General features: G+C 38.1%; 34 protein-coding genes and 1 non-coding gene across 42 annotated transcripts in view; 20 read left to right on the top strand and 15 right to left on the bottom strand.

The window, feature by feature from the left end:
- The first annotated feature begins 9,291 nt into the window (after positions 1–9,291).
- On the top strand, positions 9,292–50,572 carry LOC108608086 (zinc finger protein 615). The gene is made up of 4 exons (XM_017999288.1): positions 9,292–10,635; positions 19,381–20,501; positions 46,964–47,158; positions 50,260–50,572. The coding sequence occupies exons 1-4, from the start codon at positions 9,292–9,294 to the stop codon at positions 50,570–50,572; spliced, it is 2,973 nt and encodes a 990-aa protein (XP_017854777.1).
- LOC108608088 lies at positions 16,149–16,428 on the bottom strand. The gene is made up of 2 exons (XR_004458989.1): positions 16,279–16,428; positions 16,149–16,218 (listed from the first exon to the last, which is right to left on the bottom strand). It is a non-coding gene; the product is annotated as an uncharacterized LOC108608088 (transcript).
- LOC108608089 (fibrinogen gamma chain-like) lies at positions 24,856–25,716 on the bottom strand. Of its 2 annotated transcripts, none has more exons than XM_033295013.1 (2): positions 25,629–25,716; positions 24,856–25,575 (listed from the first exon to the last, which is right to left on the bottom strand). In XM_033295013.1, exon 2 carries the CDS (start codon positions 25,527–25,529, stop codon positions 24,897–24,899), a length of 633 nt encoding a protein of 210 aa, XP_033150904.1. In that variant the 5' UTR covers positions 25,530–25,575; positions 25,629–25,716; the 3' UTR covers positions 24,856–24,896. The 2 variants fall into 2 exon arrangements, with proteins under 2 accessions (XP_033150904.1, XP_033150905.1); XM_033295014.1 differs by having other exon boundaries at positions 25,632–25,694.
- A 793-nt stretch (positions 50,573–51,365) lies between the features above and the next one.
- Positions 51,366–53,171, bottom strand: LOC108598504 (activator of 90 kDa heat shock protein ATPase homolog 1). The gene is made up of 4 exons (XM_017985179.2): positions 52,805–53,171; positions 52,073–52,718; positions 51,878–52,013; positions 51,366–51,817 (listed from the first exon to the last, which is right to left on the bottom strand). Exons 1-4 carry the CDS (start codon positions 52,950–52,952, stop codon positions 51,674–51,676), a joined length of 1,074 nt encoding a protein of 357 aa, XP_017840668.1. The 5' UTR covers positions 52,953–53,171; the 3' UTR covers positions 51,366–51,673.
- A 244-nt stretch (positions 53,172–53,415) lies between these two features.
- LOC108608099 (cytohesin-1) lies at positions 53,416–80,700 on the top strand. 3 transcript variants are annotated; one of them, XM_017999307.2, is made up of 9 exons: positions 53,416–53,621; positions 54,205–54,278; positions 75,399–75,528; positions 78,203–78,301; positions 78,380–78,479; positions 78,540–78,714; positions 78,920–79,125; positions 79,189–79,402; positions 79,462–80,700. In XM_017999307.2, the coding sequence occupies exons 1-9, from the start codon at positions 53,543–53,545 to the stop codon at positions 79,612–79,614; spliced, it is 1,230 nt and encodes a 409-aa protein (XP_017854796.1). In that variant the 5' UTR covers positions 53,416–53,542; the 3' UTR covers positions 79,615–80,700. The 3 variants fall into 3 exon arrangements, with proteins under 3 accessions (XP_017854796.1, XP_017854794.1, XP_017854795.1); XM_017999305.2 differs by lacking the exons at positions 53,416–53,621; positions 54,205–54,278 and adding exons at positions 58,475–58,639; positions 71,762–73,047; XM_017999306.2 differs by lacking the exons at positions 53,416–53,621; positions 54,205–54,278 and adding an exon at positions 71,324–73,047.
- Positions 66,707–71,653, bottom strand: LOC108598559 (C-type lectin 37Db-like). Its single transcript, XM_017985630.1, has 2 exons — positions 71,549–71,653; positions 66,707–67,158 (listed from the first exon to the last, which is right to left on the bottom strand). The coding sequence occupies exons 1-2, from the start codon at positions 71,651–71,653 to the stop codon at positions 66,730–66,732; spliced, it is 534 nt and encodes a 177-aa protein (XP_017841119.1). The 3' UTR covers positions 66,707–66,729.
- A 175-nt stretch (positions 80,701–80,875) lies between the features above and the next one.
- Positions 80,876–81,658, top strand: LOC108605188 (C-type lectin 37Db). Its single transcript, XM_017994782.1, has 2 exons — positions 80,876–80,942; positions 80,997–81,658. The coding sequence occupies exons 1-2, from the start codon at positions 80,883–80,885 to the stop codon at positions 81,621–81,623; spliced, it is 687 nt and encodes a 228-aa protein (XP_017850271.1). The 5' UTR covers positions 80,876–80,882; the 3' UTR covers positions 81,624–81,658.
- A 153-nt stretch (positions 81,659–81,811) lies between these two features.
- LOC108594831 (C-type lectin 37Db-like) lies at positions 81,812–82,404 on the top strand. The gene is made up of 2 exons (XM_017979972.1): positions 81,812–81,920; positions 81,977–82,404. Exons 1-2 carry the CDS (start codon positions 81,818–81,820, stop codon positions 82,402–82,404), a joined length of 531 nt encoding a protein of 176 aa, XP_017835461.1. The 5' UTR covers positions 81,812–81,817.
- A 302-nt stretch (positions 82,405–82,706) lies between these two features.
- On the top strand, positions 82,707–83,276 carry LOC108605941 (C-type lectin 37Db-like). Its single transcript, XM_017995765.2, has 2 exons — positions 82,707–82,792; positions 82,850–83,276. The coding sequence occupies exons 1-2, from the start codon at positions 82,711–82,713 to the stop codon at positions 83,227–83,229; spliced, it is 462 nt and encodes a 153-aa protein (XP_017851254.2). The 5' UTR covers positions 82,707–82,710; the 3' UTR covers positions 83,230–83,276.
- Positions 83,277–84,246: 970 nt separating this feature from the next.
- On the bottom strand, positions 84,247–84,890 carry LOC108604954 (C-type lectin 37Db). Its single transcript, XM_017994527.2, has 2 exons — positions 84,739–84,890; positions 84,247–84,682 (listed from the first exon to the last, which is right to left on the bottom strand). Exons 1-2 carry the CDS (start codon positions 84,887–84,889, stop codon positions 84,270–84,272), a joined length of 564 nt encoding a protein of 187 aa, XP_017850016.1. The 5' UTR covers position 84,890; the 3' UTR covers positions 84,247–84,269.
- Positions 84,891–86,327: 1,437 nt separating this feature from the next.
- LOC108605744 (C-type lectin 37Db-like) lies at positions 86,328–86,907 on the top strand. The gene is made up of 2 exons (XM_017995545.2): positions 86,328–86,406; positions 86,465–86,907. Exons 1-2 carry the CDS (start codon positions 86,337–86,339, stop codon positions 86,878–86,880), a joined length of 486 nt encoding a protein of 161 aa, XP_017851034.1. The 5' UTR covers positions 86,328–86,336; the 3' UTR covers positions 86,881–86,907.
- A 1,253-nt stretch (positions 86,908–88,160) lies between these two features.
- LOC108603867 (C-type lectin 37Db) lies at positions 88,161–88,877 on the top strand. The gene is made up of 2 exons (XM_017993038.1): positions 88,161–88,301; positions 88,366–88,877. Exons 1-2 carry the CDS (start codon positions 88,172–88,174, stop codon positions 88,782–88,784), a joined length of 549 nt encoding a protein of 182 aa, XP_017848527.1. The 5' UTR covers positions 88,161–88,171; the 3' UTR covers positions 88,785–88,877.
- Positions 88,878–89,166: 289 nt separating this feature from the next.
- LOC108603043 (trafficking protein particle complex subunit 4) lies at positions 89,167–90,087 on the bottom strand. The gene is made up of 2 exons (XM_017991465.1): positions 89,885–90,087; positions 89,167–89,825 (listed from the first exon to the last, which is right to left on the bottom strand). Exons 1-2 carry the CDS (start codon positions 90,057–90,059, stop codon positions 89,341–89,343), a joined length of 660 nt encoding a protein of 219 aa, XP_017846954.1. The 5' UTR covers positions 90,060–90,087; the 3' UTR covers positions 89,167–89,340.
- A 109-nt stretch (positions 90,088–90,196) lies between these two features.
- LOC108602856 (probable cGMP 3',5'-cyclic phosphodiesterase subunit delta) lies at positions 90,197–91,114 on the top strand. Its single transcript, XM_017991135.2, has one exon. The coding sequence runs from the start codon at positions 90,303–90,305 to the stop codon at positions 90,750–90,752; it is 450 nt and encodes a 149-aa protein (XP_017846624.1). The 5' UTR covers positions 90,197–90,302; the 3' UTR covers positions 90,753–91,114.
- Positions 91,115–91,580: 466 nt separating this feature from the next.
- Positions 91,581–93,771, top strand: LOC108594820 (glutactin). Its single transcript, XM_017979961.1, has 4 exons — positions 91,581–91,898; positions 91,958–92,113; positions 92,175–93,059; positions 93,118–93,771. The coding sequence occupies exons 1-4, from the start codon at positions 91,581–91,583 to the stop codon at positions 93,769–93,771; spliced, it is 2,013 nt and encodes a 670-aa protein (XP_017835450.1).
- Positions 93,772–93,978: 207 nt separating this feature from the next.
- Positions 93,979–94,634, top strand: LOC117134841. The gene is made up of 2 exons (XM_033293957.1): positions 93,979–94,044; positions 94,101–94,634. Exons 1-2 carry the CDS (start codon positions 93,979–93,981, stop codon positions 94,632–94,634), a joined length of 600 nt encoding a protein of 199 aa, XP_033149848.1.
- A 582-nt stretch (positions 94,635–95,216) lies between these two features.
- Positions 95,217–96,833, top strand: LOC117134842. The gene is made up of 3 exons (XM_033293958.1): positions 95,217–95,282; positions 95,339–95,914; positions 96,663–96,833. Exons 1-3 carry the CDS (start codon positions 95,217–95,219, stop codon positions 96,831–96,833), a joined length of 813 nt encoding a protein of 270 aa, XP_033149849.1.
- A 7,821-nt stretch (positions 96,834–104,654) lies between these two features.
- Positions 104,655–106,177, top strand: LOC117134844. The gene is made up of 4 exons (XM_033293967.1): positions 104,655–104,725; positions 104,782–105,328; positions 105,574–105,647; positions 105,698–106,177. The coding sequence occupies exons 1-4, from the start codon at positions 104,657–104,659 to the stop codon at positions 106,160–106,162; spliced, it is 1,155 nt and encodes a 384-aa protein (XP_033149858.1). The 5' UTR covers positions 104,655–104,656; the 3' UTR covers positions 106,163–106,177.
- Positions 106,178–107,168: 991 nt separating this feature from the next.
- LOC108594808 (glutactin) lies at positions 107,169–109,486 on the top strand. Its single transcript, XM_017979950.1, has 4 exons — positions 107,169–107,405; positions 107,756–108,427; positions 108,488–108,853; positions 108,908–109,486. The coding sequence occupies exons 1-4, from the start codon at positions 107,169–107,171 to the stop codon at positions 109,484–109,486; spliced, it is 1,854 nt and encodes a 617-aa protein (XP_017835439.1).
- A 1,410-nt stretch (positions 109,487–110,896) lies between these two features.
- Positions 110,897–151,918, top strand: LOC108607906 (voltage-dependent calcium channel subunit alpha-2/delta-3). 3 transcript variants are annotated; one of them, XM_017999016.2, is made up of 16 exons: positions 115,776–115,957; positions 120,379–120,460; positions 132,007–132,117; positions 145,935–146,411; positions 146,470–146,751; positions 146,812–147,519; positions 147,580–147,793; positions 147,868–148,073; positions 148,147–148,364; positions 148,920–148,952; positions 149,170–149,274; positions 149,334–149,595; positions 149,657–150,142; positions 150,197–150,352; positions 150,413–150,569; positions 150,632–151,918. In XM_017999016.2, exons 1-16 carry the CDS (start codon positions 115,845–115,847, stop codon positions 150,823–150,825), a joined length of 3,804 nt encoding a protein of 1,267 aa, XP_017854505.1. In that variant the 5' UTR covers positions 115,776–115,844; the 3' UTR covers positions 150,826–151,918. The 3 variants fall into 3 exon arrangements, with proteins under 3 accessions (XP_017854507.1, XP_017854505.1, XP_017854506.1); XM_017999017.2 differs by lacking the exon at positions 148,920–148,952 and having other exon boundaries at positions 115,777–115,957; XM_017999018.2 differs by lacking the exons at positions 148,920–148,952; positions 149,170–149,274; positions 149,334–149,595; ... (2 more) ...; positions 150,413–150,569; positions 150,632–151,918 and adding an exon at positions 110,897–111,368 and having other exon boundaries at positions 115,601–115,957; positions 148,147–148,419.
- Positions 128,907–129,637, bottom strand: LOC108607908 (C-type lectin 37Da). The gene is made up of 2 exons (XM_017999022.2): positions 129,555–129,637; positions 128,907–129,502 (listed from the first exon to the last, which is right to left on the bottom strand). The coding sequence occupies exons 1-2, from the start codon at positions 129,634–129,636 to the stop codon at positions 129,042–129,044; spliced, it is 543 nt and encodes a 180-aa protein (XP_017854511.1). The 5' UTR covers position 129,637; the 3' UTR covers positions 128,907–129,041.
- Positions 142,606–143,490, bottom strand: LOC108607907 (C-type lectin domain family 4 member M-like). Of its 2 annotated transcripts, none has more exons than XM_017999020.1 (2): positions 143,408–143,490; positions 142,606–143,355 (listed from the first exon to the last, which is right to left on the bottom strand). In XM_017999020.1, exons 1-2 carry the CDS (start codon positions 143,471–143,473, stop codon positions 142,630–142,632), a joined length of 792 nt encoding a protein of 263 aa, XP_017854509.1. In that variant the 5' UTR covers positions 143,474–143,490; the 3' UTR covers positions 142,606–142,629. The 2 variants fall into 2 exon arrangements, with proteins under 2 accessions (XP_017854509.1, XP_017854510.1); XM_017999021.1 differs by having other exon boundaries at positions 142,606–143,352; positions 143,408–143,487.
- A 15,881-nt stretch (positions 151,919–167,799) lies between the features above and the next one.
- Positions 167,800–170,729, top strand: LOC108596538 (inhibin beta A chain). Its single transcript, XM_017982430.2, has 4 exons — positions 167,800–168,856; positions 168,926–169,198; positions 169,838–170,217; positions 170,282–170,729. Exons 1-4 carry the CDS (start codon positions 168,064–168,066, stop codon positions 170,441–170,443), a joined length of 1,608 nt encoding a protein of 535 aa, XP_017837919.1. The 5' UTR covers positions 167,800–168,063; the 3' UTR covers positions 170,444–170,729.
- Positions 170,730–170,780: 51 nt separating this feature from the next.
- On the bottom strand, positions 170,781–172,103 carry LOC108603579 (glucose-6-phosphatase). The gene is given in 5 exon segments (XM_017992518.2): positions 170,781–171,026; positions 171,078–171,196; positions 171,250–171,718; positions 171,775–171,939; positions 171,999–172,103. Coding segments are annotated over 5 exon segments (1,032 nt in total). The 5' UTR covers positions 172,073–172,103; the 3' UTR covers positions 170,781–170,821.
- Positions 172,104–173,049: 946 nt separating this feature from the next.
- LOC108608412 (dual oxidase) lies at positions 173,050–186,319 on the bottom strand. Its single transcript, XM_017999771.2, has 11 exons — positions 186,276–186,319; positions 183,663–184,090; positions 179,074–179,154; positions 178,549–178,898; positions 178,287–178,491; positions 176,998–177,401; positions 176,666–176,943; positions 174,840–176,612; positions 173,695–174,778; positions 173,511–173,639; positions 173,050–173,449 (listed from the first exon to the last, which is right to left on the bottom strand). Exons 2-11 carry the CDS (start codon positions 183,853–183,855, stop codon positions 173,321–173,323), a joined length of 4,626 nt encoding a protein of 1,541 aa, XP_017855260.1. The 5' UTR covers positions 183,856–184,090; positions 186,276–186,319; the 3' UTR covers positions 173,050–173,320.
- Positions 186,320–190,250: 3,931 nt separating this feature from the next.
- Positions 190,251–192,503, bottom strand: LOC108594797 (glycoprotein-N-acetylgalactosamine 3-beta-galactosyltransferase 1). Its single transcript, XM_017979939.1, has 4 exons — positions 192,049–192,503; positions 191,892–191,985; positions 190,531–190,830; positions 190,251–190,478 (listed from the first exon to the last, which is right to left on the bottom strand). Exons 1-4 carry the CDS (start codon positions 192,501–192,503, stop codon positions 190,251–190,253), a joined length of 1,077 nt encoding a protein of 358 aa, XP_017835428.1.
- An 829-nt stretch (positions 192,504–193,332) lies between these two features.
- On the top strand, positions 193,333–194,085 carry LOC108594786 (cuticle protein 18.6). The gene is made up of 2 exons (XM_017979928.1): positions 193,333–193,344; positions 193,399–194,085. Exons 1-2 carry the CDS (start codon positions 193,333–193,335, stop codon positions 194,083–194,085), a joined length of 699 nt encoding a protein of 232 aa, XP_017835417.1.
- Positions 194,086–194,656: 571 nt separating this feature from the next.
- On the top strand, positions 194,657–196,466 carry LOC108594268 (glycoprotein-N-acetylgalactosamine 3-beta-galactosyltransferase 1). Of its 2 annotated transcripts, none has more exons than XM_017979399.2 (4): positions 194,657–195,719; positions 195,771–195,858; positions 195,911–196,148; positions 196,204–196,466. In XM_017979399.2, exons 1-4 carry the CDS (start codon positions 195,268–195,270, stop codon positions 196,248–196,250), a joined length of 825 nt encoding a protein of 274 aa, XP_017834888.1. In that variant the 5' UTR covers positions 194,657–195,267; the 3' UTR covers positions 196,251–196,466. The 2 variants fall into 2 exon arrangements, with proteins under 2 accessions (XP_017834888.1, XP_017834887.1); XM_017979398.2 differs by having other exon boundaries at positions 194,663–195,719; positions 195,911–196,144.
- LOC108594267 lies at positions 196,462–198,686 on the top strand. Its single transcript, XM_017979397.2, has 3 exons — positions 196,462–197,311; positions 197,365–198,192; positions 198,251–198,686. The coding sequence occupies exons 1-3, from the start codon at positions 196,550–196,552 to the stop codon at positions 198,434–198,436; spliced, it is 1,776 nt and encodes a 591-aa protein (XP_017834886.2). The 5' UTR covers positions 196,462–196,549; the 3' UTR covers positions 198,437–198,686.
- A 339-nt stretch (positions 198,687–199,025) lies between these two features.
- On the top strand, positions 199,026–199,562 carry LOC108605017. The gene has a single exon (XM_017994587.2). It carries the CDS (start codon positions 199,091–199,093, stop codon positions 199,466–199,468), a length of 378 nt encoding a protein of 125 aa, XP_017850076.1. The 5' UTR covers positions 199,026–199,090; the 3' UTR covers positions 199,469–199,562.
- A 27,247-nt stretch (positions 199,563–226,809) lies between these two features.
- On the bottom strand, positions 226,810–227,656 carry LOC108605169 (dopamine N-acetyltransferase). The gene has a single exon (XM_017995039.2). The coding sequence runs from the start codon at positions 227,649–227,651 to the stop codon at positions 226,980–226,982; it is 672 nt and encodes a 223-aa protein (XP_017850528.2). The 5' UTR covers positions 227,652–227,656; the 3' UTR covers positions 226,810–226,979.
- A 1,186-nt stretch (positions 227,657–228,842) lies between these two features.
- Positions 228,843–230,068, bottom strand: LOC108594206 (gustatory receptor for bitter taste 22e-like). The gene is made up of 3 exons (XM_033293974.1): positions 229,624–230,068; positions 229,058–229,575; positions 228,843–228,995 (listed from the first exon to the last, which is right to left on the bottom strand). The coding sequence occupies exons 1-3, from the start codon at positions 230,066–230,068 to the stop codon at positions 228,843–228,845; spliced, it is 1,116 nt and encodes a 371-aa protein (XP_033149865.1).
- A 728-nt stretch (positions 230,069–230,796) lies between these two features.
- LOC108607752 (gustatory receptor for bitter taste 22e-like) lies at positions 230,797–232,012 on the bottom strand. Its single transcript, XM_017998818.2, has 2 exons — positions 231,002–232,012; positions 230,797–230,949 (listed from the first exon to the last, which is right to left on the bottom strand). The coding sequence occupies exons 1-2, from the start codon at positions 232,010–232,012 to the stop codon at positions 230,797–230,799; spliced, it is 1,164 nt and encodes a 387-aa protein (XP_017854307.2).
- A 22,136-nt stretch (positions 232,013–254,148) lies between these two features.
- LOC108604612 (c-cup) lies at positions 254,149–255,026 on the bottom strand. The gene is made up of 2 exons (XM_017994155.2): positions 254,870–255,026; positions 254,149–254,817 (listed from the first exon to the last, which is right to left on the bottom strand). Exons 1-2 carry the CDS (start codon positions 254,928–254,930, stop codon positions 254,204–254,206), a joined length of 675 nt encoding a protein of 224 aa, XP_017849644.1. The 5' UTR covers positions 254,931–255,026; the 3' UTR covers positions 254,149–254,203.
- A 5,309-nt stretch (positions 255,027–260,335) lies between these two features.
- Positions 260,336–282,352, top strand: part of LOC108604272 — a 23,946-nt gene continuing 1,929 nt past the window's right edge. Inside the window, 13 exon segments of the mRNA XM_033293976.1 lie at positions 260,336–260,465; positions 267,200–268,223; positions 268,225–268,324; positions 268,327–268,589; positions 268,591–269,095; positions 269,098–269,267; positions 273,049–273,197; positions 276,458–276,627; positions 277,145–277,417; positions 277,515–277,611; positions 278,108–278,235; positions 278,618–278,760; positions 279,774–279,821. Coding sequence (XP_033149867.1) covers positions 267,525–268,223; positions 268,225–268,324; positions 268,327–268,589; positions 268,591–269,095; positions 269,098–269,267; positions 273,049–273,197; positions 276,458–276,627; positions 277,145–277,417; positions 277,515–277,611; positions 278,108–278,235; positions 278,618–278,760; positions 279,774–279,821 — 2,745 coding nt within the window. The 5' untranslated portion in view covers positions 260,336–260,465; positions 267,200–267,524.

A 282,352-nucleotide genomic window follows, 5' to 3' on the forward strand; every position in this document is an offset into this window, starting at 1 on the left:
GTTATCAAAATTCACATTAGGACTCTCTCCTCTTCTTATTCTACTAATTGCCTTTTTATGCATCCTCTACAAACTCAAAATAAAGATTTAAATAAAGATTTGCTTTCATGTTAAGGCTAACAGTTGTGTTCACCATATATTCTCCACTTGGTATAGGTAAGCCATGGAGTTTTTCCAAACGAAGATAAAATCCGTTGATTATAACAGAGCCCTGCAAAAGTTATGCCAACAACTTGGTGACTGAACATATTATTATCGATACTTACTATATAGGGACATGAATGATTGAAGTTAGAGAAATCCTTAAACATCCTATACAGTATTATGATCACTGGATTAAATGGTTTATCTAAAAAACGACATCCATCAACCGAAAATTTGTATAGCCACGGCTTGTAGCCATTGGATTTTTTAAATAACTGCGCCATATATAAAATATCAGTCACTTTCTCGAGCAATGTCATTTGAAAATTGAAAGTATTTCTTGCACGATTTACAGCGCGTAGACGACACTCGTTAATAATAATCGTTGAACCCGAAGTTTTGCAAACCGCATTCGTAAATTTAAACACCACCGCTTCCTTAAATTAAATTTTAATTAATTTTGTAAAAAGAACTCTATTGAACCAACACTTACAGTAAAAAAATAATTTGTAAGTAAGAGAAAGCTTAAGCTTGAAATAAATAGTAGATAAAAACACATGTTGACGATCTTCCATGAAGAGAAGAACTAAATATATCAGAATGGAACTAAAATATTTATAAGCGCTGAATGCAATAGTTAATGTTGATTGATCAAATTATTTTCATGAATACGAATGCACTTAAATTCGTTCCACATCGTAGAATACAATATGATAACTCATATTAAATATGAAAAATGGTTATTAGGATCGGAATTGATATTTTACCACAGCCAAAGCAGTTCAATGCTCCTCTTTTATTTGAAATTTTATCATCCTCAACGAACTCATAGTAAAAATATATATAAATATGTGAGTCTTTGCTTATGAAAAAAGTCAAGTCTAATATATATTCTCCGGTTGGAAATGGTGAAACATATTGTATCTTTTCCCAACGAAGGTGATAACCGTTTATGGTAAATGTATCCTAGAAGATAACCCCTGATAAGTATCCACATATAATGAACAGGACAGGAGTGATTCACGTTAGTAAAGTCATTGAATAGCATTGAATCAAATTTCATTCAAATTGAGAAGGCCAAAAACTGCATTAAAACTTACAGTGTGTAAATAATTTAAAATTAAAAAATAAAATAAGCTTGAATGAAATACTAGCTTCATCTTTTAACTAGCAAACGACCATAAAAATTCAAAATTCAAATACATTTTCAAATGTTTGATGGTGCTTAAAAGCCCATTAATATTAATTGATCAATTTTTTTCAAACGTTTCGCATCACAGAGTAAAATTTATAATAAGTAGTACACATTTAAATAGCTTAAATACTATATATTGGGTAATAGATAAGAATGTTATCACTTGAAAAACATATTGCCGAGGTAAGGAACGGATATTTCATAATATATACTTTATGCAATTTTCGACTTCTTTTGACAAGAATACCTAATTCTCTCATTTTCTTCTACTACTATTTGGCATTTTATGCATCCTCTATAAACTCAAAATAAATATTTAGATTGAGTAGTGCTTTCATGTTAAGGGTAAAAGTCGAGTTCACCATATATTCTCCAGTTGGTATCGGCAAACCACGAAGTTTTTCCGAACGAAGATAAAATCCGTTGACTGTAATAGAATCCTGCAAAAGTTATGCAAACAACTTGGTGACTGAACATAATATTATCGATACTTACTATATAGGGACATGAATGATTGAAGTTGGAGAAATCTTTAAACATCCTATACATTATTATGACCACTGGATTAAATGGTTTATCTAAAAAACGACAACCATCAACCGAAACTTTGTATAGCCAGGGCTTGAAGCCATTGGATTTTTTAAATATCTGCCCATTATACAAAATATCAGTCACTTTCTCGAGCAATTTTATTTGAAAATTTAAGGTATTCCTTGCACGATTCACAGCTCGTATACGACACTCGTCAATAATAATCGTTGAACCCGAAGTTTTGCAAACCGCATTCGTAAATTTAAACACCACCGCTTCCTTAAATTAACTTTGAATTATTTTTTTAAAAATATATCTATTGAACCAACACTTACAGTGGAAAAATAATTTTTAAATAAGAGCAAGCTTAAGCTTGAAATAAAAAGTAGATAAAAACACATGTTGATGATCTGCCATGAAGAGAAGAACTAAATATATGAAATGAAACTAAAATGTTTGTGAGCGTTGCATGGAATTGTTAATGTTGATTGATCAAATTATTTTCACGAATACGAATACATTTAAATTCGTTCCACATCGTAGAATACAATTTGATAATTGATATTTAATGTGAAAAATGGTTAATAAGAATGGAACAATTGATAAGGCACTGATATTTTTCCATCAGCCAAAGCTATTCAATGGACCTCTTTTGTTTGAAATTTAATGTATCTTATCATCCTCTACGAACTCATAGTAAACATATGTATAAAAACGTGAGTTTTAGTTTATGAAAAAAGTTAAATTTAACATATATTCTCCGGTTGGAAATGGTAAAACATATTGTATCTTTTCCCAACGAAGGTAAAAACCGTTTATGGTAAATGTATCCTTGAAAATGACTTCTGATAAGTATATTCACATATAATGAACATATTTTATATATACTTACTATATAAGGACAGGAGTGATTCACGTTAGTAAAGTCTTTAAAAAGCTTATATGTCATTATGGCCAATATATTATAGGGTTTCTTTAAGAAACGACAGCCATCGATTGAGAATTTGTATAGCCAAGGCTTATATCCATTGGATTTCTGGTTCATCTGCCCCAAAATGATCATATCTGTCAATTTATCCAGTAAGGTCAATTTGAAATTAAAAGTATTCATTGTACGATTTATAGCGCGTATACGACACGTGTCTATAACTAGTGCTGGGTGAAAGGACTTGCAAACGGCATTCGTAAACTTAAACACAACCGCTTCATTTAATTAAATTTCATTCAAATTGAGTAGGGATAAGCTTCGCATCAAAACTTACAGTGTAAAAATAGTTTAAATATGGAAGCAAGCTTAAACTTGTGATGAATAGTAGCTTAATGCACATGTCGATCTTCCAAACAGAAAAAAACTAATGAAAGTAAACTTTTTAAATCGAATATATATTTTTAAAAGCCCATTAAGTATATGAGTATATGAGCAGTTGATTGAAAGCGTTCCGCATGAATGGGTCTTCATGTCAGAGCTACTTAGTTTCCCAACAATACACTGCATTGGACTTGTTTTTAGTTTACATTTCATCCTCTACGAAGTCATAATATACACTAAAATAAACATGTGATTTCATGTTTATTTGTATTTGGAATAGATGAATTACTTAGGCACGAAACCGCAAAAGCTGTTCAATATGCCGCTTTTATTTAAAATTTAATGTATCTTATTGTCCTCTACGAACTCAAAGTAAATATTTAGATTAAAAAGTGTGTTTTTGTTTATGATAAAAGTCAAGTTTGCCATATACTCCCCGGTTATAAGTGGTACAAAATATTGTATCTTTTCCCAACGAAGATAAAATCCATTTATAGTTAATGTATCCTAGAAAATAACCTTTTTTATAAGTATATCCGCAAATAATGAACATCTTTTATATATACTTACTACATAAGGGCAGGTATGATTCGCGTTAGTAAAGTCTTTCATTAGCTTATATGTCAGTATGGCCAAAATATTATAGGGTTTCCTCAAGAAACGACAGCCATCAACTGAGAATTTGTACAGCCAAGGCTTATATCCATTGGATTTCTGGTACATCTGCCCCAAAACGAACATATCAGTCAATTTATTCAGTAAGGTCATTTTGAAATTGAAAGTATTCATGGTACGATTTATAGCGCGTATACGACATGTGTCTATAACAAGCGTTGGGTGATGGGGTTCAGCTAACTTTGCATAGATCAATGGCTAGCAGAAAGAAATTTAAATTTATTAAACAAACACTAGAGATGCACAGGAGTCAATACTTACAGTGAAAAAAGAATTTAAAAAGAGGAGCAAGCCTAAATTTGAAAGTATTAGTAGCTTAAAACACATGTTGACGATCTGCCATGAAGAGATGCACTAAATATATGAAATGAAACTAAATTGCTTATGAGCGTTGAATGAAATAGTTAATGTTGATTGATCAAATGATTTTCACCGTTTAAGTATAGTTGTTCCACATCGCAGAATACAATTTGATAATTGATAACAAATATGAAAAATTGGAAAACATTATTAGTTGGAATAGAAGAATTACTTAGGCACGAAACCGCAAAAGCTGTTCAATATGCCGCTTTAATTTAAAATTTAATGTATCTTATCGTCCTCTACGAACTCAAAGTAAATATTTAGATTAAAATACAATTAAAGCGTGTATACATTTTTATGATTTAAAAAAAAAAGGTTCCCAAAAAAGGGTTTATTTTGCCATATACTCCCCGGTTATAAGTGGTACAAAATATTGTATCTTTTCCCAACGAAGATAAAATCCATTTATAGTTAATGTATCCTAGAAAATAACCTTTTTTATAAGTATATCCGCAAATAATGAACATCTTTTATATATACTTACTACATAAGGGCAGGTATGATTCGCGTTAGTAAAGTCTTTCATTAGCTTATATGTCAGTATGGCCAAAATATTATAGGGTTTCCTCAAGAAACGACAGCCATCAACTGAGAATTTGTACAGCCAAGGCTTATATCCATTGGATTTCTGGTACATCTGCCCCAAAACGAACATATCAGTCAATTTATTCAGTAAGGTCATTTTGAAATTGAAAGTATTCATGGTACGATTTATAGCGCGTATACGACATGTGTCTATAACAAGCGTTGGGTGATGGGATCCGCAAACCGCATTTGTAAACTTAAACACAACCGCTTCCTTGAATTAAACTTAAGTTAACATTACAAATGAACTCTTTGGAGTCAACACTTACAGTGAAAAAAGAATTTAAAAAGAGGAGCAAGCCTAAATTTGAAAGTATTAGTAGCTTAAAACACATGTTGACGATCTGCCATAGAGGGAAGTACTAAATAAACAAAATGGAATTAAAATGTTTGTAAGCTATTCGTGTTGATAAATCTGTTTATTGTAATTGTGAACATAGTTCCACATCATGTATTAGGTTATTAAAAAATGTAAATGGTATTGATAATGACACTATCGGTAAAAGTGTTTGTTCATTTTCTATTGCTAAATAAAATATAATAAATGTGCATATGCATATTACATTATTATATATACGCATATGCAAGCAAAGACGAATATATTATTATAGAGCATTTAAATATTTAAATAGCTTTAATAACGTAATAAATTGAGTATCGATACTATCGATTGTTGGCCCAATATGATTATCAGACTTTAACAAAATTTCGCATACTATAGCTTTATTACCGTTATTAGGCATAATTGTGAACTCTCTTTAACAGTCCCACTCTATCCATTCTGTGTTCAACGCTTAGACAAACCACCCGCAAGCCATTCATATGGCAGCGCTTGGACTTGACATAAATGCCATGTTGAACAGTATGTCGTGTCTATTTGTTGTACAACTGACGCCAATGGCTGACAATACACACACAGAGATAGAGAGAGAGAGAGAGAGAGACACAGAGTCAACGATAATACCCATACACTGGCATTTTGTTGTTTGTGTGCGTGTGTGTGTGTGTGTTATTTCGCGCTTGTGGTGCTAAATTGGGTGATAACTCCTTTTTAATGGCTTCGTTTATACAACAAGCATTGTTGCTATTGCTGCTACTGCTGCTGCTCTTGTTGCTGTTCTAAGTTTTATTTTTATTTGCCTCGCTAAAACTCAATTTTCAAATCAAACAACCACGAGCATTTCACACTCCTTCGCCAGTCTGGATTTCTCCTTGTTGCTCTCGTTGTGTTGTTCCTAATGCTTTTATTGTTGTTGATGGGCTCTGACAATGGTTGTTGGCCATATAGCCGTTGCCATTGTCACAAATGCAAATAATGGCACAATTGTGCTCTGTGTGCGACTCTTAACTGCTTTTATTATTTAATTCTTCAATAATACGAGTACAGTTGTAATCAGTTGTCCAACAATATGAGCAAGCTGTTCTACAAAAATTTGAAAAAAAAAAATAAAATTTTGTATAATAAAAAAATTAAAGAACAGAAACTTATTCGCATAAAATGCTGTAGTAAGTTAAGAACTAAAATTACATTTTGTTTATAAAAATATAAAGCTGAACATATTTTTACATAATTCAAAATTTAGAGATAATCATATTATGTAGCCTACTTTTTAGAGCAATGCTTACTTGTGATACAAATTTTAAGATTTCTTTAATTGATTGAATTTAGCTTAAAATTTAATTTATTGATTTTGTGTTTCGTTTTTTTAATTTTTGTATTTTTCTAGAGCTAAGTTAACAATAATAAAGAGCAAGGCACACCCTATGAGACACCTTTACCCAAATGCTACTTGTCATAAATTTCTACACGCTTGTCTTGAGCTTGACTTTGGTTTTCGGCACATAAATTTGGGGATATGTGCAATTAGACGGCAATTAGTTGTTTAAACGCCTACAAAGCCGTAAAGCAGGCGAACACACACATACACACACACACACATGCAAGAGTGTGTAATAAGCAATTATCATGAATCACAAGCAGCATACACAGACTTCAGTTCAATGGCTACAGCTGGTGCTGCTCAACCAAGTTGAAAATCAGTTGACGCACACACTAATTAGCCAAGAGAGTAAAAATTTCGAATAGTTAGAGAAAGAGTACGCGAGCTAACACTAACATTAATTGTTAAACAAAACGTGCGTTTATCACTGACGAAACAAAATAGAACAACAACAAAAAAAAAACAAAGAGCACAAGCAAAAACCGTTAGACAACAGTCTGCTATGCAATATTGTGCTTGTCGTTAGGCTTAGGCAACGCAGCGAGAGCGTGAGAGAGCGAGAGTGTGGGAGAGTCAGAGGCTGCGCTGCCGTCATCAACTGTAGAGCGCCAAATGCTTTGACATATGCAAAGCAAGAGTGTGTGCGAGAGAGCGCGCGCGTGCCTGTATGTGTGTGTCTGTGTGTGAGTGAGAGTGCGAATTGTTATGTTTTTCGTATTTAACCTCAGACATGGGCCTCGTTTGTATAAATTCCAGGCAGCAGCCACTGCCAACTGCTGCCACTGATTGCTGTTGCTGCTGCTGCTGCTGCTGCTCTTGCTGCAATTGTACCGTTGTGAAATTATTAACAACGACAACAACAACAACAACGACGTTGAGCGCCAGGCCTCGACAACGACAACGCATCGTTCATCGCGCTCACATATGGCGGAAATGACACTTGAACGCTGGCACAGCCAGCCAACAAGAGCAAGAGAGAGAGAGTGTGAGAGAGGCAGGGCTGACACAGGCTCAAATTGAGCGCGACACGTACGCAACGCTATACAGACGCAATAAACTTCATTTCTGACAGGCCGCAATGCCAACAGGCACACAACGACACGATGATAACATTCTCTTTGAGTGGAGTGTGTGTGGTGTGTGGGGAAAACTGTTGGAAGCTGGAGCTGAAGCGCGGCCGCCGCCATGTCAACGCTGTGGTGAAGTTGATGCGGGAACATCACGATTGGCCCATTGTCCAATGTGCAGTGCCCTGGGGCGGCTAATGAATAAACTGTGCTTGAAATATGCTACGTCCGGACTTTCTCTTACTCACTCTCTCTCTGTCTCTCTTTTGCGCACAACTGGACACAATGAAGTGCACAGAGCTTAGCAAGAGATCTCGCAGTGGAAATGGCATCTTAATAAATCACTGTCCGCACTCAATCAACGACTATGAAGTTGGTACTCGGCACTTAAGCTTGGCAGCGATTTTATAAAATCAGTTTATACATGTATTTGAATTGTATTTAGACTCTAATTAACTTTTGTTTAATTGTATTAATTTTTGCACAAATAGTGTAAATTGTACAAGAACAATTATTTAAATAAACTACTTTGCTGAATTTAAAGTAAAAAGTTATCTTTGCATTATATGCAATAATTTGAATTATCTTTAAAAGTTACACATTAATATTGCATTTAAGCAATTTATAATAATTACGTTTATTTTTATTTATTTAATTGTATCTGTTGATGCTTAAATCGTTTAATATGTTATAGCTTATCAACTTAATCAAGTCGATCGCATTACAGTTGCTCTTTACTCAAAACGACCTTCAGTTATCTCTTAGCATTTATGTGAGATAAGCACAGCATGCTCTCTTACTTTTTCCCACGCTCAGCTGCGCTGCTTAGGCGCCTAAGGCAGCGACGCATACGATAAGAGCTTCGTTGCTTCGGCCTTGACTGCGCTGCTTCGGCGATAACGAAGCGAGAGCTTCGGCTGTAGCTAGGCGACAGCTTAGCGTGGGTGAGTTCAGTTGTTCAGTTCAGCTCAAGCTGAGCGCATGTGACAAGATCGCTGACTGCCGATTATTTTTTTATTTTACAGCAAGCTGATAACGAATGCGTAATTCATCAAATGTTTAATATACTTTCAATGCTTCTGCACACAGCAATCTTAATATACTAAATATGCTTTACAAGTGTTTTTTTACTTGCTTTTATTATTATATTTGACAAACAACATAAGCACAGCCAATAAAAGTTTAGTTACTCACAATCAGCCAGTATTTGATATTTTGAATAATCTTTTAAATAAAACAATTTAAATTATGCTACATTCTTCTTGTTTGCAATAAAATTTAATATACTAAATATTGCTTGCCTGTATTTTCTTAGTCAAGTCGATCACGCTAACACTATTGGAAATTTTGAATCTTATTATTTTATTTATAAAAACATAAATTGTTTTGTTGTTCTTACCAGGAGAAACTTACTTTGAATACAATTTTAGCATACTTGAATATATGTTTAATTTAAATATATTTAGAAAAATATCATAGATTTTATTTTTGATTTGTAATAAATTTTTTTTTATATTTTAAATGTTTTAAATTCTTTATTTACTGGAAATATGAACTTGATTATATTCATAAATCATTATTTGATATTTAAATTTATTCCAAAATTTTAAAGTGATTATTTTATTGATGAAACCATAAATCTAATAAACTTTTTAATTGAATTGTCACTATTTTTTGTATATTTTTTAAGAGCGCTGCAAAATGAACAACGAATCGGATGAACTGGAGGACACGCATTTGTGCATCAAGTGCAATGCCACCATTGTGGGTCTCAGCAAGTATATCGAGCATCGCAAGAGCAACTGCCTCAGCCTTGCGAGCGCGCCACATGCGGCAAAGCCATTGGCCACGCCCACAACGACGCCCACAAGCACAAGCGCAGCAGCGTCGCCGACAATAATGAGTCGGAGCAACTTGGAGCACAGCTATGGAGGCTTCCACTTCCATGCGGAAGCCGAGCCGCCGAGCAGTCATGGCGGCAAGGGCGCCAAGCTGACTGAAGCCTATGACTTGAACTATGAACTGGGCGCCGATGTGTTCTTCTCCTCACTGAAGCTGCAGAGCGTCTCCACGGGCGGCAAGACAAGCGCCAGGGCCGAGCGCGCAGCCAAAGAGGAGTCCAGCTGGCATGCGTCCACCGATCCGCTGCTGAAGGCCGTGCGGGATAATGAGGATGCAGTATATCAAACGCTCAAGTTTGTGCATTCGCCCGAGCCCAGCGAAGAGGAGGAGGAGGAGGACGATGAGTTTGAGGGCGAGGGCGAGGGCGAGGAATATGTTGAGCATGAAGCTGATGCTGATGAGGATTACGAGACGCGTCGTCATTCGCCGCCAACGGTGCCCGCCTCACACACAGGCGGCAAATGGCGACCCGAGCAGCGTCCCCATCTGCGTCACACCCACCTGGCACGCCTCTCGCCCAGCTGGGATGAGCCCAGCGAGGAGTTGGGCGTGCACGAGCTGCATCCGCCGGCAGAGCATACGCACGGCAAATGGGTGCCGGGCAGCAAGCAGCTCGAGTATCGCGAGAACATCGATCTGACCAAGCTGCAGCCGCACCAGGAGTCGCCGCCAAGCTTCTGGTGCAACATCTGCTGTCGCCGCCTCAAATCCCGTTCCAACTACGATCAGCATCTGCGCAGCGGCTATCACCAGCGTCGCGCCGACGCCGAGCAGCAACTGGCGCAGGCCAATCTCGAGGGCGTGCGCCTCACGCTCAGCCACGACTTTGATCCAGCAAACACAACAGCGTCGCCGGCGTCAGCGCTGCCAGCGCCGCCGCCGTCGCAGCGTCAACTTTGTCGCCGTCGTCGTCGCGCCAATTTCATACGCTGCGATGTTTGCCGCCATAGCATGGCCAGACATCTGATTGGCAAGCATCTCATCTCGCACTATCACTACCGACGCCTGCAGCAGCAGCAGACGCCGCAGCGACGCCAGCAGGCGCTCCACGACATCCTCCAGCACATGGGCAGCATTGTGCGTCAGGCGCCCTTCCAGTGTCTGCCCTGTCGCTTCTACGCCAACACCGAGGCGAGCTTCCAGGTAAGCCAGCAACACTTGTCCCTAAAAGTATTTCCACCGCACATTCATTTTGCTAGTATTACTTAATTTATTCTATTCATAATTTCATATGCATACCACAATCTGTGAGTTCAAAAAAATACCAAATTCAATCCAAAAAAATTGAAGGTCGTATTATTTTTAAATAGAATTAATTACAACACAATCAGCAACTAGTAACATTAAAATAAATTGTTAATAAAATAAATACAATTATCAATGATTTTGATGCGCTCAAAATAGAACTGGAGTGAATTTTTTTTATTTTTATTATTTATTTATAAGCAAATTATCAGTTTTTAAAGTCTTATAATCTTTTTAGTTCAATTGATATTGCTAATATTTATGTTTATATAAAACATAATTTAGTTCAGTGTATAATTAATTTAAATGTGTTAGCATTTAATAAAACTTCAAACACTCTGATAGTTAAACCATTAATGAAAGCTAAAACCAAAAAATTACTTTTTCATATCAAGTATACGTAATCGGTGTCACGCAATCCATTTGAAGCCACAATAGTCTTAAACTCAAAATAAAAGCCAACAAACAATTATTCCATTTTTAATCTGATGTTACAGTTCGTAAAAGTTTATTTATTATTTTAATAGAATTTTATAATTGAAGATTTTATACATTTTAATTTTCTTACTTTATAATTGATATTTATTTAGAAACAGTTTTATTTACTTGTTGGTCGGTCTTATCATCATCTGCACGAATTTCAGTGGATTTAAATGCCATTTTTTCCATGTGATTGCCTGATCTTGGATTTCATCAGTGTGCACATAGATTCCATTGAGGTTACTATATAAATAAATATAATTTAGCAGTTTGCATAATTTTGTAAAGTCTTTAATACTTACCACACATAACATTTATTGAACCACCAACCACTCGCGTAATTTGCAGCACAATTAATATGAGTTTTATCATTATCCCGATCTGGGGTAGAGAATTTCATATTCTTAGCGTCACCCAATGCACCTGGAGAGTCTAGTGCGTTCCCTGCATTTCCAGTGTATTCACCCACACGTAATAGTTTGTAAGATAGCTCCTTATACCCAATTCTGAAAATGCCATAGCGGGCATAACGTTTTCCGTTGTTGAAATCCTCCAGGTGTATGTAGAGCTCGTGTGGCTGAAACTTCGTTATCAGATACAGCCGCTCTAAGCCGAGCCAGAATTCACCTCGTAAGTCGCCGAAGCCATTCTTATACTCCTCCCATGTTCGATTGAAGTTCACAGAGCCATCCATCCTCCGTTGAATGACAGTCCATCCCCCGCCAGCGATCTTTGAATCACAGGGCACCTGGAAGGCATCCGTACCAGGCACACGGAACGTTTGAATATCACTTGAATTACCAAAGGGTAAACAACTAGTCACTTCAGCTGCAGCGGACTTTAATCAGAAAAAACAAACAGTTTAAAAAAAATAAATAAAATTATTCGAGTTCACTTGCTTACCACTTCACTATCAACTGCTAAAATATATTCCACATAAAGCAGCAAAAACACAACCAGAGTACGAAACACTGTATTAATATATTTCATGTTGAATTTTAAAGACGAACTGAATTAATCATGAAGAGTCTAGCGGGCTTATATAAGTTTGATGTGGTGAGTAGTACACGTCACAGGATGTATACTATCATTCGCTACTATGCTAATCACGGTTTTTAGTTTACACATTATGCGCACTCGCTATCGACGTATATTTGAGTAAATTCTATTGTGTTAAATAATTTTGGTCTCCACTTTAACAATGTTCAAGCTATCTATTGAAGTATATACCATATAATACACTCATCCTAACCTATGTCAGTCTATACTGTCCAGTATAAGTAAGAGATGGTAGTACACAGTGTCGGATCTGAGCGTTCATCACGTTGCCTATCCGTACATCACTGCAGCTGCCACTAATTTTATGGTCGATTATTGTTGCTTAATCACGGTATTTCACGGGTGACTCTGCCTGGATCTTCTGATATTCAATAATGCGAGTGCATAGTCAGCCTACGCGTGTTCACTTTTTTTATACATTCAAGTTCTACGTCATTGCCGCAGCGCCGGCTGCGATCATCGTGGTGACAACGAGTGGTGTGCTCTTCCATCGTTCGTATACTATCATGTCTTAGTGCGAGCGCCAGCGCAACATACTATCCATATCTCAACATAAAACACGCAGCCAGAATCAGTTATTGATCTTATCTAATCCTCGACGCTCTCATACAACCTCTGCAAGTTTATTCTATTATTTTTCTCAATAGCAACTCATTGCTATGATAATTGACAATTTTATTTAGACAAACAATTTTATTATTAATTGTTAGTGGGATCTAATCATCTCATCATGACGAATTTATCCAGCTGGTTTAGTTTCCTATTAGCAATTCCATCAGCTCGCAATTGACTCAAAATGGTATTCTGCAGTTATGTTCCTCATAAACTCCATTTATGTTTACCTATACGAAATCAATTATACATTTACAGTTTGTTATTTTTTAAAGTCATTTATACTTACCTACACACAACAGTTATTTAACCACCACACACTCGCGTGGATAATGTCAGCTCATATTCAAATTATCGGCTATTGATCATTATCCGCTCCTGGGGTTGAGAGTTCTCATTATCTTAGCGTCACCTCCACAGGTCCTCTCCGCTATCGAGTGCGTTCTCAGCATTTCCAGAATATTCCCCACACCTTAATAGTTTGTAATATTGCTTCTGCATTGCGCGCGGACTGTAGAAGTTACATACCGCGTCATGCATTATCGTTATTGTCGTTCTGTCTGACTCCTCTGTATGTAGAAGCTTCGTGTGGCTGAAGCTTGTCATAGCTGCAGTTCCAGACGCAGCAAAACGCTTCACGGCGCAGGATCCCAGCCATCTTCTCGCCGCCGTATTCCACTTTCGATTGAAAGTTCAACACGGAGCCCATCCACTGCTGTTGCGATCGAACGTCGCACCTTGCAGCCGACCTTGATCACAGGGGCACCTGGCAAGGCTTCGCGCACCTCGCGACGCACGCCTCATCCGTCCTCTTCGCACATCTTATCCACTAGAGCTACCAAAGGGTAACACTAGTCGCTGCAGCTGGATCGGTATTGGACTTATCTTTAACCAGCTTTACTTCTAGTGTTGTTATAGTTGTCTGCTGTTCTCGTATCTTTGCTTGCAGTTTTTCTAGTTCCCCGGTTGTGTTGCCAGCTCCAGGATTAGTTTCTTAGAAGTTTTTATTCTGCTTTCCCAGCTTTCAGTCTTAGCTTCGTTATTACTAAGTCTTTAAAGCATCTCTTACTTTGCTTTTTCTACAATCCTTTAATTAGGCAAATAACATAAGTTTTAAAGATACAAATGAAATGAATTATGTTTACTCGCACTTTTTATTACATCTAGATCAGTTGCCGAATTAAATTCCACATAAAGCAGCAAAAGCACAAATGATAAGAAACACTTTAAAATATTCATGTTGAATTAATAAAACAAACTTTTGGAGAGCAAAGCTCAAAATAAACTGAATTTAAATTTTGAAGACCATCAAGCTTATAAAGTTGATGTGTCTCAAGTACACGTCAGAATTTGCGAAAATTATGATTGGCATACGCCCAATAAAAAACATAGATGTATTGTCAACATTATGTGTGCTATTTAACTATTTATTATTATTACTATTTAACTATTTAACCATTTCATGGGCGTACGCAGATAAGGAGAAAAGACCAGTGCTCCGCTATTTAATGAAAACATACTTAAAATTATTATTATTAAGCAGCAGTCAAGTGGCAAAAAATTGAGAAACTTTAAAACTGAATTGATTGAGGCTTGTTCGTCTGTCCATCCGCCAAAGAAAAGCAAATAAATTTAGAAAATTATAGTAATTAATTTTGAAATAATAATATTACAAATAATTATTAATTTAAAAGAAGAAATTGCGAATCAAATGCACAATTATGAACTTGTTAGTTTTGTTTGTTGAACATTATTTAAATGTCAACAAGATTTATATTTTTTTACAGTTTTTTAATCATATGCATATATACATTTTTATTTACTGTTTATTGGTCTTATCATCATGTGCACGAATTTTAGTGGCTTAAAATGCAATTTCCTCCATTTGATTGACTGATAAAGGAATTCATCAGTTTTAGTGCGCACTATACAAATAAATATAATTTAGCAGTTTGGATAATTTTTTAAGTCATTTATACTAACCATGAATAGCACTCGCGTAGTTTGCAGCACAATTTGCATCCCATTCATCATTATCCCGCTCTGTGGTTTAGAATTTCATATTCATAGCCGTACCAATCCCGTTAGTATCGAGTGAGTTTCCAGCATTTCCAGTGTATTCACCCAAAGTTAATAGTTTGTAAGATTGCGCTTCATTCCCAATTGAAAAATTGCTATAGCGTGCATTTTGTAGTTCATTGACTTTAGTTTGAAGCTGCTCACTTATCTTCAAAGTTTCCTTTTGTGCCTCAGCGCCAGCTTTTAGTTTTTTCATTGTGAGCTCCTGTTGCTCAAATTGGGCTTGAAATTGATCCTGTAATACAGTGTGATTGTTGAGTAGCTCCTTGTGCACAAATTCCTGCGTCTTGATAATGAGCTGCTGCTTAGTGATTTTAGCTTGAAGCTTCAAGGCTTCATTTTCAGCCTCAAGCTGCTTAATCTTATCTTCTCTGTAAGAATTCTCTTGAAGATTATTTATTGTAAACTATTGTAGCTGCAGCTTTGTCTGTTGCTTATAGTATTGATCATTCTTTTCAGCCGATATACGAACATATTGCAATAAAGGTTTGACGACTTTATTGCAATATGTCTTGCAATCCTCTTTTGATTCTCTTGAAACTGGGACATGACTGCAAAAATAGCATTGATTTGCTATTAATATTTAAAATATTAATTTGCACTTCACATACCATAACATATATAACAGCAAACATATAACTGATAACACACACTTTGATAAATTCATGTTGAAGAAATAAAACAAATTTTTCAATATTGAAGATCAGCAAGCTTATTAAGAACTCAAAATTTTATAAGAGAATCAATAAAAGAAATGTTATCAGTAAAGTCGAATACCAAAATCCAAAACCTTGACTGTATAAAAAATTGAGTTTATTTAAACATAAAAAATAATTTAAATGCAAAACTGTTGATAAGAGAGATTCAATAAAAAAAAAGTAATAAGTAATATTCAATAATCGAATGTTTACTTTGCGAATTAAGCAACTGCGCTACATACTATAATAAAAACTAACGTAGCATGACCTCCATTTTTATTTATTTAATTATATATATATATATATATATTCTTTTTTTGAGAAGTTATAATTTTCACAGCTTTTCTTTATTAAGTTCAATTTACATTTCATTAGTCGATTTTAAAACTTTTATTTTTACTACACATTCATAGAGAAATGTTTTAATTACTTCTTTGTGGGTCTTATCATCATCTGCACGAATTTCAGTGGTTTATTATGCCATGTGTTCCATCTGATTGACTGATAATATGCTTCATCAGTGTAAGTGTTCTTATAAACTCCATTAGGGTTACTATAGAAATAAATATAATTTAGCAGTTTATATAATTTTTTTAAAGTCTTTTATACCTACCATGAATAACAATATCTAAACCACCAACCACTCGCGTAAACATCAGCACAATTACCAGTACCAGTATCATTATCCCGCTCTGGGGTTGAGAATTTCATATTCTTAGCGGCTATTCACATCTCCAGTATCGAGTGCGTTGCCAGCATTTCCAGAATATTCACCCACACTTAAGAGTTTCATAAGATTGCTCTTCATTCCCGACTGAGAAGTTACTATAGCGGTGCATATCGTTTTTCGTTTCTTGAAATCCTCCAAGCTGTATGTAGAGCTCGAGTGGCCGAAGCTTCGTCATCAGGTGCAGCCTCTCCAGACCGAGCCAAAAGTTACCGCGCAGGTCCCCAAAGCCATTTTTGTACTCCTCCCAGCTTCGATTGAAGTTCACGGAGCCATCCACCCTGCGTTGGATGACAGTCCACCCATTGCCAGCGAACCTTTGGAATCACAGGGACACCTGGAAGGCTTCTGACACCAGGCACACGTATCGTTTGAATATCACTAGAGCTACCAATAGGGTAACACAATCTAGTCGCTGCAGCTCGATCTACAAATTGAATCAGCTTATCTTCGAATTGTTTATCTTTATTCATGTTGTTTATTTGCTCTTTTAAGTCAGCAATGCGCTTATCCTTTTCACTTAATAAAGAATTCTTAAGTTCTTCGCTTTTCTTCAGATCTCCTTGCTGTACTTTAACTTTAGTTTGTAGTTCATTGACTTTCGCTTGAAGCTGCTCATTTTTCTTCAAAGTTTCCTTTTGTGCCTCAACGCGAGCTTCTAGTTTCTTATCCAAGTCTATAATGCGTTTACCCAAGTCATCGATGCGTTTATCCTTTTCACTTATTAAAGAAACCTTGAGTTTGTCGCTGTTCTTCAGAGCTTCTTGTTGTTCTGCACACTTAGTTTGTTGCTCCTTGTACTCAATTTCCTGTTTATGGAATCGCTCCTGGTTTGCAGAGGATACATGAAAATACTGCAATAAAGGCTTCACGACTTTATAACAATAAGCCCTGCACTCCTCGGATGATTCGCTTGAGTGTTGACATGGCTGCAATTGGCAGCATTAGCTTCTTAATAATATTTAAAACGATTTATTTGCACTTGACCTACCACAACATCAGCTGCCGAATTGGGTCGCATATAAAGCAGCAGCATTATAACCTGATAACACACAATGTGAGTTCCACATATTCAATTTATTGACAGAACTTTCCCAGTGTAAGGTTTAAAGTAAACTGAAGCTGTGCGCCATGAAGGACGGACGAAATTATAAACATGATGAAGTGTAATATAAATTTAAATTAATGCATTTATTATGTAAAGGAATTGATAAGACGAACAAAGCGGACTTGAATTGGCGCTGGCGCAGATAAGAAATATATATTTTGCTTTTATATAAATTATGATTAATGCAGCGTATTGTTTGATTACTTTGTTATTAAATTTATAAGAGTTGCAAAGAATAAAGCGTGGAGAGAAGCAAAATGCATTACACACTCCGAAGTGAACTTTCGAGCAGTTCAAATGCTATCAAATGTGAACAACATGAATGATAAGCATTATAATATTAATATAAATAATATCAATTTATTTATTATGTGAAATGTAGTAAATTCACCAACAGGCTTGAATATTAATGAGGTCCTGTTGGTCAAACTTAGCTTGAAAGCATTCAGCATTAATTTATTGTTATTATTTAAAACATTTATTTGCACCTGACCTACCATAACATCAGCTGCCGAATTGAAACTGATAACACACAATGTGAGTTCCACATATTCAATTTATTGTAAGGTTTAAAGTAAACTGAAGCTGCGCCATGAAGACGACGAAGTTATAAACATGATGAAGTGTAATATAAATTTAAATAAATGCATTGATAACACGAACAAAGCGCAGATAAGAAATATATATTTACATTTATATAAATTTGATTAAGCAGCTTATTGTTTGATTACTTTGTTATTAAATTTATAAGAATTGCAAATAATAAAGCGTGCAGCTTAAGCATAAAATAAATGTGTAAACATATATAAAAGCAAAATGCATTACACACACCGAAGTGAACTTTCGAACAGTTCAAATGCTATCAACAACATGATTGATAAGCATTAAATATTAAGTGTATTATATTTGGTAAATAATATAAATTTATTTATTATGTGAAATGTAGTTGTTTGGTCATGCAAGGCCAATAAATTTGACTTCTCAGCTACAAACAGCTGATCTAGTGTAAGCTCGCACTTTGGCTCAAGCGCTGTCTTCATTGCAGTTGTATTCCCGAGCTCTCCTCTTGCGCTTGAACTTACGCGCTCTCTTCTTTGTGCGTGCATTTGGTACTGCACTAATAAAAGCTCGCGCTCTCTTTGTAAGTTCTTCTCGCTATCACTAATCTTCTATGATCTTCACTATCGATATATCGATATATCGATCGTCGCAACTCGCAAGTTGAACCTCGCAAGCCGGTCGTACTCAGTTTTACGTATAATCGAAACTTGTAAGCTTGAACTAAAACTAAACCTGCAGAAGGCAGTAATAAATCTATATATTATAAATAAAACCCTCGTCGTTTTCTACTATATAAATCGCGATTCGCAACATTACAGCTTGCGACAAGTCGTTAGCTCAACAGTAGTAAATTCACCAACAGGCTTGAATATTTATGAGTTCCTGTTGGTCGAACTTAGCATTAATTTATTATTAATATTTAAAACATTTATTTGCACTTGACCTACCATAACATCCGTTGCCGAATTGGGTCGCATATATAACAGCATCCATATAACTGATAACACGCACTTTAATAAATTCATGTTGAATTAATAGAACAAACTTTCCAAGAGCAAGGCTTTAAATAAACTGAATCTATATATTGAAGATTGTGTGTGCATTTTTAAATTGATATATTATATATATTTAAATAATATAAATTTTGAATTGTATGCGCGTGTTTTTGCATTAAGTTCATGACAATCTATAAATAATAATTATACTCAATATATTTAGCAGCGTCGCTTTCAATTGGTTTTGATTTTTGAAAGCTAAAGCCAAAGTTTACTTTTGCATATCAAGTATACGCACTGTTTTTTCTTATATTACTGCTGTAGGATCACTGGCGTTCCGCAGAGCATTTGGAGCTAACGAACAGCTTGGGCGGCAACTTTTGGTGCAGCTTCTGTCAGTTCGAGTGTGGCAGCAATGACGTCATGTTGCAGCATTTATCCTCAGCCATGCACAAGGAAGTGCTGCTGGCCCTCAATCGCTCCGTGCCCGTGTCCATTGCGCAGCGGCGAGCGCTGCACTGCAGCGTCTGCAACGCCAGCTTCTTGTACAATGCGCAACTGCGTCGGCATCTGGCCAGCGAGCATGCGGGTCAGCTGGCCACGGGCAGCGCTGCGGATGATTATCAGTGTCGCTTCCATTGCGCATTGTGTGGCGCAGCGCAAAAGTCGCGCGTGGCGCTGCAGCGACATGAGAAGCACAAGCATCGGCTGGCGAAATACTTTTGCGCCATCTGTCGGCTGGAGTTTGAGACGCCGCAGCAGGCGCGACGGCATCGCAGTCTCGTGCAGCATAAGCGACGCGCGCAGCGTGCACAGCCGCGCAAATCCACAGAGCAGGAAATTGAGCAGCTGCTGCGTCAAGTGCTGGAGGATCAGGAGTCGGCAGACGCCAGCGGCAGCAGCAGCAGCAAGCAGCCAGCTCAGCCGACCTTGATGAACACTCACTCGTGTCTCAGCTGCGGCAGCAGCTTTCAGTCGGCCCAAGCCTTGGGGCGTCACACGCGCAGCTGCCAACCGCCGCCAGCGCCAGCGGCTTCGGCTGCCAGCAGCAGCAGCAGCAGTCCCAGCAGCAAGTCTTGGGCCTGCGATCAGTGCAGCTTTAAGGCTCAGTACGAAGCGGATTTGTTGTACCATCGCTTCTATCATACGCGCAGCTCGGTGATTGGCAAGCAGGAGCTGCTACGCTGCCCGCTCTGCCCCAAGCAGTTTCGCAAGCATTCGCTGCGTGCTCATCTGCGTAATCACACAAATGAGCGCATCTTCGAGTGTGGCCAGTGCCAGGCCAAGTTCGCCAGACGCCACAATCTCAAGGCTCATGTGAGCGTCATGCACGACGCCGCTGGCAAGCAAACCAAAGCGACGGAGCAGCCAAAGCAGCGACAGCAATTCCAGCAACCCAAAGCGAAGTTCACCTGCAGCACTTGCGGCAAGGTATTGGCCAAAAAGTAAGTCGCATTTTTGATTTATCACATACTATCGAATGCCTATCGATTAATTATAAATTCGTATATATTTTCTTGAAACTGTTTCTTGGAACTTTCTATTTGTTGCTGTTCAATATTAGCAAAACATTGAATATTGAACTGCAACTCACAACTTGTTCTAAATCTAAAAATAAGCATATATATTTTTAATGAATAATATTTGATTTAAGTCACAAATTTGTGATTTGATTTGATTAATTAGCAAAATATTTGACTTTTCATCCAAAGTGCGTTGCACGCAAAGCAATTATAGTATTATATATATAGGTTAGGTTAGGTAGAACAGGTTTCCCAAAAATGGGAACACTCAGAGACCCTCTGGCCCATTGTGATGCCTATTTAGTCTGTCGGAATAGGGGGGAATAGGGGGTATGTGTTGGTTGATGGGATGTATGGAGAGGTGGGGTTAGCTGTATTATATATAGTATATATAGTCTAAAATATATTAATACAATATACTTTATTCACTACGGGCACTGCCACTAAATTTTATTAAACTCATACAACTTTTAATTTAATACACTTTGGCATTTATACAATAAATGTAAAGGGGTATCATAAATTTGTGTATATAATATGAAGAACGAAGCTTGGCAGCTTATATATTCTTGATCAGCAAGACAAATTGATTCTATTTAGTGAGAAAATGTAGAGGTTATAAAAGCAGATTACGCTTATTTTTGATAATTTACTTTCCATGAGATGAATAACTTTCGAAACATTCCAATATAAACATTCCGGAAAGTCAAAGTGTATTCAAAAGTTGCCTGCGCTCAACTTGAAAACTTACTTTATCAATTATTCTGAAAAATGTGTACATATGTTAAAATATAACAAGTTGCGGGCATTTGGGTTAATTTATTTGCGTGTTATGTTTTTCAAATATTTATTTTAAACGAGCATAAGCATATTTTAAACAAATTTGCAACTAATACGTTGCGGGCAGTTCTTAATTGAATGTAAGCGAAATGGCTACAGATCAGTTCCGTGTGTTATATAATTCGAGCTCAAGAATTGGACGCTCAACGTGTGGAACTTGGAGCCGGCGGACAGCGCCACCTGTCGTTGTACCTTGTGCAGCGGAATGAGTCGCCATCAAGACAACATGCAGAATTCGACTTCAATACTCAATTCTAGAACAGATATTGTCTAGTAAATAGAACATTGGTTACTAAATAAAAGCGCAACACATTCAAAATTTACATTTACAAAAGAGAAATGAGAATATTTTATCGATTCTTTGTACATTTTCTCACTTAAAATTTATTTTAATATTTGATAGAATAAAATTATATAAATTAATCGCTTTAAGAGCTAAATCTATGACAATCTATCAATATTATATACACTCATCATATTAAGCAGCGACTCTGTAAGAAAATCTTTCAATTGTTTTGATTTTGATTCGGGAAGCTAAAGCCAAAATATTCTTCTTCATATCAAGTATACGTAAATTATGTCGAACAATAATAAATCTGAAACAAGAACTGTTATATTTTCCAAATAAAAAACAACAGATAATTGTTATTTTTTTTAGTCTGAGGCTACAACTTGTAAAAGTTTATTTATTTCACTTGCATAATTATATTTGAGATTTATTTAGAAACTTTTCTATTTACTTCTTGGTCGGTCTTATCATCATCTGCACGAATTTCAGTGGTTTCCTATGCCATTCAACCCATAGGATTGAATTACGATTGTATTCATTAGTTCTAGTGTTCCTATAAGCTCCATTAGGGTTACTATAGAAATAAATATAATTTAGCAGATTGTATAATTTTTTAAAGTCATTTATACTAACCACCAAAGACATTCATTAAACCACCAACCACTCGCGTAATCAGCAGCACAATTAAAATGATTCATATCATTATGATTGAGAATTTTCATTTCCAGAATATTCACCCACACTTAAGAGTTCATAAGATTGCGCTTCATTCCCGACTGAGAAATTACTATAGCGGGCATATCGTTTTTCGTTCTTGAAATCCTCCAGCTGTATGTAGAGCTCGTGTGGCTGAAACTTCGTCATCAGATGCAGTTTCTCTAGCCCGAGCCAGAATTCTGTACGGAAGCGCCCAAAGCCATTTTTATACTCAATCCATGTTCGATTGAAGTTCACGGAACCATTGATCCTCCTTTGAATGACAGTCCATCCCGCGCCAGCGAACTTTGAATCACAGGGCACTAGGATGGGATCCGCGCCAGGCAGACGTATCGTTTGAATATAACTGCCATAAGGGACACAGCGAGTCCGTTCAGTTTGATTAGTATTCTTAGCTTTAAGTGTTGTGATAGTTGTCTTCACTTTATGAATTTTAGTTAGACAGCATTAGCTTGCAGATTTTTTATTGTGCTTTCCATCAGTTCAATCTTAGCTTGATGTTCAACTAATTCTTTCTGGATGTCTTCCCTTTTAATTTTACAATCCTATGAATAGCAAAAACATAAGTTTAAAATAAATAAATAGTTCACTTTCTTACACATAAACATACTTTGAATATTTGCAAACAAAGAAAAAAAAAACGAATGAATTTAAATATTGATATCTTATATAGTTCATGTGTTACGAGTACACGTCAGAATGTGCACAAATGATGTTTTCACTATCTTTAATATTTTTAGTATTATCAGCATTATATGTATGCTAAGGCGATTTAATAGGAAATGATCCTAACCTTGAACCTTGATCAGCAAGCTCATTTAAATAAAGAATTGAGCAAAATTAAATTTCACAAAAAGCAGCACACACTTAACTAAATTCATATTAAATATGTAAAACAAACAAAAACTTTAATTTCAATTGGAAAACCACCAACGTTATCAACATAATGAGGGCAAAGGACACGTCAGAATTTGAGAGAATGATCTTTGACACGCATTAATAATCTTAGTTTATTGAAATTAGAATCGTGTTATTAACATTATGTGTGCTATGGTTTTAGATATACACTAATGGTCAACTGAATAGATTCAACTTATACCGATATACATAATTTGCAATATCCTTAGTCAACAAATAGCAATAATTTCAATAGAGCTTGTGATATTACTAGAGTGCAGTTCATTGAGAATTTAATAAATTTTATTTAAATTAAAGTTTTTAATTTCTTAATTCATTTTTTAATAGTCCATATAGGTATAGCTATCAAAACCGAAATTAAAAGAAAAATATTTGTTATCTTACACAATTGAATACAATATTAAATTCATACTCAATTCAGCACGTGTCGTACAAAAATCTTAAACCGAAAGATTCAGCGCAATGCTCAACATCATTATCATTATCACGATCTGGAGTTGAGAATTTCATATTCTCTTCAAATGTAGAATCCTTTATTATAAAGCAACTTTGAAGCGCAATCAACAACTTTTGCAATTAATAATTACAATTAAATCCGCATAAATATTTTTAGTTTTATTTTTATTTTAAAAAAGTGCTGCAGCTTCAATTCAAGCAAAGTCTAAATGTTGCATTTTCTCTGTTTATTTTTCACTATGAATTTAAAATAAAATTGAACCTAGTCAACGCTTCTTTATTCTTTTCTATTATACATTTAAATCATTTATTCGCACATGACCTACCATAATATCAGTGGCCGAATTGGGCTGCATAAATGTTTAGCTGATAACACAGAATACGAATGTTGAATTTCAAGAGCGGAGCTTATAATAAATTGAATTCAGTCTTGAAGCTTATCAATGGATCTTTGACACGGATTCATATTTTTAGCTACATGAAAACATAATCGGAAGTATATACGTATGCTATGAATGAATAATTTATATGATGCAATGCTCAAGCCATCTATGAATATTATATACAGTTTTCATTTTTAGCAGCGTCAATTGTTTTGATTTATTTATTCGGAAAGCTAAGGCCAAAATATACTTATTCATATCAAGTATACGTAAACTATGACGAGCAACAATAAATCTGAGACAAGAACTGCCATAAAATAAAAACTAGCAGACAATTGTTATTTTTTTTTTAATCTGAGGCTTCATTTTTCAAAAGCTTTTTTATTTCACTTGCATAATTATATTTGAAATTTATTTTGAAACATTTTTATTTACTTCTTGGTTGGTCTTATCATCATTTGCACGAATTTCAGTGGTTTCTTATGCCATTCCCCCCATACGATTGACTGATAATGGGCTTCATAAGTGTTCATATAAACTCCATTAAGGTTACTATATAAATAAATATAATTTAGCAGTTTTTAATTTAAAAGTCATTTATACTACCACAAAAGAACATTCTATTAAACCACCAACCACTCGCGTAAAAAGCAGCACAATTAAAATTAACGGCTTTATCATTATCCCGCTCTGGGGTTGAGAATTTCATATTCTTTAGCCTTCACCTCCCACCCCAATCTCCGTAGTCGAGTGCGTTTCCAGCATTTCCAGTGTATAGTCACCCAAACTTAATAGTTCGTAACGATTGTGCTTCATTTCCCAACTGAAAAAGTTGCTATAGTGGTGCATATCGTTGTTTCGTTTTTGTAATCCTCCAGCTGTATGTAGAGCTCGTGTGGACTGAAACTTCATCATCAGATAAAGTTTCTCTAGCCCGAGCCAGAAATCGGTGCGCAGGTCACCAAATCCATTTCTGTACTCCTCCCATGTTCGATTAAAGCTCACGGAGCCATCCATCCTGCGTTGAATGACAGTCCATCCCCCCAACTGTGAATCACAGGGCACCTGGAAGGGTTCCGCACCAGGTACACGTATCGTTTGAATAACATTACCAAATACACAGCTATTTCGTTCAGTTGCATCGATCCGCATTTGTATTTTGCAATCGATATTATTCGTAGCTTTAAGTGTCGTGATAGTTCTCTTCAGTTTATGAATTTTAGTTAGCCCCCATCCAAGTTCGTCTTCTGTGAGTGCCAGATAGAGAAGCGCATTTCTCTCAAAGCATCCACCATTAGCTTGTAGATTTTTTATTGTGCTTCTCCATCTGATCAATCTTAGCTTCATATTCAACTAATTCTTTCTGGATGTCTTCCCTTTGATTTTTACAATCCTATGAATAGCAAAAACATAAGTTTAAAATAAATAAATAGTTCACTTTCTTACCACTTCACTATCAACTGCTAAATTATATTCCACATAAAGCAGCAAAAACACAAATGATAAGAAACACTTTAATATATTCATGTTGAATTATAAAAACGAACTGAATTTAAATATTGAAGATCACCAAGCTTATATAGTTGATGTGTTACGAGTACACGTCAGAATGAGCACAAGTGATCTTTTCATCATTAATATTTTTAGTATTATCAGCATTATATGTATACCAAGGCGATTTGAAAGGAACTGATCTCTACCTTGAACCTTGATCAGCAAGCTCATTTAAAAAATTAATTGTGAGCTGTGAATTGAGCAAAATTAAATTTCACAAAAAGCAGCAGACACTGAAATAAATTCATATTGAATATGTGAAACAAACTAAAACTTTAATTTAAATTTTGAAAACCACCAGCGTTATCAACTTAATGAGGACCAAGTACACATCAGAATTTGAGCAAATGAACTTTGACAGTCATAGATAATCTTAGCTCATATGCGTGTTATCAACATTTTGTGTGTAAATATTTAGTATATAATATATATACTATATATAGAAAATATGTACATTTAAATAATTTCTAACTTGAACTGGGCACATCAAATAAATTACAAATGAAAATAGTTTTTAAATGTTATGGATTTTGTACTTTGGGCAAGCTATGAATAAATTCCCCATAATAAATAAATTCCCTATTGCAATTGTTCGGTAACTTTGTGCCACGCCCCTCCCAAAAAAAAATGTAATCAACACATAATTTCCATACGCTAATTAGTGCTGTGTGCACAACAATAAACTGAGAAATGCCTTAGGACACAGCAAAGTATTAAAAGCAACAATTTGCTTTGCTTTCGCATATGAAAATGTCGTGCAATTTATTTGACCAACCAAAACACATCCACCCCACCCCCCCACACACAGAGACCGCTGCCCCGGCCCCAAATAGTTTGCCATTAGGAAAGGAACAGAAGAAATGCAATCCATGCAAGCGCGCATTTTGCATTAATTAAAAATTCCAAAGCCAAAAGCGTTACCCAAAAAAACAAAATAACTCATTAAGACATTCCGACTAAATAACAGACACACACACACATGTGCATGTTGCAGCGCCACAAAGTATGCAATGCACTCGCAAATCAAGCCTGCGGCATGACTACGAAAAAGTGCAATGCTGTTCTCTCTGCCCAAAAAAGACGAAAATAGAAAATAAATTTGGTGTACAAAACAAAAATACGCAACAAAGCAGAGCAAAGCAAAGACAAAGACCAGGCAGCATTCAAACCAAAATAAAAATAAGAAAAAATGCATAATTAGCATTTTTGGGAGGAACAATGCAGAAGCAACGCTTATGTAAGAATTTCGCATATTAAAAACTTATTGACTTGAAATAATTAGTTGGTAATTAAACACATTTGAATTAACGAATGTTAAAGATTATTTTGAATAGCACAACAAAAATATATTTTTATAGGAATTTTAGAGAAATAGCTTTGTCGTCCTTTTATAAGGATATGTAATAATAGGGGGGAGAAATTAACACAGAAGCTGTAAATTACTGTTGAGTGTTATTTTGAGCGAAAAATCATAAATAATCATTATTTTTGAGTTTTATTTTTTTTATCAAAAATAATGATTATGGTGTAAGCTTTATGAAATTACTCAAAAATAATAATTATCTTTCAAAAATATCTTAAAAATTGTAAGATAATCATTATCGTGTAATTTTTACAATATAACTTATAATAATAACGGTCCCTGATAAAAATATAAATAGCTATGTATAAACTAATATTTTGAGCTAAGAGCTAAATAAAATGAAAGAGCTTGTCTTACTAAATTAACATAAATTGCATTCCAAACATTAAATTTCTTCAATGAACTCTATTTCTTTAGTTGTCACGGTTCAAAATTATGGATTGTGTGACATTGAAAGTGAAATTAACACAGTCTTGAGCTTTCGCTGCTTACTTTGCTTGTTTAATGTACTACTATTTATAACATAATCTCAAGCTTTAAGCTCTGCTGCTAGTCTATTCAACTAAACCCAACTTCTAACTAAGCATAATTTGGTTTTGCAATGACGACATTGCGAATTCATAATCAATTCTTGAATGCTCGCTGCCAAGTTGCAACTAATTCCTTAAGCAAACATTAAGTTAAATTGCAGAGCTGAGTTGGCATAACTGAATGCATAAAGAACGCAGACAGACACAGAGAGAGAAAGAGTGTGTGAGAGAGAGCTAGAGAATTTTCTTGCACTTTTCAAGTGATTATTTGAAAAATTTATTAAAATGCTCATTTGAAGTTATTGTCGTGAGCGCTTGATGTAGATACTTTGCTTTTACGACTAACGAGACCAAGTGGCCACCAAGTGGTGTGCAGTGGGGAGGGAGCGGGGCTACAAGAGCTAGGGGCAAAGGCAATGCGACGACAGCCGTCGTCAGTCATGTCAACAGCGTAGCGCGCAAAGCAAACTTCCGGAATGCCAGACTTGAACTAACTCAACTTTTACGGCTGCCTGCGCTGCTGATGCTGCTGCTGCTGCTGCTCTCTGTCCTTCCAGCCCAGTGCTGCTGTCCTTTGCGCATACTTTTGCCCCAGCATCCAGTCCAAAAGTTGTTGCCTGCGTTGGGCAATTCACTTTTATTGAAATGGCGTGCAATGTTCGCCGCTCTACTCTGTTTGGTTGGCTGAATTCTTGGCTCAATTCGTTGTTGCTATGTCTGCCATTTTCGCTTCTTCTTCGTCCTCTTCTGCTTCTCTTTTTGCTGTAGTTTAAGTCATGGCTAGGCGACTGCATCAGTCGTACGGCTCGCCAGTTGATGCTGTTGATGGCACAAAGTGCAGCGCAATTCATTTTAATGGGCACTCCTCTCCAGCTCCGGCTCCAGGCCCAAACCACTCCACACGCCCAACACTTGAGAGTCAATTTCACAAAACTTGATTTCCCATTTCCAATGCACACTCCATGACCAAAGCCATAGCCATCGATTGAAAGGGATTCCAAACTTTGCTTTTGGCTTAGGCGTCGTCGCCGTTCTCGTCTACACATTCATTCATTTTTATGAATCTACGAAATTGACTCGGACATTGTTCGGTTTGCGGTTGGGTAGGCGGCGGGGCGGCGGCATTACGTGCTTCTCTCATTTGATACTCTTCCGCTCGCTCTCTTTCTCTTTCGTCCAGCACTCATTGCTTATTGGCAAGTGGCTTGTATTCTTATTGTTGCGCTCATGAACATAACGTCAAAATGCATAAATGTATATCAAGTGGAGACAGCCAAACCGAAAGCACATAACTTAAAAGCATTTCCATTTCTATTTTCGCAGTGTGGTGCGACTTGCTTAAGCTTTACAAACTATATTTAATAAAAAAAAATTTTAAAAAGATTCTTAACTAAATCGAAAAAATAATTAACAATTTTGTAGTTTACTTTTTATTATTTATTTGCTCTTATTTATTATTTTCATATTTATGTTACATTTTTTATCAGCGTGCCATTTATTTAGACCTACAAACTAAATTTAAATAATTTTATATTTATATACATATATATATTTTTAGTTAAGGCAAATACTAAAAATGTGCATTTACTACTAAATAGATTCAGCAGCAATATAATAATAATTAACTATTGCAACAGAAATTGACTAACAAATGCATAAGCTTCGCCTACTGTGCAGCTTATAATTGTGTATGTGTGTGTGTGTGCTCAGTTCGTCTCACTAAGCAGCGCAGCTGATCGAGAGAGCGAGAGCTGTCGCATACTTAAAGTGCAGTTACCACAGCTAAGTTCACCACGCTGTCAATCAAACTGAGCGATGGCTGTTATGTTAAGTGTGTTGAGTTCACAATATGAACGCGCTGTTAAGCGAGAGAGAGAGAGAGAGAGAGAGTAAGCAATGGGCTTTGTCTGCTAATTATTAAAGCTAGCGATTCAGTTTAGTATGCAGCTCTAATGCGCGCACATCTCGCTTAAGCAAGAGTTGCTTTTAATTTTAGCATATTAATTAAATACTGCATGACGTCACAGTCGCTAAGCTTGTAAATAGTCAATTGCAAAATTATATTTCTATGACTGCTGAGCCTTGTACTAAGTATATGTGTAGTAATAAATTAAACTAAAATTATTGGCTTAGCCATGCAGCAACAGTTGGCAAACACTTGCAACAATTTAGATTATGCCACAATCCAAGCTGAAATGGAGCTGCAAGCAAAGTACAATAAGCTGACCCATGTTGATGCAGAAAATTGGCAACAAATATTGTTACATTGAGCATATGGAGCAGCTGGTTTGGACTGAAGCGGACACTTGGCCAATATACAAAGCAAACAAGAATACGCCGATTGATATCAATGATTGTGAGCAGGAAGGCAACTTAACATCTTTGCCGGCCAACTTTCTTTACTGACAGCCCCAAGAGCCCGATAATAAAATATATGCGTGGCTATAGAACGGCTGAAGCATCAAGCATGCCTATCAATGCTATATAAGCGAAAGACCAGATCCGAGTGAGTTCCAAGTGCGCTGATAGTGGCAACTGTGACGTCACTTTATTAAATATACATGCTAGCATATAGACGCTTGCTAGACTTGCTGATAATGCGCTAATTGCTTTTAATTTGTTGCTTATAATTATTCTCTAATTTGTGTCAAAAGGTTAAGTTAAGATTAAACAAAAAGCTGTTGAGATTTAATTTAAATATGTTTAGTAAGAATAAAAGATTTGATATTATGTGTCTATAAATTATTTTATTTGCTGATAATGAACGTTTGTTTATAGCTCAACTGAGCTTAGCATAGATTTATACACTTTGACATATATACTTTGGAAAAGGGTATCCTGAAGTTTAGCAAATGTATGTAACAGGCAGAAGTAGGCGTGGCAGCCTTCATAAAGCTGAGCCATGTTTAGCTGTCTGTATGAGCGAGAAGAACTACAAATTTATAAGAGCTAAAGTTACTAAATTTGTTATTTAGATAATGCTATACTTACCGCAGTACGCTTTTATTTTTAAGCTCTAAATTTACTCCCACCGCCTACGCAAATTACATAAAACAAGTTTGAAAATGGCAAAAAATGTATACAAGACTACAATATTTAATAGAAAAATGTTTAAGATTGAATAAAAATAAATGCAGATATATTTAGTTTCAATTTTTCATATAGACTGCAAAATGTGCTCGAAGTGTATGAAATAGTTGGCTGCGCTTAAGCTTAATGCCTGCTTGTTTTTAGAGAGTAAAATATAAAAAATATTTTTGGTGCGCGTTGAACTTTGTGTTGATAATAATAAACATAAATTTTAATGTTTTTGCTGCGAGACTGAAGCTGATAATAAACAAGTGCGTATATAAAGAAAGACTGAACGTTTCGGCAACTCAGTCTGTCATGAGTAATAGCTATATAAGCTATATAAAATGTCAATCAAATTAATGTGTCTGCTCTACTTTACTTGCTTAATAGCAAGCAATAAGGCTGTAAGTTTAAACGATTTCAAACTTATTTAAAACTAAGACTTGAACTCTATTTAGAGTGAAAAAACTTCGTTGGAATTGTCGCATCAGCTGCAGCGTCTGGAGCTTAACTTGGAAAAACTTCAGGAGCGCTGCCAGCAAAGCGAGAAAATACAAAATATGCAAATTAAGCAATTGTCAGAAGAATTGCTAAAGCTCAAAGCAAGCCATCAACAAATTGAGTTTAAACACAAACAGACTGCGCAACATTTAAAATCACTGCGCGCTCTAAATCAAGCGAATAGACAAGTTTTTATGTTAAAGTTTACACAAATACGCAACAAGTATTATTACATAGAAGAGGAAGAGCAGCTGCCCTGGATCGATGCTGCAATCAAATGCCAACAACTAAGCGGACACTTGGCCAATCTGCAGAGCGAGCTCGAGCTCAAAGCTCTGGCCAATCGGCTAAGGCGGCAGAACTATTGGATCGATATCAATGATCGCAGCACTGAGGGTCGCTACGTCTCTTTGGCTATGGATGCCAACAAAGTGAGCTACTTCAATTGGCATCTGTTTGAGCCGAATAATTATGATCACAGTGAGCACTGCGTGGAGCTCAAATTGCTACGAGGCAAATACGCTATGAACGACAAGACATGCGAGAGCAGGCAATATTTTATATGTGAGTTGCCCCAGAAGAGTTGAGGAATTAAATGGAATGGCATATAATAAAAATAAACATTTAATAAAATAAAGTGTACAAGAAATGATTAAAGCATGTTTAAGTTGAAAGTTTAACAACTTTATGTTTATTATTTATTTATAAAAACATTTTCAATTGAAGTAATTTTTATAATAATTTAGAAAAATTCATGTTAACATAAATGCAGAGCTTGATATCGATATCGAATTGATATTATTTTATAGAAATATGTTTGCCTAGCTTTGTATTTAATTTTTATAATTAGCAAACTGCGTGGTTAGCTTTTTTTTACTAATGATGAGACCCTGTTCACAATACAAATAATAAAATAAATAAATAAACTTTAAAAACAATCGATAACACGCAGTAACGATAACAAAGCTGCCAACCAAATTAACTAAAATTCAGCTTCTTATGAGATAAAATATTGCTTAAATATTTAGCATAATAAATTAAATAAAGCAAAGCTTAAACTATTATTTGTTTGAGGAATTGTAATTTTTATAAGAAAAATTATGAAATAGGAATTTTATTTTGGATTTTTTGAAATCAACTTAACGCTTATTGATTTAAATAAAAAAAAGAAGAGCACAATTTTGAATGTTTTATTATAAGATAAGATATTTATTTTAAATAATATTATATTATACAATAAGTTTTATTTACAAACTGAGATTGTTTTGCATACGCAATTCGAAGCAAAGACAACGGCGAATATTTGAAATGCTTATAGATTAAAATGCAAGTCATATAGCAAGTAAGCCACACAGCTGAGAAAAAACTTCATTTGCGCATTAAAAAGCTGGAGAGGATGCACCCCAACCCCCACCCCACTAAGTACTAAATGCCTGCACATGAACGAGTGCAAGGGTGACATTTAACGGTAATTTCCGTCGACAATGCTTGAGCAGCAGCAGCAGCAACTCAAGCTGAGCTGGCTGGGCAGATAAGCTCAAGAATATATATGAACGGACTCAGCAGAGGGGCAAGGTGTTGCGAGCACTTCCCTAATTACACATGGCACGCCCACACGCATTTGGGTATGTGTGTGTGAAGTAAAAACTAATTTCACATGCAGCACAAGGCGAAGCATCAAAATCCAGCTAATGTGGCACAAGCGAACAACAACTTGCAACTGGCAAAAGGCGACACAAGACTTACGTACCAATTACATGAAAGTTTTGTGGACAAGGCAATGGGTAGACTGAATATGAAGCTACTATATAGAGAGAGAGAGAGAGAGAGTGGGAAAGTGGGAGAGTGGCAGAGACAGCCGCTGGCAAGAAACTTGAGCATATCCTTGTGACTGACACCGGAAGCTGTCGCGCAGCCACGCCACGCCCCACCGCCCACTCCAGCAAGTTTGAAGCCAAGGCGACTTGGAGCTCGCTTCAGCACAAAGACAAGACAAGACTGGCAAGCAAGCAAGCAATGCTGTCATAAATATTTATGCGAGTTTTGGGAAACAACAATGGCAGCTCTAGTTGCAGCAGCATTGACTGCAACCCACCCCCCAACCCCACCGCCAACCACTTTGCATCACATGCGCTTGTGTGTGCAGCTGACAATGAGCAGCGCCAGCCAGGATACATTTGCACCTGCTGCCAGGACATGTTTGCTCAGCGTCTTCGTGCATAACTCCAGCTAATGTGGCACAATGAGCCGTGCTGCATAAAATCTTAACCTACTTTGTCAATCTTCGGCAATAAAAGAGCACTGTGGGTATTCGAGACAATATATCAAGATTCGTGCTATCACGTCATAGGCCCAGTGGACGTATCTCAGACTTATTCCGATGATATCGAACAGCTTATTGACGTTCAGTATTGTGACGAATCCATAGGAACTGATGCCGTTGTAAAGACTGAATCAATGAAGGTGGCTAACTATTAACTTAATAAGATAGAATGAACAGAGTAGAGAAAACGAAGTGGGAAACTATGCGGTGGAGGTGGCAGTGCTCAGATACCGCGACTAGCGCCATGACATATCTATGTTATGATACAGAGCAATTGATCCTTTGTGCACTGATACTCGGCAGACATGTTGCGCGCTTAGTAAAATCGTAGTTAAAGCCCACGCTCACAGAGCTACCGGACCCCACTCATACAACAGTCCGCCATCAGTTTTCAGTCCTATAATATGGCACTACCTTGGAGGCTCCGCCACATGGTTCAGACCAGCTCAAAGACAAGACTAAGGAAACGACTCCCACATAGTCAAGACATGGCAAGCAAGCACTAAGTGGGTTCAGATTCGGCTCTAGTTCCCTAGCATATTCGTTTCTATGGGTAGTTTGGGAAAACAAGCCGTAGGATATGCAGCTATCTTCTAGACTGTGCCCGGGGCCCCCTTACCATCCAGATATCTGCATCTGAGAAAGGTGCGCTGCGGACGTCAATTTGCACGTGCTCAATCCCCAACACCACCCTCCAGCTGCCCTATACCCATTACCATCCAAAATCCACCTGCTATATGATGTACATCTCACATTGAGCCGTTTGATCTACGTCACACTGAATACTTAGACCTCCATATAGTGTTGTGCAGCTGACAATGAGCGCGCCAGCCCAGGGATACATTTGCCTGCTGCCAGAATGTGCTGCAGACGGTCTTGGGCATTCCCTGCCAACTCGTCCTAATGTCCTTGCAAAAGTTGACATCAACACCACAGCAGCGCAGCAGCAGCATCAGCAGGCAAGCCCAACAGCTTTCGTGCTGCTGCTGCACCCAGGCCACCCCCTCGCTCCCACAATCTGGCTGGCAGAAACAAAGGGGCAAGTTTTCGTCGCCAGGTCGTGGAAAACGTTTCTACGTCAACTAGCTGAGTCCGCCTTCGTCTCTACTTTTTCGTAAAGGATAAGAGGTCCAGATTCTCCGATATTAATGATCTTCGACAGACCATCTCTATTTCTCCTGGACTTGAGTGTCGCACGATGTACAAATCCGAGCTTTCCTATACGCTCTTCATCTCAATCCACATTTCACACCTTATAAATGAATAACCTACGTCATCGCCCCTCATCACTTATAAAGTCCGAGTGTTAACCTTTGTTAAAAACTGCCTCCTAAGGATAGTTCTCGACTTGACCCTGAGTCAAAAGTGAGTTGTACATTCAGATCGATCAGCGCCACAGCGCGTATATACAGTGAATAAATGCCGTGCGAAAATCCTCTGCAGTCACTCTCATCTTCGCAATGTCTCCGGAGATACTGATCAAAAATCTGCCAACCACCGCGCATACGCGCATGTCCTATATACTTCGCTAACTATACTCTCGATCGTATCTTAGGATGTAAATACACCGGCAAACTTCAGGATCTTGTGTTCTTTAACACTCACCAGCCACTGCAGCAACTATCCCAGCAGCCCCTAGACGTCTATACAAATAGTGCGCATGATCACCATACCCACTGCAGATCACCCATCGCTAACCTGGCATAAAACCCCCACTGCCGCAGCTACGTGTCTTCACGTGACCAAGCGACAGTGTACCACCTACTCGCTCCTGCGCAAGTACTGACAACTGTGGGAACCGACGCGTGTTTATGTCTTATATCTCAAATTGCCTGTCGCTGTCGCTACAAGCAAACCATCTCAGACGCCATTCTCCGCTATTGAACCTTTAATAGCTATATTTCCCAGTAGGGCCTTAGCTATTGATTGGTTGATAATAATTTGTTTAAATTAATGAAAACTTAAACCAAGTGTGAACATAATTATTACGTATTTTACAAATATTTTCAAACAATATTATTCAAATTCTGTTTTAAATAGAACCTACTTCTCTTAGTAAACATCTTTTTTTTTTATGTAATGCCTAACAAATATTTGCAGCTATTAAACTTCTTAATATTATTTTTGAGCTTGCTAGAAATATATGAAAAAAATGACAGAGAAATTATTTTAAAAAGGTAGCAAAAAAATAGTTTATTTTTGGAATACATCCCTTATAACATAATTAATGTCTTTTATTTAATAATAATATTATTAAGTCAGAATATTGTGTTAGCAATTAAACTTTTTAAGATTACTTTTGAAACTTGTTTTAAAAGATTATAAAATATTCTTTAGAAAAAGTATCTTATCATATTAAATAAAAGTAAATGTAGATGCTTTAGGGCCTTTAGATTTTTTTTTTATATCAAAAATTAATACTATTGTACAACAAATCAAATTTTATTTCATTGAGAAAGGAATATCAGATCAATTAAAAAATTTTTAAAAAAAAAAAGAAAAAGTTAAATATTTAAAATACAATTTTATTTTAAAAATAAAAAAAACTTTCTTAACAAAATTCTTTAAAAATATTATTTTCAAATTATTTTATTATTATAGCTCAAAAGTTTGGTACTTAATAATCCCATTGATAATTAAATATATTGAAAATAATAATAAAATATTAATTTGTTTCTGAATACAATACTGATATAATATAATTCAGCTCTGAGCTCTCGTTCTAACTAGACGTGCTGTGATAACAAAACCACAATTTTCCAAATAAAATAAATAAATAAAAATAATACTTCAAAAGCATATTTTACTTTTTCGGAAATTTTATTATACGGAAATTTAATTTTGAGTTTACTCTGAGCTATCGTTCTAACCAGACGTTCATACTTCCGGCCTCGGCTATGCCGCTGGCTGGCCTAAGATTAAAGTCATGTAATATCCCTAAGATGAAGACGAGGACAGCATGCGATACAGTGGCACCATATGCCAAAAGTAAACATCAATTAACAGGTAATTGGGCAGCGACTTCGACTTGCACTACTACTACAACTACAGTTAGTAGTGCCAGTACGTACTCGGTGGCTTCTAGTGCAAGCCATCTACCAAGATCTGCAACGATAATGTCGACATCTGAAGTCAAATGCTCAACGCAAAGTGCTACGAGCGCATTAAGCTCTGCTGTCAATTTACTTCCGCTTAAAGATTGCTCTTTTCAAGCTCCGATAATGTCGCTTCGCAAGAAGCAAAATAAATCTGACAAGGCAACAAAAACAATAAAAAAGCCGAAGCTATCTAACAATATTAACATTGCTTCTCCAATGCGCAGTGAAGCTGCAGCAATTGCGTCTCCACCACTGACTGATGCTGCTATCAACTTGAAGACTGGCCAAAAACATTTGTTGAGTAAGAGGAAGAAACCACTATCACCCACAATTAACTCTAAAAAGGTGAACAGAGATCTGACGTTTGATTCACCGTCAGCATCAACCAGCAAGGCAAGCAACAGCAACAGGTTTGCCCTATTAGACATGGAAGTGGACCTAAACACTGACAGTCAGGTTGAGATAACACCAAGTGTTGAAAAAGAAAGTGGTACTAGCTCTTCAGTAGCTGCCCAAATAAATATACCGAATGATAATATGGATACAAATGATTTAGACAACAGATCTCAACAGAACGATTCTAGTAGTTATAATAATCTTAATGATTCTTCAAAACCACCGCAAATAGTTTTAAGTATCATCAACCTTAATGATCTATTTAATCTCATTTCGGAGGTCACTAGTTTGGATAACGTAGTAGTTAAAGTTAACCAAGGAGTTACAGCTAGAATCTTTCCCAAAGACTCTAAAACTTATCGAGTTATTGTTGACCATTTCGATAAAATGGAAATTGAATTTCATACTTACCAAATGAAGGAAGAAAAGCCTCATAGAATAGTAGTTAGGGGGCTTCATCATAGCACACTAACCAGCGAAATTGTTGCCGATTTTAAAACATTTGGCTTTGATGCTCTTTAATATAATTCAAAGTTTAATAATTATAAAGAAATATTTAATTACATATTTTTTATTAATATTAGCCATGTGCAAAAATAAATGCTATATATGATATACTAACACTTTGCCGCCAACGAGTAAAAATTGAAAGGATGCGCAAAACATCAGAAATCGCTCAATGCATACGATGCCAAGAATTTGGCCACACAGCTAAGTACTGTCGTCGACAACCCAATTGTGCTCGATGTGGCGAAGATCATCTTACAAAGCAATGCGCACGACCCCAAGATCAACCGCCTACCTGTATGCACTGTGGTGGTAATCATACGGCAAGTTACAAGGGTTGCCAGTGGTATCAAGATTACCTTAGACGATCTATGGGTTCTACGAAAAAGCAAACAACACGTCAACAACCACAAGAAAAACGTGAGCAACATCAGTCAACTCGTCAGCAACTCACTCAGCAAATGCCTAACACTTTTGGAACCAATAGCGGAGGTTTATCTTATGCATCAATAGCCAGAAATGGAAATGGACCTGCCCAGCGCCGTCTACATGACCTCCAAGCGCAGCAACAATTACAGAAATCGAATAAAAATGCTGTACAACAACAACAAGTGCTTGACGTTCAGTCAATATTAGAGCAACAGCAACAGCAATTTTTAAAATGGCAACAGCAGCTCCAGCAACAGCAGCAACAGCAATTCCTTTTTTGGCTACAGCAGCAGCAGCAGGAACAACAGCAGCAACACAAGCAAAACAGCCAACGACTTGAACGGCTCGAAAATATGGTTTTTGAAATGGCCAACTCAATCAAACAATGGACGGGGGATAAATCAGTTCTCCAGCGCCACAACATCGCTTCAACCTCACAATGAACAATCTCAGGATCCTTATCTGGAATGTCAATGGCATCTCCGGTAAAGCCAGAGAAGTTGAGCTCTTTGCGCACAACAACCGTATCGACATTATACTTTTAAGTGAGATAAGGCTTAATCGAGGAGAAGTTGTCAATATATATGGGTACTCCTTCTATCCAGCGTATAAGCCATCACGGCACAATCATGGCATCGGAGGAGCGGCGGTTTTGGTGAAAAGCTCTCTAAGTCATTTCCCACAAAATGTTATTGAAACACAAAACATACAAATGTCTTCCATTAAAGTTGCCACAGGTATGGGGTATTTGGATGTGAGGGCAATATACTGTCCTCCAAGGCACAGAATCGTAGAAAGGCACTTCACTGACATACTAGCTTCTTGTGGCCAGAGGTATCTGGTTGGTGGTGACTGGAATGCTCGACATTGGTTGTGGGGAGACACTTACAATTCACCCAGAGGACGTGAGCTAGTCGAATCAATTTCAGCTAGAGGGGCTAAAATTCTTGCCACTGGTTCACCTACTAGATACCCATATGTATCCAGTCACACTGCTACTTGCATTGATTTTGCATTATACCATGGGATACTGGATTCTCAAATAAATATTAGCCAAAGCTGGGATTTAGACTCTGATCACATTGCCCTAATTGTAAATTTGCAAACCAATGGTGTTAATGTCAGCCCAAGTCCTCGGTTAATCACAAGACGCACTGATCTCATCGCCTTCAAACAACATCTTGAAAGCTCCTTTCAACTAAATTTGACTCTGGACTCTAAAGAGGACATTGAGAATGCTGTCGATATTCTAACTGATAGCATATATAGAGCTGCTACTGCTTCAACGCCACCTGATATTGATCATCGTCCTATAACTTATGGCATTGTTCTTACAAGGGAAGCCAGAGAGCTGATCAAGAGAAAAAGACGCCTTCGTAGAAGAGCAATTCGCTCTCAAGATCCTGAGGACCGAATTTTATGGAATCGAGCAGCAAAACAATTACGAACCCTTTTAAGGGAACTTCGTAGCGATTTCTTCGAGCAAAAATTGTCCTCCATGGACTACACCATTGACACGAATTACTCTTTATGGAAGTGCACAAAATCGCTTAAACGACAACCTTTTAGACAGGTTCCAGTCCGATGTCCTGGTGGCGAATTTGCAAAAACCGAATTGGAGCAAGCCAATGCTTTCGGTCAACACTTAGAGGATCGCTTCACTCCTTATGATTTTGCTACAATAGAACAAGTTAGAGAGACCCATCAGAGTTTGGATACTCCATTGCAGATGTCACTGCCTATTAAACCTATAAGGATTGAGGAGATATCTGAAGTCATCGAACTTTTGCCCAAAAATAAAGCTCCGGGTATTGATAGGATTTGTAACACTACGCTGAAGGCCTTGCCTACAAGAGCGCTCCTATATATAGCATTAATTTTTAATGCTATTATTAGGATCCAAGTGTTTCCAAAGCAATGGAAGTTAGCTGCGATTCTGATGATTCACAAGCCAGGTAAACCAGAGACTGATCCTGAGTCATATCGCCCAATCAGCCTGTTACCCTCCCTGTCTAAAGTATGGGAGAAGCTAATTGCCAATCGTATTACTCTGATTATGAGTCAAAGCAGTATCTTGCCAGATCATCAATTTGGCTTTCGAAGAGGACATGGCACTGTCGAACAAGTCCACAGATTGGTAAAACATATTTTGCATGCCTTTGACGACCAGGAGTACTCCAATGCAGTTTTTATTGATATGCAACAAGCCTTCGATAAGGTATGGCATGATGGTCTACTATGCAAAATTAAAAACATGCTACCTGCTCCGTTCTATGGACTTTTGAAATCATATTTGGAAGAGCGAGAGTTTAAGGTTAAAGTTAGGAATACACAGTCGAGTAGCTACCTAATGAGAGCAGGAGTCCCGCAGGGCAGCGTACTCGGACCATTGCTATATTCGCTGTATACTGCTGATATACCCAGCCCCAACAATCAACATATGGTAGCTCCCTCCAAAGCTCTAATTGCCACCTATGCAGATGACATTGCAGTTATTTACAACTCTGGCTGTTGCAGAGAAGCAGCTAATGGCCTGCAAGAGTATCTTGCAACTCTCGCAGCTTGGTGCAAACAGTGGAACCTGAAGATCAATCCGTTGAAAACAACGAACACCTGTTTCACACTGAAGAGGTACATACCTAATACGCCTGAAATACAGCTAGAGGGAGTCACTCTGGAGCAGCCTTTGCAAGCAACATACCTTGGCATTACCCTGGATAAGCGCCTTACCTTTGGGCCACATCTCAAAGCCACGGCTAGAAAATGCTACATGAGGATCCAGCAAATGCGTTCGCTTCTAAATAGGAAGGGCACCTTGCCGCTTAGATGCAAAAGGGCGGCATATGCGCATTGCATCCTGCCAATCTGGCTGTACGGAATACAGATTTGGGGGATCGCAGCCAAATCCAATTATAAAAGGATCCAGGTGTTGCAGAACCGGACACTGAGGAGCATAACAGACTGTCCCTGGTATGTGCGCGGGACCACTCTCCATAAAGACCTAAAACTACATACTGTAGAAGAGCAAATTGGTAGGCACACAAGCCGATACAGTGAGAGACTCCTGAGACACCGCAACCTACTTGCTAGAAACTTACTTCCAGCTAGACCTCTGAGACGACTCAAACGGCAAGGCTTTGCCAAAACCATTAGGGGCCAATAAAGATGACATATCCATAATGTAATCCTCATATTGTATTGAGGTTTGGTTCATTTCTCTATTTCTATCCATGTGTTGTTAAGGTACATTTTATGCTGTACGGTTTCCTCACTTAATAAATAATAGAAAAAAAAAAAAAAAAAAAAAAAAAAAAAATTATAATAAAAATAACAAAAATAACTAAAAAAATATTTGCAGCTACTAAACGCTTAAGTTAACTTTAGAGTTTGCTTTGAAGTATTTAAAGTAAGTTAAGCAAAATATATGAAATTAATTCAAATTGAATTAACCAGCAATACAAAAACATTTATTGCTAAAATACAAGGGGTGTTAACTTATTGTTAGTTAAAAATAATGCAAATCATCGAATTTGTTAAGAAGTTTTATATTTAGCTTTAATTTTTAGTTACGTTTACTAATTTAATTAAATTGTATTTTAACAAACAGAATCCGTTGCAAATTAGCTCCGATATGCAATGCATTCAATTTGCGCTAATGCTCCAACGCCAACTGCTACAGTCGCTGCCTCTATTTTTATTTTTTTTATTTTCAAAATATGTCTGGCATTAGAAGAGACAATCGAATTAGCGAGACATACGGCAAGCTAAGCAGTTACAGCTGCAACAAAATAGCAAAGAGGAAGCATATAAAAGCGAATTCAACAGAGAAGAGTGGAAGGGAGTGAGGTGGGTGGGGGGCTCTGAGCACAAACTGCAGTTTGAGGAAATAAAAGTTAATGTTATAACTAAAAATACAAGCAGCAACGAGCCGAGCGAAAGATAATTTTGTTGCCTGTTGTTGTTGTTGTTGCATCTAATTCGCTGTTTGCTTTGTTGCTGCTGCTGCTGATGTTGCTGGAGGCAGCAGCAGCAGCATTATCCCCAGTGCACGACAGCAGCAACATCAGCGACAACAACAACAATTTACGGCAAAGCTCGAGCAGGTGAAATGGCATCCTTTTGTCAAGTCTCAAACGGCAGTGGCAGCGCCTTGGACAGCCAGCCACGCCCACCAACGCCCTTGTTGCTGCCACACCCATCAGACTGTTTGGCGTTGCCTTTGCCGTTGCCTTTGCCGTTGTCGTTGTCGTTGTCATTGTCGTTGCTATTCAAACTCCATACAAACTGACATTTCACATATCAATGTTGTTGCTGCTGCTGCTGTTGCTGCTGCTGTTGTTGCCACCCACGCGGTGGCAGCATCATTAGAAATGCATGACAATGTTATACAAACACCAGCCAGACCACGCCCCTTTTACGCCACACTACTACTGCCATTGTTGTTGCTGTTAACAGGAATTTAGATTAAAGATTGAAACTTTGTTAATGTCGCGCATTATTAAGAAGAATCTTTTTGCTTTTGCCCCACACAGTCGCATAAATTCCAAATGAGCTTAGCAAATTAACACACCCTTGAATATTTATACAGCCAAGATGTTGCCACATTAACTAAATCGCAAGCGAAATAAATAAACTAAGGGCTTTAAGCATAGACAAAATAAAAAGTGAAATGAATTTAAGACAAAGCAACAATAGCAAATTTCTGGAGATTAAAGTCTGAAATTCTGGTACTAAGTCGTAGCAGATTCAAAAGAGAGAGAGAGAGAGATAGAAAGAGAGAAAGAGAGATAGAGAGAGAGAGACAGATAGGAAGACATCTTGCTATAAAAAGAGGAACTTGTCTTTGCTTATATTAGTTTGAGATTATTTTAGTTCGCTTTGGGTTTCATTAGAAATTCTGTGATACCCTAATATTTATAGGGAAGGGTGCTGACATTGAAATTTCTGGAGATTAAAGTCTAAAATCTCTGGAACTAAATCGTAGCAAATTCGGAAAAGAGAGAGAGAATTTAGAATTGTCTTGCCATGAAAAGAGAAACTTGTGTTTGCTTAAATTAGTTTGAGATTATTTTGGTTTGCTTTGGGTTTCATTCGAAATTCTGTGGTACCCTAATAATTATAGAGAAGGGTGCTGACTTTGAACTTGAATTGCTTTCCACTATTATCAGCATCATTTTCGGCATAGGCCTCATGTATAATCTCTTAGTGCTATTGGCGTATCAGCTGAAGTTCAGGGACGTTCATTAAACTTTCAGCTCAGCATAGTTTTAAGTCAAAAATACTATCGAGCACATTCAGTCGTTCACCATAAGCTGAAGCTAACTAAAGACAAAATGCGTATTCTATTAATTTTTTTGCTAATACACATTTGCAAAGCGGAACTAAATTTTAATGTAAGTTTTTGATGTAGCAAAAAGCACAAACTACAATTAAATTTATATTACAGTCAAGCTCAACAGAGCAGCTGGACAACTATTGTAGCTCCCATTGCTACAAATCAGTGCAGCCCTTGATAACTTCTATTGGTCAACTGCAAATCCAACTCGACAACTGCACACAGTCCAAAGAGTCCGCTGAACAAGTTAGACTAGCAAATATTGAAGAAAAATTGTTGATATATCAGCAGAAGATTGAAGCTCTCGAACTTTTAGTGGCAACAGACAAAACTTCTACAGCGATCTTGACAAATTCAAGCGACCACCTCTTTAAGCAAATCGGCTATAAATATTACTATATAGTAGATGATCTGAAGCTCGATTGGCAAAGAGCTGAATTGAAATGTCAAAGCCTGGGCGGCTATTTGGTGAGATTAATGTCTGATATGGAAAAGTATGTTGTTGCTCAACAATTAACTGAAGAGGGCTACTGGGTCGATATGAATGCTACCGGAATGGAAGGTCAAGTCTCTGAGGCAGATGCAAATGTATCCCAAGCTGATTGTGAGACTTGTGTCTCATTGATGCGCTATAATCAATTTGATTACAGCTTTGTACGCTGCGATTATGAGCTTCATTTTATTTGTGAAAAGGAAATGTAATCAGTCAACTTGATGTATACAATTTTGAGTTGAAATAAAGCAAAGAAATAAATTGATATGTAGTGCTTGTTCTTTTACTACAACTGAAAGCAGAGGGCCTCTAATAAATAACACCTTGGCTTTGTTCCTGATTGCTTTTGGCATTTTTACGCTTCTGCTTCTTACTCTTATACCATACTCTGTTGATAATTCTAATTGTTCAGAATATCCTTCATACAATGAATTTTATACAAACTGACAATAGCATATAGATAAATCTTTTGAGCCAAATCGTAGCAGATTCAGAATAGATACAGAGAGAGAATTGAGCTTCAAAATAAGAAAGCAAAAAAATAATATGTTCAAATTAAATTGATTATGCAAATTGTGGCAGCTGCTCAGCTCAAATAAATTAAAGACTTTTATATATACTTTGAAACAAATGTATTCTATGTTTATTTATACAGTACTCGTTACTCTGATTATACTCATCTAATCTAATAACTTAAAGCTTCGGCTCTGCTTTCAATAATTTCGTCAGAAAATATTTAAAAAAGTTTAGCACTCTTCAATTTGTCTAATCTTTTGAATGCTCTATATTTTTTAAACGCTTATCAATTTTGCGCAAATTTAATTCAATCTTTTGCTCAGCACTGTATCAATGGAAAATTTGTAATATATAAAAGAAGGAAACAAGTATAAGCTATACTGCTGTAAAAAAAAAATCTTTAAAATTATCAGTAATACTGTATATATTCTCCAACTGTAGGTCGTTGATAATTTATTACCTGTGCTTCTCTTTAAGCTACAAATTTTTCATGATAACAGTTTCTATATAAATGCAGCTACTTTGCATCCAAAGCTTGCAGTCGCAACTCAAGTAAAATGCGAATTATATTAATCTTATTAGCTATATACATCTGCCAAGTGCAAGCGGACTGTGTGGTAAATTTATTAAACAAATTATTTAAGACATAAGCCTTAAATTATTTAATTTTAGTCAAGTGCAGAACAAGAGCAGGAAAAACATTGTGGCAGGTACTGCTACAAGTTGGTTAAACCTCTGTTAACTTATGTCGGCAGCTTGCAAGATCAACTCACTAGCTGTCCACACTCCAAACAATCTGCAACGAAAGATTTGTCTGCAAAGACTGAGAAACAACTGCTGATATATCAGCAGAAAATTGAAGCCCTCGAACATTTATTGGCGGAACACAAAGCTCAAAAAGTGATGCAACAGAATATTTTTAGCCAGCTGACTTATAACGTTCTGACGAAAATCGGAGATACATTTTATTACATTGCAAATGATCTGGAGATGAATTGGAGTAGAGCTTCGGTCAAATGTAAAAGCTTAGGTGGACACTTGGCTGGTCTACAGAGTGAAGAGGAATACAATGGAGTTACTAATCAATTATTGTCTGAGGACTACTGGATCGGCTTGAATGATCGTGATAACGAGGGTCACTTTATTTTGTCGTCTTCCGGACAGGAGGCAACATTTTTTAAATGGGATGAGTTCGAACCCAATGATGAGTATACTGAAGATTGCGTTGGATTATGGCACAATAAACGAATGAATGATTTTCCATGTAATTTAAAAAAGTCATTTATATGTGAATTTCAATTTGTTTAAGCTTTGCGCAATTTAAATAAAACCAAAACAAAATTTGCTGTTCTGCTTTAGTAAAAGATAAGAAAGCGAAACGCTCAAAGTCGCATAAATTTCTAACGAGATTGGGAAATAAATGATTTCAATGAGTATAGCTTACAATTAGACTAAAATCGAAATACTTTATATAGTTATATCATCAATCAATCAATCAATCAATCAAACGTAAACAAACATTAAAGGTACTACTAAAATTTATTTAATGTTTCGACTTTTATTTATTTGCACTTGGCTGGCACATATATATATATATATATATATAATATATATGAATATATATACATATATATATATAAATATAAATTATTGTGCAAATAAATAAATGTGGAAACATTAAATATATATACATATAATATTTTTCTAAAAGATAAGAAAACCGAAATCATGAGTAAGTCGTAAACATTTCTAAAGAGATTAGAAAATATAAATGAAACATTTCAATAAGCATAGCTTAGACTAAAATCTATATGATTTATACATATTAATAAAACAGTTGTAAAGCAGATATAAGTAAATATTAGGGGTACTGCTGGAATTTTATTAATGTTTCGGCTTTTATTTGATTGCCTAGATAGAAATGCCTAACGAAAATTACTAAAATATTAAATGGAATTATTAAAACGCAAAAGTAAGTAAAAAGTAATTTTATTTAATATATAAAATTGATCTTAATATTATGAACAATATTGCATAAAAATGAAAACATTGAAATTGAAAAATATATGTAAGTGTTCAATTATTGTTATTGAATTCAAAATTGTTTTATATATATATATATATGAAGGTATTTCGCTCTAAACTTTTAAATTAAAGTTGGCATAATTTGAATATACAATTGTATGGAGCAAAAGCAGCTGCCTTAGAGTCTCATTTAAAGTCCAAAGTGTGGCAAGTTGAGGTGAAGCGAAGTGAGTTGAGGCTGGAGCTCAGCTCTGAGCTCTCAGCTCTCAGCTCAGATGTTTCGATTAATTAGCAAGCGTAATTGATGTGCAAGAAAAGTTTTGCCTACGAGCATTTTGCATAGTGGGCCGAGCCTTTTTGAGAGTGGACATGGGCACAGTACGTGGACGTGGACGTGAACGTGGACATGGACATTTCTGTCTGCTCGTCCCCAGAATCGTGTCTGTACCCGCATTGAACGTGCCTCTGTCGTCTGTCGGTCTCAACTGCGACGTGACTTTGGTGCGAATTACTTTTTGCTTTGATTTAATGTAATTAAAAAAAATACAAAATTGTTTTAAAATACAAAACGACAAGTTGTAGTCCAGCAGTGTGTCCTTTACTTTAAATTTTCTATATATATGTATTTCTATCTTGCAGATACTCGTTGAAACTTCATGAGCGCACACATACAGCGACGGCTCCCAGTTATCGCTGTCATCAGGAGAACTGTCAATATGCAGGACTCACAGCCGAAGGACTCAAGATACACATGGCGTCCCATGCGGAGGGCGAGCACAAGTGTCCGCATGAGAACTGCAGCTATGTGGGCAAGAGTACGCTGCATTTGAAGAGGTGAGTTCGCAAAACTTAAGCAATATATATTTTAATCCAAAGCATAATGTGTTTAAATCAATTTTTAATAGCAGAAAATTATGTACTTACTAATGCAGGCTGCAAATCTTAAATACATCTTAGCTAAAGAAAAATAAATTTGTATAAATTTAGTTATTTTAGTGACTCAACTCAAAAAGATTCAAAGTCCTTGCTTTAATAACTCAGATCTAAATGCTTCTGCTTTACATTAGAATAAATATTTATTATACATCAAAAATTGATTATTTTTGCTTGCATAATTATATATATTATATAGCTCTTGCCGCTGGCTCAACTCGAGCTCGTTAATCTTTGGGGCTGTCATGTTGGTTCGGCTTATTACAAATCTATAAAATGCTAATCAGAATTTACAGCAGATGCTTGTGGTCCACAGAGTAAGCGAGCGACATTTTCTACACGAATTTGAATTCTTTTTAGCCAAAATGAAAAACAAGCATAAAATGGAAATGTGAGTGAGCAGGGAGCGGAGGAAGGGGAGGGGTAAGAAAATACAACAAGAGCAAAAATGTCAACCATAATTGCTGGCTTTGAACGGCAATTGCATAAATTGATGAAAAGCAACAACAACAACAAGACTGTCCAGCGACAAAGTTAAAAAGGATTGTGGCGTAGGCTGAAGCTGCAGGGTTTGCTGGTGGGGGGGTGGGGCAGGCAGGCAGTCGTACCACAAAATCGTGACTTATCGATCGCCTTTGATATGCGCATTGAATTCTTGTAATATTTCGCAATGCGCTGCTGCAGCTTAAACTTGCCACAGTTGCTTCCACAGTTGCAGGCAGCTGCTGCTGCTGTTGCTGCTGCTTTGACTCTTGGCTATTGGCTGCTGTTACGCCTTCTTCACATTGGCCACGGATGCGCGCATATTGAGCAGATCGCTTTGAGCTTCAGTTGGCGTTCAGGGCCAATTGGCCTCCTCGTCGGTTGTGCCACTGTCACTGCCACTGTGCAGCTGTACGCCCCAAAATGTTGCACACACACACACACTCAGTTGAGTTTAAACTGCGAGCTTTGCATAATATTTATTATTTTTTCTTTAACGATTGTTGAGCAATTTATAAACAGATCAAGTTCAATGTTGTGGCTTTCTTTCATTTTATTTGTACATAATTTTCTTTAAAGCAAACAATAAAATATTTACATGTTGCTTAGTTTCATAATTTGTATATTAGTGAAATTAAATTTTAAAGATAATTTTTTTTCACATAGCATGCGCATAAATTTAGATAAAATATAAAAAAATGGCTGTGAAATTTATTATATATTACAGTTCAAGCTGCATCATTTTTTATATATTAATATTATATTAATAATATATTAAAACCTTAAAGTCGTAAATTCTTTAAAGACAATATTCACTAATTAAAATATTAATTTGCACGATTTAATTGAATTTGAGTTTCTAAAAGCAAAGATCTGAAAAAAAATAAATATTTAGCTACAAATTCAAATATATTTGTATAAATATAGTTTTATTGATGATTTGCTTAAAAAAGCGAATAGCTTAAAATATAATTTGTTTTTATTTTTGTTTAATTTTTAATTCATTTTAACAATAAAACAAAGTATTATAATACTTTTGTTAATAGTCGAAGCCTTTAGCCTGCAGTTCAGTGCTGCTTTTAGATTTAAAACATTTACAAAATATTAAAAATATATAAACCATTGTTCTGTTTTATATTAAAACTTATGCGCATGCTGTGAAGAATTTACACTGCGCTGGGCATATAAATAAATATTGCAGTATTCAAAGTCGAGTTTGAGTTTGCGATCTTGTTTTTTGGTCATTCGACGAGTTGTCGGCAGCGTCAAAGCTTGCGGCTTTGCAACTCCTACAACACGAGCATTGCAACTGCAACACGATCGTCGCGTCGCCTGCGTCTTTGCCCATTACTTGTCGCTAATTAAGCCTACGGGTGCTGTAGCCTCAGCTTCGAGTCGAAGCTCCAGGTTTCGGTTTCGGTTTTGGTTTGTTGCTTGTGCCTCTGAGATTTCACACAGATTCCACACACAGAGCCCGAGCCGAGCATCCAACGCAGTACATGGGCAATTAATTGTGAGCCTTCGCTTTGGACAGTAGCTGATAAGTGCAGAGTGGACACCAGTCCAGCAGCAACAACAACTGCAACAACAACAAAAAGCTGCAGCAACAAATCGCCATAGTGCCCCAAAGTCGTACCGCCAGTCGATACGTAATTGAAGGCGCGTAACTCTGCGCTACAATCGAGCATATTAGTTATAACTAAATGAAAAAACTCAATGAAAAAAACTCAGTTGAAAGATTAAAGAATTCCAAATTTACAAAGATTTTTTCACCTTTTCTTTTACAAAATAGTTAAAGAACTCTAATATCTAATAAGCTGTAAATCGATGTCAATTGATATTATTTACCCTTTCTTGATTTGTCATTTCTTTTCAAAAATAATTACAGTTATAAGAATTCTATGATCTGAAAAACTATCAAAGAAATTGTTTCCAAAATAATTAAGACATTAATAAATTTGGCGATATAATTTATGAGATTTTCAACCATTTTTTAACATTTCTTTTTCAAAATATTCAAAGTATTAAAGAACTAGATTTAATTACAAGCGCATTTTCAAATTAAATACATTGTTTTTTTTTCTTTGCCAACATAATGATTAATTTTGCATCTAAAGTAAATGTTTGATATAAGAACTGATAGCAATAAATATTTTTAAAACTTATTTATTATATTTTTATTTAGTTTTTAAATATATTTTATGTGTAGCGCACTTGGCAGTGTGTGCAAGCCCATAGCTTAAATTCCAGCTGAGCTTAGTCAACTGAGCTTTGGTTGCTGTTTAACCAAACAGATCTGCATCTGAGCCAGACCCAATGCTACTGTTAGCGGTACCCAACAGCTCCTACCCCAAATTCGTATTCGTATTTCGATTTCGAGTGTGCGATTTCGAATGCGAAATTAGCAATTAGTAGGCTGCGACTCGGAACTGTTGGCCACTGGAATTTAGCGCTTAATCTAAGCAAGAGATTTTAAATATGGCCGACTCAGCAATTCTCTCTCTCTTTCTCTTTGGCAGGCATCTCAAGTCACATGCGACAACTGGCGAGCGCTTTGGCTGCAGCGTCTGCGAGTTCAGCACACGCATCAAGGCGCATCTGAAGCGGCACATGCAACGTCATACGGGGGCAAAGCCCATTGGCTGTCCACACTGTGAGTTCCAATGCAGCAGCTTGGACGTGCTACGAAAGCATATCCTAAAGACAGGCAAGCATCCTGGCAAGTGTATGTACGAGTGTGCAACTTGCAAGGAGCAAGAAGTTGACAACAGATTCCAGAGCAACAGCCATAAGGAATATCAAATGCATTTGGCTACGCATCAACAGAAGTAAGCGGGACTATAAATCATATGCTAAGTAATTTCTATTTTAACAATTAGTTGTTAAGTCTAAATATAAATAAGCGTAAGATCATTTTTATATTTAATTCCACTTGAATTTAGAGATTTTCAAATGGTTTCATTGTTTTTCAATCTGAATTTGCATTACGCTTAGTTTGCATTCTTAACCAATTATTTTAATGTTAATTTTATGGTTAATTCCATTCATAAAATTAAATTTGAATGAATTCAGCTGATTGAAGTCAAACTAATTCTAATTGAATGCAGTTCTAGATTTTATTTCATATAACTACTTTACCAATTAGTTTCTAAATTTAAACAAAAAGCTAGAGAATATTTTTATTATTATTATTAATTTATCTAAATTTAGAGATTTTTTTTCCATTCTGCATTTGAATTCATTCTTAATTTTGATGTGTAGTTAATTTGATTAGTTCAAACTAAATTCATTCTTTAAATTCGAATTCAAGTTGAATTCATTCTTTGATTTCTGATTCCTATTATGACTTTAATTCAAATTAAATGCCACTGTATAGACTTCATTTTTTAATAATTATATGCTTATTATAAAAATAAAAAAAAATTGTTCTGCCATCGGCCGGAATCCGAACCGGCCGCCGCCGCGTGCAGGCGCATTCTACCACTGAACCACCGATGCTTTGGTGCTAGACTGAGCCAAAAATCTCAGTTTTAAGCTACAGATTTAGTTAGAGCAGCTATAAATAAACTTATTAACTTATGCTTATCATTAAATATTGAATTCTGGCATAGCAAACAACAGATTATTTCATTTTGTTTGATCATTTATTTGCCATTTAATGTGTAAACCAATGTCGCATGTGTTTATGTGTGTGTGTGTGACTTATTGTTTTATCTGTTATTGTTGCTGCTGCAGCCTCTGCTGTCGTCAAACGTCTACAAACATGCTTTTGTTTAATACCATATGCAAAAAGTTAACAGAAATTATAGCTAGAGAGAGAGGAGAGAGAGTGATTGAGAGTGAGGAAAGGGGGCGGGACGGCTGGCAGCGCAATTGATGTAGCTATAATGAATTGGAACTCTCTATGTTTGGATGCTATCGAAGCATCCGCTCTTATAAGGCATCGGCAATGGAGGCGCCAAAGCCAAATGTCTGCTTGATGCTGTGCCAATAGTATCGATACCAGTTCGTTCTCATCGCATCGTATTCGGAGGCGGGAATGCCAGTCTGCGTGAGCGTCATCATTGTGCTGGACGCCTGCTCATAACAAAATCCAAGTGAGTCATAGCTACAGCTACCCGACTTAATTTACATTACCGTTTCATCCAGTTCGATGATCACATTCGAATAGTGGCCCGAGGACCAGTTTTTCAGACGCCAGCTCTGCTGTATTTTCTTCTCGGGCACCAGCTCCTCGAACTTGCCCAGCACATTGCCGCCGTAAAGTACAAATCTGCAATATACAATTGTTAATAATAGTTTCAGCTGTTATTGTTGTTATTCTGAGCTTACTCGCCGCCACGCACGGCGTCCACTTTGGCGGGCGCGCGTGTAAATGCAGTTAGCATGTCTGCCTTGGTGAGCGCATTATAGAGATCGTTGGCATTGCAATGGAACTCCTCGGTCATTGACAATGTGCGCACGTCCAGCTTGCAGCCCACGCTATTGTTCCCACTCTTGCCCACAGCTTTGGAGGCAACCGTCGACGCTCCAGTGGCGGGCAGCTTTGACTTCTGGGCGGCATTCTTGAGGTTATTGGCATCGCTATTGTCAGCGTCGCTGCCATCGGCGCCCTTCTTTGGTAGTATCAAGTTCTTGGAGTATTCCTCCTTCAGCTCCTTGATATAGACGCCCAGCTGCTTGCGTATAAGCTCACGGCCCACATTGTACATGAATCTTTTGAGCGTCTCGGACTCATCATTAGACTCATCAATAGTAACAGTTATTTCCACCTCGTTTAGATCATTCTCCTCCGACAGATTGGGTATGGTCAGCTTGCCTTTGTGGCTCAGTGCGCTGTTCTTCAGCATACAGCCGGACCACTTGAGCACCAGCTCCCATTCGTAGAAGAATATCAGCTTGCCCTTGCGATTGTTCACCGTAGCCTCACCGTTGCACTTGTCCACTGCCTCCACCACGCAGTCCATGTCATTTTGCGCTGTAGCCAAGCAACAATAGCAGCAACAAAAAAAGAAGAAAACTTAGGTTAGAATACAGCACTAACAACAAGCCGTACGCACATACCTATTTTAAAGTCCAGAAACAACTGTTGAAAACGTTCTTTCGACCAGGGAGTGGCATTCTTTTCGGTCCAATGCCAGTTGTTGACATTGGTGGCATCAGGTCGCTCCTCGACAATCCAACGTGGGTCACCCTCTCCCCATTTAGCCATTGCGTTTTCTCAGTATCCTACTTACTTTTGCTTTAACCCCTGCGCAATGCGTACTACACTCGCTGCTTGCGACTGGTAACTGTTCTTTTAATTGTTGCTGTATTAAAAAATATGTGCAGAGCTTGCATTCAATTGTTGTTAACTGCAGCAGGGCCTAAGCTTTGCTTATTCGTGTTGCTTAACAGTTGTCTTTCGATTTTGTCATTAAAATATTAAGAATTTTCTAGAAATTCGTAGCACAGCCGATTATCAAATAACATACGATAAGTATTTTATGGTTACAGCTGTAATAGTTGCTAAGCGCACTCGCTGGCGTGCTCATGTTATGCTCATGTTAACTCGCAACAGCTGCAAAGTGTGACCAGATGTGCATGTGATAGCTCTGGCTGTTGCTCATCTCTAAGCATTGGTAGTTGTTCATCCCTAGTTGGAAAAAAAAGTTGTAGAATTTTGATGTGTTGATGTTGTTTTTATATAAATTTAATGGTGTTTAATAAATGAAAACGCTAACGAATACAACTCAATTGTTGAATATGTGTAATTAGTGCAACGCGTGTGCAAGTGTGTGTGTGACTACTGTGCGCGCCACAATGATTAGCGCAATGGATAATTTTGACAACAGATCATACGGTGCGATATCCAAGGGGCGCAGTGAATTCTCGATGCCAGGTAAACACACAGAGAAATAAATACAGAGAAACAACGCAATGAGTAAACAAGAAAACAAAGAAGCTCGTCGCGTATAACAATAAAGATTAGCTTAAGCTGCAATTCAAATGAAATTGTGCGAATGCAAATTAGCAATTGTTGCGCCCCAAGAGAAAGGGGCACGGCCAGTTAAGAAATGAAAAGAAAAAAAGCAACAAGCGACGCGATGCTTGTGGGCGTGTGCATGTATGTGTTAATGCATATGTGTGTGTGTGCGTCTATTAAATTAGCCTTCAATTGAATTAATCTATTATGCGGCATTAAACTAATAAACTAATTAATAAAGCACGACAGCCCGTGGTGAAAAAAAACAATTTTTTTTTTATATTGATTTAACTGCATAGCCTCTCCCCTAGCTATGCGCATACGTGTGTGTATGTGTGAGTGACTCTATGTGTGTGTGTGTGTGTTCATGCAGCGTGTCTGTTTGTAGTGGAATGTCGCTGTTCCAATTAACCAAAAATACAAACAACAACAACATGCGTTTTGCTTTTGTTTTGTAATAATGACTTGACTGACTCTCCTAACTCTTTTTTATTTGCAGAACTGACACCAGAGCAACAAAAGTTGCTCATTGAGTTGCGTAGAAAAAAACAAGAGCTACTACTAGAAATACAGGTGAGTGCAAGCTGCTGCTTCTTCTTCTTTTTGTTGCTTAGTTTGTGTTTTGCCTTCACCTTTGGCTCGCTTGGACCAAATGTCAACTTCTATATGAAAAGAGTTGTGGACAAAAGGGGGGAGCGCTGCTTGCTCTTTGTTTTTAAGGCTAATTAGTTTGTTTGCATAGTTTGCTTTTGTTGTTGATTTTATACAATTTATTTGATTGCTTTTAATGACTTTCGCTCTAACGTTTGTTCATTGACATACTCCAACATTAGTATGGTGAGGCCTAATGGGCGCTACAAAATAGAATTATTTACCGTTATAAGTGTGCTCAACTGCCGCTTTGTTAATATTCGTTGATCGTTGTTGCTAAGTTTGGCGACACACAACGTGGGAGCAATGCTAAAAACAAACTGTAAACAAAGCGAGGAGCGCATTCAATTGGGCGCCGCTCTCGCTCTGCGCCCACTCGTCGCTTAAGCTACCTGCGCTTCGCTCCTGACATGCAAAACTCAGCTTCGGTATCGCGGCGACTTCTCATATTTCGCTCTTAGTCATCGATGACGTTTCGCTTGAGAGACACCGAACTCTAGATCGACTGACGGACCAAACAGATAACGGACTTTGTAACTCGCGCGCGATAAACCGAAAAAACATGTAAAATATTCCAAGAGCGTTAAATATTTATAAAGTGCATTATTATTTATATTTTGTTGTTGTTTTCATTTGTTGAGTGTGCGTGTGTGTGTGTGCTGTGCTATGTATAAATATTTATATCGCAAATTTGTAAACAAATCCAAGCCCAAGGTGAGTGTGACTGCTACATGTGATAAAAAGAAGTCTAGTAAAAATAGCTTATCAGTCGTAGAATAATGAATGAATAATACTATAAATAAATATTTGTTGATATGATAAATATTGTTGAGCAGGTTATGAAATTTTACGTTTGTCATTGTGTGTTATCTATAATTTAATACGAAATTATTTAAATAACAAGAACTCAGCTTTTAAAAATAATATTATATTATTGCAGACAACTTATTTTTGTTGTTTTTTTTGTTTAGAATTCTCTGTAATGCGCTAATCCTGCTCGCAGTTTTCCACCAAATTCTTTGAGATTTTCCATCGCTTAATATGCATAATTTAAGGTTTCGTTTCTTTCTTCTCTGACTACCTGAGGCGGCGGCAATCGACACCTCAAGAGCCCGCTTGACCTCTCTTCGCCGCTTCTCTCTTCCCTGCAGGGCTGGCTGCTACTTCTCTGTGGTTTTGCCGCTGTTCCAGATCCTTTGCCTTACCTGTGTGCTGTGCCCTTTACCGCAATGCATAAATAATATAGGAATTCCTTTCTCTTGTTGTTGGTCCTGTCTGCCTTCTCGGCAGGGTTTTTTATTTCAGTTTTTCGGCAATTAGTCGAGTTCATATTTCGGGTTAAGTTGGGTTAAGTTTTTGGCTTGTGGATAACGCTTGTCCCTTATTTTTTTGTAGTGTCTTGTGCGCTTTTTTTGCTACCTCTAAGGCTTACTGCTTGTTGTGAAAATGATTTATTTGTAACAATTTAATTATATGCAGTATGCATTAGCGGCTCGCAAGAAGTTGGATAAAATAAATCATTTTAGCACTTTCACTAGTTGCAAAAGTCATAAATCATAACCATATTTAAATATATCTTCAATTAAAATAAAGCTTGCAACGGCCAACAAAAGTTTTCTGAAGTCGATATGCCAAAAGTTTAGCTTTTTTCTGTTTTTTTTTTACCACCCCTTGGTGTCTGTTAATTCAGCTTAGTTGGGTGCGCCGTCTATCAGACATGGCTTGCTCCAAGCTTTGAACAATAAAAACATAATAGCTAACAATTATAATTATTGGAGTTGGGAGTAAGCAGTAGCTTTATATAGTTCTCGCTATAGGAGATTAGATCACCTCCTTTCTCCAAAGTCGGTGCTCGCCTCATTACTGATTGCCTAGCCTAGAGTTCAGCTCAGTGACGTTAAGAATATAGAAAAAATGTTTTTGAATTCGCTGATATTTTAGAAAATGTCCTGCATACTCAAAAATTATCTGCCACGCCCTTTTAAATACATGCGCCTGCAAAAACGAAATATATCAAATAACGCATTATTGATTATTTGTCTCCCGAAGTTATGCAGTAGAAAATTCTATGCAACACGCTTGAAAGCATGCTGCAGTTGCTGCAACATATAAGTAGCAAGAACACAAACCTTAGTTAAGGCAACAACCTAACGATCTTGTATAAAAAGCTTGTAATGTGTTTTGTATGATTAAAATTATTAAAAGAATATTAATTAAAACACGTAAATCAAGACACTTTTCTTTGCATAAACGAATTTTAAATATTACGCTAAATTCTTTCGCATATTTTGTGTTAGCATAGCAACTAAAAAGAATTTCCTACTTGCATAATAATGACCTTATTTGTATCTTAGTAATCCCCAAGCATTTCCGTTGAATTCTCTTAAATACAAATATGTGTGCATGTGCTCGGCCTTAATAATTCAATATTTGCAATTCAGTTTGCGCTTGATGCCCCAGCCATGAATCATAATACAGACAGACGTTGTGTTCTTATCAAAATTAAATGTTATGTGTAAATAGTTTGTTTGTATTTGTGTTTGTTTGTATAAGGCGACTGTAAGTAAGTCAACTTATATAAAGAAGCTTTGAATAGCGTTTGCAACGTCAGAAATAAAGTGTATGCTATAGTCGGACTGTGCGAAGCTTAGACTTATTTTTCTACATTTTTGGTTTAATTGTTTTCTCTTCGTTTTTGTTGCTTTGCATATAAGCTGATAAGAACTTTTTGCGCGGTCGTCTCTCGGCAGCTGCCCAAGCGTCGTTTTGCCGCTTCCTCGTCTCTTCGAGTTCAGTTCGCCCAGTTTTCTTATCTAAAGTCAATGCGCGTACCGTTAACTTCGCAGTTATCACGTTGCCAGATGATGATGGAAAGCAAAAACGAATATGTATATTATATAAATAGCATTTTATCAAAAACTGGACAAATAAATTTACCTATGCTGATGAGCTTGAACTTTCGTTTAATTTGCGCAATTTAAACGGCATCTGCTCTCTTAAACTCACTGCGCTGTTGATTAAGTTGTTTGCCCTTAGAAATTCCTTAATTATATGTATTCTGTTTGCTCTGCGGAGTTATGGCAGGCAAATGCGACATACAATGAACGTTGAAGTACAGCAAAGTGCTAAAACTTATTGAAAGTGCAGTTAAAGTGTAAATTTGTACTTTGATTTATGGCGTCTGCTTTGTGAGGTTATAAACGACAATAACGACGACGAGTGGCAACAATGACCGCCGCTTACAACTTCCAGCAAACAAACACACAACTCCCCAGTTTAACCCCCTCGCTCTTCGCCCCTTGCGTGTTGCTGTTTCTCTTGTTACTGCTGGCCAACACAATGGCAAACTAATCGAAGTGGCCAACACACACACAACGCAAATGTGGCCACTACTGCAGTTTATGATGTCTGCATGCAAATGGCCAAAGCTTGGGGCACGTTGCTTAGAAGAAAGACCATTTATGTCTGCAGCACATGTTGTAAATGTTTTTAGTTCTTTTCACAACTTTATATACATATTATACATGCTGCTTTAATTATTTTAAAACAATTACATTTTAATCGTTTAATAAATTACATTTGCTTTAATACGTTCATGTTCAGTTTCATGTTTAGCGCTCTTAAATTTAAACGTTTATTTTTTATTGTGGGCGGCGCGCAGTCAGCTGTTCTCACAGAGAGCGCCTAACAGCGCGCTCATTGCTGTTAACTTGCCGCTTGCAGCGCTGCTAAGCAACCAACAGCACCATTTTGAGCTCAACAGTCAACAAGCTGTTAGCTTAACAGCTGGCGAAACACTTGTTGTCTCGCGTTAACATTAACAGTCGAGAATTCAAGCAACATGCCAGCGTAACGGACGAAACGGCAGCGTTCACATTATCGCGGTGCGGCAAACGAGAAAGAAAGAAGCCCCAAATATATAATAAATATTTTGTCGTAGTGCCAAAACAAAAGATACGCCAGAGATTTATTGAAACCCGGCGCGCGGTTGTGTTTATAAATAGTATTAAATTTTTGTTAAATCAAACAAAAAGCATTGGTGCAAAAAAAGTGCTACAAAAAAATTGTATAAATATATAAAATCATTGTTTATATATAAAAGTTCAAGTGATATCAAATCGTCTTATCTGAAAGCGAATAAAAGTGTGCAAGATAATAACAAAAAGAATTTCAAAGTAGCACAAAAGAAAAAAAACGTGCAAATAATAATAAATAAAAGTGTTAATTAAGCATAGTGGCATTTAATTAAAGTCTGCTACTAAGCAGCGGCTAACTTCTTTCAAGTAATTATGCGATATAAATTTTATAAATTGTTAACTGTTGTTGTTGTTGTTGCAAGCAATTTACGAGCGCAAAGTGCGCGTCAGTGAGATAATTTAAATAAATAAAATAAGTAGTAACGCAAATATTACTATTTATACGCTTAGTAATATTATTTTTTATCACCTGTGTTTTTTGCCTAGTAAACAAATGTGCGTCGACGACTGTGACGTCAGTTTTGTATTTCCGCTGCCTGAGTTCGAGTTTATCAATTATTGTCAGGCAAGAATTTTTGCTGAACTCAGACAGGTTTTTATGTTTACCTTAAGCTGCCCGTAATGAGTAATGAACTTTTATGGACAAGCCAAAAGTTATAATGCTTTATTTTAAACAATTTACGTGATTATAAATCGCAGCCTTAGAGCGTACATATTTTATGTCGCTCAGCTGACTAAAGCGGATCTCTCAGCTTATCGCATTGCAGTCTTTACTTAACTTTTGCGCAATTTATAAAAACAAACGTCAGCATTGATAATAATGCAGCCAAACACAGTTTGAAATTGAATTGGAAATTGTCTGTCTGGGTAGGAAAAAGGACAACACAAATCATTATAGAAAAGGTCAGGCAATTGGTTCAGTGAGCAGCGCCCCAGACGAAGGTTAACTGCCCTAAAAAACTAAAGCACATTTGCCAGGCCCAAAAACTTTTGGCGCACAGCAAATAAATAAATTTTCATGCCATTTTACCGACTTACAGTAGCTGCAAAATATATGCGGCACAAATTTCTATTATAAAAATAAGCAAGCAATAAAAATTGTTGGCATTTTTATTAACTTAAGCGACAAATTTTGATGTTTTTTAATGGCTAACAAATATTTATGTATACAAATTAAAATATATATTTGTTGATGCAGCGTTTTTGTTATTGGGCACAGCCAGCGGCAATTTTTAGACGTGTCTGCCAACAATTGCAAATCGGTGGGGTGGCGACCTCTAGCGCTGACATTTTTATCAAGTGGCGCGCCCCCAACAGCACCAAGTGCACTTTTGTTTCATTTCCATTTTGGGGCCAGGCAGGCAGTTTCATTCCCGCCTGTCCTCAGCCTGCTGCAAAGTATTTTCGCGCTCTCTCGCTCTCTTGCCTGTTTGCATATTTTAAGTCAATGAAACATGCCAAAAACATAGCCAAACTACAAGTCAGCAGTGTTTAAGTTAATTTCGTAGCTTTGTCTGTGTGTGAGTGTGTGTTGCCAAGAATGCAAATGCAGTGGCAGCCAGTTCGCAAGTATTTTTGAGTGAGTTGCAGCAATACAAAGAAAATCAATAGTTGCCACTTTGCTGTGACACTGGAAATTATTGCAAATAAATTGCAAAGAATTTTCAAATTGCACGACTAGCTTTACTCATTGCTATTTTTATACAATTAATTATTTATAAAATGCTAGGCTACGATTTGGAATTCGAAACAACAGCAACAACAATTGCTTAATGTTGATTAGTTCGTAGACAGCTCACAGCTTAAGCAATAAATGTCAACAGCTGCGGCTGCTGCTGCAGCCAAAGGGCGCTGACTTGGCAGAAGCTGTGAAGCTGCCACAATTTGCGGTTTATCAGAGTATAATAACCTCACTCGACTGCAGCAGCAACAGCAACATCAAAGTTGCAACACCGTCTGGTCACAATATCGACGCTCGATTGGTTGCACATTGGTGGCGGCGGCGGCTTGAGCTGACCCCAGCAGCGGATGCGTTTCATTAAAGTTACAGTTTGCCATGCAAGAATTTGTGTGCCTCTCTCTCTCTCTCTTCCCCCATCTATGTATATCTCTTTCGCTCGCTTTGTGTGTGTGTGTGTGCAATTGTACAATTGTTGTTGTCATATCTGCAATCGCTTTTTGCTCGTAATGCGGAAATTAATGCATAAACTGCAGTTGACAATCCACTAGAGCGCGTTTGGCGTTTTGGGTGCGCCCCTTACGAACGAACGAACGAACAATAAACCGCAACTGCAACAACAACACAATTAATTGTCAACAAACATGCGCAACGCGTGCGCTAAGCGTGCAACATAATTTTGTTGCATGTTGCTAAAAATAATTGCATTTGGTCATTACAGTTGCTGCAGCGACCCCAGTTTCAATACATTTGTCTCTTTATTGAACGCGTGTGGTGGTCAAAACGTTGCATTAACCAATAGTGGAACGTGGCATGTTGTTAATCACTTGCAGGTGCAACATAGCGAAGAAAAAAAATACTAGACACTGCAGTGTGTTTAAAGCGTTTTTCTATATTCACCCTTTGACGCCTTTTGTTATTAATAGCTTTGCTTGTTGTGCGCTTAAATTAGAAATATGTTCCATTCCATTGTTTCAAAAAGGCGCACAACTGGCATTAGTGTTGTTAAATGCTTTATATGCGTTTCTTTTTCACTATTTCAACTTGCGTTGCAGCTAAATATAATCAAATGTTTGTTTATAATGCATTTTTTACTTCATATAAATTAGCAATTAAATAATGTTTCTATTTTACTGCAATCTTGAAGTATTTACGTTTTATTTGCACAGCTCTAATTGAGCTTAATATAAAATAATCAAGAGTTAAACATTTATGCGAATTTTTACTTAAAATTAAATGTAAATTTTATATTTTATTTTCACTGTTTCAACCTGCAATAAAGGCAAAACAATGAGAGTTTAATATATTTTTACACTTTTGTAAGCTTTAAAATAAATTTCGTACTATTTTCACTGTTTCAACTAGACTGTCTTCATTTATTTCCTTTTCATTTTATTTGCTCCACATGTATTAATATTTATAATTATTTTTAATTGTAAATTAATTGTTTGTTCTATTTCACTGTTTCAACAATACTGCTTACATTTATTTCCGTTACATTTTCATTGTGTCAATCAAGAGCTTAAAATTTATGCAAGTAAAATTTTATATAATTTATTAAATTAAATTGAGTTTAAATTTCAGCAGCTTACTTGTTTATTTTTTGCCAACGTTTGAACTTTATCAACTTGTAAATTTTCTTATTTGAGCACGCAGCAAACTTTTGCAATTTGAGCAAAGCCTTGACGAAAACTAAGAAATTGTTTAAGGTTTTTTTTCACGCCTAGAGCCATTTACACTTGAGTGAAATTCAATATTTTGAGCAGAGCAGAAACAAAAACAAAAACAAAGGCGCGTGTTGTAATGTGAGTAAATGTAACAAATGTCGGTCAACAAACAAAACAATGAAGTTGCACTATGAACTACAAATTGAAATGAACTTGAAGAAAACGCGTTAAAAGTGACAGCAAAACAACAAACAATTTGCAGCTAACTGTGAACATTGCATGCAACATATAAACAAAAGACACGCGAATCAAAGCTGAGCAAAGTCAAATGCGCATTTATTAAGATTAAAACACAAACAGCGCAATAGAACAGCTGATATGATTTGGAATAACAACAATAACTAAAAATTAATATAAGCTGAGATTTATAGGCGCTCAAAATTCTTAGCAGCAGCACTTAAAAGATAACTAAAAAAATATGAGAGATATAAAAAAGTCGAGGCGGCGTCATTAAAGTTGGAGGCATAATTAATTTAATAGCTAAGGGATACGTAGCCCAGGGCTGCAAACTGCATGTGGCAAAACCAATAAAAATAAACTATAGACAAAAACCAAGTTCAAGTTTGGTTTAATTGCTTTTGAGGGTGGCTAGCTTGACTATATTTATTTATTTATGCAACGTTTTACAGTTATTTACAGCATGTGCGCAGCTGTTTGGCTGCTAATTATAATAATAAAAAATTTGCATTTGCTATCGCGTGTCGAACTCGAGTCTTCGGTCTTCGGTCTGCAGCCTAAGCAAACAGCCAGCATGTTATCCTTTTGGGCCAACAACAAAAGGTTCATATACATATGTGCGCATATTAACCCTTGCAAAGGCAGCCTTAACCCTTGTGCACACAGACTGCTGTTGACTTTGACATTGATGTCTTTGCTTCTTGTTGTTTTTTTTTTATTTTGTTGTGGTCTGTCTGGCGCTGGGGCGTGTCCATTAGTGTCGACTGCGCTGTCAAGCTGAAAACGAAGATCAATGAATCGAGAAATTGTTGCCTGCAATTAAGAAATATATGTGATTTTATTTTTATTGTCATTAAATTAATTTATAGTAATTGCGCTTGGGCTTGGCGATTAGTTAGAGAATTGCTTTAAAGTGTTGCACAAATATTAAAGTTGCAGTTCGCTCTCTCTCTCTTTCTTTGGCTTTTTTTTAATGTCATTAAATTAATTTAAAGTAATTGCTTTTGGGCTGCACAATTATTTAGGGCATTGCTTTAAATATTGAAGTTGTCTCTCTCTCTCTCTCTCTCTCTCTTTGTTTTTGTCATGCAAATTATTGTAATATTTTTATTGTTATTAATTGAATTTATAGCAATTGCTTTAAATTGTTGCACATATTTTAGTGCGTGTAGCTTTAAGTTGCGCTCTCTCTCTCTCTCTCTCTCTCTTTAGCTCACTCTCTAGTTATGTGTCATGCAAATTATTGCTGCTGACTCATAGATACTTTGGTCTAGGCCTGTGCCATGAATGGCAAACATTTCATAGGCGTGTTTTGTCGTATCTACAGCTATTACATCTAAACTGCATTGCAGTCTAAAAAAGTGAGAGAGAGACTTACAATGGCTGCCACTTAGCAGCTGAGGCATGCAACAAGTTTATGTTTAATTTACTCATTTGCAGCTGCTGCTGCAGCTACAGCAATTATGCAAAATGTATCTTATAGATACACACACGCGTAATTAGACTTCGTTTCACACACATTTCTTTATGCAATTTGTAGACTTTGACGTTGACCTCGCCATTTGCATAAAGTTAACTTTGTTTACAATAAAATTTCTTCACACTTGCGCATAAATTGAAACTGTAAACTGCGCATTCTTTTGCTTCTACTTCGAACTACAAAGTGTGTTGTGTTGTATTTTGTAGCCTTGTAGGCTTTTAGTCGCTTTCTGTGCCAAGTGGCCTTTGGCCAGGATATGCTTGCGCCATGTCCTGCTGCCAAGTGAGTGCTCACTCGATTTTAAAAGCTCGAAATGTAAATGCGTTTGCCATTAGGCAAAAACACAAATCAAAGTGTAGCCGTCTATTGTTTATTAAAGTGCAGGCGCTTAAATAGGTTAAGCTCTATGCATAGAAATAGAAATTCATATGCATTTTATAGCTTGTTTTTAGTTGTGTTATTTTTAAAAATTAAAACATGCAGCGCTTTTATTTATGTTGTCAGCTCAGTCTATAAATGTTTGTCACTAATCCAACTTTTTACATTTTTGTAGCTATAGCAAGTTACACGCTTGCAATTTAGTCAGCTATGAGCTCATAAATTAAGTTCTCTCTCTGTGTGTGTGTGTGTGTGTCTCACCCCTTTGGTATTTTTTATATTTTCCAAACCTAATTAGTTCAAACTGCTTCTAAATACACGTGAGAAATAATTATAAAACAAACTGCGTGCCACATTTGTTATTGTTTTTTGTTTTGTTTTGTTTGTTGTTTTCGCTATCATTTTTACTTTTTGCTGTGCATTCAATTTCCCACACGCTGTGCGGTTATTTCAGCCCCATATATCATATATCTATGCAGATATATATATTGTTATAGCCGCAGGTATTTTCATGCTCTGGCTACTGAGCTGGAAACGTGTCAGCGTGGGAGCGCATTAAGAACATTTCAAAAACAAAAAAAGCAAATCAATTAAATTCAAATATGTTACAGGGTTAAAGCAAATTGTAAAAAGTTTAGAAAAATTTTAAAATAGTAGCAGAAATTCTTTTCAAGCTGCTAAGCTAATAAAGTCAGCATTAAATATGGCAAATTTAGTTATATATTAATTTAAACATTGCAGCAATAGCAATCAAATGTTGTATTAGCTTTTAGATTTTTAAATTAATTTTTTTAAACATAAATTAGCTAATGCAAAATACTTTTAGTTAAATTATAAATTCAATGCAAAGTATTACAATTTCTATAATGTATATTATATTTAATCAAAAAATAGTCATAAAATATTTATAAATTCAATACAATGTATTTGCAAAATTTAAGCTTAATTTGATTCATTTTAATAAATAGCTTAATGTTATTCATTATTTCTAAATTAAACACAATGTGGTAAAGAAATTTATTAAATGATTTCACACACATAAATATACATTTATTTATATATTGAAATGAATTTTTATATTATTAACTTGCTTATTATATAAATTTCGCTATAGACATAAATATTTATATTGAGCACACGCCGCTGCCGCTGCCTTTTTCTTTACTTATATTTTGTCTGCTGGGCAAACTTTAGAATAATAAACAAAAGCATAACACTTGCTGCCAAAGTCAAATCAAAAGAAATATGATTTATGTTTGTTAATTAACTCTAAACATTGAAATCCGCAGCAGCCGCAGCAGCAGCGACGCCTCACCAGATTATTAATTTAAAATATGAGTCGGCGGCATTGGAATTTATTTCAAGTGTACTCATGACTCAACAACAACAACAATAAATGCGACCTTGAGTTGAAATTTCTTTTTGGCAAAGAAATTGCATTTCACTTTGTTAAATGCCGCCAAAAGCAATTGAAGGCTATGCCAATAAGCTAAGCAGCTATTTGGCATATCAGCAGATATATATATATACAGTATATAGTTGTGCTATTTTATCAATTGGCTACGTCATTGAACTGAATTTCAAATCAAATTTTGATAAGATAGTTGAGTTGTTAGGAAATTTTGCTAGACAAACGGCAGCCGCGCCAGATAAACAAATGAGAGAAAAGTGTCGAGCAATTGACACACTAAATGAAATGAGAAAATTGAAAACATGTGTGTGTACAAAAATAGAAAAATGCACTAGGAAAAACCTAAATAGATACGAAACTAGCTGCACCAAATAGACGAAAAGTGCAGTACGCAGTTATTGAAACAAAAAGTTGTAAGCACTGAGAAGTGAGAATTGAGAGCTGCTGAGAGACATGGACTCAAGGACTCGACAATTCACTTTTTTAAGATACAAAACACACACACACACGCACACACACATGTGTGTATCTGTGTTTTAGAACGGAAAGCAAAAGGCATTTGGCTTCGCTTTGGGTTCAGGCCATAAAATGTTCAAATTTATAAACAAGCAAAAGTTGCGCGTGTCTGCGGACACATTCAGACAAAAGAGAGAGACCACAAGCCAAAGAAAATAAAAACGAGAAGAAAACAGGAAAAAAAAAAATGCCGCGACAGAAAGAAAAAGTGCCAAAGTGCGAAAGAGAGAGTCGCATTAATGTTTTGCGTGTTCAAATCACGTTGCAGACGTGGCACGTCTGGCGTTCGTTGTGCCCCTCACACGCCTCAGTGACATTTTTGCGTACTGCAGACATTTTGTATATATATAGACGATCCTTTGCTTGCGTCCTTTGGCACTTGCACAAACATATGTATCCCCAAGTTGAACAAACTTGCTGCAGCAACAAAGACATAAAATTCTAGAATTTAAGTTGCTGCTGATATGAAGCGCATATATATCCGTTTTATATATATATATCGCTCGCAGCTTGTGGTCGTCTTATCAATATTTAAGCAATTAAAGGAAATGCCTTAAACAATATAAAATATTGCTTATCATTTGCTTAGCAGCTGAGCCCGCATAAAATAAAAAAAATAGCTTAAAAAAATAAAAATTACTTTTAGTTTGGCTTAGCAAAAGTTACTCATGTCTAAATTTCTATTTTATTTTGCTCTCAACTTTTTATGCTGCCTCAACTTATGCCTAATTTTATAGAAATAAATGCATTAATTTAGCATTATAAGTTCACTACTATATTTTCTTTTAATGCACTATCAGCGCTAAAGATTACTCGAATTTGTAATGTATCCAAAGCTAAAATCTTATTAGACTAATTTAAATTTAAATAAATCGCCACATTAATTTAGAGCTTAGACCCGCTCTACAATTTTCTCAGCTACACATGCGCTTATTATATAAAAATATATTAATTTATATAACAAAGCATTAATTTTGATTTTTTTATTTAGACTAAAAATAAATATATTTGAATTTAAGCTTTACACTCTCATTTCCTTTGGCAAACATAAAGCTGCGGCTTTCTGCAATCCTCATTGGTCATGAGTCCTTTTTGTCCCAGGACAATGCAATTCTCAGTGCCTCGCGCATTATCCGGCACTGTCAGCCAATCCAAATACGTGCTCAACTTTCCGTTGCTAAGCGCATAATATTCCTTGGGCGATACCAGGCAATTGATGTCCAGCCAATAGGCTTTAGCTTTGGCCAACTTCGGTGCTATTAACTCATATTCCTGACGATTGTTCAGGTGCAACAAATTCGACTGCATTGCATGACAAACTTGAGCGGCGGCAAACCAATTCAAAGGTTTTTCTTTTTCAATAAAATAATCGTAGCGACCAATTTTTTGAAATTCTTTGGCTGCGGCGACTCTGGGCTGCAAGTCTGTGTGGCATGCATCGCATTCAGCTGGGCAGAACTAGGAATTGAACAAATTATAGTTGCTTGGCTTTAATTTAAACAAATACTTGCCACAACGCCAGCGCTTAGTTTTGTTAAGCTTAGCAAACAAATTAAAATAAATTGTTGCATTGTTAACTTTGCAAAATCTTAAGCAGTACTAAGCAGCTGGCAGCTAAACTAAAACTAATTTGAATAATTAAATTGGACGCAGTTTGAATTTAATAAGCAGTCAGTTTAATTTAGTTAAAGCGAAGCTTGACTTATATTTAAAATTTATTGAAGAAATTATTAAAAAATAAATTCTACTACTAAAGTTTCTATGTAGCTAAAAAATCTTTAAAAAATCTTATTATTTATAACATTTAAACGCAAAATACTTGTTACATTATTTTCAATAAAAAATAGTTTAATAAATTCTAAAAGCATTATTAGCAAAGACTGTAAAGCATAAATAAATTAAAATGTATTTTCAATAGCTTATAGCTCATAAGTAAATTATTTAAAAAATTCTAAAGCAGCGAAAGTATTTAAAATTTAATAAGCGCCTTAAGTTGTAATCATGGCCAAAGTTCTTATATAGAAAAATGATATAAACAGTAATAAAAACTGTTACATGCGCAAGTGTTTACATAAAAAGCAACTGCTTGGTTGGTTGGGTGGGTGGTGGGAGGTGTTCTAGGCGCACCTGTTGCTGCGGCGCCTATAAAATACACGCGCGTAGCTGTAATGTATCCACAAGATACTTTGTGCGCTGTGCGCTTGTTTAATATGCAAACTGCGTCTAACTGGCATTTTTTTACTTTTATATGTTTGCTGCATATATTTAGCTCAAACAGCATAAATTCCATTGAATTCTATACACACACACACACACACACACACATTAAAAAGCTGCTTTAAATTTTTATTTAGAATTCTTTTTGTGTTGTGTTCATGCCCATTCAATTTGGTATTTAGTATTTTGTAGCTATGCTGAGCCAATTTTGAAACGCCACGTTGAATTGCTAATGAGCGAGCGTCGGCGTCGGCGTCGGCTAATCACTTGCAAAAGGTAAAAGATACAAGATACATTTACATTTACAGTTAGAGCGACAGCAATGTCTGTGTAATGGACACAGCATAAAACAAAAGGCATTTAATTAAAAACACATTTAAATAGGAAAGACAGTCCGAGAGTCGGCTCTGCTTCTTCTTCTGTCCATTGTTAATAATTTTTCTTGTTTTGTCCCTAACTATGCCAATGAACTTTTGTTGTAATGGTTCAATGCGTTTTTATTTTATTTGTGTGTTCTTAAGTGCGCAAATAAATTTTTATTCAGCCGCAAAAAGTTTTTACAAATTTCACATTCGTGTATTTGTTTATGGCCACAAATATATATATATATATATATATATGTTTTTTTTTATTATATATGGTCTGTATTTTTACCGCTAATGATCAAAGCTTGTTTTCGTGTCTTATTTACATTTTGTATTTTGTGTGTTTTTCGCTCTCGCTCGCAAATAAAAATGTTAAAATAATGCCATATAAAACAACAGCAAACGCCAAAGAAAACAAATAGCATTTTATATATACCAACATATATATTTTACAGCCATATGTAGATATTTTAGTTTTTCGCTTTTAGCACTTGTTGCGTCATTTTCACTAGCAAAAGAAACATGCAAATTTCTTAATGTTATAACCAAAACTTAAAGAGTCGAAAGTTTATGTTGCTAAAATTGATATAATAAAAAATTAGCTTCAAACTCTTATTTTTTATTTAAATCAAAAGTTGAATAAAGCAGAATTAAAAACAAGCAAACAACTTTTATTTTCAACTTTGATTGATAAGGCAAACAAAAAAAATTTTAAAATACATTTGTTTATCCATTTGTTTGGAAAGGCAAAAGATACTTAATTTATATAAGTTATTTTTAATGCTTATTTTACCATATTTATTCTCAAAGTGGAAATTAAAAATCCTTAAAATGAATTAATTTTTATTTAAAAATGGCTGCTTTATTAAATTAATAAGAGCTATTTGCTTATAATTCTAATTTTCAATTTCGTACACACACAAATTATTTTTTCAATTTTTACTATAAAAGTGTAAACAAAAACTTTTTTTTTAAAATTTTATTTTAAAATATTTTTTATATTTATTCAATAGTTATTTTATTTAAATTTTTTATTTGCCGCACTGCAATCAAAATTGAAAAGTAAAATAATTTAGCACTTTTGTAATTGTTTGTTAACTAATGAGCTTGAGTCTATGAAAATAAAGCGAATGGGGTCTCAACTGAAATTGAAAAATTCTTCAGCTGTGTGGCAAACTCAAATTGAAAAGTTGTTTAAAAATCTAAGCAGCTTATAACCAATAAAAGTTTACAAATCTCAGAGCAAAATCAATAAAGCAAAACAAATGCATTTTAGACGCTCAGCAGACAACAAAAACAAAAAAAAAGAGAAGACTGATGACCGAGCAATGACCGCAGCACACACAAACAGTTGCAAGTTTGGAAGTTCTTTGTGTGTGTGTGTGGCAGACAAAAAACAAATAAAATAAAAAGCGAAAAGCAGCAAAACTGTTGCAAATGTAAGCTTAAGTTAAATTGCCGAAGCAGCTTCTGGGCTCTGGCTAAAAGGAAAGTGAAAGCAGCAGCAGTTTTTCCCAGACTCTTTTTCCCAGTTGCTGTTGTGACTTTTTTTTTTTGTTGCTATGCATTGTTGATATGTCTGTCTGTCTAATTGGATTTCGGGTTTAACAACAATGCTCGCCTCACTCGAAGATTAAAATGTCTAGATAAATTGCACACACACACACACACACACATGTGTGCCACGCCCTTTTGGCTACTGTTGAAGCCAACTTCAACTCCTTTTTAAATGAATCTTGTTGCCTCAAGTGCATTTTCCAAAAGCAGCCCACACAACACCTGAGCGAGTTACTCCAGGTAGCTCAGCTTTGTTTTTTGTGTTTCCTTTGCCTTTGCTTCAATCTTATAGTTTTGTATCTTGTATCTTTTATTCTACGCTGCGGTCGCTTGCGCTGTTTATTCTGTTCATCTGCTTGATTGATAGTTTGTTTACAAATTATTTCCATTTCTACCTGCGAGTGCTCGCTCTCTCTCTCTCTCTCTCTCGCTCTGTGGCAAGCGACGCGCCTTCTTCATTGTTTAACTTTTATATAAATAAAATATACAAATAAAATCTCAAAGTGCGTGTGGCTCAGTACGTGAATGAGAGAGAGAGAGTGAGTGAGTAAGAGAGTAAAAACTAGAGATGGGAGTGTGCCTTTTGAGGCTTCACTGCAGGCTTCTTTAAAAAATCCCAGGGCTTCATAAAAAAATATCAAAGGCAAAGCAAAAAATTTTCTTAACTTTTAATAACATGAAAGCAATTTATAAATAATTTAAAAAAAATGGAATTAATAATAAAAATGTATTTACTTTTTGACTACAAAAATAGCTGAAATATTTGAAAGATTTTAATGAGTTAAGGCAATAAAAAAGTTCTTAGAATGTAGCGCTTGGGAAATTTGCAGCCCTTGAAATCAACTTGAAGGTGATTGTAAGTTTAATTTGAAATTCTATAATTCCGCCGTGTTGTGCCTTTTTTGAATATCTGATAGTCAGCTGGGAATTTATTTGAAACCAGGGCTGCTTTGCAGCACCGTTACCATCTCTATTGCACACTTAGCTAAGCAAAATTGAAATTCATTTCGATTGTGGCTGTGGCTCGTTGTTTATGCAATCGCCTCACGTTCCTGCAACTCTTGAAAGGATGCAAAAAAAAAACTCCAAAAGGCTTCAAGACTTAATTTCAAAAACTTGCTAATGTAATGTTGCCAGGCATTGCATGTACGGGGGGGGCGTGGCAGTTAAATTGTGTTGTTGATGTTGGCAACGTGTCCAACATCAGAGTCTGAGGCAAGCAGCACAGCTGGCAATGGTTCCCTGGAGACTTGCGTGGTGTATTGACATTTGTGTCGCCTCCGAATGTTGCAAGCATGTAAATTATTTTAATGAGCTACTAGCTGTAATAGATGTAGCTATTAGACTATAAATAGATCAATAACAACAAAGGCAAATAGATAAGTATAGAATGAGACTGAATTTGCTTAAATTTCAGTTCAATTCTGTAGCTAAAACATAAATTATAACAAAAAATTGTGTTGCTTGAATTTTTGCATATGGCTGAGTGAGTTTTTGCTTAGTACACAACTTAATCCCCCTAGAGAGAAAACGACACATGGCCAATTAGAGTTTGGGCTGCTGCTTTATCGTACGTACTTCCTTTGCTTAACGTAACGTAAGCGCAAAACGTAATAAATCAAGTGCCCGAGCACAATGGGCATGTGTAGAAAGGACTTTGCTGTCATTGTCCTTGTTTGTCGCTGAGATTAAGGCGAAGGCTGCTTAACCTGGCAGACGCAGAGCATTAAACTAATTTGTCTGCCGAAATTCAATTTCAGTCCTTTGCACTTCCTGTCGTCGTCGTCGTCGTCGTCGTCGCACTTTGTAGGCATCATAATAATTAGTTAATGAATTTATGTGTATAACATTACACTTTGTGCTGCGTAAATTGCCAACAACAACAACAACAAGCAACCAACAAAATGTTCCAAAATTTACAGAGTTACAAAAACATGAAGCAGAAGCCAAAACAAAACAAAGTGTAAGCCAAAGTGTAAACGAAAAAGTGTGAAACGAACTTCAAACTCAAGCGGAAGTCAACAATTGACTGCCAGACATGACAACAACAACAACAACAACAGCAGTGGGACTGCAGCAGAAGCGTCCCAGCATAAGCAACTGGTTCAGCTCGCTGCGCAGACAGCCCAAGAGCAAGAAGAGCGCTGGGGTCACGTTGGGCGCCGCACGCAGCGGCGGCTTTGGCGGCAGCTTTGGCAGCAAGCAGCAGTTGCAGCGCAGCTGCTTTGATCTCAGCAATGCGCCAGCAACTGAATCCGAGAGCAGCTGCATCTTTGGCAGCGGCGTTGGCAGCATGCCCGACAATCGCAGCAGCAGCACCTTCTACATAGCCTCACCCACGGCGGATGAGGATCGTCGCCGGCTGCTGAGCAAACTGCAGAGCGAAAGCAGCAGCAGCAGCAGAAGCAGCAACAGCACGCTGAGCAGCAGCGTCTGCTCGCGCTGCTTTTGCAGCCTGGCCAGCGCCTTGAGCAGCAGCAAGAAGCAGCCAGCGCCACGCTCGCCACGCTCGCCCTCACTCTCGCCCTTTAGCAGCGTGGCCAGCTATAAGATCACAGCGCTGCGTGCGGATTCGCCGCCGCCTGCCAGTCCCACGCTCAGCTCGGAGACTGTTGCCTGCTCCGACGTCGTGCGCAAGTCGCAGCTGCTGCGCCTGCCCAGCAGCGAGCCGCATACGCAAGTCTATAGCAAACGCTTGGAGAGCACACACATCAGCAGCAACACCATAACACACACTCTGATTAGCTCCAGACCCATCGAGCTGCTGCTCAATGAGCGTGGTGAGATTATCTCGCGCCGTTTGCCGCAAGCGCCGCGCAAGTCGCGCTCCAACTCGCTTGGCTGCATGCTGGATATGCCGCCGGATGAGGAGGAGCAGCAGCAGCAGGATGCAAGCTCAGCGCTCAGCTCACCATTAACACCTGACACCAGCGAGTTGGACACTTTGACAGCCGCTGGAGATTTGCGCTTCATTGACGACAGCTCCAACTCGCAAAGCGAATCCGAGCGCAATTCCCAAACCCACAACAGCAGCAACGAAGACAACAACAACAGCAGCAAGCAGCTGAACAACAATCACAACAACAACAATCAACAACAACAGCAACAGCAACAACAACAACAACTTTGTGATAGTTGCCGCACGCTCATCGAACGAAATCGCAACAATGCGGAGCTGAGCAATGTTGTCATACTAAGGCGACCGCAGGTATTTGAAGAGGGGGGCGGGTACAGAAATTATTTAAATGCTGCTGGTGTATTGCTGCTGAATCATATGTTGGTTGAGGTTGGGGCTGTCTATATATAACTGCATATTTGTATTTTTATTTGCCGGATTCTTCAACTTTTAATCGCAACAAGCTTAAAACTTTTTATTAGAAATCCAATCAACTTTATTCACATTTATTCTGCTTAAGCTCATCAAATATTTATATTTCTTGCTAAACTAAAGTGCAACTGTCCAGCTGCATTATACGCTTTTGAATTAACATATTGAAATTTAAATGTAATTATTAAAATTTGAACACAACAAGCTTTATAAAATTATAATTAGCAACTCAATATTGAGCGCATAAAATCAACTTTATGCAAATTCTTTAAGATTTCTGCTTAAGCCGAAATAAGCTTAAACATATTTCATGGAAATATATAAAACGGCGACTAAATTTATCGAAAACCAACTGCATTAATACGCTTGGAATTTTTTAAATATTTTTCAACGTTTGTTTATTTCATAAAAAACATAAAAGTATTATAATTCTTTAAGTTTGCTGCTTTATATCGTGGCATTATTTCGACTAAATTTGTACGCAACCAACTGCATTAATACACTTTAAACAGCGCTTAACGTATTGGAATTTTTAAAATATTTTTTAAACGTAAAACAATATTAATTCTTAAAGAATTCTGCTTGAGCTCATTATTTTGTCGAAGCATTTAATATTTCGTCTAAATTTATCGAAAGCCAACTGCATTAATACACTTGAAATTTTTAAATATTTTTCAACGTTTGTTGAATTTTAATTCTTTAAGATTTCTGCTTTATATCGTGGCATCATTTATTATTTCGACTATATTTGAGCGCAACCAACTGCATTAATACACTTGATAATTTACAAGCTTGTTTCGCTTAATGCATTTAAACAAGCTGATAAAAAATCAATAGACTGTAAGCTAATTGGTTTAAATTTATTAGTTGACGAACTCAGTTTTTTAGATTTTAGTCTCAGTCCTTCGAATTAGACTTTCGAAATAACTATTTAGTGCATTTTTCTCGCTTGTAAATTAGTTAATGCCTTGATCTGGTTAGCGCTGACATTTAACTTGCATATATAGAGTTAACATATGCCATATTTATTTATAAGTCTCCATCCAACATTTGCATTTGTTTGAGATTTGTTCGAAACGAGTTTTTCTCTCTTTCTCTTTTGATTGCTACGTTCGTTTACGTTCATTTGGGGGCTTCCTCGTCGACTGCTGTGGCATTCCCACAACTTTAGCGTCGTTTCAAAGTTATTTTTAAGCTTTGACGTTCATTAGCTGGAAGTCGCTTGTGGTTTCACCTGTTGCTTTATAATGAGCGTTGAACGCTTAGAACTGAGCGAGCAATCAACAACTATTTAGCTCTGGGCTATTGTTGGAAGAGGGCGTAGCCTTCGTAGTCTGGAAACTCCTGTGGATCGCTTGCAGTCATTTACATAATGCGGCATTGTTAATTAAAAGGTTTTCTCTTCTTATCTTGCGCAACGGAAGTAGCAACAGCATAAAAGTTTTAAGTCTATAAAAACAAATAACTTTGATATGCATTGTAGCTTTTATCTATTAATATTGATTACAGTGTCTGCCAAACTAGACGAACGCTTCATTGCTCGTTGCTGGGGTCAGCGCAATGAGCTCATCGCATAACTCTACGAATCAAAACGATCCTCAAGAGAGAAAACAACACATGCTGAATTTCTCATGAGCTTTAATTGTCGCATACAATTTGCATATATATATAGTCTATATATGTGTGTGTGTGTGTGACAAATGAGTCAGAAGGTCAGTCTACATGGGCGTGGGCTGAGCGGGTTGGGGGGTGTTTGACTGTTTGAGCAATTGATATGTTCCGGTCTCGTGTGTTATTGAAGCAACTGCTTGACAAATTTGTTTGTGCCTCGAGGCGAGGCGCGTTGTTGTGACCCTTGGCCCCAGGCCGTGTCAGGTACTAGTCTAAATTCAATTTAAATTTCGAATTCAGCAACTTGGCGACTAATCAAATTATTGCAGTTCGTACTTTTTGGCGCCAGTTACTGAACTTTCGCTTCATCAGCAATATTTACTTTTTGTTATATTTATAGCAACAATTGTCGCCTCGTTTCCGCAATTTCTACGCAGTTGTGTGTGCGTCGATCGCTGCGCTATTTTTATATATGCATATAGCCGCTATATTTGCTGTAGTTATGTGTAGACTAAATATAAAATATATTTGCATACATTGCTCTGGCGCGTTGCATGCAAATGATGTGAAAGTTGAACTCGAGTTTCGATTTAATGTGCGACTCTTGTTTTCATTTGCAGCAAATCAAAGATGAATTGTGCGAGGTGGTCTCGGAAATGGAGGCACTCGATGTGCCGGAGGATAAGCATTCCAACAAGGACAAGCAAATGTCGATTGGACGCAAAAAGTTCAACATGGATCCCAAGAAAGGTGAGTTCACATTTAATTTAATAACTTTGTGGGAAAGTTTGCTGCTGACTCAATCCAAAGAAATTCCCCCAGAATTTGATTATTCTTAATGTTTAAATAAAAACCACAAGCGCATAAATCAAAAGCCACAAAGTGAGTGAGCTTGGGGTTCGGTTTGCTTGCAATAAGCTGAAGAGCTGAAGAGCGCCTCCCCCCGTTTGTTGCAAATTTAAACGCAGCAGCAACTCAAGAAAACAGAGCACGTACATTCAATAATAATTTCGACGTTAATTTAATAACGTAATGAGTTGCAACGCATGTCATTCATGCAACTGACGCCCCCTTGGGTGGGCCTCCAAGTTGGGAAAGAAGCAGAACAAGGCGTCGGCATCTCTCAGACTCAGACTCGAGACTGAGAGCGCTGGCATTAAATTGAAGCGCTGACAAATTTGACAGTTCGTTGACATTCGAAGTCGTTCAAATTTGCAGCGAGTGAGTGAACAACTAACGAGTAGCAACGAATGATTTATGCAACTTTTATAGCTTTGCTGCTATTTTAAAATTGCCCAAAGCTGTCTGTCTGTCGTCAGAGCTTAAGTAAAGAGACTTGTCCAACACGCTTGTCTAATCTCATGTGACCCATTTAGTTGCTCCCTCGACAGCTCCTCGCAGCCAATCAAATATTTACTTCGAACTCTTCGGCCATAAATTAGCGTTGACAAGACTAAAATTAGGCCAAATAGAAGCGATGCGTCCTGTAAAAAAAAAAAACAAAACGAAGCAATAAAAATGCTAATCCGCATTGAAAGTATTTTGTATTAAATGGTCACGGAGTGGCAAAGGAGGGAGCGAGGTGGAGCGGAAATGCGCGTTGCGTTTGCTTATTAAAAACTTGGCCATGTGTGTGAGTGAGTGGGTGGGTGGGTGGGTTAGGCCGCAGTCTGGGCAGCATTGTCATTTGTCGCTTTATCGGCCGATTATCAACATAAGCACAATAACCTCCAGTCACACACACACACACACACACACACACACGTACGCACACACACTTGAATTAATAGCTCTCAAATGGGCCATCCATAACGCCACACAACGAGTGGGGCGTTGGGTAGGGTGTGAGGTTGGAGTTGTAGGTGCCAGCAACTTACTGATGCTAATCGCGTGTGATGCGCACAACAACAAAATAAACTTAATGCCTTGGGCTTTTATTCTTTTTGTTGCTGTTGCTGTTGTTGTTGTCTCCTTTGTCATTATCGTTGCCATTTCGCATTATTGTTGTTTGGCTTTTCCCCATATATGTGACAACAAAACTATGAAAACGCTTCCAATAACGAAACGCCAATCTGTCTGCCACAAAAAGCAAAAACGCGACAGCAAATTCGCTTAACTTGGCTTAAAGCACTTGTAGTGGTGGCTAGGGAGGGGCTGAGTTTGGATGTAATCATAAGATTATGTTTGGAGCCATTAAGAAAGAAGTTTGTGCTACAATTGCCAAAGTTCAGTTTATAAAAAGCACTTTAAGTTAAATAAAAAAAAATATATAAAGATAAGCTAAGTTAACAAAATTAATTAACAAACAATAGTATAAATATATTGACTCTAGTGAAACTTAGTCGAGCTTTGGTTACAAATTTATTTTGAATAAAAAGAAATGTTAAATATTTGCAAAACTTAGCAGCCATTTTTTTAACCAAATAATTAACAATAAATATGTGTTTATTCAAATAAAAAAAGTGTATACATATTTAGATATTTACATTTAGTTGCACTTGTTCTTTAAATAAATTTATTTTAAAGCCAAGGCGCTTGTCAAAAAAGTTTGCAAGACTAATAGTAAATAAATTTATTTATTTAATATTGACTATGTACAGTCGTTAGTATAAGAAAGTTGTTAGCAACAAGTGGTGCAAGTTTATTTATTTGGTTAGTATACGAAATTAAGAAGTTAAATTAAAATTAATTGCTTGGAAAAGTAAAATAAATATTAATTTATATAATTATTTGCTAGCATAGCCCTTAAAATGGAATTCGAATTAGAAATCAATAAAGTGATGATTCGAAAATAAACTAAATGAATATTTCGCATATGAAAAATTAAAGTTTCAAGGATTGGGTATTAGTTATTTATAGTTAAATAAGATAAAGCACCTCGCTTAAATAAAAAATGTAATAGTTGTTGATATACCTTTTTTCTTGTATTCCAAGACATGTAAAGTAAATAAGGCACCTTAACTATTTGTCTAGCTGTCGATCATAGTCATAGCTACAGTTGTAACTGCTTTAGTTTCAAGGAAGTCAAAGCCAAAGCTACACACGCGATTGTCAAATTTGTCTTGGCTGCTTGCAACTTCTTGTTGCTGTTGCTGTTTGTTTGCACTTAATACAATGTCGAAGCTTTGTACATATCGAGATATATATATGTCTTTATATATGTGTGTGTGTGTGCGCCTTCCGGCTTTTATCGCAAATTGCTGAGCCGCAGCCGAGACCGAGACCCTTTTGCGTTTTGATTGATAAATAATGACGACGACGACGCTGTCGAGTCAGCCGCTCCTTAATATATTGAAATTGCTGCGGTGGTTACCATCAATATTCACATATATGGATTGGATTGGATTAGTTTTGATTGTTTGATTGCGTTTTGAATTTCCGCGCATAATATTAAACTCAACATTTCGACTTTATTTTGTTGCAGGTATTGAGTATCTTGTAGAGAATCGACTGCTGCGGCATGATCCACAGGATGTGGCGCATTTTCTTTACAAGGGCGAGGGACTGAACAAAACGGCCATAGGTAAGTTCCAGCTCATAAGCTGTGAATTCAATTAAAGGCTCTAGCTAAATTGTAATCATTTGCTCAATTTGTTTACAGGCGATTACCTTGGCGAGAAGAACGACTTCAACGAGGATGTGCTGAAGGCTTTTGTGGCGCTGCATGATTTTACAAACTTAATACTGGTGCAGGCTTTAAGGTAAGCCCAACTGCCCAATACACTTTTTGCTTTAGTTTAATATTTGCTTTTGATTCGCAGACAATTTCTTTGGTCGTTTCGTTTGCCGGGCGAGGCGCAGAAAATCGATCGCATGATGGAATGCTTTGCCCAGCGCTACTGTCAATTGAATCCGGATATTTTCACCAACACGGATACGTGCTATGTGCTCAGCTTTGCCATCATTATGCTGAATACATCGCTGCACAATCCATCGGTAAGTAGCAACAACGGAAATGCAATTAGGATGCTCGCCAAATTTAAAACTGGCACTCGCTTCACTTCCGTTTGCGCTCACTGCTATAAATAGGTCAAGTCTATAGCTGTGTGTGTGTGTGTGCCAAGAAATTGAGAGACAAATAGTTTTAATTAATTTTTATTGCTCGACATGAATAACCTTTTGACTTTCGACTTGCTTGCAGGTCAAAGACAAACCCACCGTTGAGCAATTCATATCGATGAATCGTGGCATTAATAACGGCGGAGATTTGCCGCGTGGTCTGCTCGAATCTTTATACGAGTCCATACGCACCGAGCCCTTTAAGATACCCCAGGACGATGGCAACGATCTAATGCACACCTTCTTCAATCCCGACAAGGAGGGCTGGCTCTGGAAACAGGGCGGCAGGTAAGCCAACGCAATAAACTTAGAATGCATCTAAGCTTAAGCTACTCTCAATATTTTGCTTAGATACAAATCGTGGAAGCGACGCTGGTTCATTCTGAACGACAATTGTCTGTATTACTTTGAGTATACAACGGATAAGGAGCCGCGTGGCATTATACCGCTGGAGAATATATCAGTGCGTGAGATACAGGATCGCAGCAAGCCGCACTGCTTTGAGCTATTCGCCATTGGCGGCGCCGATATAATCAAGGCATGCAAGACTGATTCCGAGGGCAAGGTAAGCGCAACTGAAATCAGTTTATGCTTATGCTAAACGCTTTCAATTGTTTTTGGCAGGTGGTGGAGGGCAAGCATACGGTTTATCGCATGTCTGCGGCAACGGAGGAGGATCAACAGGAGTGGATCAAGCGGCTGACGCAGTCCATTAGCCACAATCCCTTCTACGATATTCTGGTACAAAGAAAGAAGAAAGCGCTGAGCAAGAGTTAATATTAAATGGAATGCTCTGGCGCCCAAGCATTGTTCTTGTATTGGATCTCTCAGTGGAACTCAGTGGCTGCTGCTGCCTCCGCATGTGCGTGTGTGTCTGTGTGTGTGTGCATCTGTGTCTGTATGTGTGTTTTGTAATTTTGTATGCATAAGTGTGTCTATAGCTATATTGAATTATTATTTGTAGTCTGCAAGCAGCTCTCGTTCCAATTTGTCTTTAGTTTGTTAACACACACACACACACGCACACACACACAAATTTTGTCTCTATTGTTGTGATATAATTTATTTATACTAAGCGTACAAACCCACTAAGAAATTAAGTTGCAAATACAAGAAAGAAATACAATTTTCGTTTAGTGCAAATTATTATGTTAACGTTAAGTCGAATATACAACAAAAACAAAAAAAAAAAACATATCCCAGCTGCCTGCTCAATAATTTTGCTTGGCAATTATTAAAAAAAACATATAAATTACTTCCAATGCCTTTTTTGTATAACTTTACTGCAGAACAACGAATCAAAATCTATAAACAACGTGCTGTAAAAAGACTTGAGAATTAACACGGACAATACAAAGATGCAAAGGAATGCAGCTCAATGCAATTAGTTAATGCTAAACTCTTAGTATAAGTCAAAATTAAATAAAAAGTGAACAATTTAAAACGCAGCTGATGACTGAGTAGACTTTGTTATGTGCATTTTGTATTGTGATTTGTTAATTTCTGTACAGTACGCAACCGAACCAAGCCACAAAGTGTTCAAGCAGCTGAAACTAATCAATTAATTAATCCATTAGGCATAGCAGGCTATGAACAACAAGCGCTGGCTTCATTTGTTTATAATTTCAATGCAATTAAGGCAACAATCCTCAATGTTAATGTAGCTCAAAGAAACTTAGCGCTTAGTAACTTGTGTATGAAAAGTCCCAATACTTTATGCAATATTAATGCTAACTATAATATCTATTTGTACTATATACACATATATCAGCTGTAATCCCCTACATATAAACACTCTGCATATGTAAATAGAGTTAAAATACTATTGTCAATATAAATGTGCGTTTTAGCATTATAACAAAAACACATATATATTATATATAACAAATTTAAGTTTTGTAAATAACTATATAGTGCGAATATTAAATAATTTTCCAATTACATGCAGATCAAGTCTTTTTAATGCGCATCTAAATGGATCGAATTCATTTGAATTAAGAGTGCAAAGTAAACTATAAAAATTTAGTTGCAGCCTCGACAGCAAAATGCAACAATATATTATTATATTAGTTATGTTATTTGCCCAAGCAATCTTTGCTAACAAAGTAAGTGACCTTTAACTGCTGATGACACTTTATTAATTGTTCTACTGCCAACAGCAACTTTGTCAGCCAAGACTCTCCAGCGGTAATTGCAGCTACGAGCATTGTGAAGCCAAAATGAAAACATTTGGCTGTGCTAACTGCAAGACAGCGCAGAATATTGAGTTAACTGCCAAGATATTGCCCATAAGCAAAAGTCGCCGCTATATGAACGAAATGTGCAATGGAAATCGCATGGAGTGGATCTTCGATTCGAGAGACATTCGATGGAGCATATGCTTCAATGGCAATCCGGAGGAGGACAACACTTTCATAGGCAAATTTCAAAAGCTCAATGATGCATTATATTATTTTGAAACAGAGTTCAAGGACACCTGGATCGGCGCTCTACACACTTGCCGCGCAATGTCCGCCAATCTGATCAGCTTCGACAGCGAGCAGCAATATAACCAAGTAACTGGCAAATTGGCCAAAACTCTGGACTTCTGGACGGACATCAATGATCTAAGCAACGAGCAGCACTACAGATCGTTCACCACAGGCGAACCTGCGCCATACACCAATTGGCAAGCCAAAGCAGTCCACAGCAAAAATGCAACTGAACGCTGTGTCGCCTTAAATCGGTCAAAACATATGTACCCCGATAAATGCACAGCGCAGAAATATTTTATTTGCATGTTGTAAATTCAAAGCATGGCAATAAATATGAAATATTTTCAATACCAAAAGCTAATACAATTTTAATTATTTGCTTTCATAGCAATAGTCCAAGTTATTAAAGATTAGATTTGCCCAATTTCTAGATAAGCTCGCGCACACTTAAAAGTATAAATAACTAACTATTGATTCAGTTAACCAGTGCCAAACCCAGAAGCAGGATGCATAAGCTCAATCTCTTGGTAGCTTTTTTGTTCTTGTGCCAATTTGGCAATTCCATGTCTACGTCCAACAGTACGACTAAGTTGGATGACCCGGAAATTGGTAAGTACACAACTTGTATAAAATATTGAGTTATTTGCATTCTCTTCAAATTCCAGGTGTAGTCAAATCTGCTGAGCGAGCTACAAACTTTCCCATACAAATTGGCAATAAATTTTATCACTTGGAGACAAAAGCGCATTTAAATTGGTTTGAAGCTGCTAACAAATGTCGTGAGCTAGGAGGCTATCTGCTTAACATTGAGAGCAGTGAGGAAATGGACGCACTCATATCCCTTTTACCAACGGGGCAACAATGGTTTTGGACATCTGCACATTGCCTTGCAGGAAATAGGAAGTTTATATCGGTAACAACTGGAGAGCCCATGCCTTATATGAGATGGCATAATGGTCAGCCAGACAACCAAGGAGGGCATGAAAACTGCGTGGAGCTCACCTCCATTCCTGTAGAGAGAAATACTTATGCTTTGAATGATTGGCTATGTAGGATCAGACATAATTACATATGCCAAGCTAAAACTGTATAACAGCTGAAAATAAATTGTAAATTGCACTCATTTAAATTGTGTTTGCCACTTCCGCATAAAAAGTTATTGAGCAGTTTAATACATGAGCTATAGCTTCTGAAAACTTAAAGCAATTTCACCATAACATTTGACTTCTGGACGGACAACGAGAATAAATATTTAATGTTATTTGAATGTAATATTCCAAGTTTGGTAGTAAAGATAAGATTTCCCCAATTTCTAGATAAGCTCGCACACATTATAGTATAAATAAGAAACATGGGCTCACTATTAATTCAGTTAACCAGTTGGGAGCCCAGCAGCATAATGCATAAGCTCAATCTCTTGGTAGTGTTTTGGTCCTTGTGCCAATTTGCCAATTCCATGTCTACGGATGACCAGGAGATTGGTAAGTGCCAAACTTCTATATAAAATAATTGTTATTCGAATTCTCTTTAAATTCCAGGTGCAGTTAAGTGGGCAACAAAATTCGAAATTCAAATTGGCAACAAATTCTATCACTTTGAGACAAATAAGGCAAATTGGTTCCAGGCAGCAAATCACTGTCGCGAGTTGGGCGGCTATTTGCTTAACTTTGAAAGCAGCGAGGAAATGGATGCGATCTTACCTATTTTACCACAGGGACAAATACAGTTTTGGACGTCTGCTCATTGCTTGTCTGGAAATCGGAAATTTATTTCGGTTACTAGTGGAGAGCCTATGCCTTATATGAGATGGTTTCCCAATGAGCCAAACAATTTAAATAATAATGAATTTTGTGTGGAACTCAGAATCAATGGTGGAGCTCTAAATAACATTCATTGTACAAACAAGTGGACAGGTTAAAGTTGGGCGCCACCAACATTTAAATACACTTTGACTAGGGTATCGCAGCAAACACACGCAAGCACTCACAAACACACACACAAAACAGCAGACCGTCACAGCTCGTTTTCGCGTCGACGCAGCGACGGCGCCGCTGCGTCGGCAGCGACGTTTGTATGGCGCGTCAGCAAGTGCACCCCGCCTATATTGAAAATTGAAATGTGAATAATTCCTAAGTTATTTGACCGATGGTGTTGAAACTTGCACAAAACATGACTACATGGACTAGGCAATTTGTATTTATATAGCCTTATATATTGTTTTTTTTGATTTGCGGGGAGGGGGGAGGAAATAAAAAAAAAATAAAATAAAAGCTTCGGGTTTGGATATAGGAGCACCTATATACCAAATTTGTTGCTCTAGAACTTATAGTCTCTGAGAAACAGTTGCAAAAAAACATTCAGACGGACAGACGGACAGGCTTATATCGACTCAGCTCGTCGAGCTGACCAAGAATATATATACTTTATGGGGTCTGCCATGCCTCCTTCTCCCTGTTACATACATTTTGAGCAACTTCATAATACCCTTTTTCCATTTTTTACAAAAATGTCAAAGTGTATAAAAAAAGTCGGTATATATGCCAAGCTAAGAAAAAATATGTAAACAAAAATTTAAATAAATATTATTTTCTACAAAGTCTAAAAATTGCAATGTTGTCATTCCATTCATAAACTATTTTATAACACGCACCTTAGTCGACAATTATAAATAAATTAATTGACAATTGATAAACTTGAGTGAAACTCAGAAGCGTGGTAATTGTTTAAATTAGTATACTATAAATTAGTTGTGTTATTGTACTTTGGACATATGTATATTGAAAAAGAGACTTTTCGAATCCAAAGATTGCAATGTTGTGATTTCATATAAGAGCACGATAAGCTTACGCCTTACCTTCCTGGAAAATTATAAATAGTTTGTTGTTTAACTTGTGTGAAGCCCAGAAGCGCTTGACGCTTTAAGCAATATATTATTTTACTTTTATTTATGGTATGCTCTTATACAGTTTTGGCTTGGCATATGTAGTTTCTTTTGGCCTTGCAATATGCATCGTTCAAAGCAATTACTTTTGCCTTGATCTCCACACAAAATTCTCTCTCTGCGCTGTTGTTTGGCTCTCCTGCATGCCATCTCATATAAGGCATGGGCTCCCCAGTAGTTGCCGATATAAACTTCCTATTCCCAGCCAGGCAATGAGCTGATGTCCAACACCAAATGTCCTTGTCTGGTAAAAGGGATACGAGTACGTCCATTTCCTCACTGCTCTCAATATTCACCAAGTAGCCTCCTAGCTCACGACATTTGTTAGCAGCTTCAAACCAATTTAATTTCCCTTCTGTCTCCAAGTGATAAAATTTATTGCCAATTTGTATGGGAAAGTTTGTAGCTCGCTCAGCAGATTTGACTACACCTGAAATTTAAAGAGAATGCAAATAACTAAATATTTTATATAAGTTGTGCACTTACCAATCTGCGGGTCATCCAACTTAGTCGTACTGTTGAACGTAGACATGGAATTGGCGAATTGCCACAAGAGCAAAAAGAACACGATGAGGTTGAGCTTATGCATCATGCTCATGGGTCTCACACTTGATAACTGAATTCGTACTGCACCCATGTTGCCTATTTATACTTTTCTGTATGCAAGCTTATCTAGAAATTGGGGAAATCTTATCTTTACTACCAAACTTGGACTATTGCTGAGGAAGAAAATAATTAAAAGTGAATTAGTTCCTGGTATTGAAGCCTTAAAATATTTATATATAGAAGTCAACATTTACCTTACCTTACCACATACATTTTTATGTGGATGTGGCAATAATAATATTATTAAATTAGTAATTTAAATAATTGCCACGCTTCTGGGTTTCACACAAGTTTATCAACAAAGCAATGTTGCTTATTTATAATTGTCGGCTAAGGTGCGTGATATAAATTAGTTTCAGAAATGAATGACAAGATTGCAACATTTATTTCATTTTTATTCTTACACATTTTTTCTGCATATTTCTTAAACAGTTTTAGCTTGGCATATATACCAATTTTTTGCCATACATTGATTGTCATTTAATGCTGCACCTATTATTTTGAGTTCTACACAAAATTCATTATTATTTGCATTGTTTGGCTCATTAGGAAACCATCTCATATAAGGCATGGGCTCTCCACTAGTAATCGAAATAAAATTCCGATTTCCTGACAAGCAATGAGCAGACGTCCAAACATATGTATCTACCTGTGGTAGAATATATATGATCGCATCCATTTCCTCGCTGCTTTCAAAGTTAACCAAATAGCCGCCCAACTCGCGACAGTGATTTGCTGCCTGGAACCAATTTGCTTTATTTTTCTCAAAGTGGTAGAATTTGTTGCCAATTTGAATTTCGAAGTTTGTTGCACGCTCAGCAGATTTAACTACACCTGGAATTTAAAGAAAATTCGAATAACAATTGTTTTATATGGAAGTACTTACCAATCTCCAGGTCATCCAACTTAGTCGTACTGTTGGATGTAAACAAGGAATTGGCAAATTGCCACAAGAGTAAAAAAAGTACCAAGAGGTTGAGCCTATGCATCATTCTGTTGGGTGTTACACTGGTAAACTGAATTACTGGCGGCCCATGTTGCTCATTTATAGGAGCAAACTTTGATGCAAGAGTGCACGAGCATGTCAAGATTAGAAATTATCAATCGAAGCATAGTGCATGTTTAAAGTCTTATTGACAATAAGTCTATATGAGACTTACCATAAATATATGATATATTATCTACAAATTACAAATGTAAAGATTGGTCTATTGTAAAAATTTTTGTATTTTTAAAATTAAAGCATATAATCGAAAATTAATTGCAGCCCAATTAGTTTAATCAGTCACTAGCATTTCCTTGTCCGGATGTAACAGAGTCATAAAGTGAAAAGTCAAAAATAAACTTTCGTACAATAAATCGATAAGAATCCAAGTGTATATGCTTATCTTAACTTGGCTAACGCTGCGTGCCTATCAAAAGGTATAAATACCCACTATATCAGCCGAAGAACTTTCATTACTCTGAAAGCAGTCGACATGTGTCTGAAGCTCGCAATTTTGTGTTTTACTCTGCTCTTTTGGCATCCCGTGATGTCCTTCGAGACTCGTAAGTGTTGCACTCAAGAAAGTGTGAATAGAAATAATTAACTTTTGTATACTTCTAGCTGAGGTTTTTGCCAAACCCAATCAGGAAGCGCACTGCGTGGCAACGTGCAACAGTTTTGAACTTCAGGTCGGTAAAAAGTTCTATCACATTGGCTCCAATTTGAGGGCAAACTGGTACGAAGCGGTTCACATTTGTCGCCAAATGGGTGGACACTTGGTCAACTTTGAAAGCAGCATGGAAATAGAGCTGCTAACAGGCGTAGTGCGCTCCAATGAGTACTGGACATCTGCCAATACATTGCAAGCGGATAATACGTATCTATCATGGACAACTGGAAAACCAATGCCTTTCATGAATTGGGCTGCGGGGGAGCCCAGTGGCAGTGGAGAGTGTGTTCAACTAATACAAGGCAAACTTTATAATGCTGATTGTAATACAGACAAGTACTATATATGCCAAGCTAACATTGTATAATTCGACTACAAATTTTAAAAATAAAAAGTACAATATAATTTTATTGAAATAATAAATAACCTGTGCTGCCAATGCTTGAAAACTTTGCCAAATTTGAATACAGTTTGGTTTGCTTATCAATATTTGATTTTTGACAGAAATTTCACTTGTTTGCTTACTCGTGACTTCGCTAAATAATTTATTTATCATACATTTCTACACTCATTTTAATTTTGCTTTCCACGCCAACATAGAGACGTATAAAATATTATTATATTTGGATCGGAGTAATAGCTTTGCAAGGTTTGAAATTAAAAAAAAACTAACTCTTCAGCATTGGTTTTATTGCCATAACTTTGTCAAAAAATTGTTTCAAATGTTTACCTACAATCTCATGAGTGAATTAAGCCAAACAACTCTATAGTCCGATTTTTTTAGCTGACATATAGCTTCTCAAAATTAGAAAAAGATATGAAATGAAGACGGCATCATTTTTGGCAAAATGTAAGGCGAAACATCACGTTTTTGCCAAAATATCGAAAATCTTACAACTCAGTTCAAATCAGTTTTTTTGCTCACCATTTCGCATTTCGCGTAGTTATATTATAGTCTATGAAATATTGAAATTTTGCAGAAATTTGTCTTGTTGGTTTACTATTTTGTTCATAACTTCGCCAAATAACTTGTTAAAGGATGTAACACAGTAGACCAACTAAAAATAGGATTTGTTGAATCCTGGTACTCAATCCAAAACTTTGTAAAATCGGTGCCAAACCGATTGCAAACCATTTTGGCAAGATTTCTTTGATTCCCACAAAGTGTTAAGCCTTTTGTTTTTACAGAGTCAATATAGCCACTATAAGAGCTATACGAACCGAATTTATTATGTTTTTAATTTTTATTATGCGTTTCAATAGGTTTGGTTTTTTGTATTACTAAGTTAGTATAAAACCTTAAATATAAACATTTGCAATAAAAATGTATTTATAGCTCAATTTTTTCTTTAATTTTAACTCACCTAAACATTCAACAAGGGCTTAATTTATTATTCGTTGGAGGCACGGGGTACAGACCCGAGAAATATTTTATTTGCATGCTGTAAATCTAAAAAAATAAACATTAAATAGCAGGAAGAGGAAATAGTTCACTTTTAATTATTTGCTTCCTTAGCAATAGTTCAGGTAACATAGTACAGATAAGCATTTCCTATAAGCATAGATAAGTTCCATCTTGATAAGCTCGCACACATAAGTATAAATAAGCGAGCCCATGTTGGCTAATAATTCAGTTAAAGAGTTGAAAACTCAGCCGCATGATGTATAAGCTCAACCTCTTCGTGTCTTTTTTGCTCTTCTGGCAATTTGCCAATTCTATGTTTACATTCAACAGTACGACTAAGTTTCATAACTCGGAAATTTTAGTCAACGAGCTTAATCTAATTGGTAAGTGCCAAACTTCTATATAAAATAATTAGTTATTTGAATTGCCTTCATATTCCTGGTATAGTCAAATCCGCTGAGCGAGCTACAAACTTTCCAATACAAATTGGCAGCAAATTTTATTTCGTGGAGACAGAAGGGAAATTAAATTGGTTTGAAGCTGCTAACAAATGTCGTGAGCTAGGAGGCTACTTGGTGAATATTGAGAGCAGTGAGGAAATGGACGCACTCATATCCCTTTTACCAACGGGGAAACAATACTATTGGACATCTGCACATTGCCTGGCAGGAAATAGGAAGTTTATATCGGTAACGACTGGAGAGCCGATGCCTTATATGAGATGGCATGATGCTCAGCCAGACAACCAAGGAGAGCATGAAAACTGCGTGGAGCTCAACTCTGCGGAAGCGACAAATGGCTTTGCTTTGAATGATTTTCCATGTAAGAGCATACAAAAGTACATATGCCAAGCTAAAACTGTATAAGAGCTGAGAACAAGAATTTATAAAGTCTAGATTACGCATAAGTACAATAAATTAGTGATATTTTTAAAAGCTTTGCCATCATTATAATACTTTTGATTTTGTGACAGAAATAAAACTAATCTTGCTTATTTATACTTTTCGACGAAAGTGCGTTAGCTTATCGTGCTATAATATATGAAATCACAACAGAAAAGGGCTGTTTTCCTCAGCTCCGGTAATTTTGGCTGGTAATTCTGAAGGCAATGAACTTTGGCCATAAAATATGTAAGCATACGGTCAAGTTCGTTGCCTAAGTCATTTTGAAACACTTCAACTTTGCTCTGCAAAGTGTCCAAAGGGCATCAAAGTGACACTGTATTCAATATTTTATATACACAATTGTATTACAATTTATTTTATAGTTATAAACGTACCTTATGTATGAAAAAAGCTAAATTGGCTTCAAGCGAGCTTAGACGTACTTGAATAACAAACTTATATATATATACAGGAGACCGCCATCTAAGTGGTTAACAGAAGAAGTGACATTGGAATAACACTTAAGCTTAACATTAATCTATTTATCAATATTGTTGATGCCCGTCTTTTCGACCTGCAACAGCAGCTCCTGTAGCTTGTTGTCAAACAATTCACAGCGGATGGGCATTTCCAGCGAGTAGAAAGGATTCTTCAGTACATAGTCGGAATACAGTTCATACACTTTGCGCAACAGCAAGTCCATGCCATTGAGGCCTGTTTCCGAAATAATAATGAATTTGACGCCCGTTAGTGTTTGGAAACAATGCAATGTGAAGGTGTCTGCCTCCAGTAATTCGATGCCAGAACTCTTGGGCTCGGGGCTCAGTTGGCTGGCAATAGCAAACAGTGGGTAGAACATGCTGGCCAAGAAGATTTTCTCATTTGTTGTCATCTTAGGCCTGCTGAACTTTAAGTCTATGGGAAAGTTTTCCGCCGACTCGAGCAATGTTTTGACGTCGCGTCCATCTTCCAAAGTGGCACCATTGACTGTCATGCCATTAATAGCAACGAGTACGTGTCCAACTGAATATAGATTGGGCATTAAAATAAATAATAAATGAATATTTGCCGTCAACGCCTACCGATAATGCCATCCTTGCGATTAAATGCCACGGATACTTTCTTTGGGTCGTAGTCCAGCACCAGGTCTAAAGGATAAGTGAATGTCTTCTCGTGTTCAATGCGTGGCACATTGTTGTCCAAGTTGAATATAAGACCGCCAGATTTACTAACTATATAAACACCGTAGATAATCATATTTGTTAATTTTCTATGTGCATTAGAGACGGCACTGCAGCGCTTTGCAACACTGATAACTCTGTTTGTGGTGGCTGCACGATAGCGTGCGTGAAAATACTGCAGACCACACACTGTCATTCACGTGCTAATTAAAAATAAAAAGTAAATAAATAAAGTAGTATTAAAAATAAACATTGATTTTATTTCCAAAAATATACGCTACAACGGCTCACGGGTTGTGATACTACTAGTGACTTAGTAATGGGCTCCGATGATCTCAGCGACAAAATCCACAAAGGATTTCAAATCAACTATATGATATTACGCGATGCGGACACCGGCGGCGTGATATGGCAAGAGAACAAGGACTTTTCTGCACCAGATGTGGAGCACGAGGCACGTGTGCCTGTCAAGATACTGGATATGCGGGCGGTGTCGCGAGAAATCAACTTTAGTACCATTGAGGCAATGGAGAACTTTCGTCTCGACCAAAAGGTGCTCTTCAAGGGACGCATCATGGAGGAGTGGTTCTTTGAGATGGGCTTCGTGGGTGCCAACACGACCAACACTTGGCAGAGCACCATTGAGGCGGCGCCAGAGTCCCAAATGATGCCAGCCAAAGTCTTAAATGGCAATGTGACAATTCAAACCAGTTTCTATGACAACGAGACACTCATCACAAAATCGGTTGTGCGCTTGTATTACATTTAAAAGAAAAATAACAAAAACAACAAAACTAAGTGACGAACACGCTTACTGACAGCAAGTGTGGCGCTGTGTGGGCGACCTCTGCCACCCACACACACACACATACCCAGAAATTCTCACACACACACATAAAAAATCATTCATACTGCCCGCTTGCCAAGGCCTGCATTGCAACAACAATGTTTTGAAATATTTGGCAGTGAGTATATACTATATTCTATATGGACAGAAATAAGTAGAAAGACAAAGAGTTTCGATATCTTTGCCGCATTTGAATGCAATTGTTTATGTAGTGTTTTAAGCTAGTTAATAATAATATTATTATATGCACGCAGCAACGTATGAAACTAGACTTATGCATTTTGATGGTAAATTTAATATAATTTAATTTGTAAATTTCTGTTTAATTTATTAATAAATTATTAACATATATCATATATGCAAAACAAGTGTATTCGATTCAACAAAGCAAACTGGTTCTCCATCAGCTTTCGATCTTAACCTCTGAACCACAAAGGCTTATTTACATAAATGGGTCATGGATTTCTTTCAAAAGCATCGCCCTAAGGGCCAAGCTATATATATGGATATAGCCACGAGCTCTAGCTGCCCACTTGATAAATATTCATAAAAAATGTTTGCAAAATTCGCTCGAGTTTTCTTTATTCAAGCAGCAACTTGACCCCATTTAAAGCTCATCTAAAATAGAACCGCCGCAAGCTAAAGTCCGGTTAAGTGTCACTTGGCTGGAGCGTGAAAGTCTTCTTTTAAAGCCGATCCACGGTCAGTTTTGTAGTTCAATTTGGACCAGCAAAGGCAACGGTTCTAATTATGGCCAATCTACGGAGCTTTCTCTTGCTCCTGCTGTTAGCGCTGGTTACATTTGCTTTGCTTAGCAGCGCCACGGCTAAGCAGCAAAAAAAGCAGCAGCGTCCCAAGCCTGTCAATCCACACAGACGTCCCAGGCCACAGCAGGCACAAAGGCCGCTGAAACAGAAGCCGCAACAGAATACGCTCAATGCCAAGATATTCACCACCACGCTGCCTGGCTTGGGCAAGATACGTGGACGCAGCTTGCTCAGCGAATGGACAGGTCAAAGCATTATGCAGTTCCTCGATGTGCCCTATGGCCAGGCGGAGCGTTTCAAGGTGAGACGCTGCAATAAATATTAAATTACTATATATACTAATTTCTTATTGTTTTCCAGGCTGCCCAACCAATAACACCTTGGAAGGGCATACTACAGGCGCATCGCAGTCATGCGGGCTGCCCCTCCATACAAAGTCTGCTGCAGTTTGCCAAGCTAGAGGAGAACGGCATTGATGTGGAGGACTGTCTGCGTCTCACAGTCAGCACCAAGTCGGCAAGTCTTTAGCTTCTTGCGTTTTATTTTCAACACTCTCACTCCGTCTATCTTTTATTAGCTGGAGGGCAAACTGGCGCCTGTTATGGTCTATGTGCATGGCGACTTCTTCTATGATGGCGACAGCTTGGAGGCTGCTCCTGGCTATTTGCTGGAGCATGATGTGGTTTTGGTTTCGGTGCGCTATCGTCTTGGTCCGTTCGGCTTTCTGTCTACGCTCAGCGAGGAGATTCCCGGCAATGCCGCCGTCACAGATCTAATACAATCACTGCACTGGATTCAAAAGCACATTGCTGCCTTCGGCGGTGATCCAGAGCGTGTGACACTCTTTGGTCAAGTGGGTGGCGCTGCGTTGGTCAATGTGCTGACGCTCAGTCCCCTGGCTGAAGGACTCTTCCATCGCGTCATCTATCAGTCCGGCACAGCGCTGTCGCCTGCCTTCATTACGGACTCGCCCATGCCGGCCACCAAGGAAATCGCACGCATTGCTGGCTGCAAGCAGAGCAAACTGGAGTCACTGCACAAGTGCCTGAATCGTCTGAACTCCACCATGTTGTTGGCTGCCTTCAGTGTGCATGGCGAGAAGAAGCTGATGAACTCGGGCGCTTTTGGTGGCGTGCAGCTGGTCATTGGTGGACCTTCGGGCATACTGCCAGAGCACCCAGGACGACTGCTGGCGGCCGAGAAGTTCCAGGCATATCCCACCATGGGCGGCAGCGTCAAGCATGGCGGCACCTTTATGATGAGAGACATATTCGTCGAGAGCTTCAATGAGAGCACCTCGGATGCAAAGCTGAGCGGCGCTCAATATATTGAGACGATTATTGCGCAGACCAATGGCGCTGATCCCACAAACTCTTGGCGTGAATTTGCCAAAGAGTACATCTTCAGCGAGGCGGACATCAAGCAGGGCAGCTTCAAGCGCCTCACACCAGGACTCATTGATGTAAAAATTCTGTTGCTGCTCTACACAATTTCAAATTATTAGCGTTTTGTCTTTTTAGTTGTGCAGCACAATTGCCATGAAGAATCCCGTGCTGCTTATGCTGCAGGCAAATGCCAAGAAGCTGCCCAACAGCACCTACCTGTACAGCTTTGACTACGAGGGCGAGCTCAATCGTTATGCCACCAGCGATGAGGAGGCCATCGATGTGCCCTTCGACATGGGCGTCAGTCTCACCGATGAGAATCTCTATCTGTTCCCCTGGCCACGCATGCACATGCTCAATGCCAATCGCGATGTCAAGATTGCCAAGCGCATGTCGGCGCTCTGGACCTCCTTTGCTGCCACTGGTGTACCCAAGGCGCCCGGCCTGCCCGCCTGGCCCGCAATGAGCGATGAGACGGGCCCCTATATGCGCATCGATCGCACTGTCAGCTTTGGCGACAACTATTTGGATGAGTACAGCGTTGCTGTGCGCGAAGCTAAGCTGGGCTACAGCTTGGTCAACGATGACTACTACGAACTGGAGGCTGTACTCAACGATGCCATCAAAAAACAAGGCATCCTAGAGGAGGAGGAGGAAGAGGCAGATGAGAATGAGCACAGCGAACAGGAATCAGATAATGCCCAGCCGCTGCAGAGCAATGAAGACACTGAGACTAATGAAGGTCGTGGCAAGCAGCTCGTTTACATAGCCAGAAGGAAATCATATTAAATGCGAGTTCACAATGGCATTAATTAAATAATTTATAAAATAAAAAAATAAAATAGCTATTACCTGACTAAAAATAATTATCAGCAAATGCCCACACATTAATGAGTTGCAACTGAGCGTATATAACAGATACAAATTATGTGTATATAAATATAGTACGAATGATTCAGTTGAGCTCAGTTTGTCTTTTGCAGTTTTAGCAACAGAATGCAGCAGAAATATTTATTTAAATTGCTCCTAGTGCTGGCCTTCAAAGGCTTATTGGCTGCCCCGGTATGTAGTTCATTATTTGAGTTAGCGAACCAAACAACTATGACCTCTTTCTTTAGCAAACGCTAACTGAGATCGAGATTGATCCAGACAATGAATGTGGCAGCTACTGCTTTAAGGCCTTCAAGCCTATGCTGGAGCATATTGGTCTAATGGATCAGGGCTGGCAGAGCTGCAGCATGACTCAGCAATTAGTTACGGAGGAACGACTGCTGGCTGTTGAGCAACAGTTGCTGCAACAAAGAGACAAATTAAATCTCTTTGAGTACAAGATGGCTGACACCGAGAAGGAATTGGGGAATCAAAATAATCTTATGGAGCCGGCAAAGTGCAGCACGCCGTTCCAGAAACTTGGCAACAAGTATTATTACATTGAAGAAAGTCAGAAGATGAATTGGTTCGCCGCTATGCACAGATGCCATGAGTTTGGGTCTCATTTAGTTCACCTGGAGAGCCACAATGAGCTAAACCTTGTGAGCGCCAAGCTCAAGAGTTCAAACGACTACTGGGTGGATATGAATGATTTGAGTAAGGAGGGTGAATTCATATCGCTGACAACGGGAGTGAAACCAGAGTTCCAAAGACTGGCATAAAGATGAACCAAACAATGCACATCATATAGAGAATTGTGTTCATTTAAGTGTCAGGGAGTCAAGTAACAACCAGTTTAAAATGAACGATCTGTACTGTGCAATTCAAAATTATTTTATATGCGAGTCCCCTATGTATGCAGCATGTCAAAATAATTAACAGTGAACTAAGTGAAAATAAAAACAAAACTCTATTGGCGAATAAAAAACAAGCAAAATTGTGGAAAGCTCCATGATGCGCACTTACGGCTCAGCACTTCGAATTGTGGTGTGTCCACAGAGTGTAACTTCGATATTCCAGCCAAAAAGATATCATATTAAATGCATTTTATAGCAATAATTAGGATATGAGAGTTCACAATGGGATTAATTAAAATACATAATTTAATAACAAAAATTATGAACTTTAATGTTTTTTGAGAAATAGCAAATGGGAAAGACAAGTAAATAATTATCAGCAAATACCCACTTTAATCAATTAGCTGCATATAGTATAGTCGAGCATATACATTAAACAGATAATACATATAAATATAGTACGCATAATTCAGTTCAGCTCAGTTTCATATCAGTTTTAGCAACAGAATGCGGCAAAAATATTTATTCAATGTGCTCTTAGCGCTGGCCTTCAAAGGATTATTGGCTGCCACAGTATGTAGTTAATTATTTGAGTTAGCAAACAAACCAACTATGAGCTCTTTCTTTAGCTGACACTATGTGAGAACGAGAATGATGCAGACAATGCCTGTGGCAGCTTCTGCTATAAGGCCTTCAAGCCTATGCTGGAGCATATTAGTCTAATGGATCAGAGCTGTAACATTACTCAGCAATCAGTTACACAGGAGCGACTCCTGGCAGCTGAGCAGCAGTTGCTGCAAGAAAGACACAAGGTAAATGACATTGAGCACAAGATGGCTGCCACCAAAGAGGAGTTGGCGAAACAAAAGAAGATTATGGAGCAGGCAATGTGCAGTACGCCGTTCCAGAAACTTGGCAACAAGTATTATTACATTGAAGAAAGTCAGAAGGTGAATTGGTTCGCCGCTGCGCACAGATGCCATGAGCTTGGGTCCCATTTAGTTAAACTGGAGAGCCTCAATGAGCTACATCTTGTGAGCGCCAAGCTCAAGAGTTCAAACGTCTACTGGGTGGATATGAACGATTTGAGCAAGGAGGGCGAATTCGTATCGCTGACAACGGGAGTAAAACCAGAGTTCCATGACTGGCATAAAGATGAACCAAGCAATGGATATGAAGGAGGGGAGAAAAATGGAGAGCATTGTGTTAGTTTAAATGACACTTATAGCAGTGACAAAAAGTTTCATATGAACGATCTGGGTTGTGGAATTAAAAATTATTTTATATGCGAGTCCCCTATGTATGCACCATGTGAAAATAATAAATAATCAATTGAGTGATAACAAAAACTATAAACTATTGCCGAATAAAACGAATTGATTTAATTTAACAAACAAAATTGTGTTCATTTGTCACAAAAGCAAGAGATAGAGAGAGAGAGAGAGAGCTCGAAGATTCGCTCTCTAGGTTCAGCACTTCGAATTGTGGTGTGTCCACTCTCAGATTGTGGCTTCGATATTCCAGCAAAAAATAAATCATATTAAATGCCTTATCAAGAAATAGTTAGTCTATGCGAGTTCACAATGGGATTAATTAAAATACATCATTAAAAACAAAAATTAACTTTAATGTTTTTGAGAAATAGCAAATGTTAAATACAACTAAATTATTATCAGGAAATGCCCTCTTTAATCAATTAGCTGCATATAGTATAGTCGAGCATATACATATAACAGATAATACATAATTATGAACAAATAAATATAGTACGCATACTTTAGTTCAGCTTAGTTTTATTTCAGTTTTAGCAACGCGCTTGTCAACTTTGAACAATGCTGCAAAAATATTTATTTAAAGTGATTTTAATGCTGGCATTCAAAGAATTATGGGCTGCCACAGTAAGCAACTAATTTGAATTGATAAACAAAATCTAATGCTTTCTTTCTTTAGCAGACTCCAGAGACCGAGAAAGATGCAGTCAATGCTTATGGCCTTAAGAACGAGAATGATGCAGCCTATGATTGTGATAGTTATTGCTTTAACGTATTGAAGCCCATGCTGGAGCATATTCGTCTACTGGAACAGCGCTGGCAGAGCTGCAGGCTTAGCTCAGCAATCAGTTGAGGAGGAACGACTCCGGGAAGTTGATCAGCAGTTGCAGCAAGAAAGAGACAAGGTAAATGACTTTGAGCACAAGATGGCTGTCACCAAGGAGGAGTTGGCGAAACAAAAGAATCTTATGGAGCACGTGAAATGCAGTACGCCGTTCCAAAAACTTGGCAACAAGTATTATTATATTGAAGAAAGTGAGCAAATGAATTGGTTCGCCGCTGCGCACAGATGCCATGAGCTTGGGTCCCATTTGGTCAAACTGGAGAGCCTCGATGAGTTAAACCTTGTGAGCGCCAAGCTTAAAAAATCACACGTCTATTGGGTAGATATGCACGACTTGAGCAAGGAAGGCGAATTCATATCGCTGACAACGGGAGTGAAACCGAAGTTCCAAGACTGGCATAAAGATGAACCAAGCAATGGAGAGAACAATGAGCATTGTGTTAGTTTGAATGACACTCATAACAGTGACAGAAAGTTTCATATGAATGATCTTGGTTGTAAAACTAAAAATTATTTTATATGCGAGTCCCCTAAGTATGCAGCATGTGAAAATAATAAATAATCAATTGAGGGATAATTAACCATTTCCAAATAAAACGAATTGATTAACAAACAAAATTGTGTTCACTGAAAGGCTCGAAGATTCGCAATCAGCGCTTCGAATTGGCTACGAATTTCGGACATAACTTTCTCCAGCTACTTTCTGTTTATTTTGCCTGACCATTTGCAATACAATTTAGCTTTTGTTAAATTTGAATTACAGAATAGAATAAAAAAAATATCTCATTAATTTATTTTCATATAGATAGTATGAATATAGCTGCAATGATCAAACTGGAACGGGCTGCAGCAAATCTTGTTGCCTTTGATATTTTGTAAAAATATCGTTTGCTATGCTGCATTAATGAGATTAGCCAAGCATTAGCTATTAATATTTGCAGCTCAGTTTTTTTTTCCAGTTTTAGCAACAGAATGCAGCAAAAATATTTATTCCAAGTGCTCTTAGTGCTGGCCTTCAAAGGATTATTGGCTGCCACAGTATGTAGTTAATTATTTGAGTTAACAAGCAATAAAAAACTATGAGCTCTTTCTTTAGCTAACGATAACTAACAACAAGAACTGTGACAGCCACTGCTATCAGATCTGCCAGCCTATGGCGGAGCATATTCGTCTACTGGAACAGCGCTGGCAAAGCTGCAACATTACCCAGCAATCAGTTGAGGAGAAGCGACTCCTAGCAGCTGAGCAGCAGTTGCAGCAAGAAAGAGACAAGGTAAAAGCCTTTGAGCACAAGGAAGAGTTAGCGAAACAAAAGAAAATTATGGAGCAGGCAAAGTGCAGTACGCCGTTCCAGAAACTTGGCAACAAGTATTATTACATTGAAGAAAAGCAGTCTATGAATTGGTTCGCTGCTGCGCACAGATGCCATGAGCTTGGGTCCCATTTGGTCAAACTGGAGAGCCTCAATGAGCTAAACCTTGTGAGCACAAAGCTCAACAAATTGCAACGCTATTGGGTGGATATGAACGATTTGAGCAAGGAGGGCGAATTCATATCGCTGACAACGGGAGTGAAGCCGAAGTTCCAAGACTGGCATAATACGGAACCAAACAATTTGAATAACAGCGAGCATTGTGTTGATTTATATGTCAGGGAGTGGGAGTCAAGTGGCAATCAGTTTAAAATGAATGATCTGAAATGCGATGTCAAAATTTATTTTATGTGCGAGACCCCTATGTATGCAGCATGTGAAAATAAAAAACAATAAACTGAGTGCTAATAAACTATTGCCGAATAATACGAATTGATTTAACAAACAAAATTGTGTTCACTTGAAGCCTCGAAGATTCGAAGATTCGCACTTCGAACTGGTTTCAAATTTCGGACATTACTTTTTCCAGCTACTTGCTGTTACAATTTATGTTTGGCAATTAAAACTTTTTGTTTGGTAAAATTAAAAATTAAAACTTAAACAGTCACCAACTAGGAATTTTAAAAAGGGAAAGTCAGTTACAGATTGTATATTGTATATAGACGCTCTCGTTAACAAGGCGCTCTCTGCAAAAAGACACCTCTCAATTATATCTCTCGATTTTGCGAAAGCTTGTGAAAAAGTAGGCCTACACACTCTAACACACCAAATGTTGAAATGGGGATGGCGCTAAAATATGATATACATACATTACAAACTTCATGACAAATAGAAAAATTAGAGTAAAAACAAACGGCAAATACTTAAATAGTATACCCAATACACAACGGAATCCCTCAAGGATCTCCACTTTCAGTTATCTTATTTTTAACAGCCTTCAATAGCCTAGCAGACAAAATAGAAACACACAAAAAATTGAAGTCTATAGCTTACGCAGACGATTTAAATATTATTGTCGACCTCCAAAAGATCAAAAACAAATCATAACAAGTGGACAGGTTAAAGTTGGGTGCCACCAACATTTAAATACACTTTGACTTAGGGTATCGCAGCAAACACACACAGCAAAACAGCTAACGAGCGTCACAGCTTCGTTTCGCTTGTAGCCGTCAGCGCGACGACGCGCTGCGTCGGCAGCGAGGTTTGTATGGCGCGTTCAGCACGTGCACAACGCTGTTATATTGAAAATTGAACATGTAAATAAATCCTAAGCTTATTTAATCCGATCCACTAGATTAGACAACAAACCGAATGTAAATAAAAAACAATAAAATAAAAGCGTAGTGTCCTGGTAAAAGCAGCACCTACATACCCCAATTTGGTTGCTGCAATAGCTCTTGTAGTTGCTGAGGAAGCACGCACTCATACAGACGGACAGACGGACAGACGGACGCATGGGCTTATCGACGTCAGCTCGTCGAGCGATCGAATATATATACTTTTATGGGTCCTGCGCACGCCTCCTTCTCCCTGTTACATCCATTTTGAGCAACTTCATAATACGCTTTTTCCATTTTTTACAAAAATGTCAAAGTGTATAAAAGTGCAGGGTGCAACACCTCAGGAACATCAGTATCTATCCCCAAATGCAAACACCTACACAACTGCCACTGTAAAGTTTCAACAAACACAACAGGGATAAACGAAGTTGAAGAACTCAAGATACTAGGACTAACAGTCAGCTCCAAATACAAATGGTCACAACACATCAAAAAACTTCTACCATCCCTTAACAAATCAATAAATATCATAAGATGTCTATCAAATACAAAATACAATTGCCCACCATTTACACTAGTACAAATAGTCAAGAGCATAATCATATCAAAAATTGACTTTGGCCTCCCAATATTTGGGAACGCACCCAAATCCACCATAAAACCAATAAGAACAGCCCTTAATACAGCTATTCGAACAGCACTGGGAGCATTTTACTCAACACCTACATACAATCTCTACTTCGAGGCCAACATATCGCCCATAGAACTAAAGAACTACAAGCAAATATGTTCAAAATAATCACATAATAACAAGACACCCCTTTAAATACAATATTAAATAAGCTAAAACAGACTCTATTAACACACAACTGAAAAGCCATACCAAATTGCAGTCCAACAAAGCAACCGACAACCGACTATTTAACGAAATTAAACACACACTGAAAGAGCACAAATTTAAGACGGATCACTAAACCATAAAGTACCAGGCTATGCAATAACTTCTACCGCGACGTCATTAAACTAGCCATGCTACCGTATTACTCCTCGATACACACTGCCGAAATCATTGCCCTACTCGAAGCAACGGAAATGGCAAACACACACACACACACATAAAACAGGTATCTGCTTTGATTCTCTCTCAGCTATTGTATCAATCCAAAATAAAAACAGCAACCCAAAATTCTGCTACTCACAAAATTCTACCCAAAGATCAAAATTCTTTGGATACCAAGCCATACTGGTATAAAAGGAAACGAACTAACAGACGAAGCAGCTAAAAGAGCAACAACATCACACCTCATAACAACACCAAACCTAAACCAAACCGACATAAGAAAACACATCAAACAATCACTAGCTAACACAAATCAATTTGGTACCAATCCATCAATCATAATAAACACTTTATCGATCAATACTTAAACACACTTAGTCTAAATAACTTAACTAGGAAAGAAATAACAAACTTTCTCAGACTCCGACTCGGACATACTAAAATCACTCACCAACACAGATTTCTACAAAACAGTGAAACAAACTGTCAATACTGCAACAACAATCACAATAGACCTTATCCTGGACGATTGCATAGCATTCCAACACCTATGAACTCACACAGAAAATATTATAATAATAAACGACTTCCTCAAGAAAGCCAAACTAGAAAGATTACCATGATAACCAGTCAATGGCGCCCAACTTTAATTTGTCCACTTGTTTTATATAGATAGTATGTATAAAGCTGCAATGATATAACTGCAATGGGCTGTAGCAAATCTTGTGGCATTTGATATATCGTTTGCTATGCTGCATTAATGAGATTAGCCAAGCATTAACTATTATTATTTGCAGCTCAGTTTTTTTTTCAGTTTTAGTAACAGAATGCAGCAAAAATATTTATTCCAAGTGCTCTTAGTGCTGGCCTTCAAAGGATTATTTGCTGTCACAGTACGTAGTTAATTATTTGAGTTAGCAAACCAAAAAACTATGAGCTCTTTCTTTAGCTAACGAAGTGCAGTACGCCGTTCCAGAAACTTGGCAACAAGTATTATTACATTGAAGAAAAGCAGGCTATGAATTGGTTCGCTGCTGCGCACAGATGCCATGAGCTTGGGTCCCATTTGGTCCATCTGGAGAGCCTCGATGAGCTAAACCTTGTGAGCGCCAAGCTCAAGAGTTCAAACGACTACTGGGTGGATATAAACGATTTGAGCAGCAAGGGTGAATTCATATCGCTGACAACGGGAGTGAAACCGAAGTTCCAAGACTGGCATAAAGATGAACCAAACAATTTTAATAAAGGAGAGAATTGTGTTAATTTAACTTTCAGGGAGGCAAGTGGCAAGCAGCTTAAAATGAATGATCTGAAATGTGATGGTCAAAGTTATTTTATATGCGAGTCCGCTATTTATGCAGCATGTGAAAATAAGGAATAATCTACTGACAATGAGTGATAATAAATTATTGCCAAATAAAACGAATTGATTTAACAAACAAAATTGTGTTGACTTAAAAGTTCGAAGATTCGCACTCAGCGCTTCGAATTTTGGACATTACTTTTTCCACTTACTTGCTGTTGATTTATGTTTGCCAATTATTTTGCCTGACCATTTGCAATACAATTTAGCACTTGTTGAAATTAAATTAGAGAATAGAATAGAAATAATATCTCAGTAATTTTTTTTACATGATGATCAAACTGGAATGGGCTGTAGCGAATCTTGTTGCCTTTGATATTTTGTAAAAATATCGTTTGCTATGCAGCATTAATGAGATTAGCCAAGCATTAGCTATTAATATTTGCAGCTGTGCTCTTAGTGCTGGCCTTCAAAGGATTATTGGCTGCCACAGTATGTAGCTAATTATTTGAGTTAACAAGCAATAAAAAACTATGAGCTCTTTCTTTAGCTAACGATAACTAACAACAAGAACTGTGACAGCCACTGCTCTAAGATCTGCAAGCCTATGGTGGAGCATATTCGTGTACTGGAACAGCGCTGGCAGAGCTGCAACATTACTCAGCAATCAGTTACGGACGAACGACTCCGGGAAGTTGATCAGCAGTTGCAGCAAGAAAGAGACAAGGTAAAAGCCTTTGAGCACAAGATGGCTGTCACCAAGAAGGAGTTGGCGAAACAAAAGATGATTGTGGAGCAGGCAAAGTGCAGTACGCCGTTCCAGAAACTTGGCAACAAGTATTATTACATTGAAGAGAGAGAGCAAATGAATTGGTTCGCCGCTGCGCACAGATGTCATGAGCTTGGGTCCCATTTGGTCCACCTGGAGAGCCTCAATGAGCTAAAACTTGTGAGCGGCGAGCTCAGAAGCTCAGTCTTCTACTGGGTGGATATGAACGATTTGAGCAAGGAGGGCGAATTCATATCGCTGACAACGGGAGTAAAACCGAAGTTCCAAGACTGGCATGAAGGTGAACCAGACAATAAAATGAAAGATGAGCATTGTGTTTCTCTAATGGTCAGGGATGTAACTGACAAAAAGTTTAAAATGAACGATACGAAATGTGATTTTAAAAAATATTTTATATGCGAGTCCCCTATGTATGCAGCATGTCATAATAAAAAACAGTGAACTGAGTGATAATAAACTATTGCGGAATAAAACGAATTGAAATAACAAATAAAATTGTGTTCACTTGAAGGCCCGAAGATTCGCACTCAGCGCTTCGAATTGGCTTCGAATTTCGGACATTACTTTTCCAGTTACTTGCTGTTGATTTATGTTTGGCAATTAGTTTGCCTGGCCATTTGCAATGCAATTTGACTTGTGTTCAAATTAAATTACAGAATATAATAGAAATAATATCTCATTAATTTTTTTTTCAAATGATGATCAAACTGAAATTGGCTGCAGCAAATCTTGTTGCCTTTGATATTTTGTAAAAATATCGTTTGCTATGCTGCATTAATGAGATTAGCCAAGCATTAGCTATTAATATTTGCAGCTCAGTTTTTTTGCAGTTTTAGCAACAGAATGCAGCAGAAATATTTATTCCAAGTGCTCTTAGTGCTGGCCTTCAAAGGATTATTGGCTGCCACAGTATGTAGTTAATTATTTGAGTTAACAAGCAATAAAAAACTATGAGCTCTTTCTTTACCTAACGATAACTAAGAACAAGGACTGTGACAGCCACTGCTCTAATTGTAAGATCTGCAAGCCTATGGTGGAGCATAGTAGTCTAATGGATCAGCGCTGGCCGAGCTGCAACATTACTGTTGCTGCTGTTGAGCAACATAGAGACAAGGTTAATGACTTTGAGCACAAGATGGTTGTCACCATAGAGGAGTTGGCGAAACAAAAGAAGATTGTGGAGCAGGCAAAGTGCAGTACGCCGTTCCAGAAACTTGGCAACAAGTATTATTACATTGAAGAAAGTGAGAATATGAATTGGTTTGCCGCTGCGCACAGATGTCATGAGCTTGGGTCCCATTTGGTCCACCTAGAGAGCCTCAATGAGCTAAACCTTTGTGAGCGCCAAGCTCAAGAGTTCAAACGACTACTGGATGGATATTAATGATTTGGGCAAGGAGGGTGAATTCATATCGCTGACAACGGGAGTGAAACCAGAGTTCCAAGAGTGGCATAAAGACGAACCAAACAAATTGAATAAAGGAGAGAATTGTGTTGATTTAACTTTCAGGGAGGCAAGTGGCAAACAGTTTAAAATGAACGATATGCCATGCGATAGTAAAGAATATTTTATATGCGAGTCCCCTATGTATGCAGCATGTGAAAATGATTAACAATCAATTGAGTGATAATAAACTTTTGCCGAATAATACGAATTGATTTAACAAACCAAATTATGTTCACTTGATAGTTCAAAGATTCGCACTCAGCGCTTCGAATTGGCTTCGAATTTCGAACATTTCTTTTTCCAGCTACTTGCTGTTGATTTATGTTTGGAAATTTGTTTGCCTGGCCATTTGCAATACAAATTAGCTCGTGTTTAAATTTAATTACAGAATAGAAATAATATCTTATAATTTTTTTTTTAATATGCTGACCAAACTGGAATGGGCTGCAAATCTTGTTGCATTTGATATTTTGAATAAATATCGTTTGCTATGCTGCATTAATGAGATTGGCCAAGCTAATATATTTGCAGTCTCATTGAAAATGTTTGCTTGTTTTAAATGATAGTCTGTAGTCTGATTATGCAAACTGTTCTGTATTCAATTGCGCTGCTCGTGGTGGGCGTCAATGGCGAATCCCAGCTGGAAGCGGTAAGCACGCTGGAGTTTGCTATATAAATAAAAAATTAATATACTATTTTGAAAAGGCTGCCAATTGCATATCAGACCCATATTGCGAGGAGTGGTGTGAGATAGAGTCCTGTAGACGTATGCACAAAGTATGCCAAGCATGTGGAAATGCAGCCATGGAGCCGTTGGTGGTGCGCAGATCCAGGGCAGCTGATGACGCCTTTGAAGGCATTGGCAACAAGTACTATTTAATGAAGAGCACTCCAAAGCTCAATTGGTTTGCTGCAGCGCACAAGTGTCACAGCCTGGGTGCGCATCTGGTTAACATTAGCAATCGCTATCAACTGGAGGCTATTTCACGTAGTCTGCAAAAGACAACGGGTCTGGTGTACTGGATAGATGTAAACGATCTGAAGGAGCTGGGCGTCTACTCCTCGCTGACCACGGGCTACTTGGCGTATACGCTCTGGACCGATGCAGCTGACGATGAGGACAATGCGCCAGATCTGCTTGTTAGACCAGCAAGCAGCTCTGACAAACATCGCTGTGCACAATTGTTTCTAAACGAAAGTAATCTATGGCGCATGATCTTGGCCAATTGCGACAGCACTGCTGGCTATATATGTGAGAAAAAGTTAAAAAAAGAAGACTGTAGCTTAGATATATAGAGTAAAAATATAGTAAAACCCTCTGATCTTTGGCAATATTAAAGCATGAGTTTAAACATTAATGTTGCTGTTGTTGTTGCTGCTGTTGACATTTAGCAACTATTGCTTGATTTAATAATTTAGCTTGGCAAGTGCAGCAGCTAAAAAGCATAAAATATTAATTATTATAGGCAAGTATTAATAATTTTACGCTTGGCACAGTTCCAGCAATGACTTCAAGCTGCTTACAATTTTTATTTATCTTAGCCACATGCCGCGTTTGCTTAAGCCAAACTGTAAGTAAATAAGAAGTTTTTATTTTACTTTAATTTAAATATTATTTCAGAACTGTACGACATGCGAAAAAAATTGCACGCAGCCCAAGGAATCTGTGGAGTTGGCCACTGAGCTGCAATATGACAATCTGAACGATACCAGCGAGCGGAGAGCTTTGGCCAACAGCTTCGATTATATTGATCATACGCACGCCCAGTCCTGGTACGCCGCTCTCCACAAATGCAAGCAAATGGGCGGAATTTTGAGCAGCGCCAAGGACTACGCGGCGCTCAGCAAAAATTTGAATAAGCGCAAGAGCTATTGGACTGGCATTACCAATTTGAGTGAGGAGAACCGATTCTATAACTTTGGCACTGGTAAAAGAGTAAAACATCTGAGATGGGACAAGGGCGAGCCGCAAATGGACAACATCGAATTGAATTGTATCTATCTGCGTTTTAGCCAAAAGCGCTTATGGCTTATGGCTCTGGGAGATTGCAGGGATGATAAACAATTTATATGTGAAAAGACGTAAAAATACTTTTGCCTATGCAAATCTATTGCAACAATTTTAATTTGCAAACAAAAAGAATCTTGTGTTGCTTGACTTTTACATTTTAATACATACATATTTAATATAAATACTAGAGCGACAATAAAAATTCTTAAAGTAACAATTATATTATGTTTTAATGTTAACGGTTAGTGAAACCGAATTATAATTATTCAAAACTCGATACAAAAACTGTCAAACTAAATATAATTGATGCTAAAGATAAAGACAAAGTTCAACTCACCGATAAGATATCTTTTGTTGACTCGACTCTGCATTTCATTATAATTTATGCAAAATATTAAGCTTGACCGCAGGCATCAAGTTCATTAACCCGCCAAACTCCAAACTCCAAAGTCTTCATTAGTTAGTTTGGGGGGCTTTGCCACCTCCAAATGTGTGAGTTGTAAATGCTTTCACCCGCAGCTTTATTAATTCATAATTATCCATAGCCAAAGATCAAAGATACTTATTAAAGTTTAAAATCCAGTAGCTGCGCTTTTTAGATCTAAGTATAGGAGGAACTCTTTAATTTTTTGCAAATTATAAGCCCGCAGCGTTATCAGTTTAATGGAGCCGAGAAACTTTCTGGTTAATAAACATATTTGAAATATATGGAGAAGCCATATATGGCTGGAATTGGGTTAACGCTGGCTAATGGCAAGCTTAGCTTGAACAAATTGGTGCGACTGACAAAGCGACAGTGAGTTGACCCCTTGACTCTTGACTGCGGCTATTAGCAAATTGCTGTTGCTTTCATTTTTACCTGCATAATTATCGCCAAGTTCTCAGCTCTTAGCATATTAAATTGACTTATTTGATTGCCTTTGCCTATGATCTATGATCTATGATCTATGGCTGCAGACTTTTACTTTGGCGCTGCTCTGGCTAAAATCCATGCGCTTGCTGCTGCGTAGCTTCAGTTGAGTTGCGGGCGCATTGGCGAGCTGTCGCTCTAACGGTTTCTAGCTCTGCGGGATTAAGTAACATGCGATTCGATAACGTCTACACTCTGCTCGTGCTAAGTCTCTGCTGGGCGAGCGGAGAGACGCGCGCACATGCGCGTTCCGAGGATTACGATGAGGAGCAGGACATCATTGTGGAAATTCCCAAGCTAGGCTCTATACAGGGCAAGACCTTGGAAACTGCCTGGAGCAGGCGTCAAGTGCTCCAGTTTATTGATGTGCGCTATGCCGAGCCGCCAACGGGCGAATATCGCTTTAAGGTCCGTGAATTTGAAGAGACTTTGCAATAAAAACAAATTAAGCTCAACGAGTGAAACGAAAAGTTTAATTTAAACAAAGTGTATAAAAGTTATAAAAAGAAAAATCTAAAGCAAATGAATATATTTAATTTGAAGTCTTAAAGTAACTTAATCTTCAAATGAATCAAAATTAAATGAATTCATGTTAATGCCAAATTAACAATTTATTAACTTACAATATATAATAATTAAAAATAAATAGAGCAAGCAGTTTATAAGAATATTTGTCTCGTATAAATATAAATATAAAATATTAATTTCCTATTGCAGACAATCAAATTATTAAATGAATCTTAAATTTACTTGCACAGCCACCGCGACCCATCGAGCCTTGGGAGGATGTAATGGATGCCACAGCCGAGAAGATTGGCTGCCCCTCGGTCGTGTCCATGGACACGCTCAGCAAGCTCGATGACGTGGTGGACATTGAGGACTGCCTGACGATGAACATAGCCACGCCCAATGTCAGCGCCCACTTGCCCGTGCTGGTTTACATACACGGCGAGTATTTGTACGAAGGCAGCAACTCGGAGGCGCCACCGGACTACCTGCTGGAGAAGGACATAGTGCTGGTGACGCCGCAGTATCGACTGGGACCGTTTGGCTTTCTGTCCACCAAAACGGATGAGATACCAGGCAATGCGGGATTTCTGGACATATTTCTGGCGCTGCAGTTTGTCAAGCATTTCATCAAATACTTTGGTGGCGATGCGAGTCGAGTAACCGTGGCGGGTCAGGTGGGTGGAGCGGCTATAGCGCATCTGTTGACGCTGTCGCCGATGGTGCAACGTGGACTGTTTAGTCAGGTGATCTATCACTCGGGCTCGGCTATAATGCCTATTTTTCTGGAGGACAATCCACGCAAGCAGGCGCAGGAAATAGCGGAGAAGACCGATTGCCAGCTGGTCACAGTGCGCGACCTGAACAAGTGTTTAATGGAGCTGAGTGCGCTGGAGCTACTGCGAGCGTTTATGGAGCATGCGGTAGGTCAATTTACACTTGGAGCTGCAATAAATAAAACGTTGAATCCATTTGCTTGCTAGCTGGAGAAGTCAGATCTGGGCATTGGCCATACTGGCGGCATACAGTTCACCATAGGCGGCCCCAGTGGCGTGCTTCCCAAGCATCCCTATGATCTCATGTTGGAGTCCAACTACTCCTATCCAGCACTAGGTGGTTGTCCCAAGAACGCGGGCACGCGTGTGCTCAACGACATTGTGGAGAACGACTTTGAGGGCAAAATACCGGATGAGGAGTACACCAGCTACAACTATATAGATCATGTCATACGCCAGACTGTGGGCACGGACAAGACCATGTTGCTCACGAGCTTCGTCACGCACGACTTCTTCAATCGCCAGCTGCTGGAGAACGGCACCTTCGATACCCTCATACCCAGGCTCATAGACGTGAGTAGTCATTGTTTGAATCTGAACTCCTCCTTTAACTTCCTCGCCTTGCAGGTCGCCGGCACATTGAACCACAAGCTGCCCGTGCTGCTGGCACTGAACATGAACAACAAACACAATCCGGACAATACGTTTCTGTACTCCTTCGACTATGCTGGCGAGTTCAATCGCTATCGCGAAATGGACGAGGAGTCAAATATGCAGAGTCCGTTCAAGGCAGGCGTTTCACTCACCGATGAAGCACTCTACTTGTTTCCCTATCCCGAGCATGTGCGACGCCTCAGTCCGCCCGACTTGTCCATGGCTCAGCATATGGTGGAGCTCTGGACCGACTTTGTCATAACCGGCAATCCGCTGGGCTCGCATAAGTCTGGCTACTGGCCGCCGATGACTACGCTCTATGGACCGTATATGAAACTGGATGAGACGCTCACCATAGGCGGCAATTACTTTAATGAGTTTTCAGCTACGCTCAAAGATGAGGAGCAGGGCCACAGCCTTATACGTGAGATCTATTATCTGCGTAGTCGCAAGCGCCGTAAGCAGTCGTCAGCCAAGCTGAGCAAGCTGAAGCAGCAGCAGCTGCGCAAGAGTCTAGTGAAGCATCCGAATCGCAACAAGATACGTTTGTAAGCTCAAGATTAGCAAACTACTTTACTCATTAGCCCTAAGTGTATTTGTATTATTCCAAGTGATAACATAAACAACTTTAGACCTCGAGAGCGGATTTTAATTTGTCTTATGAAAGGCAAAGCTTATCTTTACTATAGTTCTTAGCTGGCCTTGGGTCACAGCTGCTTTTTAGAATTGGGTATGCCGGACTGGGCGAAACTCAGCCACATGCTGCGCAGAGCGCGTGTCAGCTATTTGTCTTCCGGATTCAGTCGAGTCGTCTCGGCAGAATAGTGAGTGAAACGTCCACGCTGAAGGTCAGCGGATTGCCAAAGTAAGCAAAGCAATGATGCTCGCCATGATAGTTAAAGGCGTAGATAAGAGGGAGTTTTTCCATAGCTGCCACGTATGGAGTAAATTGCTGGAACCATTGTGGTGTATCAAATTGCTGAGCTTGAATAATCCCTGCGCCTGCTGTAGACGCGGCAGCTCTGGGAACTAATGATGAAGGATTCATACGTCACTGGCTTGGCTTGCTGGAAGCGAGCATCGATGGCTCTGCCGCTTATGCGCTTGAGCTCCGCCAATTCCTGCACTTCACCCACGCCTGGCAGATGCACTCTCCCGTAGCTGCCAGATGCTTCTGGTCTGATTGGTGAAGTGGGTAGTGCTGTAAATTATGTAAATGATGTGCGAAAAGACATGAGCCAGGCTTCTCGCTCGATCTCATCGTGCTCTACATCCAATTGATAGGAACACATATATACACATTAACAAGAGCATGCATAAAGTGATTCTATATATATTATATATGTATTGTGAATAACAAGTGAGCTCATTAAAATTGAAATTAGTTCAGCTTAATAAGTAAAGTTGTATAGCAAATCAAATTTGGCGCTTGTTGTTATTTTATCGTTACATGCATGCACGGCTTACACATTGGTATTTGGTATTTTGTTAAATACGGTAACTCTACAGTTTTTGTTATCGCAAAGCTTTCAGGCATTCACTTATGTATGTATGCGGCCCTGTCCAACCCTTAAGTCATGCTTTCGAAGTGGACCCAACAAGAGCGGCGCATTAATCTGAGACTCTGAGCATTGAGTTTAGTTCGGTGAGTGAACCTGACGAGTGTGGATGCAACTTATCGCGTAGCGCCTAGAAATAAAGTTTAATTAAATGCTATAGAGAGCACCCCCAACACCAAAACAACAAATGTAAAACGTGACAGCACACGGCCGCTTAATAAAAATATAATAATGCAAGCCCCACAAACAAGACACAGAAATTGCAATTAAAATAACAGCAACATAGCTTGAGTGTGTGTGTGTGTGTGTGCAATCAAAACGGCAATAGCAATAGCAAACGCACAAAAGTTTATAGAAAAAATAATCAAAAAAGAAATATTATATTAATAATAAAAAGCAGTGTTGGAAAACACGGCTTACGTTTTGGGGGTATCTTTGAAAGAAAGCCATGTGAAAAATCTCTGTACACCACAATTTCGTATAAATGTAGAAAAAATTTTAATACATACATATATAAGCGCACGCATACAAATGCAAGTGTAAGCATAAGCGTGTGTCAGTGTGTGTGTGCAGTCCAATATTTGTGAGCGCCAAAAAGCCGAAGAGCACTCGCAGTCGCCAAACGCCGCGCAGCCATATAAATCGTCTCGTCTCGCCTCTCGCCGCGAGTAAATCCTGCTCGTAGTAAAAAACGCCGTCTTTTTGGCTCTGTGTGTGAGTGGCAGAGCGCTGTACGTGTGTGTGTGTGTGTGTTTAGCTGGCTTAAGCTGCCTGTACTTCCCTCACTCTCAAGGCGTTATAACATTTAAGCAAAAAATTCTTGTTTTTGGTCAAGCAAGTCTTCGAATTGCGAATTTGGCGCGCTAAGCAGCAAAGTAAGTACGAAAGAGCGTTATTTTTAACAAAGAGAGCACATAAGAAGAGAGAGCAAGCTAGAGAGAGAGAGAGAGAGAGAGCGAGCACGCGTTGCAGTCGTTGATTGCACAATAAAATGACAAAATGGCAAATAGAAATGCAAATGTTGAATAAAAAAAATTTGTGTTTATGTTGAAATTCTAAAAATGAAACGTTAAGTGAAGCGCGGTAATCAAAATAGTGAATGTTGCTTTGTTTGCTGTGTCGGTGTGCGTGCTGTGTGTGTGTGTGTGTGTGTTGCGCGCCCAAAAAAGTATGCATTGGTATTTTACTATTTACTACTACGCACGCTCACACACACACATACATGCGTACTTTTAGCGCGTGTGTGTGTGAGGTGGAGGGCGAGCTTATAATAACGGTATTATCGTGTACTATACGGCCGCACAGCTTACGCAGCTGCGTAAAATCTCAAGGCTTGACCAATGCCTCGTAACCTCGACCAACACACAGATACAAACACACACACACACAGACACTATGGGCTAAGCCGTTCACCTATATAATGAGCAAGCTGTGTGCCTTTGTGTGTGTGTGTTAAAGTTACTGTCAAACGTAATCTTTATTATCCTTGGTTTTGGTTTCATAGTGTGTCCTTCAATACTTGTCTCGAGCTGCCTTTGCTCTCTCTCTCTCTCTCGCTCTGGCTATCTCTCTCATTTTATGCCATCTATCAGCTCAATTAATTGCTTGCTGTCACTGCAGTTGTTCTTCTGTTTGAAGTGCATCCTTTTGCAGCTTACAACAAATAAATTTCAGTATATTACTTTTCTACTTAATTCCTCGGTTAGGCTAAACAAATTGTTTAAGCAGCATTCTTAAATGTTTGTGGGATTTGCTTGTGACTTATTAATATGTCTTGCGTTTAATTAATGAGAAGAGAACATATAAATTAAATTTTTATTTAGGAGCAGAACACTAAATATTCAATTGCAATATTAACAAGCTAAGAATACTTTTAGTATGTTTCTAATAATTTTAATTTATAGGTTTTAGTTCTATAATTTTTAACTGCAACTCTTTTGAGTGAATTACAATCAAGACCTATCGATTTACCCAGTTGACTACTGCAAGTCGCGTCTAATAACATTTGGGCTCTTATTGGTCCAAACAGCCAGACGGGTCATAAAAAGTCTGGCAATCTACACACAGCAGCAGCAGCAGAAGCTCAGATTTATAACTTATCACACAATTTTTATATTACCAGACACACTGACACTCACACACACACACACACACACACACATGCACACATGTGCAGTAAAAAGTTTTTTGCCATCGTTTATTGAAAATTTCACAATCACATTAATTCCATTAGCCCACAAAATACACAAAAAAGTGCTACCAAGGCCATAGCCATAGCCAATGCTGCTGCTGCTGCTGTTGAAAACAACAAACCAAAAAGTCATGGAAAGCATATAAAAAGAATATGGCAAAAGTCAAACATACCAAAAACAAAATGTAGTGTGGTGGGCGCTAGAGTGGGTGGGTGGTTGGTTGGTCACAAAAAGGCAGCATTGCGATATATGCGATATAATAAATCTTTTGTATAACACGCAAAACTTTATGAACGTGCGCCAACTATAAACTTTCACTTTTCAACAGCACCCTGTCGTTATTTCAGCTGTCCGTTGCGTTGCGTATACGCCATGTTGCATATGCCTCCTTTTTTTCATTTGCTCTCGTTAAAATTTTTATAACTATTGTGATTAGTTTTCTTTTTCTGCTTTACTGTCTACATGTTCGCAGCGTAGCTTTTTTATTTCGCAAATTTTTTTTATTAATGCTAAGCAGTAATAGGTGAAAGCAATATGTAAACCGAAGACTAGTATTAACTAGTACTTAAACAATTGCTAGTGCATAACTGAATGATGAGCTTTTATTTTAATTAATGTAATATTTATTTGATAAGTAAATAATGAAAATTAATAGGACATTGCTTGATATTGTATCCATTAAAAAGATTTTAACTCTTTTTAATATCAATATTTTTTTAACAGATAATTAAACAGTTGTTAAGTATTGAACTCTCAAGCTCGAAATGCTCATTATTATAAAATCTTTTTCTGAAAAGATGCCAAGAAAAAAATGTTTACTATATTGAGTAATATTTTATGTTATTACTTTATATCTATGCATCTATTTTGTTTTATTTAGTTTCTGGCAAACTTTTCACTGAAATAATTTAAGTGAGTCTTTTAGTTATTTAAAATGTGTCATTGTGAATCTAAATTGAACAACAATAGACCACAAAACGGATAACAGCTAAAAGAGATTTAGCTCAGCCAAAGTAATTCGATTTGAAATGGAATTGGCAGTAATATACATATTTTTGAAAGCGTGTGAATGTTTTAGTCAAATTTATCAATGACTAACAATTAATTTAAATACAATTTATATACAATATACAACTTAGAAGCGAAGCTGCTTAGTGTTATAATAGAATCAGTTGCGCATATGTTGAATATGTTGGTTGGGCATTATAATATGTGCTGCATGCTTTTAGGCGTCTCTGATGCTCAACTTGGCTCGTTCGCAAAACGCATCCTGTGCGTGGCTGCCGCTCCATTTATGTCAAAGTTTTTGATGTGCAGCAGCCGCAGCAAAAAAAATAATAATATACATATAGATATAGATATATACAGAGTGTGCGAATTTGTTTGCATATGAAAAGAACTAGAAGCGCGCACAAAAAGCGTGTGAAACTGCTGCTCTATATAAGCATATATATGTATATGTATAAATATATAAATACTTGTGTGCATGTATGTACGTATGCGTATCGGTCACAATAAATTGTCTTTATTTCATGCGGATGCGCTTGATGTGTGCGCTTGGGGTTGAGTTGTGAAGTTATGTGCGGGCCGGGCCGTAAAGGCTTGCGCGCCATGTTTGATGAAAATTATTACGCGATATCCTTGGGGACACAAACACACACATACACATAGAGCAAGACTCGCACAATGTACAGCAATGTGCGCCCATTTTAGGGGGTGGCATGCTCATACAAAAAGCCGTTGCAGCACTCGTGGACACTCATGGCACTGAATGGACCGCCTTAACTACTGCGCATGTGCCGCTGATTCGACTTCGAAACCAGAGCATAACTTTCGCATTATGTATATGCATAGCTGTATGTGTGTGTGTGTGTGTGTGTGGGATTATATGCTCGATATGTTTATGCGTATATGTGTTGTTAACGCATTTCTAGGTCACATGCGCCTTTTGATAAATGCCCATTGCAATTGGTAAATCGTAGGCGCATTGCCATCCTCCATACCCAAAGATACATTTTAATGCATAATTATCAAAACAGCATATATACAATATAGCAGCGGAATTGAGTTCAATTGGATATATACTTATGTATAAAACTAAGTAAATTCAAACATTGCAATGCTTAGAAGAATTAACAAGTTTGTTAATTGGAATTATGCGCTTATTAGACTTTACTTTTCTTAATTTATAAAATATTAAAATACTCTATTTTTACTATTAGGATAAATCAGTTTTGGGACTTAAACATAAGCATCAATTTTTTGTATAAAAACTTATTAGTTAAGTATTTTTAGCATTTCATTGGATGCGGCAGTAATTCCAATTCCCAGATTTAAATTAATTTGTCAATCTATGTTTTTCTTCTAGCATTTTTACTGCTAAATAAAATTTTAAATGCATAATATTGGCGTTGTTTGTATAGCAATTATGAAAACAAAAAGTTGCTAATGCTAATGCTTACATAAAGTGTTTACTGTACTAACGGGGCCTTGACCTTATCGGTCTCAATGGTTTGGGTTTCTAGCAGTCGAGTTGCTTTATTGCTCTTTGGCTTTTCTAATGAATTGAAAAAGTTGCTGTAAGTGTTTGTTCTTAAGCTTAGCATTTTTATTCTTTCTTGGTGAAACTTCTAAGGCTTTGATTTTTCCTAATAAACTTTGTTCAGCTGAGCTAGAAATTTGATAAGCATATCAATGCCCGAAATTGAAGCTTAATTAATAGAAGAAACTAGTCAAATGAACTTACAACTCAAGCTCAACGTACGCTTATTCTCTTATTCTAATACAACGATAAATAAACAATGCGAAATATTGTGAAAAGTTAAAATAAAAACACAATACATATCTAGAATATTTTAATTGCTGAAATTTCAACTGCTTTTAACAATCTTTTACAAACTTTACTTTAATTGCAGTGAAGGACATCGAAAGTAACAATAGCACTACTATATGCAAAAATGTTGAACACTCGACAAAAATTCACGACAAATTGTTGTCAACTTTGTAAGCAAAGGCACTTGAACAAAATAAATAAAGGACATTAAACAATTGGGCGTTTAATAATAGCAAATTTAATAAATCAATTAACAAGTTTACTGAACCAAAAAAAAAAAAGACAAAAATTAACTTTGAAAAATTGAATACTTAAACAACATAAACATGGAGTGTAAACATTTAAGTTGCTTGCTGGCAATTGTGCTGGGCATCTTTATATTTCAATATCAAATCGATGCAGCTGCCAGCGAACAGGATGAGGATATACCACACAACGAGTAAGTAGATAATAAATTGATTACAAGCATTAAACATAAATAAATTAATTCAATCAAGAGTTGCGTCCATTTATTTATAGGCTTAGCTATAAAAACAATTAAAATAGGAATTTATTTAATTTTGTGTAGGTGATGACAGTAGTATTTTTAACATTAGCAGGTCTGTGTGTGTGTGTTATTTTGGCGCTGATGTGCGTATCTGATGGATAATAGGATTTCACAATTAGTAAACTTGTGTGTGTGGGAAGCGAGCGCGTGGGTTCATATGTGGGTTTATATGTGTGTGCGGTTGACTGTGACACTGGGTGGTTGCCAGTCACGTAACCGCAACGCTCTCTGGGCTAATTAACCCAAAACCAAGGCTGTCATTTACACACACACACACACACACATAGACAAATGAAGCTCATGGCGTCCGTTGAAAGGAAATCAAAAAATACTACTAGCATGGAAGTCAGACAGACAGTGCAGTGCTAAGTGATTTTATATACGTAACTACATACGTATTTACAGTGGACACTCGCTAAGTTAGCACGGGGTAAAGCTGTATAAGTTTTAAATTAAGATAGCTGATCAAATTATAAAATTTTGCTAATTTGAAATTATAAGAATTTGAAATATTGTCAGTATATAATATTTACACCTATTAGTGCCAGCTATTAGTTTTTATTTTAAAGCTGAAATAATTACTATTGGTCGTGGCGTCAAGCATATCTAATTAACCAATGTCCACTGTATTTAAACTAGATAAAGCATTGAGTTTTTTTTTTGTTTCGCCTAAAACAAAATTTGGTAAAATGCTTTTAAAATTTGCCTGTGACTTAGTTCAATTTCGTTGCCTACTCTTCTTTCTCCTATCTCTCTTTATTTCTCTGTTTGCTTTGCATAAATAAAATTCCACTTACATACGTAAATATTTTATAAGCTTATGACAATTTCCATTTACGCTCATTGTTTGGACACTTTTGAACGAAAACATGCGTAAAAATTAATTTCATTAATTTGAAACATTTTCATTTCGGACTTGTTGTTTTCATACATATATATATTTTTTTGTTTATTTGCTTTTGCGCGTGTCACTGCAGAAATTCAATTAAATTTATTTCAACTTTTGCTGCCAGCTACGAAAACAACAACAACAATTGTAATTGCACAAAAAGTTGCCTTAAGGACACAGCTTTTGACGATTATGTTTGGGGCCATGTACTAGGCAGTCGACCAGCATGGCCAGGCATTGCTTTTGATGTGACTGACCTAAATCGTGCTTAAAGTCTTGTACTACGTGAATTCGTTACGATTTGCTGCAGCTTTCATCAGTTAATGCTGCTGCTCGCTTGTACTCATTCATTTGGCTTAGCAGTTTGCCCTTAATTGTTATAATTACTCGACAGGCCACACAGGCTTGTTTGATGGTCAAGCCATGGGGCTGAATTTAAAGACGAATTGGCTTTAAGTGTATCAGAGATATATATTTGTTGGCCATGTTCTGCTGAATTGACTCGATAGTGAACATCGTTGATGGTTTTGTTAGCTAAGCGATAGTTCAAAGACTACTTTAAGGACTCTTCTACGGCTTGGAGTCAGTGCTGCCAGAATTAACTAAGCAAACAAAATGCTAAAACTTGCTATTAATTAAAATCAATAAATATGGTTTAGCTAGTCTGCGCCCCATTTTTGTTTTGGCTTATCAAATAAGTTAATATATGCAGCTGGCTGGATTTAATTGGCGCATATAATTCAATATCAATAGCAAAGTAAGCAAGACAAAGATAGCAAGAGCAGTGTGTGCTCAGCTGTTTAGCTGCTTTTACACATGCGCACATACAAAAGTCATAGAGGCCGCCAATGTAATTTAAGGCAGCGTCGCCATCTTGGTTTTACACTCTCAGCAGTCGAAGCGCTCTGAGCAACTTGAAATATGCATGGAAGCAGCGCAGCCGACTTAGGCGAGCAAGGAAGACAGAGATAGCTGCGTCTGCTGCTTTTACACATGCGCACATACAAAAGTCATAGAGGCCGCCAATGTAATTTAAGGCAGCGTCGCCATCTTGGTTTTACACTCTCAGCAGTCGAAGCGCTCTGAGTCGAGCAAGACAAGGAAGACAGAGATATCAATATCTGATTATGCTCAGTTGCTTCTCTGTTTTTACACATGCGCACACTCAAAAGTCAAAGAGACCGCCAATGTAATTTAAGGCAGCGTCGCCATCTTGGTATTACACTCTCAGCAGTCGAAGCGCTCTGAGCAATTTAAAATATGCATGGAAGCAGCGCAGCCGACTTTGGCAAGCAAGGAAGACAGAGATAGCTGCGTCTGCTCAGTTGCTTCTCTGTTTTTACACATGCGTACATTCAAAAGTCAAAGAGACCGCCAATGTAATTTAAGGCAGCGCCGCCATCTTAGTTGCGGCTCTCAGCAGTCGAAGCGCTCTGAGTCGAGCAAGACAAGGAAGACAGAGATATCAATATCTGATTATGCTCAGCTGCTTATCTGCTTTTACGCACTCAAAAATGTCTAGGAGACCGCCAATCAGTGCTGCCAGAATCTTCTAAGCAATAAAAGTTGCTAAAAATGATTTAAAAATTGCCTGAAAAAATTCGAAATCAATAAATATTTAGTTTATATAGTCTGCGAACAGTTTTTTTCTTGCGTATCAAATGAGTTTATATGATACGAAAAAAAAGTTCGTCAAAAGTGAGCAATTGAGTTAAGTACGAGTTCCGATGTCTATTTAATCGTAATTTGTGCAATCAATTTAAAAAATATATATAGGAAAGGCAAAAATGCAAACGAATAATAAAAAAGTTGGTAAATTTGCTAAAGGAATATTCAAAATTGTCAGTTTTATGGCGGATAGCTAATAATTAAACAAAATGTTGCACAGTTAAACTGGTAGCACTGCTTGGAGTTGAGTATAATTTTGTACATTAAACTGAACTTATAACTACTCACAAGTAGAATTGTTTTCTCTCTCTCTCTCTCTCTCTCTCTCTATGTTCTCATTTAAGTGCCCTGCCCCAACGATTTTTATAAATTAACTTGTCGTGCCATTGTATGCAAATACAAAATCCACTTAATTGCAGCACAAGTGCGACATGCTAAATGCAGTTAAATAAAAAACAAACTAATGCCACAGACGCAGCCCTCCGGACTCCACTCCCTCCAGGCCATGGGCCATGGCTGCCTGCTCTCAACTTTGTTGTTTGGCGCTTTTTACCGCTTAATGCACTTTCACTGTCATTTGTCATAAGTAGTTAGCGCTCTGTTTGTTTTATTTATTTGTTTGCTGCTGTTTTATTTTTATTGCGCTGCTTTTATTTATACACTTAAGCTGCAAGCGTTGTAATTAGATCTGTCACAAGCAAAGCAACAATTGTGCTAATTAATGTAGTCTAAGCTCAACGGACTATCGATAGCTTCTCTTTTTTTTAAGCTTTAATTTCACAATTGTTGTAGGTGCAGGGCACAAAAATCTTGAGAACTTGTCAGTCAAATTCATTTCAATTTTCAATGATGCAAATTGCATAAAACCCATTGACCTACTACTGAAGCTGAAGATGAGTACACGTGTGCTCGTAAAGCAGGTAAAAAGTGAAAACCCAATGCAGAGGCAGCAGCAGAGGCAGAGAAACTAGTTCTCGATGGCTTATGTGTATGACACTTGAGCATGACATACATACAACGTGCTCAAAGAACCAGCGCCAAATGGCATACGACAATGCAAAATGTACCTGAGAGCAGCTGCCCCAATCCTAACCCCAACCCCCAGCTGATGTGCTGTCATTTTCTTGCAACGTTGCCCATCACGTAGTCTTAGTCATTGTCAAGTTTTGTCGTGCTCAAGCTGCCAAAAAAAAAAAAAAAGAAACACACACACACTATAAAAATTGCAAAACAAAATGCGGCATTTTATTTGCCAGGCCATGCAGCCCCAAGATGACGTGCATGGGTCTTTCATTCCTGAAGCTTGTGGTCTTTAAAACTCGTTGCCTTTTTTGTGGTTGCTTTGACTTTGATTTTATGTGCCCATGTGTGTGTGTGTGTGTACGTGCGCTGCATTTTGTTAAGCAAACTTTCTAAGCTGTGACATTGTTTAGCAGCTCAAGCTACAATCGTATAATCGAATATTCAAAGAGTATTCATATAAACTTATTTTACACAGGGCGTATACTTGATAAGGTTAACAGCTGTATGTGCTATGACTCTGTTGACCTTCAAGCTCTATCAATTATAAAGAACTGAACTTAATATTATATCCATATTTATTTAAAAACAGCTTGCAGCTGATTTTATTTATTGTTCATTTTCTAAAGTGAAAAAATACTCGAATGTAATTACAGCTCGCTCAATCAATAAATTCAATGCATATATTTGGCAAATCCTATGCAGCCTCTACTAATTAATTATTTCTTCGTTACAGAGTACGCAACTGGGCCCTGAAATTTGGCGTTGATTTATGGGAATTCGGTCGGCAATTCACCAAAATGAACGAAATCAAAAGTGTGAGTATTGGAAGCTTAGTACATATGTCTCTTCATTTATTTTTTACATATGTTCATTGACATTGGCAAATGTTGTGGTCTTAGCTTAAACAAATGCTTTAAGCCTCCCCACTAGCGATAGCCACTTATCGATAAATATGCAGACAGTTTTTGTTGTTGATTGTCATTATAATTTTTCTGGTACTTTTAGCCCATTGTCGCTGCTGTTGACGCTGCTCTAATACAATTCAAACACAAATAAAGCTAATTGAGCCGATGCTCGAGTATGTGTGTGTGTGTGTGTGCGTCTGTGTGCGATAATAATCCTGGGCTGTTTGGCTTTGCGTTGACTGCGGTTGGTTGGGCTCAGCCAGTCTGCCTCGCACTCATTCGCGTATTTTTTGCGTTTAATCAGACGTGCATGAGTTAGTGAGTCTGCTTTTACTACATACTGTATACTGTATATGTGTGTGTTCATGTGTACACACATACAACCAGAGAGATAAAAAGTAGTTGGAAAGCTATGCAGAATATTCAATACACTTTATGTATTAAATGCAAAGTAAAACGAAAGCAAAACTGTTAAGTAAATTTAATAAGTATACGCCAAGCATCTGCAGTAAATATAAAATTAATGTACAGTATTTCTACAAATGGTTAATATTAATTTTTGATATTTATTACAAAGTTTAGAATTTGTTTTTATCGCTAAAGATAACAACTTATAGTTATATAACTAAAATACTTTCTGTGAGTGTATTTAGTTCAGCAAAAAGTCAGCGGGAATGAGAGGGGTAAGGCAGACAAAGTTGGGGCTGTTGGGGTCGAAAAAGTAGAGACACTGAAAGGGCAGAGCTGAAGCTGCTAAAATGCAAATATATTTGCTGCCTGTGACTGTCATTGAGTCTGTAATTGTCAAGAGCCTTGTTGTTGTTTTTGCCACTGCTGCTGACAATGTTTGTTTGTGTTAATTTAAAGCGCACGCCGCGCTCTGTGCAGGCTGCAAAAAGAAAAAAGGATAATAAAAATCTACGCCCAGATTGAATAAAATATCAAGTATACGCAGCGTGTGGAAGTTTTTTGTCTCTGTGTGCGTGTCATAACATGCACGCCTATATGTTTGTATGTGGCATGTGTAAGCCTTGTTTAGCATTAATGCAGTATTTAAAAATTATTGGCATGCCGAGACAGAGATAAAGAATTTACAAAAGCAACTGCTGACATGGGTAAAATTTAAGTTATGCACTTGTGTGTCAATATTAAAATAAATATATGTATGTGCTTACGGTCATTTGATATGGCAACAAATATTTCATATATTATCAATTGTTGATATCTTAGTAGAAATTTAAATAATTAAACTTAAGCTAAGAAGCGTACAATGACTTTAACAGAGTGCGCTAATGTTAAGTTAACAGTAACTGTTAGTTGTGCATTTAATTTAATATTGATGATGAATTTGTTGTTTGCATATGCAAATTAGAGCAAATTTAGAGCAGTTTGTTTAGATGATTAAAGCTAATTGTAGGACTTAGTATTAAGTATTAAGTTTACAATGCTGAACTAACATTTTATTAGTATATGTGCAATTTGTGGCATCAATGTGTATATTGTATTCAATGCATTTTGGTTAGTTGTCTACAAGTCTGCAATAAATTATTCTGTTAGATTAAGCACTCAATTTATTCTCTGACTGGCTGACAACAATATAGTTAAATTGCTTACTTAATTTCTGTTCTATAAGCGTTTACCGATGCTGCATTAAGTTGTAATTGTTCAGCTGATGAAGTCATGCGGCATTAAATCAAGCTGACAATTCAGCCGTGCCACAGTTTACTTTTGGCACACAGAATGCCAGCAGCAGTACACAAGAGTCAAATAATTTGCTAAAGCTACTTTCGCGTTTGGCTTAAAAGGAAAGTAGGAAAAAGTCGAACAAGCGCAATAAGCAAAGCGCATAGAGCAGCTTAAAGAAAAACGACGCAGCCACGCGCTGTCCCTTCTGCTTCTTCTTCTTCCTCTTTTTGGCATTTTGGCGTTAAAAAGTTTTGTATTACGTGCAAAATGAGCAAACGCTTAAATTTATTTGCATGCGAATGCGGCGAGCACAAGCGAGAGCGCAAAAAAATGTTGAAATAATAATAAAGAAATGCGCGCAGGCAATTTTTTTGTTGCTTTACAATTTCAGCTGTATTTTGACCCATATTTCATTGCACTTGGAGCAGGGCAGCAAGGCAAGGCAGATGTGCCGATAATGATGCCCACCCCCCACCAAAAAAAAAAACAGAAAAAAAGTAACAACAACAGCTCCATTGACTTCATCATCATCATCGTTAGCAGAGGCATCATCATTTGCAATATTGTCTTGTCTGTTGGCTGCTGCTGCTGCTTCTAACGTTGCGTCTCATTGCTGCGCGTTTCGTTTCGTTACGTTTCATTGCCTGTGCGCTCTATTTATTGCACGTTACGCATACGCCGCGTGGCACATAAGCCTGTCATGCCTGTCATTTGCCTACACAAATGTCTAACACTTTGTGTGCTGTCATGCCCCACAGCCTCACACACACACACACACACACACACGAACGTGCATGTGTGTGTGTCAGCTTAGCTAAGGAGCAACATTAACACCCTTGCTGTAATCCACATGTAACACAACTTGTGCTAATAGAATTCCAGCTACTAATCCTGCTCGTTTTATATCACATAAATATTGTTGCTACAATTTTGACTGATATATGCAGTTGCTAAAGTTTGTTAAATTATTGACTGGGCGTTTAAACAATTGAAATGAATTTGCGCCACGTGTAGGCGACACTCTCCTCTCTCACTCACTCAGCAACCGCCGCCGCCGCCGCCGCCATTTTGTTTGCTTGTTGTCTCTTAGGCATCGCTCGCATAGCTTCGCGTCTGCGGCACATTTGTTTTACATTTTATTATGCTACAACAAAATGGAAAAAAATTACTGCTCGTCTTCTTCTTGCTCTTCTCTTTTTTTTTTGAGTTGTTTGTGCACATATTTAAGAGTACAGTCGTCACTGGAAGTACCCAAATACCAAAAATATATTCTTCATTTGCTTTAAAACCGAATTCTTTGCCACTTCTAATTACTTGCGTTGCTAACTTTGAAAATAAATAAGTATATAATATATATTCATCAATTTTGTATGGCACTGATGCTTACTTAAATGTATTTTTTAACATTTATTTGGTTTCACAAGATCAAGCCGAAAAATGTATATCATTAAATCTTTGATTTTCTATAAATATATTTATAATTTTATTTCCATCCTTTATTATTAATTACAATTATAAATATTGAAGTTTTTAAATATATTTTTTTACTGTCATTGATTATTTTGATCCTTTAGTTGACTAACTCTCTTTTGCTCTTTGGCAGCGCTGCAATTTAATTTGCTTTAATTTCTAATTCTTTTGTTTGGTATTTTGGCTGACAGTCAATTACCCAACTAGAAATTAAATTTGATATGCAAGGGTGCGTGTATTTGTGTGTGTGCAATTATAATTGTTGGGTGTAACCCAAAATGCAAATTGTTGGCGATTTGCTTTTTAGGGCAAATTGCTAACTCAAGCAGTTCAGTTCAGAAGCTTCAACTTCAGCTTCAAGCTGTGGGTCTTGGACTTCAACTGCATCATGTGTAGGCTTTTGGTGACAAATACGCAGCGTTTGTTAAAGCTTGGGGTGAAAGCTTGAAGTCGCTGCTGGGGGTGGGGATTGGTGCGGCGCTGGTTAAAACTGTATGTTTGGCTAACTAAGTGTGTGTTTGTGTGTGTGTGTGTGTGTGTTGTGGCGGGCAGCAAAGAGACCAATCGTAAATCAAGGCATGACTAACAGAAGGACGCACTCGTGGGCGTTGGGTCCTGGGTATAACTCTCTACTTCATGGGCTGGTGGCCTTTTGTGGTGTTGAGCAGTGGAATGCATTTAAGTTGAGGCTTAAGCATTGCTGCTCCCCCCTCTCCCGGTAGCAAACAAACATATATACAAACATATATACATACTAAAGCACTTGCTGCTTGTCTATGCAAATATTTAAGTCTGCTGTTGTCATTTGCCAACGAAAATTTGGAGCATGACATAGAGTCAGGCATACACTATGCCCATACAATGGCCAAAAAATCTGAATAAAATGCAAGTTGCAGTAAAGAGCATTGCACATGCGTCTTGGCTCAGCAGCATAAAGTAAAATTAAATATTTCATTTAATCAATGGCACTAGCTAGCGAAAAGTTTGCAGAAGCTTCAGCAGTTAATTAAAATAATAAAAATACTAACATTAAGAATCTTTTCATGGTCAATAAACATTTAAATAAATTGAGTTATGCTAAATGTTTATTAATTAAATAAAATTTGTGCTAAAACGTAAATATAAATTAAACTATATATTTGTTTTTTCATTTCATTTGAAGTAATTGAAGAATAAAGTAAATACAAATTAAATATTTTTAATTATTTGTCAGTTACTTGTTGTAATTTTTTCTCAGTGTCTAGCACTTGAATGTTATTTTTAAGTGTGTTAAATTTATTGTTATTTATCAGCTTACAAATGTTGCCAATTAGAAAGCAGCTACAAAAAATAAAACGAGCGTTGCCCATTAAAACTTTTTGCCAGCACAAAAGCTGACTGCAAAAACTATTTTTAGAGAGAGAGCGAGAAAGAGAGAGAGAGAGAGAGAGAGAGAGAGTGAGAGAGAGAGAGTGAGAGAGAGTCAAAGGGAATGTGTAAGGCAAAATCAGCGCTTGAGTGCACATCGAAACACGCGCGTTTATGCTCAACATTGTTGCCAGACTAGCGAAGAAGTTGAAGGAGTTGCGTTTGCGTTGGGACGACGACAACATCTTCATTAAAATCTAATTAGCGCTGCTGCTCCTGGGCATACTTGAGGGTCTACTGCTGACTCCTGCTGAGTCCTGCAATCGTAGCGCTACCTTGAGTTTTAGCTCTCTATCTCTATCTGGCTGCATGCGTAAGCTGCTTAACTTGTGAGCTTGGGAATTTAAGCGCTGGAATGCAAGTTGCCTTGCACACCTTTCCCGTTGTCCTTGCTCCAGTTTAAGTTTCGATGCTGCCAACTGCATACGCATATGCGCCAGGCAACAGTCGGTTTGAGCCTTCGGGCAAACTCCTTGCGCAACATTTTCAAATTCCAGAGTCAACCGCAAAATGAAAAACTTTCTATGGCTGCTGCACACAGCTGCCTGCCCCCCGCCCCCTGCCACGCCTTATATTGTGTACATATTGTATATCAGTATTTTTTGTAGCTGGCAGGACACACACACACACACACACATAGAGTGGGGGTAACAAGTCGCGTATGTCCTTCAGGCGTGCATTGCATTTCGATGCTGCTGCTGCTGCTGCTGGGGAAATTGCTTTATAAAATGTTGCTATTGCATAAAAGTTGTGCGCTTTGCTTGTGGGCGTGGCCAGCAAGCTTGCTAACCGTTTTTCTTATATCCTTCTTGGCTGCTCCTTATTTTTATTGTATTTTTGCTGTGGCTGCTTGTTTGACATGCTTTTAATTTTCAATACATTTTCCATAGTTGCCTTCTATTTGATTTTGCTTTACCGCTTTTGATTTTGAAACGTTAATGGCGCTGAGTCGCCATAAATCATTTATCGTTACGCATAATGAAAACTTTATCAGCTCGCCCAGATGGCTCTCGCTCGCTATATATTGAAATTGTTTGCTTGAATTGAAAACTGCGCCAAGCAGTCCAAGTTGGCGCATTAATAATAATGATAAAAGGTGTGTGGCTAACAAATTCGTAAAGTTTTGCTCGCGATGAAATAATTTATTCGAATAGCGAGTGAATTATATTGGATAATGCTGCATGTACTCAAATGATAATTAGAATTTCTTTATTCAACTTTTTCTCAAGTGCAGGCTTTGATATTATACAATATATATTTGTATATTATATTATATATTAATTTCACCAAATAACAAACGAAGCTGTCTTAGGCTGAACTGCCTCACAAATAAAGTTATTTTTGTGATCGCAAACGTAATCGTTGACACCATGAGTTGGTCTGTATTCAATACAGTTCTCCTTATTATCTCTATTATCAGGATTCCCAATACGCCACATTCCGCCAACAATGGTTTGGCCATTTGTAAACCAAATATAGACACCTTCATGTCCTTGATCCGTGGCGGAAGTCCAAAAAATTTTTGTCAAGTTATGCTCAAGCGCATATTTATTAATAGTTTGCCATTCCTCTAACGTCTCGAACGTAACCAATTCAGCATCCATTCGCCGACAGGCATGATAGGCTTCATACCAATTTTTCTGCTCCCCCAAATCGAAGTAATAATAACCATTGGCGATCTTAACAAATGGTGCAGTGGTTAGATTAGAGATTGCAGGCACGCCTACGGAAAGAGTTGGACGATAAGTAGACAGATTGATTACTAAATTGATTACCTGGAGTTATAATCGGTTCTAGCTTATAGGCAGCACTTGTGGCTAGCACAGCGAACAGTGTCCAAATGAATTGCCCGTTCATTTTCGGATTTTGGGCTTTGGCTTGCTGCTCAGACTATTTATATGTTGCCTAAACCGGTAGACTAACCTAATTAAACATGAAATGTTTAAGGTTATTTTTAGAAAAAACAAATAGAAATGCAATAACAGATATTGTTTATGTTTAGTTTTAGAAAGAACAGATAAAAAACAAGATTGGACGCAGCCCACTTTATGATACACTTTGACTAGAGGATTGCAGTGACGCTTAGCGACTGCGTCTATATGAAAAGTTTCAAATTGTTTATCTGATGTTTGCTGCGGATACATATAAAACTGTATGTCTTCAGTTCTATAAACTCTGAACTCAGTTTTACTTGCCGCGCCTTCTTCTTTCTGTTTGCACAACATCATCATACTCTTATCCACTTTTTATAAACATGTCAAAGTGTATAACCAATTGTGCTTAGATTGCAGTGAATACAATGGAAAACAATTTGCCCATTCACATTGCCGAGTGTACGGACTATTGAGATTGTGCTGTATTTATATATAAATATATATATTTTTTTGTTTACAGTAAACTGTAGTTTATATGTTATCAGAATTTCAAAGAAATAAGAAGAAATCAGCATAAGAAATGTATTTAATGAGCTGTTAACTTAAAATGTTTAATTAAAATTTGCGAGCGTGCCACAGAAATGACGTCAACGTGAATTTCACTTTAGTTGCCACTCAATCGACTCAGTTTATCTTGTTAGCCAAGTATATATATACTTAAAAAAAAGCGCTCGGATTTCAGTGGAAAATTCGTTATTGTTTATTTCTCATTAGCAAATGTATGCAAAAAATGTATAAAAGCTTTATTACGCTTGCAATTTGATTAAAATTACTTCTTAACGTTGTCGTTATATTATATGTGAATATCGCACTTTTACCAAATAACAAACGAAGCTGTTTTGGGTTGAGCTCTCTCGCAAATAAAATTGTGTAAGGAGCCACACGGCTCGTCGTTTAAGCCAATATTAGCGCCACCCAATTTCCAGCCATATTCAATGCAATTCTCGATATTACCAGCATTATCAGGCTGCGTATTTCCCCACATGCCGCCAATCAAGGCTTGACCATTGGAAAACCAAGTGTAGACACCCTCATGACCCTGATCCGTGCCTGAAGTCCAGTAGAATCGGTTAATATTCTGCTCAAGCACATAATCATTGATGGTTTGCCATTCCTCCAAGGCTTCGAACGTAATCAATTCAGCATCCAGGCGGCGACAGGCTTGGTAGGCCTCATGCCAGTTCTTCATATCGCCCAAATCGAAGTAATAATAACCATAAGCAATCTTAACAAATGGTGCGGTGGTTAGATTTGAGTTTGACGGTACCCCTAGCAATAGAAACTTTGATCAACAGATAGATTACATTTTAATAGTTAATATACCTGCGATTATAAACGGCTCCAGCTTATAGGCGGCACTTGTGGCCAGCAGAGCGCAGAGAGTCCAAATGCAATGCATAAACATTTTGTTAAACTAATTTTTGTTGAGCTGCTGTCCAAACTATTTATATGCCGCTACTCAATAGCGAAATGAAGTGAATGGATTTATGGCAATCTGTTTTTGGTACCACATTTATAATACTGCGTTGATTGTGCAACAGTAAGAGCTCGATAATATGAAAAGTGGCGACAAGAATAGAATATTTTTTCATATTTATTTATGTGCAGCTAAAGTATAAAATAAAATTGTATTAGAGTACCAACTAGAATGGAATTAAACGCGGAATTTGCTTAAAAATGCTTTTAGGTCTGAGCAGAAAACCAATTGAATAAAAGTATGAATATCAAAGTAAATGAAAAGTGCTGTTTATTTTATAATATAGTAGAATTTACAATATACTCTCTACGAATTTCTTTCATTGACATTGTTTTAAAGCAATTCGTAGAAACTATTCCATCTATCGAGCTGGTACTGTAGATATAAATAATTGTGGCTTTTATAATAAAAGCCATGTGCAAAGTATAACAAAACAAAAAGTTTTTATTGCTTATATGCATCTGCAAATATTACTTATGTGCTTTTCTAAATCACTTAATGTTGATAGCCGTCAATTCTACCAAATTACGAACGAAGCTGTTTTAGGCTTAGCTGCTTCGCAAATAAAATTGGTTTGATAATTGTTACCACATGGACGATCATTGAGTCCAATACCGGATTTACCCATAATCCAACCATATTCAATACAATTCTCGGTATTGCCGGCATTATCAGGCTGCGCATTGCCCCACATGCCGCCAATCAAGGCTTGACCATTGGAAAACCAAGTGTATACACCCTCACGACCCTGATCCGTGCCTGAAGTCCAATACAAACGTTTTATATTCTGCTCAAACACATATTCGCTGATGGTTTGCCATTCCTCTAAAGTCTCGAACGTAAGTAATTCTGCATCCATGCGGCGACAGGCTTGGTAGGCCTCAAACCAGTTCTTCTTCTCGCCCAAATCGAAGTAATAGTAACCATTGGCGATCTTAACAAATGGTGCAGTGGTTAGATTAGAGATTGCTGGTGCTCCTAAGCATCAAGCATTAATTAATGGAGGAATGCAAATTTTAATGGCTCGTACCTGCGCTTATAAGCGGTTCCAGTTTAAAGGCGGCACTTGTGGCCAGCAAAGCGGCAAGAGTCCAAATGTAGTGTCCGAGCATTTTGTTGAGACTAGATGGGATTTGGCTTGCTGGTCAGACTATTTATATGGACATAAACTTATGGCAAACGAATTTTAGTGGCTCATTAATTTTGTTTTATTGGCTGTTAATGATATATTTATAATTCCTATACCATATGGGCACAAATTGTTATAGGCAGCTACCAAATGTATAAGAAGTAAATTTGTTGCGCGTTTTGTGCTGCTTGTAGCCGCTGTAACTTTTAGTTGACATTGGCGTAGCTTAAATTTGAAAATTAACTTTTCTAAATTGTTTACTTAGACGCTGAAACTTTCATTCCATTGACTTTGTCTACATGTGCTCTCTTGGAAATCACTTTGCTGCTTAATGTGTCTAATTAAATTTCACATGCCGTTGCACAGCAGACAGCGAACGCTCTCTCGCTCACACTTACTCACTCTCAATCTCTCTCGTTCGCTACACACTGAGCGACGCTGCTGACTGTTGCGAGACACGCATTTAGTGGCCATGGTTAATGGCTGACACATTTTGCCTTTGCTTTTGATTTGCAATAAGAGTGCGAAAGAGAGTGAGAGCGAGAAAAAAATAGCATCTCATTTCGAGGCATCATCATCTTTTCATTGAACGTGTCGTCATTTGTTTTAATGGTTCGAAGGCGTTGAGCGAAATGTTTATTTTCATGCGCAAAAGATTTTGATGAGTTTTTTGCTCTCGGTGTGCTGAAATGAAAAGTGTTGCATACTTTGCAGGCGCTAGCATAATGTAGCCGCCATGTTAGCCGAGGCCAAATGCATTTTATGACCGTTTTTTTTTCTTCTATTCATTGTCATTCAAGCCAATTAGCTGTCGAGGCGTGGCTACTTGCTCAACTTTCTTCTTCTTCCTTTTATTTTTGGGCATTCATAATTGTCACTTTTCAAACAAAACTGTCAGTTAAATTATATTTTTCGTCGCCCAAGCATTTGTCGCATTTGTAATCTCATCAACGTCGTGAAGCATATTTTCACAGATTTTTTTTTACATATTTATGTATATGTGTGTGTGCTTGTGTGTAGATGTTAGCTGCGAATTAATTAGAAAACTTTTCTTAACTGATTCAGTGCCAGTAACAGCAGCAGCAGCAGCCACTGAGACACTGAGACCGCCTTCAAAAGCGTATTCTCCTAGCAGCTGTTATACACACACACACACACAGCACACATACATATGTTTGTATATAAGCCACAGTCAGTGCAAACATTTGCGGTTCGAGCCAAAATTCCGCTTTGTGTGCGTGTGTTCCTCTCACTCCCACCTCTCTCTCTCTCTCTTGCTCTTGCTCTTAGTCTGTGTTGTACCACAAAACTACAACTGCATGGAAAAGTCTTTGAGGCATTCATTAGTTGGCTGAAGAAAATGTCAGTGCTTAAATCTACACGCATACACATGCACCAAGCTCTGTGTGTGTGTGTGTGTGTGTGCGTTTGGTCTGCAGCTAAAATAAAAGTAGAGCAAATGCATTTGAAAAGCGCTGCTGCTTGTGTTTGTTAAAAAGTCTCATAAATTCAATCAGACCATTAAGATAAGTTTCAAACGTAAGTGTATGAGAGCAGGTAGAACTTTCGACAGAGCTGCAGCTCAGAAAAATGTAAGTTAACAGCTTGGCAAATGAAATTCTTAAATTTGAATTTTCTTCTCAATACATATTTTATGTAATTATTATAATAATAATTTTATTAGCTGTAATGTGGTTGTCGCTCTTATTAAATACTATTTCTTAATAAATATTTATTGTTATGCTATATGTTGCTTGCATATATTTAACGTATTTTTCTTATACTTTACTTTTTATTTACTGAAATATGTGCGCGTATAAAATCTTATGCTTCTTTCATAACAGTTTCTTTCTTAAAAACTCTAGCAGTGCCTTTAGGCATGCATATTTATGCCTTCATTTTCTAAAAAAAAAAACTTTAGATTTTATGTTTATAGCATTTTGCGTAATAAATTGCCAAGTGCCTGAGGCTAAAGCAAAACTTTTAGCGACTGTCGGCGGCAGCGTTCGCTTGAGATGGCGCACAAACTAAAAAGTAATTGGTGTAACAAACCGCACGCGCAGCCAATGAAAATCTTATTAAATTAATAAGCTACATTAAAATCAATTTGATGGCAATTTAAGCGTCGCGTCTGACTCAAGCTCAAGAATTTTATGCGAAGAACATAAAGCGAGCGAGTGAGCGAGTGAGCAAATGCAAAAGTTTTATAACCTTAACCACACAGCAACAACACCAACAGCAACCGAAAGACCGCTGTACGACGTTGTTTGGGGTGTAAACATAAATTTCATAGTTTATTGTTAGCCAAGCCAAGCCCAAATTACTGACAATTTTCTTTTTGTATCATTTGCAGCGCTTTAAGGACAGCGACGTTGAAGTGAAACGAAAGGACGGCATCATATTGCTGCGTGAATTAGCCGCCGAGGTGAAGAACTTTATGGATTTCAAGCGTAACGCTGTTATGGTGAGTGCCCCGACAATCATATACACCCACCACAACCCCCCCACCCAGTCATTCGTAAGTGCCTACAATTGACAAGTGGTTCAATAGCTCAAAGCGCACGCGACAAACTCGAAAATTTAAGAACGACAGACGCACACACACACACATACAGACAGAGCAGAAAACAATAACAAGAAGACATCTCGCAGTGGGACACTCGCGTAAAGTGGAAAACAATAAATTGCCGTGGGGGCCCAAAACAGTGCATCAACAACAGCAACAACAACAATGAGACTGTGCGCTTGGACACTAAGGGTGTCGACAAATTGAAATTAAAGTGCGCCTTGCCACAAGGACAAGTTTTTTTGATGGCGCCCGCAGCTGCCGTTGCTTGCTGCCTGCCCAGCGTCATTGCCAATTGTCAGCTCTTGCTCTGGGCTCGGTTCGGTTTGTTGCCAGCTGTCAGTGGTTGGCCACTGTCTTCAGCTTTCCATCTTTACAGTTGTGGGGCCCAGCTGCAGCCTGAGAGGATGAACGAACCTTTGCGGTGTTGCGGTCCGTGTCCTGTGGCTCTTTGTGGCTTTGGCCAGAGTTCTGCGCGCACATTTGCCGTATCAATAGACTTCTCGTCCACTTCGTTTGTGGATAATTCGCTGCAGGCCCTGTGTTTGCTACAGTGGGGCTGAAGCTAATATAAGCATGTTAATAATATAACATTCAACTGTTGAGTCGTTAACATTAAATATCGATTTTTCGTAAGTGTGTATAAGTACTCAAAATGTTACGGTTAACCTATTAACATAAATTTCTGCATAAATGAAGCTGTTAATTGATCTCTTGATTTTCTGTTAATAACATTAGCTGCTGCTGTTAGCCAGTTTAAATGTTAAGCTCACTTTTCACTTTTTCTTGCCCATTTGCGCTTTTACTATTTGCTGCTATTACTTCCAACTTGCAATTACATTTATCGCTTTAAATGTTGTTTGATTGATTGACAAAGTACTTTTAGCTACCAGTGTAGCCTAAAGTTGCGCGTGTGTGTGTTTGCGCTTCCCTTTTCGCATCCCTTTTCATCATTGTGCAGTCAATTTGTTGCCCATTTTGTCTGTCAGCTCAGTGTCAAGCATTTATTTGCTAAATGGCTGTCGCCAATTATTTTCGTTATGCGGACAAAAACAAGAAAAAAACACATTTCAATTTAATTATGAAAGTTTACCGAATTTATTTATAAACAAACACGTACAAGCATCATTAATAATGCGACGTAAAAACAATTAAATGCTATAATCAAGGCATAAGGGCAACTTTTACTTACACACAAACATTTATACATATACATATTGACCGCATGTGCATATTATATTCATGTCAGGAGCCACAACTATTTGAGTGGGTGTGTGTGTGTTTGTATGTACATAAATAATTTTTTATGATTTCCGCAAAATATCGATTAAAATTTGTGTTCTTTTTGTGGGTTTATTTGGCGGACACTCTTGATGCTACTTCCGCTCCTTATGGCCAATCCGAATATCAAAGCCAACACACACACACAGAGAGATATATTTGTATGTGTGGCACAGCTGCCGCTGGTCGTTCGTTTGCGGTGCTGCTGCTGTCCGGAAGTTTGGCCCTGACGCAAAACGCATACGAAGCACCATTAATTAAAAATCAACCCACACGAACAACAACAAAGCAAACAAAGGCTAGACCAGCAGATACCGCTTAAAAAAATGCTAACAATATTTCAGTTATTAAAAATAAAAAGGCACATCGATAGCTACGTTTAGCCATAAATCAGTTTGATTATGATTATGACAATCAAAGTCTAAAAGTGAGCAACAATAATTTCATTGTTGTTTTCACACACACACATATACACAGCAGCTTGAAGTTCAACGAGCTGCAAAAGTGCCACACACACGTGACCACGCCCACTGATATGTAAGCTGCGCAAAGCAAACGCAGATTGTGCCTTTAGCTTGTAGTTTGCCTTTTAAGATTGCCTTTTTTTTTGGTTGTGTATTTTTGCATACGTTGGCTTAAGTTTCAAAGACAACATGGCGTATACGCAATTTTGACTTTGCCTGCCAGCCAGTTTAGTAGGCAACAGCAACAGCCACAGCTAACCCAAGCCCACAGACACGCTTATTCTTGTTGTTGTTGCTATTTGTGCGCTTGACTTTGGAGCCAGTGCTTTTATTTATTTATTATTATTCCCACTCTCTCTCTCTCTCTCTCGCGTTTTTTGCTTACTTTTTGTCATATTCTTTTGTGGTTTAAGTGACCTTTTGTATGGCATACTCTGTGCTGTCTGGGCCAACATTGTATTGTAGTTTTTGTTATTGTTATGCCCACAAAGCACACACTTAGTGCTATATACGTTGCATCTTATGCTCTAATCACAAGTAATTGTTATGAGTTTTAATTAAAATTTACATTTGAATTAGCGGCTTCACTTAGCTTGTGTAAATATGTATAAAGCACTTGAAGTTATTGAGGGAAAAATAACTGCGTGGCTAGCTAAGATTGCATAACTGGGAATTTATTTGCTGAATAAATATAGTTATGCGCATATAAACATTGTTTATTGCAATGATTGTCTTTTCCCTCAAGTGTAAAGGTGAAGCAGTTGGCAGTTGAAGCGAACTTTAATTAATTAACAATATAGAAATATAAAACAACTCGCTATATAATAAATATGTTCAAGTATTTGGTTAAATACATTTCTAAACTATTCTTAATGAAACGTAATTTGTCAATTACTGACCTCAAACAATATTAATCTTTAGTAAATTTTATTTACTAAACGACAAATTTTCATATAAGCTGAACTTTGTGAAATTTAATCATGCAGCAACCTAAACCGGAATTTCCGTAAAACAAGTTCTGATTGCAAGACAAAACTAGCTTAGTATTATTTATAGTTTATACTAAGCAATTGCGCATTAAACGCTTACACTGCAGTTGCGAGCATAAATAAAACGCAAATATAAATAATTTTAAGCGTTGACTGTTCTCAATATTGTGCTCAGTGTAGCACATAGTGGCAGCAAGAGATATGACAAGTAGCTTCTGATTAAATATATTCATTTAAAATATGCTGGGAATCTCCCTCATATTACGCTGGGGGCTCAAATGCACGCACATACTATAGACTCTGAACTGTTTGTATATAATAATGCCCGCTGGCTAAGCTGACTTCACTGGCAGTCGCAGCGGACACTTCAAGCGCTTAAGATCAGTCTAAAGCAAACAAGGCAGAAACAAAACGAAAATGTTTAACCAACTATTGGCTCTGTTGCTGCTTAGCTGTTGCCTAATCTGCGCCTGGGCAGCGCCAGCTTGCAACGAGGGTTTCTACAGTCGCAAGGGCGATTTGATCATCGATCTGAATAACTTGGACACGCTTTTCAACTGTGTGCAGCGGCAGCATCGCAATCGTGGATAACTTATAGTAGCTTTAAACTAATGTGTGTGTGTGTGGTCGTGTTGTCTTAGCATAAAAAATAAAAATATTAATTTTATAAAGTGAAATCAATTGCATGTTTACCTTTGAGCTTATGCAGGCTGCCATTGGCTGATAACATAAATTGGGGCTATCGCCAAATCGATGCATTAAATCGTTGCAAATGTGCGTCTAATCGGCAAAGGCAATCCAATAATTAGTGAGTGCGCTGTAGACACGTTATAAATCTATTTGTCAACAAACAAACACAGACCCGGACGGATGAACAGACGGACACATTTAACTGACCCACAAAGCAGGCTTTGTCAATGTCGCGTATGCGTGATATTATTAAACACCCCACAAGCGCCCGCACAATTGACTAACGCATAACGTTAGTCGGCAAATAGTGACAGGTGAATATATATATATATATATATATATATATATATATATATATATATATATATATATATATGCATATATAGTCAGCTAGGTTGAGTGCTTTTAATCGCAACAGCACAAATTTAATTGCAGTTATGCATTCAAATGTAGTTTTTAATAAAATTATATAGCTGACTGCTAACAAATCGAAACGATTTAACTAAAATGTTGCATGTAAATTATAAATGATAACACAGATTCTAGAGTGCAGCCAACTGATTAACACTGATTGCTGTTTATATTTCGCTCAGTGCACTTGTATCAATAACAAATGAAATTTGAGTATATTCGTTTGTTGGGTGCTGGGAATCTCCCTCTTATATGATTACGCTGCCCTGGGGTCAAATTTGCGCGCTTACTAAGTATATAATATTTGCATATAATAATGCACGGCCCGCTAAGGCATAAATCAGTATCAACCGGCACTTCCATCGCTTAGCAAGTCACAAACAAAGCAAAAATGCTAAGCCAACAACTCTTCTTGGCTTTGTTGCTGCTCAGCTGTTGCTCAATCTTCGCTTGGGCAGCGCCAGCTTGCAACGAAGGATTCTACAAGCGCAATGATGATTTAATCATCGATCTGAATAATTTGGATACCTTTTTCAATTGCGTAGAACAGCAGCATCAAAATATGGGATAATTTCCACTGGTTAATTGCCAATTAAAATCATTAAAAATAAAAATGTGTATACAATATGAAAAATGCAAGTAATTAAGCTTTTATTGTTGCGGCCTATAGCATATAAAAATGTTATTTTAAAAAGTATTTTAGTTAAGCTTAATGTGGTGTGTAAATTTCTCTCAATGCACTTGTATCAATAACAAATCAAATTTGTGTATATTCGTTTGTTGTGTGCTGGGAATCTCCCTCTTATATGATTATGCTGCCCTCAGGGTCAATTTTGTATATAATATTTGTATATAATAATGCATGGCCCGCTAAGGCCTAAATCAGTATCAACCGGCACTTCCATCGCTTAACAAGTCACAAACAAAGCAAAAATGCTAAACCATCAACTCTTCTTGGCTTTGTTGCTGCTCAGCTGCTGCTTAATCTCAGCTTGGGCAGCGCCAGCTTGCGGTTTCTACGATCGCAATGGCGGCATAATAATGGATCTGAATTTGCTGGATGAGCTTTTTAGATGCCTGGAGCAGCATTATCAAAGTATGGGATAATTGTCAATTAAAATCATTAAAAATAAAAAAGCTTTTATTGTTGCGGTTTATAGAATATAAAAATTGTATTTTAAAACGTATTTTAATTATGATTAATGTAGTGTATAAAGTGTAAAGAGCTGCCAAGAATTAGTTTTCATTTGATTTCGTTTCTTACACATTTCAAATATTAAACCTTTTAAACTTAAATTCATGCCGCCAGCAAATATATATTTTAGCTTGGGCATAAACAATGCTTTAACGTACAGTTTGGTTTTTACAATTGTTTTGCAACTGCGTGCGGCCAGTCGAGGCCTCACAGACAATTTGCACTCATGTCGAACATGAAAAATAATGAAAAATGAAACGATTCGTGCGTGGCACATTCAACCGCTGCACAGCCACACGCCCATGCCCACACCCACACACATACACAGCACAGTAGTAGCAGCAGTAGCAAGAGCATCATCATCGTTGGCACTGTCATTATTATGATGATGCGCTTCGGCACCTGCAGGAGCTGCCTTTGTCTGTTGGTGGCATTAAAATGCTAATTGCCTGTAAACATAAAGGTAGCTGGTAGACACACACACATACTCACAAACACATATATGCATACATAGACAATTGCATTCTCATACTCTTTGATTAGTTGTCAATTTGGTTGGCGTCATACGCAGCGTATGCGTAATTTTTGATGTGCCTGTCCAACATTTTCTCTATGACTTGCTGTCAATTTTCCGCTATAGTTAAGTAATGCCTGCCTCACTAATAGTTGCCACACCCCCCCAACCCCCCACTAGAAGTGTTCACTGTTGCTGACAGGCTTTATTTGCGTTAAGTTGAAAGTTTAAATTGACTTTAAAATTGCATTTAATGGCAAAAAGCTTTGCAATTTTGCACACCATTTTTTGTTGTTGCATTTGTTGTTGTTGCTGTTGCTGCTGCTGCTGTTTTGCTCTTTGCTTTTTTATCAAAGCAGCAAACCTCGAAACGTTTACCCAGTCCTCCTGCCCACGCCAGCTCCGCTCCGCTGTCATGCTGTGTCTCTTTTGCTTTGCTTCGTTGCTTGGCTACACGTCATCGTCCTTGTTGCTGCTGCTCCTGCTGCTGCTGCTGTTGACTCCTTTGCTATAATGCCACTTGCACTTTGACGTTGACATTGTGAGCGGCTTCTCGCTCTCTCTCTCTCTCTCCATCTCTCTATATATATTCGTGTGTATTGAAAGACTGGGTCTGCATTTCTTAAATAGAAACATGGCAACGCCTAGCAAATGTCTTCACACTAAAAGCATTTGGCCCTAAAACCCCAAGCAGGCAACGAGACCGAAACCAAACCCAACCAACTCTCCCATGGGCCATTCAGCCTCATTCAACAATGTCCAATGTTGACATTCTGCTGCGCTGATTGTTGATTTTATATATGTATGTGTGTTTGTTTGTATGTGCTGTGCACATAAATATTCGCATGGCATGTGCCAAGTGGGCGTGGCCTTCGGTGCAATCAGCCAGTAAATATTGGCAAATGCAAATGTAATTGGCTCGCAGTATTTATTAAGTATATAAATACTTATACAATTCTAATATTAGCATTGGCCCATCTTGTATGCAATAAACAGAGTAAACAAATTACATTTGTTCTTACTCCGTAGCTATTGCTAATTATCGCTCAGTAAATTAAGCTTCGTTCACTTGTTTAGCGCTGAGAAGAAATGCGATTCAGTTGCATTGCTTTATTTTAATTGAAGCCTGAACAAAATGTATTTATTTATATTGCGATAGAGCGTTAGATTGAATAAGCAAAGATTATAGACATAGTTTTATTACTTTAGTTTTATTTTTATACTTTAGTTATACATATATATTAAACTTAATTATAACCATAGAAAGAACATTTACGTTAGGTGTGCACCACAGTCCAGAATCAAATTCAAGCTCTGAATTCAAGCAAATAAATTTCGGCTCTGAGCGTTTTCAATCGATAAAGTTATTCAATCTTTTATTGGATTCTCTGTTCTCTCACCTCTGTTCTTAGTCGAAGCAGCATAGAAACAAAGATCGCACCTGAGGTTAAGCAAAGTCTCTCCAGCTAGTGGTCTCTAGATTTTGGTTCAAGTGTATGCGTTATCTTTAAATAAATCAAAGCTTTAGTATGGGTAAGCGCAGTCTTTAAATAAGTGAAATATTTGGGTAAGCCCAGTCGGCGGCCAGAGTTCAAGGTTTAACTTTTAAAATAAGTGACAGTGCTTAGCCGCAGCCTTAAAATATATGAGTTCACTTAATACAGCCACCTATGGATTGCTTATAAGTAAAATATGTTAGCTAATCCTTTGCCAAAAGTTCATCATACTGGGGGCCACAATTGTGCGCGCCGTTACAAAGAAAAACAGAGCAGAAGAAATGCACACAAAGCTTATTTTTCATTGCATAATCTTGAAAGCCGCAGGGCGAGTTTAGTTAGATTTTGAGCAAACATGCAGAGACTGCATAAAAACACAAAACGCGCTCTGCCCTTCCCTCTCTCTCTCTCTCTCTCTGTCTAACTCTCATGCCACTATTTTCTTTTCAAATGCGTTAATAATCCTTAAGGTAAACCACATGAACTGTGAACGTGTCGCAGCAGCAGCTTTAGCTGTTGTCTGTCTGTCTGTTCTTAGTAACAGAGCTTAGTCACAGTCACAGTTTTAGTTGCAGCTTTATCACGTTTTATACCCATTGACATTTTTATAAAAAATGGTATTATGAACTTGTGCAAATGTATGTAACAGGGAGAAGGAGGCGTGGCAGACCTCAGAAGGTATATATAGTCTTGATCAGCAAGACAAACTGAGTCGATGTAACCATGTCCGTCTGTCCGTCCGCTGACGCGTCATACAAACGTCGCTGCCGACGCAGGCGGTAGCAAGTAGCTAAAAAAAGGAATAATCGATATTTAAAGCCAATTCGAAGCGCTGTGTGCGAATCTCCGAACTTTTAAGTGAACACAATTTTGTTTGTTAAATCAATTCGTATTATTCGGCAATATTTTATAATCACTCAATTGATTATTTATTATTTTCACATGCTGCATACATAGGGGACTCGCAAATAAAATATTCTATACTATCGCATGGCATATCGTTCATTTTAAACTGTTTGCCACTTGCCTCCCTGAAAGTTAAATCAACACAATTCTCTCCGTTATTAGCAAAATTGTTTGGTTCATATATATGCCAGTCTAGGAACTTCGGTTTCATTCCCGTTGTCAGCGATATGAATTCGCCCTCCTTGCTCTTGTTTATATCCACCCAGTAGTCGTTTGAACTCCTGAGCTTGGCCCTCACAAGGTTTAGCTCATTGAGGCTCTCCAGGTGGATCAAATGGGACCCAAGCTCATGGCATTTAAGCGCTGCGGCGGACCAATTCACCTTCTGACTTTCTTCAATGTAATAATACTTGTTGCCAAGTTTCTGGAACGGCGTGCTGCACTTTGCCTGCTCCATAACCTTCTTTGGTTTCGCTAACTCTTCCTTGTGCTCAAAGTCATTAACCTTGTCTCTATGCTGCTCAACAGCAGCAAAAGTAATGTTGCAGCTCTGCCAGCGCTCTTCCAGTACACGAATATGCTCCACCATAGGCTTGCAGATCTTAGAGCAGTGGCTGTCACAGTCCTTGTCATTAGTTATAGTTAGCTAAAGAAAGAGCTCATAGTTTTTTATTGCTCGTTAACTCAAATAATTCACTACGTACTGTGGCAGCCAATAATCCTTTGAAGGCCAGCACTAAGAGCACTTGGAATAAATATTTCTGCTGCATTCTGTTGCTAAAACTGCAAAAAAAACTGAGCTGCAAATATTAATAGCTAATGCTTGGCTAATCTCATTAATGCAGCATAGCAAACGATATTTTTACAAAATATCAAAGGCACCAAGAGTTGCTACAGCCCGTTCCAGTTTGATCATTATTTGAAAAAAAAATTAATGAGATATTATTTCTATTATATTCTGTAATTTAATTTGAACACGAGTCAAATTGCATTGCAAATGGCCAGGCAAACTAATTGCCAAACATAAATCAACAGCAAGTAACTGGAAAAGTAATGTCCGAAATTCGAAGCCAATTCGAAGCGCTGAGTGCGAATCTTCGGGCCTTCAAGTGAACACAATTTTATTTGTTATTTCAATTCGTTTTATTCCGCAATAGTTTATTATCACTCAGTTCACTGTTTTTTATTATGACATGCTGCATACATAGGGGACTCGCATATAAAATATTTTTTAAAATCACATTTCGTATCGTTCATTTTAAACTTTTTGTCAGTTACATCCCTGACCATTAGAGAAACACAATGCTCATCTTTCATTTTATTGTCTGGTTCACCTTCATGCCAGTCTTGGAACTTCGGTTTTACTCCCGTTGTCAGCGATATGAATTCGCCCTCCTTGCTCAAATCGTTCATATCCACCCAGTAGAAGACTGAGCTTCTGAGCTCGCCGCTCACAAGTTTTAGCTCATTGAGGCTCTCCAGTTTGACCAAATGGGACCCAAGCTCATGGCATCTGTGCGCAGCGGCGAACCAATTCATTTGCTCTCTCTCTTCAATGTATGAATACTTGTTGGCCGAAGTTTGTTGGAACATATAGACGCGCGTCTTGATCCGTGTGCTCGCACCAGCAGCGATGCACACACTCATCCTTGTTTTCGCGATCGATATTCCGGATGTGCTTCGACAAGGCCTTTGAGTTCATGTCTTAGCTAGGCCGCACACGTTCCCGGCAAGATAAGAGAGATTCTCGCACATCTAGCTGAGCTAAATCCGTCGCCAAAGCACCTCTGCACACGTGTGTCAGTAGCCGCGACATGAATCGTGCGATTCCGCCGGAGGATGTCGAGTCGTGGCGAAGGATCAGATCTGAGAGCAGTGGCTGTCACAGTTCTTGTTGTTAGTTATCGTTAGCTAAAGAAAGAGCTCATAGTTTTTTATTGCTTGTTAACTCAAATAATTAGCTACATACTGTGGCAGCCAATAATCCTTTGAAGGCCAGCACTAAGAGCACTTGGAATAAATATTTTTGCTGCATTCTGTTGCTAAAACTGGAAAAAAAAACTGAGCTGCAAATATTAATAGCTAATGCTTGGCTAATCTCATTAATGCAGCATAGCAAACGATATTTTTACAAAATATCAAAGGCACCAAGAGTTGCTACAGCCCGTTCCAGTTTGATCATTGCAGCTATATTCATACTATCTATATGAAAATAAATTAATGAGATATTTTTTTTATTCTATTCTGTAATTCAAATTTAATAAGAGCTAAATTGTATTGCAAATGGTCAGGCAAAATAATTGCCAAACAAAAATCAACTGCAAGTAGCTGGAAAAAGTAGTGTCCGAAATTCGTAGCCAATTCGAGGCGCTGATTGCGAATCTTCGAGCCTTTCTGTGAACACAATTTTGTTTGTTAAATCAATTCGTTTTATTTGGCAATAGTTTATTATCACTCAGTTTATTTATTTATTATTTTCACATGCTGCATACATAGGGGACTCGCATATAAAATAATTTTTAATTTCACAATCCAGATCGTTCATATGAAACTTTCTGTCACTGCTATGAGTGTCATTTAAACTAACACAATGCTCTCCGTTATTCATATTGTTTGGTTCATAATAATGCCAGTCTTGGAACTTCGGTTTCACTCCCTTTGCCAGCGATATAAATTCACCCTCCTTGCTCAAATCGTTCATATCCACCCAGTAGACGTTTGAACTCTTGAGCTTGGCGCTCACAAGGTTTAACTCATCGAGGCTCTCCAGTTTAACCAAATGGGACCCAAGCTCATGGCATCTGTGCGCTGCGGCGAACCAATTCATTTGCTCACTTTCTTCAATGTAATAATACTTGTTGCCAAGTTTTTGGAACGGCGTACTGCATTCCACCTGCTCCATAATCTTCTTTTGTTTCGCCAACTCCTCTTTGGTGACAGCCATCTTGTGCTCAAAGTCATTTACCTTGTCTCTTTCTTGCTGCAACTGCTGCTCAACTGCCAGGAGTCGCTCCTGTGTAACTGACTGCTGAGTTATGTTACAGATCCGACAGCCCTGATCCATTAGATTAATATGCTCCAGCATGGGCTTCAAGACCCTAAGGCAGTAGCTGCCACAGGCATTGTCTGCATCATTATCGCTCTTAAGGCCACAAGCATTGACTGCATCTTTCTCGGTCTCTGGAGTCTGCTAAAGAAATAGCTCATTAGATTTTGTTTATCAATTCAAATTAGTTGCTTACTGCGGCAGCCCATAATTCTTTGAATGCCAGCATTAAAATCACTTTGAATAAATATTTTTGCAGCATTGTTCAAAGTTGACAAGCGCGTTGCTAAAACTGAAATAAAACTAAGCTGAACTGAATTCGTACTATATTTATATGTTCATAATTTTGTATTATCTGTTATACGTATATGCTCGACTATACTATATGCAGCTAATTGATTAAAGAGAGCATTTCCTAATAATTATTTAATTGTATGTCCCATTAACTATTTCCCAAAAATCATTTCCTGATAATTATTTACGTGTATTTCCCATTTGCTATTTCTCAGAAACATTAAAGTTCATTTTTGTTATTAAATTATGTATTTTAATTAATCCCATTGTGAACTCTCATAGACTAATCATTGCTTGTTAATGCATTTAATATGATTTCTTTTTGGCTGGAATATCGAAGTTACACTCTGTGGACACACCACAATTCGAAGTGCTGAGCCGTAAATGCGCATCATGGAGCTTTGTTAGGTATTGACCGATGCCCCAAAAATTAGAGACAAATTCGGGCTGAATAGCTTAGGAGTTACTCACATTCCAAGTTTTCAATATAGACAGCGGGGTGCGCTTGCTGACATTTTAAAATTTGCCGACGCAGGCGGTGGCGTCTCTGCTGACGCTATCAACGCGAAAACGAGTTATGACGCGTTAGCTGTTTTGTGTGTATTTGTCTGCGAGTGCATGCGTGTGTTTGCTGCGATGTTCTAGTCAAAGTGTATATAAAAGTTGGTTGCGCCCAACTTTAATTTGTCCACTTGTTTAAAGTGCCTTTAATACCGCGAAGTTGTATCTAATTGCATATGCTATTGACTTGACAAATGATCAATATGACATGTGAGCGTTAACTTTATTTTTTTCTTGCAAGCAACATTGAGCCAACGCCCAAGTGTTTGGCCACGCATTTTGTCTGTTTTACTTGCAGTTCTTTCTTTGCACCCTATGTATCCTTGTATGTCCTTTTGAAAGCAAATTGCGTGCAAGTAGCTGCATTTTGCTAATTCCGGTAGAAGCCCTGACATTTGAGCAGCTCTACGAGTTGCCGGCTACGTTGTCATTGTTGGCTTTTGAATGTTAAGATGTCGACAGCTGCTGTCCCGGAGACAGACAAGCAGCTGGTGTCAAATGGGAAGTGTGTGTGTGTGTGTGCGAAGGGTAATGGCCACTGGGTCTGCTCAGCAACTGCTGACATAAGTGCATATTATTGTACAAAAAGAAATAAAAGTCGCTGTGTATTACGAAATTATGTTTGTCTGCCTTTATGATGTTGAGCAACTTGTCAGACATACAGCGGCTACATATGTAGGCGCAGGTCCTTGAACAGTTTGCTGTCTGACATATTCCATGTTGTAATGCAAAAGGGCTGATCACTCTCTTTACATCTATGTTCAACTGCCCACCCAGACAGAGTCTTGGCTTTAAGCTATGCGTCTTGCCATTTGTCTAATATGCAGACACACTCCCTGAGGCACAACGTTTACCCAATAGCTGCCAATTTACATTGAAATCTTCTTCAAACTTGAGCCCCAAATGTGCTAAGACTTGAGCTCTGTGCTCCTTTTTTTCAAAAATATTTCTCAATGCACCCACATCAGCTATGCGCCTTAGTGTTCGGTCTTTAGCAGCAGCAGCAACGGCAGCATCTTCAGGTGCAGTCTAGAGGGAGCTGTCTCTCTTTTTGTTTACACACACACACACACACACATACACACATTTACATCTGTGTGGCCCCAATGTCTATAAATGCAGCTTGCAGGTGTTTGTCCTTAGACTCCAACTACTTGATCCACATCCTTATGCCCGTCGCGTCTAATTTCACTGCAGCTAAAGTTTTTGTTTGTTCCCTATGAAAATACTTTCTCACACACACAGACTTACTGTATAGACACAAAACTTGGGAAATAATTTGTGCACCAAGTTGCAAAGGAAAAATCACACTGCGAAAAAAATAATTATTTGAATTTAAAGTTTAAAGTTCAGTGCTGAGTAAGGCGCTAATAGCGCTGAAGAGCGCTCGATTTGAGCTGCTATTTTAACATAACATATTAATTATGTTAAAATAACAGCTCTAATCGACATAACATGTTCAAATTGATTGCTGTTCATCGATAACTGATAAAAAAGCTAACACGCACGCCAAATAATAAATTGCGAAATATGCAATGTGATGGATAAATATATTTTTAGCCATATATTGGCCCACTGTATGTTGGCGCATATATCTCACTTACCTCGAATTGCATTCAATGCACCAAAGCCTTGCGGGGAAACAAAAGTTGCCCTAACTAGAGCGAGAGACAGAGACAGAAGAGTTGTGTATGCGCGGCTCGTTGAGCTGCAAGCGCTTTGTGCAATTTAAGATGCCGTCAAGAGAAATAAATTGCATAAAGAGGAGCTGCAAAAACTTTGGCAACCAAATTAAACAGATTGATGAGCCTGATTGAGAGGAAGACGAGCGAAAAACTAAAACTAAAGCCTTTTCGTTTCTATTCTAGCGCTTGATGGACTCGGCCGAGCAGGCAGCGCTTTCGGAACTGGAGGGCCAGAACGGTGCGGAGGCAGCGTCTCTGGGGCAGCAGCAGCATTACGATGCGAGACGCATTAACGAATATAACTCCGATGGCAAGTTGGCGGATGGCGCTCGCCACATGGACATTCGCTTTATGCGACGCTTCGAGCGGCTGCCGGTTAATCTTAGCCTGAGCTCTATACTGGTGCCCCACAGCGTTGAATTGGACGAGTCGGATGTACGTGCGGCCTTGCAGTGGAGTGCCCATCTAGATCCACTGTTCCAAAACAATCTGGAGCGTGATCCAGCGCTCTCCTGGCAATACTTTGGCTCCTCGTCGGGCTTTCTGCGGCGCTTTCCGGGCACTGCCTGGCCGCCAGAGGGTTCCAAGGGCAGCAAGCAAATCCACGACTTTCGCACACACAATTGGTTTGTGCAGGCCGCCTCCTCGCCCAAGGATATCGTAAGTGCTGTCATTAACTAAACATGTAGCTGCTGCTAATGAATATATTTGCCTTTAGATGATACTCTTGGATGCCTCCAGCAGTATGTCGGAAAAGTCCTTTGATCTGGCCATGGCCACAGCCTTTAACATACTCGACACACTCGGCGAGGATGACTATGTGAATCTGGTAACATTTTCGGAAATGGTAAAGTCGCCTGTGCCCTGTTTTAAGGATCGCATGGTGCGTGCCACGCCGGACAATGTGCAGGAGATCAAGTCAGCCGTCAAAGCCATCAAGCTGCAGGATACGGCCAACTTTACAGCGGGTCTGGAATACGCATTCAGTCTGCTGCACAAAGTATTATTGCATATATTCCAAAAATAAGACAAGCTCTAATAGATTTCTCTCTCAATCTAGTACAACCAATCGGGATCAGGCAGCCAGTGTAATCAGGCCATAATGTTGATTACAGAGAGCACTTCGGAGTCGCATAAGGAAATCATCAAGCAATACAACTGGCCCCATATGCCAGTGCGCATCTTTACCTATCTCATTGGCAAAGACTCCGGCAGTCGCAGCAATCTACATGAAATGGCCTGCTCCAACAAAGGATTCTTTGTGCAGATCAATGACTATGAGGAGGCGAAGCGTAAAGTGATTGACTATGCGCTGGTTATGGCGCGTCCCATGATTATGTATCAAGCGGATCATCCGGTGCACTGGAGTCCTGTCTTTGTCGCTGGCAAGTCTGGCGGCCTGGGACGCGACTCAGAGTACCAGCGACGCTTGGTAACGACAGTTTCAACTCCGGTCTTCGATAGACGAAACCATTCGGTGCGCGTGGCCAACCTGTTGGGCGTCGTTGGCACCGACGTGCCCATCGAGGAGATACGCAAAATGATACCACAACACAAGCTGGGACCGAATGGCTATTCCTTTATCGTTGATAACAATGGGCGTGTGCTTTACCATCCGGATCTGCGACCACTAAGCGATGGCAATCAATATATCGATATGCTAAAGCCCAAATATGCATCAGTCGACATCACGGAGTTGGAACTGCCGGAAACAGAAATTGGCAACGAGCATGAACAAGTTGAGATCAACAAGAATCTGCTTAATGAGGTGAGCATTAAACACTGCATGACATTATTTAATTTTTCATATATAATTCATTCTTTTTAGATGCGCGGTGACATGATTCGTCCCAAGGAGGGCGAAACAGAGTTCACTGTGCTCAATCATTATGACGATGCAAAACGTGTGTCCACACGCACACATCGTTACTTCTACGGTCCCATCGAGGACACTCCATTTACGCTGGCCATTGTATTACCAGAAAAGTACGGCAGCCATGAGTTGGTCTCCCAGCAGGAGATACGGCATTCGCGTAACAATGGTGAGCTTGAGCTGGAGACTCAACAAACTTTTTGCTTTACTATTTTGTTTAAATTACTTCCTTGGTTCTTGCAGTTACGGAATTCTTTAAGGGTGACAACTGGCGCGTAAATCCCGATTGGGTATACTGTGAGTACAATAGCGTAAGCGATTTGGAAAAGGAACGTGAAAGTTCCGGTGAATACACGTCGCGCGATCAAGAGCCCAGCTTTGGGTCGCCGGAAGAGCAGGTACTGCACTTTCTGGCTCGCGCTGGACGCCCTGGTTGGAAGTGGATGTCGGTAAGCGATCAATTCAAAGCCTAAACTTGAGCTCTAGTTATACCAATAACTAAATTAACTTAACTTATTGCAGGTGCGACCCAAGTCCCCGCAGCCTCACCACAACCTGCATGGCAATGCACCAGGCTCGGCTCATTTTGGTGCACAGCATCTGAATAGTTTGGGATCTCGCAAGGCGGAGCCTTATTATTGCGATCGAACCCTCATTCAGAGCTTGGTGCGTGACGCTATGGTCACCGATGGTCTGGATCGTAATACAACTGGAACTTCCAGTGGCAAGGAGGACAAGCAGTAAGTGTTTTACACTAGGCAGTCAAAACTTACAAATTAGTTGGGCTTTGTTTTTTCTGGCTGTGAAAATGTGCAATAGATTATGTATTTAATTTATTTCTTAAAATATCTGTATAAGAAATATTTTAATTTTTGTAAATTATAATTTATTTCATCTAACAAGTATTGGAATACTAATACTATGTAATATTTTAATGCACATTTTCTAGTTAAGCTATCAGAGAAAGCGTGGCCCTCTATTTTTAGACCCTGTTTACATTAATTTAAATAGCACTGTATTTTTTATATATTTTGCTTTTTAGTTTATTTATATTTTTAGTTATTTTTTGTAGCTGAAATATAATTTAATTTTACATTTTGTTCAAACACTAAAGCACCATATATTTTCTCTTACATTTATATTCTCCTACGCTCTATTTTCTATATAAATTTTCCAACTGTTCTTTGTGTTTAACGCAACTTTTACAATAATAATCTATAATCATTTCTAAAATTTAATTCACAATGCAAAATTATGAAATTAATTTACCAAATGCACAATTAATAAATATTTAGTCCAATCGCCACATTGATGGCAATACTCAAGAGGTAAATAAAAAACAAAGCAGCGCTGTTTAAATAGTTAATGAGACAATAAATGCTTGAAGTTCACTTAAGAGAAGCTTGTCGCCTGCACAACAAAAGGAGCAGCAATCCATATAATGCTTGCTATATCTAATTAAAACGTCTCATTACAGCTCGTGGCAATTGCTTGAAACACTTTTGTTATAATTTTACTAATATCTGAATACAATTTTCATCACAGGCAAGGATATCAAAAGTTTGCAGTGGCCACGTCCTTTGTGGCAACGCGTTCGGGCCTGTTACGTTGGATAGATCACATCAAGCGACCTGAGGATACGCCGGAGCCGTAAGCAGCAGACTGTCTTAGGCCCAGATCTTGTTTAAATTCTATGCTTGTTTTTGCAGTCACTTTAGCGAGGATAATGTGCGTGCAATGGACACTTCGTGGTACAAACGCGCTGTGGATCAGCACTCGGTGGAGCAGGATAGCTTTGTCTATAGCGTGCCCTTTGGCTCTGGCTATGCCATCAAGTCGAATGCCACCTTGGTGACTGCCTCTCATGCCATATTCGTGGAGCATCGCGGACACAAGGCGCCCGCTGGTGTGGTGGGCTTGCAGTTTCAACACGATTCGCTGGCTAAGCATTTCATCAACATAACCTCAGCTGTAAGTCCTGGCTTGAGCTGTAAATGAAACAAGCGAACAATGTAACATTTAAATTTTCTAGTGCACTGGCATGACGGGCTGCAAGCGAACCTGCGCCTCCGACAACTTGGATTGCTATGTGCTGGACAACAGCGGCTTTGTTATTATATCTGAGGAAATGGAGCATACGGGCAAGTTCTTTGGTCAGATCGATGGCACCATTATGGACTCTTTGGTGCAGGATCGCATTTACAAGCGTGTCACAGTCAATGATTACCAAGGCGTTTGCTCAGAGTCTGACAATCCCTACACAGCAGCTGGTGGCATTTTGAAACCGCATCGCTTGGGCAACTGGCTCTTTCAGCATCTGGTGGCGCTCAGCGCCAGTTGGTTGGCCTTAATGCCAACGCCATTGCGTGCCTGGCCGCAGGATGAGTACGACAACTACGAAACTGATGATACCTTTCCGGAGAACACCTATGGCGAGGAATACGAAGAATCATTTGAGCCGGACTACAGCATGCCTGTGGATCAAGAGATGGATGAATTCTTCACCACAGCAGATGTGGTAAGCAAATAGCTTTCAAGCTTAAATTGTTAGTAAACGTCTTTTTATTTGCAGGAGTATACAACGCCACCACCCAAGCAGCATAAGCCACACAGTGGGCCACGCTATGCACCAGATCCACAAAATTCGCGACGCTGCGATCTGCGCACCGATCTTTATATGCTGCAACCCGAACGACTTAATCAAGGCGGCCAAAATAATCCGCTCAAGGTGCGTAGCATCTCAAGTAGATATACTCTATATATAAAATATATATTAATTGCATTGCAGGGCAAGTTAACCAATTGTCACGTATCTGGCTGCGAACGACCCTTCAGCGTGCAAAAGATACCGCACAGTAATCTCATACTGCTGGTCGTAGATACGCTCTGCCCCTGCGGCTCCAAGCAGCTGGACATTGAGCCCATGGAGGAGTCTGGTGTAGTGGGTAAGTATATAAGCTTAAAGTGTCTGCAGATGTATATTGATTGTTGTGTGTTTGGTTTGCAGGCGCCTGCAGCACGCGTCGTCAGGGTCAGGAGCAGGAGTCGCGTCGTCGACCAAAGAAGTGCATCAATTATCATCCAGAGGAGATTGAGATACAGCAGTGTGGGCGTGGCAGCACATTGCTGCGCATGTCTGCCTCTGTAGTCGCGGCACACATTCTGATGGTCACGGTTACCTTTGTGTTGGCCAATGCGTGATACGGACATTAGGTCAAAGCAACTGCAACTCTACAACTAGCAGCAGCAGCAGCAACTGGAGCAGTTTTTGAAAGTAAACGCAACTTGAGTTACTTAATTTTTGTAGCGCATAGTAGAATATATAGCGTAAACAATGATGAGTCAAACAATACATAATTTTATCTCTATATATGTTTGTAGACAATAATAATTTGCTAAATTGATATATAATTCCATTGACAATTAGACGAAGGAGTACTTGTTAGCTAAATATTAGTTTATTGTGTTCACATTGCAATATATTAAAGAAATAATTGTAGTCAAGCTAAACTAATTTCCCACATTCTAAGTATTGTTTATTAATTTCCAAAGCTATGGCATATGTTAGTCAGTTTATGTAAATAGCAAGTGAATGTTTAATATTGAAACACAGAACAAAATTCCTACCGAAATGCAGAATTCAAAGCAGAATTTATTTGAAGATCTTAATGATTTTGCACCAACTGCATACGCACAAATATCGAGTATTATATTAATGAGCAAAACGTATCCCATGACAAATTCACTAACAAACAAACAAACTGAAGACTTGAAAATACCAATACAGCATTGTATAAAACAACAAAAGCACACAAAGACAGTTCATATCGTTGATAAACTTATATCTATACATGCCAGGGCAGCCAACTTTGAACAGCAATAAGCCAATACAATAATGAAATATGTAAGTGTAAAAGTAAAAGTAAATACCGATGAAAACAAGAAAACATGTATTGTAATATATATAGAAACGAGTTAGTTTTGCAGATGAAATGATATTTATTTTATATATACATTTTATACATGATTTTGACAAATAAATACAGCTGAGGCATGCCGTCGTCTTGAATACAACTGCAGACTGCGAGCTGCAAGATAATCCACATAAAACAAAATGAAACATGAAAGAAGAAAAACAAAAAGCAAACAAACAATACAATACAATAAAAAACTAACTAACCTAGTATGTATTTGAGTTTTTGAAATATCAAAATTCACATATCGTTATACGTTTGGCAATACTTTTAGTTAATAAACAAAGCAACTACTAAACTAAATTAAACTATTTCAACTTGACAGAAACAACTGTTTAACATGATAATATTTTGTGTGAGTAAATCCTTAGGAGTGTAAGACATCATATATTCAATATCACAATATCTGAGATTCACATAATTGGTAAAGAATAAGAGCTTTATGCCCCGAGCTATATGAAACCACGACCGACTCTCGAACTCTTTCTTAGGCACAATTCCTTTGAGGTTATGTAATAAACAAACATGAACCGATAATTAACTAACAACAACATTCACACTTCAAGAACTACCTTTACAACCACTATTTGAATCACAAGGCATGTCAAATAGCATACACGAAGCCGAACAACTAATCACATAATATGACACTACTCACATGTCACTACACAAGCCCATTCCTCTCAGACCAAGATAAATTATGTGATGAGTAAAGAAAAAAGGTCATATAAGTATGGAGAGTGAGATATAGCTCGCTGGTGACGTCATAACTGTCGAGACAGCTCAGCAATAGAGACGGCTACATTCATCTAACAAATTATATAATTTATGCACATAGGCACAAAGAAAAATCCGTCTTTTAATAAGAAAAGAATTTATTAAGAAAAAGACTAACGCTGACTAATTATTACATAAACCTACACACACCTACACTCACAATATAAATATTACTATGAAGTACCATTCTATTACATATAATGTAAAGTGTGAGAGAGCAAGACAGACTAATATTAATCCGATCGGCCCACAATTACTATGTGAACAAGAGGATTATATGAGGTAGTAACAGAAGAATTTAACAATGTATTGCCACGTCCACGAGTATAACAAGGTACGTATGAGGAGGAGGACGGGTCTTAATAGAGCGTCTGTGCTCTACAAAACATTTGAGAACATAAGATATGTTGAATAGAGAGAATATAAAAGAAACGATCTAGATCACCATAAGATTATATGAGCAAAGTCGATGATAAGGGAGATGTGGAGAAGACCAAAAGTGTGACGTGCTGACACGGCTAGTTGATCTTACTCAAACACGGAGCATTGGCGAGGATCTGAGGCACACCATAACAAATCAGAAAACGCAAAAATTAAACGAGCATGGGCACGATAGACAACATCAAGTGGGGCGAGTTGCAGAGTGTTAATAAACACTAACGACACTACACAAAGTAGGCCACAAAAAATACGGGATAAAAGGAGCACGGGATAGAGCGGATAGCAATGGTTAGGAGTACAAAGCTTATCATAGGTATTTGATAAAGTAGGTTCATAAACACATATAAAAATATATAATAGAAACTCCCCATTAGAGACGCGAGTATACTTAAATTCCAATACGGTAAAGTTTTAAGAGGGAGCTTAAGGTTTATGTCACTGACACATTAGTAGCTGTGATATACGGGTTTTATAAATCGAAAAAGCTAATGTCTTAGTCTTCGTTCCACTGTGGCGGATGTTCTCTGGCGTTGTGTACTGACTACGGCTAATGATCAATAGAATAGTCCAGTTTTCGAAGGATATCATAGATAGATAAACACTGCTTGTGTGTTCCGCGTGAAGGCAAGTATGTATAAATGAGTTATGAGGCTCGGTGACGTTGTGTAACCATTGTGTACTTATTGTTTGATAATGGAGGAGCTCGTATGGCGAACATGTATTGTAAGCACAGATTGTCACGGGCCAACACAGATACGAGGAGTATGAGCGAGTCGCACGCGTAAAGCCACCCAAAACGGCGACACGAGCATCCACGATGGTCATTTTTATTTGGTGCGAGAGCGCATCTACATGATATCTGTTGTCAGACCCTACACTGGAGAGGTTTGTTAATTGCGCCACATAACATGGTAAACGAAGATCATTCCAAACTAATACGAACTGACCAAAAAGATCACCACAAACTACAACAAATAGTGTAGTCAAACTGCTAGTCTATTTAAACACGCACCTGTGTCATCTATCAAACACAATTCAAATGTTAAACAAAGAGCAAAGATAAAGAGCTCAGCAGCGTATAGACAAGATTTATCTAACAATGTATCACTACGAGTGTGTTTTATCGGTTATTTACGAGGAGTAGCATATGTTAATTGCAGTATCACAGGTCAAGGAAGCTCTAATAAGAACTCTGTAAACGCGAATTTCGCGCTCTAACTCGTCCCACTTTAATTAATGGAGATGACACTACACCTATATGTATTTAAGCCATTAATAACCCTAGCTGTATCGCATGCTGTCAGACACATAGAGAGTAGATTTCAACTCGCAGCCAATCAATTCTATGTTTTGGCTATTATTTTTATTTTTTTATAGCACGAGGGCAATATTTGTCTATAAGCATAAATATATTAATACGGGATCATAACTAGGCAGAAGATTAACACACACATACTTATTGGTCTAAATGTAATGCGAGAAAAGAAAAGAAAAACATAAAAACTATCATAATTGACTTACGAAATAAATCAAATTTTTGACAATGCGATTTTTGCTTTTTGGAAAACGGGCTTTTTGCTAAAAAAAAAAAAAACAAAAATTAAGACAGTACGAAATAATTCATCAACAAACAAACACAAAACACAACACACCATTTTGATTATGTGCGTCTATCTCTGATCAAATTGAGCGCCTACTAGGGTACAAGACTACAGATGTTCGATATGACCATTTATGCCAAAATCTCGATTATAATGACCAACCGTATACTTATACAATCCAAAGATTCGACACAATAAAATAACAAAAGCTGCGCGTTACACTTATCAACGCTTCTCGCTACAAGATTTTTAATAACACATCACCAACACTAAGCAATTCTTATAGTTGCTTATCTTATATTTTTGTCGAAATGGCATCTATGAGAGCTTACACACAGTGCTAGGTCCGAGCCCTATAAATAATGAGAGTGATACTATAATAAAGTGAAACACAACAACAAATTACATAGCATAAGGCGGTGTACCATGGCGCTGTCACTTTGAGTATTGTGTATAAAGCCATTCTATGTTTGGCCGGACCAATATAATGTCATAGTACAACGAGCAAAGCATACTGCGATATACAAGTTGATTCTAAGAGCGCGAAAATGATTAACCAATAATAGGATAGCAGTAGAAGGTCACAAGGTTTCAAAATGCACGAGACGTAAGCAAAGCACCCATAGATAGAAGATATAGTTTGGTTTATTTTTGCTTTTGGAGTTCCTGAGTGGCAAGTTAGATAGCTCAAAGACACTCACCTAGAATAAATGATAAAAGAAAGAAGTAAAGTTGGTTCATTATATGTGTTATATATCTCATTTTATATAATGTCCTATATCAACACATCGCACTGATGTTAGAAAATGAAAAATTAGATATATTAACGACTGAGCTACACATCTAGAAAAAAATCCAAACATCGAGAGCACTCGTTTAAAACGATGTAGGAATGTATTTCTCAGAGAAAAATCAAGAGAGTCACAGGGTCTTATGTGTTTCTCTTGAGGATCACTACCACACATCTCGGCACATCATATGGCATTGCAGCAAACAATCAGGTAAGAATGTTTATAAAGCTTATATAGATTTATGGTTATATATTTATTATACTAACTTGAGGAAAAATTTGTCTAATCAGGATTTATTAATTATTTAATAAATAAAATATAGTTATATTTTGAGAGTAGCCATGTTGGATAAAACGTATCGGATCTCTTGCTGACATGGTAAGTTTAAAGTATGTTTTGAGATAACAAAGACAAAGACTTCAGAGAAGCATACAGCTAAAGTTTTAAATATAGACATTGACATATTTGAGCAGCTAAATTGCAAGCAATTAATACTGACGTTAGCAATTACTTAATAGCAGCAAAGGTTTCGATTACCAGACAACGTTGACATGCCACTAAAAGGGCTAGAGACAGCATCTGACCTGGCTTTGTGGCTATTGAAAGCCGATGCTGATGCCAAAGCACTCGAGACACAAGTCTGAGAGCTGCTGCTGCAGCCAATGAATTTATATGCATTGAAAATTAACACAGATGCTTGTATAGAGCTTACTATACTTGCTAACACCAGAGAGGAAAAGCAACAGTTGTAGAGTAATAAATTTATGATATTAGAGCATTAGAAGAAAATAAAACACAAAAATTAACTAATTGAAATCAATACAGAGAAATAAAATTAACATGTACACGAGAGATTGAGTACAAATAAAATAGCACAGGGCGTTCTATCTATCACATCTACGTATTGCGCTGATCAGAGGCGAGGCAATGTAGATAGACTCTTTGACTATTATTATACCATTTATAATATGCTGCTAGAGGATTAGACCTCCATATCATATCGCATTGAGTATACAGAGCTCTGTCATTTGAAGTGAGAGATCAAGCTTGTTACTCTTGATAACTGCTAGAGCATGATCGCTGAACTGTCTACGCCCATAGCGCTGACATAAGTGATGCTGGCACCACTCCTAATACCATTTTGGTAGGCTGTGATTGATGGAATACGAATTGAGAGAGAGTCCAGCACTAAAATACGGGCACGCCTTAGCTGCATTCCTTCAGCATTGAGGTCACACTTTGTCACTTCTCGAGTTGTTAACTATATGTGTTCGAATTAAACATTTTAATCTTTCTCACTCTAGCCACACTCTTAGGTTGGCAGAAATTTCTCCCTCGCAAAGAGTGTCGCTAGGGATGTCTGATTAGTGAGTCAGAGATTTCGAATTGTCCCTAGATTCAGCTGAGCGCAAACGGCACTGGCTAGATACAGAGAGGGGGCTGTCAATGTGACTTCGAGCCCGCAACTCTTGTACGCACTGCAAGGATAGGAAATGTAACAGCACACTACGCTAATCACGTAAATACCAGGTCGGACGTTGTTTGTCAGCATACATAACCAAAGCCAAAACGAGAGAACAATATGACAAAAACACTCACAACTATCATATGTATAGGATCCGTTCATGTTCTAAAGAAGGCTGCAATGGCTTTGGTGTCTGGGGAGATAATAAAAAATTATCAAACTAACATCACGTCTATCCAATCTATATCAACTTGGTGTCCGAGGAAAGTCGGATATCTGCTACGAATTATGACCCGAGACGTCTGGAACTGCAATCCTTGCGGCCTAGTGAGCGCTACTGCTGCACTATTTGGTTTCTAGGAGGCGCTCTTTTTGGGTTTTATGCCGCAGCAAATGACCACGGTTCGACTCATTAATCTTCCGGTTTGCGAGCTATTCAATTGATTCGTTAGGTGGGTTATTACAATTCATAGTGGCTACACTTAAAGCTTGTTGTCGTGATAATCAGAATATTGGCTGAAGCACTCCTGGCACTTTTGATTATTGTGCCAATTTGTTGTGCGTATCTTGCACTCGTTTTCTAGAAACTGATAATGTCAGCACTAATAAGTCTTCGTGCAAATCTAAGATGTGATTCATTCCCTTATAAATTATAGCTGCATTTTATAATTATTAATTAATCAGTTCCACTTGAGAATTATAGCTGCATGCTTACATGTAAAATTAATTAAACCGATTAAGCACAGAGTTACACTCGAGATGGCTGAGTAATACCTTAAGAGAATATGCTGCAAGTTTTAGTCTATCATTCACACCAATTTCTTATGTATCTATTATAGCGCGAGTATCAGCAATAGACACACGAAAGTTCACATTGTCATTTCATACGTCGTCAACATTATTTAGCAGCGTTAGGGTTTTATATAAACTAAAAGAAGACAAACTTAACCCCGGACACACATTGTAGCAGCTCCAGCACTGAAAGAAATTTGTATAGCTTAGAATAAGTCAAGGCACACAAAAATATCTAATACTCATCACTCTGTGCAAACTATTATAATCTGTCAAACTGATTATAACGTTACGCGCGGGAAAAGCCATAATTGAGTTGACTCGTTGCTGATATTTTAGAGTTCTCACTCATGCAACCAGTGTTAGACCAGTAGTGCTGTCTGAGATTGTGTATCATTATGTAACTGTGAGACTTCAATACCTCATCTCTGCGCTTCTCATGATGTACATCTCACAAACAAGGCCATCATTCCGATATTACTTGCGACGTTCTATAGGATACTTTCTCCAACTTAGTCTAGATAGTAACTAATTTGTTAACGAAATATCTAGGGGTATGGCCGATCCGGTCGAAAGGTTCGCGGGAGATTAAAACCTCAGAGGCCACACAATCTTTCAAACTATACCATTATCGTAACAAAGGAGTTGTAAGCGGCTTCACGGGTCGCTCTACTGCCGAGGCGGCGTGAGGGTTCTAGACCCACCTTAAATATAGACCAAAGGTAGCATTTTTATTATTTTATTTGCAATTAGTATTTTGGATGAGAGAACATATTGATTTCTAAATTAAGATTACATAAACATTAATAGGATAACAAGCTCTGAGACATATTTTTAGCTACATACACATATCTCTAAAATATCGTATATAAAGTATTATCTAGCCGCATTTAATTGATTCTATTGGGCCGAGCGTCATCTGTTTCTAGGCTTTTATTATAGAGACTTTTGCAAATCACTATGCATTATTAAATAAACGCATCACATAACAAAATCACACTAGACACATAACGGTTTTTAAGTTTCAGTATGCTCCAAGATTATAACACTAAATATAGGTCTCTCATTAAACACCATTTCTGAGTGGTAGCTTTTTTTGGCTAAGATATAGCTTCTCAAGTTAGAAAGTGATAAGCAATGAAGACGGCTTTTTTTGGCAAAAATTTAAAGGGGTTACATCACGTTTTTTGCCATAAATATCGAAAATCCTAGACTTTCCAAGTTTGAATGCCGTTTTATTCTTATGCATCTCACGAGTCTAGCTAACCAAGGCTGAAACTCCGGCAATCGAAGCCATTTCGCTAAATTACGGCTAATCAAAGTTCGATATTTCACATAAATTTGTCTTGTTTTGTTACTATTTGTTCATAACTTTCGCCAAATAATTTTTATATCATACCAATTTGTTATACCTATTTCATTTTTGTATCTATGCCTACACATTTAAAGTGGTCAGTTCAATCGTATTTTTTTTAAGTGACTAAAGCCTGTCAAAGTTGAAGAACGCAAGCTTTTGTAATTGATGTAACAACCTTTTGTTATTGATGTAACTCTCTTTGTTCCTCGCTGCTGCGGCGTTTCTCTAATATCATTCGTTTGCATAACGTTTGCTGAATATATCATATACCAAAGCTACTTATAGCAATGAACTGCAGGCAGCCACAATATGCAGGCTTAGAGCTAGTCAAGCAAATGACATCCATGCCATACCCTATATCTAGAAGAATGTAAGTCATTCATCTGCATCTACATCTTTATTCTTATCAAAAAACATGTTACAATTATTGTATTTTATTTACAGCTTGCGCTGCATGAGGACAACATCATGGCAATAGCCGGCGCCTCTCCAGCTTCTCTCCACTAATGGAAGTGCTTACTGCAACGCCTTTACCACTTCACAGTCACAGTTTGCAGTCCCACAGCCTTGAGAAGCGGAAGCCATCTGGACTAATCATTAGTTATCATCATCAGTCGACAACAATTGATATCTTTGCTGCTCGAACGGATCCTGAGGCAACTTTAACTTTAGTTACCTGTATTTATTGATTACTAATAAGAGTAGTACAAAGTATTTTAGACAACAAATAATTGTTCAACTACTATTTAATATTTAGTTATTATTGTAATTACATACAAAATTTGAAGCTCTCTTGGTTTGTCAGTCGATATATTACTTTACGTTATTTTTGTACATAATACAATTAATACTTAGCAATCGGTTTCAAGTTGTAGAAGAAAATGTTGTTTCTAGTTAATTTATATAATATATATCCACGATTTATACATTGTATAATTGTATTGTATTATACATAGATTCATTTTAATATTAATATAATATAATTAGAATACTCAATCAAAAACAAAACTTAAATATTGTGTTATTATTTGTAGAGAGAAGGAAAAGGATTTATTTAGAAAGGTTTGTTCTCAATAGCGTTTGTTGATTGTGCTCCCTCTTTCGCTTTTCTTAGAATGCACGCTCTTTATAGATCTTCGCGGACAGGAGGTGTCTGGATAAATACAACAACAATAACAAACATTACATACCTTACTTACCTGTTGCATCCGTCATACTTACCTTCGTCAAAGCCGCAAGTTTTACCCAGTTCAAATTGAATTTTTACATTCAAAATGAATTTAGTTCTTTTTAAATTGTAATTGCTGTTAGTTTTATAATTCCCTTGTTGAGATAGAGCTCAACAAAGTCTGAAATAAAACATTCATAAGTTACAACTTTGAAATAAACAAAACACAAGTCTGCAGCATTTGTTTTTTAGCCATATCTTGGTCAAAAATCGTTCGATTCTTAAACGGTTTACTGCTGCGTGCTTGGTTTGTTGCTAAAAACAAAGTTGTATCATTATATTTTGAATATTAGGCATGAAATATTAAAATCGGAAGCACACAGAAATTTGGCACATTGTTTAATATTTTGCTCATAACTTCCCCAAATAATTTTTATATTGTACATTTATACTTTCATTTTAATATTGTTTTCAATACCAACATAAAATTGTGTAAAACAGTTCCATCGATTTTTTTTAAAGAGTTATAGCTTTGAGAAGCTGTACAAGCTTGAGATATTAAACAAAATAGGTCTGCTGTATTGTTTAATTGTCATAATGTTGTCAAATAATTTTTTTCATTGATCAAACACAAACAACATATGTTTATATACAATCTCATAATTAAATTAAGCCAAAAAACTCTTCAGTCCGATTTTTTTGGCTGAGATAAAGCCTCGCAAAGTTAGAAAGTGATACGAAATGAAGACGGCATAATGGCATCATTTTTTGGCGAAAAATTTAAAGGGGTTACATCACGTTTTTTGCCAAAATATCGAAGATCGTAGACTTTCCAACTTTGAATGCAGTTTTATTCTTATGCATCTCTCAGGCATGGCACTCTTAAATCGGAAGCCATTTCGCTGAGTTACAGCTTGATAAGCTATATTTCACAGAAAGTTGACTTGTTTTTGTACTAGTTTGATCATAGCTTCATCAAGTAATTGTTTAATAATTCAAATTGAAAAGCAGTTTTGTTAAGATGTGTATCACGAGTCAGACAAGCTAATAAACTTTGAAATCGGACGCCATTTCGTTGAGTTTCAGCCTTTCAAAGCTTAAACAACGCAACCGTTCGGTATTGATGTAACAATCTTTTGTTATTGATGTAACTATTTGTTCCATCAGTTGAGAGCGGCGTTCGCACTTGTCAGCAAATGAGAATATTCAATTCAAATTGAACTTTTACATTCAACTTGAACTTAGTTCTTTTCTTAATTCGCTTTATTAAGATTAATTAGGTTTTATATATAAAAAAAAAGGTTTCATATTGCATCAACATTCAAAACAATGTTTTGTTGTTAATGTGCATCACAACTTTTGATTGTTGATGTACAAAACAAACAACCTTTGGTTGCTGATGTACAAAACAAACAACGTTTGGTTGCTGATGTAAAACCAAACAACATTTGGTTGCTGATGTACAAAACAAACAACCATTGGCTGCTGATGTACAAACAACCTTTGGTTGCTGATGTGCAAAACAAACAATCTTTTGTTGTTTTTTCTCCTTTGTTGCCATTTCGCATTTACAGATTTTTCACATCGTGAAATTAAAAAAAAAACATTTAAATGAACAAAATTTATTTTGAATGCAAGAAATCAATTTGAATTGGGTATAACTGAATACTGGTTAATATTGCGAAGGTGAGTATTGCAGATTCACAAAGTAAGAAAGGTAAGTATTTATTTAATTTCGCTAAGCTTAACTTTTTCAAAGTTTGAAATTAATTGTCTTACAGATTGTCTGTCTGTTAAAACAGCTGCGCATCAAGCATTAAAAATGTTAGATTCAACCAACTTTTGTTATATTTCTTGCCGCTCATCAGTGAGTTGATCCAATTGTTTGCTAAAGAATTCTAGATATGACATTATTTAGACGCTTTTGTGTACAACAGTGAGCAGAGTCTTTAAAGCTTAAAAATATTTGTTTCTAGTCAGAACCAGAATTTATATTCATCAAGCGGAGGAAAACAGATTTATTATCTTGCTGGGCCACGTGTACTTGGATATATTTTAGACAACCACGTATATATCTTGCTGGGACTAAAGCGCAATTCACAATCTATTACAATGTATTAGACTTTCTTATCACGAAAGGTGCAAAAAATTAGTATTTGCCATGAAAGTTGATGGTCTGTAATCTTTTCATTTCGTGATTATGGATTCTCAAGTGTGCGATCATAATTAAATTCAGCCCAAAAATAGAAGTTGGTGGTAAACAATGAGTTTGTGAAATAAACAAGCCACAATAAAATGAAAATAAAGCTCAAATAAATAACAAAAGCCAACAATGTTTTTAGCCACAAAGAAGCTTAGGTCTATTTATAGCATATATGTATATTACAATTCGAAATAGAAAAACTATAAATTGGCATTCAACCAAAGTTAACACAATCGAAATAAAGGCGGCGCCCACTGGGCGGAAACATTGAGAAACAAGAGCACAACACGAGCTGCATGCGTGCTCCCTCCCAAGTTCAATTCAACTTAATTGATCCTCACTGCACTGAAATAAAAACTCTATCAAATTGAGATACACACACACACATGTATGTGTGTGCGTGTGCGTGTGCGTGTGTGTAGGGGAATTTTTTTTGGCTTTTGGTTCACACGTCTGGCGCATGACTCGTAAGTGGACTTTGTCATCAAAAACGAGAAGAAAAAGCAACTGACGAAGCATGAGATACCCTCTTAGTTTTAATAAAGTGTCTGTAGCCTATGGCCCTAGCTCATCAAATATTTAGCCTCTGTATGCATGCATTTCAATTAAATAATTAAAGCACTCAATGTTTATTTTGTCACACTGTCTCTGGGCAGTCTGCCAGTCGATTGACTGGCAAAGTCCAAAGTTTCAATTGTTTGCCTCAATATCATGAGCTGCGTCATACGCTCCGTCTACTCTCGTTTTCAATTCTAATCAATACGTGCAACTCGCCACGCTTACTTTGCATAATATACAAGTCAAGTATAACAGCTGAGTTGAGTTTTTTTTTGGGTATTAGAAGGTTTATACTTATCGGGCGTATCAAATGTGATTCAGTGGCGCGTGTGTCATCTTGGCCATGATACGTTGAATCTTAATCAAATGTGATAATTACTCATGCATTCTCTACAACAGCCGCGGGTACATTCAACTAAGCAAGCAGCTCTTGCTGCTAAACTAATCGATAGGCTTAAAATTTTTAACTTGATTTATTGAATATTTATTACATATTTTTGTTTTACAGAATTTCACAATATGATGTTATTAGTTCTATTTAAATATTTTATTATAATTTTTGCTTGCGTCTCTCTAGCTAATTAATTCGAAAATCGTGGGTGTTATCAATGTTTATTTATTTGTCGCAAGTCTAGCCACTTTCCGGTTGTGAACAAGAAATCTTTAAGTACATCTAAGTTTACTTTAAATTAATTTATATACAGCACAATTAAGAATGATTTTTATGATTATAATTATCACGAAGCATAAGAATATATTTGTATATCAGGCAGCAATCCAGATAAGCTCTTTATTATTATATATAATATAATATTAGGTACTTATGTATATCATTTCTAAAAATAAGTGTAATCTGCTGGAAGGTCTGTTGCGTGACTTTTCAGATCTTCGTACTCACAAGACACAAGACAAACAAAGAGATAAAAATTAAATTCAGCCTAAACATGACTTGGCAACGTGTTAAGACAATAACAATAACAGTAGTATGCTAATTAATCATAATCAAATGCAACACAATAAAGAGCGAGCATATCAATTTCAAATATAATTAGCAATTGATAATTGCAGGCAACACTTGTAGTACATCACAGCAGGGGAGAGCAATAAAAATTGACATCATTAAATAAGTGTTCAAGAATCAAACACTTGACTTGACGACGTCGTCGTCGACACACTGAGTAGCGATCGATCTTTGGACTTTGTTCGAGATAGAGATAGAAGCCGAACCAAACCGTTTGCCAGCTCATGGTTTTGTATGGTCAGGAGGCCTTTGGAGCGTGTGCCAAGCGAGTGCCCCAAACCTAATTTTCAGCATGTTGGGAAAGCCAAGCGCAATCAGCAACAGTCACTTATCTCGCTCGCAACCTCGCTCGCTCGCTCGCTCACTTACTCACGCTCTTGCTCTCTGTCTGGCTGTCCGCCAATCAAAATTGCGCATCATTTAATATAGATTAAGCACAGTTAATCATTAAGTTGCTATCATTATTATCACAACAACAAGCGCTCTCACTCACTCTCTCTTTCGCTCTCCGCCGCTCTTGGACACTCCAGCTAGGCCCAAAACAAATCGAACCAAAATTCAGGGGACAGCCTTTGCGGCCGCTGCCTGCCCAGCATCGAATTATTCACACACAGGCTGTCAAGCTGTTCGCATCGAGACACAAACAAAAAAATAAAAACTCTCAAAGTTTTTAAATCGAAAATATACAAAGTCTATAGACTATATAAAGTGTTATCTATAACAATTTGTATGACAATAAACAAAGTGTGAATAAATAAAAAAACACGAGTCATGTCAAAGGAGCACACAAGTTCAAATGGTGAAATACCTAATTAAAAACAATGATTATTTTGTGCGAATCATTTGCATAAAAAGCACTCAAATTAAGAAACAAATAGCTTGAAATATAAGCAAATCAATTTTAAAATTAAAATCAAAAGTGAAGTTTTAATAATTGAGGTGAGTTACATAATTCTGTAAGCTAAGTACTAAATAATATTAAATACTGTTTAAATTATTAAAATATAAAGATTTTATAATTTATTTTTAATAGTTATAAATATTTTTAAATTTAATAGCTAGAAATAAGCAATAAAGATATTATGTTCCAAAATGCTTGTCTTAATTTTTTTATAGAACATGCATTTGTTAAGTTCATATTTTACTTTACATGTCTCATGCTAATATAAATGCTAAGCTAAATTAAAATATATAATTTTGGGATACTTTAACAAGCAGTAAATCAAATAAAGCCTTTTAATTGCTTAAACATTTCTTTATATTCTTTTATTATTTATAGTTTTGCATATACTAAACTAGTTTGAACTAGCTGAAATGAAATTGTCTTGCTGATGAGTTTGCAGTTTGTGCAAACTTAACATAACCTCAAACAACCTTCAGCAGTGTGTGTGGGCATGCCTAAAATAGCGCAAGAAGCTTTAAAAGCGATTTGTTAGGTACCAAAAATATAACTTGTAGTTAATCCCACACCCACATAAATTATTTTCACAATATTCGCATGAAATTCCCGCATATTTCACTCAGCGTGTGGCAGCATTAAGTGATTTGCCTTTAATCCAGCAAATCAGAGCAATCATCACTTTTTGTGTGACTTTTTGATTCCAAAGTACAGCAGACATGCTTTAAGACGCTGATCGCAGCGCAACAAAGATAGAGAGCGCGCTAGAGATAGAAAGAAAGAGAGGGGGGCGCAGTTTTTGATGTCAAAAAAATTATATATATATATGCATAAGTGAAGTGAAGGCGAAAAGCAAAGAATTTTTACAGTGCATTCAACTGCAGTTGCGATAATCATGAATCTGGCCTGCAACGCATGGAAAACCCCCAGAAGCCGTAACGTTGCCAATCTCCAAATGGACTTTGTACGCAGCTCTCAAGTGTGTACAGTGCTCCAACAAGTCTTCACTCTTTTTATCTGGTGATTCTTAATTGTCCACTGCATCACGCATTGCTTGCGTGCCATGACGTAGCTGCTGCTGCTGCCGACGCTGCTGCTGCGCTGCTGCTGCTGCTGTTGGCGTCGCTGCTCTCAGCTTCGGCTTTTTCCTCGCTTGGGGCGCACGCCGTTCATTTGATTGGTTAGTCCCTTTGACATGATTCTGTACTGATCGATCGCCTTGATAACTGGAGCAGCAGCAGCTTTTTAGCTTATTACGTCAAAAAGTGCTGCGCGTCACGTGTTTTGGTTTTAATGGAATTGTGGAAAAAAAACACTTTAGATCGTACCAATTTGCGTAAATGCAAAATATGGCCTGATAATGAAACAATAAATTGATTGACAATCATAATAGAGAATAATGCAATTAGAGCAATTATCATTTTAAAATTGATTAGAAGCTCTGATAAGCACAAACGAAGACATAAATTAATTAGCAAATTTAATGAGTTTCACCTGACAAGATTCCAGTTTTCGCTGGATAGCAAGATTTTACTAGCTATCCATAAATATTAGTTTAGCAAGAAATTATTGTCAGCTTAATAAGTTTTATAGCCATGACGCAATTCTGATTACTTGATAAGTTATAAATTTAAACATCTTTTGCTCTGACAGACGTGACTTTGCGCGTTTCTTTTCCATACATCTTGTTGTTGAGCCAAGCACGCCTATGTCTCTGATTTAGCTGATGAAATATGTTACAAAAAATACACAAAAAAATTAGCAATCCAAACGATATAGCAACCATAATGTCCAGCAAGGTCAAGTAAGTAGTTCAAAGTAGATCATTAGCACAGCTGGCACCGCAGCACACGCTGCACTTCCGATTGCTCCAATCGCAAAACATAATCTCGCCATATTATGCGAATGCAATTGAAGCGCACGCTGCGAGCGACGGCAACGCTTATCAGTTTATGTATAAAACTATTAACTGATTGACACAGTTGATAGCGGCTAATTAGCGAGAATTGGGGGAACATATTGCAGCAATTTAAATGAACGATTGGCGGCGCCAATGGGCGTGACGCTGTTTCAGGTGTGTGCCAAAAGCAGAAACAATTTAAATTAAAATTAAACTAAATGAGTTTGTAACAGAGAATTTTATGCAAGTTTTTTTTTCGCTTTGGTCGTTTGCTCGGCTGCTTCTTTAGCTGATGCAATTAAACCAGAATTTACATATGAATTTTGTCTGCGGCAGCCAAAGGGGGGGCCGATCCCATGTCTGCGAATGCTAGGGGGGCAGCACAGCTGTGGGAAACTGAGCGTACGCTTAGGTGTTCGTGTGTGGCGTTCGTGTGCCGGCGAAAGCAACTGAGAGAGCGCGCGCTCTCTCTCTTTCGGCGCAGCGATCAATCAAAGCGTCGACAGCGGCGCATATAATGTTCGTGTAATAAAGTCGACCGCTTCATTCATTCACAACTCGTTAGCACTGTCGCTTGTCCGGAACACTACACTAGCCAACATAATAGTGTAAAATAAAATATTAAAATCAAATTAAACTTGCGCTGCTTCGTGTTCTGTTCTCTGTGCATTTCTCGCTGCGTATTCCGTTCGTTGTCTGCCGTGTCCGGGTTCACAGCTTGACCCCCGAGCCTAACTAACTAAGTGCCAAGTCAGCAGTAAAATAAAACAAGTGCACAACGGTATGTCCAGCCTAACCCTTCTAAAAATTTCTACGAACTGGGCGTATACTAAATCTATGAAATGCAACCTCATTAATTATTGCAGTGCGCAATATTTAAATTGCAGTGATAATTTTTATTGATTTTTAATCGCTGCATTTTAGAAAAAAATTACACACAAATATGCTGCGGATTTTATATTGAAACGTAAATTTCCCATGTGGGATTTTTAAAATTATTAAGCAGAACTTAAAAAATTACATTTTATTGGCAAACTAAACGGTGCACTTTTTTTTAACAAATAAACAAAAAGCAATTACCACAAATTTAGCTATATAATTATTTTAAACTAAAGTGCTTATACAAATTTCTTTCATTCTCTTTACTTTCAGCACACAAAATAGAATTTGCTAGCAAAAAGTTTTTTATAATTTTAAACGAAATGAAGCTGAAGCTTGGCTTAAAATAATAAAGCAAAGCATTCAAATATTAAAGCAAAAACAATTCAAAAGTGTTATTAAGTATACGCAACAAAACGGCAAAGCTAATTTTAATCCAAAGTGCGCATAGCTGCAACTCTATGAGTTTTGTAAACCAAAGGACTACGAACATTGAATTTCAATTGCTGCCCAATAGATAACAATTAGCCAAGCCAAGCAACAATAGCAAGTGTTTAAGCTAAGTGCAACCAATTAACAATTAAAGTGAAAAATATAAAACACAATTAATAATAATGGCCAAGTACTATATGACGCTGACGCTGCTGCTCTGCCTGGCGTTGCAGAGCAACAACATCTATGCTCGATCGCATGCCAGTGCGCCCGCAGAGGCTTCGGTGACGATGCGCAGTGCGCATCCGCATCCTAGACACCAGCCGGATCAGCCGGCACAGCACTCGAGTCAACCGCATACGCGTCAGCAGCGAAATCGACATCCCAAGCATGTGGCGCCCGATCCCAACAGCGAGGAGGAGGATGAGGCAGTGCAGCGTCTGCAGTTCGAGCATAAAATGCGTCACAAGCGCATGCAGGAGGCGCACTGGCTGCAACAGCAGCAAAGCTATCATCGCCTACATGATGATGATGAGGCTGAGCAGCCAAAGCATCAGCCCACAGTGTGGGAGCTGCTTGGTCCGAGCTACGGCGAGGAGCTGGACTATGTCAATGATGCAGCTGCAGACTCCGAAGAGGATTTGCTGCAGTCGCTGCCAGTTGTAGTGCCAGAGCCAGAGCCCGAGCCTGCGCTGAACGCCAGCAAGTCAACTGGCGGCTGTCCCAAGTGCGAAAGCCATCGCCAGGTGGAGCAGATCAGCGAGGAGGCGCTGAGAACGCTGCGCATTGAGTTTGTCAAGCAGCAGATACTCGAGAAGCTGCGCCTCAAGGAAAGCCCCAATGTGGCTGCCGTGGAGCTGCCCAAGCCCATATTCGAGGGCGTTACCCTCGCCCAGTCGACGGAGACGGGCAAGCACAAGGAGTACGATGATTACTATGCTCGCACCAATCAGAAATTCATACTATTACAGCGTGGTGAGTAAAGAAAGTGCAACTCATAAGTAAGCTCTGGGCTAAATATTATTATTACTTTAATCTCTGCAGAGGAAGTTGAATGCCGCCGCTTGGGCAATCATCCGTCCATGTGCTTCAGCTTCAAGATTGACGATGCCGATGCAGATGGCTTCGATGTGAATACCGCTGTGCTCTGGTTGTTCAAGAACAAACAGAACTTTACCAAGGCCAGCAACGAGTCGGAGCCACTTAATGCTGAGCAGAAGAAGGAAACGATTGTGGTCTCCGAGCTGGAGCAGCAGCTGGACTCGAAGTATCTGCCGCTGGCCAGAACTATAGCCATACAGTCGGTGGATGTGCAAGGTAAGAGCTTCGACAGCTATGTAAATATATAGAGACCCTTGCCCTCTAGCGAAAGTACTTAATCTCGGCCATATCATGCTCTATATATATTATATTGAAATTATATAGCTGACCGATAAGTGTGTGTTTGAGGCTGGCAACTGTTCATTGCTGCTGCTGCTGCTGCTGCTTTGTTTTGTTTTGTTGCCTGAAAGATCATATATAGACACTCGACTTGATAACAATATAGAATGCAAACCAAAATGCAGTAAAAACAATGCACAAAGTCGTGGGTGAACAACTCAAAATATTATTGTCAAATTATTCCCGAGGGTGCAAAAAACTGAACTTTGAGCTCAAATGTCTATTCATGATTTGAAGATGATGCGGATTAAGTTACGTGGGGGTCATTGGTAGATAAGAAGCGTTGAAAGCAAAGCAAAAAATAATAATTATTTAAATAATAAGCATAGAGCAACTAGTCTAGGAAAGCAAAAGTGGTTAAAGAATTAAATAGAATCTAAATTAGTTCATCAGAATGTAAATAAAAAATATATAATAACAATTGAAAATGAGGTCAATTAATAAGCTATTGAAGCATTAAAGAATTTAAAACTTAGTAATAAATAATAATTACATGTTCCTTTTATTTACTTTCAGATGAGTGGATGAAAATCAACATTGATTGGCCCATTAAGCGCTGGTTTGGCAACCACGAGCTCAGCCATCTCATACAGATCACCTGCGAGTCCTGCGACATCAAGAGCATGGAGGAGATCATTTCGGTGAACAAGAACTACAGACCCTTCATTATGATCGATACTCAGAATCGTCGCAGTAAATCGCGTCAAAGGCGCAGCATCAATTGCGCCAGCGGCGTGACCGAATGTTGCCGTGAGAAGCTCTACATATCCTTTAAGGATATTGGCTGGGACAACTGGATTATACAGCCGCAAGGTTATGACGCCTACTTCTGTCGCGGCAGCTGCAGCTCCGTGGCGAGTGTGGCCCAGGCAGCCTCACATCACAGCTCCTTGTTGGTAAGTCCTACAGCGCTGAATTGAATTCAAACTGAATAATAAATGTTGCACTTGCTGCTTGCAGAAAATCCTTTCAACAAATGGTGCACGCAAGCCTCTAGACCTGGTACCCTGCTGTACCGCCAAACAGTATTCCTCGCTGCAGTTGGTGGTGCTGGATTCCAACAACACCGCCACACGCAAGACCCTGCCCAATATGATTGTCGAAAGCTGCGGCTGCAGATAGTTCCGGCTCCGCACAGTGGGGCAATTTAGTTTTTAGCCGCTCATTTGCTTACTTTTTCACAATTAATTTAAACTCATTATAGCATTAATTGTAAGCCTAACTGCATAACTCTACTGCCACTAGCTAGTTTAGTTGATTTGTCTAATTTAGTTGTAGTCCAAGTCAATGTACTTAAGCGCTCGAAGTATAAGCCTAACAGTAGACATAAGTAGTAAATGAGGATAACTAAAGCTAATTAAAATAAATATAAGCGTAATTGTTTAAATTAGTGCTATTTAAATATAGATGAGAGTTTAACAATTAAAATATATTTTAAACAAATTACAGCTTATGTGTTTTAATTAAAATTTTATTTGCGTTTGAATCTCTACAATTAATTTAGCTACATTTCTCTTTAGTCTGCGCTAGTCTGGGCAGAAACTTAAACAGCATCAACGAGTAGAGAGCATTGCGACTAAACTCGTAGGCCAAGAAGGCAAAGCGTCCAAACTGCTTGGGCGTATAAGCCTGCAACATGTGATTAACAATGGCCAAAGTGCCGATGACAACAAGTCGACGCATTAAACAGTTCGAGCGCGAATTGCTAAAAGCAAATGTGATTATAAACAAATTAATAAATTAGAAACATACTTACTTTGCTGCCAAGGGCAAGGCCAAGGCAAAGCCCAACAGGTAACCCAAATCTCGTGAAAGCAGAAAAATGGGACTCGCCTCATGACGCATATAAGTGGGCTCCGGGCACCATTTGAAAGCCTGCGTTAAAAACATTTAGCATAAGTTCACTCAGAGACTCCTGGAATGCTCACCTGGCGCACCGACCAATGCGGATCTAGCTGCAGTCGCAGTTTGATAAAATAAACAGCAAGAGCCAAACAGCCTAGCAAAATGATCATCATTATAGCACGACAGCGTGGCCAGGCGTACAATTGCAGCAGATAGCGTTGGCGGTGCCTAAAGGCCACATAGGCCAGGCAACTGCCCAACACACACTGATGCATAAATTCTGTGGCCAAGTAGAGGCGACTCAGCCACATGCAGATGACGCCAAAGCACAGCAGAGTGCAGCGCAGCAAGCGTCAGCTCAAGCCGCCAGTTGAGAGTCGTTCACACAGGAGCAGCAGGCAAAGTGTCCAGAACATGGTGTGGGCACAGGGCAGTCCACCGCTGGTCTCACAGCTCAGCTTCAGGCTCTGCAGCGCCACTTGTGGCTTGATTGCCTTCGGATTGGCATAAAGCTCACGCAGCCACCACAACGGACGCAGCTCGGGGCATATCCTGTGAATTATTATTGCAATGTAGGGCGCTTTGTATGCAAAGGATCAACTACCAACCATTTGGCAAAGCTGCTCAGCACGCTTGTTAGGCTCAGCATTGTCAGCAGCCGTCTCAGCATGTCCTGGCTGTATATGCCTATCAAGGGTATTAGCACACTCAGCAGATTTCCCGGCTCCAAGTATTCGCTAAACCAACGTAGCACTGGCTCCGCAAAGTCAAAGCTGCAAAGAAATTCGTATGTTAACTCAATATTAACATCAGTATTTATTATTGTACTTACTGCTCTTGCACAAATTCGTTGATATGCAGCTCTGCATTGAGTATATTGTAATATAAGGGTTTTGTCATTTCCATTGTATTTAGTTTTTATTTCATAACAGTAATTATTGTGCTACAAGATTCAGTAACTAGCCTTAAACAGCTGTTTATGGCGCAGGCGCTCTGTTGAGCTGAAGGACAGTACATGAAAATACCACCTCTATGTTATAAAAATACTAAATTGTATACAAGCTTTAACTTTTTCACTTTAATCTTATATTCTTTATTAAAAATATATCTTTGTGATGCGCTGACTATTTACAAAATATTTGTTTATTTATTTGTGCCATTAATAATACTAATAAGACACATGCGCAGCACACTTTTTGAATTTACAAATTTACCGCGCAACGCTTTTGCAGCAAGAGAATTTCACATTGCGGCGAATTCAATATCTGTTACAGCGCTGTTAAAAAGTGAGCACTGTTTATGCGTTAGCCATGACACAACCCGCAATGCATTTGGGGGCAAATTTTAAAATCCATTTTAATAACATATAAAGTTTTCTCTTTTACATTTAGTGAACTTTGTGCTTAAAAATTGTTTTTTCAATTCTATACTATAGCTTAATAATTATTTTATATTTTGCCATGTTTATTAAAAAGAATTTAATTATTTTTAATAGCTATAATATTTAAGAGCTTATTGCTTGAATTTGCTAGATCACCATGGCCAGAAAGGGCTTAAACAACTGTTAGGGCTTCACTTTAGGGAGTGTCCGATTTTAAGACTTGGAGCGAGTTAGACAAGTACTTGTCCACTTTATTTATAATTTATGATTTAAGAAAATTCAATTTATTATACTAGTCTGCAAAATAAAATACGCTCTGAAAATAAATCAAAAATGAACGTTTTTGCGTTGTATCAATTAAATTGTAAATTTTAATAAATAATGCAAACGGTTTACAAAAACTGATAACAAATCATATCGATCAATAAATACACATATACACATACACATATACAAATACACATAGATATAAGTATAAGTATATATATATTATAAGAGAGGCCGCTTTTTTGTTTTTTTTTTCAATCAATTTGCTTTTGCGCTAAAAACAGAACTTGACTAAATTATGAACGCAATACGCATACATATGGTACATACTATACACAAGTTGTTATACAAATAGAAATATAATAATTAATTAAGTACAGTAAATTCGCTTAAATGCTCAATGAATGAAATGAAATCAAAGTACGCAGAATTATGATATCTCCTTGGGCTGATTGTACAGTTGAGAGGTGAAGAGAGCGAGAGAGAGCGGTGAGGGGGGCGGGGGCTTAACCAAAGTTTTCGAAATGGTGAATGAAATAAGGCAACTTGCGTGTTTTATTCACTTCATCACAGGCGGACATTACGCTCTTGGTGAGCGGACGTGGACCACAGCTGAAGACTCCTATTTTGGATACCTAGAGAAGAGCAAGAAGAGAGTCAAAGCAAGCAAAGAGAGAGTGAGAGAGGAGAGCTTACATAGGAGTGTTTCTTTTGTACGAATTTGAGAAAACTGGACATGTCCGGGCGTCCAAAGTGATTGACTGCCTTCAGACCCGTAAATATGGAGGTCTTGGACAAGCGCTGGAAATGATTCTCGCAGATGTACTGGAAGGTAAAAGGAATTAAATAGAATTCAGGTTACAGTTTATCACCGACTTACCAGCATGGTCGTTCTTAGATCGAATTTGTGAAAGAATTGTGTGATAAATATGTGAATCTCCAGCACATTGGTCACATCCTTCTTCTCCACATCGCGCAGCACATCGATGAACCACTCGAAGTGCTTGTGCGATGGACAAATCCAGAGAAAGTAAACCTTCTTGCAGGCAACGCCTGAGTAGCGATTGGTGCTGGTGCCAAAGACCAGATCGTTCAATATGGAGGCATAGGGCGTGACGCCAATGCCGCCGCCCACCATGACGGCCACCTCGAACTTGTACCAGTCCTGATTGCCGCCACCGAAGGGTCCCTCGATGCGTATCTTGGGCTGATCCTCTGGATTGTAATTGCAGGGATCGAAGTAGTTCCGCAGCTTCCACGTCCACGGACCCTGCGCCTTGATGTGGCAGCTCAGGAAGTTCTCATGCGGCGCCGACGTCAGCGTAAAGCTGTGCATCTCCTGCGGCCGAAACGCGGTGCAGGACAAGCGCACCCACTGACCAGACAAATACTTTAGATTCGGCGGCCTATAGAACTTGATCTTGATGACATCCGAGGGCAGCAGATCCGTTTCGATAACATCCAGCGCCATATACTTGGTGCGCAGCGAGACGATCTTGTCCAGCGTATAAACAATGCCCGGACCCAGGAAGAACATCCAGAAGCGCGGCGGGCCCGTCAGACGCGCCAGACCGTGCACCAAGCTCAGCAGATAGAGTCCAATGTAGAGCGTGTGCATGTTCCAGAAGAAGTTGTAAGCACGCTTCCTTATGGTGGGATGGGCAAAGACAAAGATGATGCACATAATGATGAACAAGAGGACGCCCGTGGTGCCGGTGACCGTTTGGAAGAGCCAGAAGGTAATGTCCGGCTTGTAGTCGGAGGCAAAGTGCACCTCGCGGGTTAAGCAGCGCAGATTCTCATGCGACTGCGTGGACACGTGATAGAAGTTGACAATGTGGCCAACGGTGTGCAGGACGCTGAAGAAGAGCGCAGTGCAGGCGGCGATCTTGTGGAACTGAATGTGCGAGTCCAATGGTATGTACTGCTGGATGGGGAACTCCTTGAGCTTCGTGATCAGATTGCTGCCGAGAAAAAGAGACATAAGTTAATTGATTGGGCAACGGCTGTTGGAGTTGGACTTACCGCGACATGGTCAGCAGCAGCAGCGAGTAGCAGAAGGAGAGCGAGGCGGCGGAGCCACGCGTGATGGCAATGCCCACGCCCATGATGTGACGCAGATCCGTGTGCTCGGCCATGAACGAATAGTGTATGAAGCGCTCGACAAACAGCACAATGGTCACCACATAGAAGAGGAAGAGATAGAAAATGTTCTGGCGATTCTCCTCCAGAAATGTTATGTACGCATCCCACTTGGCCAGCAGCCAGTGTCGTGGCTTATCCTGCATGGGCTCAATATTGAACGAAGTCATGCGCGCCACATTCGTCGAGGTGTCCAGGAAGTTCTGCTTGGCGCCCTTGCAGTCCAGCCCGATGGCCACAAAGTCGCCCTTGTACTCCTTCATCATGAGCTTAAAGTCCTGATAGGTCAAATGATTCTTGTGCTCCAGTCCCACGTCCTGGAACATGCCATCGATGAGCTCAGTGACCTGATCATCGCCCAAGCTGGTCGTGCGCGCAATTTCCACCAAGGAGCGCATCATCTCGCTCAGCTCGCCCTTGTCGATGACGCCATTGCGATCATTGTCGCACATATCGAAGATAATGCGCAGCTTGTCGTCGGTCTTGCCGCGTGAGAACAGCACCACCGTCTCCAGAAACTCCTGAAAGCTGATGCGTCCATCCTGATCCTTGTCCACAATGTTGAACATTTTGCGCACGAACATGTCGTTGGGCTTCATGCCCAGCGCTGCGGCAAACTCCGCCTTGGACAGGCTGGTGCGCATCACAGTCATCACTTCGCCATCGCTGCTGGCATCGGAGCGTCGCCGACGCTCGCCCGGACGCAGGCCAAAGGTCAGCGCATAAGCCTCGCGGAAGAAGTACTCCAAGCGCTTCTGCCGCCGCTCGCGCGTCTCCGCGCGCGCCAGCATCAGCTCGCGACTCACCTCCATCAGCGTCAGCTCCTTCTTGTGCAGCAGCAGAAAGTCCTCCAGCTTCTTGACAAACTTGCGCCGTGCGCCATACGACTCCAGCTCCAGCACCAGGTCGTGATCGTTGGGCACGCGCAGCAGTATGTAGGGCTTCTTCTTGATATGATTGGTGGCCGACTCCTCCACACTGACCACATCCACATGCTGCAGATTGAACGTGCGCAGCTTCTCGCCCTTGCGATCCACCGTGTAAATGGCCGCCTCCGGTCCGAACTTGACCGTAACCAGTCGCTTGTGATTCGCATGCAGCCACTCGCGCGCCAGCATCTTGTCCACCGATCCCTTCTGCTGCGGTGCACGCAGCGCCTCCTGGCGTATCTTCAGCCGGCGGCGCTTGCTGTTCTGCAGCTTCACCACGCAATAGCCCGCGCCGGCGCACAAAATGGGCACAAAGCCCAGGAACACGCACACATAGATGAACATCAGCTCCGAGCCGGAGAAGTAGTCGTAACCCTCCAGATAGTTGCAGGGCTCCAGCTCTGTGGCATTCAGCTGCATCGGCTGCGGGCAGGGATCACCCGCATGCCACATGAACACATCGCGCTGTATCTCGTCCACCTCAATGTCCGTGCTGTTGATGATGATGTCCCAGAGCGTGATCTGGCGCAGCTCTGCAATCTCCTCGGGGGTAAAGATGCCATTGCGCTCGTTCTCAAACCAAAAGCGATCCGCATCGCGCAGTCGCTGGAACTGCTCCTTGATGACGCGCGTAAAGAGATCGCCCGGTCGTCCATAGGACTCCAGCATGCCGCCCACATAGACGTCCACATCGTCCAAGCGGCCGCTATACGCCTCCTTCAGCATTCTGAGAAGCAAATTATTAAAATAAATAACATTTAAGTAAATCATACAACTCACTCCAGCAGCTCTGGCTGCGCTTCAAACAGCTCCGGATTAATGCTTGTCCAGTTCTCATGCCGCCGCAGTCCGTACGCCTCCCTGGCCGTATTATAGTCCGGCAGCCCATTATCGCGTCCACGCATTATGTTCAATGCGCCCAAATCGCGACGCGTGAACTCCATGGGTCCAAACAGTTTGTCGCGCACATCGGAGCAGAGAACGGGATCCTCGCGCTCCGAGATCTGCGAGGCCAGGCCCATGAGCACCTCCTCCACGCTCGTGTCGCCAAAGAAGCCCTGCAAAGATTTAAAGTTAACTCAGCTCTTCACTCCATGCAAAGCCAAACTTACACTCGAGTCCCACCATGTGGAGCAGAGTCGTACAGCTGGGAAGCCCATGGGCGTCTGCTTGAAATTGCACTCGCCATCGCGCCTATAGATGCCAGGCGGTATCATGGTGTGGCCAAAGCGAAATGCCGCCGCCTGGAATATGTGTCCAATGCCAGGATGCACGTCCTGCTTGTAGCCCTCATACGATGGCATGGCCGAGCCCAAAAATGCCGGCAAATACTCATAGAATATCACATTCTGCAGACTGGCAATCACCGTATGCCGCGCCCGCTGGAAAATGTCCTCATCGCACCACGTAGGATTCACTCGCTTGATCCGCTGCGCCAGCGTATTGTGCCAGCGCACAAAGAGAATCGCGAACGAGAGCAGCGCGGGATTTTGATTTGTGCGCGGATCTCCCAGCACTGCAAAAGATTGAAGTAAATTGAATATCAAAACTAAAACTCAACATTATATATAAAAATTAACTTAAAATGTTATAATATTAAAAGTAAAGTTAAGCTGTTTGCAATGAATTTTTTTAAAGTATTTAATTCTCGTTAAGCGACTTTAAACTCTGAATAAATTTTCATTTAAGACTCACTATCAAAAATAATATAATTAATAGGCTTTTTTTAATTTATAACAATTTCTTATAACTATAATTAGTTATTCTATAATATAATATAATATAGTTTACAATGCTCTACTGCGATCTCTTTATGAAATTCCTTAAGCATTAAAATTAAATTTTGTTTCTTGCAATTTTTTTTAACTATTTTTTAACATGATTACAATTATTTATAACCTTAAAATTAATGTATTTAGCCCAACAACTTATTTTTGTATCTAAAGTATTTGTTAATGCAAAAGGTGTGAACTTGGGATTAGCTGTGAATTTGCGACCTTGCAGTCTATTAATTAATAGCAATGATGCAATCTGAAAATCGATACGTTGAAGCCTGTTTAACTATCTTTAATTTGAATCTAGTTAAAAAACAATAAAATCTTTAATTGCTGATAAACAATACAAAACGTTGAAGCATTCTAAAATTCTAAAGATAAAGCCGGGTCATTTACAATTTATTCAAATTGATTCATGCTAAGCTGCGTCATATCGAAGAGAATTTCAGAAGATGAGCGCTTAATTCAAAAACTATTTGAATTAGTTTGCTACTGTTATAAGCTTAAAGTTTATAACTTGCTTAGCAATTAGTTTACAGAATTGTTTTAATTTTAGCAAACTTTTAAATGGAATAAATGGAAGCTAGACAACTTTGAAGTGCTTTCATTTTCATTTGATTACTTACAGAAGAGACGCTCCGGACTGAGCATCTTCATGACATTGGGCACCGGATTGTTGAAGAGCGGCACTCGCATCGTGTTGCGCACTGGCAGCTTCCCGTCCTTCTGGGTGAGTAGAGTGCCATTGTGGAAGGAGCGCATGGCATTGAGCCAGGCCTCGGAGGTGCTGTAAATGAAACTGCCATCAATCCAAGCAGTCATTTGATTTATCTGCGAAGTAAGTTTTCATTTCTCCAGCTCTCTAACTATTCATTGAGCACCACTCACCTGTTCCCTGGGCGCATTGGGACTCTGGCCCGTGCTGCGATCGTAGGCAGCTCTATGGAAGGGAATGTACTTGTCGCCACGACACTCCCGATCGTACATCTCGTCGCACTTCTCAATGTCAATGCGATGCATCTCGATGGGGCAGCCCGACTCTGAGGCCATGACAATCTCATTGGCCACCACCTGGCCAAAGAATGCGAGCAGCGCTGTGCGATTGAACTTGGAGCCAAGTCCATCGCGTCCGCGCATAAACAAGCGGCTCAGTCGCCGCGTCGATGGGCGGTTGACACCCGCCATGGAGTACACCCCATCCGAGTAGGAGGGCGGCGCCTTGCGCACCAGATGGCTGTCTGCAATTAATTTCAAAGCAAATTAATTCAATGCAAATTGATTTAATACACGTTCTAATTGACATTTCAGTCATTTGAGCTGAGCTCGCTGCTTAGTAGTAGTTTCGAAAGTTGTTATATTTACATTGCAGTTTAGTTTATCAACTATTTAGCTATTGAGAGTCGAGAGTCTTACCTACTGAGCCCCAATTGGGATGGGCCAGATTATTATACCAGCCATCGTAGCGCTGCTTCTCAGTCTGACTGTACATTTTTTCTGAAATTCAAAACGATCAATTTATTAAATATTTATATTTTATAATGCATAAGATCTAGATCTAGTTGAGCCTGAGAATATTTTGTCTATCATTTGTTCGAGCAATATATATACAGCAATTTTTATGATACTTAAGACATTGTTTATACAAAAAATATTTTTTTAAAAAATTAATTCAAGAAAACTTTATTTTTAGGTATTAATTTGTTAAGCGAATTAATTTCTTGATAATGTAGAATGAAATTTATTTTTCCATAAGCTTACTCTATAAAAATATTTATTTACATATATTCATATTAGTTAATAAGTCATCTAAACTACTAATTTTGTTTTATTAATTGCATTAAACTGAATTAAGCATAAAAATAGAAAACTTGCAATTTACTCAGTCGATTAGCCTAAACTATAAATATATATCAATTACAATAAATAAATCGCCTTAATTTTTTATCAGTCGAATTGTAAATCAAATCGTAACAACTGTGTAATGCGAAATTAATTTCAAAATGTTGTTTATGCGCCGATAAATGTCGCAATTTATTTAGATTTATTTTAAGCGGCATTTTATGCGTGCAAATTACGCATTAAATTGTGCCAGTTAAGATCTTAGAATGCCATTTATAGCAACGCACAAAAAATATAAAAAAAAAAATAAAAATTACTTGTAACTATTTGGAGCAAACCCAACCCACTAAGCTAGTTTTTTTTTTTCTATAAATGCTTATCAAGTTAGAACTGCGAGTAGGTGCATTTAGTTGCTTTAATTGACTGCGAAATTCTGAGGCGGCCCCAGCTGGGGCTCGACTTGAGTTAAATATAGGCTGCAATTTGCATATTTGTTTGTTTGAATGAAAATGTGTGGAAATGATATATGAACGCACATTGATGATTGTGCATTTAAGTCTAATTTAAATGCTGTTTAATCAGTTAGAAAACTGCATACATTTTATTTAATTTCATCAATTTATATCTTAAATGTTAAAAATAATTCTGTACTCTGACGCAGAAGTGTATAAAATAAAATAACCCGCACTTCATTAATTTCACATGCTGAGCAAAAAAATTAATAACATGATATTTCTCACAAAAAGTTTATTTATAGTCAAGCAGAGCTAATTAGAAGAACGATTACGATGGGCAAACCAGTTCAAAGACAAAGATGAAGATGAAGATGAAGAAGATGAGATGAGCAGATGATTAAATGAACTGATTAAAGCAAAACAAAGCGCTAGAATTAAATCAAATGTGTTTGCAATAAATTCAAAGCAAACAATAATAAAAGCAAACCTAATCGATTATTCTTTGATATTGCTTTGGTTTTATTTCTTTTATTTTTTTTATTATGTAGCACACTTGAAATGCCAAACGTTTTAATTTGATGATGGCACAACGATTCGCTAAACGTTTTTTTTTTCAACAGATGAAATAACTATTAAAGTCATGACGTTGCTAACAACAACAACAATAGTTTGAGTATAGTTTGTGCCATTTTTGAGAGCAATGCTCGCACGTGTGTTGTTGTATGTGTGTGTGTGGGAATGATGGATGGCAACAGCGATTTCCAACTTATATACAAGCACAACAATCATCAGAATCAGATCCGGTTAACCAAAAACGTAGCGTGCCAATAGCAACAATAACAAAAACAACAACAACAATAAACTAAAGTTGAGCAGAAGAGCGCAAGCAAGTGAGAAAGAGTAAGAGAGAGAGAGAGAGAGAGAGCGCGATTTAAAGAAGACTCAGCTGACTTCGCACATTGCGTTGGCGGCTTTGGAATGCCAAGCAACAAAACACCTGCTACACTTGTGTGTGTGTGTATTTGTGTGTGTGCTAAAACATGCACGACATCGCGTACTAACGAGCCCCCTTGTCACGCCCCCACGCCCCCTCTTAAGCATAAGTTTTGTGCCTGCAGCGTCATCAATTGTCGCATTGTCTTTGTTGCCTTTTTATTTTATAACAGCAACGATTTCACGTTCGTTTTCTAAGTCATTTGATTTGCTTGTGCGCGCTACACTTTCATTAAATGAACAGCTGGCTTGGCTGGAATTTAGTACTAGTAAACATTTAACTTACAAATATTTAACAAGCTTTTTATATTTGCTATGCCTGGAATAGAATAAATTTATTTATTTACTTAACTTTAGTGGCTTAAGAGCGTACAAAGACTTTTAGCCAACGAGTCAATGTACTCAAGGCTATAAGCAACACTTGAGTGCAACTGTTAATAAGCCAAAGAGACATCATGTGACTGTTACTTAGTCAAGCTTGCAACAATATGTTTCGCTTGGAGAACAATGACATCTATTTGTTAGCTGTTAATTGGTTGCCAATTTGAGTCACATGACTTAATTTAATCTAAAATCAATTAACACTATTTATTAAAGCTCAACTCTCTCGATTCTTTTTGGCGGCTTAATTAAACGGCAAACCGGGCACCCAAATTGTTTGCCAAGAATGCAGTCGCTCCAAAAAATCTACAAAATGAAGTAGTCTCTGTAGTTAAAGTATTTTGCTTACATGCATTTGTTGTTAGTGCTTAAATTCATTAATCAAAATGCCATTTGCTTAATTAAAATTTCCTATATTGGCTACTTTAACATACATTGTAAAGAATCGAACGCCAAGTAAAAGGTAAAAGCAACTTTTGCCAAGATATTGCCAAGATCATTAGCCGAGTTGTATTATGGCTTAAACGCCATTTATAAGGTCAATCAAATGGAGATGAGCTCAGTGCGATTAATGTGCTTACAAAAATAATAATTATAATAATAATAATAATGTTGCGGCTGTTAGTCACTTGGCAGCTCGACTCTAATATACTCTGTAATTATTATTATTATTTATTATTATTTTACTCTAACATTTTTTTTAAGTTGAAATGTTAATAACATAATATCAAAATTATTCGTTTATTATCTTTTTATTTATCTACAGCGATTGTCTTAACAAAAAGCTAACATAGACTGAAGAACAAGCCAATTGCAATTACATTTATTTAACATTGTCAGCCTCTGTTGGGAATACAACGTATGTTATTAACAGTTTATGTTAAGTTATGTCTGCGCTACTGTAAAAATGATTAATTAGTAATTAGAGAACTTGTTTAATATGTTTTAAATGTTATTAAAAAGCACTTAAACAATAGTTAAGAGCACTGCTGTTAAAATTCTTTTGTAAGCCATTTACAACTGACAGATCAAATGACTTTCAGCACAAGTTAATGGACCAACTTAATAGACTCTAAATGCTACTGCACATGCATAAATAACTCATTACAAGCTGCTGCCAATATGTAACGCCTTTTAGCCAGCGCCTAGACTTTAAAATTTATTGCAATCGCCCGCTAACTGAAAAATTGAGTAGTAGCCATCATAATAATACAAGCGACTAACGATGATTCGACGTCATCATCATTATCATCAACTTGACGGCACGTGGAGTCCGAGTTCGAGTCCAAGTCTAGACGACAGACAATAGAATAGTCAGACTCACAGCATAACTAACGGCAGACTTGGCGAGAGATCTGTCGTGGCTTCGACTGACCGATAAACCTCATCAGAATAACACGAGTATTTCCTCTGAGCCGCCCAAAGCCCAGTCACGTAGCAAAGCGCTCGCTCGCTCACTCGCTCGCTCGCTTGGTGGGCGTGGTCCTATCAATAGCCGAGTCAAATGTCAACGCACGATCATTGGGGCCCAGACGCCGAGCAGCTGTTCATAGTAGAGTTCTATCATTGTTTTGTTTTTTATATTTTATTGCATAGTTAATTTTGCATATCATTTTGATATATGCACAGCACTTGTTGTTGCTGTTGCTTGGCGTAATGAAATTAATGCAAACAATGAGAAATATTATCTATTGTCTTATGCAAACCCCTGCCGCCACATGTGGCATGGCGTGTGGCACGATAAAAACAAACACAATCAGTTCGTTTTCATTTCATTGCTCCATTAGCACTACAGTTTTGTTTTCACCAACGCGTTGGTGAGCAGCTTGAGTGATGATTGTTGAACTTTTCTGATTGGAAAGTTGCAAAATCATTTTTAAAGAAATATTTGATTACTAGAGATGCGAAAGATTCCGCTTTACTTGATTCTGGGCTAGTATTCCAAAGAGTCTACGAAAAATAAATGGAATCTCCCTTCACAGCTGGGAAATAAGGTATTCCCAGTTACTATATATCTTGGTATTGGTATTGGTATTATTTACAATATTTCAAGAACTGCTTAAGAACGCTCATTAGCTTGAAATACTTTCTACAATAACTAATATATTTGGTTATATCAGATTGAAAATAAATGTTTTAGCAAAAATCATTTCAATATGCTCACACTTTCCATTTAAAATTGCTTAATATTTATTTTTAACCTAATGTTGTAATACAAGGAAGTTTGTTTATTTTGTTGCTGTTACTAACTCTTAATTACACTCTGTACTATCTTTCATCAAAATGATATTAGTATGCTTACTTAACATAGTCTAATTGAATTTGCGTACTCACCATAACAATGCACAAAGCCCAGACACAGGCCCAGACTAATCAGCAACAATAGACGCTGCGCCCATGGGTGGGGGTGGGGGGGAGTGGTAACTGAACGGGATCTCCAGCTATGCACAGTTGGAGTTGCGGTGGTGTTGGTGGTTTTTGTGGTGGTGATTGTTGCCCTCTGGTGGGGCATGCTTGGAACACTCATATTGATGGCCCGAGTATTTGCAATTGTTATAAACAAATTTGTTTTGGCTTTTTGTATAATTAATTTAACACACTTGGCACTGGCGGGGGGAAAGCTCTTTTTGTTGCCGCCCTTAATTTAACATTATTCGCAGATATATTCGAAACGATTTGTTGCCACATGCCACTTCACTTGGATACACACTTTATATTTTTTTAATGCTGATGCATGCTTGTAGACATACGATTGCGACGCACTGTAAAAATAGTTGGACATGCGAAATTAGCGGCTGCCTGCTGATTCATAGAATTTGGCCATTAAGCTTCGTTACGCACTTGGACTGGCTGGGGTTTTTCCTTAGCATTAAATGTTCACCGTTACAACTGATTTGCATAAAATTGAACTCGGCAAATGCGAATAGTTAGTTGAGTTCTGTTTGATTTTTATGCATTTCACTAAATAGACAACAATTTGTATTGTATATGCGAGAGAATGTTGTAGAAGCTGTTGGGGCAGCAGCTTGTTTTTGAAAGTTGTATATCAGCTGATAAACGAAACAAGTTCCCAAGCTTAAGATTCTCAAGCAAGAACACAGACGGAAAAACAAATCGAATTCGAAATAAACTTTGTCTAAACAACAATTACGAAAAATCAAACCACAAAAGTCTTTGACTGAAGTAAATGACGAAATGGTTCGTTAATGCTAACAATTAATTATATTGCACAAAAGTAAGTAAAGCATTGAAAACATAAGTTAGCTAAACGGGGCTACCCACAAAAAATACAAAAAACTAAAAAAAATATATAAACGGAATTACCCACAAAACAATTGACCTTCTGCAAAAGCTTACAAACAAAACCGACAAACGTTCATTAGTCATAATCGTCAATAGTTGAGTCGAAAGAAAACAAAAAAAAACGAAGCCAGCAGCAACAATGAAAAATATAAAAAAATAAGTCATTGCACAACTGCAAAACAATTAACAATACAACCCATACAACAATAACGGGCGTAAGACCAACAACCAAAGTAAACTAAGCTAAAATAATGTGCGTTTTTCATAATGAAAAGGAAAAGTGAAAAACTGTTGCGGGCGTGTGAAAAGCGAAGCACGAAGCGTGCATAAGCTGAACGCCATAATTAATATGAAAAATGTTGCACGGCAACATAAAAGCTGCACTCACTGTAGACAAAGCATAAGCTCTGCCGCTTCTTTAGAGTTTTTTTTTTTTGGGGTGCCCAATCTATGATAATTATTTTAATAAGTGCCAATTAAGACAAACAGCTGTAAAGCAAATGAGTGAGTGAGTGAGCGAGAGAGAGAGAGAGAGCCATATGCTAATAATAGCTAAGCATAAATAAAAAGTTCAAACTTTGAACTCAACAAAGAAATCAAAAAAAAAATATTAAAATAGATTATATGTTGCTAGTATCTGCAGTCTAGTTATACTTATTTTCATTTAACTGCTACTGCTATCTCTGTCTGGCATCAACTGTCTCACTTGGCAACAGTGGCTGGGAAAATAATAAGCCCACATGCAAATCCCTTGCAAACTTTCATTTCAGCAATTTATTTTCACACATTTATTTGGTTTATTGACACGGCGAATTTTCATTTACACTTCCGCTTATTTTGGTTTATTTAATTTAGCAAAACATGGAATTTTTATTTTGGGCTCGCACAAATTGCGCAAGCGACAAGTAAATTTTTGTTTAGTCTTTGATATTTTTGTTTTTAATGTTAGCCCAAGTTGTTTTTTTAGTTGTATTTGTAGTTGTAGTTGTTGCATTGACAGTGGAAGCCGCAGCAGCCGCCGCCGCAGCAAATAAACACGAAAATAAATTATATTCATGAACGAAAACGAAAAAATAAAGAGGCAAAAGACGAAGACGCTCAAAAGTGAACAAAGAGGAGCCAAAGAGTCGCCCAAAACAGTCGCCGAATTTGCTTGTGCGCAAAAGAGATGGCGAAACCCACGAACGACGACCCAAAAAACACAGCACAAAGAAGCAACAGCAACAACAACAATAACAACAACATAAGCGTTAGCTGTATATTTTGTTGTTTAAACATTGCATTGCGGGTGTAGTTTGGTTGTATTTTGAGTTGCACATGCTTTTCTATTTGTTTTATTTGGCATTTTGCGCTTTTCGTCAAACAATTTCAACAATTTGCCATTCACATAACTTGGCTTGTCACTTTGCATAGATAAAAAAAACCGCAGAGCACCAACAGAAATTATAGTAACGGTGAAGACGATGAGGAAACGAAACGAAACGGCAGCAGCAGCAAAAGCAACAACAATGCAACGGCGAAGATGACAGCGCAGGCGCGACACGTTTACATTCACTCTCACTACTGTGAACGAAGGCACAGACAACCGATAGTCACGATCGAACACACACACACACACAAACAGGCAAACACTCTCTCGCTCACCAGTTAGTGGGGAGCACAGACGTCCACAGCGGCCAAGAGTTCGTTGAGTACTGAACGCAGCAGAAATTAAAACTCAGCTGTGTGCCCACCTCAGCTGGGCTGAGGGAGCTTACTTACTTGCCCTCTCGCTCTTGCGCATGCTCGCAGCTAAGAAACCGGTCGCTCGCTCTCTTCTTAGTTTTTTATTTTTTGCTTCAGATCTGCGCTCATGCTCCATTTCGTTTGTGTGTGACGGACTGGCAGTCTCCCATGTCCGTCTCTTAATAAGTTCCGTCATATTCGACATGACAACGTGTCCGCATTAATCATTGTCGTGCTGAGTTCAGCTATCCCATAGGAGCAAGCATTATGGGCATTTCCCAGAGGTCGCTCAAAGAGCACAAAGCGGATCTGCATAAAGAGCAAGAGCAAAAGAGTCTGCGCGCTGAAGAGTAAACCAAACGGTAGCATCTTCAGAGCGTAACTTCAGGTCACGCGGCGCCGCTCTCACTCTCTTTCTCTTTTGTGGCAACTAATTGAGCAGTCAAAATTTATGATTGCAATAGCTGTAGGCACTATGCTAATATGCACTAATTTTTCAAATTTTTACGACGCGCTCTTCGAAATTTATGCTCATTTAGGAGAACCGAAGCTAAGCAAAATTTACATGCTTATTTGAAAATTATTGAAATTAGGCAAAGCGTTGCCACTTAAAATCAAATAAAATTTTAGCTGCTTAAACCATTTAAGCTGCCGCATTTTATGGATTATTCTTATCGCGCGCATGTGTCATAAGCGTCTAAAGCTCAATTGAATGCCAAAAAGCAGCAGCAGCTGCCGCTCAGCTCAGATACCAATCGAAATTATGCAGTCAACTTGAACAGCAAATGCCATTGAAAAGCACTTGAATAGTTTCTAACTACATATTTCATATGGTTTTAGTTTTTAGTTCAAGTTGCACACACGCACAGCTAAAATCAAGAAATGAAACTTAATTAATTTAATTACTTATCTTACGATATCGAGTGCTAAACTTTGAGTGTAAATTACTTTTTTTAATGGCTATTGAGCATGAACATATTTATTTTTTTTTGTTCTGTGATTACAACTTGTAGCCATATATCAATTATTTCAAGCGACTTCAAGTGCTCTTGAGCCGTAGCACAGAATGTCTTTAACTTTCAATGCGTGCGCATTGAACTTAAACTAAGCGCACATACTAATACTATTTAGTTTTCGAATGCTGGCAGGCTGTTTAATAAATATTTATAGATGCGCTCGTCGCATGTGCTGCATGCACTTGTTAGCGAATAGAAGATAAATAAGAATTTTAATTGATTTTAATGTGCGCACAGCTGCAAACATATGCACTAAGTACTAAAAAAAGCTGTTGACATACTCATAGAAGAATTGACATAAAATATCGTCTTTACATTGTCTGTAAATGCTGCTGCTGCTTTTTGTCTATATAGAAATAATGATTGAATTGTGAGGCATGAACTTTGGTCAACCGATTGACAGCACAAATCAAATCTGAAAGCAATAGATAAACAAGTTTTTATGCTTATAATAAAAACAAAAGAGTTTTGTGTGTCATATACAATAAAAAGGTGAAGGGTTTGAAATATGTTTAATCTATTTTCGGCAGCCTAGCTCTTCACTATTTACACAACTTAACATGTAATAAACACATCAAAAACTCTACAACTTAAATCCGGCATCTCGATTATAAAAAATAAGCAATTAATTCTTGTAAACAAATTCAAGAGCTCAAGTCCGTACCTTTTGCTAATTACGGCATTCCAATTTCTCAAGCGTGCGTACACACTTCAGGCAAACTGTTCGAGAACACAAATCAAGCAACAAAGCATAAAAAATAATACAAAAAAACATAAATAAATCTTGACATTATCAAGTGTTATGGGCTTTTGGTATTTTATGTACAGACAAAAGTGAAGGGTATAAGAAGTCAAAATAAATAACGCGACAAATTACAGCCGAACATTTTTTATAAATTAATTTAACTCGAGTAAAGTATTAACAACTTTCACAAAAAATTAAGTGCGTGGCCAAACAAGTAAGCAACAAATTATATGAAACGATATAATTTGCAACAACAACAACAACAACAACAACTTAGAGAGTGTTACGGCTACGCATTGCTGAGTAATCGATTTTTTATAGCTTTTGCTCTTTGATACAATTTCAATTTAATTTTTTTATGAATTTTGTTATAGTTTTTTTTTTTGCTGTAAGCCACTTACATAAAATATACATACGTGTGTGTGTATCCATAATTTTTAATGGCTTGCAAATCGAGAGCGACGCAGTTTATAGCAAACATTTGACAACCTCGAAGGTCACAAGGTGCGCACAATAAAATGTTAACTGACACAGCTCCTAACTATGCGCACACACACACACACATGACAGACAAGACACACACACACACACATGCATGTGGCTAAACGCACAATTTTTATTCAAAGAAATAGTGAAACAAAAAAAAAACGAATACAATATTAATCAGACAGGTGACAATAACAAGAGCAAAAGCAACGACAGCGGCTACAAAAGCTGCAAGCAATTTGTAGCTTAGTTAAACGAATAGCAAATGCGCTTACAACAATTGAGTAAATATATTAAAAATTCTAGTTTAATGCTAACAAATAAAAATTTATTTGCATACAACTTTCTTGTTTATGATTTATGTTTAATTTATATTTTTGATTATATAGTCCATATACTCTAACTGTAGCGTATGTCAACAGCAATTTAACCCACTTGTCTGTGAAACACGCGCCATTGCCATTGAACGGGCATTGCGCATACGCAACGTATGACGGTCGTTAATATGAAGCTGACTAAGTTAACTAACTAACAGTAGCTAAATTCAAGTAGCTTGTTAGCAAACAATTTTGTTTGCTTGTTTGTTTTTTGTTGTTGTTGTTTTCGCCTGCAGTCTTTGACTTAATGAAGTTCTTAGCAATTTGATTGAAGTCGATGGCAGCAATCAAAAACGTAACCATAGTTAGTATTTCCTCAAAGCCAAAGACTGTCATTGGATATGCTGAGCTCATATTTTTTAAGCTCTGCGTTTTCCTTTCACTTATTAATGCATTTGATTGGCACTTTTAATATTTCTATTGCAACTTGACCATATAAAGCGCTAGAAACATCTCAATCAAACGACGCTGTTCAACGCGTACGTGCTTTGTCTTTAATTAGGCTTTAATCTTTAATTACAGCACTAACTCAGGTTAGGCTTACAGTTTGCTTAGCCAGCTGCAAGGTAAGCACATTGACTTTGGTAATGAAAACTCAATTGGCAACCCTTCATGCAAGAATGCGCCAGCACTTGAAGGATTTACTTAACTTTATAACAATATAAAGTTTATTATAAACACAAGCGAAAAGGTAATGACTTTGGCTAAAAGCGTTGCTTGTTATGCGAACTTTAAAACTAAAGTAAGTATTAGTTTTATATAAATTATTTGACTTGAGTTAAACAAAGTAAAGTTTTTGAGCTCCATGTTTAGTTTATTAAGGTTATTATTATTTAGATCAATTATTTGATTTATGTTCAACAGAAATATAAGATTAAATATTAGATTAAATATTGTTTATTTTAATTGTGCTAAACTAAAACCCAAAAGATAACTTTGTCTAATATCATATTTAGTTCAGTAATCTCAGTGCTCATTAGTATATGTTAGAATTTGAATTAAATAAATATAAATTATATTAATTATCAATTTTTTTAATCCTCTTAACTTAAGCGCTGCCAACTTGATTGAATTAAAAAACAACACCTAAGAGTATGCAACAGTTTTTAAACGCTACGCATTTAAGTTTGTTGCCTAAGTCTTTTGTTACAGTTTAAACAGCATTGCACTTAAACCTAATAAACAAGCGTCTATATTTCAAAGATTAAGTTAATTATTAAATAAATCACAAACTGATTTTAAACCTAATTAAAATTAAAATGTATGTACATTAAAAATTATCCGGCTTATTCGCCCATTGAGACAAGTCTTGTATATTTGAATTGTTCTCGAGTGGAAACATTTCCATAATTTCAGCTGCTGTTAATTTGGCGGGCGGCTCTTCCGCATACTTGCGCCCATAGACACGCAAGTGATATAAGAAAAACTCATAAAGATACATGAGCTCCGGTTTGGTATAATGAAACGCAATCGAATAATTGGAGCAGCAGTTGTAGCCCTAAGATATGGGAAAGTTAAGAAAAGTAATTTTAGAAACTAGGCTCACTTACTGTTTCGATTTCGTTGAGGCTCATGGCGCGCAGCCAATCGGGTATGCTGATATTTCCGTTATACAGATAATTAGCCACATTGATGGGCATAAACTTTGGCCGCTCATCCAGCTGGGGCAAGGCACGCTGAGAGTCTATTAACCGCACGCCCACATTCTGCAAACAGATGCCCATGTAGAAATCTTCAATGCCCATGGTCTTGGGCGCAGGACAGAGCTTGCTGTTACCATAAGCTTGGCTCATAAAGCGCCGCAGGGCCTCACGACTCAGCACATAGGAAGCCCCACCAGACATATAGCTCTGAAATGAAAATTTGAAATATGCTTAAGGGAAACAAGTTTCGTAGGCAGTGTGGCTCAGATTCAGTTACAAGCGGAATTATGAAATGCTTTGTTATTTAAAAAATTTTGATGAACACACCCGCCACGTAAATTTCACAATCAAAAAACAACAACTATATTTTTATGTGTAAGCGTGTGCATAAATATTGACATTGCCCATGTAATTAGTTATGGTTAAGGCATTTAGCATAATTTCCCAGCAAAACCTGTTTGCGGATTCCGCTAAGCAGATTACAGCTTAGCTAATGACATGTGAGTTTTGATATATCAAACAAATATGAGTGATAAATATGAATCTCTAAATATGGCTTACAGCCTTTATAAACGCTAACTGCCTAATGATATATATTTAACAATAATAAAGCTATCCCACTGTTAACTGGTTTCCCACAATATTAATTGCCATGTCTGACAGACAAAGACAAAAGTCAGCAGCACCAGCAGCAGCAACAATAATCAAATGCATAAATCAAAATTTGTAGAAACACGAAAAAATATGCAAAACGTATGTGTGATAAAGCAAACATAAATGTTAATTTTAACTGCAATTTATAAATGTTGTGAACTGAACTTGGCTACCAAATAGTTTGCATCCAAGGGTGTGTGCAAAATATTTGTGAACACTGTGCTGTAATTTATGTTTGTGAGACGCCTTCAAAAGTTGCGTGGACAAGCGACCATTAAGCCAAGCTATGTTAACGTTTGCCCTTTTGGCTTATGTTTAATGAATGACGCTTGCAACTGATTGCGAATAATAGCTACAACTAACAATGGAGAAACATCTTTCAGTGCTTAAAATCAAATTATTATTATCACATCATAGATAGAACAACAAAAAACCGGTAATGCTCGCTAAATTTAGTGTTAAATATAAATATGAAAGACAGTTGAAGAAATGTGAATTTTAATGTTGCTGCGTCACAGAATTTCTTTTGTTAAAGCAAGTTGTTAGCCAAATTCAATTAGCCGCGTGTCACTTAGCTAACTTAATTATTTGAATTGCAAATTAATTGTACTTACCACATTATAGCGGCTCATTTGATAGCCAAAATATACGGGCATATCCGCATCATAGGCGCTCAGCAATTGCAGCAGATTCTCCATAATGACATAGCTGCAATTAAATAGAACTTAGAGCATAAGAAGCTTAGACTATCTGAGGCGAGGCGTCACTTACGTATCGTCGTCGGCTTTGAGGAACCAATCGTACTGCTCGCCATACTGCAGCCAAACATGACGAAAGCCCTCGTGCGTCTTATTCCACAGCTCATCATAGCTGTCGCTTTGCACGACCTGCACCACGCCCAGCGGCTCGTAGTCTTCGCTGCTAACAAACAGCAGCTTGCTGCAGCGCTTGCCCCACGTGGCAGCCACATGCTGCGCATAGCGCTCCACATAATCCGGACAGGTCAGCACCATGCAGAGCACGCGACTTGCAGCTGCTGGCGCCAGCTGATAAGCTCGAACGCTGCTACTGCTGCTGCTGCTGCTGGTGGGCGCATGTGGCATGCCACTGTTCACATCGTAGATATACAACAATAGCATAAACGCACTAACAAATCCCGCTATGAAGCCCGTCAGCAAATGCAGCTGCGACCGCAAGCTGGCCAGAGATCTTTTCTTGACTGTCATGTCGTGCGTTGTGTTCTGGCCAACGACTGATTTGCTAATGCAGCCATCGCGTTTTGGTTTGATGCGCAGCCACACAAAATTCACCAAAAAAAAAGCAACAAAATTAACTCTAACAATATGCGCATTGCGACCGGTTTGATTCCCATAGAGACAATTCATGCCTCGCTCGAAGTCTCTGCAAATTGCAATAAAACAAATGTTTACATTGTCATTAACATCAGCAACATTAAAAGCATTTGTCTGTATATGAATGTTTGAAATTATTGACATTTGTATAAGTATATAGATAATTTCTTAATTACCATTTATGAATTCAAGTTTGAATAAAGATAATCAGAAGATGATTCTCTAAACAATTTTTAAATATTTCTAACTGACAAATTTAATATCAATACACTAAAAGCAAAATTGTTTGTTTTAATAATCAGTTAATAAACTAAGCTTATGTGTAGTAAACTGATTTGCTTTGGTTTTAACAAAAATTACTCAATACCAAAATTAAATTTCAATTGTTTGCATGTTTGCAAAATTTCAAATGAACACACATTTTGATTAACAATTGTCGCAGTTTTCTGGACAGACAGCTTCCTCATTGTTGAGGAGACAGTTACGCAGCATCATCGATTCGATGCGCATAAAAGTTGAAATATATTGAAAGTGTAATCTCTTTAGTTGGTCCAATTGATAAGCATGACAATTGTATAACGGTTAACATTGAGTAATTGACTGGAGGCCGTTTTGGCTATAAAAATAACGTGCAGCGTCAATCAAAACTGCAGTCCAAGTTGACAGATTGTGTATCGAACAGTAAACCAAGCCAAAAGCAAATATGGCCTTTAAAGTAAGCCAACTAAATAATATTAGTAAACCCTATAATTAAATAACCCTTTTGCAGTTGTTGCTACTTGCACTGGCGCTAGTTGCCAGCGCCCAAGCTGAGTACGAGCCTAGCCGACGCACTACAGCAGCCAATGCCGTGGAGGTGAATACGCTGCAGCAGCGCAATTCTGGGGAGGATTTCCGCAATGATTATCAAACGCCGCGCAACAATGAACAGAACTCCAATGCCACTCCCGATGGCTACGACTACACCGAAGCCGATGCCAACCTGTTGCGTGCCATTAGTAATGCTGCCACAGCCAATGAGGCACCACTTGCGCCTGTGCCCTTGCCAGACTTGCAGGAGCCGCGCCAGCCCGAAGTCTATGCGCCAGCCAAGTACAGCTACAACTATGAGGTCAATGATGAGACCACCGGCGACATCAAGAGTCACAGCGAGACGCGCGATGGTGATGTGGTGCGCGGCTCCTACAGCCTCATTGATCCCGATGGCTACAAGAGAATTGTTACCTATACAGCTGATCGTGAGCATGGCTTCAATGCCGTCGTTAATCGCGTGCCTTATGCTCTTAAGAAGCTTGTCTCTGTGGATGAGCGTGCATCAGTTGCTCGACTCTCCTCAGAGATTAGCGCAGCAGCCGCTGTCAAGGATGTGGACAACTCTTTGAGCAACAGCAACGCTGAGGATAGTTATGTGAAGGCAGCACGTGGAGATGCCACAACTGATGGCATATATGCTTAAGCTAATTATGTTGTAAAATATGTTAAGCTTAATAAATTATAATATTTTTTATAAAAAATACACATATTTTTGTGCTTTAAGCGTTTTTGTTACTAAGTATGTTAAGATAAAAAATGCGCAACAGCTGACAGCGCTTAACAGCTTATGTTAATTAGCAGCCATAAGCTCATCGATAGTTCAGGTGGCGGTCGTTCGATAGAAATATATTTTAAGCTGGCAACAGCTGCGATTGCGAAAGAGCGTAACACGTTAAATACAAATTGAGAAGTTTTGATCAACAGCAATAACCAGATTATTTAATTATTTAAAAAAATACAATAAATCAATATTGTTATTATACATAGCTAAGCTATTATTACTACACAACTTTGAGCGCATATATTTCTTAAAAAAATATATAAAAAAGTAAATAAAGGTTTGTTTTAATAATGAACTCAATCAATGACAAGCCAGCATAGCAAATTGAAATGCCTTATAACGCTGCTGTTTACATATTCTGTTTAAATAAATTTGTTGTTTGCTCAGTACTTAAAGTTAAAAGCACAGATGCCAACATTGCTGTCGCCAGTTGTGTTTCGGCTTTGGTGTGTTTTTGGACTCAATCTGACACTACGATTCGGTTTTGTACATTGTGGAAACGATCGTCAAAGCGTGAAGTTGGCGTTCGCGCTCTTTACAAAAAAATAAATACTTGTATACAAAAGAAAACCGTAGACGGTCTTGAGTTAAATGTTTACTGCATTCGCTTTTGTATTCTGTGCACGTTTGTAAAACTGTAAACTGAAGACAGAAAGCACAAAGCAAAACATGCATATGTAAATAAACAAGCGGCACATAAATTGTTGGAAGAGTTGAAAAAAAGCAGAAGTGGCTGCAACTTGGGACGGCGGCAGCGGAGCCAAGAGAGCTCAAAAGTAATTGCAAATCGAATCGAAGTAAAAAGGTGCAGTGACAAACAAAGGCACATAAATATTTGTGAGAGAGTGTGTGTATGTGAGAGAGAGCGGAGGCCAAGTGCCATAATCTTTGCCGGTCTCGTTTCAAGGTCAACCGCATCTTACAAGTTTTGGCTCTGTTTAGACGGTTTGCTTTTCGCTGCGTCAGTATAAAAGAATGTGTTAATTTGGTGTTGCAAGCCATAACATCAACATTGGATAACCAAAAAACAACGCAGCAACAAATATGCAAAACTTACGACCGCCTATAGAGCTACTGTTGCTATTGCTGGGCATCATTGGCGGCATCTGCCTGTCGCAGCTGCTGCGCCAGACGCGACTGCGCTTCTACGCCAGCTATAAAGCGCCAGCGACTGCGCCGCGCGCGCCTATTACCTCACAACTCTACACGACGTCAGCGCCGCTGCCCGACGCCAGTCGCATACTCTGCTTGGTCTTGAGCAGCGCTCCCAAGTCGCTGCAGCTGCGCGCCAAGCATATCAAACGCACTTGGGGCCAGCGCTGTGATAAGCTGATCTTTATAGGCAATCAACGCGACAAGCAGCAGCTGCCGGAGACTGTGGCCTTAAATCTGAGCGTGGGCTACAGTCACATTTGGGGCAGAACGCGCGCCAGCTTGCAACATGCTGCAGCACACTATAAAGACTTTGATTGGCTGCTCAAGCTGCACGATGACAAGTAAGTTGTTAATTGCTTCATGAATTATAATAATAAATTAATTTATTGCAGCTATGTCATAATGGAGAATCTGCGGCATTTGGTCGCTGGCTACAGCCCAAGCAGCGCCATTTATTTTGGCAACTTTGCTCAACAGCAGGTGAGTCTTAGCTGCATGCAACAAGCAATTATTAAATGTTTATTATTTATAGCAAAATACAACAGGCGGTGGCGTCTATTTGCTCAGCAAGTCGGCACTGCAGCGTTTCAATCAGCTGGGATATAACAATAGCAGCATCTGCAGCAATCGCAGCTATGGCAGTGAAAGTCTGGAGCTTCAACGCTGTCTACGCAATGTGAATATCATAGCTGGAGATTCTCGTGATGAGCTGGGCTTGGAACGCTTTCTGTACTCAGCCAGCTATGAGTACGCACTGCTGGGAAATGCAAGTTAAATGAGTTGTATCAAATTTCATGCTATAGCTAAAGCATTTTATATTCACAGAAATCGCGCGAGTGCTGCTCGAAGACTGCAATAACATTTCGCTATAGCAATGCTGTAGATTTCTACGTACTGGACTATGTGCTCTATAAGCTGCATCCAATTGGCTTAAATAGAATTTAGAATTTAGCCTGAATTTTGCTGTTCCAAAGATAAATGACTAGTCAATTTAAATGCAATTTGTGCTTAATGGAAATGTAATTTTAGATCAGTCAACTTGGCATTAATAGTAATATTGTATTAAATTAAGAGTCTTAGCTGTCAAAGCTGCTGCTATAAAAATTCTCATTCGGTTTTGCGTGTCACACACAGCCAAAAGTCTCAGTCGTAAACAAAATACATAAAACAAATGATGTTGCGAGTTTGTAAACGTTTGCTAAGCCCCGCGGGAAAAACGTTTCTGCTAATCTGTCTCTGCTGGCTCATAGCTCTGCAGCTCTATATATTCGCAATGAGTCGCACAGCCAGCGACATTAAGGAATATTTGCAGCCGCCCTACAAGGAGAACATTTGGCAGTATGATGTGAACGACCGCCAGGAGCACCGGGACAACTTCACCATAGCTCGACGTCTGGCGCGTCGCGTGCGCGTGCATTGTCTGCTGCTGTTGACCAACAATCATGAGAAGGCCAAGATGGAGCATGTGATGCGCAGCTGGCCCAATCGCTGCAATCATATACATCTGCATGAGGCCAGGGAGGAGCAAACGCTGCAGGTCTATGCGCGCATTTATAAGCAATTCAAATTCAACTTCGACTGGCTGCTGCAGGTGCAAGTGGACAGCTATGTGGTGATGGAGAATCTGCGCTATGTGCTCTCCCGCTACGATCCGGCCGAGCCGCTCTACTTCAGCGCCTACCACAAGGCCTATCCCTATGCGCATGTCAGCCTACGCGACACTACGGACTATGTGCTCAGTCGTGGCGCACTGCAGCAGCTGCTGGCCAAGGCGCATGACCAGCAGCAGTTAATGCACGCGCTCATGAACAATCTGCGTCTGGACAGCGCGCAGCTGAACCCGTTCCAAGCGAATGCCGACATTATACCATTTACGGAACGCAAGTCCTTCTGGATGTGGCCAATGGTACATCAAGCAGTCTATGGCGGCGGAGTAAGCAAACAACTTTAATAATCAATTTAAACTATTGTGCTGCTGCTTTTCAGGGCTTCAATGGCACTGTCCCCTTTATGTTTATACTGCCCTATGTCAATTGCCAGCAGCTGTATGTGCTGGAGTATCTGCTCTATCATCTACGTCCCTATGGCATGGATGCTGCCAGGCCGGCGGTGCCTTCTTTGGGGCTGCCAGCACGCGCTGCTAACAACACTTTGGCCACGCAGCTGGCTCAGCGCGTGCGTGTCATATGCATGATCATCACCTGTCCGCACAAGTGCGAGGCCAGCGCCAAGCCCATTATGGAGACCTGGGGACGCCGCTGCCACAAGCTCATTATGTTCAGTAGTCGTGAGCAGCGCAGCATTCCAGGCGCTATCGTCGTGCCGCTAGATGTGGACGATGGCTATGATCTGCTGTGGAACAAAACCCGAGCTGCCTTTCGCTATGTCCATCAGCATTATCTGCAGGAGGGCGATTGGTTCTTCAAGGCCGACGACGATACCTTTGTCATAATGGAGAACATGCGCTACATGCTGCACGGCCACAGCCCCAATGAGCCCATTTACTTTGGCTTCAAATATAGCAAGTTTGATGGTTACCACTCCGGCGGATCGGGCTATGTGCTCAGTCGCGAGGCGCTGCAACGTTTGGTGGAGCATGGACTGAAATCGACCGTATGCAGAGTTGCAAGCAATGGCCAAGAGGATCTCGAAATAGGCCATTGCTTACGCTTCTGCAGGGTCAAGGTTGCGGATTCTAAGGACGAATACAATCGCCTGCGCTTTATGCCTTTAGAAATCGAGAACTGGCTCATACCGCACAGAATAGGAAACGACTCTTGGATGCACCAATATACATCCTATAAAATCGAACAGGTGCGTTTTCTATTCATTTCGTATATTTCATATTTTATATAAACGTTTTGGTTTGTAGGGTCAGAACTTTTGTTCATCCTATGCTGTCAGCTTTCATTATGTGATGCCTTACAAAATGTATGTGCTCAACTATTTGATCTACAATTTGCAACCATTTGGCATTAGCATGGGCCATGAGCCACTCAATCGGAATTTAAGCGAATTGGAGCAGGCGCGAGACTCTAATTGGCAGCCAAAGGACTAATCTCTTGGATATGCAGACGCATCTGGGAAGCAGCTCAATGAATGAACTTGACATGTTCTTTGTTTAAATTTTCAAATCTTTCATTACGATGTACCAAAGATAAAATAGAATATATAAATTACTTATTTGTAATTTAGATAAATTATACAAATCAAGACTCAAGCGACTGCATATTATAAGTTACGGATGTTTGTTATGTTGTGGATATGGCTATAATTTATTTTCCTAAATAAAAAGATTACGATAGAGACTTTATTTTGCAATGGTTCATTTTAGGATTTCTGCTCAAAGCATAAAGAAAATGATTAAGAAAATAAAAACGCTTTATAATTTATCTTATAAGCAAACAGAAACAGAGTTATTATAACTCTGCCATGGTTTCAATGGGAAATATTCTTGGAATTTTACGTGAACTACGATTTTGAAATACGAAGCGATCCACTCTAATAGTGGATCGATCCAATAGTAATCGATCCACAACTTAGAAATTCTGCCTTTAAGCAAGAATCTTACATTTTTGGATTGTTGGTACTCATTTGTGATTGCTTTTGATATTTACCAACACTAATTTAAGCTAAAATTTTATAGTCAATGTAGCTTCAAATTTAGAAATTCCGAATTTAGTATATTCCCAACTTCAAATCCCATAAAAATATGAAATTAGTCATCCAATGGCTGGCCAGCATGAGCGCTGGCTTCTTGCTGAGCACCAACACCATGCGCTTCTTTAAGGTGGCCAATGAGCAGGAGGATGCGTACATAGCCGCAGGCATGGAGGCCTCGGCAGTGGAGAAACTGGATGAGAACGAGCCATATATAATGGGATCGGAGCAGCTCAATTCAGCATTGCAATATATTTTCAGCAGCGATGGCAACGATGCGGACTATCCACAATTTATGGGTTACAATAGCGAAGCGAATTATGCCTTGGGCTCGGAGTCACTCAATCGCATGCTCGAGGAAATGCAAACACCCAAAGATGGAGGCGACAATGCCAAGTTGCCGCACTTGGAGCCCGCCATACAGCTTTAATACAGCTAATTTTAATACTGGAGAGTAATTCATTCGTCATATTTGCCTAAATAGTAAACATTAAAGCTTGTAAATTAAATTTAACAACATGTCAGTTAACTAAGTTCACGCCCTCACTCTCTCTCTCTCTCTCTCTCTCTGGTTTGCACTTCATCATTGTTATCCAATCGTTGTTTCCGCTGTCAGAGCAGCTGCCAGTGGACATAAAATCATTTGCAGCTTATTACGTCTGAAGGCTCTCGAGTTCCAACACGTTGCACCCTTGCCACGTGGCATGTGTTGCATAGCCAAGGGTATCACACACATAAACACACACACACACACACACAGCATTGTCGACGCACTCTCGCCTTGTCATATGATAACCCAATTAGTGTAATTTAGTTTCCGCCAGCTGTCAGCTTTTGTCTTTAGCGCCTAAGCTCACTAGGCTTTAATTAAACAACGCCCAGAGAGATAGAGAGAGAGAGAGAGAGAGAGAGGGGGGAGAGGAAGACTGAGAGCTTAAAGCATTTGACAGACCTCAGGCCAAACAGCTAATGAATCAATTAAAGACTCGAAGATTTTCAACGACTTGACTCAAGCATATGTAAGATTTAAAAGCTTTGCTGCTTAAGGCAATAAACTTAAGCTTCTTCTTCAAATTAATCTTAAATAAATGCACAACTTAATTAACAAACGTCATGCTTTTTTTTAGAAACTAATACATTGTTCCTTTTTGTCTTTGGGATCTTTGCATTCGTATATAAGTTATCAATAAATAATTTCTTGAATTTGCATTTATTTAAAGATGCCTCAGCTTATTTCGTCTTAAATCAAAAAAACTCTTTTGAAACTCATTAGTTGTCCTAATAATTTGATTTGATCTGATTTGATTTAAAGCCACCTGATTCTCCTGATTTAAAACCAAGGCTAAACTTAAAGGTTAAGCGAAATGTAATTAAAGTGTCATTGAATTAATCGTATTCAACTTATTATTATGTTCTAGACTCAATTCCAATCAAAGCTAACAGCTATGCAAAGTATTCTATAAAAATAAAATAATGTTAATAAGCCTTGGCATTTTGTTTTGTAAAAACGAAGAGCTGGCAAAGTTTTGTTTTAAAGTATCAAAAAATGTTGATGGTGTTAACAAGGCTTAAGTCAGTCTTGCAAACTTATTAAATTTCCAAATATATTTCAACACATTATTTGACTTTCCACATCCATCAACTGCTAAGCCAAATGCCTGACTGCCTGACTGCTCATCAATGTGTAAACAACTTTAAGGTTGAGTGCAGCTGCGTGTGCGTGTGTGCAACTTGTTGCTGCCAGTCCGTCCGTCTGTTTGTCCGTCTATCCGAAACTAACGGCAGTTAAACAAGTTAATATAAATTTACAGCTAGCTAACTAAATATTTGCTAAACGTTGACGCGACTTGTTTTGGGTTATGAAACATGCGAACATATGTTTGAGGATATATTGCGCATACGCACCGTTAACTCTGCCTCATAATAGAATTGCAGAAAATTCAACAGAGAGAAATACACGAGACCAAACCACACCACACAAAATGGCAGCGAAAAGCATTTTCACAACTGTCATTGAAATGTCAACATAAATCTACTGACAGCTTGTCCGTCCAACCACCCCCAACCCCCAGCCCTTGGTCTCTCTCATACCATGTCACTGCTCACAGTGTAGCCTCAAAATAAATACAACATGTAGCCTGTGCCTTTGGAGCGCTGCGTGACGTAAATGCTGATGAATATTTCTCATCTGTTGTACTGCTGTCTGTCGCTCTCTCTCTCTCGCTCTCTCTGTGTGTAAGTCAGTTGTGGGTGGTAGCTGGGGCTGGCTGGTAAAACGAAGCTCTGCAGTTTTGTTAAAACGTGGATTTCTCTTCATGCTGCTGGTTGCTGCTCCTGCTCCGCTCCAGTCAAATGGGCTTGTCAGTTTTGATGAACTATCTTTGGTGCTAGCTGGCCCATAGTCGTCCTTGTCGTAGTCGCTAATGCTAATGCCTTTGACAGAGATCTATGTGCGGTCTGATTCATGCGATTCGCAGTCGCTGTCGCTGCCGCAGTCGCAGTCTCTGCACCGCAAGATGAGGTCACGTACACTGGCGTCAACGTACGCTTGTTTGGCTTATTAAATGCTCCTTCATGCTGGTTCTTGTTCCTTTTGGCGCAGTAAGCTTTTAGCTTCAGTTGAGGTTGAGGTTGCTGCTGCTGCTTCAAGGCTGCATTAATCCTGCTTAAATGTGATCAATGCAGACCAAGAGCTGCTTTTGCCTTGACCGCTCATTAAATTACAGACAAAGGAGCCCATTTACTTGCTTAAGAGTTGCGCTTAAGTTAACAATAAAACAATGAACGTTTAAATGATTGAATTAATTACTTACAAAAAAATGTAAGAAATCAGAACATAATAATTACTGCGTACATTTTATTTATAAGCAAAAATATAAATTGCAAATAAAAGTTTGTTGCGTATTTAAAATCTGCTCTAAAAATAATTTTTCACTTTCTATTTCTCTTCAAACCCTTACTCATTATTAAAGCTCAACTCAAATGCCAAGAATCAAGCCATAGCTGAGCCATTATATAAACATATACATATGCATATCAGCCTTCAGGGTATTACTTAGTAATGCCTGTCGGCAAACTGCATTAGCTTTGATGTGCTTAAGCTCAGCACTTAAGCTGCTTGCCAATCAGAGCTGTTTACCTGTGTTCAAATGGACAATCTAATCCCAAGTTTCCGCTTACCGAATATTCGTTTATTTACACAAGGATGTCTTTAATCATAGAGTGGAGAGCAGCAGCTTTTAGATTTGAAATCCACACACATTAGCCTCGACGCTGTGTAGACTCAAATTCCACGAATTAGAATTAAACTAATTACAGAGTTCTAAGCTTAGTACAGCTTCAGTACCTTAAGCAGGACTTCAGTACCGACTGGTAGTCAAATAAATTATTTGGGAGTTTTTGTTAATTAGCTGCTAATTAAAGTGAGTGCATCGAGGGAAGCTTTTGTTGCTGCTGCACGTTGGCAAACAATCATTTGCATATGCAGCAGTTGCTAGCAGCTGAAACATATGTAGAACCTGCAGGAACAATCTCTCGCCCCACATATGAATGTAATTTGCAAATGAAGATTCATGCACGAGCTGGGCCGGGTCGAGTCTAGGCCTCAATTGTTGCAACAGCACGTGGCGCTTGCTCTTGCTCGCTCTCGTTCGTTCAGTGGCATAAATCAATGCAATCTGCCACAAGTTTGCCTTTCAGCAAACTGACAAAGCAACACACACACACACACACATGCATCCATGTGTAGTTGTATTTAATATGAAGTGCAGGACATGCCTGTGGTGCATATTGTAAATTAGTTGCTGCATTTAAATTGCTTCATTGCATTCACTGCCAGCCCCAGCCCCACTTGATAGTCAAACTAAATGCATTTATGCATATATAGATGTCTATATCTAGACTTGAGCGTGTGTTTAAGCGTTAATAAGTTTAGCATTGCATTTGGGCTTCTTTAGCTGATTGCCTGTCAATTTTGCAATTTTCAAGTTGCAGCTACACAACTTGCCTCACTATCTGTCATAGCTGTCATGTGGCATGTGGCATAAGCCGTCACAGCAAAAGGAAAAGCGATGCGATGTTCTCGTTCACGTTGTCTGATCTTTGTGATTGATGACAGTCATATTATTAAAAATATTTGCTAATACTTAAAAATCATTTTTCTACATTTAAGCGTAAGATAATATTGTGCTCATCTCCCCATTTGGATGCCATTACCATAAAAGCTTTGCTAAATTTGAACTCTCTAAGCTTTATTAGATAATTTAATTTGAAATAATATTCCTCACTTTTATGCATTTATTGTGTAGCAACTATAATTTGTATTTATGAAGTTTGCACGTTGTTAGCCAAATCATTGAGCCTATAAACTTTATTGAACAAACAAATTGGCAAAGCCTCTCACCCCCGCCCCCAAGCTGCACAAACCCTAAAAGCATTTGCTTTGGCGCAAATCCGTTGATGTTGGCAGTGACTGCAGCTAAAAGCTTTACGGGTATGCTCGGTTAGTACGTTTATTTATGTACTTAATGCAGATAAAGTTCCATTTTAGAGCAGGCCTGGGCAGCAGCTCCCAGATGCTGTGCACTTTGCTAGCAGCTGAAATAAAATTTATTTGGAGTTTGGCTGCTACAAAAAAATGCGGAGCAAAAAAAAAATCAGTCACGTTTTTAGCAAATGGAAATGGTTTTCGGAATTTGGGTCAAGCGAGAGATAGAGAGAGCTCGACAAGAAAAAAAGGACAAAACACAGCAGGGACACATGTAGGTAAAAGTTGTTGCTCCTTTTTTATGAAATTCGTAAAGCGGTTAATACTCGAACATGTGCTCAAATTCAATTTGTACTTTTCGAATTCGAAATTAAATTCCAAATTGGGCAATTTTCAATATAGCAACATGTAAGTTTTAAATAATTTGAGCCTAGAGCGTGTTGGAAACCTTTTACTAATGAAATTTTGGGGACAAGTGAATTGTAAAGTGAAGGTTAAAGGCCTTGCAAATACAAAAAGAAATACAGAAAGTTTCGAAAAAAGTTTTTTTCATGTTTCACTTAATTTGAGTGCCACAAGTTGGGGCAGGCCTGGGCCGGGCCGCATACATACATAAGCAAATGCCTCGAAGCACATAAAATTCTTCTCGTTGAATGAATTTATTCATGTTTCGTCATTTCATTGCCCTTTGGGCGCAACTCGGCTACAGCTTGGGTTTGGGCCTGGGTTAGGGTTTGGGATTGTCTTGTTTGTTGGTCTGCGGTTGCATATTTGTTGCGTTTTGTGTGCTTTTGCCTTTTTGCAAAAATAACATGCAACATGCTTGTGGTTTGCTGCCGGAGATGTCAACTCGACTTCTTGTACAGTTCACACGCATACATGCACACACACACACACACGCAAACGCATGCTTTTAGTCAAGTTATAAATGAAACTGAAGGCAAATCAACAAACAGTGGCTAACAATGGGCTACAAAGCTGCCTTTAAATATAATTAGTAGGCAAGTTATAATTTATAATTTTATTTCAATTAATATTGCATGCATTAAATATATTTAAAGTCTAAGAAACTTAAAAAAGCAACAGAGAATGTCAAATCAATCTCAAGCTTGCCCAAAAGTAAGCGGAAATAAAGCATTAAGTAAATATTAATTACAGACTATTTTCAATTTATTTGTTTATAAGTAAATTAATATTAATGTCATTTATATTTGATTAAATTTTGCTACTCAATAGAGATTAAAGCAAACATTTTTTATATTTTGCACTATATTTTGTTAAATTCTTTTTATATTAAATTCACTGCTTTTTGCATAATTTTCGCTATTTCGCTCACATTGCTTTAAAGCCTGCCTAGGCCTAATGCCTTTAATATTAGTCTTGTCTTAATCTTAAGCACATTATAAACTAATTCAAGTTTAAAACACGGCTGCTAGCCCATTGTAGCTGCGGCAACAAAAGTTTAACTACCCATGAGTTGCTGTGTGGAAAATGGCAGGACATGTTGTTCAAATTAAGTTTCAACTTGAGCATAACACACTGGCAGGTGTGACTTTAGCACACACACACACACACACTAACCCTCAGCCTCCCCCCACCCCCAGGGCATAGTTCTTGCTCTTTCTTGCGCTCAGTGCTTGGAGCCCGCAGGCGACCAACAAGTCAACTTTTGTCAGTTACAGCGGCGTAACTGTAAAACTTTTAGCCGCTTGCCATTTTTGGCTAGCTTTTTAATTTCATATTTTATGCAACTGTGCGGGGTGCGGGGTGGAGTTCAGGGCTGGGATTCTTGGCTTGGCAAACTGTTCTATAATGAAGCAAGCATCTTGTTGCTGCTGCTGCTGCGGCGGCTAAGCAGCGAAATATGACAAAATGTTGCGCTGTTGGCGCATATTTTAAGCCTTGCTGCTGCAGTTTGTGGATCCCTTTGGGGGTTGGACAGCATAAAATGTCAGAAAATGCTGTCGCTGATTTTTACGCCGCATTTCGCAAATGTCTGCAGTTTGTGCTAAAGCCAGCGCCGCCGCCGACTGACTATCATATTCATATTTTGCTTTTTACGAGCAGCTCATGTTTTCTTCTTCTTTCACTCGCTTTTCATTTATAATCTTTATAGCTCAGCGTTTTTATGGGGCTCAAGGAGTTGCGACACCAAGCGGCGAATTTTGATGCTTAAAAGTGCAATTTAAATTCAAAGCCGCTTAAAATATTTCACTGAGCGCACTCACTTAAGTCAATTTTCGTAAAATTTTATATTTATGACAAGCAATTTAACTTTGCCTAATTGCGCGACATGCGAATATTCAGAGCTAACAAGCTCAAGTCTCAGTCAACTGTCTCACTCACCATCCCAGCACTACTATTTCCGCTATCCTGCAGGATATACAGCGCCGTCGCAGTCGCTGTCGCAGTCGGCAGCGGCTTAAACGCTTCATTAAATGCAACTTTTGAAACTCGCTGGGCTGGCGGCGACCCGCATGCGAGAAAAGTTTGCCTTGTTGCCACTGGTTAGCCCAGGATGCAGTGCAGCCTAGAAGCAAATAAAATGGTTCATTAGGATGTGCTCTGGCTAGATTGGATTAGATTTGTATTATGTAAATGGCTTACAGCAAAATATAAAATGGCTGAAAGAAAAGTCAATTGGCATTAAAATAGCACACAAGCCATAACAATTATTCAAAGATTAACGATATCGAACAAGACGATATAAGTTAAGCTGAGATATTATAACAAGACTTCGTTTAAGTTACAAACTCATTAATTGCTAGAGCAATGAACTAGATTTTAATTTAAGGCATTTTATAAGATATTTAATTTTGAGAAATATATTTATCTAGTTTTGAATAATCTGGCTTTACTGACTGCGTCCTAAAGATCTTTTATACCAAACCTCGCTTATTATGACAAATGACTTTGAATAATTTGAATTTTTATTTAGTCTGTGCTTAAATGACTAATGAGATTCATAAAATACTCAAGACAGACCCAACTCTAACTACTTTAATTGAAGTCATCTGCTTTGTGCTGTTCTCTCTGCCCTTTCCCTTTGCTGTACATTTAATCTGAAATTTAATATAATTATGTAACAATAAACACATGCACATGACTGGCATTAATCACTAAAATATGTGAATAAATAAACAGAAATGCTTTGTGTTGTTTGCATATTGCCCGAAGTGTTTAAAATGTCTATGTTAATTAAGTTCGATTGACTTGTTAAAGTCAAAATATTAAATTAATCCCCTACGTTAGCGAAATTAATTTACTTGGCTTTAACTTTGTAAGCAGCAATATTTGATTATTGTTTTGAATTATTCCCACAGGTGCCTTTAGCAATAAAAAATTTAAACATGCCAATTCTAATTATGGGCTTAAGTTCATTGACTAAAGTTGATATTAGAGATGAACCCAGGCCTATTTCAAAAACTTAGCTCAATATTTAAATTTTTATAAACTAATTTACTCATTTATTTGTTTATTACTTTCATAGTCGACGCTGTCTTTCAAGTTCGCAGCTTTTGTTTAGTCCGTGGCCAATTTTCAGGCCGTGCACATCTCTAGTTGAAATCATTATTTACATCTGCAGCATAGTCAAGCTATCAAGTTCTATATATATACATATATATGGGTTAAATATTTGCATAGTTGACTGTCATTTACGTTTATGTATTTAGACAATCTGTCTGACTGTTGCGGCTGCCGCCGCTTTGGGGCACAACAGCGCGCGAGTCAATTTTAAAGTTTATGGTTGCCAAGCGATTTTACTCGAGCTGCTGCAACTTTCTCAGCTGCAAAAGTTTACTGTCTCTAACTTAATGGCAGTTGGAATGATTCGCTAGCGGCGCATTTGCCGCGACTACAGTTTTACTCATTAAAACATGATAAATGCCACTCAGTTAGCATTGAAAACTTTAATTAGCAGCACTGTTTATATGATTTAAATTTGGATTGCAATTCTATAAGCGCGCAAATATCTTTCAGATATGTTCCAAAGGCACAATGGCAACCATTTAGAGCAATAGCTTGCCATTAAGAGTCGAATGTTTGCCTTGCCCTCAATCGAAATGTGAGCAATCGCCAGCACCAGCAGCAGTTCGTCCTTGGTTTGAACAAAATCACGCAAAAAGAAAGCAGAGAATAAAAAATTGTTTTCTTTTTCGCCATTTACTTGTGCCTGGCACATTTCCTTTGTTGACCAGAGCTAGTTTCGCTTTTGGCCATTGGCAAGTGGAGGGAGCAGCAGCAGCAGCAGCCTCGTGACCTGGCCGCATAATATTACATTTGAGCCTTCGGGCTGCCTCTGGTCTCTGGGCGATAAAATAAATGGGAGGCGTTTAAGTTGAAATCCCCTTGGCCGAGAATGCGAATCAATATGGCGCTGGCTCTAGCCCAGGCGCTGGCTGCTCATGTGGAGACGCTGAAATCCATAGTGACAGTCGAGCTTTGTGAATTAATTGCGCAGCATTTGTCAAAATATCATTGGCCAAATTAAATAAATATTGCCCGAACGAAACTTTTGGCTACTTTCATTTCTCCAGCAGCCAAGGTGACATTAATCTCTCGACTGTCGACTCGACGTGGCCAAGTGTCGCATATGCGAAGTTTTGCGCTTTTATCAAACTCATTGCTCAAAGTGCACGCCAGCGAAAGTTGCCCAGCAAACTATTCACAAACATGTGCATTGAATGCTCTCGAAACCAAAACTTAACGAAAAAAAATACGCGCCGCACTCGAAATCACGTTTAAGCCTGGGCGTGGGCCAAGCGCTTTTAACAAATGCATTACAAATGAGTTCTTGACGCCGCTGATGATTAATTTGGCAGCAGACCGCACAAACCGCAGCCGCAGGCCCCGGGCCATGCCCTACAACTGAGCGCAGCGTTCATATTTTAAGTGTTTGCAAATCACTGCAATTGCGACATCCTAGCGCAACAAAGCAGGAGAAAGTGAGCGGGAAAAGATTTCGCAGCTGCATAATATTTTTTATTGCCCAATATTTTTTTATGAAGTCAACGCTGGTTTTTTATAATAATATAGCTAAAACGGAAAAAAAGAAAGAATCAGAAAGCATGAAGAAGGATCGCAAGAGCGCTCATGTTACAGTGAGTAATCACTAATCGAAATCATTCAACTAGAAAATATTTTACATATTCAAGGCTAGTTTAGACAGCCATCAAATTTATAGGAATTGTTTGGTAGTTGGAGTTCTCATTAGCTCTAAACATTACAAAATAAACATCAGTAGAGCTCATTAATTCCTTTTTATATAGCAAAGAGTCTCTTTAATAATATTAAATCTTAAGAAATGTTCTAGATTTAGTTTGATTTTCATTTTACGCTGAAATTACTTAGTAAAGTCACTATGCGTGAATACTATGACAATACTTAAAGGAGATTGCCACTAAGCACTCGAACAGACAAATTATTATTAAGAATTACTATTAACTAATTAAAGCCGTTATAAGTGTAACCCTATGCGCTAATAGTACAAAAATATTTTAGCTTTTTATAAATAATTAAATAAATTTATTGGCACAAAGTTGATTAAGTTGTTAAGTAAGTTAATTATTATATTTTATATATTTCTTGCCTCTAGATAAAGAAATCTTTAGCTTCCAAAAGTTGATTTTGGGTTTATTTGAGGTTAATTTGAAATTCTGTAGCAAACCAATTGTGTTAACTTTAAGTAATTGTCCAGAGCAGCGGCCTTTCCTTCATTAGCAAGTGTCTGCTGTAAGACAGTTGAGCTTGAAACCGGAGCAGCCGCTTCAATATTATTTTAATCTTTGCCAGCTATTAATCAAATTATACCTAGCTGACCCACAGTTAGACCCACAGGACACGCCTTGCCTCTTCAACACACACACACGCACACGCACACACACACACACACACACATAGAGAGTGTATGAAATATGAGCAAAGTTCAAGGCGAATTTTTCTTTAATTAAAAAGCAAAGCAAACTGACGCGCAGAAATAAATTTTGTGTGCCCCACAGAGGGCGGTCCTTGGAGCCGAGAGCGAGAACGAGAATGTAGCTGAAATTTAATAAAAATGTCACAGCTGAGCATAAGGAGCAGCAACATAATTATGATTTTGAGTAATTCGCTCAGCTGTCACACAAACTGGACAACGAGAAAGCCAAAATTAAAGCTGACAAGGCAAAATCTCGAACTTCGAATTTTTTACATTTCGCCTTGTCACATTGCTTGTATTATATAAGAGCCATGAGCATGAATAAATTCCAATGGCCAATTTCGGCAAACACATGTGCGTGTGTGTGTCTGTGTGTGTGTGTGTGTTACACGTGTTGCCATTGACGTTGTCGTTGTGGCAACTTTTTGACAATTTGTGGAAAACAAATCAGGATATCTGTACGGGAAAAGGCAAAGTGCCGGGACGACGACGACGACGACGACGACGACGACGACAACGTTACTGAATTATTCATAAATATGCAATGCATTTTGATGTTTTCTTCTTCTTCTTATAGTCCGTATCTGCTGCGCAGTCGTTTCACAGTTTTGAATATGCTAATGCCGCTGCTTGTGCTCGGCTCTGCTCTGCTCTGCTCTGATTGATATCCTTTGGCGGATTTACAAGTTCATGCGCACACATTTGATTCGTTTATGCCTGCAAATTTCATTTGCAATCAATTGATGAGCTAGATTTGGTTTTGCATTAAAGCATATTGCCAGCTTACATCCTTACATGTCCTGCGGCAAGTCCGTTGCACCAGCGTTGGCAATTAACGAGAGTTTGGTTTTTTAGGTTTCGCTTTTGCTTTTCCTTTCACGCTGCTGTTCTCCCAGTTGACTCGTTGCTCTCAATTAGAGTGTCACTTTCGCTTTTGCAATTTACCTAGAGAGTTGCTCTAGGCCAAGTGGCGAGTGTCCTGAACTTTATTTAACACAACGAAAGTTTGCTTTTAAATATTTTACGCTGCCTATGCTCGGACTAAACTATTTTCTATGCAAAGTTCGCTGTAGCGTGTGCAGAATTTGGGCTAAATAATGAACTTTAAAATATTACAAATATAAATTTACATAATTTGAAATGCAGGCCTGAGGCTGTTCGAACAGCGGTTCGGAATTAAGGCATTTGCACAAAATTATGTAAAATATTTATGCTTGACATAATTTGCTTTGCTACTTCATTTACCTACCAAGTTGGGAAAAGTGCAAATTGAATTTTAATATGTAACATGCGCCTGCCATTTGTAAACAATTAACGCAATTAGTTATAACTATACTAATTTTAATTGCAAAAAATACAAACAAAATTTATCGCATGCGCAACAAAAAGTTTCAACTCGAATTATAAATGCTTGTGCAGAAGTTTATAATTATACATTTGTTGGCAAATTTTAGAATTAATAACAGCCAACATTAATTAAAACCAAAAACAGCGCAGTTAACGCTGCCGACAGCGCAAATAGTTTATAGAGCGACGCCCCAGCGCATGGGAATTTTGTAGGCAAGCGAAGAGGGAGGGGCAGGGGGCTGTGCTTAACGTTTGAAATGCAAAATACGCATGAAATGCGACGTTTGGTAAATTGGAAATTGCTCATACATTTAAGTTTCATTTAAAATTTAGTTGCATAGTTTGCAGCGCAACATTTGCTGCAAATTGCGTATACGCAGCTTGGTTTTGCACAATTACTCAAAGTAAGTAAAGCAATGAATATTTGTGTAATCCAAGCATTTAGAGACTCTCTCCACGTTGCATTCTATCAAGCAACTCATCATCGAGCAGCGTACGTGATTCAATGTCCCAGTTCCCCCACTAGTCACGCTCTACATTTGACAATAAGAGCCGCACACACACACACACAACGGCAATAACAACAATATAACATACGCATTGCTAAACAGAGACAGCACGAAAGAGACGGAGCGAATGAGAGTGAGATTCAGGGTGAGGCTTTGGCACAATTTCCCAGTCAATTCGCCAAGTGAATATCTTGTTTCGCTTTATACTTTCCATGCACATTTCAAAAATGCCACAGTCAATATATACACACATACAAACATACAAGCATATGTATGCACATATGTATGCGGGGCATTCATGTTTGCTTGTGTATTGTTCATGTTGCTCACGTAGCAGTTGCTTCTTGCCGATGGTCCGTAAAATATTTTGTGCTTGTGAGGAAAACTACAAACTACAAAATTCTGCACAACAGACGACAGATGCAATATTCTCAGTGACCCACCCGACCCTCGTTCTTAGCCCTGGACCAGTGAATTGGAGCTTGGAGCAAACGCACTTGAGATTTCTTGCCAATTGAATTTAAATAAATGGCAAAATAAATGTAAAGCAATAATATGAAAATCAATTTATGCTGAGTGTTCTCAATAGTAGTGAAGACATATAAATAACATAAATAATATATAAACTATATAAATTTAAAATTAAAAACTGTCCGATTCTAATTCGAGCGCTTGAATCAACCAAACGGCGATTCTTCTTTCTCATGTTTGACAATAAATTCTGCATAGATTTGTGTGCAAATGAATAAATATTTAAACATGTATCTACGTGGTACATACTCAAATTTTAGCTGCGATTAAGTCATATTTTATGTATAAATTCTGCATTTAAAATTTTTTAAATATTTAATATTAATAAAGAAGAAAGAATAATAGATTATTATTTATTTAGAAGAAAAAAAATAAATAATTATTTAACCTTATGGCCTTCAATACAATAAAACAATTTAATTTAATTTTGTCTATTTGGAAAGCAAATAGTTATCTATTAAAATGAATAAAGGTTATATAAAATATTATACAATTTGATATATTTCTTATTGTTAATTCTATTATATGCCAATCTACTTATTTTTTTTATTTTTACATTAATGCTTAGTAAACTGAAATTTAGCAAGTGCTGTTGGCATAACTTGTTTACTGAAATATTAGCTTACTTTGCATACAACAAAGCTTGTTTTTATTTTGGTTGCTTATTAAAAAGTGCTGGCTAAATAAGCGTAAACTAGAAGCCATTATGCCGCTGGCAGCCATAAAATTAAGCCTAGTTTATTAGGAAACTTTGCCACCCAGCGCCAACTTGTTGTTGTTGAGCTCAAATTGCAGCACTTAAGCTTAATAAAGACTAAAAACTAATTTGTGTGCTGCGCAAACTGTTGCCGCCGAGCTCCCAGCCCCACCCCCAATCCACTCAACATGGCTCACCTGGACAGATTGTCAACGTTTTAACTTTTGGCCGGCAGCAATTTCTTAGCCGGATTTCATTTCGAGCGAAGAAGCTGCGACTAAGCCGAGAGACCGCAGACAAATTTCTAAAACTTGGACCACATAATTATGCGAACTGATGAGCAAAGTTTTCCGAGCAAATATAATGGTTAATGGCTATGAGGGAAAGAGAGAGAAAAAGCGTGAAGCGCTTTGTTGCTTAAGCATCGTGTAAATGTGAACAAAGTGAGCATTCAGTTTGAAGCGTGAGACACACACGCGCGCACATAAATATGCTTTATTTTTTTGCATGTTTGCTGCACATTATTTAAATTTTTATTTCCACGCGGTCTCACAATTTAATACAACTTTTTACATTGTATGTGGCATAAAATAAGTGTGTGTGTTGTATGTGTGTGCAAGCTTTGCTTTAGTGGTAATTTTGGCTTCCTTTTTTGCTACAGCAAAGTTTATTTCGACGCTCATAAAATCTACTCACTTGACGTGTGTGCATATTTGCTTGCCTGTGTGTATGTGTGTGTGTGTGACACCCACAAAGCGAATCCACAACAATAATAACAACAAGAACACTGCTACTCCAGTGACGCCTTTGTCGCCGCAGTCTGTAAGCCAAGCGCTCAGCATATAAAAGCAATTACGACGCGTCGCCGTCGTCAGTTGTCTACCGCTCTGTCGCTGTCAACAGCGACGCCAGCTGTATGTCTGTCTGTCTGTCTGTCTACCTCGTCTCGCGCTCAGTCTCAGCAGCGCAGTGAAAATCGGTGTGAGACATTAAGTCAGCAGTTTGCGCCTCTCTCTCTCTCTCTCGTATGTCTTGAGCTTTGCCTGCTGCTTAATTCACTCAAAGCGAACGAACGTTTTTATTTCATAATTATACCATTTGCCAAAAGCGAACGGCTACAGCTTACAGTTATTCCAATAAATCGTTATTTGCAATCAAATTAAATTTTAAAATTCAATTTTTTGTGCACTTTGCTTGAAGAAAGTGAAAATATTTATTTACACAACGAGTTTATTTTTGGATCTTTGGCCGGCACTTGGATTGTTGACAAAAGGCCACGAGCAAAGTTTTGCCTAAAAATGGAAACTCTAACAAGTTGTGGGCACATGAGGTTTTTGGGCTAGGGCGTTTGGCCAAAGTTTACGAAGCAATAGAGCATAGAAATTATTAAATTACATTATTTAATATACGCAAAGAAGTTGTCAAAGCAATTAAAAAAGTTTGCAATATCTAAACCATAAACTTTATAAACAAATGAAGAGGCAGCAAGACTTGCGCTTAAATTTTTGGATAGTCAAAGCGTATTGCAATAAGAAATTCATTTGGTACTTACTTTTGTTTCATTTAATGCGCGCAGTCCGCTCTGAGCGCGTTGACAGGCAAACAAATTGAAGGAAATGCACAACAAACATTTGAACAGCGTAAACTTTGTTCGAATCAATTAAAACTTTTGCAAACAGACAACCCCAAGCTCTCAACCCTCATCTATCTTGCTGGCAACCCCTGCTCAAGTAAACTGCCAGCACGCTGGCTAAATGAATAGTTACTTGCTTGCTTGTTTGCATCATATTTGTATTGACTAATGATTGATTGCTGATTACACTGCCCATAAGCATTGGTAATTGCCATTTATTGCATGTAGAGATGTTGCAAATAAACAAAACCAAAGCAACATTCACAACCTGACCACAACGTCATATTTGCATACAACTTATGTCTGTGCAATCAGCAGCATAATCAAGAGCTGCTCACACTTGGCCAAAAGTCTGCCTGACCCAGCTCACAACTTTAAGTTTATAGCAACTGATAGCAGAGAGCGAGCGGCAGAGAGAGAGAGAGCGAGCTCAAGAGAGCGCGCTTATCTGAGTAATGTTGCTGGCAACATGTTGCTAGCGACAGCTGTTCATGTTGATGTTGCCAAAGCAGCCGCAACGTATGCAACGCTTATTGATTTCCAGTTTAATAGCAAAATATAAATTATGAAGCACAAATTTTCGTCGGCGACGAATTGTTTTATTTTTTCTTTGAAATTGCCCAAAAATTAATGAGCAGCTGCAGTTCAAAAGTTGCACGTGGCATTTGCCAAAACAACTACCGACCCGCATCCTTAACTAACCGAGAGTGCTTGCCCCAGCGGCATGATAGATGGAGTTTGCCAGGCCTTGGCAGCCTTTTAAATTCAATGCACGCGTGCAGCATTTGGCCTCGACTCCCCCACACCACACCCCACCCACCCCTGCGTGCTAAACTGCAGCGCTTTGTGGCTGCCAAAGAGAGCTGGGCTGGGGGGTTGCCACTAGAACAAGGTGCACAAAGCAATTTGGGGGCTCAGTTCACATTGTCAGCACTTTCATTATTGCCCGCATTTTGGAGCGCAGCGTGGAATGTCTGGTTGATTGGAGAATTTTTCCACGCTGAAGCGCAAAAATTCGACCTGTAATGGAGCCAGCGAACGAGCAAAATCTAATCCATATATTGGGCATGAAAATACATTTTAAATTGCTTTAAGCTGGCGGCTTAGCAATATCCCAGCTAAACAGCTGTTCTATATAAACTTTCAGCTGTCTTACTTTTTTTTCCATTCCTTTTTGCCAAGTTTATAAACTCGCTAATGCTTTGCATGTTTCACAGTTCGTGATCCAATTGCACAACTATTTTTTTCACTATTCTCTCTTGTTCTGCTCGCTGCTTTTATATTGTTGTGGTCATAATAATTTGAATTTCCCGCATTGTTTGACATGCTAATGCCGAGAGCCGCCATTGCCAGTGTTAGACATCATGTTCAGCTTAACAATTTGCAATGCAATTGGGCTGGGCGCTGGGTGGGCTGCTGGCAAAAGTCATGTTGCAACAAGGTCACGTTGGCCTGGCAAGCGCACATCAAATTGTGTCGAAGGTCCTGCATGATTTATGAAGCAGCAGAACTGCACTTGAAGCTAATGTAGCTGTAGCTGTATCTGCATCTGCCTGTCTATAAACTGGGCTGGCTTCATTGTCTGCACATGTTGCGCTTCCATATCGCTCTAGTTGGGGTTAAGAGCTCGCCTTGGCGCTGGTGTCAATGCTAGCACGCTATTTTTGTAAATTGTTCACTGAGCCTCCAGTGAGGCGTGCATAAAATATGAGTTACCAGGCACTCGACACACGCAACTTGCTTAAAGGATTTACGCCTTGCTCACAAAATCAGCGATGAGCAAAGCTGGAAAATTTCGTGTGTTTACTCAATTAAAAGCTAACACAATCGCGCAGCATCAATGTGGAAAGTTCAAAACAAGCGGCAGCGCTCACAAAGTGGAAATGTAAATCAAAGTGTAAAGGAAATGAAAAGCAATTGAAAACAAGCAATGAATGAAAAGCTGATAAAGCTTTGACTAACATTTTGTTGTATAAAAAATATAAACAACTTTGGTATAAAAGAAATCAAGTTAGCAGCTTCCTATAGAGTAAATAGTTTACATTCAATGAATGAAGAGTTAAGTCCAGTGCTTGGTCAACAAACTAATCTTGTTGATTTATGCAGTTGAATTGAAGTTAAAGATAATGAATTTATTAAAATAATAATTATATTATATTATATTATTAAATATATAATTGAAAATCAACATTTTAGGACTTATGAATGAATTTAATTCGATTTTTATAATTTCATATGATTAAATAACAAAAGTCTAAATTCATTGAAATAATTTCGACTCAATTATAAATCTTTTGATCATCAAGTGCTTATTTATCCAAGCAATAAAATTGATAATTGCACTAATAGCGACTATATATTTAATATATTTAATTTCATAACTTCAGCTTGAAATATCAGTAAAGAGTTTCCTTAATTAAAGTTTATCAGACTCAATTGACTCAATTGATAGCATCTGTTAATGAATTTAAGTCTTTCAAAACTCAAATTTGTTTGTTTAATTCAATTGTCGTTTTTTCTTCATAAACTTAAAGTTTTACAAGTTTCATGTGCAGCCCTAGTCCAGATACTTTGCTACTTTGTATTGAAAGTTGATTGTGCGGAATCTTAAAAGCTGCCTTAAAGTTGCTGCAAAAGGTAAACACATCCGCTTTGCAGCTGAGCTTGATGCAAGCAGTTTAGAAGACCGCAAATGAAATCAAAAAGTTTCGTGTAGTTTGCTGAGGGGCGCAACATTGCACTTTGGGCAAAGCAACACGCAAAGCTCGAATGTAAAGCAGCCACAATTTGTTGCACAAACAGATGTAGAAGAAGCAGCAGCAGCAGCTTGAGGTTGCAAAGTGTATAAGAGATAAACAAATGCTTTGGACAACTGCAACAAAGTGCCCAAAAAAGTAGAAATAGAAAACGAGAAATAAAGTGCTGCTTGAGCGATGTTTACGCTGCCACGCCCACAACTTAGAGCAGCGCCCACAACTGAATGATGCTTAATACAAGAGCAAAGCATTGTCAACAAAAGCAAAAGCTAAAAACGTTGCCCACACCCCCAAACGCCGCCAAGCTCAATCAACATTATTTATGTTTTTTCTTGTTATTGTGCGCTTTTGTTGCTTTTGTTGACGAGCGGCAGCAATGAAAAAAATTGCAACATTTGTTGGCTCTTCTTTACAAGATCCTTGCAAGACATTTATTGCAGCCCCATTTTCCATTTGCATATTAGGGCAGGCAGGCAGCTCCCAGCAAGAGAATTTCAATTGGTTTAAAAGTCTTTTTTAATTTTCTCGAAAGTATTTAAAGTTTAAGTTTGGCTACGCTTATGTGCGGCTGCGGCTGTGGCTGTGGCTGCTAGCGTTCAGTTCTAGCAAATGAGCCTTTCGCTCTCTCAAAGGCTTCAATGAGCCAACAATAATAGTTTGCCACGACTTCATTTGCTTGCGCTACATTGAACAGCAGCAGCTCGGCATGTCAGCATATAAAACTTAGTGTTGCATACCAGCACACACACACACACACACAGACACAGTAAGGACTCTCAGCAGCAGCAGCCTGTATGGCTCCTTGAAGCTCTAGCAACGCATAAAAGTTTACATTGCACGAATCTTTTCATTTCATATTTAAGCAAAGCGAAGGCAACCAGAAAGAAGATGTGTCTGCGCTACAAAATAACAACAGAGTCAACTATATAGGCGAAGCATAGATAAAGAAAGAGAGTGAGCAGGACAGACTGTAGAGTGAGAGCAGCTAAGCGATAGCACAGCTTTGGCTTCAAAAGCGAAAAGTAGTCAACAATTGCTGACTGGGCTGCAATTATGGCAGATATCTTTATGAACTTTATGTCAGCCCTTACGCACACACACACACACATACATACACACACTCATAAAAGTGTCTGTGTGTGTGATAGTGAATGCTTTGAATGGCAGCTAGGATTAACTTCCACACGATTCACTTGAGTGCTTATGTGTCTTCCCTAAGCTTTAAAGCAGGAACTTGCTCAACAAAAACATAAAAGTAGCATGGATAATGTTATATATTAATACTTAAAGCGTTATGCAGCCATACTATATATTATATTTTATTGATTGATTGACTGTTTGTTAAAGTTGCAATACTTTATAGTTCTCGTTGAAATAAACCAAAGATAACACTAATAAATTTCAAAATTTAACAAAAATTTATTTTAGGCAGCTTTATTATTATTAATTATATTATGATATTATTTATTATATAACTTATCAATTTTATTATAATTGCAATATTGCAACGCTCAACCGCAAATATCAACAGCTGAAACATTTAAAAATTAGATGAGTTTTAAAAGTTCAGCTGCCAAAAACTAAAAATAGTTTTAATTTCATCGGAATATTTTAGTCACGTGCTGAGCAATTCTGTTTTATATTTCAACAAAAAGTGCAAAACGAAGTTTTTGTTATATAACTTAGTGGGTCAGCAGACTTCAGACACTGTTCGATATTAATAGTCTATCGATTCTAGCTTTAACATAAGCTGTAAATAAAAATAACATAGTCTGTAAATATAACAGCGGCTCACTTCTTTAACTATGAGCTGACGCTCGTTTTATTAAAATTATACTTTTAACACAGTTTAAGTTGCACATTTATTTTTTGTATGCAAACATTTTAGCCGCTAATCTTTTTACTTAAAGCACTGCGACATAATATTCTAATTTCTAAATAATCATACGCATAGTGGGCCAAGCGAGTGGAATAAAGAAGAGATCTCATTTGCAATGAGACCACAGCATTTGTTATGCATGCCAAAATAAGGGTGCCCCGGAAGTGAGCTATAGTTCAACCCAACTTCAACTTAACTCACAGCCACACACAGAGCTGGATTCGGCGCTCCCTGCCTCTCTCCCTCTCTCTCTCTCTCTCCTCTCCCTCTCTCACTCTCTCTTCTGGCTTTGTGGCAACCTGTATGGCAAAGTGGTTTCCTTATTTGCAAAAACATAATGAGTAATTTCCTCATGCTCGCTGCGCTGCTTTGTTGCTCGCTCTTTTGTTGAAGTGCTGCATAATGAATTTCATTTTAAATGAAACGGTGTCCACACAGCACAAAAAACCTCACACAAATTTCCGGCTGCGGCCACCAACAAAAAGCAAATGTTAATTGTTCAAATATTTTCAGGACACACACACACACACACATCCTGTAGCTCCTTTTGAGGCCAACTATAGCAATTAAGGTGCGCCATATTAGGGGTTGGGGAGGCTGGGGAGCTGCACACATTATTCAGCGCGTGAAAAATGCATTTTGTTTTATTTGTTTGTTTATTTATTTATTCTTAAATGCTTTTATTGCATCATTCAAGTTGGAGCCCCAGACTTTAATGCTGCCCGCCAGATTAAACGAAACGAGATACATTTAAATTTTATTGCTATTGCGTTGCCTTTCCACAGCATTCGGCACATTTAGTGCTCATTAAATTAAATGCAAGCGCAATTATTTCGACCTAAGCGAAATATTTCTCACCCCAGGGGGTGGCAACAACCGACGTTTAGTTGGCATTTTTATGGCCCACTCCGAATGACTTTTGCCCCATCGATTCTAGTTGTTAAATGGACGTTTGGTCTGCTTTAGTGTTCGCATTTTAATTTAATTTTAGTTTGTTTCTCTTTTTTACAAAGCGTGAATTATTCTCATACACTTTGACACTTGACAATACAAGAGGGTATCTTGAAGTTGTGCAAGTCTCCATAATGTATATAAAATTGCTTCAAATTTAGCGCAATTAAAATGTAAGTTTCCAAGTGTATCAACAAGTTGGCTGCGCCATACTTAAATGCGCATTGTTATAAATTGTGATTTTAATACCAACACAAGAGTCATTGAGCACTAACAAAAAATAGATTATATAATTTTAACAAATACAATTTATCACAAAATTTATTTACTTTTCGATTTAAAGAGGGAGAGAAAACTCGCTTTAGAGTTGCTAACCAAAGATTGTGGAATTTATGAACTAACAACATTGCATATTTCACTGGTATGGCTTCATTTTATTTGTGTAAACATAAAACCCAATTGAACAATTAACTAATTGCCCAACGAGTGCAATAAATATTTAGCAGCTGTTTCTTTTGTTTATTTGCGTATGGACTTATCTTATTTTATATTGTTTTATAGCACTAACAAAGTGAACCATAAAATTGTGCTACATGAATATATTTTTTTTTTTATTTATTTTCGCTTTGTACTTTCATAGCTGATTTTTATCGCAACGACATTGAAAATTTACGAGCTTTGAACACAACTCATAAATTTCTATGCATTCGACGATTTTTATTAGCTGAAAAATATTTTAATAGCATGTGAATAAGCGAGTGGGAGTGGGAGTGGGAGTGGGAGCGACTCAATTGAGTCATACGCGAGTTAAAGAGACTAAAAGCTTTGCTTACGCTTTGCCTGGGGGACAAAACTTTCGCTGAACAAATTATGATAAAAGGTGAAAAATGTACTCGGCTGCCTTTTAGAAAGTTGCTAGCTGCAGCTTGTGCTTTGGCCAACTTTCTGTGGCAAGTTTCAGTGGCATGTGTTGCATACTTCATGCTGCTGATAAACTAGACAACTTCCACACACACAACTTGGGACAAACTAATTTTTAATAGAGCGCAAGCATTACAATTTTAATGCGTAAATATTCTAAAATGTTGCTGAGCAGTAGCTAATGCTAATTATGTTGAGCTTTAAACGGCAGTCGCCAGCGTAATGAGTTTGTTTTATTTTAGACCCGCATCAATGTTTGGCAAAGCAATAAAATTAGTCTTGGCATGTGTCTTAAGCTCAAGTGGATTAAACGCATGCCCGCTCACGTGCTTTTTTTCGCTTTTAATAACTTTTTGGCTAATTAAGTTATATTCGTTGGCATGTTGTTGACAAAGTCGGGTAAGCTCTTAATTAGTCGAGCCCTATTACAGGCCACGTACACACGGTGCGTATGCGTCATACAGATAAGATTAACATGTCTGCCTGAGCTTATGTCACACATGTTTAACGCCTACTAGTTAAATAAATCACTTTCACTGGCTTTCAGTGTTGCTCAAAAATTTGAATTTTATTTATTTACCAATGCAAATTGGATTGCCAGCCTGAGAGGCTATTGAAGCTGTCCGCAAACGTAGCTCGTTATGTTTGCAATTAAAAATTAAAACTGCAAGTGTGGCAAGGACATGGCAACACAATGGGGCAGGCAACAACACACAGCTCTGGCTATGGCTCTCTGCTGTTTGCAATTGCCCGCGAGAATTCGCTTTAATAATGGAAAGTGCTCTGCAAATGGCCAAGGACTTGGTCTTAATTGAAAACGCTTTGGTTGCGGGCGAACTAAATCTGCAGACTTCAATGACAAAACTCAATGTTTTTCTTGGCAGAGACTCTAAGTTTCTTGCAACTCTCATGTCAAAGAAAACTTTCGAGGCTTACTCGGAAATATGCTGCAAGTGCAAAAGGTATAAAGTAAACGAACTGATAAAAGTTGCCAGTCCAAACATAACGTTGGCAAATTAACTTCAGCAGAGCAGTCAAAAAATAAAACCCGTTGAGTATTTTAAGCAGTGCAAATTACACATCAGTTGAAAAAAAGTAATGTATGCAAAGGATGTGGACAATTAAGGGTGCATCACACTCAATTAACTAGAAATATTTGCGCAATTGAGTAATTTCTGCTTGAATTCATTTTTGCTTTAAAGCTCTCAAATTGCCAATTCGTAGAAAATCAACATAAATGCTCTTTGAGGTTTTTACTTGCATAGAATTATAAATTAATTTATTCTCAAATGATGTTCATAATCATTTCCAATTAGTTTACTTCGATTTAAGAGATAAGCTAATGAATAAACTACAACTATTTTTGGCTTCCCACGATTAATTAATGATAATGATACCACCACATCATTAAAAATAATCAGAGATTAGCTCAACAAGCAATAATAATATAAATTATCAAAAGAATGCTTTGGAGTTGGGCTCAATTAACTGTTTGATACACTTTGTTTAGCAGTTAGTTTTCATTAAAATTATTCAAAATTAAAAACAATTTTTTGACTTGTTGGTTAAATCCATTTATTTTGTAATAATATATAAATATAAGCCACGCCCCCTTCTTGCTGTTACGTACATTTGCATCGTGATACATTTTTCTATGTTTAATAAAAATGTAAAAGTGTATAAAGTGCGAAAAATAATCTATGCTTAGTAATTATATTTAACTTTTTTTTTGTTTATGGCGACGATAAGTTTGACAAGTTCAATGGCTATTGCAATTTTTAACATTCGCCACGCTTATGTTAACTTAACATAGGCAAATGTTATTGCTATGTAATGTTTGTATGTTATTGTGATAAGAATTACGTGCAAGACATATGAGAACTTTGAGCTTTCTTTAATAACGATTTGAACTATTAATCAATGAAATTATTTTTGGAAAATTATCGTAGTAACTAGCTAACTAATTGCGTAAGGTTCGTTAGTGTATGATTATTTAATCAGTAATCTTAAATGAGCACAATTATGCAAAAATAATATTTTTATTACGTTAAGTGTATGATATTTAAATCAGTAAATCCCTTTAAATGAGCGCACCAAGTTTGAGTGCAAAAAGTAATATTTTTTATTACAGTGATTAACAGCTTGTAAACCTAATTTTTATGGAGATCAAAATAAAGTAATTATACAAATAAATTTTTTTAGTAAAAGTTAAATTGTTTTGATTTTAATTTAATTATATAAATATCACTGATTATTTGTAATCATTAAATCATTGCTTGAAATCTTTATCTTTTAAAGAAAGGAAGGGAAATGACTATGATTAATAATCATTGCTTAGCAACTGACTTAAGCCAACAATGAATGCTTAAAGCAACAGCAAATGTAAATGACTTTTTAAGTCGTTGGCACATTAGTTGCAGCTACCCCAAAGTCTTAAGTGTTGGCAAGCTATTAATTTAACGTTTGCTTGTTATCTGGAAAGTCTTTATGTTAAGAGCGCTGTAAGAAAAGCAGGTGCCTTGGCAACAGGCATTAAAAAAGTGCATGCTAAGCATGTTGCAAGTTGACTAAGTGTTGGAATATGCAGCTGCAGCTGATGGCTTAAATGCTTTCACTATGAGTTACAAGCACATGTTGAGTGTGGCTGGGGGGAGGGAAGACGTCGAGGCCTTGTTGACTTTTCATAGCAGTTCAAGCAGCCAAGCTGCCAAACTGCTAGCTGAATGGGAATAGGAATAGGAACAGTGCCGCAGGCAAGTCTCTCTCTTACTCTTATTCATTCAAATGAGGCTAAAGTGCTACAAGCTTGGCTATTACCCCAAAACTTCAGGATACAAAAGGCAGTATTTCTTCTCCATTTTCTTTTGCATTTGCTGCTCTGCTAATTTTCATTTCTTTTTATCTGCAGCGTCACATAATTCTGGGCCATATCCTTTTGTGCAGTGCTTTTGGTATTAAAGTGATTTAGCAGGAGCAGCAACAGCAAGAACAACATGAGATCATTAGAAGCGTGTTATATGCTGTCGGTTTGAATTAAAGCAACGCACACGATTGAAAAGGGATATATATATAAAAAAAAATTTCACATGCAGACAAATTGACGTCAACCGGCTTATTACAAATGCTTCAAAGCGAAACCCGAAACCCAAAGCCGCTGTCAATGACAGGTTTTCCCCTAGCCAGCACCCACAATAGGCTCCATTATTTTCGATTATTGAGGAAACAAAGCCAAACCGACAACGACAACGACAACGACAACAACAACAACAAGAACAAGAACAAGAGCAATACAAAAACACTTTGCTCTTGACACGAGTGCGTAAATTGATTTTTATTATCCTGTGAATAAAAGTCAGCTGCTTCCCTCACGTCCGTTCGCTTAGCTCGCTCTGTTTGCTTACTGGGCAATTTCCACAATTTTCGGGCTCATACTCTACACAAAGCTCAGACAATATATATATATATATGTATATAAATGTGTGTGTGCTTATGCATATATACATATTTGATTTATTGATGCTCGCGTTGGCTCAAAGCGCACATTAGCAAATTGGTTGACGCTTTGTTTAGACAACAAAAGCGGCTTTCAGTCGTTTTCAAGTCGAAACACTATTGATGCTCTTAGCTTATCTACTGAATCTTTTATAATTATTCTTTAATAGAATATTCCATAAACTGTTATATAAGTAATTCTTTGGCCACGCTGCTGAGCCAATAATCGGCAACAAGCTGTTGCCACAGCAGCTACAAATCGAATTATTGGCAATATTTACAAGTTGCTTAGCTTGCTCTTTCGATCCCCAACAACGATTTTTATGGCATGAATAAAGCACAGGGCCTGAGCCCAATAAAAATAAAGGCATAGCCAATGAACAACTTGACAATTTTATTTTTATTTTCTCTTCACATCGTATACATTCAATAAATTATGCAAGTTGCCAGAGTAAAATTAATAAATTGCAGACTCTTTGAATTCTACGAAGCGCTTCCTTGTCTCATTGCTTAGAGCTCTCTGTGCTTTCGTTTCGTTTTGTTTTGTTTTTTTTCCAACTACACACAAAGCAAAAACTTTGCCATTCGTTTGCTTTTGTTTTGCATTCGGCCTTAGTCTTTGGCTTGCAAATATTTTGCCGCATTCACTTGATTGCCAGCTCCGGCGGCAATGTTCTCAACTTGAAGAATAAGCAAAGCCCAACAAGTTCACGGACACACACGAATTTGACGGAAAGCATTTTATTATACATATCTCTACGACAACGCAACAGTTGAACGAGTTGACTTGAATTATTATCCAAGCTAACAAACTGTATTGACGTTCGTCCTATCGAATTGGGAATTTTTCACAACCTCATAGCCAACAGATGAAAATGAGTATGTGGAGCTGGTGGCTTAAACACCACATCGCCATTGGCATCCAAGAAATCCGCAAAGGCCACCTCATAAATGCATTCCATGCCCAATGCTTTCTTTTGCCTTAACGAGTAGAAGCTTGTGCAGAAGCCGACCATGACTTCAAATCCCTTAGCGCGTCCTAGTTCTATTAGAGCGGAGGTCAAACGCGCACCGATTCCTCTGCCACGCATTGAAGCATCTACAGCGGTCATATCGGTAATCAGGAGCTGATTAACGCCATAACGTTCATGGAGATTAGCCTCAGTTGAAGCTTTGTTGAACAAGGCTAACATATTTCGCCAGCTGCTATGCTCAGCATCATCGGATGATTCCTTCAAAAGTTCAAGCAAATACCCATCATGTTGTGCGCCTGCTATGGTACAGCCTACTATGCGTTGCTCCGAATTTGTTGCATCTACGGCCACAATGGATAAACCCTGTTTGATATCCTCTAGTACGAACTGCTCCTCACCATTGATCTTCTGGAATTCCTCGTCAGAGCTTGCTGACAAAGGTTCAGTGTTATAGTAATTGTCTCTCAGAAAGATCTTGATTTGATCGTAGTCTGCCATATCCATGAGGCGAATGCATATGCCATCTTTAGTGTCGAAATGCTTCATAGCAACTGTTGGTATTAAATGTGGTAGCTCAAAGCGAAATGGTCGCTTATATTGCTTATATATGTTTGCATTGGCTTATCTTATAACTACAATGACATTATGTTTTCTCATTCTCGTTTAGATATCTCATATCTCTAAACTATCGTATTCAAAGCGGGACACAATAAATTGTCTGTACTTGCTGTACAAGTGTAAAACTTTATTAACCCTAAAAGGCTTAAAAGGAAATTAAATATTAACTGGCTTATTTTTATGTCTGTAGCTATAAATTTGTTTGATCAAGAGAATTTTCGACGTTTTCCTTTTATAATCTGATTGCCAAAAACTGCAAATGGGTATGTGGAGCTGGTGGCTTGAAAATAACCTCACCCTTCTCATCCTTATACTCCGCATACGCCAAGGAGTAGATGCATTCCATGCCCATCGCGCGCTTCTGTCGAGCCGAATAAAAACTTGTGCAGAAGGCTATCATTACTTCAAAGCCCTTGTTGCGTCCTATTTCCAAAAGCGCCGCGGCCAGGCGGGTACCCAGCCCCTTGCCACGCATTGATGGAACCACCGTGGTCATGTTGGATAGCAACACCTTTGACACTCCGTAGCGTTCGTACACGTTGCCTTCCCTCAAAGCTTTGATTTGCACAGTTACAATTTTTCCCCAGATGTTGTCCTTAGCTTTGAATGCTTCAGCAGCGAAAGAGTCCACAATGCTTGGCTCTAGTGCGCCAGCAAGGACACAGCCCAAAATGCGTGCAGGGTCGAATTCATCCAGAGCCACAATACACGTACCTTGCTCAATCATCGATCGGTGAAAGTTATCATTCAGCTCCTCATTGCATTTCTGGATATCCTCTCCACTGGACGAGCCAAGTGGCTCGTCTTTGAAAAAGCTCTCCTCCAACAAGATCTTCACTTGCTCGTATTCCTCCACATTCATGGTCCGAATGAGAACACCGTCTTTGCAACCGAAATTCGACATTGCTAGTTTAACTTTACGACTGATACTGGATACAACGGTTTCTTCAAATAAAAAGTGTGAAGCATACTTGAAATTACAGATTCTGGGAGTAATCTTATCTTTCCAATAAAATAGTTTAAGTTGATAATAAAAATTAAATGTAGATGCGATACCAAGTATTTCAGCAAACTAATTATTTTATTACTTATAATTGTTTCTACATTTTTATTCATGACTATCTTTATTGCCGTCAATAAAAAACATTAAAGCTAGTATAACATACTTAACTCTGTACTAGAGGAGCAATGAACTCTATATCGTCTACTCTACACCTCCATAAGATTATTTTACAGTCCGATCGCCAATAAGCGAATATGAGTATGTGGAGCTGGTAGCTCAAACAATACACTGCCATTGGCATCCAAGTAATCCGCATAGGCCAACTCATAAATGCATTCCATGCCCAACCCGCTCAATTGCCTGGCTGAATAAAAGCTTGTGCAGATGGCCACCATGACTTCAAATCCCTGCTTACGTCCTAGTTCCATCTGAGCGGTAGCCAAACGTGCACCGATACCTTTGCCACGCATTCTAGCATCTACCGCGATCATATCAAAAAGCAGCAGCTTATTAACGCCATAACGCTCAAAGGGATTACCCTCAGCTATGACTTTGTCAAATAATTCTATCGTACTTCGCCAGTCGCTATGCTCTGCATCATCGGGTGATTCCTTCAAACGTCTCGAATAATCACCAGCATGCATCGTGGCTGCTACAGTACAGCCAACTATACGCTCCTCCGAATCTGTTTCATCTATGGCAACTAAGGATATGCCTTGTTTGATGTATTTTAGCACGGACTGCACCTCAGCTTTTACCTCTCGCAATTCCTCGTCCGAGCTTGCTGCCAATGGCTCGGCGTTATAGTAATGGTTTCTCAGAAAGATCTTGACTTGCTCGTAGTCAGCCATATCCATGAAGCGAATGTGTATGCCATCTTTCGTGTCGAAGTGCTTCATGTTGACTGTTGATATTGAATGTTATAGCTCTTGCCAAAATGCTTTCTTTATATAAATTGCATTTTTATGATCTGCAATGGTTTATCTTATCTTGACCATTATTTTAATACTTTCTTAACTTTCTTAAAGGCGATAACCGTTAAGCACACCCAATGATGCCTGTCTTTCAAACTTAATATCAGCCAAACATTGAGCTGATTGCTTTTATCAATAAAAGCTTTTTATATTATAGATAAGATGAAATATTACCACAATTAGCAAACCTACCATAACAAAAGGAAGTGTTAACCAGTTGGGCCAAACATCATTAAATACTTTACTAGGGTACCTACCCAAACATACGTAACCGCGGTCACCACCTCTTTCCACCAGCCAGCGAACGGCGCGCTGGTCGGCAGCGACGTTGTATGGCGCGTCAGCACTTGTAAGGCGCGTCTATATTGAAAATTGAAATGTGAATAATTCCTAAGTTATTTATCCAATCGTTTTGAAATTTTCACAATCGGTCGAAAACATGACTAGGCAATTTGTGATTTATTTCAGATTTTTAAAGATTTTTCTACTGCTTATATATTGTTTTTTTTTGATTTGCGTGGGAGGGGCGAGGAAATAAAAAAAAATAAAAAAACTGTTCGGGTTGGATATTAGGCCCTATATACCAAATTTGGGGCTTTGCTCTAGCTCTTATAGTTGCGGAGAAAACAGTTGCTCAAACATTCAGACGGACAGAACGGACATGCTATATGACTCAGCTCGTCGAGCTGATCAGGAATATATATACTTTATGGGGTCTGCACGCCTCCTTCTCCTGTTACATACATTTGCAGAACTTCATAATACCCTTTTCCCATTTTTACAAAAATGTCAAAGTGTATAAAAATAGCAAATTGGGCATACAAAATCTCCAAAAAAGACTTAAGCTTTAAAATGTTTATGTTTGTGTTAAGAACTTATTTAGGTAAAATTAATAATACGTAGCACTCAGTCATTCAATTTCCAGAGGATGGTTATAAAATGGATTTAAATTAGGAATACGCAAATAATGTAAACTTCTCATAATTTTCCTTTGGGAAACCAGCCAACGTCACTCAATTGAAAAAAATTTATAATTATTCCTAGGTTTTTTTAATTAAAATTCAGAAATAAATGATATTTACACAAGTCAAATTAATTGGACACGCTACAATCGGTTTATAGATTTCTGAAATCATATTGCACCAACCACAGTAAATATAAAACACATGAAACAAGCATTCGAAATCCCATGGCATTGTTCACATAGTATAAACCACAATAGAGAAATCTAAGACGTCGAAGACTGCAGAACATGGCAAAGTCATCAAGCTAAAAGAAAGGCGATGAGTTTTGTTATACAGTTTGTGCTAAAATTATGCACATAAACTTACACAATGATTTAATCGCACATCCAGCAGAGTTATAGTGCTGAATAGCTTCAGGATCATGGAGGTACCACGACTAGCGCGTTCGGCGAGCTCGCAAATGGAGATGCAGGACCAAAAGTCAAGGATATTAACAACCAAGGTTAGTACAAAGCCAAGGAGCAGCATGACGGTAATTTCTTGCTTTAAGCTAATCGTGAACACGATAAAGTAGTAAACGGCAATAATGTTCGCCGTGAGAATCATGAACGTAAAGAGCGCCATGGGCAAATCATAGATGCCAGTTAGACGCGTATTTAGTTGCAAAATACGACTGTAGAGGGCGTGTAGTTGTCGCACCCGTGTAAACTCAATAGTTTGGCGAGAATTTAGTTGATGCGCAAGTTCGAGTAGCTCCCGGTTTATTATCCAAACTGCACGATAGATTAAAGCCACAGACAGGTGAAAGTGAATGGTAAACAGCATATAGCCCAGCTGCATGCACAAGATACTCAGCGTGCCCAGTATTAGCCTTAAGTTGTAATCTTGTTGGTATAATACAATTTTCATAAATAACATTGACAAAAGCTCACTTATAACAATGCAGGCTTTTAACAATATAGAGTTCTCAAACTCGTAGCAGTCACGCGTATCAAATTGTTGCATGTGCTGATGATGCAGTTGCAGAAACTCATTGAGGCAGGCAGCAAGCTCTGCGCTTAGCCAACAATTGCGAAAGTGAACAACGAATATTGTTGTCATCATAATAATATTATGAATACTGTTTATATAGCCCAGCAGAGAATTGCGTTTGTATAAGGCATGGACGGTTGGACTATCGGTATCATCTTGGCAATAATATAAAAGAGCCATCAGACTGCCATTTAGCACAATTCCATAAGCGAGCTGCCATTTGCTTCTTGCTACTTTTCGTGCTTCTGATCTGTAGCCAAAAGGCAACAAACCGAAAGCCCAAGAGCTATAGAGCGTAGCGGAGAGGCTTAGTTGCACTAATTTGCGACGCACCGAGGGCCACATGCTGAACTTCACTTTAATAATGAACTAGTTGCAAGTCAGGTGCTTCCGCATTTGGTAATAAGCACTAACAATCAATAAGCTTATCAATAGATCTGTTTACGCATATTTTGATATCATCTACTAATTACTTGTGGTCCCCATGAACTTATACACTTGTTCCAACGTAAATTTTATTGCAGTGTATAACGAGTGTTGTGCGCATGGTTGCATTGGCAACAAGTGTGTTTATTCTAGACTAGCGATGGAAAAGAACAGTTAGATTCACAATCGATAAAGAGAGATAGTCTAGTCCAAGCAGTCGATAATAGTTAGCTATTAAAGCTAAAACAATTGCTATATACATTATGCCTAGTTATCCCATAAATGTCGATCCGATCGATTCAATTCTCTATACAGAGTTCTGCGGCAAGCGTCTGTCTGTCGTATCGTTAGTTGGCGCTGCAGCGGGAACGTTTCCACGATTTTAAAAATGTTTTTATATGATGAAAATAATCTATAGCAATCGATACTGCAAAGCTGTAAATCGATAGTGTCAAGAGTGCAATCGATAGTTTTCTGGGTGAAAAATATTTAATCAGAAATTTCGCTCATCTATCGATGTCGCTTAACTATCGATGACAGCTTTGATGAAAATATTTTTGAACGAACAACCAACACATATTTAAAATTTGCAAAACTGCACGCAATGAAAGAAAACGTTTAAAATTCATTCAAAAAAGTTATTATTGCTACAAATTCATAAAATCGTATTGCACCAAGTACAGTAAATACAAAACGCACGAGACAAACATTCGAAACCCCATGGCATTGTTCACATAGTATAAACCACAATGCAGAAACCTAAGACGTCGATGACAGCAGAACATGGCAAAGTCCTCAAGCTAGAAGTAAGAGTTTTGTTATAGCGTTAGTGCTAAGACTTTATAAACTTACACAACGATTTAAGCTCACATCCAACAGAGTTATAGTGCTGAATAGCTTGAGTATCATGGATGTACCACGACTAGCGCGTTCGGCGAGCTCGCAAATGGAGATGCAGGACCAAAAGTCAAGGAAATTAATAGCCAAGGCTTGTAAGAAACCAGCGAGCAGCACGAAGGTGATTTCTTGTTTTAAGCTAATCGTGAACACGATATAGTAGTAAACGGCAATAATGTTAACAGCGAGTATCGTAAACGTAAAGAGCACCATTGGATAGTCATAGATGGCAAGTAGACGCGTATTTAGTTGCAAAAGACGACTGTAGAGGGCGTGTAGTTGTCGAACACGCGTAAGTTCAATGGCTTGGCGAGCGTTTAGTTGATGCACAAGTTCGAGTAGCTCCCGGTTTATTATCCATACTGCACGATAGATGAAAGCGACCGACAGATGAAAGTGCATGGTAACCAGCAGAACACTCAGCTGCAGGAATACGATACTCAGGACGCCCACTGCCAACTTCAAGGTCAGAAGTTCGTGTGGAATATTCCATTCCATGAGAAACATTGACACTAACTCACTTAGCACAATGCAAGCTTTTAACAATATATAATTATCCAATGCGTAGCAGTCACGCGTATCAAATTGTTGCAAGTGCTGCTGATGCAGCTGCAGCAACTCATTGAGGCAAGCGCCAAACTCTTTGCTTTGCCAACAATTGCGCGAATGTACAACGACTACAGTTGATATCAGAAGTATATTGTGTATATTTGTTATTAATTGCAGCAAGGAATTGCGTTTGAATAGGGATTTGATAATGGAACTATTGGTGTCCTCGCGACAATTAAATAAAATTATCAATAGACTGACATTTACAATAATTCCATAAACTAGCTGCCATTTGCTTCTTGTCACTTTCTGTGTCTTCGCATTGTAGCGAAAGGGCAGCAGACCAATCGCCCAAGAGCTATAGAGAGTAGCGGAGAGAGTTACTTTCACTAATTGGCGGCGCACCGAGGGCCACATGCCGAACTTCACTTGGACACTGATAGTTCAAGTCGTATAAGCAGCTTATATAATGAGCACTAGTAATCAATAAACGTATCGAAACATCTGTTTTGGCATATTGCGATATTATCTGCTAATTACTTGCGACCAGCAAAATAATAATATGGAAGTTGGCTTTAATGCTTTTGCAACAGTTAGCGGAGGTCTAGACAATTTTATAGCTATATACGTATAATAATATAATGATGTCTAGCTCAGATTTTAGCTTGAAGTCTATCAAAGCAAAGCATTTTAGCTTGAAGTCTATCAAAGCAAATCGTAGTTATTTCAGTGTTTGGAATATTAAAATATAACAAAATTTGCTACCATTCATAAAAAAACAGTCCCAACTCACATCAGCAAACTTTGGAAAATTTTACTGATTTGAGCCAAGATGTCTTTAAGCATAAAATATTAGTATTTGGTTGCTTGCAATTTAATAAAAGAAGAGTTATATTTTTATATTTTTTTTATTACACATAAGAATAATTGGAAAATAAATGACAACAAGAATTGTTGATAATGATTGAAATTAATTTTATATGAACAAAGATCTCGAAGAAAGCGCGAATACATAAGTATATAAAATTATATCAAGTCTGCTTTTAAAATATTTCTTTCTCTTTGCTTTTATTTATGGTGATTATTTTGCATTTGCTTTATTGCAAATTATTTATTTTTAAACATAACTTCAAAGCAGTAACCCTATATTTTACTAAAGTATAGTCAATTTGCATTCGTGTAGCTTATGAAAATATTATTTGTCTCTTGTAATGTTTGAGCGCATAAACTCAATTGTAGTTGACTGCCCCAGGAGCAGGACACAGGCACATTGCATCTATTTTCCGAGTAAATCTAAGATGCTTAGAGCAAAGTACCGTTTGTATTTCATGGCTAAGCAAACAAGCAAGAGGCAAAAGCGTTAGTTACACTCTCTGCTGCTGCTGCTGCCCAATCGAGAGCAAATGACTCGTGAAAATTGTTGCAGAAAAACAAATTCTGTAAAATTTTGAAGCCAAAGCACAAGAACAAACAAAACTGCGCACAGTTTACGCAAACAGTTAAATAAAACAAAAATTGTTATTTTTCTGTTGCACAAAATTTTTTACGTTTTTTTTTCTTGCATTTGCTTTTCAGGCAACGTGTTGCAAAAACTTCGCTGCAAGTATTTGTGGCAGAGTTTTTGTTGATTTTGCTTGCTGTTGCTGCTGCTGCTGCGCTCTCTGGCAAATAAAATCAAATTTCTGTTTACTTCATTGCAGGCAAAAATTTTTGCACAGTTGCGCGTGATTTATCATAAAAATGGCATTGGCTAAACTTTGTTTCAGTTGCAGTTGCAGTCGCTTTACTTTTTTGTCTCTCTGCCATTTTTATGGGCTGTGCTCACATCAACTTTGAATCGACTGCAATTTCGCCTGCAGACAATAAAAATTTGTTGTCGTTTTTTGTGTGCGCAGCAGACGGCGCTCTACTCAGCTTATTATTGTTCTTGTGTGTGTGTGAAAATCTGTTGAAGGAAAAACTTGTAAACTGGCGAAATTGACTTACAAAGCTCAGTATGCTACGTGGAAAGAGAAAATTAGCTTTTGTGCAGCAAAAGAAAATTGCAAATTTGAAAGGAAAATTGAAAATTTATTGGACAACAAAAGTCGTTATGCTTGAGATACGCCCACTCCGCCCCCGCCCTTCTCATACGCTCAACGCCCAACACCTGCTGACACTTGCGCTGAAGTCTGGCGCTTGCTGCTCTGACGTGCAACAAATTACTTTAATTTTTATATTTCAGAACAGAATGCAACTTGCAATTTACCACAGCAAACTTTCGCTTCAAAGATACGCTGGCATTTTTCACCTTTTATCATAATTTGTTAGCAGAGAGTTGCGCCCAAAGCGCAAATGGCTCAATTGCGCATATGTAATGTTCTCTCTTTCTCTCACCATCTTTCTCTTTCGCTCTGTTGTGCAAATGCCACTGGGCACACACATGCGAATAAAATGTTTCTAAGCATCGGCGATTGAGCAAAAATTTATGCCCTGCGGATAGCTCGTAAATTTGCAATGTCAACAAAACAGGCAAAACAAAAAATAAGAAAAACATTTGGTTTAAAAATCTTGATGGTAGTTTAAAAATTTAAAAATGCGGCTGAGGTTAATATATATTTCATTTTTATTATAATGGTAGTGATTACTTAATTTTTAACTTTATTTAAGCCACGGACAATTTCTAAAACAATTTTCAATTTACTACATTTCATTTCATCTTGTTTTATTTTCTTTGCTGTCTTAAATCATTTTGTCATTTTTCTGGCATCGATGTCATATTTTTTATTTTTGTTTCATAGCTGGCAATATCGATGTGTGGGTGAGTGTAATTAGTTTGCTCCACAGTATGAAAAAACGAATTGCAAACATTCAAAGTCGTTCAAAGAAAGCAACGAAAGTTGATTTCTGTGCATTTAGCGCACAGTGGGGCACGAGCAAACTCAAAGTAAATCAAAGCACAATATAAAAGCAAGAATAAATAACTGTATCTACTTTCGAACAAATAGCGCTTGAACCACTGTGCCTTGCTCTAACGCAGCTGTGGGTTAATTTTCTATAGTTGGCAAGACAAGGATTAAAACTTGTGCTCCTTGTTGACATCGCTGCCGTTCGTTCTTCTAAATGTGCTTGTGACAGAGGCGGGCGGGCTGTGGGCGTGGGCGTGGCTGATTGCAGTGTGGCAAAGTTTGCTTAAGCAGCTGCCGAACTGCACTTAATTTCTTCATGTTCTCTGTTGCTGCCCCCATGTCTTTGTATATCTTTGCAACAAATTGCGGCAGCTTAACATTTTGTCTTGCTTGCTTGTTTATTCATCTGTTATTTTCTTTAATTAAAGTGTAATAAAATGTTGTCCGAGAATAATTTCTCTCTTTCTCTCTCTCTCTCGGTCGGACTGTTTGCGCTTCCTGCTCTGGCATTTCCCCAGTACTTTCCGGTGTAGTTTGGCGCAGTCCGTTATCAGAAGCATCCGGCCCCAGCACAGACCCCTTCTTGGCCGGAATTGAATGGGTGTCCGTCCGGTCTGCATGTGTTTATCATTAGCTCACATGACTTGCTGCATAGCCAAGGCACAGACTACTACTGACTACTACTATTTGTGCATTCAGGGCTGGCAACAGCTGCTAAGACTCCAACTTAAGTCATTTGCGTAGTCATGGAAAATTAATTAAGCACCTCTTATGCACACACACTTCATTTTGTACGCGCTCCGACTCTCCGACTCTGAATCGACTATTTATATGCGCACTGTTTGGTAATTACGCATACGCCACCGATTCGCATGCATATAAGCCCCTTAACAAAAGCAGTCGAGCTTTCGAGTTAATTGAAATAAATAAAGCTGCTAATCAACGCTGCTGCTTGCGGCTGCTTTCATAGCACATAATTTTCTGATGCACTGCTTGTTAGTATAGCCATTGTTAGTGAGAGTTTGTTTACTTAACGTGCAGTTAACTCAGGCTACGCTTCGCTGGCGGTCTGAAATTTCAGCAATTTGCAATTTTTTGCGCTTTTGCCTGTCAAGGGTGCGAATTTAATGAATTTATTGCCTGCGTGGCTGCGTGGTTAGTTTAAAAAAATTCCCCCATGGGGTATGACACTCCCTTAAATAAACACCAAATGGCAGCTGAAAGACAAAAACGAAGGGTTGAATAGATATAAACATAAACGGGCGATTTCGACTATGACATACACTCTAATGTGCAATTGAAACTTAATTAATAATATTTGCAGCTATATTATTATTATTTTTAAATTATGTCTTTCATTTTTTTCAATATGAAGTAGAAATTTGCTTAACCTATGCCAGGACTTTCGAAAGCTAATCATTAAAAAGATAATGTTTGTATTTGGAACTTTGTGATTTTCCCAAACCACTTCTAACATTATTATTTTATATTTTTTCTTTATTCATATATTATTATGCTCTATTTGTTAACTAATTTTATATACTTATATCGTCAACTGTTCATACTTAAAAAGTTATTGAAATAAAATACTTATTTTTATAATTATTTGAAATTTTTTATTTACTTTAAGCATACCTTTCTGCACTTTTCCTAAATTAAAGTGTATAAATTGTTTCACTCGCTTTCCTGTGCAAATAATAAACTCAACTAACGCTTAATCTTCAGCGTACGTTGGGCTGATCAGCATATTAACAGCAACTTGAGTTGCGATAAATCTTGCAACACTCTGCACATATTTTGGCAGGCAACTGTCGCAACATTGACTGCAACAGCGATGAAGTTGCTGCAATATGCTTGCACCCCCTCCTACTTGGGACGTATTAGAATGTCAAACACCGACTGGGTTGGCTACAATGTCAAACGCCAACACAACATTTGCATCTCAAACAGCGCAAAACATTCAAATTGATGCGAAACAAGATAACGACTGAAAGCGATAAAAGGGGTAGATAGAGCGTGAGAGATGGAGAGAGAGAGTGATAGAGAGAGAGAGAGATAGATAAACAAAAAGAGGGCGACGCGAGCTCTTTGAAGTTTGTGCAGAGACTATTCATGCATTGGGGTCACGACTGAGCAAATAAAGCATACGCCATGTGACACGAGCAACAACAAAATGAAGGCAATATGCGCTGTTTAGACAGTCGATTGAGATTGCTGCGCTTTTTGCAGCAGTTAAGATATTTCATGTCACTCTTAAACTGCATTTTGCCAACTTCCAATTTCAGCTAATCAGCAGAAATCTTTTGCTGCTGATTGTCAGACTCGCATATTTGCGTGAAAAAATGCTCCAATCAAGCAGGTATGCGCCCAAAATGCGGGCTCTAATGAAAGTGCTGACAATTTGAACTGCGCTTCAAATTGCTTTGTGCTCTAGTTCTAACCCCCAACCCACACTTTGCAGTGCGCTGCAGTTTAGCTGGGGCCGGATGCACGCCGTGCACGGAATTTAAAATGGCTGCCAAGCCTGAGCGAACTCCATCCATCATGCAGTGGCCCGCAGTTTGTTAGTTGGAAGTATTTTTGGCAAATGCCTGCTAAATTTTTGGCTAACTCAAGATTAGAATAAAAATATATCTTATCGTTCTTGTCAAACTTGACCTTGATAATCAAATTATACTTCAGATATTTTATGCACATGGTTGAGATTAAAAATGGCAGCAATAAACTGCTAGCAATATCAACATGAACAGCTGTGGCTGCTAACAAGCATTAGCAACATGTTGCCAGCAACATTGTTGCGCTGGCTCAGATAAGATAATAAAAGAGCTTTGAGCGCGCGTTCTCTCGCTCTCTCGCTCTCTCTGTGTTGCCATAAACTTTTGCTTTGGCATCTTTGGGTGCCCTTTGCTTTGTAGGAGGTCGAAATGCCGTTAGTTGTTTGCAAATTAAAGCATGAGCTGTGTTTGGAGTATTTTAATGGAAATAGCTACAGCTGCTTGATTGTGTTTCGCACCCGAAATGCAAACGAATGTAAATATTTCGTTTTAGTGCAAATCTTTGCTATGGCTTTGCCTATATTTGTGTACATTAGAAAGCAATTAGAATTTGCATTAGTGAGCCGACAGAGAATGCATTTAAATAGCAAATATCTTATTCAAGTGTCTTTGACCAATGAATGATTTAGTTCAAATTTTGGGGGGTTATATCTTGATAATGTACAAAGTTTTAATTAAATTGTGCTTTGCTTTGTCTGCTGCAAATTAATTAGTTGGCAACAGCACTTCAAAGTGCCGGCTAAAGCTCAAACTGAGCCATAGACAATTTTGAATTTAGCATTAACAATTATTGTTACTATTTCGACGAATATATTGAGTTTGCAAGCAAAGGAGCCATGTGGTGCGGCTTCCCTTTCAGTGCTGATTTGTTGGCTGTTGGCAACTAACGATGCGTTGTAATTGCTTTTGTCCTAGGAGACAAAGACGCCGCCCGAGACTCATTGTTGTGGCTGTGGCATCGTTTTTGTGGTTTAAATCGCCCCAACAGCCAAACCAACTGGGGAAAGTGGATTTTATGAGCCGCTCGGCTCAGCGCTGCGCTGCGCCTGCAATAAGTTCTACTTTACAAAAGAAAGCAACAAAAGCAGACACAAATTGTCCACTAAAAGCAACACACACACACAGACACACATGGAAAAGCATTCAGCATACAATGGCAAAAAAAAAAGAAGTTGAATTAACTTATGCGTCTGCTGCTCTCAGTGGGGTATAAATTGGCACGCATAAAAATTTAAATAATGCGCAACGCATTCGCTATAAAACTCATTTACGACCATGTGGCAGGAATTAATGCTCCACCAAATGTATGCATATATGTATCTGTATCTGTAGCTGTAGCTGTATGTGTGTAAGTGAATTTTTAAAAATTCTGCCTCTGCTGGCAAAATTTTCGCTTATTTGCCGCAAACTGCGGCAGGGACAAAAACTTTGCTCATCACTTGAAGTAATTTTGCGGCACAAGTTGAGAAATTTGCTCTGGCTGCTGCTTCTTGTTGCATAGTCATAGTTTTCTCAGTTATCCATGAATCAGTAGACCAAACCAACAAAATAAAAGCAAATTTTGCCAAATAACTGCAGGTCTCAACAATTTTAAGCGTTGACAAGCTGCTCTCAGGTGAAAACTGAAGTGGGGCAAGCAGCAAGTTAAATGTGAGTTTGCTTTTAACTTAATCAAGAATTATAAGCTGCAGTTATGCACTTCAAGCATAAGTTAGGCAAAGCTAAAAATCCAGCTTAGATTCAAAATGAAACGTATACTCAACATTTGAAATTACAGTGTAGCAAATTTGTTTGGCAAAGTTACTTATTTGACATTTGGTTATGACTGAAATTTTCATATTGCATGTTTGGCCAGCAGCCAATAAGACGAATATTCAGCGCCAAAGCGCCACAAAAATTGCCAAACTCAGTTGACATTTCTTGTTGTTGGCTGACTTGCTTTAATTCTGTTTTTAATTTCGCTGAAATGTTGCTCAGCACTCAATTCGATGGCAACGTATCGTATGCCCGCCCATTGGCCCATTTCAGTTCCCTTGGCAGTAGCAATAATAAAGTCAGTTTTGTCGAGTAGCCGCAGGGGTTCCAACTGCCAGTTGGCCAGCCTGCCTGCCTGCCTGACATCTTTATGCAGAAATTTGTAGTTTCAGTTTGCAGCTCTTTGTTGCGTGGCAAAAATTGGTTTGCGAGCCGCAACTTGCTGCATATGTGAGATGGCAAAATGGCCAATGTGTGTGTGTGTGTGTGTGTGCGAAAACAAGAAGCAGAGGGCGGTGGGCTTGATGCGTGCGTGGAGCTCTCGATAGCTGGCAACGCATTGTTTGATTGCAATTAATGCTTATTTAAACTCACTTTATGAGTTGACAGCGCTTTAAAAGGCAAACCTGTCAGCCCAAACAGTTTTCATATCTCCTGTAATTTCCTTTACACATCAATTTATTTACTTGATACCTTAGAGCGCTTTATGCCATGTCAATAGTGTCAATAGCAGCAGCAGCAGCTGCAGCAGCTGCCATGTGGCAAACGCATATTTGTGTTTATTTATTATTGATTTGCATTTTTGGTAATTTGCCTGTCAAATTCGTTCGACAGTTTCCTGTTTAATTTACCAAATAACTAGTTTGCTAGCTGCATGTAAACAACATTTTGTGGATAAAGTGAGAACTATTGACATTTGTGGTCAATTGTGCCATTTGGCAAAAGAGTTTTGTGCTTGTCAGTAGCATGAAATTGTGTAATTGCTCATTGGTTAGCTTAGTTTAGTTGCCTCTACTGCCAACCTGTTGACAGTCCTTCGGTTTATTGCTTTTCAATGTAACTGAGTAGAATCTTTACTCAACTACACGTAATAATATAAATTAAATATTTAGTTTTCTCAACAAAATATAGCACGATATACAAAAACTGTCTAACTTCATATATTACATAATAAGCATTCAAAATATTCAATCCAGAAACCAATAAGAAAACGTCTTTATTACTGTTTCTTATTTTTTGTTATATATTATTCATATTATATTATATCATCGAAAATATGTTAGCTACAAAAAATATTGTATGAAGATATTTGTTTATATATTTTGAATTTATATTTTTTGAACTTGAATACCAAGTAATAGGAAAATATATTTTTATTTAATAGAAGGTTTAAGTTAAGAGCGTTTTTATAACTATAATTATATTTAAGGCTTTATTTTTTAATAATAACTGGAATAAGAAACACCTTAATGTTCATATTTAAGAATATCCTCCATTGTTCTCAGCCCACTCTCGGCTCGGCTGTAAATATTCAAGTCTTCATTTTGCATTTCATTTGCCTACAGCTGAGGAGCAATGAAATCTTTTCCAGTCGTTTAATTTTTGACTAGTCATTACAAATTCATTGGGACAAAAGTTGATTGTCTTGCAGACAGCGGCAGTAATCCCTTTCCTTGTTTTCATTAAGTACCAAAGACACCTGTGACATGCTGATACGAGAACTTGGACTTGCTGCTGCTATGAATAATTTGTCCAGTTGAACTTAAAGGTAGCAGCCATGTGGTATGGCTGGGGTAGGGCATTATGCAAATTTTGTGGGGGAGGAATGTTGGGTACTATGGTTATGACAGTCATAATTCCACACAATTGCTTAATTTGCGAAATTTGTCAGTGGCCTTTTGACGACTTGGAACTTTTTTTATGGACTACGCATAAACATTAATTTAATTTCATTTGAATTGTATGCTTGCCTAACCCGCATTCCTTGAGCTGTTAGTTCCATAAATAATTTTTAATGATGTGCAAATGTTTTGCCAGGCTTGTTCCCTAGCACACTCTTGATAATTAATGGGCTAGCGCTGAAGGAGCAACCACAAAAGGACTTTAGTCCAAGGACAGCAGCAGCACAGCCACTGACATAAGTTGGTTTACTCTCGAGCTGGCACAGCCTTAACCGCAAAAGTTATTCCGCATTAACGAAAGCGAATCTTTGCACTTTTTTAAAACAGAATTAATTTCCGTTTAAAACTTGTTAGTGCAGCATAATGGAAATTAATTTGTTACGAGCATAATAAGAGGATGACAAGTTTAGTGTTGAGCTCGCTTAATACAGAAGTTTTCAAGTTGCCATAATTATATACCACTTACTGTCTGAACTTTGACAAACCCAGTCTACACTAAGCCACAGGCCAGGGCTGACTAGACTAAACTAGACTAGACCACATCCGAGCACTGTCCCAATGTGATTAACCACATTGCCCACATGTACAGTGTGATAATATCCGGGTAAAAGTGCAAAGGGCATTTTTACTCCCATTGCATTTCGTTTCCAGGTTTTATGGCAGCTGCCTATTGCAGGAGACGGGAAGAGGGCGGAGGACGGTGGGCGGTCATGGGCGAAGGGCAGTAATGGTTGTAGCTCCAACATAGGTAAATTTGTCCAGCACACTAAATTTCAAACGGAAGTGACACTCTAATTGAGAGCAACGAGCCAACTGGGAAATGTTTCGGTGGCCAGCAGTAACAGCAGCAGCAGCAACAACAGCAGCAAGCGTGTAAAAGAACGACAAGCAGCACTAAAAAAGTAAACTCGTTAATTGCTAAGTGCAAAACCATAAAACGGATGTGCCAGGCAACACCAAAGAGCGTTAGTGGGCTGAGCAAGAGAGTGGGGCAGCGGTCTCTGCGAGGAGATTGGTTTGTTGGCTTAGCTGCCAACTGGCCGGAGATGGAAATATGGCGTATCCCTCTTATATACAATTGTGTGCATAGGCGATGAGCAAAGTGTAAGGCTTACAACGATGAGTGCCTAAGCAATTTAGTTAGAATAGTTGCAGTTACATACCCAGCGTAATAAAATGCTGTAAGAAGCACAAGCAGCCATTTCTTAAATAATAACACACGCACTACAAGCAATATAAATCATATAAAACATGTGCAGCTACTAATTAAACAGCATTTAAAACTTTTTTATTTCTTATTTGCACCGCGATCTTGATTAGCGCGCGCACTTCACAGAATATAAACAGATACTAATTAAAGCGATGTATCGATATCTGCATTTCAAATTAAGTGTTGAGGAACGCCACTGCCCTACACCCACTCTTCACGATAAATAAACCGATACTAAGGAAAGCGATGTATCGATATCAGTTGTTCAAATAAAGTGTTGCCTAATTACTGGATGATACTCTGTAAAATACATAGATCGATAGAAGCGGCATAAAGTTTGTTTACGTTTTGTTACGGCAGTTGTGATTTATAAAGTTTTATTAACGCATATTTACAATACAGTTGCTTATCCAACAACAACAGCAGCAGCAGCAGGACGCATCAACAGCATTAATGTTTGTGTAAGTTATAATGCTAAAAATATGTTTGAGTGCCTTGGCCTGTGCTTCTTCTCGCTTTTTATGATTGTCATTTGCCAGTTTATGACCCAACTTAAAGAATTCTGAACGAAAGTTACTTTAAAAATTTATGACAAGTTGTAAAGCAGAAAAATGACTCTCAGGGCTATCGTGGACAGTGCTGCCAGCACTTTTGAACTTTGGGCTTTTCGTAATTATGGAGCAGGCTCAAGTTGAGTTAAGGCATGACTTCATCTGCTGAAAGCCTTTTGATTGATTATATTACACACACACAGCTTGCAGAACACTTTCAAAGACTAATTCGGAATATGGCAAACTTTGAAATGTTTTCGGCAGCAGCCGCAAAGAACAATAATAAAATCCGTAACCAAAATGGCAAACAACCAGACAATTAAGTAAAATAACCGCAACCAAAAGAAAAAACTGCAGAAACAAGTGAGAAAAAAAGGTGAGAGCGAGACAAAGAGTAGCAAATTAATTAACAATTGCGCAATAAAAACGTATAAAATTAAAGTGAAATTGCCATTTTTTGCCGCATTTGCTTTTCCCAAAGTTGAAAGTGCGCAACCCAAAAGTAAGTCAAAGGCATGTCAGCACACAAATACCCATACACACACATACATATATAAATACATACACGCATGCAATGCAAAACAAGTATAAAACTTCAGTTTATTGGCACAAGCAAAAACATTTTTCAGTTTTTATACTGAAACAACAATTTTGATTAATTTACGAGCATATAAAAATTGAATTGCTTGCTTTATTATCTTAAGTTTTATTATTATTATTTTTCTTTTGCTGATTGCGGTATGCAATTGAGAAACGATTAAAAATACTGGCAAAGGATAAACTTTGCAATTTCCACTTATTTTGTACTATAAATAATGGAAAAGCTTATTATGAAGTTGTAGAAATGAGAAGCAGGCATTTATTTATTTAAGATGTGGTTTGTCTGTCTGTATGAGCAACAATAAATGCCAAAGTGTATCAAAAACTTGGCTACGCCCAACATTAATGCATTCGTATTTCATCTGTAGTTTCCTTTGTTGTGCTCTGGGGTCTATTCTGCTGAGCTGAGAGCAGAGTACACTAACAGTTAAAGCCATTTAGTTCGGCAATCTCCAAGCGTGGTATTTATATTTATAAGCTCAGCACAGTGCACACAGTTCTCATTACGAACCAGCAGACTAATTTGCTTGAAATTCTACTATGTGTTGCTGCAATTCCCGTTTTTGTTTTTTTCGTTCTTGCCATTCCCATTACACTCGTAATGTGCTACTAATTCCCAGCATTGTGATTTGTCCAACACTTTTGCGGATGCCACAGCTGTCATGCAAATCTCTGCAGTTGTAGTGTGTGGCATGTGGCATGTCCAATTTTAGTGGCCTGGCTTCCAAAATGAGTTTTCGGCTTTGCTGCACAATAATCAAACTGCGAATTTTACACAAATGAAGTGACAATTACAAGAAGCCGCAAATTTAATTTATTTTATGTCTTGCTGACTTTATTTCAATTTCAACTCTTTCTAAAGCTTCGATGCTGCTCTAAAATTCCAAATGCTTTGCTTCTAATGCTTGCTACGCCTTTGAGCCTGCCAATGGCCAGCATTTCATTTTTTTATGGCATGCCAAGCGGCTTCTTAAGCATTACCTACTACTTCCACTTTGTCAATCAGGTCAAGTGAAATGCTCCACAACAAGTTTGCCAAAGCACAAGCACACCCACACACATGCACATACAATACACAATACACACATACAGAGGAAAGCGAAAGGAAACTCACAAAGAACACTCCAGCAAGCTGAGCGGAAAGGAAGCAAAAACTGTGACCCGATTTTCTTTCAGCTTAGGCAAAAGCTCTTAGGCACGCTTTGGTGTTAGCGCCATTAGAGCTGTTGCTGCAGTTGACCACGCCCATCATTTTTGTGGGCTGCTGCTAGCTAAGCGCATATTAAGCGCAGAATTGTTTACTTAATGCGACAAGCTTGCATTGATATGTTGACAAATGCTGGCAATTAATTCACACACACGCTGATATTTGAACTCTGACCCGCAGTCGTCAGTTAGCACGGATTTAGCTAAAGGTGTGCCCATATGTCTGCCCATATTGATGGCAATGCTGGCTGCTGGCCACGAAGATTTGCAAACTAAACGCCGCTCATTCATTTTGAGAGCAGCAGCGAATGCAGTGAAAATGAAATTTAGGGCAGCTTGCCTAGGCTGCTGGGCGTGTCATACATAACTGATAAGGCCAGGCAAAAGGAAATGAAAAGCAAAGCGACCAAAAACTGTGGCCATAAAAGCAAAAGGCGTCGGCTTGGGCAACTCTCCAGCTCCCTTGACGTATTTGGGACACAAGGTTAAACATTTGAGCTACATTTTGTGTGCTTGCTCGGGTTTCCCTTTCAGTTTATATTGGCTTTTTGGCTTTGAGCTGTAGAAATTTAATTTTGACAACGCACACGCTTGTGCAAATTGCTTTGCGGCTTCTGTGTTAACAAATATTTATGGAAAATATACGAAATAAACTGATTTGCTGCCTCCTGTGCACAACAACTACTAAGCTGACAAGCTTGTTAACTGCTCAGCATCGTCTCAGCTTAAGTGGCACGCCATGTTCTCTCTCTCTCTCTTTCTGTCACTTTTGCTGTCTCTGTCAGCTGTCAGTGTCAGTGGCTGAAGTGTCTCTTGTGGTCATTCTGTGCAGCTTGGACACACGCCTTTATCTTTACACACCTGCATTTAATGTTGGTAATTGTTCATGTCTCGTCATTGTTCATTGTTCACTTTCAATTCAATTCCTCGTCTCTTGACACATTTAGTACCTATTGACTTTCTGTTGCGTAAATTGAGCTATAATTAAAAGCTTTTGTTAAACACTTGCTAACAAATTAAATGCAAATAGTTAACAATGTGTAAAAAAATATTTTTAAAAATTATATTAACAGCTTTTTTTTTTTGGTATTTCAATTTGCTTTCATAAATTCTTTAATTTATTTAATGTTGACTAATACAAACAAGTTAAAATTCGATTACACAAATATTTCAAATGAAATGTTGTTTTAAAAAGAAAATTTATATGCGAGCTGATCTGTTCAGATCTGAGCTAGTGAAGACAAAACTAAGCGCAGTCTGCGCTCGGAGAAGCTTTGGCAAGGAAATAACGAATCATAGTCTTGATAGAAAATGGGACTAAATTGCTGGTGGTAAGATTAATACCTGAAAGGCTTAACTGATAATCGTTGTACAATTGGGTTCCAAATATCATCAAACTTAACAATACAAACTGTCAGCTACGTATACTTAATATACTTATTTCACAACATTGCTGCTATGACAAGCTTTTCATATTTGATATCGCATGAACCCATTTCATTCCATTATTTGCCATAACAATTCTGTTGTTTGCAGATAATTTAAAAGGGTTAAAACGAAATAAAGTCGCTTCATTCATAATCCCATCAGCCAGCAATGTTTCCAATTGAATGCGCTAAATTTCAGCGCTCTCTTCTACTCGTTTCATTTATTTGCTGCTCAGCTAAACTGACGCTCTGCGTGTTTCGCTTACGGCTTATAAAACAGCGCAGCTGCATAATTGAATGAAAAAAAAAAAAAAAAAGATATAAGAAATGCAAAATAAATATTTTCTTGTTGCCAAGTGCATTTTGTTCGTGTGTTGGTAAAGAACTTTGCTTGGCATCGATTTGCATGCGGATTTGCAATTCCATTTCCATTTCGATTATGCTCTTTGCCTATTTGCACAAATAACTTAATGCGACTGTTTGGCTGCTCACATTCTACTTTTTTTTTTTGTTTTTTCAGTTTGTTAGTCTGGCAATTTTATTTCTTTTGCACATTTGTATTCAAATTCATTGAGGAGCTATAAATAAAATCGCCGCATAAATCACTTTTGGCGCAAAGTTTTTTCACAAAAAAGAAAAGCACAAAATGAAGCTTAAGCACACCTTGGGGAAATATTAAGAGAATTGCCAAACTGTGTGAAGCGTTTAAAGCGAGCAGCGAGTTGCTAATTGGTGTGATTGCAATTTGAAACTTGCTTAAATATTAAACAAACCCGCGCTTTAGCCGAGTCTGTGTTGGCTCAAAACAAATGTTTGCCAGCCCATTTATAAATGCATGCAGCGTTTGCTGCCAAAGGATTTTCCAGCAGGACACGGCAAATATTGAAACTACTCGTACTCTCTCTCTCTCTCTCACTCTCAGTTATTCTTTTTGCGCTCTGCTCTTTGCATTTGCTACTTTTGTTGAAAGCTGCTTTAATCTCAAACACAAAAAAAAACACACACACACACACACCCACACATACACATATAAAACTGTTAGTGTTACTGCTACTGTTGGCGAGTGGGTTAAAAATAAGAGCAAACTACACGCTACATAAGCAGCTTATGCCATTAGTTTTGAATCGTCCTGCATGTGTAAACTGTGGGCGTGCAGTCAGGTGTGTGTCTGTGTGTGTGTGTGAGGACTAAAGCTCTGCTAGTTTTGTGGTATCTACGTTGTTGCAGCTTCAGCAAAAGCTGTAGAAGTTGCGGTTATTGCAACATACTCAAGCTGTTTGGCATATGGCAATTCATGACTTTTAAATTCAATTGACCATTAAATCCAATATTCAATAAGCTTAATCAGCTGCCAAGAGCTTTGTGCAGTACTTTGAATATTTTGAAAGATATTTTTATGACAAAAGTGCTATTAGCATCTGTTTAAATAGTTGCTAGCTGCTAAAAGTTGTTTATTAAGCAGCATAATGATTGACACTTTTATTGTCGATTTAGTTTTAATTGTCACCAACAAAGTGTATATTGTAGTCAAGTGCATGGCTTACACGTTTATTATAAATTTAATTGCAATATTAACAAAATGCTTAGTTTTTACCAAAAAGTGTATATTGTAGTTGAGCATATGCGCTTTTTCGCGAAGCAGCACAATGATTTACACATTTATTAGCAATTTTATTCAGCTACAGTTTTGTCTTTCGTTACATTTTAGCAAAAAGTGTATATTGTAGTCGAGTGCATGCGCATTTTGTTTACATAACAGTTGCTAAGCCTTCATTTTATGCTTTTTATGCTTTACCTAAGCTTTTAAAAAATGAATACGTTTTTTTTAAGGAATATTCAAACACATACTTACTTTACTTGTTTGTATAGTTTAATTTGCATGCAACTTATTTAAGTGTCTACCGCTAGAGACAGAGCGAGACAGCTAGATAGAGAGAGAGAGAGAGAGAGAGAGAGAGCGAGAGCGCGCGCTGTGAGTTTTTGCAATCAACTTGACGATGGCTCCCTGGTTAATGCAACTGCAGCAAGAAGAAGTTTTTGTCGCGCTTTTCAAGCTGCATAAAATATCAAATTAAATTTGCGACTTTGACTTGCAGCAGTTGCAACATAATTTTCCTTATTTTTAGCTGCTGTCAGTCAGTCAGTCTCAGGTGAGGTTAAAAGTTTATTTGTCAACTTGACAGCAATCAACGCTGATAGATAAACAATTTAAATTCATAATAAAAGCGCCACAAGCATTGAAAGCACTTGTCATCTAGCATAATCGACAGCAGACTTTCACTTACACACTGCTTACCTTCGTCCTGTGTATTATATAAATTGATTAATGACCTTTTCACTTGGCTCACATTTCAAATTTGCCAGCACCACACACAAAGGAACGCTCAAGATTGAAAAACAGCTGAGCAAGAAACAAATGCGCTACATAAATCCCCGAGCAGACAGCATTGGATAATTCATAAAAAAGCGAAAATTGCAAACAAATTGAGTGAGTGCGTATGAAAATTGCGCATACGCCGTGTTGTATTTTTGCCAACTCATTAGCGCGTTTTGCTTTCACCAACAGGCTCTTAATTTAAATTAATTGACAGCCACTCTATAAAGTTGTTGGCGCTGCTCGTTGTCAATACCAACAAAGGCGCATTCTCGAATTTCATCAAATTTGATCAAGTTAATTGAGAGCTCTCAGCTCTCGCCGGCAACAACTTATTAATTATACAGCCCGAAACGCTTGCAGCTCACTCGAAAGCCAAAAGTTGGCATAGGCATAAAGCATAGGCGCGCTCAAAAGTCAGACATTGGGACTAAGATTAAATATAACAGACGCTTTATCTAGCTAGTTAGCCATATTTAAAATGCAATCCGATATATCTCTGCATAATTATTATTAATTGTAGCCCAAGTACTTAATGCCTCATCATAAGCATAGAATATATTTTCTATCGTATCTCGTTAAGTTTAATATATGAGCGTCTGTTTTTCCATGTGGCAACGATGCCATTCATTTTAATGTGCTACGTGACGCATATGTGGCAAATCGAACAGGACGATTCATTAAAAAGGCGTCTTGTGGGAGCGGGAGGTCAGCAGGGGAAAGCAATTAACCATAACTGCTTCGGTGCTGTACGTGCCTAATTGCCAAAAGTCTGGGCAACAAATATATATGTATACGCAATCGTATCATTGGCTGTCGGCTCTTGGCTCTTGGTGAACCAGGGCTGCTGACTGCTGTTTATTTAGACAAATGTGTTTGCGCTTCATGTGTCGCAAACAATTAGTTTTCCAATTCTATACTGAAATGTTGAGCAAAGTAAATTAAATTCGCATGCATTTCGCTTCTTCAGTGGCTCAAACTAATTTCAATTCCAGAAACTTGGCAACAAGTTTGCGCTGCTCTCTGCCGCTCGCTCGCTCTCTGTCAAACTTAATTTAATTAGTTTTCATTTATCCAAAGTACACGCTTCATTACATAATTTAACAATTCATTGGTTTGCGACAGTCTCAGTCCCAAAGTACGCGCGATGAGCTGTGGTAATTGAAAAACGCGGCACGTCGCCAGCCAAGCAAACGACTCCTTTTTTTCCACTCCTATTTCTAGCTGGTCCTACTTTACTATAATATGCATGTACCTTGGCCATTGCCATTGGTCTGGGCTCTTAAAACGTTCGCTTTGTTATTATTGCCGCCAGACAATTGCTAATGGTTATAGTAATTATCATTAAATGTCTGCATTAAGCTTTGCATTCACTTTTGTTTTCTCTCTCTCTCTCTACACTGAATGAGAATGTGAATGCATAAAGTAGCGTCAAACAGATGTTAACAACTTAAGTGCTCGTATTAAAAGCACAATTGTTTTTATTTTAATCCTCTGCAGTTGCAATTAATTTATTAATTGCTTTAAATATTCATTCCAGCTCAGCTGAATTGAAATATCTTATACTCTTTGTTGTCAGTTAAGTAAAATAGTTCATAATTTATGAACAAATGCATGACCATTCATTAACAAATGAATATTTAAAATACTAAAGTAGTTTATTTATTTACAAATAAATATATTGGTGCCATAAATAAAATCTGATAAATAATACTCTGCTTATGGTTTCTAGAATTTAATTTTGAGGCGTGGTCTTGAAATTTCGATCGAATACTAGAAATATATTCAATGCGATTCTGTTGAAATTAAAACTAAAGCTCTACACTTTAAGTAATTTTTTCTGTTATACATTAATTTTTTTATCTATAAATTTTTGATATAACTTGAGTCTGCAATGAATATAATTTTTTGAAAATTAATTAATTAAATTTGTATTATACTATTCTATAAATCAAATGCTTTAAATACGTAAATTGTATTTAATGATCGTAAATAATATTCACTGCTAACACCTTGCACTTCAGCAGTCAAGCTAAGACTAAACGCAATCGAGCTCTCATACTTAATTTATACCTGCAGTCAATCGTACGACGCACATTGAGCGACAAGGCGGCGACGCTTTTAGTCGCAGCAGCTCAGTGAGATCAATAGCGCATACAAATGCATAGCGCTGCTCTCTCGTTAACAAGCAAGAATTGACTGTCATTCACGCTCTCTGAACTGCTTGCGCTCTCAGTTTTCGGTCTTCTACTTAGATCAAAGCATGATACAATATCAAAGTGTGTGTCGTACAATACGCAGCGATGCTGTCGCTTAAGCTCTCTGAACTGCTTGCGCTCTCACCTCTCACTATGAACGACTTGCACAGATCAAAGTGAGTGTGAGGCTGGCAGCGAAGCTAGCAGCATAGGTCATTTGTGTTTGTGTTCTTGGCGAATAAACAAGCAGTGAACAAGCTACAATAATAATATAAAATGATTATATTCCAATATGTTTGCTAACAGGCAAACTTTTGAGCCAAGACAATTTAGTTTATAACACTTTTGCATGGACTGCACAACTTATTAATTTGTATTTTCATTATTTTTGCTAAAATTAAAGCTCTACATTAGTGATTTTTGTTAGTGATTCCAACAATTAAAATCATGCAGTGAACTTACCAAACATTTGAATTCGAAACACAACAGGCGCCAGTTGGTGAATTTATTGGTGAGAATTGATTACTGACTACAACATTCTCAGATAAATTTCACCAATATATTGCAGACTGGTGAATTTTAAGCTTATTCTCTTTGTTTGTGCTTAATTTTGAAACTTTGGTACCCAGACATATTTTCTAAATGTAGCTTACAAAAGTGTGTTTTATAGTCGAGCAGAATCGTGAGTTTCGAATAATTTATTCGACTCGCAACACACGCTGTTGATTTGGCTTAGTGTGCGGCACATAATTCATGCTTAATTGCAAAAAGGCTCAGAGAAATTGCATTTTTGTGCTAAAGAGTTGCAGTTGAGTTGAAATGTTGCCCCCCCCTAAGATGTCTGCGGCTTGTCAGGCCCATTGCTCTAAGCTTCGAAATAAATTACAACAAAGTCTGCGCTTACAAAAGGCAGTGTATGCATGTGTGTGTGTGTTCGTTATATGAGTACTTTATATTCAAAAGTGTGTAATTTGCAAAAGTCGAGCGCAGCGGCGAGAGCGAGAGACGCTGGCAACAGCTGTGTTTGTCACATTAACCTGATGCCTACCAACGAGATGGGGGGCAAAGAGAAAGAGAAAGAGAGAGCGCCCAAGTGAGACTGGGGCCTTTTTTGTAGGTCGGCCGTCGGCTGCGACTGCGAGCAGGTCGCGGTTAATTATGTTTTTTGTATGCCCTAGCGCATAGCAGCAGGCGCTTTGGCTTCTCGTCCTGGGCTCTCGCGTCCTCGGGGCAGTCAGTCGACGACGACGACGACGTCGACAACGGGCGTCTGGCCATGGCGCCTCGCATTGCGTGATTATCGTCTCGGATTTAATGTGCACTTTGATGTGAAACATTGCTAATTTGGCCTTTTGTGTTGCTCTTATTATAGTTGGTAGTCGCTTTTGTTGTTCTTCTTATGCTATTAGTTGGTAGTCGCTTTGTTGTTGTTGGTTTAGCCCTTGCCTACGCACATTGAGCGTTATTAATAAGAATGTGGGCAACGACTTTGTCAGCGAGCTCCTTATTTAAAGCCATATTAATGCCGAGCATGTGACATTTTCATGTTGCCTTAGCTTCAACTACGAATTTGGTTCTATGTTTGCTTTGTTTTGCTCTCTGCTCACTAAATAATTAGACGCTTTGCATAAATACAAAATATACTTTGTAGAAGCCCAACAACTTAACTATAATTTCATAATCATAAAAACAAACTGCATTTACCCTGGTTCATTGGTAACAAACTGTTCGATGACTCTAAAACTGTATCTAAATGGTTGACAGTTAATTGGCGGATAATCCATGATCCATGTTCGAGGCTACCAGTTAGATAAGCAAGTTCGATCACGCCACTTAAGTTCCTGAACCCCCCCCCCCCCCCCCCCCCCCCCCCCCCCCCCCCCCCCCCCCCCCCCCCCCCCCCCCCCCCCCCCCCCCCCCCCCCCCCCCCCCCCCCCCCCCCCCCCCCCCCCCCCTCCCCCCCCCCCCCCCCCCCCCCCCCCCCCCCCCCGCTGCTTAAGCCCTTAGGCAGCGACGCACACGATAAGAGCAACGTTGAGAGAGCGCTTCGGTACAGCTTAAGTACTTGCATAAATGCATACTCACTTTTTCCCACTCTCAGCAGCGCTGTTTTAGCACTAGACAGCGACGCGTATAAGAGAGCGCTTCGGAACAGCTGCGCACACACAAACGAGCTTTGTCTGCTTTCGCTCTAATGCAGCGACGCACACGATAAGCTGTGATGCAGTCGTATTTTCATTCTCGCTTTTTCTCATTCTTCAGCAGCGCTGCTTTGGTACTTAGGCAGCGACGTACTGCTGCGCACATGTAGCGAGCTTCGTCATGTAGCTGCACTCGCGCTAAGGCAGCGACGCACACGATAAACTTCTCTGCAGTCGCATGAGCAGAACTTTCGGCCTTAGCTAGGCGAGAGCTTAGCGTGGGTGAGTTCAGTTGACAAACAGAGCTCAAGCTGTTTGCATATCTCTGATCGCTTGACTGTCGAATTTTTCCATCGTCTGCGGTTAACAAATGTTAAATGATATTTAAATTTGCGTCGAGTCATGCCCACACGCACACACATGCACCTATGCTTATGTGTCTCATGTGTGTGTGTGTGTGTAAGATGTATGGCAATTTGTAGAAAGTATTTATCAGGCAACTTTGTCTGCTGGCGCACATAATCATTAATTTATGCATCAATAGCTGACAAAATAAGTCAATGGGTCGTCTGGGCTCCCGTTGCGCTGTTTTTTGGGTAAGTGAAAAATTTATCGCGGTCATTATGCGTCGTATCGAGTAGTTTTATTTTGCGACCTGCTACTATCTCCAAACAACTTATAATATATTTGTACATTTTGCAGCATGTTACTTTAACATATTGCATGCAGTTGTCAGTCGTCCTTTTACCGCTTGCGTGTCCTTTGGCTATTGATGTCCTTGTATTGCCAGCTGTGTTTTTCTTTTTGCCCTTGCGCTTTCGTCACCTTTTAAGCCTGATCAAATTGAACACTTCAAATAGCAGTGAAGCAGACTTACCCTTTCTCCTGTATGTCCTGCCAGTTGCTTGTATCCTTTTGTGCGTTGACTTTTGCACATTTGGCTGATTTTTAAGTGTGTGCTTAGCAATTTTTTGACAACTTTTTTAAATTCCTTAAGCACGTAGCAGTAACTTTCTTTTAGCTTTTGGGGGCAAAAGTAATTTTGATTTTATTAGCCTTATAGCACCTGATGGCATCTGTGTTACCAACGCCTGGCGCCTGCCTGGCTGGCTGGCTGCCTCAGCAACTTCTTCAATTCAATTTCAGTCAATTGCGTGTTTTGGCGACAACACAAGCTTAACAGCCCAATGTGAATTTGATAAAAAGAAAGCAGAAGCAACAAACAACAGCTCACAATTTGTTGTTATCGCCATCGATGCCGCTCGCTCGATATTTTCTTGTCAAAGTGCAAAATAAAAAATGAAGAAAAACTTTTTGGGCCAGATGCCAAGAAGTCAGCCAAACGTTAAGCAAAAATGGAACTGGGGCTGGGGCGGGCAAGCAAAATTAATTTGTGTCGCCCTCAGGCAACAATTTTCAATACAATGTGTTTATTAGATCTGCTTTAAGCTTAATTTCGTACAGATTTACATTGTTGACAATGAACAATAAATATTATTGCTAAAGAGGCTTAAACAGAATTAAAGTTAAGCAACATAAATAAAAAATTGTTATATTCTAAAAAGTTGTGTAGCGACAATTAATAAATTAATTGGAGAATTAATGCAGCAAAAAACTTAATAAATTTAAGAAAAAATAAATTATACAAAAAAGTGCTGTATATCGATGGATAATCGATTAATTTGAAAGTTTAGCATTAGCAACAATTTAAACGCAAATAAATAGAAAAATTCTATAAAATTGGTTATATTTTAAAAATTTTAGAGTTACATCAACAAACATTTAATCATTGAATGTTATGATTACTCGTCAAAATCAGTTTTTGTGTCATCGATAAAATCATTTGAAATTTCACTGTCCTTGCTGACAAGCGATGAATCGCATTCGCTTTCACTTTTATCGCTATTATCGGATGCATCGCTGTCAATCAGAATGCCAATAATATTGAATTCGGCATTTAGACGCGCCTCCCAACGCTGCAGCACATCGCTGAGAGAAACATCCATGGAGCCATAGGCAATATTAAGCATCTGATTGGCATTGCAGCCGGCAAGCAACGAATAAAGTCCGGGCTTTAGAAACATATCACGCGATGGGCTCAGATCGTAGATATTGCCATTAAGTGCCGTATAAATCGGCTGATTAGCCACAAGTCCATTGAATTTGCTCAGCTGCCGTTCAGTGAGCAGCAACAGCTGCTGCTGCTGCTGCTGCTGAGTTGCAACATTCTCCGCTGCTGCTGCTGCATTGTCCTTGCTTGCAGTCGCGTCCTTCGCTGCAGGCTGCTTGCAACAAAATGCAATTAGTCCGGCTATTTTCGTTGTGGCATAATAGCCCAATAGAAATGAGAGCAGCACCTGGCCAATGGGATTTTTGAAGACAGGACGTAATAGCAGCAACATATTTGAATTAAGCTCTAGCAATTTAAGTTGATTAATTCAAGTTGCTTGGCATTAATTGCTACTTACTTGGAAATTGCATTTGCAGCTGGCAAACATTTCTTAACGACATCTTATTGAATAGTTCCATTTTTCCCACTGCTCGGCAGTTGTTGTGAAATTATTGTAATGATGTTGATGACATTTGTAGAATTTAGTTTGTATAGTCAACTACGATGATAGTCGGGCTACTCGACTGTAACATACACTTGCTTAGAGGCTTTAACTTCTTTCAGTTTTTGTTTTGAACTCCAGTTAATTTTAATATATAAATCGCTTCAAAGAGCAAAGTATCGTCAATTACTTTTTAACGAAATTGAAAACTGCAAAGCAGCTGGAAACCAACTCATCCAGCTTCGGCTGAATTAGGCGTTAATTCACCTTTGTGGGAAAAGGATTAATTCAAGGACATTTTTACTTAATGTTAGCAATCGCCCTAACTTGAAATTCCAGACAATATAATATAAGGAGTTGTGCCCTTTGTTTTCTCAACTAAAATTTGGCACTTATAGATATAAATTTTGGGTTTTTGACATACGAAACATATGGATATATATTAAGTATATAAAATATGGTACAAATTTAAAAAAAAATTAATTAATTCATCCAAATCTAAGCGTCTTTACTCTTAAATTTTATTTGATTATTTTAATATTTTGTGTGAATTTTAATTCGATGCGTTTCATACGCTCCATAAACTAAAGTTTCTTGTACCAAAATGTATGTATTTGAGCTTGTTATAATTTCTGCTTTGTTAGCTGCGGCCATTAGTATAAAAAGTTTCAGCAACCGCTGCAAAAAGCAAAAAAAAGAGAGAGAGAGAGCGAGAGCGAGAGCGAGCGGCAGCGCACAAAGTGAATCTGTTTGGTATTATAATCCTTTGAAATTTGCTTTAATTAACTCAAATAATAAGCAACAATTCTGTAAGCGGCAAGCGTTGGCTTTTATGTTTTTTGTGGGATTTTTTGAGCTTTAGACACTTTTGCGGTCTACAAAAGATAGAAGAGCGGCGACGTAAAGAGAGAGAGAGAGAGGCAGCCAAGTCTGAATGGCAGTCGAATTTCCGGCAATTGGCATGGGCGGCAGGCAAAAGCAAAAGCTAATAAGCAGCAAAGGCAAAAGTTAATGTGAGCAGCTGCCTCACGTTGTTTGTTGGCTGTTGAAAAGTTTATTAATAACAAACACGAGGCGTGTGCTTAGGGGTGCCGCAGACGCCGGCTTAGCCACATTCAAACAAGCAAAGCAATTCAGACTTGTAATTTTTCATTTTCATAAATTGTTTGGCGCAGGGCAGCACGAAAAAAAAAAAGAACTGAAAAGAACAAGAGCATGCGTAATTATACTTGTTGTGTAGTCGCATCTGAGACGCATGCAAAAATATGTTTTAATTTATTAAATTAAAATAAACCAGAGCGAGCCAGCCGCAAAAGCCCGCAAGCGCTGCAGGCAATATGAGCAACGTCACATGCGTCGTATACGTAATATGTGTGTGTGTATGTGGCGCAAAATCAACGTTATGCAAATTTAACTGTAAGCATAAGGCGGAAACGGGCTGCGTTGACGTTATTTCTTTCGCTTTTAGTGCTGCAAAATTTCATTTTTTGCCGAATTCCCTGCAGCTGCTACAACCATTACGCACACATGTGTGTGTTGTGTGGGCACGAACCAAAATATGTTAAGTTACGATACCATACATATTTGTAATTTGAGCTTTTACAGTCATATTAAGTCCTAGTAAGCAAGTTATAAACAGCACGACTAGCGCCACAGTGTTGCCACGCGGCGGCAGGCAGGCAATTTAAAATGGTTTTAAGCTCTCATTTATATGTACATACGTATGTGTGTGTGTGCACATTTGGCATTAATGTAACGAGGCAATAGCGGCAGCATGTGCAAGTCATATACTCATTATAAATGAGACTGGCACTGGGCTTAAGCGGTCCTATTGAGCCGTGCACAAAGAACGCCACTTGGCCGGTAGCTGTTGGCCACACACACACCAACAACAGGCGCCAGCAAACATCATGAAAATTTGTGCCAAAGCAACTTTCTGCATCTACAGTTACAGTTCGTGTTTTAGCAGTTTAATAGCTTTTGTTAATAAATATTAAGCAAGCATTTGCATGTATTCGCACATAAATATACTTTGTGTTGTTTTATGCAAAATATAATTAAAATAAATACTTACATGCATTACATTAATACAACTTGAGTGTAAATAAGCGAAAAATAAATGTTTGCCCTAAAAAGTATGCTACGAAATTTTATATGAACTTCATATTGAATTGAAGCAAGCGGCGATTTAATTTTTGTTGGTTATATCAACAGTTTTTAATCGAAATTAATTAGCATTATGATTTAAAAAATGTATTTTGCCCTTATTAAATAATAATTTAACTTTGATGAAATCCATATTAAGCAATTGAGAAAAAAATTGATATTAATTACAACAGATTAAAAAAATTTTATTACTCATTTTATTGCACTGCACTTAAAATGAATTAAATGTTAATACTGGTTTATTTATTTTTGTTTTTATTTTGCAAAAGTCAATTAATCAGTTTCAAGCAGAACTTTAATTTGATGCAGAGTGAGCGCATGTTTACTAAAAAATGGCTTGCATTAAATTACAATAATGCAAAATATGTATGATGATGATGCAATCATTCAAACTGATTGAATAAATTGCTGCTATGATGAGATAAATCGCGCTCGAGCTGCAGCTGATGAAATATTTTCATATATTGACAATGCATTCATAACTTTCAGTTCGCTCTATATAGAAAAAACCCCTGGTCTAAAAAAGTTGGTTAATTTATGCTTGCCAAAGTCGCCAAAAACAAATATGAACAGCAAAAAGTTAGCAAATGGCACTGCCCACGCCATTTGGTTATTTGTTGGCTGGCAGCGGCCAAAAGTTGAAATGCTTGGGCGCAAACATAAATAAAAAACGGAAAACAAGCACCGTTACAAATTGAACAGCGTCCAACAATGGCAAAAATCTGGGTGGAGAGAGGCGGGTGAGGACAAAAAAATGTCAAGGTGCAACGTCGCCGACGTCGCTGGCAAATTGAGAGCCAAAAATAAGTTCAAGCAGCTGCCGCAGTCTGTAGCATGGTCCATGGCATATCCTGTAGAAAGTGCTGTGCATATTTAAAATTGGCTTGCCCACATATTGTTTAAATATTAAACGCTTGGCATTTGTCTGGCTGCAATGTTAAGCGTTTGAGCAAGTTTTAAACTTAACTTGTTAATAGGTGAAGCCCTTTAAGCGTTTGCGGAAAATAGAAACCAGCCAAGAGTGCCAATTTTTGTGAATTTTACAACTTTGCTGCAAGTTGCCAAACTTTTGTGCCACATTCGATGCTTGGCACATTTACACCGACGGCCCAGGCGTTATCGACTGCATAGTTTTCCCAAAAATTTAATATGCAAAATAGTTGCAGTTGCCCCAGAAAAAATAAAAACGAAAATCTGCTTGTGCATGCACAAATCTGATTAGGTCATCGTTGCTATTTGGCATAAACTGACAGCTAACATGCGTTTAGAGCTGCAGAACATTGTTGTTGGTCACATAAGCCCCAGCATGAGAGCAGATAATATTTATTTGCCAAAAGCAAAGGACATCATTATATTAAGCATATGAATAAATAATCTGTACATAAATCTTTCTTATTTTATAGAGAAACTTAATTTTTATTGATTTTTAAATTGAAATACCAAATTTGTATATTACTGATTGATAACTTTCCCATCAATGCATCAGTTTGATTTAATTCTGCTCATTGGTTTGCTTCTTATTTTATTTATTTATTTAATGTGAGCCATAAACAGTCGACGGTAAAGGAAAATGCTTAAAAAAAATATATAAAACTAAATTTAAAAGTATTTAAAAGTTAAGTTTTTTTTTTTTTTTTTAATGTTATAAGTTTATTGATAGGGAAAAAAACACTTATAATAATTTTTTTGTTTCTGAGCGAGCAATAAATATGTCAATATTTGAGACTGATCTGATCTGCAACATTTAATGGAGTGCCACAGAATTTCCAAGCAGTCCCAATTTCCCATTTTGTGAGCAAGTTGAGCATTTTAGCAATTATTTGCTTAAAATTCCAGGGAATAAAATATTTCTAGCTCCATAAAATATTTCTCCAACGATTTACTTCATACAAAAATCTTTGCAGATTTTGATGAGCAACTTACAATGATTAATGTTGAATTAAAATCTTTTTTAATTAAGAGCTACTCGCTTAAAAATAAGCTTCACGCTATTTAAATTTCCCATCACTCGAAAGTAAGCTCACTTATAACTATTTAATAACTTATTAAAGGTAATTTAAATTTGAATTTTCGCTCGAAACAGCCGCTTGCGCTACTTCAAGCGTTTTCCAATAAAACGCAGAATAAACTCAATCTGAAATGTTCATTTATTATACAGCACATGCTTGGCCGCATTAAATCAATATTTCACGCCCGTTTGCCAGACTGACTGACTGACTGAGTGTCTGTCTGTCTGCCTCACTCACAGTTGTGTGTGTGTTACTAAATTATAAAGTTTGCTGCAGCAGCAGCTGAGAGTCTGTTGCATAATTACGAACAGTGGAGCCAAAATTAATGAACTGCCGAACTGCAAGACGCAGAGGTGAAGCAGTCGACTCTGTATAGTAGTTCAAGTTGTTGTGCTGCTTCTTCTTCTTCTTCTTCCACGTATATGTTTCAGCTGCGAATTGATGAGCAACTTTTGGGCACGTTTTCATTTGTTGGTCTCAGTCTCAAGTCTGAAGTAAAAGTTGCTCATTAGAGAGACGCGCGTATTAATAACTTGTCAGTGGCAATTGTGCACGTGCATATCACGCATACGCCGTGTATTGCTGCAGCAAGAATTTTATCATAAATTACGCAAATTGAAAACGCGTGGAAAGCAAAGCAAAGCAAAGCACAAGGACAGGTCAGGCGTCAATAAACTCACTCGCTTAGCCACAAAACGCGCCCGGCACACACAGACATTAGGCATAATGAAAACCAATCTTTAGAACATAAAACAAGAGATAAAAGCGTCAGTCTGTTAGTCTCTGTCTGCCTCTGGGTGATGAGCGACGCCGCCAAGCGCAAATAAAAGACGTGAAAAGCAAAGAATGGCGCCTGCCCCCCACCCACCCAACCACACACACACTGCAAGTTATGACAGCTTGACCTCCCAGCCCCACACGCGTCACCCCCTTAAATTGCTGGCTCACCTTGCTTTTCGACAACAGCTGTTGCCGCCATCAGCTGTTTAGCGCTTGTTTTGGGAAATTGTTGGCAAATTATTGTTCCCACTACAAAATACCCAAAACACTTTAAACGGAAGCTGTGCGCAACGCTCATGCGTCGCTCTCTCGCGCTCTCTGTGAGCGTCTCGTGTTTTTATAGCAACTGCCAAAGCTTTTATCTGGCTTGCCAAGCATTTGGCAGCATCCTTTGCATGCCGACGCTTCAGTAGCGGAGCAACTTTCAAGTGTTACGGTTGAGCCTAAAGTTGAGGCACGCATACGTCATCGAGTTCTCGCATTGTTCAGTTCAAAACCACGCGATATATTTATCCACACCGCAACGTTTACATTATTGCGCTTGCCGCGAACCTAATGTAAGTCCCCAGTGCTTGATGTCTTCTTGTCTCTGTCTGTGTGTGTGTGTGTGTGTGCTTAAATATATTTTCTAATTGGCAGCGCAAAGCGAACTTAAGCAGCTGCATTAATTTGATTAGCGCTCTGGGGATTTAATAAAGTGCAAGCGAGCTAAACTAAACTAAATTAAATTAACGCTGCTTACAAAATTATTGTAAATTTTTATTTATTTAAATGTGCCTTGCATATAAAAGTTTTTATTTGCACACGCAGCTGAATTTACAAATAAGTGTTGCTCGCAATTTTCTTATCATATAACAAAAGTTATATTTTATATTTATTTCTACATGCAAATTAAACCTTGCAAAAACTGTTCTATTTATTTTATGAAAATGCATATATTTGTAGCATTGCATACAAGTAACGCTAAGTGTAGAATATAATATCACAATTTGCTATTCAAAGTTTGCTTAATTATTAGAATAAATAAATTTAATTGTCTGCCTGCTTGTAATTTGAAAAAAAGCAATTTAACATTGTTTTATTTTAATCTAACAATTTTAATTTGATTTACATTGCAATAAAAGTTGCTTCAAAACTGCCCGCAGAAATTCTATTAAGAATGAGATGGAAGTTTCTCTCTCCCTTTCACTTGTGTATTGTAAGGCATAAAAACTGCGACTTCTTATCTACTATATACCATGCATATAAAAAAAGTCAACTTATTTACTGGGCAAACCTACTTAGGGGATTCATGAAAAGCAAACAGAAACCGCTGTAAAATTAAAAAAGTGCAAACACAACTAGAAACAGCGAGGAAAACCGAAAATAAAAATATAATCCAAGTGTGTGAGCACCAAGGACAGTCAAGGCTGAACAAAAGTGCCCCAAACAAATAACTTGAAATTAAATCGACAGTCGATGCGAGAAAAAAAACAAAAACAACAACGACAGTGACAACAAGTACAAGTACAAGATAGTTGGGTGGCCAGACAATGACAGAGACAAAGAGAGAGAGAGAGAGAGAGAGAGAAAGAAAGAGAGCGCACACAGTACGTGCTTTTCCTTTTTAAAACTACATCAAATTACATTTACTAGCAGAAGCCACGGCCAGGCAGTTGACACCCAACCTAGGGTACCCTACCCTACCCTACTCTTATACTATGGGTACCCCAGCCACTGTCACCCCCTTTTTTAACGTGCTGTGCCATTCAATGCCACAGATCGCTGGTTTCAAGTGCCGCTTGAAGCTCTTCGATTCCAGCTGAATGTGGGAAAAACTTCTGTTTGGAGCAGCAGTTAGAGTGGGGGTGGGTCTGGTAGCTGTGCATGTTGTTGGCTTGGTTTATGTTGTGTCGGTGGCGCGGCAGGCACCTTAAGCGTTTCGCTTTACATAGCGAAAACTAGAAGATTGTAGAGATTAAGCCCCAGCCCCAAACGAAAGCAACCCGCTCTCCGTCTATCTCGCTCTATCTGCATATCTTTCGTCTATCTCTATTGCCTAGGCCAAAGCCAGCCACCCACACGATAGCTCTTACCTATGCCAAGCTGCTGTGATTTGTATGCGTTGCCAACATTGGCGTTGCTGCCATCAACATGCCTTGGCTAATGTTGGCTTTGGGGCTCCATACTCAGCCTCTCTCGCTCTCTCACTCGGCTTGAGCTTCAGCCAGCGGCCATACGTTTTACACTAGGAAACGTGGGCACTCTTCTTCATCAGCAAGCAGCTCGCATCTCGCACCCTCTAACCCACTTTGGGGCGCTCTTTCTGTGTTTTCGGCGTGTTTGTGGCATAAAAATAAAGATAAATGCGAGTTCTTTACAAAGCCCGCCCACTTTATGCTGCACCCTGCCGCCGCACTGTGGTCCACACTTTGCTATTTTAGTGGTGAATGTGGTAGGCAAATGAGGCGAGAATAATAATAGCGTTAATATTGCGTTATCGATAACAGTTTTGAATGTTGCACGCAAAAAATTAAATTTTAAATAAATAAAATATTATATATGAATATTTCTTTTGAATTAAGTATCAAGATTTTAGTAACAAAGTTAGACATTTTTTCAGCAGCAAAATTCTAACTTTTCATTATGAACAGCAGCTTAAGATACCAAATACCAAAGTCAGCAATATTCAGCCGAAAATAAAATGAAATATGTAAAAGTAAAATGAACATTTCTTATTTCTGTTTTTTAGTCGTCGAAATAAAATCGTTTCTATAATTAAAATTCAATAACATTTTTTTTGCATTCAGACCCAGTCAACTTCTTTTACTCTTAACAACGTTAACATTACATTATCGATGACAGCTGATTAAAGCAAAAGTAATAAATTTTCAATTGGCATCGAGCCAAATAGCAAAACCATCTTACATTCATTTAGTTTTGGCCTCAGTTTAATTAATGCTTAGCTCATTAATTTCCCTCAATGTACTTAACCCACTGTGCAATACACCTTGTCGACTCAAATGGGAAACTCTGCAAAGAGACCAAAGCTAAAGCCAACGACAACTTGCGGCTGCGAAATTTAGTAGATTGGGTACCACCCTAACCCAGAAAGTGAATAGAAGAGCGACGACACCGTTAGACTCGTCGCCAGTTTAGTGCTTCTAGTGGCTGCCACTTTGCCCCACACTCCACCTCGAGCTCGAGCTCGAGCTCAGCTCAGCTTCTTTTAACAAACTGATGAGCGTTGTGGTTGCGAGTTTGAAATTTCTAAGCAACTTTTTCTTATTTCTTTTTTTTGTTCTGCTTGCTTGTGTTTAACCAAAAAATGCGACCCGCACAGTGGCATTTCGAAATAAAAACAAAATATAATAAAATAGCAGAAGCTTTGCATATAGAGGAAAACGTTTTGGCTGACGCTGTTTGTTACTCATGTTGCTGCTGCTGTTCTTGGTGTTGTTGTTGTTGCTGCTTTGGCAGCTTATCTGCAGCAACCCATCGCTAGTCGCCTCTATTTGCGATTCTCATGCCAAACTTTGCATGCACGTGTATGTGTAAGGGTGTGTGTGAGTAGATATTAGCGCTTGTTTATGGCCTCTCTCTGTGTGTGTGTGTGTGTGTGTGTAAGTGTAAGTGTGTGTGAGTGCCACGCTTCGTCGCATTTTAAATTAAGCTTCGTTTTTATTTCTATTTACTTTTTGCTTTTTTACTGCAACTGTTTGCTCACAAATAATAATAAAAAAGCAAAACAAAGCACACACAACAAAAAACTGCAAACTTTTCTTCGTTTTTTACACAGACTCAGTCCCTACTTGGCGCCAGCCTCTGCCCCTGCCCCTGCCCCTCCCATCCACTTGCAATGCGACGCGTTTTTATTTGTTTTTCATTTTCACTTTTATTATTTCTACATCTCCCTACAATATTTTTGTTTATAAAAAGCGGCAAACGTATTTGTTGCTGCTTTTATGACTGTTACTCTTAGAAAGCGCCACCTACCGCCCAACCCGGCAAAGGCAAAAATGTTTGATTTATCTTTTATTTGCCATTGAACGTGTTTATTTATGTGCTTTCCGCTCTTTCGCGCTACTTCTACTTCCACTTTACGCTTTGGCATGTGCTCTACCCCGACCTTGCTCAGCATTTCACACTCTCTCTTCCTCTCTCTCTCTCTCTCTCTCTGTGCATTTGCTGCTCGATTTTCATATGTTTGCTATTGTAAGCTTTTGCTAAATTGGAATTTTTAAGTGTTTGCTATGTTTCATTTGGGAATTAGACTTGTGAATAAGATTTATGCCAAAACAGTATTTTGGCCAATAGCAAAGGTAGCACTGCTAACAATGCACAGGATATGCTCAGGAATTGCCCACGGAAATGTGAAAATTTGTGTTTACCAAAACTGCAGAAATGGCAAAGCAAATGAAAATTGTTTGCTTAAAGATTTCACAGAATTGAAAACATAAATATTACATTTGAATCAAGGCAAAGCAATGAATAAGCTGGAAGCAGAATTTAATGTTAGTGATTTAACTAAATTTTTCTATAATTTCAAAAAATTGCAAAGAGCGTCGAAATAATTTTTTTTTATCAATGATTAATGCCGCTTTATATTTCTTTTCAAAGCGAGCACTTCAATGATAAATAAATAAATTATTTAATCCCAATATTTCAAAGAGCAAGCACTTAAAGAAAATTTCAATTTGATACACAAAGCTTGCATTAAATCTCAATTAATTCAATATAATTTCACTGTTATTCAATAACAAAGCACAACATTATAAAACAACAGACCCCTAAGCCATATGTTTGTTGCCACTAAACTCATTCAAGCTGCTTTTAAGCTACGCAGAGCAAAAGCCAACGAGTCGTCAAAAAGCCACACAGACAAAAATATGAGATTTTCGCCAAAAGAAAAATGAAATTTGTATGCCAGCTTTCTTATTTTCTTGTTGCCCTTGGTCAGCCGCTAAGTCGTCGAGAGCTTTTCAATTTTAAACAGCGTACCAGTTATTGGAGCTTAAGGAGCTGCTGCTTGGCCTTCGACTTTAAAGCGAGTTCCCAGTATTCAGCTCTACGCTAAGCGGATTCCATTTGTTTTTGCTTGAGTTGACCCAAAAGGCGCTTAAGTTGTTTGTCTTCCAAAATTTTCTTATGCTATTAGCTTCACTGGTTTTTTTTTCAATATGCTTCCCCATTTACTTTTGCTCTTATCTCTTTGAATGCACATTAAAAAGTCTTGCTGTTGCCTTTTGGGGGGCAGCATATGTTGCAAGCATTTGTGTGGCAAGCGCTTTTAATTTATATCATTAGTGTAATTGAGGGGGTGATGGCCGCATCAACTGCATCAAACCAAAATGGCCGCATTTCAAAATGACTTTGTTTATTATTTTGGAAACTGCGCTGAACTTTATTGCAAGCGACAATAAAAATAAAATTATAGCCCATGGGAATGCCAGCTGCCAATTTGGGTCACTAAAATTTGTTGCAAATAAACTCATTGTTAGTTTGTGAACTCTGTTTTATATATTTATTTTAAATTATACTGCGTTTTTTTCAATAAATACAAATATGTTGCATATTTATCTGCGCATCGTGCTCATTTGGGAAAACAATTTTGAGTCTATTTAAAATAGTAAATAGAATTAAATAAATTTATGAAAATGACGTATCGAACTTGCTAAATAATAAAACTTCAAAAACAACTTCATTTCTATTATAATAAAAGTAATATACCAAAATTGAAGAAATACAAATGTAAGCTGTGTGGCTTATTTCAATTATGGAATTGAACTTTAAATCAATTTAATGTTTGAGCACCAACTTCATTAATTAGTTTAATTAAATATTTCTACTTCAAAAAAAGTTACTAAAACCATCCGCTTTGCAATTGATATCGTCAAAACTGTGACTAGCATTATACTTGGGCAACGAATATCAAAGTTCTAAAATAAACTCGATTTACTTATGTTATATAGACAGCTACGTATTAAGTTTGCTGTTTCTTGCTTTTACAATTGCTGAAATCTTAACGCTCATACAGACAGCTATGCTCAATTCTCGTTTGACTTACTTATGCGACTGTTTAAATATTTTTATATATCGGGCAGCAACTTTCAAACAGGATGCAAAACAATGTTAGTAGTACTTAAATAGCTTTCATTTCTTTTTATGATAGTTGTTGCTATAAAAGCAACATGCATCAGCCGTATCCTTCATCCTTTCAGTTAGTTCTTTTTAATCTTTTGTACGAAATCGCAGTTCAAGTGAAATTTATGTAGCAAACACTAGACTGATGGGCCATAGATAGAAAGTTGCCAAATGAATTGAAGAGTTTCGTTTTTGTGGGGCAAGGCAGTAAATTAACTGGGAATTAAGTGGCGTTTGTAGTTGCCTTGCGTTGATTTGCCTTGAATAGAGAGAGAGCGAGAGAGAGCAGGAGAGAAGGAGAGACAAACTGGATTATGTTGGCGCAGATAAATCTGGCTCACTCTACTATACCGCACATAAAGCATGGGGCAAGGCAAGGCAAACTGACACAAGCAGCAGCGTGCGTTTTCATGTCATTGCGGGGCCACGCCCACTTGAGTGAAATTCATGAAGCGAACATCAAGCTTGTTCTGGCCTGACAAACTACACATTGTGCCATAGATAAGAACAAGCCAGGGCAATGAATGAGTGAATGAATGAATGCATGTTGAAATGAATGCTTTAGTTTTTGTGTGTGTCGCTTCTTCTACACTCTGTGTGCATATCCTGCTGTGCAATGGGCTGAAAGGACTTGTTGGCTGGCTGACTGGCAGGCAAGCAGGCGTAGTAGCCGCAAAATCAATCCAAAAGATTTGTTCTCATTGAGCACTAATTGCCATTGTGTGAGGATTACACAGAGGCAATTATTTCATTGTTATGGCAAATTTATTGCATGTTAATATTTTCTGGGAATATACATTCATAAATTTGCGTTGAACTATTTTTTGTGCTGTATAGATTAAGAAATAAATTATCAAATTATAGTTTAACGAATATTCAAATTAAATAAAAAGTCTGATAAAAAGTCTCCCAATGTCGAATTTATTACAAATGCTTCGTATTTTTATTTATCGATAAATATTTATCTTAACAGCTGTTAGCTTAAATGCTTTAAGTATTTTCAAACACTAATCGATGCTTGTTACAACGTATTTATATTTATCGATGAATATTTATTTTAACAGCTGTTAACTTAACAGTGAATAACTTTGGCTTGCATTTGGCAAACAAATTGCTTGCAAACAAATAAAAATGCATATTACTAAAAATCTGTTTATTTTCGTTATAGCAAACGCCATGAGCCAACAGCAACAACAATTGCCACTGCAACAGTTTTAAGCCACAGCAATAACAACTGATTTATATACGCTATATATTTAGCTAAAGCTAAGCCAAAATGCTAACGAAAATGTGGAAATATCTGCATTTTGACATTTGTAATCGTGCCCGCAGTTTGGGCAGCAGCAACCAGCACTAGCAGCAGCAACGCGGCAGCAGCAGCAATTACAACGGCAGCTACAACAACAACAACTTTGAACATAACAAATGACTTGCAAAGCAGCAGCAACAGCCACGCCCATAGCACAGTGGCTACCGCCCAAGCCACAAGCGAAATGAAACGCAGCGAAATGACAACCAAAACTTTAACGGAAATGCAGCAAACAACACCAGCAACAACCACAGCAGCAGCAGCAGTGACGTCAGCAACTGAGCAAGCAATTGTGGATAACAGCAGCAGCAGCAGCAGCAGCACTACCACATCGACGGCCACGCCTACCACAACAGCCACAACCAGCACGACTACAACTACAACAAAAAGAATAACAACAAGCGCTGCTGCCGGAAATGAAGCTGACAAGCAAATCAGCAATCGTGTGGCAGCAACTGCAATGCCAGCAACAACAACAACAACCACCACCACCAGCACCACAACGGAAGCAGCTCTGGCAGACGAATTAATGACAAGCAATGTGCCGCCGTTGGCTTCACTGGGCAGCGTCTTTGATCGACTCTATCGCATAAGCGTGAACGAGCAAGTGCAGCAACAGCCGCTCGAGCTGGAGGAAGAGGAGTCCACTGTGCCTGCTCCGCTGCAAATACAAATGCAGGCAGCTGCCTCCTATCAAGTGGCTGAGACACTGGCCGATCTCAATGAAGAGGAGCGCGCACGCTACGGTCCAATGCTGTCGCAACAGCCGACGGCGAGCAAGCTGAACATTGTCGATCTCTATCCAATGAAGCCCGCTGACTTTCAGCCCATCATCAAGGTGGACAATGAGGAGTTGCTGCGGCAACGCACGATCTTTACGCAGCCCAGAAAATGCTGCTGAGTACAAGCAAAATCTGATGCCCAAACGAAGTGGAGTTGCAGCTGCGACCGCTGGCAGCAGCAACAAGCGCAATAATTTTAGCAACTGTTGCTTAGCAAGTTGCTGGCCGAACAGGATGATTTGATAACCGAAATCGAACGCAAGTTTAGATTGCCAGAGAGCACAACGACAACAGCCAAGCCCACAACAGCAGCAGCAGCAGCAGCAGCAACACGTTTGGCTGCTGGCAACACTTTTCTCGATCGTCGTGTAAAAAAGAGCTTCGAGTTTCCGTTGCAACATCGCGCCAGTGACGTCATGGCCTTGCCGCATATTGACTTTGCCAACACCAAGTTCAACACGGACGCTGGGCGAGGAGAGCAAGACGGCGCAGGCTCAAGCTGCCAGTCATCCGGAGTTCTCCACCACCAAGTTCTACAACAGCAAGGAGCTCTACAACGAAATGTTGCTGCACAGCAAGCGCAAGCTAATGAAGCCCACAGCAGCAGCAACTGCCACAACAGCAACCACAACAACAGCAACTACAACAACAACAACAGCAGCAGCAGCAGCAGCAACAACAACAAATGCAGCCACAACCGCAAGTGTAGTCGCCAGTGAAGCCACAACGTCTGCACGCGTGACTTTAACGCCAGCAGCAACAACTTTTGACAGCAACACAGCAGCAATTACAACAACAACAGCAAGTGTCACAGAGTCGCCGCCCAGGAAGCAACAGCAACAGCTTAAGCGCGCTAAATTATTGCTCAAGGCTCTAAAGCCGCCAGCGGCAGCAGAGAAACTCGAAGTGGTGGCCACCAAAGTTAAAATAACAAGCCGCTGCCGCTGCCGCCAGTCAGCTCCACTCCGAGTCCGCTACAAGCAATTAATCTGGCTAAATCAAGCTTAAAGCCAATTGCACGTCCACGCATCTTAAGCCCACTGCAGGAGAAAATCAATTCACTCGACTGCGACATTGTTGCAGTGCCCCAGGACGCGCACTTGTGGCGCGGCAATGAGACACACGAACTGCTGCTGCCTCTTGTGGTAAGTTCAATCAATAAGACGCAACGCTTACAGCTCAGCTGCAAACAAATGTAAGCGCTTTAAGTTCAGACAGCTTACACACGCTGCGTATGCGCATTATTTTGGGCTAAGCATGTTAGCCGCCGCAATTAGTTTTTGTGCAAAATGCGGCTTTACATAATGTGCCTAATGAGCGCTAATTAGAATAAATAGTAGACAAGCTTAGTTTTTGGTTTTGCGCACACACGAGTGGGGCCCAAACCACGTTGAAGGCCTTCGAAAAGACTCGAGTAATTAAGGCATTAATGGGATTACAAATGGGTTTGCTAAATGGCACACGGTGGGTTAATATTTGAGTAACTAGTCAGTCACTATAATTTAATAAACAATTTAGCAAAAGTATACAAAATACGCTATAAAAAGCGAATGACATGGTAGCTGTGGAATTATGACCTTTTATATATATCTGAACACATTTAAGTATATACAGACTTATAAGTATATTTGTATATATATAAGAGAAAGACATTTTTGGAGCGCATACAATTATTCAATACTCCAGCTAATTAAAGTGGCAATACTCAAGTAAATGCTAAACCATGCTAAACAGACTTATATATATTTGTTCAATTTTCAAAAAAATCAAGGTTGATAGAAGCAGTCACACTCTCTCTCACTTTCTCTTATCTTTGCTTACAGCTATTTGCTCATTGTAGATTTTGCCTTATTATTTCAACAGTAACAATCCCATCTTAATTTGAATTTATGTAAGATATGTAATAGTATGCAAAACACTATTGAATGAAATCAAAATTGGATCATTGTTGAGAAACTTGTTATCAATTTAATATAGTTAATACAAAATTAAGAATAATACGTCTTAGTTTCTGTTAGAAATTCAATTAATCAAAAGCAGCTTAATCAAAACTTGTTGCCTAGTGGATTTTGGATAAATATTAAAATAAATTTGATTGAAAATGAATTCTGAATCAAAAGCTTTAGCCAAACAATATGTTTTACAAATTGTAAGAAACCTTTGTACAAATTTTTCTTTTCCTTAGTGTTACTTTAATTAGAAAAATGTTACCGCTGCACAGCCTAAAATAATGTAATATTATTAAATTAGTGCGTTATGTTTATTATTTGCCAAAGGTTAGGTCAACCGTTAGAGCAAATGTTTTAACAAAGAAAATAGAATCGTGGGTCAAATTTATGTAAAGGCTCCAACCTTTTGAGCTACGTCTGTTTTCTTTAATTGTTTCGGATTTGGTAATGTGTTTGTCCGGCGGCAACAACAGCAACAAAGAAAAAAAAATAATGACCCTGAATGCGAAGACTCATAAAAGTCAGCATTGAATATTATGCAAGGCACACATTACGGCTTTATTTTTAATGTATTTTGTTAAGGTTCGCACAATGCCCAGGCACGTTTTAATTAAATGAATAGCAGCGTCGCTTTAACCTACATTTGTTGATCAAAGGTAAACAAAAAATCAATGCTATGCTTTATTTTATTTTATACTTTATACTTTACCTTTTGTTTTCATTAACAAGCGCAGAGCAGAGCAAGGCGAAGACGTCCAATTAAATGACAGTCCGTACAGTTGCTGTTAATTAAACAGCATTAAATGCAAAGAGCGATGCCAAAGCGAATGGAATTCAAGACAAAAGCCCTAGCGGAAAGTTAGCAAAGTACGAGTCCCAAGACAACAGCTGGGTCCCAGTTCCAAGTCCCAGGCTTCAAAAATGAATTTAAATATTTGCCTCGGGACACTGGAAATGGCTGTGATTTGTTTAGGCAAATGGTTTGATTTACGTCCAAATAAGCAGCAGCAGCAGCACATGTAAAGGCAAAAGGATATAGGACAACAGGCTCGACAAGCGGACGTCAAGCCGGCCACAGCTGTGTGCGAGTAGTTTCTGTGATTTAACATCAAATGCGATTTAATAAAATAAATGAAAACTATAGTTTTCTACTTATGCATTTGCCTCTTGGCCCTTTTTTCTCTGTCGCAGTCGCTGTCTCTGCTTTGCATATGGCCGCAGACCGGACAAGGCTTTGGCATTTCCGCTCAACTTGTTAGCACACACACATACATACACACACTCGTGTGTGTGGAAATGGCTAAATAAAATGTCAATCAATAATAGGCTAGTTGGGCTGACTGCACGACTCTTAGCAAAGGATTAAATATTTCGGGTTCATTTGACATTTGACAAACTGAAATGTTTGCTTTCCTTTTTTGCCAATTTATGCTGTATAGTATTGATTGATTGACTAACGGACGCACTGACTGATTGTTGCTGTTATTGTAGTCTAACAAGTGTTAGCCCTCAATTAGCAAAGTAAACACTTGAAAGTTGAAACTAAATTGAGCCTGTGAGACTTTAAGTGTGAAAGTAATTTGGAATTAAGAAGGCTTAGCAAATTGATTCGTTGTAAAAGTATAGACAGCTGTAATAAGTATGAAAAAAATATAGTTATACTGATGCATAATATGTATAATCAAACATTTTTTCTATTATATTTTCATACGCCACGTTGGCTCACTTCTTGTATATAAAACAGCTTGGACTTAAATTATTTCAACTAATAAACATTTAAAGAGTTTAGCAAGCGATATTTGCTAGGCACTTAATTTACATTTAATGTTAACTGTTTGCAATACAATTTGAATATTTTTGTTCATCATCATTATTTGCTCGTCATTTATGCATAAAAGTGCGCATATTAAATATGCCCTTTATGCTTGGCATAGCTAAAATGCATGTCGCAAATAAAAACAACATAAATTACATGCCTGACTTTTATATATGGTTACAGTTTTTTTGTTTGTTTTTTTTTAGTGTTATTCGTTTGAAATGGGAGGGCGCACTCAAATTTGCAAAATTCCATGGTAATTTGTGTGACATTTTATCCACACATGCGAGTCTTAGCATGCTCCATGAGCAGTAAAAACAAAAACACACAATGTTGAATTTTATGCAAGCCATTAAAATGGCATAAATTCAAACACAGACACAGACACAAATCCACAGAAAAAACTAAACCGCTGCAAATTGAGCCAAAATATGTTAAAATTTGCTGACCGTCAAGCTGAAGTTTTGGGCCGCACACAAAATGCCGTTTTTATTGTAATATGTGTATGTGTGTGTGTGTGTGTGTGTGTGTGGCTTAACCCAAATTAATAAAAAACAGAAGAAAAAAAATTGTTTGCAGGCATGGCATATGGGCAATGTTATAAACTTATCTAATATCCTGTGCTTTGGCTGGATTTGTAGCTGACAATCAAAATGAACCTTTTTTGTCTAACAGTTTATTAGGCTTGCAGCCTGAGCTAGTATGTAAATTGTGGCTTAGGACTGCTTAGCCCGAGGGCGCGAGTTAGCACCCAGCTCACCAAAGCCCTAATCCTGAGCGCTGCGCATTAGCTGACGACATGAAACTGAAATTAGAAAAGTTGCTTAATAATTCAGTTTACCATTTTTCAGTTTCAGTTTCAGTTGCTTGTTTTTTATTTTTCTATTTATACACAGCTTCTTTGCTTTCCGCTTTCCATTTTTTTTTCTCTTCGCTTTTGTGGTGGGCAAACCGCAAAGCATGTTGAGGACTGACCGACAAACCTTTTAGTCCTTTTCGACTGTTAACTTTTAGGAGCCCCAAAAAACATTTGCGGATGTCACTTCAAGCCCTGCAACAACAACAACCAAAAATATTTAAATAATGTCCAACAAGCTGCCACACACTTGCTCTACTTTTCACTCACCCTCTCTCTCTCTCTCTCTTTCACACTTTTTGCAGACTACGAAGCATTGTACGCCGGGTGAGCGATGTACGCCCAATGTGCTAACCTGGGAGGGCACGGCAGAAATTCAATCTGGCGATATTTTAATTGTCGAAATCAACGATGCCATGCTGAACATTGCACATGAACAAAACAACACCAACAGGTAATATTTTTTACAATGCCTTCTCTATAGTTATCAATTAAAAAATTGTAAGCTTAACAACGAAAAAAAGTGAAAGCCAACACTTTGTTTTTGACAATCGATGCGAGTGATTGTCTCTGTGCCAATAACAAGCGACGAGAATTTATAAAATTATTCTCATCTGTTAGCTGTCGACTTCGAAAAATAAAAACGAATTTTGGTTAATAAAATTGCCGTTTTTACAAGTAAAAAGTAAAAGCATAACCATGAAATGATTGCCAGCTTAGCTTACTTTTTCATTAGAATATTGTTTTAAACATTGGTTGCTCACACTCAACTGCGATATGCGCTTTATTCTAGATCATAGATCATAGAGTATTTCTTAAGCTGATAATTATCATATATTCGTTTTATATTAATTCAAATATATGCTGCAATATTTGTGGGCTTGCTTTTTAATAATTAAATATGTCAGTGATATTTAGTTAGCATCGATTATAGCTTTGATACTACTACTACTAGCTGCTTTACGCTTATTAAATACCAACCAAGCCACAAAATATGTTTGGCTATGCTTGAAAACATCAACAATATTATGACAAAGCTGCTAATTCTATACAGAAGTATCTATTGCACTCGTTGACAGCTGCAGACACCTAAAGCAAAGCAGCAAAATATTGCAAGTCAGCAATCTAAGCACATTACAGTAAAAACTAAAGCTGAAGCAATGCGATGGGATAGAATGTGATGTGTGTACAGTATATCAAAGTAACTGACTCAGCCGCGAGGTAAACTGTCATTATGTATCATCAGCAGCAGCAGTCAGACACAGCTAGTAGCAGCAGCAACGTCAGCATCATTGGCAACATCATCTTTTATATCCTGCACAGCCCCAGAGCAGCGCTCCCTAGTGTACAACCAAACAGAGAGCAGCAGTTTGCCAAGGGGTGGGGGGCAGCTCCACACATACAAATAAGTGTGTGTTGACTATAGTTTTTTCTTCTTATGTATGTGTGTGTGTGTGTATTTTGATTTTATTTTCATTTAATGTGCTTTAATGCTCACTGAGACGTGTTTGTTCTACAGCTTATTATATAATAACATCCATTAGGGGATTTTATTGATTTTCCTTCAGCACGTTTTGCGCGACTACGCGCTACCTGTGACCCTTAACCCCGCGGCACAGCTCACCTCACCTCAGGCAACTACAGGTCGCAATTTTCATGTGCCCCAGACATGTTTTGCTGCGCCATTATCATGCCCGTCTTCTCTTTTTTTTTGCAGTTTATTAAATTGTTTTTTAGCCTCTTGCTCTCCCTTTTCTTTTATTGCTGTTTTCCTATTTTGCTGTTTACTTTATAGCGTTGGCACAAAAAAAAGAAAATAGCAAAAACTCTTTACAAACTGCGCATATAAATGGGAGCCTTGCGCCTTTTCTAGTTCGGGCCCCTGTCTGGCCATTAGTCATTTTGCTGGGCTGGCTTCCAGCTCCAGCTCCAGGCTCAGCTGCAGCTGCTGTGCTTGACCCATTGCTGGTTGTTAAAAGGCCGTGGCAATTATCACGTTTCTCTGTCAGTTTTTGTTAGCAAAACACACTATAGGCTCAACTCTGCTATCTGTGCGAATTAACATTACGCCAAGTTATCAGCTGAAAAATTAAAATTCATTTGACGTTGCCTCATCAGGCAAAAAATGTTCCTTGGCACGCCCAAAAGGCAAAAGTTCAAATTAGCTGCTATTGTGCTTTGAGCCCAATTGGCCCAAGGGCCAACACCACAGCCACCCACACAAGCACAAAGAGTGTGGAGTGTGAAAGTATCTTTTACTTTCACCGCCAACAAAGCCGCAAACAGTTCGAGACAACATGCAATGGAAAAAAATGAAATAAAACGTAGCATACAATTGTGCGTGAGCAAAGTAAAGTTGCCAACTATGAAAATGAGATGTCAAAAAAGTTTTTATTATCGATTTAATATGTATGTGTGTGTCAATGTATGTATGTAGTAGTAGCACATGAGCAAACATTTCACAAAATGCACAGCTTCACATAATAATGTGAGGTGAAAGCAACTGGCTAACAAATATTTATATGAGTGTGTTAGTAGATTGCGATGCGCAGGAAGTGAAAAAGTTTTGAGGTTACCCTCTTGCTGGCAAATACAGGCACGTTCACTTAGAATTAACATCCCAGCATTCAGTTAGAGTAAACGAACGAGCTACACGTATCCCTCAGTTCTATTTTTATTCAGAATTACATTATCAGGACTGCCACAGAATTCAGCAGTGTAATAGAATTCCGTTGAAATCATTTCGGCGCAATAATATTCCACGGATTTGGCTGTGGCACACAGGCATCAAATCGAAGTAAATATCAAGTTACGTTTACTTTAATAAACTATTTTTACACTGAATTACAATATCAGGAAAATCACTATTGAAATATAATTCCGTTAAAATCATTTGCGCGAAAGAAATTTGTATGGAATATGTACAATTTGTACATATGTAGCTTAGATATTATCAAAGTCTTTAATATTTAGTTCTTCTTAACTGTTTGCACTTTCACTTTCTAGGGTATTCGCACATTTATCAAGCCCACTTACTGCAGTTTTAAAAATTTCCGAGTTTATATTTTGCGTGCTAGATGGTTATTTGTAACTTTTGTGCGCTTGTGTGAGTGTGTGAATGTGGCCAGAGAGAAGTTCCTGGGCATTGGGTGTCAGCAAGGAGCAAAAAAGTTTTACATTCTGCTGGTGTCCTTACTTTGCCTTTGCTGGAAGCAACAAACGGAAGCCAAAAGCAAACTCGACTGCGTCTACCATAGAATGTTGGGTATTGACAAAAATGTTTTCCATAACACAACAAAGCAGCGAATCAATTTGCACATAAAAGGCCAATTAAAGCCTGAATAAATTACAACATGAGCTATTTTCGGAAAAAGGCAGCTCGCCTTTAAAGCCACAACCCCATGAGCCATTAGCAAATCTCACGTTGCTCATAGTAGCAGAAGTAGAAGTAGCGCAGCTAATTTCATTTCCGTTTTGCGCTATGTAATTTCCGCCTACAAAACAGCCAGAGCAATGCTTATAAATAAATTCTAATTAATTAAGTACACGAAGGCAGTCAACAGCGAACGATGAACGTCGACACTGCGCTGTGCAGAGACGAGTTATGCACGACTGCTTACATCATATTACAGCACATCTAACGCCAACTAAGAACAAACATTTATTAACTTTCCCTCACTCCTGCGTTTCTGCGCTTTACATTCTGTGTTGCAGCCAAAGCGCCGCTCATGCCGCTCAGGTGTACCAGGTAACACGTCCAGGCCATGACCACTGCGATGTCACAGAGGGCGTGTTGTTGGATATTACACCACTGGTGGTCGATGGAAGGAAGCTGGTAACGCTGTACGATAAGGACCTCACCGAGGGCATTAACATGCTAATTGGTAAGTAGATGAGACCACAGAGCGATTTATGTAAAGCCAGTATGACACTACAAAAAAAAAAGTAAACTCCTTTGTAGCGCTTCGTTAAGTTTAACATAACAAGCTTAACATAGCCAGCCTAACATATCTATTTTGAGCTAAAGCTAAGCTTAACATATCGATTCGATATATTTACACTTCAGTAATAGTTGAAGCGTAACATAACCATTTTGAGCTAGTCTTAATTACAGCGTAACATAACCATTCTGAGCTGATCCTCAACTTAATCTATCGATACATCGATATATTTAAACAGCTGATCCACTATGTTGTAAAGCGCAGCTAATTTGCAAAGTATTTTTTACTTTGGTTAATTAGAATAATTAGTGCAACTGTAAGTAACATATCAACTTTCAATGCTGTCTGCTTTAAGCTTCGACTCTTTACACTCCCATCATTTCTCTCTTTCTATTTATACACATTGCTTGAAGCTTCCGTACTTTAATTAATTTCAAAACATTTTTTCCACCTCTTTTAGTCGTGTCCGAGCTGTGGGGTGCGCAATGTGTGCGCCTAAAGGTAACCACAAAAACCGACAATTGTGGCGAGGGCGCCGACTGCTCCGGCAAGGGTGTGTGCTACTCGGATGCTGCCATGGAGGAGTATGAATGCCAGTGCTGCAGCGGTTTTGCGGGTGCCTATTGCGAGGAGATCGATGCCTGCAATCCCAGTCCCTGCACAAACAACGGCATCTGTGTGGACCTCTCGCAGGGCCACGAGGGCAACTCGTACCAGTGCCTCTGTCCATATGGTAATGTCGTTAGCGCTGGCGGCTGTTTGCCTCATTAGCAGCCTCGTGTTGCTGGGCTAATCTTATTAATATGCACTTTCATGTTATCCTTTGGCAGGTTATGCGGGCAAAAATTGCCAATACGAGTCAGATCCTTGTAATCCAGCCGACTGCATGAACGGTGGCAGCTGCGTGGGCAACTCTACACATTTTCGGTGAGTGGAAAGGCAAACGAACCAACCAAATGAAGTAAAGTCTACATCCAAAAATGCACTTGCCAACATGTTGCTCGACTAAGGACAACATGCTTATAAGCGAAATGTTGCTAGCAAATCAAATTGAAAATTAATTGAGTGTAGTTTAATAGGAAAATATTTATTTGTAATTATTTCCGTGTTGTGTTTATTTTCAATTTTCAAAATTAAACTCTAGCAATAATAATTATCATTGCACTCGCACTCATTAAAGTGCAAACAACTTTTCACACAGACAGACACAGACATCGCATGAATATGTATGTTTTCATCTATTATTTAATTAGCTCGCATTGTTGGCATTGCTTAAGCGCCTCTCAACTGTCTGGGAGTTTGCCCTGCTGTCTGCCTGTCTGTCAGTCCCGTTTGTCCCATCTGTCTGTTTGCTCATAAATGCTGACTTATGTGTGTGCGTGTGCTTATTATTTAATATAACATGACAACATTCGCATTGCAGCTGTGATTGTACGCCCGGCTTCACAGGACCTCTCTGCCAGCACAGTCTGAACGAGTGTGAGTCATCGCCATGTCTGCACGGCATTTGCGTGGATCAGGAGGATGGTTTTCGCTGCTTCTGCCAGCCAGGTGAGTAAACAACATTTTGGGGACTAAGATTAAAGCCAAATTTAGTCAGGCGTATTAAGCAGGCAATCAGCTGTTGTTAATCATTTCGACGCCATTGCACTTGCCAAAGCTTAATCGACATCGACAACGACAACAGCTAGCCTTGGCTGAAAAATTAGCATTGAAGCTCATAAATTATTTCATTGGCACAAACACAATTTGCATAAATCGCAATCAATATAAAAAGAAATGAAAAATAATAAAAACCCAAGTGCCAAACGTCGCAGCGCGAGATTCCTGGCAAATTTCCATTTCATTTATTTTCCCCACACATTTACATTACGACCCCAATGGCGCTGCAGCTCTTTAACCCTTACATACATATATATATACAAACTTGCAGGTTTCGCCGGCGAACTGTGCAACTTTGAGTATAATGAATGCGAATCGAATCCGTGTCAGAACAGCGGCGAGTGCATCGATCATATTGGCAGCTACGAGTGTCGTTGCACGAAGGGCTACACGGGCAACCGTTGCCAAATAAAGGTAAGTGCCAAACAGCAGAAAAAACAAGCACACCAATCAAAGTAAAAAATCAAAGTGAGCGCACATCAATTTGCTACGAATTTTGTATACACTAGTCAGCAAGCCAGCAATATGGAAAGTTCAGAAAATGATTTTATAGCAAATAGTGTAATTATTGTCAGAGAAAAAATATTTAAGTTCATGTAATTTGAATTAAAATCGTTTTTTGAAGTGAATAATTACTCTAAGAATTTTGCAATAGAATATTAAGTTGCGTATACGTAATACGCTATTATCGATTAACATTCGTTCTATTTATATTGAAATACAATGAATACATGCTCGAAATTAATTTTCATATTCTGAGCGTACATTTGTATAAAATGTTTGAAGCCTCTTATAGAAATATGGAATATTACGTATACGTAATACATGCATAAACATTTATTCTAGTTATATTGAAATACAACAAGCACATGCCTTAAATTAAATTTGAAACATTCTTATAAAAACATTCTCCCAAGACGAATATTTCTTAATATGTTTGATACCTTTTAGATAAATTCTTAATTGCCTACATTACGTATACGCACTTATAAACAAACATTCGTGCTAGTTTTCTAGTGAGCACATGCTCTAAATAAATTTTGCTACTCTCCATAGACTTTCTCAATTTGCTAGTACTACATTCTCATAAAATCCCAAGCGGATTCTTCTGCATACCTTTCATATAGCGAAGTTTGCGATTTGCAGGGCGGCCAAATGAAATCGTTGCATATTGATTGAATTTATCCGAGCCCTGCCCCCACATATCAGACACATACATATGTATGTCTCACTTACAAAATGTATCAATAAGCCTGATGATATGTTTTGTGTGTAGTGGGCGCCATAGAATTTTCGAATATGTAATGAAAGTTTATAGCTGATGCAATAGTGCTTTGATTTCTGTTTCACTGTCTGAGCTTCTGGCTTTTTCTCTTTAATTCTTCTTATCTCCTCTATTTTTTTTTTTTTTTTTTTTTTGTTTTTAGGTTGATTTCTGCGTCCAACAAGCCGTTAGCTCCCGAAGGAACATCACTGTGATTGACATCTGAAATGATTTAGCTGCGAATGCCACGAGGCCGCAACGAGGCACCTGGAATTGTAAAATCAAATGCCCACGAACGGTAAGTTATGATTTAATGCAGTCAACTCCTCTCGACGCGCCGTGCTGAGCCCGTCGCCGTACCCGCTACACCAGCTTCCTATTGAGGCGACTTCCTTCTAACTGAGGCCACAACGTGCCAGCTGCTGTTGCATAACAAAAAGCCCCAAAATACCCACAAATTGCTGGCTTCGCTTAGACAGAGGCAGGAGAGACACTCACATGCATACAGATTGTATATTTTATGGTTCATTTTGGCGTGTCCAATGCACAGCATTTGTAATTGTAAACAATTTCAATTGCTCTCTGTCTGTTTGTCTCTGTGTGTGTGTGTGTGTGTGTGTGTGTGTGGTGTGTGGCATTCAATATTAGAAATATATGTTCTTTGTACACCTTTTAGATTTATGGGTTTATATTGTTGCCTGTGGCTTTACAAAAGCAGATGGCGTCGCAAAAGCTAATTAAGTTTAATATTTTAATAGCATGCTTCGTGCTCTTGGACCAACTGTTTAGCAGGGATCTTCTGCATCAGAAGTGTTTATAATTGGGCATTGAATGGAATATTTAATTGTTTTAAATCGTATTAAATTGATGTAGAGATGCTTTAACTTTTAGAAGCTTTGTGTATTGTCTATAATATTAGTTTTTAATATAGAATTTATTAAGATGTATCTATTAAAAAATCTGAAAGGCATAGTAAGCGGCAAATATAAAGTAGCCATTAAGTTTGGACTTTCACGAGCAATTGTATTTGAAAAAGTTAAGTAAAATATTTATTATTTGAAAAGTAACTTAATTGTTTATTTGTACTTAATATAATTAATTCTACGGATTGTTAACTATTTTTTTTTTTTTTTTTTTTTTTTTTTTTTTTTTTTCTTTTTTTTTTTTTATTTTATTTTTTTTTTTTTTTTTATTCTTTTTTGTTTTATATTTTTTTTTTTTTATTTTTTATCTATTTTTATTTTAGTTTTTTTTATTATTATTTTTTTTGTTTGTTGTTTGTTTTTTTTTTTTTGTATTATTTTTATTTCTTTTTTTTCAGAGCCTTTCTTTAGCTTTGAGTTTGCGCTCGTGAATAAATATGTGCCGAATATCTTTGATATCTATAGATTTATGTTAGATATTTGTCTTTAGATTGTTATAAGCGAAGACTTCTATAACTCGAGAGACTCCAAGCTTTTAGTCTATAAAATGAAATATAGAATATTCCCCAATCTTTGCTGTAGCTCAGCTCATTGATGTTACTGCATTTTAAATTTCCAACTCTTTAAAACCTTTTCTTACTCAAACTCATTTCTAGCAACTTGATTTTTGTTGCTATTATATTTTGACTTTAAGCCTCTTTTGCCTGCATTTTCACTCAACGCTGGCCACTAATTAACTTAGTTTGCAGCACGAAAGTTGGTTTGACAAGCGTGTGGACTATAATAAGTCTGCTCCTGTGCCTACAGACAGACAGACACAGGGCCATTATGATGAAGAAACTCACTTCAGGAAAACTTAATAAACGCTCAATGACTTGATAATTTGCGCTGGCAAAATAAAACTTAACAAAATGTACATAAATTAAGCGTCAAGACGCCATAATTAAAGCTTTGCACGTTGATGGACATGCCGCCTAACCGCGAACAACGCCGGCGCTAGCTGTCAGCGCCAGGACATGGTGAGCGCGGGACGAGCCCGAAGAGCAGTCCGCCTGTCTTTTGAGGCTCAGCAGTTGCCAGCTACAGGCCACGCTTTAGACATAGAGAGAAAGAGTAGAGAGCGAGAGTGAGCAACAATGGCAAATGCCAGCGGAGGGGACAATGCGGTTAAGGAACTGATGGGAGGGAAGTGTTGCGGTTACTGCTGTCTGCTACTGGGTTTTCGGCACAGAGCCTCGCCTGGGCTACAGCTGATGGCGCTGCTCTTGATGAGCTGCCTGGGCTGCCAGGCGCCAGCAAATTAATTACATTTTGCTATGGCGCACCATTATGCGCGCGTTAATATTTAACATGCCAGACGCACACCAAGTCCCAAAGTAATTGTTAGTTACTACTAACACACACACACACACACATACATGAGCACATAATTATACACTGCACAAAATTTAAGCTAGGAGCTCATTCATATTGCAGGAAAGTGAAGTTGCTAGTTAGTTTATTTACTTAAACATGAATTCACTATTGATTATTAAGATTAGAATTAGTTTATAATAAAAATGCAACATTGACTATTAAGATTATAAAGAATTAATTAAAATATTTATTTCTTTTATTTATAAAATTAAATGTGCTTTAAAAATAAGTACAAAGTTATATAAAAATAAATTTACATATTATATTATATATATATATATGACATATAAATGCTTGCCCATTTATTTTCGCTCAGTGTATGCAAGTGTACGTGAGCGATAACCATAAGCATAGCCAATGCGATTACATTTTATATTGTTGTTTTTGTGTTCTCTCCTCTTTG

The sequence above is a fragment of the Drosophila busckii genome, chromosome 2L (genome assembly GCF_011750605.1).
Source record: "Drosophila busckii strain San Diego stock center, stock number 13000-0081.31 chromosome 2L, ASM1175060v1, whole genome shotgun sequence".
Taxonomy (NCBI): Eukaryota; Metazoa; Arthropoda; class Insecta; order Diptera; family Drosophilidae; genus Drosophila; species Drosophila busckii.

Bases quoted from the DNA above. Each gene is read 5' to 3' on its own strand.
- LOC108607908 (XM_017999022.2), bottom strand. From the start codon at position 129,636: ATGCTCGGACACTACATTTGGACTCTTGCCGCTTTGCTGGCCACAAGT. The intron at 129,503-129,554 runs GTACGAGCCATT...CTTGATGCTTAG, and splicing joins GGAACCGCTTATAAGCGCAG to GAGCACCAGCAATCTCTAAT.
- LOC108594206 (XM_033293974.1), bottom strand. From the start codon at position 230,068: ATGTGGCCCTCGGTGCGTCGCAAATTAGTGCAACTAAGCCTCTCCGCT. The intron at 229,576-229,623 runs GTGAGCTTTTGT...TATACCAACAAG, and splicing joins AAAAGCCTGCATTGTTATAA to ATTACAACTTAAGGCTAATA. The intron at 228,996-229,057 runs GTAAGTTTATGT...CCTTTCTTTTAG, and splicing joins ATGTGCGATTAAATCATTGT to CTTGATGACTTTGCCATGTT.
- LOC108608086 (XM_017999288.1), top strand. From the start codon at position 9,292: ATGAACAACGAATCGGATGAACTGGAGGACACGCATTTGTGCATCAAG. The intron at 10,636-19,380 runs GTAAGCCAGCAA...TTACTGCTGTAG, and splicing joins ACACCGAGGCGAGCTTCCAG to GATCACTGGCGTTCCGCAGA. The intron at 20,502-46,963 runs GTAAGTCGCATT...TCTATCTTGCAG, and splicing joins GGCAAGGTATTGGCCAAAAA to ATACTCGTTGAAACTTCATG.
- LOC108598504 (XM_017985179.2), bottom strand. From the start codon at position 52,952: ATGGCTAAATGGGGAGAGGGTGACCCACGTTGGATTGTCGAGGAGCGA. The intron at 52,719-52,804 runs GTATGTGCGTAC...GCTTGGCTACAG, and splicing joins GTTTCTGGACTTTAAAATAG to CGCAAAATGACATGGACTGC. The intron at 52,014-52,072 runs GTAAGCTCAGAA...TGTATATTGCAG, and splicing joins GACGCCGTGCGTGGCGGCGA to ATTTGTACTTTACGGCGGCA.
- LOC108605017 (XM_017994587.2), top strand. From the start codon at position 199,091: ATGAAATTAGTCATCCAATGGCTGGCCAGCATGAGCGCTGGCTTCTTG.
- LOC108605941 (XM_017995765.2), top strand. From the start codon at position 82,711: ATGCATAAGCTCAATCTCTTGGTAGTGTTTTGGTCCTTGTGCCAATTT. The intron at 82,793-82,849 runs GTAAGTGCCAAA...TTTAAATTCCAG, and splicing joins TACGGATGACCAGGAGATTG to GTGCAGTTAAGTGGGCAACA.
- LOC108605169 (XM_017995039.2), bottom strand. From the start codon at position 227,651: ATGAAGCACTTCGACACGAAAGATGGCATACACATTCGCTTCATGGAT.
- LOC108594267 (XM_017979397.2), top strand. From the start codon at position 196,550: ATGATGTTGCGAGTTTGTAAACGTTTGCTAAGCCCCGCGGGAAAAACG. The intron at 197,312-197,364 runs GTAAGCAAACAA...GCTGCTTTTCAG, and splicing joins AAGCAGTCTATGGCGGCGGA to GGCTTCAATGGCACTGTCCC. The intron at 198,193-198,250 runs GTGCGTTTTCTA...TTTGGTTTGTAG, and splicing joins CATCCTATAAAATCGAACAG to GGTCAGAACTTTTGTTCATC.
- LOC108604612 (XM_017994155.2), bottom strand. From the start codon at position 254,930: ATGGAACTATTCAATAAGATGTCGTTAAGAAATGTTTGCCAGCTGCAA. The intron at 254,818-254,869 runs GTAAGTAGCAAT...TTAAATTGCTAG, and splicing joins GCTGCAAATGCAATTTCCAA to AGCTTAATTCAAATATGTTG.
- LOC108605188 (XM_017994782.1), top strand. From the start codon at position 80,883: ATGCAACAATATATTATTATATTAGTTATGTTATTTGCCCAAGCAATC. The intron at 80,943-80,996 runs GTAAGTGACCTT...TACTGCCAACAG, and splicing joins AAGCAATCTTTGCTAACAAA to CAACTTTGTCAGCCAAGACT.
- LOC108604954 (XM_017994527.2), bottom strand. From the start codon at position 84,889: ATGGGTGCAGTACGAATTCAGTTATCAAGTGTGAGACCCATGAGCATG. The intron at 84,683-84,738 runs GTAAGTGCACAA...TTTAAATTTCAG, and splicing joins GTTGGATGACCCGCAGATTG to GTGTAGTCAAATCTGCTGAG.
- LOC108594831 (XM_017979972.1), top strand. From the start codon at position 81,818: ATGCATAAGCTCAATCTCTTGGTAGCTTTTTTGTTCTTGTGCCAATTT. The intron at 81,921-81,976 runs GTAAGTACACAA...TTCAAATTCCAG, and splicing joins GTTGGATGACCCGGAAATTG to GTGTAGTCAAATCTGCTGAG.
- LOC108598559 (XM_017985630.1), bottom strand. From the start codon at position 71,653: ATGCCTACAAAGTGCGACGACGACGACGACGACGACGACAGGAAGTGC. The intron at 67,159-71,548 runs GTTAAGCAGCCT...TTCAATTCCTAG, and splicing joins TAATGCTCTGCGTCTGCCAG to TTCTGCCCAGCTGAATGCGA.
- LOC108608089 (XM_033295013.1), bottom strand. From the start codon at position 25,529: ATGAAGCTAAGATTGATCAGATGGAGAAGCACAATAAAAAATCTACAA.
- LOC108608412 (XM_017999771.2), bottom strand. From the start codon at position 183,855: ATGAGTGTTCCAAGCATGCCCCACCAGAGGGCAACAATCACCACCACA. The intron at 176,944-176,997 runs GTAAGTTTGGCT...AAATCTTTGCAG, and splicing joins CCACATGGTGGGACTCGAGT to GGCTTCTTTGGCGACACGAG. The intron at 176,613-176,665 runs GTGAGTTGTATG...TTTGCTTCTCAG, and splicing joins GCGCAGCCAGAGCTGCTGGA to AATGCTGAAGGAGGCGTATA.
- LOC108596538 (XM_017982430.2), top strand. From the start codon at position 168,064: ATGGCCAAGTACTATATGACGCTGACGCTGCTGCTCTGCCTGGCGTTG. The intron at 169,199-169,837 runs GTAAGAGCTTCG...ATTTACTTTCAG, and splicing joins ACAGTCGGTGGATGTGCAAG to ATGAGTGGATGAAAATCAAC. The intron at 170,218-170,281 runs GTAAGTCCTACA...TGCTGCTTGCAG, and splicing joins CACATCACAGCTCCTTGTTG to AAAATCCTTTCAACAAATGG.
- LOC108603867 (XM_017993038.1), top strand. From the start codon at position 88,172: ATGATGTATAAGCTCAACCTCTTCGTGTCTTTTTTGCTCTTCTGGCAA. The intron at 88,302-88,365 runs GTAAGTGCCAAA...TTCCTGGTATAG, and splicing joins CAACGAGCTTAATCTAATTG to TCAAATCCGCTGAGCGAGCT.
- LOC108594268 (XM_017979398.2), top strand. From the start codon at position 195,268: ATGCAAAACTTACGACCGCCTATAGAGCTACTGTTGCTATTGCTGGGC. The intron at 195,720-195,770 runs GTAAGTTGTTAA...AATTTATTGCAG, and splicing joins CTCAAGCTGCACGATGACAA to CTATGTCATAATGGAGAATC. The intron at 195,859-195,910 runs GTGAGTCTTAGC...TATTATTTATAG, and splicing joins GCAACTTTGCTCAACAGCAG to CAAAATACAACAGGCGGTGG.
- LOC108594820 (XM_017979961.1), top strand. From the start codon at position 91,581: ATGGCCAATCTACGGAGCTTTCTCTTGCTCCTGCTGTTAGCGCTGGTT. The intron at 91,899-91,957 runs GTGAGACGCTGC...ATTGTTTTCCAG, and splicing joins GCCAGGCGGAGCGTTTCAAG to GCTGCCCAACCAATAACACC. The intron at 92,114-92,174 runs GCAAGTCTTTAG...ATCTTTTATTAG, and splicing joins TCACAGTCAGCACCAAGTCG to CTGGAGGGCAAACTGGCGCC.
- LOC117134844 (XM_033293967.1), top strand. From the start codon at position 104,657: ATGCAAACTGTTCTGTATTCAATTGCGCTGCTCGTGGTGGGCGTCAAT. The intron at 104,726-104,781 runs GTAAGCACGCTG...TATTTTGAAAAG, and splicing joins GCGAATCCCAGCTGGAAGCG to GCTGCCAATTGCATATCAGA. The intron at 105,648-105,697 runs GTAAGTAAATAA...ATATTATTTCAG, and splicing joins GCGTTTGCTTAAGCCAAACT to AACTGTACGACATGCGAAAA.
- LOC108607907 (XM_017999020.1), bottom strand. From the start codon at position 143,473: ATGCTGCAAAAATATTTATTCAAAGTGATTTTAATGCTGGCATTCAAA. The intron at 143,356-143,407 runs GTAAGCAACTAA...CTATTTCTTTAG, and splicing joins AAGAATTATGGGCTGCCGCA to CAGACTCCAGAGACCGAGAA.
- LOC108608099 (XM_017999305.2), top strand. From the start codon at position 71,878: ATGACAACAACAACAACAACAACAGCAGTGGGACTGCAGCAGAAGCGT. The intron at 73,048-75,398 runs GTATTTGAAGAG...TTTCATTTGCAG, and splicing joins TCATACTAAGGCGACCGCAG to CAAATCAAAGATGAATTGTG. The intron at 75,529-78,202 runs GTGAGTTCACAT...ATTTTGTTGCAG, and splicing joins CAACATGGATCCCAAGAAAG to GTATTGAGTATCTTGTAGAG.
- LOC108602856 (XM_017991135.2), top strand. From the start codon at position 90,303: ATGGGCTCCGATGATCTCAGCGACAAAATCCACAAAGGATTTCAAATC.
- LOC108607752 (XM_017998818.2), bottom strand. From the start codon at position 232,012: ATGTGGCCCTCGGTGCGCCGCCAATTAGTGAAAGTAACTCTCTCCGCT. The intron at 230,950-231,001 runs GTAAGTTTATAA...TCTTACTTCTAG, and splicing joins ATGTGAGCTTAAATCGTTGT to CTTGAGGACTTTGCCATGTT.
- LOC117134842 (XM_033293958.1), top strand. From the start codon at position 95,217: ATGCGGCAAAAATATTTATTCAATGTGCTCTTAGCGCTGGCCTTCAAA. The intron at 95,283-95,338 runs GTATGTAGTTAA...CTCTTTCTTTAG, and splicing joins AAGGATTATTGGCTGCCACA to CTGACACTATGTGAGAACGA. The intron at 95,915-96,662 runs GTTAGTTTAAAT...TTTCTTTAGCAG, and splicing joins AGAAAAATGGAGAGCATTGT to ACTCCAGAGACCGAGAAAGA.
- LOC108603043 (XM_017991465.1), bottom strand. From the start codon at position 90,059: ATGATTATCTACGGTGTTTATATAGTTAGTAAATCTGGCGGTCTTATA. The intron at 89,826-89,884 runs GTAGGCGTTGAC...ATCTATATTCAG, and splicing joins TCGCAAGGATGGCATTATCG to TTGGACACGTACTCGTTGCT.
- LOC108594797 (XM_017979939.1), bottom strand. From the start codon at position 192,503: ATGACAGTCAAGAAAAGATCTCTGGCCAGCTTGCGGTCGCAGCTGCAT. The intron at 191,986-192,048 runs GTAAGTGACGCC...ATTTAATTGCAG, and splicing joins CTCAAAGCCGACGACGATAC to CTATGTCATTATGGAGAATC. The intron at 190,831-191,891 runs GTAAGTACAATT...TTTTCATTTCAG, and splicing joins AAATGAGCCGCTATAATGTG to AGCTATATGTCTGGTGGGGC.
- LOC108594808 (XM_017979950.1), top strand. From the start codon at position 107,169: ATGCGATTCGATAACGTCTACACTCTGCTCGTGCTAAGTCTCTGCTGG. The intron at 108,428-108,487 runs GTAGGTCAATTT...TTTGCTTGCTAG, and splicing joins GAGCGTTTATGGAGCATGCG to CTGGAGAAGTCAGATCTGGG. The intron at 108,854-108,907 runs GTGAGTAGTCAT...CTCGCCTTGCAG, and splicing joins TCATACCCAGGCTCATAGAC to GTCGCCGGCACATTGAACCA.
- LOC108605744 (XM_017995545.2), top strand. From the start codon at position 86,337: ATGTGTCTGAAGCTCGCAATTTTGTGTTTTACTCTGCTCTTTTGGCAT. The intron at 86,407-86,464 runs GTAAGTGTTGCA...GTATACTTCTAG, and splicing joins CGTGATGTCCTTCGAGACTC to CTGAGGTTTTTGCCAAACCC.
- LOC108607906 (XM_017999016.2), top strand. From the start codon at position 115,845: ATGGAGTGTAAACATTTAAGTTGCTTGCTGGCAATTGTGCTGGGCATC. The intron at 132,118-145,934 runs GTGAGTGCCCCG...TTTCTATTCTAG, and splicing joins TCAAGCGTAACGCTGTTATG to CGCTTGATGGACTCGGCCGA. The intron at 149,596-149,656 runs GTAAGTCCTGGC...TAAATTTTCTAG, and splicing joins TCATCAACATAACCTCAGCT to TGCACTGGCATGACGGGCTG.
- LOC117134841 (XM_033293957.1), top strand. From the start codon at position 93,979: ATGCAGCAGAAATATTTATTTAAATTGCTCCTAGTGCTGGCCTTCAAA. The intron at 94,045-94,100 runs GTATGTAGTTCA...CTCTTTCTTTAG, and splicing joins AAGGCTTATTGGCTGCCCCG to CAAACGCTAACTGAGATCGA.